Source organism: Parasteatoda tepidariorum, chromosome 9, assembly GCF_982258835.1.
Source record: "Parasteatoda tepidariorum strain Cologne lab strain chromosome 9, Ptep-v5.0, whole genome shotgun sequence".
NCBI lineage: Eukaryota > Metazoa > Arthropoda > Arachnida > Araneae > Theridiidae > Parasteatoda > Parasteatoda tepidariorum.
In genome coordinates this window covers 53,708,582-53,952,913 of record NC_141763.1, presented here as the reverse complement: position 1 = coordinate 53,952,913, position 244,332 = coordinate 53,708,582, and the positions used below count along the sequence as shown (strand labels likewise).

Here is a 244,332-nt window from a genome sequence, read left to right as displayed (position 1 = left end):
TTTTGGTATTAAAAAATTTAGTGGCTGAAGGTTTTATGTACCGTTTTAATAAGTTTACATAAATGAGCTTTAAAGTTTATACCTTGACAACAGAAAATAAAGAATTTTAAAAGACTTTTTATTCCTTATCCTCCTTGTCCATAAGGTTCAAATTGGTAAAAACTATTAATCCTTAACACTCCTTTAAGTTGTTTGAGTCCTAGCATTCGCATTTTAATTTGATGTCGAATGACAAATTTTGTTCACTGTTTGTTGCCAATTACACTTAAAACTGTTGAACCACTCAAATATTGTTACTCAGTATTTCCAGTCACAGAAATCTGCAAATTTTAAAGACTTGATACAAAATAAACAAATTTTGAATTATTAAATAAAATTGTCGAGAAATTTAAATTTTTTCCCCTAAAAAATTATTTTTAGAACTTTTTTTCACTAAGCCTTTCAAGTATTCCAAACTCCTATTCTTTATTACTTACAGTGAAATTTTCACTAAGCCTTTCAATTATTCCAAACTCCTATTCTTTACTACTTACAGTGAAAAAGTTCTACCATCTTATAACTGTCTAACATAATTTAACCTCTATTTCACTTTATTTTATCAGGGAAATAAAAAAAAAAATGTGAAGTTTCTTTTTTGTGAGATAAGGATCTTACGTATGTGCAAATTTTTCTACAAATCCTTCAAGCTTTAAATCTTTTCAATATAAGGTTCTCATTCTGCATTTTAAAGGAGTTACACTCTGAATTGAATACATTGAACAAAATGCAGATTCATATAGGTGAAAATATGGGCATAATCGTGTGTAGCTCCTGCTCGTAATATGTTTTATTGTTCAATTCAGAGCATTTCTGTGCTGTTGACCTAATTTTTTTTCTCCCAATGTTTAAAAAAAAAGGAGGGGTTTCAGTGATGGAAAGAAACTTTTACTTATTTTATGACTCCAATCATTTTTCTGCAGAACTTTCTTCTCTGCGTGAAAAGATAATTGCGTTTTAAATTTTTTATCTATTTTTATACTGATTTTTTAGTCGTTCTGGCAATTCTGTTTTTTCCCAATCCAATCTCAATCAATGGCTATTTCAAATAAATATATATGTTTCAGGTAACTTCTATTTATTTTATTCAGGTGACTATATTATTGGTTTCCATAGTTCACATTGAGATTTTCTACAACAGGAATGTTAGGATCAGGAATAAAATAAATAGTCATTAAAGTAGGAAAAAGCTGCTCTTGATGTGTCTTGCTTAAAGTATAGGAATTCTAACTGCAATTTTTCTTTAAGCTATTTAAAAGGGAAAATTTAAAAATCTTGATTTATGAAAAACATGATGCCATTAAGACTAGGAAATTTTTAGGATAAGTTTTGCTTCCAGAAAATGATTAACTCTGAAAATAATCTTTTAAATAGAATACTGAATATTTATGGCTCTTAGTTTCTAGGCCTTAAATTTAATAAAGGAAAACTAATTTAAGCTATTATTTGATATAGAAAGACTACGAGGCATTCTATAGTACACCATGCACATACAGAAGATAGAATTCTTGGTCCAATTTTCTATGCCACTCCCAAGTTTCAAACGTTAATGCAAAGATCTAAATATGAAGAAAAAAACTTCATCCATGAAAGTATTCAGCTATGTGGATCTGTCTATTTATTTATCCATTTCCCTTATTATCTCCCTTGAGAAGAATGAAATCTCTGTGTGATATTATAATGTGTGCGGAGTAGGTGGCACTTTGTATCTCGAAGGTTTTCGTTTATGTTGGTGAGCTTTTAAATAGGTGTAATTCTAAAATTATTCTGTCATGCAAGAGGAAAAATTCAATTTTAAAACCTGAAAGTTTGTTACCTATTAAAAATATGACGTTAGTAGGACACAGCATGCATGTTAAATTTTAAATTCTTATTGGTACATTGTGGAAATGTAGGAATAGAGTCACTTTAGGCACTGATCTCCAGAATAAAAACAGGTGTTTCTACCACTAAGGGAGCCTGAAAGGGAGGTCGCTGAAACATCGCAAAGATTTTCACTACTAGGCAAATTTTGCATATTTACAAAATTTTATTTTCCCTCTTTTTAACTTTTTTTAAAAAGCAATGATAAGCCATGATGACTCAGGGGATAGCTTTCGCCTTCAAATGAGTTAAACCGGGTCCGAATCACCGACCACAGTGCTGACGTAAAATATCCTCAGTGGTCGATGGATCAGTGGCGTACGCAAGGGAGGGGTTTAAACACCTCCCTTGAGCTCAGACAAAACGGCAAAAAGAAGTTTTTTATAGTAGAAATTATGCGAGCTATTATTTTTTAAGACTATATACTTTTTTTAATCTCACGGTATTTCTCAGAATACTGAAAAAACATTTACTATAATAGGGTTGTACTTTTGAAACCAAATTCACGTGATACTGTTACGGACTGGTTCCTTTCTGTCCTGCCAGTATAGTTTTCGAGACTGGCTGTCATTCGCGAGATCTTGACACGATGATTCTGGAATCCTAGACGTTCTGTCGTCTTTGAGACAATTCGAGATTTTGGAGATGTGGTGAAAAATTATATAAAAGGGGAACGGGGTACAGTGAAGTTAGCCGCTTGTCTTTCGGAGCTTGTCGCTAAATCTGTTTTGTTTTGTCTTAACAAAAAGTTCATTCAATCGCCGAACCCGTCGTCGCCACTATTTCGACTAGTGAAGAAATCAGTAACAATACCATTGGAGATACTGTTCTCGTTGAAGTTATTCATTCCAGCTCGAAACTTTGAGATCGTAGCATAGCGGATATTTCTGTGCCAATATATATATATATATATATATATATATATATATATATATATATATATATATATATATATATATATATATATATATATATATATATATATATATATATATATATATATATATATATATATATATATATATATATATTTGCTGTTCTTGGATCTTTAGGATGTCAAAACGCAAGAATTTAACAATTTTTAATTATTTTGAGAAAAAATCACGACCTGAAATTAGTGAGGTGACAGCATCTAGTACCAATGTAAGTTTTTCAGTTGTTCAGAAATGTGATACTTCCGTTGAAGAAAACGTTTCTAGCATAACAAAATCTGATGAATGTGAAAGTGGCCCACAAAGTGTTACTTTTCACCAGGGCTCGAAAGAATTCAGGAATTTTACCCGTCCCCGCATGGGTGAAAGCCCTTATATAGCAAGACGGAAAAGAGAAAAACCTGGTACGTAAAACATTTCATTCCAGCATTTTTTTCGAAAAAAATGAAATATCTGTAACTATCAAGATTTCTTTTATAATTCTGGCATATATATAAAACTGCTTCTTTTCCAAGATAAAGTAGATATTGTTGAAAAATTTAAAAAAAGGATAAGTAAACTCCTTCTCAAAACTAGCTATAACTGAAATGGTTTTACTACCAGCCTTTCCTCTTTTCCGTCTCGCTTTCACCCCTGCGTCCCCGAGGACGGCTTGTCCAACAATGTACCCGTCCTCCTTTGAAACTAACCCGTAGCTTCTAAATATATGAAAATATAATTTTCTCTTATTTATTACAAACATTTACATAAATTGCACAATGAATTAGTAGTTACTAGGATTACAAATACTAGGATTACATTATACAGTAATAAAAGAAATAATACTAATTGTAACTTAGTATTTGTTTTATAAAATAATTTATTTCTTTTATGAAATAATTTAAATGACATAGGTCAAGTGATCTGGAATGTCAATTTATCCGAGGGTATTGCGCTTTTTAAATGAATCAAATATGAAGTTTGCCAGTTCAACAATCAAGTCAATGATTTACAGAGATTTCTGCACAGAAATCTGAAATCTAATTGCGTTTAACGCTTCTTGTTTAAGACCCGTACGAATTGTGATTTTTTGTAAGTTCGTTGCTGAAAAGCCCCTTTCAACCGCTGCAGTACTCCTAGACAGAGAAAACATCAATTTCACCGTGCGCAGTATGTTGCTGTATGCTGTATCTCTAGATCAGAGGGTCATTTCAGAAGTGAGGCGCTAGACTCGTGTAAGATAACAAAAATTGAAAATGTATCACGAACATTAACGGGAAAATGGAACTTCCGCGCGGACGTCGGATTCAAGAAATTCATTGTCCGCTGGGAATTTTTGACCGCCGAGGACGGGCGGTTTTTCGAGCCCTGCTTTTCACCCATATGACACTGGACTTTTTTCAGAAGATATTACATTATGTTCTTAAACTTAAAATATCAAATCAAAATTTAACTAAACAATGTTGTCTAAATAAAAAGTCAAAATTGTCTAGCTATCTAAATTAGGGAAATAATAGTGCTTTATTACAGATTCGAATTTCTTTTAGTAGTTTCAGAAAAATATGAACACCCCCCTTGGAAAAATTCTGCGTACGCCACTGCGATGGATCATGGGTTAGAGTCCCCCTGCAGCCAGCCTAACCGTGTGAGGTTTTCCTTGTCTTCCTCTCCTTGTAACGCAAATGCGGATTAGTTCCATCGAAAAGTTCTTCACAGAGGCAAATTTCTCCCAATACTTGATCCGGGAATTCCCTTGTCTTCTAGATTGGGGTAAAATTGCAAGGTTACAGGTCCCGCAGTGGGCTGATCGTTAAGACACGGTTGCCAGCAGATCACCGAAGTCAAGCATTACTGGCTGCGATCAGTGTGCGGGTGGGTGACCACTTGGATCAGTCTTCGAAGGGACCGAGGGTGTGCGGTATTGGTCCTCGTTAGACTGTTCTACCGTAAAGTGCTCGACTTCGCGTGCAGGTCGTCGAGCTACTGAAGCGGGGGTGCCATCCCCTCCACAGAGGATCAAAATTGTGATGGCGTGTCTTCGGATCATCCTCAGGGATGTTTCCCAGACAGTCGCCAATAGCTCATTGTGCAGCTCTAGTGCTACGTAAATGAACTACAGCAACAATAACAAGGTTACGGAGTCGTAAACCAAAATTAGATCGGCTGTTCAACGACGGTTATAAAATAAAATAAAAAGCAATGATAAAAATTCTCTAAAAAGGAAGCCATTCCACAGTTCTGATTCTTCTCAACAAATCTTATCCCTCCCTTGACGTTAAAACGCCTATTTTTCAGCATGAGTTAATTGAGAGCATCAATTAACTCATCTTCAAGACCCCCTTGCACATTTGTTTTATGAAAAAGAAGAATTCCAAAAGTGCGTATCAATGACTAGGTAAATACAGTTTGGTTAGTATTAACGGCGGATGTTGCTTGAAGTTGAAGAAGTTGACCTTGCAGAAGTATTTTATCTCTTTTCTTTATATTAAAAAAATACTATCGCCGTCACCATCACTTCAGAAATTTTTCGCCGAGCATGCTTCTCACTGTGCGTCGCCAATAGCCCATTGTGCAGCTCTAGTGCGACGTAAATTAACAACAACAGCTTCTCACTGTGATAATTATTAAACTATTAGATAAAGCAATTTGTAACATTTTGCACATTTCTAGCTTAATGAACATCTAAATCGAAAACTTCTTTTTTCCACTGCTGTTTACATTGATTTGCAGGACGGATGAAGCCTGTTGTGGTATGCAGATGATAATAGCCTTTCAGCGCATTCACGCAAAGCAGGCTGTGGTAGCGATACGTACAATGTGTATAAAAGAAGAGGTTTGACTGTAAGTTTCTCATACAGAAATTGAATTTGAGCGTGGTTCATGGGTAAAAAAGTTTTTATTATACCTCGTGTAAGAAGTAGAAATGCCTACCAGCACGTGTTTGATCAAGATTGAATTGTGGCCTGCCGAGATAGCGGTTTAACATACCGAAGTATTGCTTCTCGCGTTGGTCCATAACAGTTAGCAGAATATGGAATCGATGGGTTCTTGACGGACATATGAAACGCCGTGCTGGATCTCAGCGGCCCCCGTCACAAAGAGTCGAGAAGACAGACATGTTATCCACATGGCCTTAAGGGATCGTACAGCTACGTCACAAACCCTGAGTAAACAAATGGGGTCATCTGCAAGACAACAAGTGTCTGCACGAACAGTTCTACAGCAATGGATTGCAACAGCCATTGGGTTGCAACAGCATGGATTGTCAGCACGGCGATCGTGGCTTTGGTCACTTTTGACGCTGCATCACAGGCAGGAGCTCTTCCAATGGTGTGATCAATCACGAACCTGAACGCAGGAATGGCATGACGTCGTCTTTTGAGACAAATCCAGGTTCTATATACAGTATCTATTACATACAATGTATACAGTATGTAATAGATACTATGTATACAGTATCTGTATACAATCTATTTCCTTATAAGGAAATAGATTTTCTATAATCAACAGGAAATAATTATTATTGTAAAGATTTATTGAACTTTTAACATTTTCATTCGTTTATTATTCGAAAATTAAATTATGAGATATTTAATAAAGAAAACGTGGCGAAGATTGAATCTAAATTTATTAAAATCTTCAAAACACATATATTTGCCATTTGTAAAATTGCAGAATATGTAAGGATTCTAATATAACTTAGAAAAAGAGGAGAGGAAACGAAAGTGGAAAGAGTCTCAACATGGAACCGGTCTATACAGTAAGAACGCAGCAGTAAATGTTCTTAACGATTACGTTTATGTTGCCACAGTGAAAGAAGTTTTCAAATGAACTGAAGTTAATGTTGTTCAGAAAAAATAAAGTTTTCAAGAATCTGTCGTGTTGTTAAAATTTGGTCACCCCTTAGCCGAAGCTATCTATTTTATGCAGTACTAATTAAATTAAACAATGGTAAATTTTACAAATATTTTTGAATCTCTGTTGCTTTATATTCATTTTCTAGAGTCTTATAGTTTTAAACCAGTACTGTTATCTGACAAAACAGATGCACTATGATTGTCAAATATATCTCTTAATTATGATTAACGCCATGCCGTCTTGTTTCGCGATCTTGATTTGTATTATTTCTGAATCTTGTAATTTGCTAATATTTCATGAAGCGGGTTTTAATTTTATTCATGCGTAATGATATATTATACCTGATGTTTAATAGTATTGAAGTTTTTACAAATGCATTGAATCATTGCAAATGAAAATTTCTGAAGTAAAACATTTAATTATTCCAATTTAGAAAGTACTGTTTTTATTTTAGGGGTTCGTTAAAGTTGTTAAAAATAAGTCGTACTTCAAGCGTTTCCAGGTGAAATTTAGGAGGAGGAGAGGTAAGTAACTGTTATGTCACAGTAAACATTGAATTTATGTATTGTACTAACATTCTTAGCACTAAAAATTCATTTCCTTTTTTCACACAGCATTTTTTTTTATATTAGTGTCCTTGTTAAAACGTCATTGTTTATCTTTTAACAGTTTAGTTCCTCTTGTATCTAATGCTGGTATAAGTTTCAAATCGTAAAAGTCTAATATCACTATGAACTGTTCGAACATTACACTGTTCCTAACATTGCTAGTTAAACGTTCGGACCATGTGTATTTTCATAGTCTTTATAAAGCAAGGCAAGAAGGGGAATTTTTTAATATTAATTAATTTGCTTAGTAGAAGCTTAAGGCAGAAGTGATTGTGCTTCGGAAAATCCAGATTTTTCACTAACCTCGATCCTAAAGTTTCTGGAAATCACCGATCACATTTACGTCTAAAAATTCTTGTATATATTAATTAGAATTATTAGAACTTATATTTATACCTTGCATCTCTTTCATTGGCAAATATTTTTTCCTTAGAATAATTAATGTGAGAAAGTAAACTTAAACATAATTATTCTTTTATATTATGCCGCATATAATTTATTTAGAAATTATATCTTTGAAATATCATATCAATGATTTAGGGGGAGATTTTCACATCCTGATCTGTGGCAGAATAATCACCAAGTCCTGGCAGTTGTCCAGGAGAAACTATAAACATCACAAAAAGGAACAATCACAAAATGTATAAGCAACCCTCGAGCAAACATATGTTTGTTTGTTTTTTATAATTTGCAAGTTTAAAAACTATATGGCACCTTTGCGATTGTCCTTGGTGCAACAGATCAGGATATGGAAATATCCCCCCAAAGTAAGAAAAGAGTGAATCGTGGATAATCCACTGCTCGCAGATAACAGAATAATTACTGTAGTACAAAAAAGCTCACATTTACTTTTTCTCTTTTTTCTTTTTTTTTTAAAATTTTTTTTTAGATTGAATCCTAAAATCTATTTTATTATTTAATGGATCATGTCTTATTTATCTAAATATAAAAATGTATTACATCTAGATAAATTATATGTACTTAATTTTTAGAAATTTATTTCATTTAAAAAGAAATGAATGGACTGCTTAAAAACTAAAAAATATTTCAGATTAAATTCTGATGGTTGTTATTGATATATATAATTTCTTTTTTGAAAAGTATATTATTCAGTTTTCCAGTGATTTTAAATTATTTTATATTTTGCTTAAATATATTTCATTAAAGAATGCATCTTTGAATATTTTTTCTCAATTTTCATGTTAAAATATTAACAAAAAAAAAGCTCTTAAGTTAATGAATCATTTTACAAGAAAATATATTTATAGATTGACTTTTCGCTTTCCTGTCTTTTCGCTTTTCCTTCAAAGCGTTTATTTTGATAATGAATGAATTAGGATAATTTAAAAATTGAGGGTCAAATTTAGTTTTATATTGTTATGCATATTTATATTATAATATTACCTACACATTACTTTAAAAAAAATGTTGTATGAATGATGAAAATATAGTTAAAAAAGAATCATACATAACTTATGGTCCAGTTGAAGTTATCTACTTTAGATTTTTCAAAGTATTACTTGTCCGTATGCCTTTCAGAACAAAAATTAGCCATATGCAAAAAACTTTCTAATTTTGTGTTCTAACTTTGTTAAATTCTCAATAAAATATATTTAAATTTCCCCCTAAAAAACTTCGTTGAATTATTTCTCCTAAGAATACTTTGCTCAATATTTGACCAACATACGGCAAAAAGCTGAATCTGTGTTACATCCCTAATTTTTATGCCAAGAGTTTTTTTGGAGTATTGGCATTTTTAACTTTATGCTGAGCAATAATATATAAATCAGAAATTCTTGGCTATTTTGTGTTTCGTATAGATATTTTCTACTATAAAATTTTTTCTTCAAATAGTTTGGTTCCATGCTGCAGAATTTTTGGGATTTCTGCTACAAACCTTTCTAGCACTGATATCCTTCTGCAAGATACTTTTAATAATAACAAATATATTTGTTACTAATTTATTGTAATAAAAGCAATGTGTTTAAAAACAAAAAACCAATTTTGATAAAATAAATTGTATTAGTAGCATTTTGCAGAAGGATGTTACGGCTAGAGAGTTTCTTGCAGATAGCTTAAAAAAATTCTGCTACAGGGTTTGTAATAAACATATTAAGAATATCAAATTTTAAAAACTGTGCTGAAATTGATATCAATATCTGTCGAAAATACAGTGTATTACTTCGGATTTACAAAACCGAAATTTTTTAGTTTCCAGAAGAAAAATCTTTCTGCAAAACTCAACTTTCTGCTACAATGTCGCTGCAATTCTACCACTGGGGTCTGATTTTTGTAATTTTTCATAGATCAGGACCATGTTTACACAAATTCACTGAGTTATTTAAAAAAAAACTGACCTTTCAAAAAAGTCTAGAATAACTCCTGTTTGATGTTTCAAGTGGGTGTTGTATCGTAACTTGAAAGCTGCTCTCATAATTGCTAGTTTTTTTACTAGAAAAGTGAATTAATTTTATTGTATTTCTTTTTTTATCTAGAGGGCAAAACAGATTATTATGCTAGAGTCAAACTCGTCGTTCAAGACAAAAACAAGTACAACACTCCTAAATATCGCATGATAGTACGATTTACCAACAAAGATATCATAACTCAGGTAAATTATTTCCTCATTACAAGGTAAATTATTTCCTCATTACATCAAGTCTGATTATTTTAGACTAAAAAATGAAATTTTATTTTGCAGATAGCGTATGCCAGAATTGAAGGTGATGTAATTGTGTGTGCTGCGTATGCACATGAATTGCCTCAATATGGCATCAAGGTCGGGTTGACCAATTATGCTGCTGCCTACTGTGTTGGGTTATTGTTGGCTAGAAGAGTAAGTGGACTTATTATTTCAACATAATTTATACATTACTCAACTGGCAGGAGTGACTAAATTCCCAATTGGAAATTCCTGGATTTTCACATCTTTTAGAATTTTAAAATAATAGATGGACGGGTAGTTTTTCAGTTAATTTGTGGGATTCTGTAACTTTCAAGCCAGGTGCATTGATTTGCAGAGTTCAGATTTTTGGTAATCTAAAGTTCGATTTTTAATTATTTTTTTTTAATCCTGTCCAGTTAACGCAATATTTATTCCTTCCATTACCATTATCCCTTTTTTCCGACTGAGTTCTCTCCTTGTTGCTCTAATTTTTTTTTTTATGGAGTTAAGTAAGAGAAAATTTTTCTAAGTACCAAAAACAGATGTGTTAAATTGTTAATATAAATAACAATTCTGCTGTTATTTACATTTTATATACAATTCCAAAAGGTATTATTTCTCTGATATTTTTAATATGTATTTTTATTTTGTAATTTAATGTTAAAAATATGCTCTCCTTATATTCCATGAAATAAGTCTCCAAGGAGTACTAGGGACTACTTAGATTTCTAAATTAGTCCTTAGAAACTCCTTAGATTATTATGTTGAATAGATGAACTTACTAAGTACATTGATAAATTTGCTGTCCAAACAGGGAAACTAAATGATATGACTTAGCTGTCAAAATCTAATCAAAATCTAATAGTTAAAGAAGAAATTTAAAAGAAAACATTGAATTGCACGAGTTAAAAGAAAAAATAATGGCAAATTTTAATGTAATTTTACATGTTACAAACGAACTTAATTATTGATTTACTGTGATTTTTTTTTGTATAAAATACCTCAGATTTTCGTATCTATTCAAATTTAAAAATATAAGATTGGTAGGTTTTTATGTTAATCTTTAACATCTGTACTTTATCAAGATTTCTTAAAATATTTGAAACTAGAAAATGTATTTATGTTTAAAAAGTTATAACTTTATTTGTTTTTCTTGATGAAGTTTGACAAAGTCAAAATTTATTTCAAAAGGGTTAGAAAAAATATGCAAACTATACATTTTTGCGAGTTCCTTATAATAATTGCTTTTTCATTTAAAAAAAAGCTGTCTAGTTATCTTTTACACAAATTTTTTTAATTGAATACTCTTTCGATTTCTTCTACAGATCTTTGTATTAACCCTGAAAATATGTGATAAGGCTCAATGTATGATGTCTTCTATTGTAGTTAAGGGCATTTAAAAATTTAGTCTTTAACAAGATGTCGTATTAAATCAAAAAAGTATATTTGTTCTTCATTTATGTTTTATTTTAGTATAGGGTGCCTAACATTTTTGAGTGAAAAGCCACTCTATAACTGGGCCCTAATAAAAAGTGGCGTGACTAAATTCTTTGTTAGTAAATATGGTAATTTCTAAATTTTGGCATGTAATTTTCACTTTGGTAATTGAATTTTCTACATATAAATACTTGAGAATATTACAAGTCTTAACAAAAGCTAAGACACAACAAGAATTGTAAAAAAAAAGAATTGAAGCACTTTTAATGCAAGAATTTAAAAGCATTTTATAGAATAAGAACCATTTTTTAAAATAGAAAATTGTGATGTTAACTTTGAATATGTATATATAATATTTAAAAAATGTGAAGGCAAACAAAATTTTTTTTAAATGAAAGCTTAGTTTATTAAAGATCTAACTAAATAATAAATAGTTAATATATAATATCCATGCAAAACTAATCTCTTGATATCTGATAGTCTTACGGCACAAATTGCTCACAAGTGCAGTTTATTTTTTTGTTTTGTTTTTGGGTTATACAATTGGTCATTCTTATAGGATTGCTGAGTTTTCAACTGTGTTTTACTTTTTTTAGTTGTTGCACAAATTCAATATGGGAAGTATCTATGAAGGATTAGTAGAAGCCAATGGTGAAGACTATAATGTTGAAGACATTGATGGCCAGCCTGGAGCTTTCAGGTGTTACTTAGATGTTGGTTTGGCAAGAACCACAACTGGGGCTAAAATATTTGGTGTTATGAAAGGAGCTGTCGATGGAGGGTTAGACATTCCTCATAGGTAATTATATTAAAAGTTTCTATTATCTTAAATTTTACGTGTATAGTGTGCAAAAAGTAGACTGACCACCCTCAATAACTTTTAATCTAATGATTGGAAAACTTTTATTGGTGGTTTGCGGGGGTGTCCTCAAATATGCTAATTAATGCTGATGATATTTAAGTTATAAAATCAGATGAAAAAACATACATTCTCTGAATAAATGTATCTTTTTCCAAAGATTTGAATTTTTGTTTGAAATATGGCTGTAATAGTTGTTCAGGAAAGCAGTACAAAGTTCAGACCCTTTATTGTTAATTATACATTTTGCGTATTTCACCATATCTCAAAAGCCTTGTAAACGAATTTAAAACTTTTTACATAATATTATAAAATCTGTTAATCCAAAGATAATTAGATGCAAAAGAATAACTTTCTAAATCAATAACTAATTTCTTTCTTTTTAAACATTAAATAAATATTTATTGTTTAGTTAATTGTTAATATTACCTGAATGTTTCCTGAGAAATTTTATTTTGAAAAAGTTGTATTGAAATAAGTCACAGGAAAATCAAAAATGCAAAAGATCTTATCCTGTATTAAAATCGCTCAAAATATAAAATCAAATCGAGAAAACACTCTTTTAATATTCATTTATCTAACAGTATTTACATGAATTATAGATTGATAATATAATGTGATTTGTATTGGTGCAATGTAAAAATGCCACGATACATATTTTAAAGATTTTTAAATCAGACTTTAATTTAAATTCACATTAAGGCTGCATATCATGATTTGTGTTCACATATTTTTAAAATCAAATATGCGAATTTAGATCTACTGCACTATCTTGTTCACTCAAATTTAAAACTCCCTTTGTGATATATATTCATGAGATAATATAATCAAGCATAGTAATTCATGCTCAGTTGGTTAGAAAATTCACTTACCCACGCTTCATATTTGTGCGATTAAAAATTTAAATAGCCAGATTAATATGTATGCCATTTAAAAAGTGTAACATGATTTAAAAGCCATGGGTCATAGTCACACAATGTGAGATCAAAAAATGTTTTCTTAGTGCTATTTATTTTTGAGTTAAGAATACTATTTTATGAATGAAAAGTGAAAATATAAGTTTTGTATCATTTTTTAAAAATAAAATTTTTTATTCTCTTTTAGCAACAAGAGGTTCCCTGGCTATGATGCAGAAAGCAAGGAATTCAGCCCTGAAGTTCATAGAAAACATATCTTTGGACAACATGTTGCTGAATATATGAGAATGTTAATGGATGAAGATGAAGAGGCTTACAAAAAACAATTCTCACATTATATCAAGCTTGGAATCACACCTGATGATGTACGTATTGGTTTAATTTGTTTATCATTTCTTTTTCTCCCTTTGAAACTGTAGTGGTCAAAATTATATATAGAAAGATGGTAAATACAGGAAGTATAACAGTTCAGCATGGATGCATGATGTGCCTAAACATACGGCTGGTTGTTCAGGAAAGCTCTTTCATTTAATTAAATATGAGATATAGCTATGACTTTAAAATCTTAAAATTTTTTATCTACAGGACTATCCACTAATGATACCAGGTTCTTATACAAGATTTTGAAATCTCACCCTATTTCGCCAGTGCTAACATTTAATAAAATTGCAAATGCTTTTGCATACTGACAATATTTTAAGTTAACAAAGTTTTTGAAATTTTAATCAAGCTAATTCAAATTGCATACAAATATATATTCCAATATCAACTTTTTAAACAATTTGCATTTATTTGTAAATACTTCTATTTAAATAAAAATTGTGCCCAATAATTCTGATTAAAGGATATGTATATCCAGGGATGAGATTTTTCCGCTTTTTAGCGGATTTCCGCTTTTTTCACTTTTATCTCTTAAATTTCAGCTTTTTTTTATCAAAAATTCAGATTTTCTAAAAAAAAAATTTTTTTTTATAAGTATTCCGCTTTTTCAGAAAATTTACAGATTTTCAAAGAGAAACAGAAAATTCAAACTACATAGCTACCAATCCTTTCTCATTTTTACTTATTTTAGCTATTTTCACCCCTTTTACTCGCAGCAGATAAGATTTTCCGAATTTTTTACCCGCCCTCCAGATAGATCCGATTTTTGTAGTTCAAACGACGCTGCTTCTGACAAGCCTTTTAGAGGTCTCAAGCCTGGAATCTGCTAATATCTCGATTCTTATTCACACGATTTTAATATCAGACATAGCTTTTCATATTTGCGTGTTGCGATTCTTATTCACACGATTTGAATATTGTACGTTGCGATTCTAATTTACGAGATTTAAAAATCCAATATTGTGATTCGTATTTACGTTTTTTTAAAAACCTATGTAGCGATTCGTATTCACGCAAGTTTAAAATTCAATTTGTTGATTTGCTCATGCGGTTTATAATATTAAACATTGATTTTCGTATTTATACATGATTTTAAAATAAGGCATTGGGATTCGCATTCACGCATTCTAAAAGTTATGCATCATAGTTCTTATTTATGCAATCTAAAAATTACGCACCATGGTTCGTATTTACTCTATCTAAAAATTATGAATCGTGATTTGTATTTACGCGTTTTAAAAATTCTACATCCCAGTTTGTATTTTCTCATTTTCAAAATCGTACATCTAGTTTCATATTCATGTGATTTCAAAATCCATAATTGTTATTTATATTCACGCAATTTTAAGATCAACTATCGTGATTCTTGTAAGAAGTAAATTTTTTTTAATTGGTTACTATAAAGGTGACTGTTTTTCTAATGACGTTTATTAGTATATGTAAGTGTTACAACATCAGAGAAACTGGAAGGGAATATATTCAAAACTTACAAAGAAGAAAAAATAGGATTTGTCACAAGATGTTTGAAGATGGACTAAATATAGCAAACATAAAAGATATACCAAACAAAAGCATTAACTTAAAAAGGGATTGAATTTAAAAAAAATTTTTGGGGAAAAAGAGTTAATTAACTCATCATCAAAATTTTATTTATAATTGCTGTTATTTGTGCTATAAAATGCAAAATTCTTATCAAATAAGAAACAATTATCTAAACAGTTGCTGATTGTCATGTAATTTTTCAAACTAAAATAGCAATTTTTGTATGTTAAGGAGTTACTATATATTTCTACTTCACTGTTATTGATATGTTACAGAGGGCTGTAGTTAGATTAGACTATAATATGAACATAATGATTCGGTCCATTGTTAAAGTTTTTTTTCCCAATATAATTTAAAAAGTAATATTACTGATATATTTGCTATAAATCACATAACAGTATTTATTAAACAGGGTTCCCGCAGCCTTGAAAAAGCCTTGAAAAGTACTTGAATTTCATTTTGATTTTCAAGGGCCCCTAGAAGTACTTGAAAATGATATTAAATCCTTGAAAATTTCCAAAGGACCTTGAAAAGTATCGAAAACTCAGGAAAACAGCCCTATTTCCAGTATTTCTATGTTTAACTTTTTGACGTGCGTAAGTGTGATAGAATGACTTCCCCGTCTTTCAGATGATGACACGTACTGTTTTATTTTGGGATTTTATGTACGCTTGGCTGATTTTAGGAATTTTAAATATTGGGAACTGCGCCAGATTCTGACAAAATCTCGATTCTTATTCAGGCGATTTTAATATCGATCTTCGTATTAGACTTATTTAAATATTATGTGTTGCAGGGATGAAAGACTTCCACGAAAAAGCGGAAATCCGCTTTTTTTTCCCCAATTTTGAAAATTTCCGACCATGTTCCAAAAACTAAAATTTTTGGGAAGTCCTATTGGAGAAACCCAAGCCGCCCGAACGATAGTCGGATTACCGCGACTTCTGCTATAAAGTGGAAAGGAGTCTAAGAGTTTCGTTACGAGCGCCGATATTTGATTTTTTTTTTCTTTAGCTGATTTTTGGAATTTTAAATATTAGGAACTGCACCAGAATTTGCTAAAATCGCGATTTTTAATCAAACGATTTTAATATCAATCATCGATTTTTGTATTTAACTGATTTAAAACTTACGTGTTGCAATTTTTTTACACGATTTAAAAATCGTACTAGCAATTCCTATTCACTCAATTTCAAAATCCAATATCGCGATTTGTTTTTAAGCGTTTTTAAAACCCAATATCGCGATTTGTATTCTCGTGAGTTCAAAATCCAAATTTACTCACTGCGATTCGTATTCACGTGATCTAAAAATTATGCATCGTGATTCTTATTTACGCGATTTTAAAATTCAATATCGCAATTTGTATTTTCGTGTCTTTAAAATCCACCAGCGTGATTCGTAATCACGGAATTTTATAAATCCAAAATCGTGATTCATATTCACGCGATTTTAAAATCCAATATCGTGATTCATATTCACGCGATTTTAAAATCCAAAATCGCGATTCATATTCACGCGATTTTAAAATCCAATATCGTGATTCATATTCACGCGATTTTAAAATCCAATATCGTGATTCATATTCACGCGATTTTAAAACCCAATATCGCGATTCTTGAAAGAAGTAGAAGTAAGCTTTCTCTTGAATTAGTTACTGTAAAGATGTGATATATTTTTCATTAGTAAGTAATTTAATAGTCGCGCCTTCCTATAATTGCTTAATTTTTTTTAATATATTAGTGGTCAAAATTTTAAAATTATATTTAAGAAAAATTTAAAATTAACTGTCTAAATGCTTCTGCCACTTTAAATATTGAATAAAAATCTCCCAGCATAGTTAAAAGTTGCTTTTATAAATCTCAGTATCATATAGAACATTCCCCCCCCCCTCCTCCTAGTGACCTGCATTGTAAAAGTTCAGCTTTTTTTTATTTTTGTCCACTTTAATGCCTGGTGTTGCAATTTGTTTTCGCGTGATTCAAAAATCGTACTCGCAATTCTCATTAAAGCAATTTAAAAATCTAATATCGCGATTTGTACTTAAGCGTTTTTTTAGCGCAATTAGTTTTTCCGCGAGTTTAAAATCCAATGTCGCTATTCGTATTCACGCATTTTGCGATATCAAACATCGATTTTCGTATTTATACTCGATTTGAAAACTACTCGTTGTAATTCATATTCATGTGACCATGTCAAGTGCGTATGATCGATGCTACTGAAAAAAAGTTAATTCAAGTATGAGTGGTTAATTTAAAAAGTCAGTGACCAAAATTGTTACTAAGAATCTATCAGAAGGTATTGAGGTGAAAGTTGGCATCTGTTTCAATTTTGGTTGACCCGTAATAAATTTAAGATGATAATCAAGCCGCAACATCCAATAATTGATTCATTTTCTTAAATTGAAAAGTGGTCGAAATTTCAAAATTATAATTAAGAACAATTTAAATTTCACTGTCTAAATGCTTCTGCCACTTTAAATATTAAATAAAAGTCTCCCGGCAGAGTTGTTTTTAAATATCTAATTGATATCACAGTATTATATAGAACATTCCCCCCTTTTGCCCGAATCTTTGCTTATTCAGACTTTGTATACCTAGCCAGTGTTTTCACTACAGCGCGAGAATGCGAGAATCTCGCATATTTTTTTCTTTTCTCGCATTAAAAAATTATTACTGCTAGAAATTCGCGCATTCTTTAAATCAATTTCAAAATTCGCGAATTTCTCGCATTTTGGAAGAAGCTTCGATTTACGCTATTTAGAATAAAATCCGTTTCACTTTTCTTCCTGGATCTTTCATTATTTTCAACATTTGCTCCTTTATCTAGTTTCCCTATTTACCAGTTTTGTTCAGAACCTTTTCGAACAACAGAACACAACCGAACCACGGAACCCCTTTCAGAACACATTTCTCTGCAACCACGTGTTTACCGTAGGTAAGGTTTCTTCATGTAAGACGTTCAAATTTTTTATGCACTAATGTAAGATGGACAAATACCTAGTAAAGGCAAAATCTTCTGTGATGATGCAGCAAGAATATTCAATGCTTTAAAAAATAGAAGACGTTAAAAATGCATTATAATAAAAGAAATGATTTTTTTTTTCAAGTCTATTTGTGTTTTTTTAGTTTTTAGAAATCTCACTTAACTTTCTGAAATCTCACCCTGTTTTTGAGAAAGGGTGAGAAATTCTCACCCAGTTTTTTTCTATGTTGAAAACACTGCTAGCTTAAAATAAGGCTTAATGCAAAATTCAAACCTGACGTTTTTATGCATCATGAATTTTATTCTCGACTTGATGCCAATCACCCTTGTTTTTTTTTGTTTTTTATATATATATATATACTTAGATCACTTTCCAAAATCAAGAGAGAGCAATGGAAGTCTTATTTTTCAGTACTGCTATTATCGACTAACATTTATCGTCAAAACATTTTAGTTTAAAATGTTAAATTTTAGTCTATCTTTAACTAAAATTTAAGTCCTTGAGAATTTTATAATAAGTCTTAAAAAGTCCTTGAAAAGTACTTGAATTTTATTTTTATAGTAGAGCATGAACCCTGTTAAAGGAAATGAAATATTAATGTATATTCTCAGTAGTTTTAATTTGCTAAACCAGGTAGTTTTTCAAGTAGTAATTGTCTCTTATGTGAACTGAGGAAAAATATAATTTCCAGCTTTATTTTTTCAATTGGTAATTTTTTTTCTCACTAAGTGTTAAGTATCAATGTAATTGTTTTTATAATAATAGATTAGTACACAATTGTATGTCAACACATTATTTATTACCTTAAGGTATCCGACTACCTTAAAAACGAGGATTTTCACAAAAAATCACTTTTTTATTTTATTGCTATATAATAATGCCCAATTTTTCTAGTTTTCAAAACTGTTTTGTTTTTGAATGCGCGTCAAGCAGAACTTTAGTTATAGCTATTTTAGTAACAGATGACAGCTGTCTAACTTACCGGAAATTACAAAAATGAAACCGATAGTAGGTAATAATTTCGGTTCCATTTCTATTTGTGTTTATTTTTCTTAGATATTTAATTTTTAAAAGCTCTTAAACTCTCGGCTAATAATCTGAATTATATTTTAATTAGATTTTACATTTCGTGGTTACTGTTTGTGGGTAACATGAAAAGTTACCATATTTTCTGATAGTTTGTTTACATTTGAAGCGTACTTTCTATATCTTGATTTTGATTTGTTTTGAAGAAATTTATTGATTTCTTTCAAACAAATTTGTTATTTATTTTGATACATTTATTGAGATGGATAAAGGACGTACTTCTCGATCTAAGAAACGTAAATATTACGGTAATCAACATGCCAACAAAAGCGATGATTTGAGTAAAGTTGATTATACCATTTCTTCAAAATTGTGTAAAGCAGATGAATCTATTACTTCAAGCTCTTCAAAATTATCGATTTCCATGGATGTCAATAAAGAACTGATCCTTTTGGATAAAAACAATCTGTGTGGCAATCGAATAATTGATATTGAGATCATGATGATGATATTAGCTTCATTATGTTGTCTGGTTTGCTATGATAACAAATTGCATTGAAGAAAATTCTAGATTTGGGCTATTATAGATATTATAAAAAATATTTTTTACTTCTAATTATTAATAAAAACTATATTTAGACACATATATTAAAGTGTGAAAATACAGTAAGATGGTTGTTTAATAAAAAAATTGTTCCTGTGTTAAATGCTTTATAAGTAGTAGACTTTTGATGTTATTCACTAAATACTTTAAAATATCGCTAAATAATACGTTAAAATATCGCTACGTTAAATAGCGCTAAATACGTTAAATAAAACTAAGAAAATGTGTGAAGGAATGTGCCCCCTATAAAATATAATAAATTCCTACTGACAAACATTCATAGTTTTTAGAAAAAATGTAATTATAAACTTTAATTGTGTTTTTCTCAAAATGAAAATTTTGCTGTTTTTTGTGTACGGAAAAAAAGATAACTTAACTAATTATTATAAATTTGTCTTCAAACTTTCAGATATTGTTTCTTGTATTGGTAGTTATATAACAGACCTCCAGAATTCAGATAACTGTATTATTTTTTGTTTTATGAGATATTTTGCAGTAGATAATGTGAAGAAAATGTGAGAAAAATGGAAAAATATGCTTAACACTCCATAAATTTTTTTAATTTCATGATATCATTTAAGTTGAGGTTCATAACACTTCAGAGGGTTATACGAAACGGCTCAAAAAGTTTGATAGCTGTATGTACAATAGTTTTTTGTGTAGAGTGTTTTCCGTTAATGAGTTATTTTCATTAAAACTATCTAAAAAATACTCTTTAAACAAAAAATTTCCTGTATATTTAAATTTTCTCTATTAAATATGTTTATTTAAATTAATATACAATATAAATTGCAATAATGTTGTGGAAAATATTTATTTTTCAAAAATTTTGTCCCGAAGGTAGTCGGATACCTTAAACTATCTGGAATTTATTATTAAAGGGTTGCGCTTGCGCAAAATTTACTATCGTGGAAATTCAGCTTTTTGCGTTTTGGCTAATCTCATCCCTGTATATAGCATACCTGCTAAGTCTCCTGTTTTTTAACGGATACTCCTGTATTTTTTGGCTATTTCCTGTTTTCCCGTATATTCCCAAATTTCTCCGTATTTGTTCAAGAGATTTTTAAAAAAAATTATTTTGGCAATAAGTATCCGCTAAAAGCAAATATACTATTCTTCAACAGATGGTGATGTTGCCAGTAATGCAGTATGTTGAGTGTTTATAGTTTAAGTAAATATAAATAATGGTGTACAATAATCTTCTTTATATTAAGACTTATATACATATTTTTTACTTTGCTAAATGTAAGTGCTTATATTGTTTCCATTGCTAAATGTAGTGCTTATATTGTGCATGATGTATCAAAACTTTACCCGTAGCCCGAAAAAATGTCGTTAGTGAAATCTGTTATTTTATTTCTCCAAAGTTGGCAGGTAAGATGTAGCATAAATTTAAAATGTCATAGAAACTTATTAAGTCAATTTTTTTTTTTTTTTTTTTTTACCTAAAACAAGTTATTAGAGTATTACAAAGGGAAAGAAGTCAAGTTGTAAATGGGTAGTCTGATTTTTTTTTTAAAACATAGCTGTTTTATGTTTCATACTTTATTAGCTATCAAAGATATTTTCTAAATTTATTTTTACTCTCTTAATTAGATGGAAGACATGTACAAGAAAGCCCATACTGCCATTCGAGCTGCTCCTGAGCGAAAGGCCAAGCCTGAAAAGACTATTGTTAAGAAGAGGTATTTTCTTTCTTTATTTATTTTTACATGAGCTTTTATCCCCATCCATCTTGTTTTGTTAAAAGAAAAAATCATTCAAGAATAATGATTGGGAAATTTCATTGTTACTTTAAATGCATTTTTGAAGATTTATTGGTTGAGTTAATATAAAATTGTGCATAATAATTGGAGGTATTAAACTTTCCTTTAAATGCGCATGTAAATGCATTTTTGAAGATATATTGGTTGAGTTAATGTGATAGTACCTCTGAAAAAACATCGACCGAGTGTTAATATCTTATGTGCTGATCTTATTTTATAGTAATTTATGAATTAAAATTTTGCCTAGAGATAAAAATATGAAAAAAAAGCATGTCTAGCTTATATTTCTTGGACGATTTAGGTCCTACTGTAATTTAGTTTTCATGTGCAAATTTAAAGTTATATTACTCAAAATAAGCCCTTAATAGATATGCCGTAAGCAAAACATTGTGTAAGTAGGGTATTTAAGGTGTCTATTAATTTCTCCATTAGCTCCGATGAGTGGTGGCCTTACTGTTATTACTATGGAATAGATTAGTATGATTCTTGTCTCCTGATGTATTGGCATAATGTTGGATTTTTTGTTGTTGACAAAAATTCAATACTAAAATACAATCTGAGCTATAATGTAGGTTTGCAGAGTGTTTTCTAAGAAACATTTATTTTTTTTAGATGGAGCCGTGCTAAGATGAACTTAAAAGAAAGACGCAATCGTATTAAACAGAAAAAAGCTGCTGTTATTCAAAAACTGGAAGCTGAAAAAGCAGAATAGTTTTTTTGTACCACCTAGAAATAAAGAAATGAATTGTATGGTAGTCTCTTGTCTCAGTTCTATGCTTTTTATCTTGCATGCAGATGTGTTCAATGTAAAATGTTAATTCTTGCTTAGGCATAAAAGCAAATCAGCCAAACATTTTTTTTTAATTATAAATACAGTGTTTTCATCATGGAAAAAAAATGGGTGAGAATTTCTCACCCTTTCTCAAAAACAGAGTGAGATTTCAAAAAGTTAAGTGAGATTTCTAAAAACTAAAAAAACACAAAAACTCTTGAAAAAAAAAATCATTTCTTTAATTTTAATACATTTTTAACGTCTTCTATTTTTTTAAAGCATTGAATATTTTTGGTGCATCATCATAGAAGATTTTGCCTTTACAAGGCATTTGTCCATCTTACATTACATTACATTAGCACATAAAAAATTTGAACGTCTTACATGAAGAAACCTTACCTACGGTAAACACGTGGTTGCAGAGAAATGTGTTTTGAAAAGGGTTCCGTGGTTGTGTTCTGTTGTTTGAAAAGGTTCTGAACAATACTGGTAATTAGGGAAGCTAGATAACGGGGCAGATGTTAAAAATAATGAAAGATCCAGGAAGAAAAGTGAAACGGATTTTATTCTAAAGGGCGTAATTCGAAGCTTTTTCCAAAATGCGAGAAATTCGCGAATTTTGAAATTGATTTATAGAATGCGCGAATTTCTCGCGGTAATCATTTTTTAATGCGAGAAAAGAAAAAAATATGCGAGATTCTCGCGTTCTCGCGCTGTAGTGATAACACTGAATATAGATAAGGATGCAGAAAATGTCTCGGAAAAATCAGACAGCTCTAGACATATTTAGAATCGGTTGAGTGATGCACTATTTTTCTATCCACATGTATGTATTGATTCGATCTTAACTGCCTGATAAACAAAATATATAAGATTTTTTTTTAAAAATCTGTGGTGTTACTCTTCAGGAATTGTTTGGGTAATATAAAGTTCAGGAAAAAGTGCAATTAGGCAAGACTTAGAGTAAGTCATTAAGTTTTAAATACTGAAAACAAATTGGACAATAACTTGACCAATATTACACGATGTGGAGTTTCTCTTCCAATAATGTGCATAGAGAATTGAAAGGATTTCAATTTCTGGAGAAATTAAAAACTCACTTTTACCAATTTAAAATTAGTTATGGATATGGAACAGGGATTAACATCCTTTAGAATGCAGGAAAAATTCTTCATGGTTAGTCTGAATTATTTGCACTAATGACTCCTGAAAACTAAACTTCGTTTTTTGCATAGTTTCTTTTATCCACTTGTGTGAATTAAAATTTATTGGCGTTCTCTGAAGTAGGTATTATTCCACTGCTTTTAACCTACCTGAGATTCAACCACCACTACCGAAACTGCTATTGAAGATGGTCTATTAAATATTCAGAACGGTCAATGAAAAAAAAATTTATTGTTAAAAGTAGAAATAGGTAAATATTCGAAATTTTAACAAGCAGTGGATAATTGTAGAGCTGGTAAAATCGGTTAGTTTTAGTACAAGTAATATACTCCCCATTCTACTGGAAGAACTAAGCTAGTACTCAAAACAAATTGCCCTTAACTACAATTTATCCAGAATAGTGATAAAATTATAATCTTATTGGTTTCTTTTAACACCAACTAACATAACATATATTAGTTATAGACTAAAAATAATAACCATGTTAGAGAATATAAGAAAACCCTCGGTGCTAGTTCAAGATTTCCTGTGTCAAAAAACAGGTCAGAGTTGAGTGCAGCAGGGAAATTTCTGTACAAATAATATTGCATCTAATATTTCATATTTGTGTAGTATTGATGTGTTAACAACCTCTTGTTATATTACACTTTTTAGTTAGGATCAAAAGACTCGTTCTATTGAGATCTTATTTACACACAGAATGACTTTCAATTAAATAGATGCGGAATTGACTTAATAACTACATTAAAAGAACCTGATCCTAAAATCATTATGGGGCTTACGAGTATGCTGCAGTTGAAGTAAATACCATTTCCAGTCATGTTGTACAAGACCTTCAAACAAGCGGGAATATAAATAATGCTTTTTAAATTAAATTGACATATTAACGAACATTTAAAAAAAATAGGATACTATTAATTTGTAAGTGCAAAATATAAGTTCATTTGCGCCGGCCAAGTAAGCGTGCCTGACGGCAAAACCAATGGCTGTCAGTTCGAGCCCCACTCAGGGCATGAATGTTTCCCTGTGTGTTGTTTGATGTTAATGTGGCCCACCCTTTGAACAGTTTTTGTGGATAGCCGCTGTGACTGTTTCACAGGTACCCACTGGATAACAATAAATGAGCAACACTTCTGGCATCTTCTAAGACGAAGCTCTGAAGTTCAGTGTCTACCATTATTAAATTTTTTTATTTGAAAATTAAAAAAAAAAATGAAGTTACAGAAATAAATTTATTTATTTCAGATTTTTTTTTTGATTGCCCTGCATTATACAATTCATGTCTACACGATATTAAGTGAAAGAACATAGTGTTGAAACGATTTTTTTTTGTTCCGCTAAGTAAGCATGTAGCATACACAATCGTAGAACAGTACATAACTTCAAACATAGATTAAGGTAAAAATCTTTATTATGGTCTTATTAACGTTTTAACTCTTGTTCCAATTTTAAAAACAGCATCAAGTTTGTTGCACATTAAATATGTAATTACTTATTGTTATGCAGAATAACTAGGTAAAAATATTTTTCATTACCAGTGTTTTCCTTCCCATTTTTAATAATGACAGTTGAGCACAATTTGAAAAATGATTGAAGCAAGTTTTCATGAGAATGGTTCAGGTTATAAAAATTAAGAAACAATTTAGTTAGAAGTCCAACAACAAAGTATGATCTCTAGTTTAAATCTTGGGCACAATAAATCTTTTAACACTATAATGCAAACCTTGAAAGACGAGGCCTAGCATTAAATAGAATTTAGTTTTCTCATATCATTATACTTTACGAAATAGTGAAAAAAATGTAAACGTATAGAGCGCTTAAGATCGCAATGTTAATGCGGTTTATGGAGAGTTGTAGTATATTAAACTGTACTGTATTAAACTTTTAAAAGTGTATTAGCACAAAAAATCTTCAAGAGAATTTGCAAATTATGCATTAATGAGCATCAGAAATATCAATTTGTAAATATTTAAGTATATGATTATTACTGATTAAGTATATGACTATTATATTTATTTAAAAAAAACACAGCAACCTTAAATACAGTTAATTTTGGGTAAATATTGCAGAAGCATTCGATATACCAAAAAAAAAAAAAAAAAAAAAGTGGTTGAAAAATTTTGAAAAACGCCACATATTGCTTCAATGACAACAAAAAATATTTCAGACAGTCATTCATATAGTTTTATATTTTTGATGACTATCAAATTAAAAGTTTTTGTTTGTAAAAAAAAAGTTTAACATTTAATGAACAAAACCTTATTAATATGAAAATATTTTATTTCAAGTTCACACATTTTCCTAAGATGAAATTTTAAAGCTGGTTGCATGAAGTCAATGCATGCAAAAGAATTTAGTATTTAAACTCATCTCAACCAATTTTTATGAATTTTGAAGGAAATAATAAAAAAATTCTCTTTTAGAAAAACTGGATTTAATTAAACATTTTGGTAAGAAACAAAATAGATTATTTTACACTATCAAAAACATTTCACTTTTATCTAAAATAAAAGAGAAAAAAAGTATCTTGGAAGATATGTAAAAAGATTTATATTATTCATTATGTAAAAAGTATGTAAAAACATTATGTAAAAAGATTTATATTCTTTTTATTAATGAAATTGTTCAAAGACGTTTTATTTAAACACGAAAATTAAAAACTTGATTAATATTGAATTTAACTTTTTATTAATTAAATAATTTTTTACTACATTTCTTATTTTCTCTATTTAATAAGAAAAAATGTGATATATATAATATAGTACAAAAAATGAATTAAAATGTTACAGCATTTAAATAATGGGAACAAAATAGCATTTCTCTCTTATTTGTATGATTTTTTAAACATCTTTATCAATTTTCTTGGGGTGTGTTCAATCCTTCTTGAGAAATTATCTAAAAAGAAAATTATAAAATTATCTTCCACAACTACATATAACTTTCACTATTACAGAATATTAGGCATAAAGGAAAAATTGAATATCAAGAAAAATTTATTACAATATTTATATAATGCTGACAAGTATGCAATAGAACTGTAGAAAAGGGAGTTAGCGACTATAATAAGTTATTGAAGGCTATTGGGAAAAAAACATTTAACTTAAAAAGGATGAAATTAAAAAATAACATTTTTGCTTTCAAGTAAGTAATTAAAATTGGGTTAATTAATAAAAACAAAAGCATTTAGCATTAAACAAAATAAAATTTATAATTAAAGAATCTGGAGTGATGAAATATAAAAACTTTTATTGTACTTCTTTTATACCAAAAGTTTTAAATTTGAAAGTATTAATGGACACCAACCTGGCTGCAATGTAAGTTTCACCCCTGTAAACGAATTCTTTTAAATTAGATTAATCCTGAGACTACGTTTAAAAATTGTTCACCAGTGAATACCATCATTTTAATACAAACTATTAGTGTTAAGTATCTTTCACAATATAAAGTAAAAGAAAATATTATTTTAATTGTAACTGATAAAATTAAAGAAATGAAGTTAAAACACAATTATACTCAAAATTTACCTCACATTGAAAAAGAAAATGAGAAATCTTTTACTCTACCTATTAAGTACATGGAAAAGATTATTTTTATATTTGAAATTTACTTGTAACAAAGTGTAAGTGCAACTTGCAATAAACTGAAGCTTCATCAGTGCTTTCTCACAGCACTTGGAAAAAACAAGCAATTGAACTCAAAGCTATGGAAAATCATTCTACACTTGTCTGAAAAAAAAAAAACTATTCATAAAAACTTGTCTGAAATACTGACAGCAAAATATACCTCCTCATTCCCCTTCGCAAATGATTATCTAGGAAAGAATAATGTAACTGTGCAATAAATAAATAATTAAAATAAAAACTAAAAAAATACAACACAAAAGTTTCCTTACCTCTTGTTTCTTTGCTTAAGCAAGCAACTACTTTATTTGTTAGTTCGATATATTTGTTAAGTTTTTCACATGATGAAGATATTTTATCCACCTGCAAAAAATTAACCAACATGATATTAAAGTCATCACTATTATAATACAAATCTGAGAGAAAATTATTAAAAGATTCTCAGCTTCAGCCAAAATCTAACACTTCATTTTTTTTTTTTTTTTTAAATTTCTGATCATTATTACTTTACAGAACTTTTATTATACGAAACAGGCACGGCACGTAAATATAGGAACATTTAGCACAATTACAGGGTGGTCCCTCAAATCAAGTTTCAAATTTCCCTAATTTTTTCAGTAAACATTTTAAAATTACCAAGCCAGCGTGTTTTTTTTTCCTTCATAAAGTGTACATTATATACATTTCAATATAGAACCATTTTATACTGTGTTTTTATCCAAACAGTGCTTTTGATAAAAAAGTCATTGATATAACTTTCTTTAAACCAATATTTAAAGTCAAATGTTTAAATAATGTTGCTATGAATTAGTACTTTTATTTTAAGAGATATTCAGTATTCGTAAAGGAAAAATTGTTAAATTTCTTGTTGCATATTCTACAGAAAAAAAACTAGATAAAATTCTTTAAACTTACTCTTTCTTTCTCTAATTAGAAATTAGAATATTTTAAGAATTCCAATCTAATCACATGAAAATGAACATAAATTTCTTAGAAAAACTATCTTATAAAACATAAGTTTAGTCATCAAATTTCTATATTAAATATTTAGTACATTTAACCTATCGAAAAACAATATGTTTAATAAAAACTGGTTATGATAAGTTCAAATTGAATGGATTAAATTGTTGGTGTTGGATGTTAATCGCACAAGAGCAAAAAATGATTACTTATTTACAAAGTGAATAAGTAATCATTTTTTGCTTTTTCAAGTGAACTCTGTGAATTTCTAATTTAAATGTAAACTTGACGAAGCTGAATTTGAATAAAAAAGCTATGCAGTTCTTAACTTGTAAAATATGATATATAATTAATTTGAAATTTTTTACTTCAGTGTCAGATGTAAATTTTTCAAGTTAGATATAAATAGAAGTTAAAGATAACCATTATAATGACGAAAATTACGTTAATCTTAATACTATAACAGGGTTCCCACTCTATGATGAGATTGAAATTCAAGGACTTTCCAGGACTTTTCAAGGACCTCAACAAAATTTTCAAGGACCTTAATCTTAGACCAATTTTAAAAATTATTCTCTTCTATTTTACTAGAAGCAACAATGCTTGTTGTGGCAATAATTAATTTCAAATATAATATCTAAATGCTTTGCCTATATAGAGAGAAGAGAGTATATGTATTATGGACTAAAATTTATATTTTTTTAAAAACAACCCTACTGGTTTTACATATTAATTCACAAAATCATTTTCAGCACAATCTATAACTAATGGTAATGGGGTGTTAATGGTGAAATCCTTTAATCCTGTGTATTATTGAAAACTACAAGGTACATATTGTTACGAAATTCGAGAGTATCCCAGTTTCGATAAGAAAAAAGAAGATCTAAGCATATGCGACAGAAGATGAAGTGGAGTCTCGCCCCGAACGCATTGATTGTCTGCTGTGCTCCACCTGAGAGAGCTCGGGAACAAAACAGAAATAATGAGAAAGATCCGCGGGTGTTTTATAAAAAGGGCCGCCGGCAGTATTGGACAAATTCAAAGACCTAACAAGTTTTTCAAGGACCTAAGACGTTTTTCAAGCACTTTCAAGGACCTAAATTTAGCAAAAAAAAATTCAAGGACTCTCAAGGACCGTGGGAACTCTGTATAAACATTATTTTTCAATTAAATAGCTTCTTTAAATTTAAATTGTCTTTTAGATTTACTGTTGGAATGGATGGATCAATGTGTTTAATAACATTTTCCATCTTGTAAAAGTTAGTTGAAAAATCACTTATTTTAACTGTGCAATGTATATTAACAACAATGTAAATAAAACTCACATTTAAAAAATATTCTCTTTAATTTAATAATTTTTAAAATCCTGGAATAAATAACTGTTGTTGAACTTATTTAAAAAAAAAAAAAATATGGGATAAAATGTTGAAAAGTTTTATTTATTTTATATCAGGGATGAGAGTAGTCAGAAAGTAAAAAAGAGGAAATCCAAGAAGAAAAAAAAAATTATATATAAGCAAAAAATTTGACAAAAAAGGTGCGATTTTTAAACTTGTCAACCATGTGATAATAAATCCCGATATGAGGCTTTTAAATCACGTGAATTTGAAACTCTACATCGAATTTAAAAAATGCGCAAAATAGTACAAATCATGATGCGTATTTTTTAGATCACGATGCATAATTTTTAAATCGCGCGATATTACAACCGCAAAAACGAATCACGACATTGGATTTTAATTTCGCGTAGCTACATAGGGTTTTAAAAGCTCGTAAATACAAATCGCGATATTGGTTTTTTTAATCTCGTAAATAAGAATCGCAATGTACAATATTTAAATAGCCTGAATAAGAATCGCAACGTTAATCGCAACTTTTAAATCAGGTAAATACGAAAATCGATGTTTGATAATAAAATCGCAATTTTAAAAATACATAAATACAAAACACGATATTGGATTTTTAAATCTCGTAAATAAGAATCATAATGTACGATATTTAAATAGCGCAAATAAGAATCGCAATGCGCAACTTTTAAATCAGGTAAATACGAAAATCGATGATTGATATTAAAATCGCGTGAATAAAAATCGAGTTATTTGCAGAGTCTGGACTTGAAATTTCTAAAAGGCTTGTTTGTATTGCTTTTGTTTAGACATAATAAATAAAAATTTGCAAGATTAATTGAATGAGCAAATAAATATTTTCACCGCAAATCCACCTATATATTTTTTTCTATTTTTTTGTTTGTCTTCACGCCAGAATACAAGAAGCAGCGACGTCTGAATTACGAAAATACGAGCTATCCCGCCGACGGATAAAAAATACGGAAAATCTTATTTTCTGTGCGTGAAATCGGAGAAAACAGCAAATGTAAGTAAAAATGCGGAAGGGTTAGCAGCCAGGACGTAGTTTGAATTTTCAGTTTATCTTTGAAAATCGTAAATAAATATAATTATTTGACTTCAATGACTGAATTTTTAAAAAAAAGCGAGATATTTATTAAAAAAACGAAACTTTTAGAGAATCGGAGTTTTTGATAAAAAGGTTGAAATTCGAGAGACAAAAAGAATCTCATCCCTGTATAAAGATCAACCAGTTTTATCCCAAGGAAATGATTTTTAGAGAAACTTCAGAGGGTGGAATAAAGACTTCAGTAATTTCGCTCCGTGGAAAATTAAATTCCTCATAAAATACTTTAACTTGTGCAAAAAAAAAAAAAAAAATTTCAGCGGAAATCAGCGGGAAAAATGGAAAAATCTGAAAAAAAAGCGGAAATCCGCGGAAGAATCTCATCCCTGTTATATACAATAGAAAAAATCTTGAAAAAAAGGTCATTGTACATAAAAAAATAAAAATAATAATTTTTTTTTTTTTTTACTGTATTATTAGCATGTAAAAATTTTTTCTGGGTAAAAAATATTGCACAGGAAAAATGAAAATTTAATTTGCGATCGCAACACTTGAATATGCCATCCAGTGAGGACAATATTTTCTGACTTTTATTTACTAAGTTTTCATTTAGTTCTATCAGAATCATTGGTAGAATAATTCAATTTCTTAAAGAAAACTTGAAAAGATGACCCAGAACATTGGTAAATCATTCGGAAACTGAAGGCTTCCAACATTTTAAAAAAAATTTCTTACTTTTTTCCCCCTGCCTATTATCAACAAACTTGCAACGGATAACTTCCGATTTTGTGATCGCATACTTTTAATAATGTGTGTATTAAGGTAAAATACATTTGTTTTGTCTTCAATTCATTATAAATTAAAAGGAAGTTATTTCATTCCACATTGCTTACTTCATTTCAATGAATAAATGTGATTTCAGAACGTGTAAAACTATAATAGTTATAGAATATTCTTTTTCTTTATGGAATAGTATATATTTCTGTATCTGTATAATACAGAGAACAACAATAAAGAATCATCCAAATATACTTGAAATAGTATTATTAGTATTGACTATTTATAAAATTTTATCGTTTTCTAGGCAAGTATAAGCTCATTGCTTTTAAGTTATTAAAACTGATATAGAGATCTTACAATTATAAAATTTCATTGTGTGGCATGTCATCTTAAATTAATGAGGAGATAATCTATGTATATATTATTTGAGAATAAAATTTTCAAACAAAGAACATTTAAATTTGGAATTCTCTGGATTTCTAAAAGTATTATGATTTATGTAATGATAAAAAATTTACTTGTAAATAATTTTTGTCTAATTTGATGATAATTCTCTACAGAATGAGTTTCTTCAAGACTTAAAAAAAAAAAAAAGAAAAAAAAAGACATTCATTTCAATACAAGGAATTTTCAGATTCCTTCTTTTTATCGTAAGCATTCTTTATTTTACATTTACATTTTTCAGTTTATAAATAATCCTATTTTATTGAAAAAACCTTTTTGCAAAATTAAATGGTGTAACATAATGAGTTTCTGTATACTTTTTGCATATTTTAATGTTTGAAGTAATATGATTCAGAAATGTATGGAATATAAAGATAACCTGTTTTAATACAGTTCACTTTAATTATTATTTTTTCCATTTTCTGTCATTAGTGTAAATTAAAAAAAAGAAGAAAAAAAACTTTATTTAAATAGAGATTCACTTAGCATGGCTAAAAATTTAAAATGATGAAGCCCTTCATTTTGTAGCTGCAACATTTATAACTTAAAAGTCATCATTTCTAAATCTTCAATTTTTTACCTTTTATATGATACCTTGTTTACTTATTATTAGGCTAAAAATTTTGGCCATCTCGTTGCCCAACTTGAAACCTGTACTTGTACAGTTTAGAAGAAGGAAAAAAGTTTTGTTTTCCTTTTTTCCAATAAACAAATATAAATATTTTTTTATATATATATTTCAAGTTTATACATGATTTAACATGCTTTTCAAAGATTTACTTGATATTTTCCAGCTTTTTATGGTAAAAAGAGAAACAGTTGCGAAAATATCTCTGGAATGTATGCAACATTCACAAATTTTCGACATTTTGATTAATACACACGAATTTTGAATCAAAAAATCAAATATTTACCAAAAATAAAATTTAATGTCAACATCTAGTTGGTTCATAAAAGAGCCTTCTTTTTTTCAAAAAAATAAAATATGTGCTATAAAAAGTTTAAAAAAATGAAATCCAGAAAATTAGCATCAATTCAACAATTGCAACGATTTTGCTGTAAGCAATTTAAGAAAATGAGGGATCAGTTGGCTTTGCTGAGAAAAAATAATTCATTGGATGGAAGCACAAAAGCTTTCAGAAAAAGAGTGAAAGGTAAAATCCATTATTAAATTATAACCAAGTATTTTTTAGATAATTTTATCAAGTTAAAATTACTGAAACATTTTAAAAAAATACTTCAAAGTATCAGAACAAACTTGGACAGTAAATGAATTCAGTTCACGGACTAAAAGATAAGAAAACAAACAAACCTACTTTTATAAACAGAAGTAAATAACTTTACCCCTTCTTTCAACCTAATTTTGGCCTTTTCTAAAATGCATAGTCCCATAGTCCAAAGATTTCTCCATTTATTTACTAACATAAGAGAGTTTTATATGGCATTCTAGTTTAGCAGGGTAATAAGTCAGAGAATTTTCATGCAAGCAAAGTATTGATAAGTTGATGATATTTTAACTGTTTGATGATAAATTTATGTCTAAATAAAGTGAATATAACAGATGGTAAAATATATTAAGAAAAAATTCCAGCTTTTCTTTAAAATTCCTTGATTTTTCCAGGTTTTTATCCTATTTCCCTGACTTTTACAGGCTTTTTTCCAGTATAAAATATTCCCTGATAATTCCAGGTGGGTGGCCACCCTAAATTAAAAGTGAAAGCAGTATTTTTATGATTTTTACTTATATAATCATTTAAAATAATATTTATTATTAGGCATTTATATGGTATACAACAGTGTTCCCCAACCCCAGGTCTGCGGACCGGTCCGCCCATTTCATTGAGACTGAATTTAAATTCCTAGGTTTATATCCCAAATTAAAAATATCTCTGTTCCATTAAAATTTTATTTATTTATTTAAAAAAGGGGGCCCCCGAAGGGAGTGACATAATTTTTTTAATGTTTGTAATGTATCATTGTATCTGATTACCCCCAGATGGAACCGTCTCATTGCAAAGAAACAAGCTTAGGGTTCTCATTGATTTAACGTTCTAGTAAGTTAAAATGTTAAATCCCTTTATACTTATTTTTTGGTGTTACTGTATTTTATTTTGAAGGCATTTTTAAATACAATTAAATTAATAAACCAAAATAATATAAAATGTAAACAATCAGCATTCCCCCCCCCCCAGTGGGCCACGGTAAAATTATTAAGCGTTGACAGGTCCGCAGTGATAAAAAGGTTGGGGAACACTGGTATACAACATACCAAATCAAAATTTGTAAACTTTTCCACTTTTTATTTTTGTGGAGATTATTATTCCAAATATGAATTAAACTTATGTGAATAAGACATTTTTTACCTGGAAATTATGGCTTTCAACTATTAAAGAAAGATCATCAGTATGTTTTCTGAAATCCACTTTTTCCAATTCTTGGCAATCTAAAGTTTTCTTAAATGAATAAGTTGGAGTTTGATTTCTAAAAGAAAAAAAATTAATGAGTTATATACAAGATAATATTTGAGTTTCGAAGTAAAATATTTGAAATAATATTACTTATATACAAAATTGATTTTTGTCACCATAAAATAATTATCAGAAGTCCCTCAAACTAGCAATCAATATAAAAGAATGGTTTAGGACTTGTGAAAAAATAGATAATTTCATCATCATTGTGCAATTACACTTTAACTTGTATTGCAAGTTTTTTCATTCAAAATCAATTTCTTAACTTTAAAAAAAAATCCGATTGAGGCATGTTGGTATTATGTATAACTAGTAAATTTTTTCTGTTATTGGCTATTGGGACTAGTGACTAAATTTTCTTACCTTCTACTGCTGAGTGTACCTATAGTAATAATAAATTTAAAAAATTACACTAAAGCAACAATGTGCATGACACATAATACATCATCATTACACTTATTAACTTAACCTTTTCCTCATCCACAAAATGCCTCACACATAAGAGTGCTGCATTCAGCTAGCAACTGTGTGATGCCCCGCATACGAGTGCTTTATTTAGGCAGCGTTAGCGTTAGATAACCATTCCAATTTGCTTCAAACTGCCACTGGCTATTATTCCATAGAACTATATTGTATTAATATGTTTTATAAGTAGAAACAAGTTTCTTCTGAGCATTATATTAAGAGTGAAGTATTTAGGTACAAAAGTAAAATAAAGGAAATCTTCATTGAAGCTTTACCAGAAATTGTAAAACAGTTATAAATTTTTCAAGGTTTTCAACATTTATTAGAAAATTTTATTCGGCACTTTGTTCAGTTTCTTAATATAGCATACAAACTTAATAGCTTAAATTTTTTTTAATTGCTGTCAATGAATTTTTATTGGTTGTAAAATTACAGGGTAGGATCCAGTTTTCAGCATTAATTTCCATATTTTTTTGATTGTCACTAGCATAAAATTAATAAAAGTCATATAGGTGCCTTTCTATAAAGTATTTTTGTATCCTAAATTTAAAGTGTTTATCTAAAATATTAATTTTATTAATTTACTCTAAATTAAAAGTTTAAAACAATTGCTTTTTAGTTTAATGCAATTCTATGATATTACCTTATTATGCTATGCTTAAGATAAACTTACTTAAATCAGTGTCTAGCTTTCTTATCCATTTTACATCTATAATTTTATGGTGCTAATAATATTAATATACTAGTATAAATTACAGTTAAGACAATTCATTAAAAAATTAAGAACTTGACGATTAGCTTCATGCATGAATTATGTTTAAAAAATATTAAATTACTGTAGTTTGTCATAACCAGGGATGAGAGTAGTCAGAAAGTAAAAAAGAGGAAATCCAAGAATGAATATATTATACATATATATCCCGATATGAAGCTCTTAAATCATGTGAATATGAAACTATATCGAATTTAAAAAATGTGAAAATACAAATCATGATGCAAAATTTTTAAATCACATAAATATGAATCACGATGTATAATTTTTAAATCCCGCAAATATGAATCCCAATGACTAATTTTTAAAGCACGTATAAATCTGAAAATCAATGATTGATAGAACAACAAAAAAAACGAATCACGACATTGGATTTCAAGCTCGCGCAAATACAAATCGCGAGATTGGATTGTTAAATCTCGTAAATAAGAATCGCAATGTACAATATTTAAATCGCCTGAATAAGAGTCGCAATGTTCAACTTTTAAATCAGGTATATACGAAAATCAATGTTTGATAATAAAATAACAATTTTAAAAATGCATAAATACAAAACGCGATAATGGATTTTTAAATCTTGTAAATAAGAAGCATAATATACGATATTTAAATAGCGTAAATAATAATCGCAATGCGCAACTTTTAAACCAGGTAAATACGGATATCGATGATTGATATTAAAATTGCGTAAATAAGAATCGAGATATTTGCAGAGTATGGACTTGGGATTTCTAAAAGGCTTGTTTGTATTATTTTTGTTTAGACATTATAAATAAAAATTAAATACAAGACATACAAAATACGAGATTAATTGAATGAGCAAATAAATATTTTCACCGAAAATTCACCTCTATTTTTTCTCCTTCGTTTTCACTCCAAAAAACAGGAATTACCGACGTCTGAATTACGAAAATACGAGCTATCCGGCGGACGGATAAAAATAAGGAAAAACTTTATTTTCTGTGTGTAAAAGCGGAGAAAATAGCTAAAATAAGTACAAATGCAGAAGGGTTAGCAGCTAGGACCTAATCTGAATTTTCTGTTTATCTTTGAAAATCGTAAATAAATATAATTATTTTATTTCAACGACTTAATTTTTAAAAAAAAGCGGGATATTTATTTTTAAAAAAAAAACAAACAAACAGAAACTGTTAGAGAATCAGAGTTTTTGATAAAAAGGCTGAAATTCGAAAGAAAAAAGCAAAAAAATCTTATCCCAGTATAAAGGTCAACCAGTTTTATCCCAAGGAAATGATTTTTAGAGAAACTGCAGAGGGTGGAATGAAGACTTCAATATTTGCGCTTCGCAGGAAATTAAATTCCTCATAAAATATTTCAACTTGTGCAAAAAAAATTATGCGGAAATTAGCGTAAAAAATGATAAATTTGAAAGAAAAAAAAGCGGAAATCCGCGAAAGAATCACATCCATGCATAACAATAACTTTTAATTTTAAACACTATTTAAAAAATTTATTACTAAGCAAAATTATATATTCTCTATGCTATTAAAATAGAATAATAAGAGAAATGTTGGGACATGGGAAGTGGGGACACAAGTGTAAGTCATATATTTAAAGTGAATAATTTCAATTTTCGTAGTAAAAACTGTTTCATGCCAAGAAGCAACCATCATGATTAGAGAGCAGCACCAAGCAGAGGGCCTAGTGTTTTTTAAAATATTTTTACATTACAGAAAACTTCAAAAGAGAAATCTAAACTGCTATTAAAAATTTTTTGAAATATCCTAAATTGCATTGTTATTTATAATACTTACAAAATCACCAAATAAAATGTTACGCAAGACTTAAAAATAAAAACATCAGCTTAGCAACATGCAAAGTGCGTAATTTGGGGAGAGGTGCATCATTCAGTTGTGTCACTTTAGCAAAGTGGACTGCTGTAATAAAAGGGTTAAAGTTTGCTATTAACCAACGCACTTCATGCTTTCCAAAGTGGTTGATAAATTCTAAATTATCAGATTCTGTGTTTTACAAAGAATTTATTAGGAACATGTATGCAATCTCATGGGTAACAGAAACAGCAAGAGATAAAGAATCGTTTCCAAGGTTTGCATTATTACATGTTGCTAGAAAAATCTAACTATTGCTCCGTGATTTCAAATGGATGTGTGATTCATGGAAAGACATGATGAGTACTGCACACTGCGACTTCTAGTGAACAATTCATGCTTTTCATACAAATTCAAGTATATTTATGTTCTTTATTAGAAAGGGGAAATTTTCTCCAGAAACAAAATCTATTAAATTTTTTATCTTATAAAAATTGAAGAGATTAATATTTACGAACTTATTTTTTGTAGACTTAAACACAATTTAAAAAATAAATATTTGTACAAGTTCTTTTTAAAAGCATTTACAACACAGTGTTTAATTTATAAATGTATTACATATCATTCTGCTTCATTGCAATTTCATTTGTATATTTTTTGCATCCATTTTTGATTTTCCACTGTTCTGAGCAGTTACTTTATTATTTTTTCTAAAATAAATAAATAAAATAAGATAAATAACAAATAAATAAATAAAATAAAGCATATTTTAGTGTTAGGTCAACTCTTTTTTAATGCTTTTGCATCCATAATGAATAGTAAACTCAGAAACTTAGAGTGAGCTTTCGCATAAATGGTTTAAAAAAATATTCTATGCAACATCTAAGAGTAAATTGAGAGTTTTCAACACCCCAATTTTAAACTAATAGTATTTTTATGGGTTTCCCTTACGGTTTTCTACACAATTCTAATATCTGCACAGCAAAGTAACATAAATCTAAATGTCTAAACCAGGGACGGCAAACTACATTCCTTTTAACATTAAAAGATTTTCTATTTTATGATAAGTGTAGACCTAGATGAAGAACCAGAAACAGACTAAATTTTGTAGTCATACACAGCCACGAATATGTGGACACTTATAAAATATATTTATGTTATTTAATTTGATAACACAAACTGCATTAAACTTATTGAACAGTATTCGTTTTGCATCACTAGCATAGCTATGTAAAATGACATAGAGTAAAATAAATATTAAAAAAAGTAGAACAGAAAATATAAGATAAGTTTAACATACTTTACATCATTTAAAGCTTTTCTTTCATTAGTTAAGAGCTCATCCCATTCCATACTTTCTTTATCCATCCTATTTAAAAATAAACATAAATACTTCTCTTAGCTCAGTGCACAAATTTTATTGAAACATAACTGCCAGAATTTATTACAAATTTACCAACACTAACAGGGTCAGACTGATCATAAACTTAAAATTGAGATCATCTTGCAGGCCTTTTTGAAAGTGGGGCTCTGGGCCCCCATGTAAATTTAAAACAAAAAGAGCACTGAAAAACTTTATATTTTATTGTAATTTTTTCCATTTTAGCATTTTTAATAAACTATTTTTAGAATGAACAATACTGAATCTATGATAGAACGTCGCAATTAAAACAATTGCAAAAAACCGCTCAGGTTAATGCAAGTATAGAATCTGCACTATAAAAGCGGGGAGTCACCCACAAAATGTTTGGGGCCAAAAGGCCCCTAAAGTTCAGTCCCCTCCTAAAAAATTGAAGAAAAATTACATAGATAATAACATAATGGACTAAAAAGAGTATGCCTTTAATTTGTTACAATAAATCAGAATTTTTGGAACAGCACATATACTATATGAATAAAAAAAAAAAGTGTTTAAAAATTTAATTTAAAATATTTAACTTTTTAAAGGTTTGAAATTTCCTTGATTTAGTAAATCAAGTTATGAATAACAAAACCAATAACATTCCATTAAGATTTCTAAAAATTAGAAAATTTCGTCTTTCTAAAGGATTCTTTCAAGTGTCGCCACACTCTAAGTCCGACCCGGAATATTATTATAGCACCTGCTAGAATGAAATGGTAGCAACTTCAGAGTAGTGCTCTGTATTACGAAGATTCTGAAATTTTTTATTTAACCAATAGTCTAACAAAAAACTTTTCAGTTTAAAATACATAAGTTTGATACTGCTGTGTAATAGAAAAATCAGCCAAAGTGATAAAAATTCGAAACTGTTATTTTCATATACTTGGCATTTCCATATAAACTATTATTTGCAAAAGTAAAGAATAAATTTTGCTTTATCAGTTTTTTGAAATTCTATTTTAGTGTTCATAGCATTGGCAACAGAAAAAAAAAGTTTTCAAACTACTTTCCTCGAAATCTATGATGATCCACATATGTTGTTTGTTGTTAATTGGATGGAAAAATAGGCATTAACATCAATAAAAAATCCATTTATAATATCTTTTGAAGGTAAACACAACTAATTACTCTGATTAAATTTAAAAACACAATTTCTAGGATCAGAGAATCAATTCTGGCTTTGTGCATGTGAAATGCTTTAGATTCGATCAAAAGGTTTCCTACCAAAAATGGCAGTGTATACGAGGGTTGCTATTTATATTTCTGGCCTTGGCAACAGTAAGTGTTGCTAGGCGACCGCAGACGATTTTAATCGAAAGTTTGATATTTTTAAACATAAATTCAGCAGACGATTTACCATTATAGCTTCATTTGTGTTGTTGACAGTAAATTGAAAAGTTCCTCTCTTTCAAAAAATGGAATTGAATCGTGAACATTTCCGTGCCATTATTTTTCATAACTTTCGACGTGGATTGTCAAGACAAGAGTGCTTCGATGAACTTAATTCTTTATTCAGCGATAAAGCGCCATCCTACAGCACTGTAAAAAATTGGTATAACGAATTTAATCGTGGTCGATGTTCGATCCAGGACGAATCCCATGCAGGTCGTCCAAAATCTGTTGTTGTGCCAGAAAAGATCGATGCTGTGCGTGAACTGATAAAGCAAGATCGTCATGTGACATACCGTGAGATAGAGGCGTCTTTGGACATTAGTATGACTAGCATCAATAAAATATTGCATGAACATTTGAGTGTAAAAAAAATTTGTTCACGTTGGATCCCGCATAATCTGACAAACGCTCAAAAAAAGGCTCGTGTCGATTGGTGCAAGGAAATGTTGGAAAAATACGTTCAAGGTACATCAAAGGCTGTGTATAACATCTACACAGGTGACGAATCATGGATCTATGCATATGAGCCGGAAAGAAAACAGCAATCGACTGTATGGGTGTTCCAAGACGAGGCAAAACCAACAAAAGTTGTTCGAGGAAGAAGCACATAGAAACAAATGATTGCCTGTTTCTTCGGCAATAACGGTCATGTGGCAACAGTGGCGTTAGAGCAATACAGGACCGTCAATTGTGAATGGTACACGACCATTTGTTTGCCAGAAGTCATCGGAGAAATTCGAAAAAAGCAGAAGAACAGACGAATCGTTCTTCATCATGACAATGCTAGCTCTCACACATCGACTGAAACAAAGGCATTTCTGACGGAGCGAAAGATCGAACTGATGGGTCATCCGCCATACAGCCCTGATTTGGCACCCAATGACTTCTTCTTATTTCCACACATCAAAAATAAATTACGTGGGCAACGATTTTCGACCCCCGAAGAAGCGGTTGATGCATTCAAAACGCATGTTTTGGAGTTTCCTCAATCGGACTGGAAAAAGTGCTTTGAAAATTGGTTCAAACGCATGCAAAAGTGTATTGATCATCATGGAGAATATTTTGAAAAACAATAAAACCAATTTCGATCCTACATATTTGTTTTTTCATTATTAGGCCAGAAATATAAGTAGCAACCCTCGTATAGCTAGTAAATTTAATATTTAAATATTTCATTAGTAAGAAGTATTTGCTTGTCAGTCTGTAGGAGAATGCCATACTTCAGCTTTATTGAATGCCATTATTTAGCATTAATATAACAATAAATTCCCCCCCCCCATTCAATCAATACAAATTTAAATAAAAAGGAGCATGAAAAAGCTTCATGTATATATAGTAAAGGAGTGTTTCAGTACTATTAATTTAATGAAGCATAAAAATATGCATAGAAATTAAGCAGCATTAAATAAAATAATATACATTGACAATATTTTATTTATTTATTAATATTGCAGGATGAAAATATTCGAATCATAAATAGAAACATACCATACATTGTTAAGAATGTAATTTGTGGGGGGAAAAAACAAAGAAAGTTGAGAGGTGAATTTGTTGCTTGCATTTATATACTTGTCTGAACAACCAGCTGCTCAGGCAAGTCAGACAAATGCAAATGGATGGATGTGAAGCAATAAATTTCTGGAGGACCAGTTTTACAGCATTTTTAAAATTTAATTATTTTCTAATTAAGAAGTTTTCCAAATATAGATAGTGGATCTAGAGAGTTTAGATGATGATTAAGTTTTAAACCAAGTAAAACTAAGAAATTGATTTTAATACTTTTTATAGCTTACAATGATTACATTAAGTAGAACAAACATTATGTAGAACATTAAGTAGAAACAAATAAATTTAAAAAAAAAAAAAAAAAACGATAAAGATAATGCTACAGTTGTCATATCCAACCATTTCATCCTAATTGAACTAATATATAGCCTGACTTATGATACCAAACATCAATTCATCCATACAAAGAATATTTACGTACATATTAAATATGCAAATAAAAATGCTCCAGGACAATCATTAAACTGTAATTAAAGGTCGAATGCCAACTTTGGTTTAAGGCACAAGCCAGTTCCATCAGTGAATAAATGTATATGGGAATTTCTCAACCAAGTACAACTTTACCATCAATAAATTCCACTTGTAGATGGGTAAAAGCAATTTCTGTTCTGGAAAATAAACAGGTAGCTCTAACAATTCTGGTTTGGGACAATGATTAAAGGGTAAGACAGAAGTTAATAGTTTCCAAAGAGGTGAAAAATAGCATTTTTTTTCTTAAAGATTACATACATTTTTTAAAAAAAGTCCAAAATTTTAATTCTTACCTGGCAGCTTCTTTATTATACATTGCAAGATTATTTATCAATGGTTCTTCCTTCAAACTCCTAAAAAAATTTCTTCTATTTTAATTTGTATAATTAGTTTTAGAAATAATAAATTGCAACTTTAAAAAAAAAAACATAAAAAAGATAAATAAGCCTCCTTCTGCATCAATTAGGGGTGAGATTAGTTAAAATTTGTAATTACAAATTAGTTGCCTTCCTCCTTTTGCATGGTTAATGCTACTAGGTTTCATTATGTTTTCTCAATGAAAAAAAAAACATCTTTTTACCCCAGAAGCAGAAAGTGCCTAAAACTGCGACGTACGTCGCAGAACAAACGAGGTCCTGCAGAACAATTTGTATCTTGAAATCTTGAATAAGCGACAGCATATTCCTGCGATAATAATTTATTAATAATTCATCGTCATTAACAAAATTTTTCACCTCAAAAGTGATTGAAAAAGTAACAAATCAAGAATGTTTGCCTTGGTTTAAAAATAATGTACAGTATCTGTGTATGATCCTGTATTTTAATAAATGAAAATATGTATTTTTCGGCGGAAGAGCCGCGGCGCTATCGAAAAAAAAGTTGTTTTTTTTTCCTACATGCGGCGCTTCCGACGAAATATTTTTTAGTAGCAAAAAAATTTGTCAAGGAAAGTTATTTAAGATGGAATAATTTTCTGAGAGAAAGACTATTTAAAAAAATTAATAACGAAGTCGACGAAATATTCGCCCATATCGCGATCTGCTGCAGAACATCGCCAATTCTTAGCAAACTTTTTGGCAGCAGCCTGTAAGAAAATAAATAAACGAAATAATAATTTTAAAAAAACATCGCATAAGGAGAAAATTTAAAAGGTATGCATCTTGTATCCACCCCCAGCTTAAGGAAAAATCGCAAGCTAGAAATCTATTTAGCGCCTTGGCAATTGTAATTTGAGCGAACAGAAAAGGAAGTATAGGACCCTAAATCCAACACTCACGGGACTGACAAAATGCCGAACTTCGGATCTCTTTCGGAAATTCCAATATGGCCCCCAAATTTTACTATAATTCAATTCCACTGTTAATTTCAGAAAAACCAATAAATTTAGTCAAGTTTCGATCGTAGATTATGATGGGGTGAATTTAAAACTGGCCCATCTTAAGAGAAATTTTACTAATCAAAATAATAATCTATATAATATAATCAAGAAGAAATAATCAGAATCCTATGAAGAAGAAATAATCGTTTCTTCTTTGGAGCGAGATCATAGTTCTCGTTTTTTCTTTTAGATAACATTTTGTTTTAACAAAAGACGCTTACCTCGCAAGAAGAAAAAAAAAAGCTAACAGGGAACTACAAAAAAAAAAAATTTTTTTTTAACAATTAATGCTAAGAAACTAACAATGAATAACAACTAAAAACAAGCTAAAAACTAATAACGATAAAAAAAAACAAGCAAGCAACAATTAACAAGAAAAAATAAAAAGCGGCAAAATAAAAAAAAAATTTATGAATCGAATAAAAAACCGCAAAAAGGATAGAATTCATTTTGTTGTCCACGTGGTAGTTTCAATGTCAACTGGGTGTGGCCAATTTATGGTCAAACAGAAGAGGGAAATTTGGGGGTAAAGCACAAGCACAGCTGTCAAGATTGATTGATCAGTTTTTTCCAACTTCCATTTCTTTATTTTGTTCATTGGAAATGCAAGTGTTTTTACTTCTCACTTTATTTTAAACTGCTTAAGAAACAGATGTTTCTTTTGACACAGATTTATAATTTTTTTTTCAAGCTTTTTTATTTTTAAAAGATAAAATAAAGTAAGTTACTTCAACAGAATAAAATTCCAAATAAAAAGAATATAGCTGATTTTTTTTTGTCTTATCAATATAAATTTCTTAAAAAAAAAAATTAAAAAAAAAGGATTAGATCAGATTAAGTGCCAAATTTTGGAATGCTGGATTAGGGGTCCCATACCCTGTTCTTTTCCCCAACCCCTTTTAAATATTGAGTCACATTGGGTTATTTCCATTGAAGGAGAGGGCATTCTACCCACTAAAATTCCACCCTCAAAGATTGTGAAAGTGAAACTTATTTCCCGGTCGCTAATTTCTTCAGAATTTTTTTGGGGCCTGTTTAGTTATTTCTTATTCTTGTTATTATTAGTTATTTCGTTATTATTAGCTGTTTCGTTATTATGTATTAGTTTTTCCTCAAATTGTTAACGGTAATAAATTTTAAAATCTTTTTATTTTAAAATCTTTCTTTTAATAAATTTTTATTTTATTTTTCTTATTGCATTGTTTTACGGATTCCTGTAATCAGTTCAGCCTTAATTCAGCTACTGAACATATAAATATTTTTTTGCTGTTCTTCTGTTTTTTGGCGCGGTGCCAACTAGTAAGAACAACTTTATTTTATATAGTTTTGTTGTTTTCTTTTCTTTTTTTTTGCTGAAAGAGAAAACTTTTTTTGTTGCTTTTTTTTTTGCTGAAAAAGAAATTTTTTATTATAATTTAGAAATTAAAACTTTATTTTGTGAAATGCATAAAAAAATGTAATTTTTTATTATACAGATATTCTAAATGGTAATTTAAAGGTCTCTTCTGAAAGGATGCTGATATACGCGGTTCAGCGCCATTGCGGCGCTTACTATAACTTTTTTTTAAAAAAATTCATTTTTATCGAGGTGCGGCGCTTCTGACGAAGCGCCGCTTTCACCGAAAAATACGGTATTTTAATGTAAAGCTAACTTTTTTTCGCTGTGAAATCCTTGCAGAACGTTTGTATATATTAATAAGTCCTGTTGCAGAACATTTGAAAATATTCTGCTTCTGGGCTTTTTACTACACTAATACAATTTTAAACATATAATTTGGATCAAACAGACATATTGTATTTAATTTAAATACATTGTGTTGTGTTTAGCAGTTAAAATTACAAAATTTTAAAACAACCAAAACACATAATTGTCATTATAAGTTTAAACTACATATCATTGTTGCCTTAAAATATATATATTTCTTGATTTTCTCAACATATTTATAGTTAATTCCCACAACTCTAATACATTATTTACTTTATTATTATTTTACTTTTGCAAATTGTAATTTCTTAAAATAATAACCTCTTGTTATAAATAGTAATTTTTTCATATAAAAAATACTGAATGATCTACAAAAATATTTCATTTTACTTGATCATTGCACCAGTATCAATCTCTATACATCATAAAATAGTAACATAATTACTAAGTTAAACTTATAAAAAAAGTGTGGTATGTGCAAAGATAATTGATTTGAAATATAGTAGTTTAAACTTAATTTTAAAAGAGGATAAAGATTGAGAAAGGGGGGAAAAATGTCATTTCAAGAACAGTTTTTTTTTTATTTTGGTAGATAAAAAAAAAAAAAAAAAGGTTTTATTGGGGTTGACATGGGTGAACCTTGTTCGAAAAATATAAATTAATACATAATTAGTTTATTGGTTGTTCACAATCAGCTAGATAAAAAAGTTGTTTTATATTATAATTTAAAGAACATCAAAAATATATTCATATACATATATATAAATGTAGATTTACTTACTCTTCCCCGAAAACAGCAGTTTTATACAGATCTTTTTCCTTGAGCTCAGAGTCTATGTTTGTCAGACATTTCGATACTACAATAAATTAAAATAAATTTTTATTTTACAATGTTAAAATATTTACAGGAAAGATAATTTTTATTTGAAAACAATGCCTAATACATTTATGAGTGAAATTTACTTGGCTGTAGATATAGAGAGTGCTGATAGTGATAAAAATCATTGATTTCAAGAGGGTGTTATGATTTTTCTTTAACATGCATGTTTCAATATCTATTGAATTAATTAGTTTATTTTTACTGAAAACAAAAATTTTATTTATATAATGTTAATCAAAAATATTAGAGCAAAGTATAAAATCAGGGTTGCTACTTAAATAGATGAACAAAATTCCCAGACTTCTCCAGGTTTTCTAGACATATTTTTAAAAGATTCCAGTCTAATATTGCAGTATATACTGACAGTGCTAGGGTCAAAATATACAAATAACCACCATAATTAGGATTTATAATATATGCATTATGTTGTATATTTTATTTCTATTAAATAACATAACACCACAATACAGTGAAAAAATGGTAAAAAAGACAAAAGAAATATATCATATAACAGAGGAAAAAATATTTTAAAAAATAATAACATTTTGTCTCACTTAGCCAAAAAAAAAAAAAAAAAAAAATTGGTTTAATTCTGCAATATGAAAGTCAATAGCAGACACTCCTAATGAAAAATCTGATTAATTTTTGTTTAAATTCATATCTTTGTTTAATTTAATTTTATACTTAGCACCTGCACCTCAGCATGGCAGAAATTGTCAGTGTAATTTAGCTTAAAGTTTTCATATTGGATAGCGTGACCAGTTTCATTTGTAAGTATACAGCTGTTAGATGCTGAAAATAATGGAGTTTTGGTAAAAGGGAAACTTAAAAATTATGAGAGTAATTAAAAACCAAACAGTAAAATGATTCAATCGGTAAATAAACATATGAAACAAACTAAAATTGCAGTGAAGTATTGAAATAAGCTGGTATACTAAACTACTTACTATTTTCATTCACTTCTTCAGAAGTAACAGGAATACCAAATTCTCTTCCAACAATCAAACAAGTGGTCTAAAAATATTTAAAAAAAAATCATGAGAAATAGGATGTAAAAATTTATTCTTTTACATTTTTACATTTATTATTTCAAATCTTACGTCTTTTTATTACTGTACAGTTTATATAGTGTATATTAAGTTTATATACATTTTGATGTTGGTTAAAAAAAGGTTTAATTGATACTAGAGCCTAATAAAAAATATTCTAAAAGAGGCACTGCAATAAAAATAATGTAGGAAAGATCAAAATGACAATATTATTTTCTTAAAATTATATAAAAAGAAATATTTTTTTAAAAATTTAAAAACTTTTTTTTTAAATTTTAAACATTATATAAACAATACAATTACCTATATAAACAATTGAGACAGAATTTCTGTTTCTATCATACTTCAGCAGATATATAGTTAGGAATTTCTTAAAGGAGTAAAAAACCTCTGCCGCGGAAAAAATAAATTCATTCTTAATGAGTGAAATACGAAAACAGAAAGAAAAAAAAAATTACACTATAGATTACAGAGAGTAATTTCTTTAAAAAAAAAAAATTCTGGAGAGAAAAAACAGGAAATGGCGAGAGAAAAGGTGCATTTCTAACATTTAGCAATATTCAATGCAAACGGGGAAGAGCCTCTTAACTGTTTCGGCATCAGTGTCGTATATTTGCCTCATAAGTAAAATTATCTGCAAAGCAAGGAAAGAGGCGTAACTGGTTCTACAACATAACAAGCCCTGCTTTGTTTATGAAAGAAAAAAACCTATTTGCATACTTAAGAACCAGTTTTTGTTTTGTTTAGAGCATGGGTCGCCAAACTTTTTTGATCATCGACCCCTGCATAATTTTTCGAAATCACCATCAACACCCATAAAAGTAATTTTCTATTAATTAAAATAAACCTCTGTTAGATACTGTGTTTGTACATTTATTTTATAATTTTAAACATTTATTAAAGTAATAGTACATTGTGTAACAATAGTTTTAGGAAAAATATATTAATGTTGAAATTTAAATACCTTAATATTTATTAAACAATAAGTAATCATAAATAAGTAGAAATAATAAGTTAATTAACTACAGACATATTGCTTTTTAATCAATGAGATGGGTGTGCCTGGTGTCTTTTTGCAAGGTTTGCTATATTGGGTTCAAAATTGATCAATTTTAATCTTAAATCCCCTCGAAACTCCACATTTAATTTATTTCTGTACTTAGTTAAGATTGAATTTATGTGACTGAAACCGGCTTCATCCATATAGGAACTTGGAAATGCAAGCATAAATGGCTGAGCTATTTCGTAAAATTTTACATATTTTTGCATTATATTTATATTTGTCCAAAATTTGCTTATTGTTAAATTTTTAAAAAGCGTCTTTGCTTCAAGATCCGATAATAAGTCAGCAAGCTCATCTTGCAGGTTGTTGTCCACAATGCTTGTTTCACCCGAATAAATATACGTTTATTAATTTATGTTCTATAAAGAAACTGATATTAAGTCAATTATTAAAAAAAATTCGCAAATTTCCCATACTCAAGTAGGTATGTGTTATTTGCGTATTAAGAACTGTTTTTTCTTCGACCCCCAATCGACTCTTCCTATTCGGATCGCCCCCCGCTTTTGTTAAATAGACCACTTTTGCGACCTCTGGTTTAGAGCAAAGATTAGTTCTTTATGAGGAAAATAATTATGTTTGGGCTTTAAGCTCAGCAAATAATTAACTTCACTAAGTCACAAAATAAAAATTTGCCTGGTGGGATGTTCGGCGAAAAAGAAAGTTATATAAAAATCTTTAAATAAAATATATTATTTTCAATCACTTTCTGTGCATTTTCTATGATTTTAAAGTCACTAAATGATATTTCCATTCCGTTCTTAAATTTTAGGTCCCTACTTAGATGTATCAGTAAATATTTCAAATTTCTTTTCTAAGCAATCTATTTCATTATACCCTGTTTTGGGATAAGAACCCTCTTTTTATAGTTTGATACGACAAAAAAAAGAAAAAGAATATGATATAGGTAACACAAACTTTTATTTATTTATTATTGATTTCAGGGTCAGCATATGCTTTTTGTTAAACAAACACAAAAGATAACAATACGATTGACTAGATTTCAAACTTTTTTAAAATTTCCAATGCATAAATACTTTCAACAAAAGCAATAAAAATATTTCTCTACCTCAATCATTGTTTGTATGCATTCAAAAATTTTTTTTTATAAACTTGTTAAATACACCATACACAAAAATACCCAATACTGAATAAATATTATTTATGTAATCAAGCTGAGATAAAACTAGTTTTTTAAGAATCAACTTTTAATAAATAAAAATAAGAATAGTATTAGATTTAATAATCATACCTTAAGAGCATTTTCAATCAAAAGTTTTAACCTCTCTTCAGGAGGCAAACAATTATCAATAGTTTTGCATAGTTCTGAAAAGAAAAAAAACCCATATAATTAAAAAACTAAGGTATTTGAAAAAAATTAAGAATACAAAATACAATACAATAAGAATACAAAATACAATTTCAATTGATTTCCAATTGTTTAGAGCTTCTAATAACATTTTTGTGAAAACAACCTTTCTGAAGAAAAAGCTACTTGAACAGTAGTTTGACAAATGAAGTCCAATTATGATAATTTTAATAAGAATAGAAGAGTTCAGAATTGTTTTATCAGCCAACTTAGTAATATATTTGCACAAAATTAAATTCTTTCAAACATTAAAATTCATTTAAAACTCAAGATTGCCAAACTGATACTTAAATAAATTTTACATGCAATTTATCCTCCTACTGTTTTTCATAACCTTGTTTGCTAATATATAACAATTTATGCACGCTTCTGCATTCATTCACGAGACTTTTTTTTCTTTCTTCTTGTTTTCAAGTTTAGCAACACAGAATTCGAATTAAAATTAATTTTTAATGTTCATAAATATATATTTAGGATAAATACTAAAATAAATAAGCAATAAAAAATAGCTTTTACTTTTCTGCTGTGTAATTTAGAATTATTTCAGCAAAAACAAAATTTTAATTATCAAATCGCAATTTAAAGAAGAATTTCTTGCCCTTGAGGTGGCTGGAAGACAAATGGACTTAGTCATAAATATAGAGGGAAAAAAAATATGTGTTATTCTCAAGTAACAGAGTCCCCATCCCCCCCCCTCGAGTTGGTTGTTTTTCCGTAATTATTATAATAACTTATAGCTTTGTCATTCAATTCGACAAATTATATGTTATTATATATGTATTATTACACCAGGGTTGCTACACCACAGGGAAAACCTGGAAAATACAGGGAATTTAAAAATAACCTTTAATAACAGGAAAAATGCAGGGAATTTGGATTTTTTTCATTACAAACTGGGAAAATACAGAGAATTTTTTTTCTTATTTTTGTCTTTTAAAAAATTGCGACCACCCTAAGCGCAATCTATGGGATATTTAACCGTGATATTTCAGCTATAAACTATTTCATTAACTACAGCATTATTTAAGTTATGTTCAGCTGTTTTTCCAGCAATTAAAACAAATAAATATAGTCAGCCCAGCATAGCTCACACAAGAGCACAGTAGTTGTTGTTACTTCTTAATATATTGTGTATAACACGTAAAGGGAATTTTTTTTTCTTCAAGATTGAAGTGGCAACCCTGAACATGCTACATAATCAAAATTGGAGAATCACGCAGATTTTAAAACTAATTTATAAAATAAGCAAATTTGAAGGAGGAATTATTATTTTTAATGATAAAATTGAAAACTTTGTATAATTTGAGTGTCTTAAGAGCAATGCAAATATTTGTGAACTAGATCCGTCTTTGTAATAGGTTCCCTTTTCAGGTCTAGAATGAACACTGCTGAATGATAGTTTTAGGAAAAGGTATACCAGTAGAAATAATGCCTCCTAAGCTTCTACTTCGGCGCCGACCATATTTATATCTCGAATTCCTTTTTGATTTAAAACTCAAATCCATGTCTTCGTCTTTCAGATTTCAGTTTCAGATTTAACCGCTAATTCATGCACTCATTGCCACCAACTTTTAAAATTTATTAATTTTAAATAAAGTTAGCTTGTAGCTTTAATCGATATCTGAAATGTTTTTTTCAAAAAATATCTATTTAGATAAAATAATGGCAACGATTATGCTGTTGTTGCTGTTTTGATTGTGTGCCGTAATTTTTTAAGAAGTATCGAACATGTAGTGTTTGTTATATCTGTGAGCTATTTAAATTTAAGTTTTGAAGATTTTTTATTTTTTTCATCGTATCTTCTTTATTGAGGTATGCAAACTTATCCCTTATAACCTTATTCATCTATTAAGATGCTGAACAGTCTATTTTAGTGTGGTAGCCCTAATCATTAAGTTTTATATATTAGTAAAAATATATATACAAAAATCGAGAATTATGTTAACTATACGTAACTAAGCGCAGTTAACAGTTTTAGCTTTTTAATAAGGGAGTGAAATTGAACTATCTTATTTATGCTAATTAGTTAAAATATTTGATTAAGTATTGTAACAAGTCAACTTCCGCAGTAGTAGTCAGTGCTTATCATTTAAACTATTTTCGGGTGAGAAACTGCTTTTAGTCTAAAATCCTAATTATGAAACTTAATATTCCCTGTTAATTTTTTGATCGAAAGAACAAACTCTATGTGATTTACTATTTTAACAGTCTTTAAAGATTATTTTTCATAGTTTTTGAAATAGTACTATACAGTTGCTATATTGTTTAAATCATTTATAATGTTTGGTTTGTTTAACACAATTAGTCATGCTATTTAAGTGAACATGTGATGCCTTACCTGTTAAAGCTCTGAACTCTCATAATGAAGGACTGTTTGATCCTCAATGCAGCTTTAGATTGCTCAACCAGCTTGGTTTAATAAAGACAGCCTAATTGCAATGCTCACCACATTGCCTTAATCATGCCATAGGTTATCAAAATGGGAAGCTTTAATCTCCATGGTCCCCTTGGCCTAACAGGCTGTTTTTTCGCATCAATTTAATGAATAATAATTTTGAGTATCATAAATAGTTCTAGTAATTTGAACATTTTAGCTGTATTTAATATTGATTTTTTTGTGGTACAGTTGCTGTCACTTTTTAAAACTGCCTTATACCAAGCTTATACTGTATTTGTCTGAAAACTTTTGACCTACTTGATTGTCATAGTTCTAGTAATTATCAGCATGATTTAAAGAAAAAAAAAGAAATCAAGTACAATATTTAAAAAAAGATTTTTTTCTTCTTATTTCATTTTGCATGTCTATGGAAAGAACTCCCTTACCATTCTTCTGAATAAGTGCTGATGAGTGTGGCTAGGAGGTTTCACTATTTTGAGTAGAAGTGTATGGTTAATATATAAGACAGATTTTGGCTCGGTTGGCGAGAGAAAGAGAATTAGGGAAGAGAGAAGCTCTTCTTATATATATTTTGGGTTTATGACTACCAATGTTCAACTCCGCAACCTTGTCATTTTGAACCAATCCAGAAGACAAGGAAACTTCTGGATCAGTACCTTCAAAGGTATGGATTTGTTATGGGAACATGGTGGACTTTGCGTCTCAACAGATTTAACATGCATCGATCACCATTTACTGCACAGGGAGTCTTCGGCCGACAGGGATCGAACTCTTGGACATGGGCCCAGTACCCTACCAACCAGACTGTCTCGACCCTTAAGCTCTTCTATTTAAAATATTCTATTTCTTGCATCCATAGTAACAGGCAGCTTAGACTTTGGTGAGAGAAGCTCTTTCTATATGACAAACTACAGACATCATTTCTCGTCTAAAGCAATAAAATATTGCTAAGTTTTCTTGGCTGTGTTTTCAGCTATTATTCAAATGTTTTTTAGTTTGTCCTGTCTTGTTTTTCTTTTTAGAAAAAAAAAGGGTACTAGTTTTTTAGTAGAAGCAAAAACCTGCATGCCAGACTAACTCTACCTTGCTGTTATTGGAATATTTAGAATTCGTATTATCTTGTGGTCTAGGTGTATATTCGTCTCCCTGCTGTACCCTTTGTAGGGAACATTGTCCTTGACCACCATATTTCCTTTTTGTGGAGCTCTTCCTGGGACTACTTAGTTTCAGCAGTACTGGGAGGCAAGAGGCCATTTGACACGATGACTTTTTATATTTTATACATTTTTAATTGTTTGTTCTTTGTTTTACTTGATGCATTTTGTTAACTTCTCTGCCATTATAAATAAAGAAAAAAAATTTAGCAACTACATTTCTGGACTTCAACTTTCTGAAACTATGCTAATGTCAAGTCATTGAAATGCTTTTAAAAACAATTTGAAATTAAATACAGATTTTTGAAACATGACAGCATCTTTTGTTAATGGAATGCAATATGATAAGGAAGTGAAATATGTATTCATTCTTTTCATATTTTGGTGCAAAATAAATTATGTTCTTATGCCTTAAATATGAATGAAAGTTCAAATACCAAAATACAATTTGGAAGCTGTCTCTTTATCAATCACTAATAAAATCTGACCATAAAATAATTTTCTATGGTGCCTAGACTAGCCATTGATTATCCACAATTTAATGGAAAGTTGTTGAGTTGTTCCATTGATAGCTAAGTTGGTGCAAAGCAATTGATTGTAGATGATAATTGTTGGTATTCATAGGTCTGACTCAATGATACATTTTTTGAGCCGTGGAAGCCCAAGGGATAAAGCACTCATCTCTTAATGAGCTGGGTTTGAATCCTAGCAATGGTTGGTGAATATGAAATTCTGCCCCAGACTTGCACCAATCACAGTGCTCACCTAAAAATATTCTGAGTGGTAGACAAATTATCATGTCCCCTTGCAGTCAGACTAACTGTGGAAGGTTTTCCATGTAATGTAAATGTAGGCTAGGCACATCAAAAAGTCTCTCTTTAGCAAATTTTCCCCCATGTTTGATCCCTCAATACTCTGGTGTTGAATGTTGGTAATCATAAACTTGAAATAGGGTCGTCTGTTCAAAGGCAGTTAAATAAAATAAAATTGGATGTAAAGGATTGATATGATTGGTTTCTGTGTATCTGTTATAATTTTGAATGTTACACATTTCCTTCCAGTTTTTTTTTTTATTTTTTTCTCTCCCATTTTCAATTTTAATAACATTTTTACTTTTAAATTATTGATCTTACATGTAATGTATAACTTTTTTATCAAAATATGTAAATGTATTTAAAAGTTTATTTACATTGTTATTATTATTACCTAATTTTATAAAATTTTAAGGGTTTTAAGAGTAAAAATGTTTTAATTACAGGTAAAAGGAAAAGTGGCTAAAATTTCTCCATTTCTTCCTCTAAAAATGTAGAGCTAAAACTCTATACACATATAAAGTACTTTTTACTAATGTCTCAAAGTACTTTTTTCTTATAAAAATCAGAAGGATGCTTATTTAACTGCTATCATTCTATTTATATACTTGCTTTAAACATTTTTAAAAAATCTTTAAAACAAATGTATATATGGTTCATCGATAATAATATGACCATTTTTATGGCTTCTTTAACAGATAAGTAGTTGTGAAATTAATGTAATTGAGATAAATTATTAAACTAAAGGGGAGTATTTCTCAAAAATTGAAATTTTTTCTCTTCCAGCTATGAATCGTAGTCAGTCTTCTCATTGTGAACTTGCACTGAAATATGGACTTCAGCACAATGTTTCTGATGCAAGTTTGCCTCCTAAATTGGAAGACATTAAAAAGCAGCTCAAAGAAGAAATACGTAAAGAATTAAAGATAAAAGAGGGTGCCGAAAACTTAAAGAAAGCGACAACAGATAAAAAAGCTCTATCAAATGTTAATACTATTGTTAAAGAGGCTAACAACAAACTGCATGAATTGCAACAAGAATTGCAAGAGATTCAAGCCTACATGTTGATTTTCCAAGGCCAAAGTCCAGATATAAATTTTTCTGGTAATTTATAAGATATTTTTTTATTTATTTCTTTATTAAATATGTAAGATATTCGCAATATTTTCAACACTTACAAGCTTAGTACAGATTTTTAATATCTCAAAATAATTCTTAATTAATTCTGTTTTAAAGTCATCTAAAATATTTAAAAAATCAAAATTGCTTTGTTTCTATTTTATTCTTGTAGACTTAATTTCTTGAAATGTTCTTATTATTAGTTTCCTAGAGAAAAATCATCTGCTATTAAACAAAATAAAAGGAGAATTATTTTATAGCAAAATAAACTTGTTTTTTCTTTAGTTATTATACTAACAATAATAATTTAGTCATTATACTAACAAATATAATATAGTTGACAATATTTTACCTGGCATATTTTTTCTATGCGAATAAATCGCAGGCAGTCTTTAGTGAAATAATCAAGGCCTTAAATAATGTAGCATACCGCCTCTCCAATCTAGCTTTTTTTATATGGATCGATTGTTCATTTACACGGGCTAGTACTTTATTTTCCAATCGCTGGTTTACAGATTAATATTTAGAATTAATATTTAAAAAAAATTATAATCCAGACTTTAACTCTAAGGTTTTAGGCCTGAACCTCAGGTTTCTTTGTCCAATCCAAGAACTTCAGGCCAACAAAGTATTTTCTTAAGCTTTATTTATTTATTTTAATAACAAGGACTTGTAGGGGCCAGACACACTTTACATGCAGCCTCAAAATTCTTTCTTCCAGATTAGCAAATGTTTTTTAAAAAATTTAGGGGAAAAAAATAAAATGTCTTATAAACCTACCAAAAAGTATAACACTATTTGTAATGTAGTGTGTACTCATGATTTCTCGTTTAAGAGTATACTTATATTTTAATGCATGCTAAAATAACTGAGAATAAAATAGCTATTTCAGAACATATTTGTTCTTTTGTTGTGATAGATACAAGATAATGTAAAGCTAGTAACAGGAAAAGTAATGCCTGCTGTTGTTAATCAAGTTAATGCTGGTGGTATAAACCATTCCTTTCACTGATGTCACCTGTGAGAGAATATTCAGCCACATAAAAAAAAAACCAAACTTAATTCCATTCTTCTGAAAAATTTGAAAAATTTGTTGACAGGGAAATCAAATAAAAAAGTTCCAGAAACTTTTTATATCGAGTTTTTAAAAAGTGCTATATATTAGTCATTTGGTCTGTGTCACTAATTTTTAGAGGTAACGGAATTTCTTATATCAACTTAATTTCAAGAATGGGAATTTATTTATCTATTTTTATTGTTTTGCTTTTTGCATTATATGTTGTGGTCGCCAAAAGTCTCAGGTTTTTTGATTTTCCGAAGATGGTTGCTCTGATATTTAAATAGTTTTAGGTTTGAAATATTTTATATTGTATTAAGTATGCAAATAATAGGAAACAAAGTGGTCAAAAAAATTTTAAATTTCCAGAAATTATTATTTTTACCGGTCCAAGATAAAACACTGAAATATTTTATAGATCCTTTGAGTAATTAAGGTTAAGAAACCAGAGTTCTGCTTAGGAATAAAAACAGACAGGGTGCTTCTATAAATAAAAAGGGCATTTTGAGTTTTGAAAAGGGGCGAACTTTCCCCTTGTTGAAATGTATCAAAATGTTTGTTATTTTGTAAAAACTGAATTTGATTGTCAATTTAAATTATCCTCTTATACTATTCTACGTGTATATTTCACAAAGTTCTCACTCATTATGAAAATAACTGAAAAATTTGAATACTTTGAAAAATAATTAAAGGGAATCAAAAAGAAGCAATCGCTGTGTATATAAATTTTCTTCAAAAAAAAGTAAACTGAAAAAAAGAATTGTTTAACAACTTTAAGACTTTTTTTAATACAGTAGGGAACCGATTATCCTGAACAATCGGGACCATCGCTATTCCGGATAACTGATTTTTCCGGTTTTCTGAATCGCTACAAAAAGCAGTTTTTTTTTATTGTTAAACCCAACTTAAAAAAAAATTATTTGGAAATAATCTTAAAAAGAAGGAAAAATAATGCAGTTATACACTAATGATTATTTCCAAAATGATGATAAGGTAAACATCTTTCAAAAAAGAACGAAAAATCCTAAAATCTTACGAGGAAAAAAAATTTGTTATTATTTTTTTTTAAATGGCAGGAAAATTTATCGAATTTCATTCTGGTTTTCCGGTTTTCTGATTTCCGGTTAACGGGTTCTGTACTGTATTTTTAACTGAAAATAATGAAAAAATAAACAAAATCGTTTTTAAATTAAGGGTATTTATTTAAAAAAATAATTCATAAATTTAAAATCATTAAAAAATTCATCTATATACTTTCTCCCAAATAAAAGATGTGAATATCTCTGAAGCGAAATATATCATGCAAATTTTAACTGTAACTAGACAATGTACGAAAAATGTTACTAATATTAAGGCGTGAAATTAAAAATTAAAGTTAAATAAATAGCAATAACTAAATTAATCAGGAGGGGGCTTTTCATTAAAACAGGTGGTTAAGAGGACAACATTTTCCTGAAAAAATAAAATAAAAAGTAGTGTTTTTAGGGAATGGCAGCTTATTTTGACAAAAAGGGCAAGGAGGGTGCATTTATAGGGATTAAAGGGCAGGCAGGACAGTCCGCCCTTTAAAAACACTTATAGAGAGCACTGAAGAAATATTGTTAAGATGGGGGAGGAGGATTTTCGCTTTGACAAGTGATTATTTAACAAACCCTTGATTTGTCAATGTTAAATATTATTTAATTGAAACTGTTTCTATTAAAATCTCTACATTGTTTTGCTAATTAAATTTTATTTATCTTAATTGTGAGTTTATTATTTTGAAGTTATTTTCATTAAAATGTATATTTTTTAAATATGTACATATATGTGTATAAAAAGCTTGAAACAATTACGGTTTTTGAATGTGTTTGAGAAACTTTTTTTCCATTGTTTTAACATACATTATTATTCTTTAGAGAGTTGTGTCATATCACCTAATAAATATGAACAACAGCTGGAAATTCCATTGTCTGCATCAGGGCAAAGGCTTAAATCTCTTGAAAAGCAGCTTAATATTGAACAAAAGGTTTGTTTAATGTATAATTCATTTGTTAATCATATTTTTATTTTATTTTTTACTTTAAAAATCTTTCAGGCTTTAAGTTCTTAGCAAGAATCTTATTTATTCAACTAAGTTTTTGCTAAACAGTATCATGGTTTTCTCAAAACTCAGGACTTGTAACTAAATTGATCCACAGCACCATGTATGACGGTATAATACTCTAACTTGTGAAATAGTAAAAACTGGATTGTTAACCGATCAAAATTGCTTTTAACTAGGTCGTAGGATAAAAGTAGTTTTAACTGACAAAAAGGGTCAGAACAGCTAAAACAATTTTAATGTTTATATAAAGTGTCGTTTTTATCTTAGAATAATTATTCTTTATTTTGTAAAATTCTCGTAAAGGTATACGTCCAAAGGATAACCTTTACGTTTCAAAGACTTACACATTGAATCACAAGTTAAAACTTACACGTTGAGTCACAAGTGAAAACTTGCTCAAACTTAAGTATAGAGAAGAGGAGTTGGAAGAGAAAAGTGTTATTCCCAAGTTCCAAATAATAGCTCTGATTTCATTTAAAAAAATCCATTCAAATTATCTGGTTCATTTAAATTATCTGAGACATCTTTTGCTATTCTTTATTTTGTTTGATAATTTTAAATTATTATTTTTATTTTTTGAAATTTTATTAACGAAAAACATAGTTATCCTTAATTTCATTACGCAATGTTTTAGTTGGTATAAAATTTTGCAGACTCCTAATTACAGTATATGAAAGTATAATTTATTTAACGTGTTACAAGCTAAATATAACAAACCCTTTACTGACTTTGAAGACTTAATATAACTGTCCGCAAAATACTATATTTCTGTCCTCATGATTAAATTTTAGATAAGATAAGATTGAAATTATTAATAGTTTTAAATGGTCTTCTAAAAAATTTATTTGAAAAACTTTGCCCATGATCATGTACATCTAAACAGGGTTGCCACAGGCGACTATTTGCAACTATTTTCTACTTGAGGTAACTATGGCAACTATTTTTGGCTGAAAAGGCTAAAAAAAAAAAGCAACTATTTTCAGGAAAAAGAGACTATTGGGAGACTTATCTGTGCTTCTAGCGATGTTTTTTTATACCATAAATTGGGTTGACAACCTGCGGCCCGCGATTACTTCTGAACATAATGATTTTTTTTTCTTAAAAAATAAGGAAAAAATTTAATTGTAAATTTGAGTCATCACTTTTTAAAGAGCTCAATTTGCACAGATTCCATTGTGAATCTATTTTGTTTCTCAATAGCCTTTTCAACAGTTATTGCTACGAAATTCTGCATGATTTTAAAGTACCCTATCTGTAATATGATATTATGAAGCGTGAATTTTGAATTTTAGTAATAATTTTTCAGTTTATATATATTTGCTAAATCAATTATTGATAAAAGGGAAATTTTTTTAGAAAGAGTATGTTTTTCTTAACAAAAAATTATTTTTCTGAATTAATTGTAGTATTTAAAAGTACAGTCGACCTTGTTTATAACGAGCACAAAGGGACCGTAACATGTACTCGTTAAATCCGAGTGCTCGTAATAAACGGGTCCTTAAGGCAGACGTGCAACCAGAAGAGGGGGGGGGGCTTGGGAGGTCAAATGATTGAGTTGACTTAAAATTTAATTAATATTTACTTACTATAATTACATTAATTAAATATTTATCTTAATTTAGTGACAGCTAACCCCTCCCCCCAAACCAGCAAAAAATTTCTAGTTGTGCTACAGTCTTAAAGGAAAGGAAATATAAACGGAAAGAAAAATAAAGGAAAAGATTCTTACCAAAACATTTATTTTTTTCATTAATCTACGTATTTAAAATAGTTTGTCAGCTTACTTTTAACTCGCGCATTTCATATCAAATTGAAAAAAAGATAAGACAGAAAGACTAGAAAGATGAGAAAAAAGATTGCCAGACAGAAAAATATTGCTCGCTAATGCCGGGTCTTGCTCGTTAAAAGCGACTTCTGTTCCATAGACTTAACATTGATCCAACCAAATATTCTCGTTTCCCTCGTTATAAACGAGTTCGACTGTATTTAATTTTCTGCTAATATACAAATTTTTTTATATAAAAATTTAGTGCTGGAACACTGACGTTTATTTTAAAATTATCATATTGACCATTAACTTGACTAATGGATCATGGTATATTACAATGAAGTCATTTAATAAAATTTTAGTAATATTATTGAAATATTTTTGTTCTTATTTAGGCAACTATTTTCATAATTTTAGGCGACTATTTTCATGCTTTAGGCTACTAGAAGCAACTTTTTTGTTCATTTTTTTCTGTGGCAACCCTGTCTAAATTACAACTCTTGTTGCTGTAAGTTTTTAATTAAAATGGTATTTTGCAAAAAAAACCCCTATTTTATTTGACATTTTTTTAAATAAATCATGTAATATTGTTGTAATTGTTTTATTTTATCATAGTATATCAAAATGTTGATGATAATAAAAAATTTTAGCAACGAAATTACTCCTCCTAATCACAGAAATTCGAATTTTTCAGTCTGAAATAATATTTATTTGTTTGATTATTTAATTATTTTTACATAACGTTGAGATTTCTTCAGTATATTTGTTTTGAAAAAAGTGTCATATCTTGTTATAAAATATTTAAGTGGGAAATGTTTACATTTTCCTTGATTTATTTAAAAATAAATGATCAAATTCTTTTTTTTGCAGGTGAAGATAGGGGCAGAAAATATGATTGCTATGTACAGTTCTGGATCATCGAAGGATAAAAAACTTTTAGCTGAAGCACAACAAATGTTAGCAGACTCCAAAGCAAAGATTGAATACATTCGCATGATGATTAATAAAGTAAAGCATGATAGTCACGTAGATGGCAATGCCTTTGGTAATGAAGGTGCAGGTGAAAAAATTATTATAATTTTATTTTTTACTATAACAATTAAAATCAATTGTATTTTACAGCAATTTTAAAATCTGTTTTATAGATTGCAATTAAGAAATAATATTAAGTGCTTCTATTAATTTTAAGTATATAATATTTATTTATTTTTGTAAAAAGTTATTACCATTAATGATTATTATGTATTTTATTGTGTGTATTAATGATTATTATTTGAGGATAAAAAATTAAGATTTATGAAAGTCTGTAAGTAATAATATCATGTTTTTCCTGAAGATAAGTTTTTAAAAGGAATAATAATTCAAAAATATCAAGTATTTATTTTTGAATAAAATAATTTTTATAAAAATTAAATAATTTACCTCAATAATTCATGAAGTCATACAAAAATAACTTAATTTTCTGAAAACCTTTTGAAATATGGCAAATCACTTTACAGATGTGAAACTACATAATGTGTGGAATATTAATGTAAGAAAAGGTCCACACATTATACATTTGTGTCTGAAACTAAATTTTTTTTAAATATTTTTATTTCATTTCATGTATTATCATTTGTATTATTTGCAAAAGTTCTAAAAAATTTATCTAAATTCTGGTCAATTTTTTTTAGTGCTAACCACAGTCATCTATATTTTAAACTTAAGGTATATTTTAATCACTGTGAATAATTTTCTTTAGCTAAACTTCCTGAGATAATGTCTCCTCTTGAATTGCGAATTGAAGAGTTGCGTCATAGACTGAAAGTAGAATGTGCTGTTCTTGAAGGTGCTAAAAATGTCATAAGGTTACTACAAAGCTCAAAACTTACTGACAGAAAAGCTTTACACGAGGTTTGGCATTAAAAATATATTATTATTTATGATACTAATAATTGAGCTATTTATTATCTAAATGTGGATTATTCAAAATCCTCCTCTCTTGTTTGTTATATATTTTTAATCAAATGTTATGAGTTTGATTTTTTATTATTCATGGCCAGTTATATTTAGTTAGATATTTTTAAGGTATAAATAATATATACAGTTGATTTTATCCTCTTTAAGTTATCAGAACATAACCATTTTTTTATTAACTGAACTTGAAAAAAGTTTTTTATTCTTATTTGAGATTATTTTTACCAGCATGAAGTTCTCAAAATTTCAACATAAATCGCAAAGCAATTAAAACATCGAGAAAAGACTTTATCTGTTTGGAGAAGAACTCTTTACCTCTACATCCGAACAGGGCAATTTTATCTAAAGCAAACATTTGTTTATTGCTATTAAGTTTTATTTCATTGTGTTATATTTAAACATATTTTTTTATATTTCACCGATTCAAAGAATTTTGTTTTGTAATTTTATTATGCAAAATAAATTATTTTACCATTTTTTAAATTATTGTAGAGCATTTGTAATTACAAAAGTCTTATTGCATAACATTGGATAGAATTCCACTTCTGAGATTTTTACTTTTTATATATGCCGATTTTATACCAATTTTAAGTATTGCTAGTATTTGAAGATTATGGGCATTTTCTGAATTTTTTAATGTAAGTTTATTTTATTTCAAACTGTGGCAAAATTGTTTAAAAAATGCAATAAATGTGTATTTCACTTCCAGTAACTTACTTCAGAAGTGAAAAGATAATTTGTGTTCGAAATTATCTGTTGTTATGGTGTCTAACAATAAAGTTTTCACCAATATCTGCTCATTAAAATTTTTAGGCTCAAAATACTTTGTTGGAATCGAGTCAGAAGCTTGATCTTATTCGCCGATCAATGGAAATTAGAAAATTGGAACTACCTCCTGATTCTCCTAAATTAGATGTTCTGAAATGCGAATTGGAATGTAGTCAAGCAACAAGTCCTGTCCTTTATCCGTCCACAATTCATCCACGTGGTACAAAAGATGCATCTATTCAGCCTTACAGTACATCTCTTTCTAAGCCTGCTACTGTCACTGGTAAACTGGAAGTCAGGTAATATATATCTCTATAAAAGCAAAAATCTGCCTGTTTGTATGTTCGCTTATAATGTGGGAATGGGATTACCGATTTAGATCATGTTTTTTAAGCAGATTGTAAATTTTCACTGGTTGGTTTGTAATCAATTGCCAGTAGTTAAAATGCAGTGTTGCAGATTAAAGTCTCCTTAATATCTTTTGAATGACTTCGATTGGCACTGCATTTTTTGTCAATATGTTTTTGATCATTTTGCAATTATTCTCTTTTATCTACCTTGTTGATCTAATGGAATATTAAAAACTTGTTTTTTTCATTGTTTTAATATTGTGTTGTCATTGAGACAGCATTGATACAAAATGTAGACATAGGATGCAGACGTAATCCTGCAAAAAATAAAATCATTTATCATTTATAAGAAAATCCTATTGTTTGGCTATCTGCACTCAAACTGGTGTCATTAGTTTTTCTAATGTATCAAATATACAATACAATATTAAGCATTATCCAAGATGAGGTAATAATATAACAAAACATCTTTTATAAATGAAAATTAAATTTAAAAAAACTTATTTTAAAGTTCTTAAACTAATAGAAAATAACAGTGAACTTTTATACATATCAAGAAATTTTTATCTAAATTATTTGTATTAATCAGCATCACATTCACTTTTAATATTTGGCCAAATAATTTTTGCTACTTAACATTTGTGCAGTTGGCAATTTGAAAAGAGATGGATTTTACTGGATGATGGATTAGCTGAAGACATATGTATTATATTTAGCACAAATGAAACTTCATTTTGTTGCTCTGTTTTGTTTTTGTCATAAATGTTCTCAATAAAACAGTGAAATCAATAATGCAATGAAAAATTATTGTTATTATACAGGGTCGTAGCATTTTTAAAAAGTGCTTAAAGGTGCTTATTTTTGAATTACATTTCTTAAAAGCCCTTAAAGGTGCTTGTTTTATTCTGGGTTTGTAAAAAGTGCTTAATTTTAAAAAGAGATTTCTTTGCCGTGTCGATTGTTGTTCTAAATAACAAAAAATGCTTGATTTTCACAATTTTCTCTGCAATATTTATCGGAAACTAAATAATTTATCATTATTATGTGAAGTTTGTGAAAATGTTCTTGAAGTTTATTGATTTTATGTTCATAAATTAGGAATTTTAAACGGTAGAAAAAAGTATTTTTTATTACAGGTCCTTATTATGATTTTTTTTTCTTTTGGAAAGTGATTAAAAATATTTTTTAGTGCTTAAAGAGTACTCAAGAGGTGCTTATGTTTTGTTGAAAATTTTGGCATGCACCCTGTTATAAACCTCTTACTTACATCTATCAAACAGGTATGCTTTAATAGCGGAAGTTAACATGCTAATTTTCGGAATAATATTAAAATGTTCTTTAATAATGTATTAATTTTTTATATATTTATTGGCCAATATCTTCCAACTTATTGAGAGAAAAACAACATTAGCGAAAGAAAGTTTTGTAACTGTTTTAGAAACGAACTTAAATGTCCTTAAAATCATAGAAATAATAGCATTCTAATTCCAAAATGGTGCTTATTCAAAGTGTTAATAAAAGATTTAAATATATTTCTTTCTTTTATTTGAAATGTATAGAAAATTTTCTTGATCCAAAGCATTTTCCAAGCAAATGATAAGATATAATAGACTATAAGATATAAATTTATTTCCTTCCTAAAACCCAATAGATTGTAGAACTGTAGGCTAATGTTTACAACCACATTCTATATATATATATGTTTTTAATTTCAAATATTTTTATTAGATTAATGGGGTGTCAAGATTTACTTGACGATGTTCCTGGTCGATTACCGAGAAGAGATCAAGGCCCTCATATGTCAAGCCCTGCAGATTTGCGTAGTTTTGTGCGTGCTACTGGTAAAGGTTTGACTGGGCGTGGCTCTTCAAAATCGTACAGTATTAAAGAAGAAACTTCAAGTAATGTTCTTTTTTTATTCCTTACTTTACGGATATTTTTTTAAATTATCAGGGCTGATTGTGCTCCGGAAAAAATCCGGATTTCCAGAATCTTTGCTAACAGTGATCCAGAAATTTCCGGCGATCGAAGGTCCAGATGTTTCAAAAAATCATTGATCACAAAAGTTTCCGGAAATTTAATTTTCAATGGTGGAACTTAAAAACACAGTTTATTTTATTTGTTTGTAAGGGAGAGCCAGAGAGATACTTTATAAGCTTATATTCGTGATTAATATAAATTTTTTATCAATAAACAGTTGTTATAATCATAAACTCAAGAAAGAAAGACATATTTGTAAATTTTAATTACTTCTCCAGCTCATCATAGGTATGTGTAAATGGTATAGGTATGCGTAAAATTTTAAATATATTTTAAGAAATACTGAGAAAAAGGAAAAAAAACCTTGTTTAAATTTTTTTCTACTTTTTCAATTAAAACTGTTTTTTTTTTTTTTTTTTTTTTTTTTGAACTCAAGAAATTTTCTGGAATTTTGACTTGGGCTCACAATCACCCCTGAATTATAAGATAGAATACATCACTTATCTCATACAAAAATATAAACAAACATTGTTTTAACGTCAAAAAAATTTTACGCAACAATATCTGTTATTTTTTCATTATCTGTTCTACAATATTTGTTATTTTTTAAAAAATTCATTTCTCTATTTTAATTGCAGATGAAATAATGGCAGTTTTAAAGTTAGATAACACTACAGTTGCTCAAACCACTTGGAAACCATGTAGCCAACAAGCTTGGGATCAAAGATTTAGCATAGATCTTGATAGGGTGAGTTTAATTTGTTCTATTGATTATAAAAAAAAAAAAAATTCAAAATTTCATTTAGCCTGGTTGGTAGGGCACACTGGACTCAAGTTTGTGAGAAGGGGAGTTCAAATCCAGTTGCCCGTGTGGTTAATGGTGACTGGTGCATGTTAAATCTGTCGAATCAAAGTCCTCCATCTTCTCATGACAAATTATACCTCTGGGGGTACTGGATTTGAGATTGATCATTTTCTGGTTCAGATCTAAATTATGGTAATATGGTAATTCCGTCCATAAACGGGCATGGCAGAAGTCAAAATCTTGTCCATAGAATGTACTACTGGAGAACAAGAACAATTGCACCCCCAGTGCCTTAATGGCCAACGGCAACCTGTGAGCATCGGTTGGAGATCTCTAGCATTGTATACAAAGATATTCAAGTTATATCATACAAAGTAATAGTTTCTTTAACAATTCTTATTTTGATTTTTCATGTAACTTTTTTTTCTGCTCTCTGTTATTAAATCACATTTCAGATTTACATTAAGCTTAATTATTCTGATAAATCTAAATTTTCCTTCTTTTCCTTTTGTAACTTTATATTAATGCCTTACATATAAAGTTAATAAATAAATTTTATTTTAGTCTAGAGAATTAGAAATTCAAGTATATTGGCGAGATTGGAGATCAATGTGTGCAGTTAAATTTCTTCGTCTTGAGGAGTTCATTGATGACAACAGACATGGCATAGCTCTCCATTTAGAACCTCAAGGTCTTTTATTTGCTGAAGTAAAAATGAGATGTCTTTCTTTTTAATTTACAATTTCTCATAGAATTTCCATAGTACTTATCTTTTTATTTTGATTGACAGGTGAAATTTTTGAATCCTATGATATCAAGAAAACCTAGGCTTCAGCGTCAAAGAAAATTATTTAGGCACAAAGGTAAAGATTTTAAGCTGGTTGTTTTCCTATTTTTTCATTTGTGTTTACTTTTCTTTGTGCTTCTATAGTTTAAAATTTATTTTATTTAGGCAAAAACTTCTTACGTCCTGGACAAATGAATATAAATGTAGCAACATGGGGTCGTTTAATGAAAAGAGCAATGCCACAAAATTGTTCAGAACAGCCAGCAACAATAAGTCCTCCTTGCCTAATGGCAAACAGTAAGTAATGTTTGAATAACACAAGTACAGTAAGAAATTGATTATCTTTTATCTGATTACCTCTATTAACAAAATAGGCTACTATGCATTTTTTTAACCATCGTAATTTATTTTTTTTCTCAATTTAAATACTATGCTTCCTCAATCTAGCTGTATACGTGGTCCACCCCCCCCTCCCCCCCCAAAAAAAATACTTGCTTTGTACTATGTGCATTTTTTTTTAATTAGTTAAAACTAAGTTTTTATCTGTAATTAAAACCATGAAACCGACTACAACTGTAATGATTAAACAAGAATGGATTCAAATGAATGTGTCTGTTTAAAAATTGCTTTTATTCTGAAGGTGTTTCTCTAAATTAGAATATATAAATTTTTCTCCCAAGTAATGAAAATTAATATGATGATTTAAATAATCATTTTCATGTTCTTAACAATTTTAACTGTTTCTTTTTTTATTTTTATTACTCAAAATACAAAATAAAGTATGAATGTTTGATTTTTATTTAAGTGATTGTATTGAAATTGGTTTTGCTTATTAAGATATTTGCAATTTCAATTTTTACTTATGTCTGTTTAGAATTTAATTTCTTTTATATTATATTTATTTATAACTTTTTTAAAATTATATTTCTATCAAGATTTTTTCTGAAGAAAAAGTCTTGATAGTCATTTACAATAAATATTCTGCTTATATGATATCCTACAATTTCAACATGCAAAAAAAATAGATTAATGTTATTAAATAATCTATTACACTGTAATGGCATAACAGTCCACAGTTTCTTGACATATAAGTGCTGTGCACCTTACTAGTAATTGGTCATGTATAAGTAAGCAGTACACAGTGTGTATCAGCTTAATGATGCACACATTTTTGTTCTTTTAGTTTATTTATTTTTGTGAATTTTAAGATTTTGAATTTTGTACTATTAAAATATAAAAAGAGAAATTAAGCATAAACAATTCTTATTATATATCTATTTATATGTATTAAAAATGCATTTTCTAAATTGAAATTCAAAGTAGTTAAGTTCTTTGGGGGATATTTTGCTCAAAAATTGTGTTAATGAACATGTAATAATGACTTAAATGTAAAATTTATGTATAGATTATTAATTATGATTAATATTTCATTAAAAAATTATAATTTGTATAAACAATTTAACTTCAAACTTTATGCAAGTTTTTAATGTTAGTAACTTATTTTTAATTTTTATGTTGAATATATATGTTTTATCTATGCTTATATTTTTCTTCCCTGAAATTTATTTATGTCATTTAGCCTCTAATAAGTCTCGGCCTTTAGAAAACATTGTCATGAAGTTAGATTTCGAAAATACACTCAAAGAGGATGATCAAATTGACAACCAAACAGATCGTAGGCATTCAACTGATCAAGGATCTGCTCTTTTGGAATTAGACATAAAGGTAAGCTTATTTGAAGAATTCATTATTAAAATGTTGTGAAGAATTGATATAATTGTATGAGTTAAGATAAATAATATATAGGGTGATAAGGATGCATTACTATGCTTCTATTTTTAAATTTTTCATTTAAAACTGCAAATGAATATATTAACTCCATGTATAGAAATTAATTACTGTCTTTATTTTTTCATAAATTGCTCTTTTTTTTATAGAAACATTTTAGTGTTTGTAATTAAATGATTAAAATTTATTTTTTATGTTAAAGAGAAACTGTTTTGAAATATTTTGGCAAAACTGCTTATTAGATTAACCATTCCAAATGGACATTGGCATTTCTAATTCATTGACAGTTTTATTGGGATATATTGAATTAACTAGTTGAATGAATTTTAAGATGTATAATTTATTTGGGATTTAACGGTAGAAGTAAACTTACATAGTAACTTTGAAATTTCAAGAGCAAGTGAACTAATCAGTTTCAAAAAATAAACTTCATGTCATGATATAAAACCAAATAATGTACAAAACTCTGCTAAATATAGCAAGGAACCTGAAACATTAACTAACTTTATCATCAATATTGAAATACTATGACAAAGTTTTCAATATTTTATTCTCTATGTCTGCAATGGTGATGAGAATTGTTAATAGCAATAAAACTTGCATGTTTTTAACTATTTGCTTCTTATACAACTATATTTTGTACCACTTTTCAATTCTTGTACTCATTTGAAGAATGGATTTAACTTGAATAAAGCAAAACAATATAAGAGCATCAATAAAGCCACATAAACATACTATATTTTCAGTCCTATAACAAAGAACCTTCTTTAAAGCAGTATTCATTATTCTTCCTTCTCTATCCCTTAAAATATTAACCAAAAATATATTGCAATGTTAGATTACATGGCATTTTTGTGACCTTTTCATATTAAGCTTTGTTTATAAAATAAAATTTATGATTTTTCTTGCTATATATGATTTTTTAGTTATAAATGTGTTGTGTAATGTTTAACTAATGCAAATTGAAACTTCAATTAAAGAAAAATGCTTTTTCAGATTTATTCTGCACTCAATTATTCAGAAATATAATTTTTAAGCATATGTAAAACAAGTAACTTTAAAATATATATATATTACTAATAATTGATTTTTATACAAAATTTTTAAACTCGTATTTCCTTATGTTTCAGTCTGCTCTTGGAGAATTCGATTTTCTGAGATATGATAATGATCTTCTTGAATCAGATCGATTCCCTCACATCAAAGAGTGCATTTCTGAAACTGATTTGATTATTAATAACCGAATTCGTCATTCACCTACTCCTGAGCCTTTAGTGGAAATGCCTGAAGATGAACAAGCACTTGTAAATGCTAAACTTCCTCCACCTTCACTGGAAGTTGAATGGTATTACTTTTGTTCATCAAATCTCTTTTCCGTATATCTTATCTGAGGTTCATAAATTGAGAGTATTATCAATATTATATTATATTTTTTATATTATACAGTGAAACCTCGGTTAAACGAACGCTCTTGGCTGCAATAAAATTGACTGCTTACGAGAGTTGACCATTTACAGGAAGGGTACTCTAATAACCAAGTTTTAGCGCCGTTAATTGTTTTTAGAATAATTACAATGATATAGAAAAGATTAAGTAATATACAATGATATTTATGTAACTTTAAAAAATACTCTTTTTCACTACAAAAAAATATGAAAACATTTTATATGTATACGTAATTCTAGATATAACTACAGAGAAATGAGTATGTTTTTCCTATTTACTCAGATATTCAAGTTAGTCATATGATACCGATTTTAGGCCTATGTCACTTCCTCAGACGGTTCGATTATTAGTATTACACCTCCCTATCACTTGATAGGAAACGTCGTGATACCTCCTTGAAAGTAAACCTTGCATTACGCACAGAAGAAAAAGAAAGCATTGCATACTGGTTAGACACGAAGCTCTATGGAGTTGTCATTTCGCAATTGATCATATGTCTAAATAAATTTTTTGTTTATATGAACATTTCAAAGACTAGATTTCTGTTGTCTTTAAACAGACTTAACTGTGTTTTACTCACCAAATTTAAAATAAGTAGACAGGAATTTTCAGTGGAGAACAGAAATTAAGACCATTTAAGGCATATTAGCGTGTGGGATTTCTTAACCTGTATTGTCCAGATGAAAAGATGCCCCTGTCTAAAATATTTAATATGAGCAGTATCATTTTCTCTCCTTTCTTTGCAAAAATAAAGAAAGGAGAATGATTGATTTTTTAGTAAAAAAAAATAGCATATTATTTTTAGTTGTGGATAGGGTAAAAACAGTTACATGTTTTAAAAATAGTGATAAGTTGCATATTTTTTTTTCCTTACAATTTGAAGCAAAAACTTTCTTTTTTAAATTTAGAAGGAAAATTGGTGTCCTGTTTGTAGAGATAGAATATAACGTTTCAGAGAATAAATGACTGTCTGCGTCCGGTTACGGTAGTGTCCGTTTTGTGGAGAAGATATATAATGGTTCATACGTAGAAGATTCACGAAGAATTAAAAATTTGTCCGTATATATATATAGGGAACTAATCAGTTCCACATTACTGAGGACTATTATCTAGAAAAATATATAAGTTATGTCCAAGGTCAGATTCTTCTTTTCACTAATCAGCAACATGTAAAAGTTTCACTGTTGAGAGTCTAGCCTAACCCCCTTTTGCATTTAATAAAATTATTTCCATGTATTAGTTTTTTCTACAACACCAACTACATTACAAAATTACAAAGTTAGTGCTGGCAAAGCCTAGCAGGTATACATATTTCTATTTTATCCCATTTTCTTTCCTTTTATAAAATTTTAAATCATCTAAATAAAAATCTTAAATTTATGAGGTAACAGTGCGATTATAATGACTAAATTATTAATTTCTTTTTGTATGAAATTTGAACACGTGAGCTTATTGCCCTATCTCTAAGCAGTCATTGTAAAAAGAACTAAGTTTCATCCCTGGTGGTGGCTTGAAACGCACATTACTTTAGATAAATACTAGCTTGTTTAGAAAGTGGTCTTTCAGCCAGGAATTATATAAGTTAGTAATAAGTATCAATTAGATTTTTTTTTGTGAAAGAAATTTGGTTTTTATCATATTTTGCATTATGATAGCATTGATAATATTATTTTATTATGTCCTGAAAATTTTTTCCATTCAATTGTGCTAGAAATGTTTTTTTCCCCTGTAGTGTGAAAACTGGACTTTCTCTTGAAAACTTCCAATTCATTAGTTTGCTGGGTAGAGGACATTTTGGAAAGGTTTGTTTTTCTTACTCCATTCTTACTCATTACCGTTAATTCAGTTAGTAAGAATTTTACATCAAGTTTATTTTTAATTTTCAGGTCATTTTGAGTAAGTTTAAAAACACAGGGGAGTATTTTGCAATTAAAGCTTTAAAGAAAGGTGATATAATTGCACGAGATGAAATTGAAAGTTTAATGGCAGAAAGAAGAATATTTAAAATTGCTAACTCCATACGTCATCCCTTTTTAGTTAACCTATTTGCCTGCTTCCAAACACAGGTAAATACAGTTATCTGTTTTCTTTTTATACTAACTGTTTTATGTTTATGTTATTATTTAATTTTTTACTTTTTAGTTACATCTATCAATAGCAACTAGTTTAAATTGATTTAAATATTAAAAGTTTAAAACTTACTAGGTCATATTACATTGGTGAAATTTATTTGTAGGAAACTTATTGTTGGCCTTGCTATCAATTCACCAAAATTTTGAATAGCATTTAACAATAATACCAGTTGAGTTGTGTTTATTTTGAAGGTTGACAAACATATAAGTAAGACAGATGATCAGCTGACAAAGGGTTATTTTCGTATTTAAAGTGGTTTTATGTTTCAATCTTTGCTTTTTTTTAAAATTAATTTAATTATTATGGATTATGCCTGTCATTTTTAAGTTGCAAGTTTAAATGAAAATAAAATATACGTATTTTGTTTTCATTTTAACGAGTATAGCAGAACTGTAGAACCTTGATTATGTAGATTTAAAAAATAAACAAAATAAAAGACTACTTTCTTCTGACAATCGAAATATTCAGATTATAGAGATAACATCGTTTCTCAGTTTATTTTTATTAATAATTTTTGAAGAATGGTTGGGTTTTTTTTCCTTCTAAATTCTAGTACTTTATAGCATTTATTCTGGTATGATAGTATAGTGAATGCATGTAAGTGAAATAGGTATAAAAATATTTCATTTTAAAATTATTCACTTGCACTGTGTTCTCAGGTATTATTCTTTCTTATTTATTTTTTGTTTTTTGCATTAGATAGCAATACTTTTGATCTAATAATTATATTTTCATATACTAAGACCCAATTCTAATGGTTCAAAAACCTAACCTTAATTATAAACATGCAAGTTTGCTTGTGCATATTTTCTATGACCTTTTTACCTTAACAGGTATAGATTCTTGACAATATAAATATGGGGGTCGCTATAATCTTGATAGTTTATGGTCTCAATAATTAAGGCATAAAAGAAACTAAAAGTTTTGAAGATTTCCTCAACAACTACATGTAACCTCATTTGTAATCTCAAAGAAGTCTCATTTTAAAACTTTCATTGGCTGAGAGCTATTTTGGATTTTATCATTTAAAATTAGGTTGATTAAACCTTGCTTAACTTATTGAAAAAATTTTCTACCATGAATAACTAATATAAAAAATAATGATTATAAAAAAAAAATTTTTTTGCATGGAATTATCTTTGGATAAACTAGTTTTACAATAATAAATAATCACTAAAAATAATTTTTTTACATTGAACTATCTTTACATAAACGATTTTTATAATTGTATGCAAAAAAAATTCGATTCGCTTGAAAAGATTTCGAGCTATAGCGAAATAGGCAAGAGATAAAAATTAACATAAAAGTTTCCAAACTTTCAACTACTTTCCAAGCTGTACTATTGGGACTACATTTTCCAGATTTTGGCTACCCCTATAGGTATGTTTACTTGGAAAGTACATTTTGTATCTGATTTCATAATTTAAAATATCACCTGCACTAATTAAGTAAAATATTTGAGATCAGGCCCACAAACCATTAGGATTGAGTCCTGGTGAGTGAAAATCGATCATTGAATCAAAAGTTATTTAGTGTTTTTTTTTTTGCACACTGTACGAAATATTATATTAAGGTTTAATACTGTACTTTATTTTTAGACTCATGTTTGCTTTGTAATGGAGTATGCTTGTGGTGGAGATCTAATGATGCATATTCATACTGATATATTTCCTGAACCAAGAGCTGTATTTTATGCTTCATGTGTTGTCCTGGGCTTGCAATATTTACATGAAAATAAAATAATTTATAGGTAATTTATTTCCTACATTTTATAAAACTCATTCCTGTTTAATATTTTATTGAAAATTTTAATTAAAAGTCTGAATAAAGTTTCTTGAGAACAGTTAAACATTTCATAAATAACAAAAATTTGAAAATCAGAAATTGCTCTCAGTATTCTGTTTCAGTAATTATAAATTGGTTGTTTAGAAATGAAATATTCAATGACTTTAAAAGAAAAAAAAGTAGTAATCGTCTGCTATAGGCCTTTCATATTTCATATACAATTGTAGGAGATGTGATTGAAATTTTACTTTTGCAACAAGAGCAGTGCTGGATTTGAGCTACAGCCATTTTAAATCTGAAAATATCTAGGATATTTTTAGATTAGATTACATTCATGGAGAAATACAGCATACTCCTGGTAATCTGTAGGTGGATCATCCATTCTTCACTTTTTCTTTCCTTTTTTTTTTTTTTTGTGGTATGTAATAATGCAATAATCAATAGTAATAGTAGATATGTAATAAGAGATAGGCTTAGGGGTTGGGCAGCTCTGAGGAGCAGGGCACATCGATCAGAGGTCTATTGTATCCAAACCATAAATCGTGATTAGCAAGAAAGCCCTATAGCTGAAATGAAGTTCAGCAAGCACCTTACAGGAACATCTTGCAGTTCCCAGGTATTGATGCAGTGCTGCCCTAAATGCTCAAATCTTTGAGCAGAATAGACATCACAATCACAGAGTATGTGTCGTGATGTCTCTTCTTCAAGATGACAACCCCAACAAAGAGAATTGGATTCTTTTCCCATTATGTGTAGGTGTCTCCTGAGGATCCAGTGACCAGTTAGAGGACCTATGATCTTCCTTAAACTGTTTCTATTACGCTTTAAGAGCTCCTTTTGACGTACACTAGGACAGTCGCGATTCAGCTCCTTAGCTTGTCTCTGACCGTCAGCAGCGCGCCATTGCTCATGGGCAATCTTGCCGTAGAACTTGAAAATGGATGCCCTAAATGAGGTGGGAGAAATTCCCAGCACAGGTTCAGGGCCCCAGAAAATTGCATTAGAGCCAGCCCATGCTGCTTCATCAGCTAGCTCATTTCCACCAATACCCATATGTCCAGGTACCCAATGCAGGGATACTTTCAATTTTTAAGCAAAAACTGAAGAAAACTATTTCTATATTAATTAAGGTAAGTGCTACTTACCCCGTTCTCCAGGACTGCCACATTTTGGAGGGTAATAAATATCAATTTGCTCAGTCATAAAAGACTAACATGTTTTAGAGACAATCACTTTAATAACGAAATATAACAAACAAAAAAGGATTAACAATTAAACATCTAATTATCGTACGGAGCTAAACATACTTGTTCACAGATTGAGATCAAAACATCAACTGGTGGCGCTGTGGGCGCACCAAAACAACATGCGCAGAAGTGGGAATTCTCGACAATCTCCCACCTTTGGATTCGAAGAAATATTTTCGAATCCAAACAGAATTCTTAGTCTATATGGTCCATCTGAAAAAACTAAACAAATAAAATTATTAGCAAAATGGTTACACTTCCAGCGGAAAAAGTCTTTGTATAGGTCTTAATAGTTTCCCAGATTGGGTCTTAAGTTCCATTAAACGGATTCTCCCATCCTTTCCTGGATAAGTCCTTTCAACTTTGGCCAATGGCCAGAGTATTCTTTTATGGTTGGAATCTCCGATTAGCACAAGATCTCCTTCTTTGATAGACGACTCCCTTTTAATTTTAGAATTATCTTTAAGCAAACCTAGATATTCAATTCTGAATCGGTTTCGCAGGTCTTGTCGCAATTTTAACCGATAAGAATATCTTTTGTTCAATTTTTTTGAATCAATTAGGTCAAGTTCAGGAACACCAATTTCTTTAATTTCCTGTAGAAACATGGATGGCGTGAGCGCTGACAGATCTTCGGGATCTTCTGAAAGATACGTTATAGGACGGGAATTAATTAAACTTTCCGCGTCGCATAATACTGTAGCTAACTCTTCTTCATTCAAACAAGCTCGTCCTAGAACCTTTCTCAGGATGCCTTTCAAAACTCCTATTAATCTTTCGAAGAAGCCTCCCCACCAAGGGGCAGAGGGAGGATTAAATTTCCATGAAATTCGTTTCCTTGAAGCAAAGTCTTCAATTTCGTTCCAATTAATGTTCTTCAAAAGATTTGCCGTTCCCACAAGATTTGTCCCATTGTCAGAGTATACAGTGGACGGGTGTCCTCTGCGAGCAATAAATCGGCGAAGGGCCAAGATGAAACAATCTGTTGACAGGGACGATACTACTTCGAGGTGCACCGCTCGGTAGATGGCACAAGTGAAGAGTACCACCCAGCATTTTCTATCTCCTTTTAAAAGCAGAGGTCCGCACAGGTCGACACCTATAATTTCAAAAATAGCTGCGTCTCTGACTCGATCTTCTGGGAGTGGAATGCTTACGGCTTCCAATGGCTTAACCGAGAATCTTTTGCACTTGACGCAATTTCTTACGACGCTTCGAATTGTCTTTCTGGTTTTAATGATCCAAAACGACTCTCTGAGGTGAGACATCAAAGTTTGAACACCGGCATGTTTCAGTTCAATATGTTTGTCCATTATTAATTTTTCCACCAAATCATGCTTGCCAGGCAATAATATAGGGAATCTAAAAGTTTCTAAGTCTTTTCTCGATGTTATTCTTGTCTCAACTCGTAAGAGACCATCGCTGTCTTTCACAGTTCGAAAATTTATCTTTCCATTAAAAGATTCTCTTTGAATTTCTTTCAAAACGAACTTCTCAGATGCTTCGATCTCTTCTACCTCCAATTTTCCCTTCTTTCTGTCACTATGATTTCTTAGAGTATTTTTATAAAATCGGATGACGTAAGCCATGATTCTCACAATTTTATTGAAGGAAGACACATTTTGGAAGATTTCAAAGGTATTAGTTGTTAAATTTGTGGCTGATGATATAGTTCGTTTTCTTTCTGAAAGAACTACTTCAATATCCGGAGAAAGTTCACTAGCTGGCCAATTCTCGAATGGCAGTTTTAACCATTGGGGGCCCTCCCACCAATGGGATTTCAATAAATCTTTAGAATTACATCCCCGCGAGGGCAAATCTGCTGGATTATACTTTCCTTGAATATGTCGCCAAGCCTCCGGATCCGTAAGTTTTCGAATTTCATTGACTCTGTTAGCAACAAAAGTGGCCCAGTTATCTTGCTTTTTAATCCAGTATAAAGCGTTCATTGAGTCAGTGTAGAAAAAGGTTTGCACATTCTTCATATTCAAATCATCTCTTACAGTGTAAGCGAGCCTGGCTCCAATGGTACACGCGAGAATTTCTAATCTAGGAATTGTTATCGATTTTAGGGGTGCTACCTTGGATTTAGCCTGTAAGAGTTGACAGTTAACTATTCCCCTTTTAACATTTCTAATAAAAATTGAAGCCGCGTAAGCCGATTTGCTCGCGTCTACGAAGACATGCAGAGTAGAATTTTCATCTAGATCAGGTGTTTTTCTAGGGATTTCTATTTCTTTCAGATATTTTAATTCATTAGCCCACTTTAGAAATTTATTCCTCAGATTATCCGGAAGTCCTGTATCCCAATTAATTTTCTCCTTCCAACATTCCTGCAAGATTAATTTAGGAACTAGTGTGACAGGACTTGTAAAGCCAATAGGGTCAAAAATTCGGCTTAACATAGATAATACATTTCGTTTACTCGGAATGGGTTGATTTTCCTCATTTATCTCACAAGATAAAGTATCCCTGTATAAATTCCATTTAAGGCCCAATACTGAAACGATTTCTTTATAGTTATCTCCAGACAAGTTCAAAATTGAGGTTTCCTCATCACTATCTGGCCGATTATGTTTCCAATCCCTTAGGTCAAATTGTGCTGAAGCCATTAATTCTTTAGACACCGTAATGAAAGAATTTAACTCGTCAATAGTGTTCACACTTGCAACACAATTGTCCACATACATGGAATCTTTAAGTTTTAAAGCTATGTCTCTCTTGGTTTCATCTACATTCTCTAAATGATAATTTATAGTCGCGGCGAGTAAAAATGGACTTGCATTTACGCCGAAAACTACACGACAATGTGAATAAACAATTAGTTTCCCTGGATCACCTCCCTCCCACCATAAGAACCGCAGATATTTCTTATCTGAGGGAGCAACGTTTATTTGTTGGAAAGCTCGACGAATGTCCGATATTACCCCAAATTTCCCCTGACGAAATCTGTTAATGAGTTTGGGGATCAGTTCTAAATTATTCGGCCCTTTCTCAATGCAATCGTTCAGCGACACAGAATTTCTTTCCTTAGCAGACGCATCAAAAACCGGTCGGATTTTAGTTGTGGAGTTCTCTTTAAATACTGGTCTATGCGGTAAATAATGACCTTTATCTTTTGTCAGTTCCTCTGAATCAACGGGTTCAATAATTTTTTCGGCTACCCAATCTCTGAAGACGTTTTCATATTCATGTAAACAGTTTCGTTTTTGTAACGCCTTTACGCAAGACTTTAACCGTTTTTCGGCAAGGTTTCGATTGTCCGGTAATTCAGGATGAACCTCTAACCAGGGGAGAGACACTTCATATCTACCTTCTTCATCCCTTCTTAACGACCGAACAAAATGATCTTTCGCGGCTTCCTCAATTTCTGATCTCGTTTGAGAAATATTCGGTTCCGTAATTCCCAGAGAATCAAGTGACCATAAGTCACAAATATTTAAGTCAGTAACATGAAGTGATAAAAGCACTTCATTCGTTATAGGACTTTCTCCAGTTCTTCCCATTAAGGTCCAACCGAAATGCGTATTCATCGCGACAAGGCCATTCGTTATATTTTTAATTTCTCCAGTAAATAAATCTCCAGCATAATCCGCACCTATTAATCCGTGAATTTCATTAGCATTCCTATCAAATAAACATAAAGTTTCATTCACGGTTACGTCACTAGGATAAATTCCGTGCCCTTTTAATTCCTTCATAATTTCCCTATTGTCCAATTTTGGAATCGGGGTACAAATTGTCTTTTGTTCCAGTACATTTAATGTATAAGTAAAACTATTGTCCACATTACAAAAATTAATCGTGTAATTTTTATGTGATTCTTTTTTCTTTAACCCCCCGAACAATTCATGCACAACTGTTTCCTGCCCAAGACTCTTTAATTTTAACTTACGCGCTGCAAATTCCGATATATAACTACAAGAAGATCCAGTATCAATAATCACCCTAATCAAATGTTTTTGTTTACCTCCCGAAACACTTACAATGAGAGTTTGCAACATTATTTTTTCTCTACTAGAAGAGTTACTTAAAGCACAGGCAGTATCAGGTTTCATTTGGGAAAGATCAGAATTATTCCCCTTCCCCCCTGTTTCTATCGAATTTATTTTTCTTTTCCCCATACACATTATACTGACGTGTCTGCCGGAACATATCTCACATTTAACGATAGCCTTACAAGAAGAGGAAAGGTGTCTTTTTTTTTATTTTATCATTTAAGCATCGGAAACAAGAGCCAGACCGCTTACAAATGTCTATTTTTTCTTCCAAACTCAAATTATTATTCGTGCAATAAGCCGAGTAATGTTTATGAGATTTACAAAATAGACAAGTCTCTTTCTCATTCTTCCGATCTTCAAAACACTCATTAATTAATGCAGAAGCCGATGGCTGGCGCCTACACTCCTTCTCAGTAATGTGAGGATTCATTCTAACATGTGTTTTGATTTCCGAAACAGAAGTACTCAAATTTAAGAAAGTCATTTCTCTGGCTTTTAATTGAGATGATAAAAAATCGATTAGCTCATCAATTTCAGAAACAAGAGGATTTTTTGTTCTTTTGTTGAATTCTAGTAGTAGATCACGGGGCAACAATTTGGTTAAAATGGGAACTAGAATGTTCGAATAGCTATCTTTTTTAACAGATAAACTTTCTAAACTTCTAATGTTCTTTTGTATGTGATTAAAAATGTTCCTGAAGTTTTTTACGTCATTAGAGTTTTTTAATGGGCATGTATGGAGTAGGTTTTCAATGTGTACATTAATCAAAATATTTGTATCGCCAAATTGTTGCTTTAATAAATCAATAGCGTGATCATAATGTTCCGCGGTTAATTCTAAACCATCAATCACATTAAACGCAGGACCTCCTAAAAATGATCTCAAATAAATGAATTTATCAAGTTTACTGAGGTTCTTATTCTCATTAATTGACGAATTGAAACAATTCCAAAAATTTAACCATTCAGAAATTTCTCCGTAGTACTTAGGAATAGTTAATTTAGGTAACTTTATGCGTTCCCTTTCAATGGTTTGAATGTCACTCTGATTGGGACTATTTAGAGAAATATTAGCTTCTTGAAAGGAATTATTTAAATCAAGTTCTTTGTTTAAATTCTTAATAAATCTTAATGTTCTAAATTTTGTTTTAGTTATTTTTTCTTTGTACTCTTCTATACAGTTAAATTCCTCTTCCATATCCTCGATTTTGATTAAGCCCTCAATCTGAGAATCAATAGTTTTTAATTCCTCGCTTTTTTCACCAAAAAGTTCGAGTGATTCTTCGAGATCATCCACACTTATGTCCGGTTTTAGAATGTCAGTTTCGATTTTAGTAATCATCTTTGTCACCGAAGCTCTTACAAAGCCGCGTTTCCGTTTCAATTTATTCAATTCTTCTTCAGACATTCTGTAAGTGTGAGTCAATTTATAGTTATTCTTAATTGCTAATCTTAATTTCTTTTAATTGGTGTTTAATGTCTTATTTCAAACATGCAACATTTCGTTATCAGGTAAAAGTCAATGAATGTCAATAATAGTTTATTACCGTTTAATGGCAGTCCCTGTTCGGGCGCCAAATTTCAATTTTTAAGCAAAAACTGAAGAAAACTATTTCTATATTAATTAAGGTAAGTGCTACTTACCCCGTTCTCCAGGACTGCCACATTTTGGAGGGTAATAAATATCAATTTGCTCAGTCATAAAAGACTAACATGTTTTAGAGACAATCACTTTAATAACGAAATATAACAAACAAAAAAGGATTAACAATTAAACATCTAATTATCGTACGGAGCTAAACATACTTGTTCACAGATTAAGATCAAAACATCAACTGGTGGCGCTGTGGGCGCACCAAAACAACATGCGCAGAAGTGGGAATTCTCGACAGATACCTTGTTATGAGCGGACAGGTCTCAGAGGACCAAGAAGCATTCCCACACTAACAAAGAGGTGAATTTACACATTGACAGTGATAGGAGAGCAACCTGACTGTCAGAACAGGTGCGGATAGTCGTATTTTGATGTACCTTGTCTAAGCATATCTTGCAGCACAAGATAATGGCATAGACCTCAGCCTGAAAAACCGTGGCATAGTTTCCCAAGGGGAAGTGAAGTTTGGTACCGTCATTGGAGCAATAAATTCCTGCTCCTGATTTGGCACCAATCTTTGAACCATCAGTGTACCATATTAGGCATTTGCCTTTAAGCCACCGTGGAGAATTAAACCATTCATCTCTAGTAGGAAAATGGATCTTGAAAGGCTTGTGAAAAGCGTATCTTAGTGACACATAGTCACTAGGCATAATAAAAGAGGGTATATCCATCACTTATAATTTATATTAAAAAATCTTATAATGCACGTCTTTTTTAGACATTTTACGCTTATCTGTACTTTATTTAAAATAAATTTTCTCTTATTTGTTTTAATTGTGATTGAATTAAATTTAAATACTTTAATTTGCAGAGATCTGAAATTAGATAACCTTTTGCTGGATTCAGAAGGTTATGTTAAAATAGCTGATTTTGGTCTGTGCAAGGAAGGAATGGGTTATGGAGATCGAACTGGTACATTTTGTGGAACGCCTGAATTCTTAGCTCCTGAAGTGTTAACTGAAACTTCTTATACCAGAGCTGTAGATTGGTGGGGTCTAGGTGTTTTAATCTATGAAATGTTGGTTGGAGAGGTATGTTTTCATTTATTTGTTTCTTTAACTTAAACTTAAATTAGTATACCAAGGTCATACAGAAATGATCGACACAATGGGGCTTGAGTTCCACAGTTCACAGAATAATGGAGAATAGCACGTACCTCTTTTGACGCCATCATTAAGCTTCTTAGTTATAGAAATTTCTGAACTGCAAACTTCATTGTTTACATATATAAAGCTAGTGTGGTTTATGGAAAATTGCAGTTAATAGAATTGTGTTAAATAGATCTTGCTAAACCCCTTTGTTCCAAATTCAAATACTGCAATTGATAAATGAATAAATGTTGCAAATTGATTTTTTAATCTAATTGATTTTTTTTTTGAAAAAATAATCAATATTCAAGCTGGAAAATGCTACAATAAATTGTTATAAATTATGTTTTAAAATATGATGTATGCTTTACCGATTTGCTAAAAAATTGTAGTTTTTATTTTCAGTCTATTTACTGTCATTATTATTTTTTATGTTTATTATTTTTATGTTTATTATTTTTATTTATCATTTTCAGCAAAATAAGTATGAGTGCTACCAATATAACAGAAAGTTATTAAATCTTATATTATTTATCTTAAATAATAATTTTAAAGTTATAATGCATTTTATTTTCCTTTCAGTCCCCTTTCCCAGGTGATGATGAGGAAGAAGTGTTTGACAGCATAGTTAATGATGAAGTTCGTTATCCCACTTTTCTTTCCCTTGAATCAATTGCAATAATGCGCAGGGTAAGAATATATTTATCAGAAATTTTCCTGTATTAAAAAAATAACCCTCCAGTTAGAAGATTCAAACTATATTAAACTAGGTGCAATGTGACTCATAACATTTGGAATGATTAATTCAAACGTTGAGATTAAATTCTCCTAATGTTTCTTGAAAATCTTGACAGAATATCTAAAGTAATGGAAACTATCAACTTAATATTTGATTTTAGTTGTACACACCTGGAAATATAAATGGAGACACCTTTAAATTTGGTGTTTAATAAACTTGTAGGTAATGCATTATATAATTGCTAATTTTGTTAATTAGATAAAGAATAAAAAATAAGACAACCCTAAAAATTGCTAGTTTTAAATGATGAATTAAAAATATTACCTGATTTTGTTTTAAATGCATTGAAATTCAGTTAAAGACATTTGTTATTTTTTAAAAAAATATTGCTGTATAATAATTAAATAGCAATATTATAGAATGTAATTATGAATGAATGGATGCAACAATGCATTCATTTAAATAAAATTTTCGAATTTCCGTGCCGAAAAGAAGTCAAATATAGAGCTAAAGATACCCCAGAAAATACCAAACACTGATTGTATTAAAAAGGAATTAAGGTATTATTGGTGTTCCAGGCTTTATAATACCTATAATGACTTAATTCCTTTTGAATTCTCTCAATGCTACTAATAATATAATAATAATTTTTAAAGCTCAGCAGATGGCGCTCTGTGCTGTAATCTGAAAAGAATTAATTGTGATCACTTTCCTCTACGGCACTGTATCATGAACATCTTCCTTGTTTTTATTATTAAATATATTATGTTAAAAGCCTTTGCAATGATTTAAAACACCCTCGATCATCATATTTACCACTGGCTCCCTCACCACAAACAGTCCTGTTGCAGTCGTTACATATATATTTTGTCATTCTGCATTTTTAAATGGACAGAAAAAAACAAATCCTGTGTTCATCGCACATCTAAGGGCTTTTCAATATTCAAAATATCTTAAATGTTTATTTTGATAAAACTAAACACTTCATTGTTAGACTCTGATTACTGCAAATATTAAAAAGTAGCAAGTCTACTGTTGTGCTTATCATCTTTGAATAACTCATTTTACTATTTACAAATGTACTTAGAGGCAGTGCTAGTGCAAAGTGAGCATCCCAATTCTCAAAACTAGCAGGGGTGGGTAGTCTATTAAACTAATGATATGTTATCTAGGGTTAAAAATGTAAATATTGATTATAACTTTTTTCTAAATAAAGTGAAAATATCTTTATAAATATAATTAATAATAATATGTTAACAGGAACCAGCTGAAAAATAAAAACCTATTTTTTATTTATTTTAAGTTATGCTCACATCAGTAATGTAGTAATCAGTAATGTTATTAAATTTGACAATGGTAACATCTTAAACATTATTTTTTGATTGTACTCTTAAATCAATTACTGTAAAATTTTGATGATTTATAATTTTATTACTAATAATTTGAATGCATTTCTAATTTTTTTTTACCATGCAAATTTTTAAGCATTTCTTCCTTACATGTAGTTGTTGAGGAAAAATCCTGAGCGACGTCTTGGTGCTAGTGAACGGGATGCTGAAGATGTGAAAAAGCAGGCTTTTTTCCGGGTACATTATACGTAATTAATCATTAAATTTTCATTAAATATTAAAATTTCTTTTACTGATTTAGTGTGACTTTTTCAGAATATTCATTGGGACGACCTTTTAATGAGAAAAGTGAAACCTCCTTTTGTTCCTATAGTGGTATGTAATTTTTATTTTATTATTGTAAACTTAAATTTTTTTTTGGTAAACAAAAAATATGTTGATGGTGCGAATCAGTAATGCATAACCATTTTTATAGCCACCCTCAAGACATCAAAATAATAATAATCAGACCAGCGTCATCATGAGAGTTAATGTTAACATAGGTCCTGTTTCAATTTCATCATTTTTCCAAAAGAAAAAAAACATTAAATCAATTTTTAAAAGCATTTTTTTTTTTATTGAATCTTCACTCATTCACAAATCTTAAACACAACTTTTATCAAAAAAAAAAAATTTTAATAATAATAATAAAAGGTTTGAGTTTTAAAAGGATTTTAGTAAATTTTTTACAAAAAATTAGATCTAAATGTAAATAAAAATCAACAATTTAAAAAAAAAAAAAGTTAAACGAAAACTGTGATAAGGTACACCAAGTGAAGAGGAAAAAAATATGGACAGTAAATTTCCTTTTTTTATCGCTTATTTTGAATATATAACTAACAACTTGAAAAGTAAAAAAAAACTGCTCCTTTGCACAATAGTAAGTGCAAAATAGAATAAGAAAAAGTTTTTGATAATCAATACAGAATTTTTAAGAAAAACTAGTTAAAAATTTGATTTACAGAAAATGTAACAGACTCGCCTTAGCATAAGTAGCACAACTATTTCAAATCTTTGTGTTGAAATATTGTATTAAAAAGCAAAAATATTGCTTTGAAAATATAAAAGTATCTTCAAAACTGATGCTTTGACGTTATGTGATAAAAGAAAAATTGATTTTTTTTGCAAAATCTTTCATGAATCTTCTTCTTCTTCAATCTTTCATTACAGTTTTTCTCAATATCTTATATCATCTGATATTCTCTTTTCCTGCATAGAATATAATAAATTTTATTTTTCATAATACTATAATATAATATATATACATTTAAGAATTCAATTGAACTGAAATTTTTCTTAAGAAAATCTAGATTAAAATTTTTTTTTCTTCCTTTTAACTTTTTGTTATAAAATATTATTGAAAAAGTTTTAAGATTTGTTTTATGTTAGATTTTTAAAAGTTTACTAAACAATATTTTCCTACTATAACTGATTTTGTTCTTATTGAATAAAGTGATTTACTTAAACTATAATATTTTCTAACGTAGCTCATTTCACTTATTTAATAACTTACCTTTTATTTAGTTGCAAATCATGAGTCATTTTTAGTTGAGTGAAATTTTTATTTCTCTCTGTTGCAGAAAGGAGCAGAGGATGTTAGCAATTTTGATGAAGAATTTACATCTGAACGTCCTGTCTTGACTCCACCGAAAGATCCTCGTCCTCTTACTAAAGATGATCAAGCTCTCTTTAATGAGTTTGCTTACATGGCTGATTGGTGTTGATCATATTTTTGTACAGCCGTATCATGTATATAATCGCATTGCCTTTAATGCAAATCACCTCCGTCCTCTCATGTTGAGGTTCATACAAAAAAGTTCCCCAGTGCCTTGGGGAAATTTCTATACTTGCAGCTAATAAAGCTGCTTACGTATTTGGTCTCACTAAATAGTCAAAGGCAGCAGATTTTGTATCAAATGATTAACTCAGTGTTCTATATTTGTTGCCTCATGTGGAATTGAGTAAAAGAATGTGATACAACACCTTCTCAATCTAAAATTACAACAGAGACTGTGCCAAAAGCCGTAGGAGCTATGCCTTCTAGCTTTGCTATTTGTGTAAGTCTGTATGTGTCTGATCATGTATTGCATTTTGTCTGAACCTTACTTTTCTTAGGGAGATGAACCATAAGTGTCTTCATATTGCAGTTCTCTATTTTCAGTATCTGTATTGTGATCAAAAACTGCTCAATTATGAAGCTGCACATTAGGAAAAAAAATCTCGAAAGTGAATTGTTATTGTTAAGCTTTGTAAATTTTTAGATTGAATTATGTTGTGAAAAGCCGATTTGTGTGAATCTCCGTCCTCTAATACTGAAAAGTCATTTATTGTGAGTTTAAATTTCAAATTGGAGTTACTGTGTAGTAAACTTTAAAGGCTGTTTTCATTCAATTTAACAGTTTTTAATTTTTCATTTTTAATAGGTAGTAGCAAAATATTTTAACTGTATTTAAGTTTGGAAACAGTTTTAAAATTCTATTTTAGTCTGGAAAATTGTAATGTGATTGAATGCGTTATTGATTACTTGTTATATTGAAAAAAGAAACTGAACCTTGTGATTGTTAATGAATTCTACATTTTAAAATTGCTTATTTACTATTGACTGTTTTAGAACATTCGCTAGTTTGCATTTTTTTGTTTTTTTACGAAAATTATCTTTATTAACTGATCACAGTAAAGGAAAAAAAGCTGTTTAAATGCGTACAATAAGATAAAATTTTTAACGCTGACTAAACTTCTCATTGAAAAATAATTCAAATTTAGTAGGTTTTCGTAAAATTATTAAGGTATGTATTTTTTTACCATTACTTTTAAGACTCTTGTAACAAGTACTTATTTGATTTTACATATTGAAAACATGTACTTAAATATAGGTGGTTGCTTAACTAATATAGAATTTCACAATTTATAATTTTTTATGCACGTTGTCTCTCTGTAGGAAGTTTTAATGTAGTTTTGTAATAAAATCAGCTATTTATTGTTTCTGTAGTTTGTGCAGTTAAGAAACTAACATCAAATTATACATTTTTTTTTAATATTTATTTTTGTATGCATTTTCGGTTTTCGCTTTCCATCATTTCATCTTCTGTCCATTAATAAAATGAACTTAGTTACTAAAGTTTTTATTTGAGACTCAGATTAATAAAATTTTAATCTGAAATCTTAACTATATTTCATCAGTCCCCACTATTCTGATAATGTTAATCATATCACTATAATTTGAAGTGAAAGTGCATAATTTTGTATCTCATATTTATTCTAGATAAAGGAAATGAAATTACTAACCTTGTTTTGAAAATATGTGCATAAACCTACTTTTTAATTAAAAAAAATATGCATACCAATTTGTTTTTTTTAACACTTAGCTTTTTTGTCAAAGTTGCCTATGGTTTAGTGAATATTTTCTTCCTTTCCAAAATTAGATTTTATGTGTTTAAATATCCTTCAGAGTAATTTATATTTTTTATAGTTCTCTCTTTTTGACGTCCATTACCCTCCTCCCATGTAAAAAAAAATGTTAAACTTGTATATTGCTTCAAATATTATTGCTCTACCAAGTATTTTTTTATTTTTAAGTTTATAACGAGAAACGTTTTTTATTTATTTTGGTTGTTTACAGTTGTGGGACTTAATTTTTTTTTCTTAATGAATTCAAATATTAGCTTTTTTTGTCATTATAAATGTGTCATGCTTTGTAGGAAAACAGTTTACAGTGGTGGCAATATTTTTTGAAAGAAATTGCAGAAATCAAAAAAAAAATTTGACTTTATCATAAAAATCTACTGATTGCAGTAAATGTAATATCTATATACCTGGGCTCCCATGGATCTAGAAGAACAGGAAATACCTGGAATTGTCAGGGAATTTTATTTTACCTCTTAAAAGTGGAAAATAGTAAAAAAAAAGTGTTTTATTTTAATTTTAAAAAAAACTGGAAAACTCCTTAATTATACTAGGAAAATAACTGTCTCACAATTAAGTCAGTTGTTGAGATTAGCATTAAATAATTCTAACATCTTCTAAAAATTTCACATTTTAGTGAAACTTCCATGATTCTATCCTCATTAAATTATATTTCTTTGCCCACAAAATCTAATATTTGACGTAACAAAATCAACAAAAATCAAAATTGACAAAAAAACAAAAACAAAAGATAACAAAGTTGTTTGATGAAAAATTGCATGGTATAGATAAAGTATAGTTAGGATTTTCATTGAAATTTTCCTGATATACCTGGATATGTCAAGGAATTTTTTTCCTAAAATTAAGAGGGAACTTCTGTTTTATATATATATATATATATATATATATATATATATATATATATATATTATATAGAATCATGCCTACTTATATTCATGTTTACTTTTTTAAAAATTAATAAGAATTCAATATTACAAGAATTTAGATTAATTCTGTCAGCATCTAGCTTAAACATAATGTTATATATTTGCAATATTCAAAAGTAATATGTATTAAATATTGTTAACAAAAACTTGTTAAAAAATATATTGAAGGAACTCAAGCAACTTAATTGTTTCTCCTAATAGTAATTTATAGAATATATTGCAATAATCAAAGTTTTAAAAGTCACAGTTATAGTGAACAAATATTTTTATGAAAGGTAATATAACTGTACATGCTGTAAATATAATGGTTCTTGCATTTTGTAAGTGAATTAAGACAGTTGGAGACTTACATTTCTTGAAAAACTGCCATTTAAATGATTTTTTGCAAAATTAATGTCTTTTTTTTTTTAGTGCCTAAAGAACAAAATTACAATATACTTTTTTTTTTTTTTTTTTTTTTTTTTTTCATGATGAAAAACTAACTTCCAATTCCTTCACCTGATCTATATCATCATGTAGTTGCTACTCATGACAAAAGTTTGATTATTTAGCAACAAAAAAAAAACTTGTCAATTGTTCGTTAAATTATATTTAATATACTATGCAGTTTTATTACTATTAAATGTGAAGAGGAATAACATGTAAATACACTTTTTATCGTTCAAATGTTTTATGAAATGTTCTGGGTCTATACACTTTCTTAAATCTACATGAATAAAATGGATAATAAATACGAGTGGAGATTCCTAAAAGTTATAACGATAATTTTTTATGGTGCAGAAATGCTTCAATTGTAAATAATCTATTTTAATTATACACTGTTTATCTGTACATTTATAAATGAATTTAATAAAGACATATTTATATATTTTTAATAACCTAAACACATATTTATCATTATATTGGAATTCTAAAAATCGATACCCAATTGTTGCTTATGAAATTATTTTATATAAAATTTTATTCATATGAATTTTTTAAGCATTTAAAATTTATTTATACAAAACATTAGTTTTGAAAGGTGTTACAAAAACAAAATTTTCATTTTATGTTGTATAGTTTTCTATCTTTGCAGCTAATTGTTTCATTTTTATTTCTTTGTTTTGCATGGTTACATAATATTTTTTTTTATTTCTCCTAATTGTGTGTTATTTGTAAAGTGTTTTATAGCATTACTATATTGATCTTTTGTGGTGCATATCAAACTTGTATAAAATACAATATAGATTTACAAAAAATATTCAAAATACTGCTGTGCTACAATGGAGAACTTTAACATAATTATTTAGCTTCAAACTGATATTGTGTACAGACTTAATTACTTTTGGATCTTGAATATTGTAGTGTTATATTGATCCTAGTATTATTTAATAAACTGACTTGAATTTTAAAAAGTAATTTTTGTTTAATTATTGGTAAATGTTTTTATTGAATTATTACAAGCACTTTTTGCATGCCTTTTTTGCATTTTTAATGTGTGCATGTTGCTCTAGACTTTTCTAATCAAGCAATTTAAGAAAAGAAATTTTTACACTCGATAACAAATTATTTGTTGGAATTGTAGCAAGGGTGATTGTATCTCGGAATTCTGCGTTTCACGTGATTTCAGTATCAAACATCAATTTTTGTATTTACCTGCTTAAAAAGTTACGCATTACGATTCGTAGTCACTCAATTTAAAAATCGTACATCGCGATTCATATTCAAGCAATTTAAAAATCCAATATGGCGATTTGTATTCACATGAGTTTAAAATCCAATGTCGTGATTTAAAAACTACTCATTGCGATTCGTATTCTCGCGATATAAAAATCATGCATCATGATTCGTATTTACGCGATTTTTAAAATTCAATATCAGAAGTTGTATTTTCGTGTTTTTAAGTCCGATATCTCGATTCATATTCACGTGATTTTAAAATCCAATATCGCGATTCTTGTAAGAAGTAATTTTTTTCTTTAATTGGTTATTATAAAAATCTGATATTCTTCATTAGTAGGTAATTTAACTATAAATGATCTAAAAATTATGTTAAATATATATATTGTTATCTTAATATCGATTTTTTTAACATAAAATTTTCAGGGTTTTTCACTTTGTGTCACAATCACCTCTGTATATATTTTTTTTTTCTTAAGAAGTTTTATAATTTTAATGTACAAAAATATCCTAAGAAAACACTGGAAAAATATTTTGTATTAAATATTGCTGTTAAAAGCGTATTAACCTATTTGTTTTTAGAAATATCTTCTAGTTAAATTAAATTACATTTGTTTGGATCTCTCTGTGCATGCATGAAATTACTCATCACACCATGAGCATACCTTATAACAGCTTTTGAAACAAGTGGATGGTAACAGCTTGTGGAAGTGGATGATTATTCAGAAATAAGCATGTTTATTTAAGATATTTTACTATTTAAATTATCAATAAAGATTTCCCTTACTACTGTTTACTCAGTTTATTATATTTTTGTATTGATTGATTGTCATCAATCCATCATCATCACCATCTTCAACCATTATCAATTCACTGCTGGATGAATGTCTTCTAAGCTATTCTATTATACCATAAGTTGTCCAATTATTTACCTGCAAGTATAATTAGTAATCATCAGTTCTTAGAGGAGAGTATCTGTGTTTCCTGATAATTAATTGAATAACTTATGTATGCAGTGATTCTTCTACACCTTGAAAACTACATGTTCTTCAGACCCCAAGCAATCAAATTTCCAATATACTCAAAGTTGGTCCCTATTTAACATTCTCCCATTTATGTTCTTCAGTGACAGCAGTCTGCACTGAAATCAACATAATTCCATACCTGCCAATAACTCTTCTGGATTTTCCTGAAAATTTTATTTTTGTGATGGATTTAATCTCGATTCATGTCTTAATAAATTTGATTTCAAATGATTTTGACTTCCAATGCATTAAAATTGAAGATCTAATATGCATCATTGCTTGTTTTGATCAGTAAGCTGTATATAAATTAAAAGTCTGCTTAGAGAATGTAAATTTAAATGTCATTTTTCTGCCACTAGGTCTAGTCTTTTCACGTAAAAGTTGGCAGCTATGTAATTTTTTTAAATTTCTCCTCGCATATTCTGTTACTTGCATTAGTGTTTATCTCTTTTGCTTATATATATTTTTTTATAATAGCATAAATTTTTACTTCCTTTTTAAAGTTAAATTTTGTCTACCTAAATTTATTTATTTTATATTCTTATTCAAATATTTTTTTTTTCTCCAGCTTAAAAAACTTCATCTCAAAGGATGAATCATAATTTTTTTGTCCACTTCCATTGTTGGACTCGACCATTGTTGGCATATTTAACATGCTAAACTGTCATGCAATTGAAAAAACAACATAAGTGCTTCACGATTGATTCCGAGAAAAGTGGCTTGATAACCATTTTTCTTCTATTGCTAACGCTAAAATAGAATTTCAAAAAACTGTTAAAAACAAAATTTATTTTTGAAAAAATATTTTTTTCAATATATGTACTTTACCATACAAAAATGCCAAATATATAAAAATCTCAATTTTAAATTTGTCGCTTACATTGATTATTCAATTGCACGGCAGTATAGTGCTTAAACGGAATCGTTGCTTATGATATAGTAGCCAGAGCAGCTGCTGGTCTTAAATATAAAAAATTATTTTCTCTGAAATTTTAGTTTTTTTTATGAAAAATTCCATTTAAAAAAGTATATACACTGCGGAATGCATTTGTGGCTTACATTTGTATTGATATTATAGAGAGCAAGATAATCCCAGGGTTCCCACGGTCCTTGAAAGTCCTTGAATTTTTTTTTGCTAAATTTAGGTCCTTGAAAGTGCTTGAAAAACGTCTTATTTCCTTGAAAAACTTGATAGGTCCTTGAATTTGTCCAATACTGCCAGCGGCCCTTTTTATAAAACACCCGCGGATCTTTCTCGTTCTTTCTGTTTTGTTCCCGAGCTCTCTCACGTGGTTTTTAACGCCACCGTTTCTAACCGGGCCTAGCGTCTTGGTGTCTGCCAAGCGCGCGGACCACAGCAGACAATCAATGCGTTCGGGGCGAGACTTCACTTCATCTTCAGTCGCATATGTTTAGATCTTCTTTTTTCTTATCGAAACTGGAATACTCTCGAATTTTGTAACAATATGTACCTTGTAGTTTTCAATAAATTTGCCGTTTTACCATCCGCACTTGTCCTTACATTTGCGTCATTTCAAAACTTTATTGTAAAGCGTATTCGCAAAGGCACGGCTTCGTATTTGTATTATGTAGTTTAGACTAGTTATGACTGGGAAGTGCTATTTTAATCCCCAATGGATGGATAATCAAGCTTATAAAGAATGGATTTTATCGATGCCCGAAAAGAAGTTCAGAGCCAAGTGCCGATTATGCATGAAGGAGATCGATATCGCAAAAATGGAAGAATCTGCTCTGAAATCACACATGAAAGAAAGGTAAAACAAAAAAGCAGTCTCATGCCCTGAGTTCTCTTTTTCCAAAGACATCAACATCTAATTCATCTGGTGTAAATACTCCTTCAACATCGTTTGCCCCATGTGAAACAGAAACTTTAGTGCCCGAGGTAACATTGTCTTCTTATCTAGTCAAAAGGAATGTGCTTGATGCTGAAATTCTCTGGATTCTGAAGTGCATCACTAGTAATTATTCATGTAACTCCTGTGAAGGGATTAGTAAATTGTTCTCCAAAATGTTTGCTGATAGCTGTATAGCGAGACAATTTTTTTGTAGTGCCACAAGGTGAGCCTATTTGGGCTCCTTTGGATCGGCACTATACTTCAAAGGGATTCTTATAAATGAGCTGAAGAATGTTGATTGCTACACTGTTTTCTTTGATGAGACGTTAAATCAGTCTCTACAATTTAAGCAGATGGACATTATGGTAAGGAATTGATAATAAAGTTTGCACTAAGTATCTTACCTCCCAATTTATGGATTATGGAACTGCAGAAAATATTTTGTCCTCTTTCAGGCCTCGCAGCGCTCCTATATTTCCTATTAATCTAGAAAAATTGCTATATTTCCTATATTTCCTATTTTTTCCTATATTTTCTGTATTATTTTCCTTAATTTTCCCTTATAATCCTTTCTCAACGTCCGCGCTCCCGATTTGCGCTAGTCTGATGTCAATCATCAAACCACACCTAAAAATTCTTTAACCAATCATCCGTTTGCAATGTCTTAACCCAGCTGCACCAAGTACAAGTAAAAGGGAATCGTCAGCAAGTGAAAGAAATATATGTGAGGTTTGTGGAATAAGATATAGAATAGAAAGGGTGTGAAAAGAAGGAACCCAGAACGGAGCAATATATTTTAGTGTAGTCATGCGGATTCAATAAAGTGATTTTCGTTTTCCTTTTAAAAGTTTTTTTTATTATTTTAATGTAATTAAGTGATTTTTTCTCTTTCTCGAGTTTAATTTCGAAACATATCACGCGACGAACAATCATTACATGAATTACGAATCCGAAATCGTTAGCATTTAAGAGATTTGGTTTTCAAGAACATGATTTACGAATGTCACACTTAATGATTTTGGACTATGAATCGCGATTCCTATGTAGGTAACTTACTTAAAAATCATGATTTGCGAAATAATTTGCTAGCTATACTCGTATTATATATAATTCGGTCTTCAAATCGCTATTCATTTTTATGCAATTTAAAAATTCAATTACTTGATTAATATCCAAACAGGTAGAAAAAAAAATGCAATTCATTTTAAAGCATTTATGTTAGTTATTCTGTAGTCTAATTTTAAAGTCCACACAGGTGCAATAAAATGTTTGGGAGTTAAAATTAAATAATTTGCAGCCTACGTAGGTGAAAATAAATAAATTTGAAAATTAATATTATTTCATTTTCATAAATCTTTTTTTATTTTTTTATTTAAAATCAATGTGAAACTGAAGCTTGCATTAAAAATTCTGTTCTGAAATGTAGATAATTTTTTTTCTTAAAAATATTGTTTAACATAATTTTAAAAAAAATAGGGTGTCTGACTTAAAAATATCTGATATGCTTATACAAGTACAGTACAGGACCACTTATTTGGTATCTAGAACATCGGGATAAATTTTGCTTAATTTTCCCGCCGTTTTGAATTATATCGATGTGCGGAAATTCTGATTTTTGAAGTTCAGTGAAAGAAAAAACTTGTGTGTGTGTGGGGGGGGGGGGTGTTTTTGAAAGAGAAAATTTCAATATATTTCTTCTGTAACCTTGAAGTTCTTCAGGGATGGAAAGAAACGGTGCTTTTCTGATAAGCTGCCGTCAATCAAACATAAAGGAGCGGCTTTCTGATTTCGCTTATTCTCTGATTTACGAGGAGGAGGGGTATTGCACATGTATATTAGTGAACATAAGTTTTTTATTTTCTTAATTTGGCAGTTTTACTATCATAATTTATGTATTTTCTTTTATTTTTAAAAACTCTCGCAGTTGATACGATTCTTTTCTATTTTCTTTTATTTTTAAATATGATTTAGTTTTTTTTTTTTTTAATGTGTGAATTTTTTTTTTTTCTTAATTTGTAAATGTTTTTATTGATTTAAATCTTGTTTTCTTCCGATTTGTTTAACTAAGGAGAACTTTCCTTATTTATTTTTCATTTTTTAAACTATGTTAGTATTTTTCATTGTAATTTGGGTTCGCTGAAACATCGATCTATAATGTTTTTTAGCATATCCCGAAAACAGGCAAATTCAGACATCTGGGATAGCGATGGTCCCGAACATGCCGGGTTCTCTACTGTATTTCATTCTTAATAATTTTAAGTAACCCTTTGTTCTGTTGAGTTTTTCTGAGTTAAAAGAAAAATTTGAAGTTTATTTTTTCTTTTCTTAATTTTGGAGTTTTGCCTTCATAATTTATCTTTTTCTTTCTATTTATGCAGCTTTATTTGTGTTTAACTTTTTAATAGGCAATCTTAACATATTGCAGTTCGGAGGCATGATAATAACATTTTAAATATTCCTATAACTTTCTCATTATTGAACTCTGTAACTAAAGCACATTCAGCATATAAAGAAGATAAAGAAAAAGAAGCTTCCCAAGCTAAGATAGACGCAGAAAAACGATCTGATTTAGAACGTGATTTAGAAAATCATGTGAAATCCTTAAAAGATGAATTAAACCTTTCCCAGAATTTACTGCAGGAGAGTAATGCTGCCTACAAAAAGCATTAAAAACTAAAGACTTTAATGAAATGAGAATTGCTTCTGCAATCATAGAATCCGCAACTAATCAGGTTAAAATATTGACTGAAAAGCTTGCTGAAACTAATAAAAAAATAATAATTCTACGTATATGTATTGATTCTAACTGAGTTGTTCACTCTTAGTATATTCTAGTGTATTATATTCGTATTTGTATAACTTTGTTCTAAATTTTAATTCCAGTTGCACTTATTATTTTCGATTGTATATATTGTTTCGATTATGTTCATGTGTTGCAAAGATGGGGAGTTAAATTTTCATATAATATTAATTAGTGTTACCAACATAATTACTAATAAACTTTTTTTCTTAACTCTAATGCTGTGTATTAATAAACTTAATTGTTTTTATTCAGATTTTCTATTTGAAACCTTTTGCTGGTCCTCAAAAAATTTTAAAAATATAATTACTTTATTAATTATTCTTTTATAAATGCATAACATTATATTCTGATATAAGTCTACGGTTTATTCAAATATATTAAGAAATATATTCCAACCTACTCCTGGACAAGAAAGCTAAAATTTGTCTACAATCAGTGTTCTTTTTTTCTCCAGTTAGATTATCAAATAAAACATTTAGTTTTAAAGCCAAGATAGGGTTTTGTAGAAATGTTTTTTCATAACATTAGTTTTGAATAACACATAAATAAAAGTTGTACATGTTCTATGCAAATTTTGAATCTATATTTTTTAAACAAAATATTAGGGATTCTTATATTATTTTCAAAACATTCCTATAAAATTCCTATAATTTCTTAAATGAATTCCTATATTTCCTATTATATTTTTGCTCTGAGTCACTTCTAGGCCTGCTCTTTTTACAAATGCATGGATGATGGTTAAAAGCTCTCTAAAATACTTCAATTGTCCATGGATGGACCCTATGTCAATTGGAAATTCTATTAGAAGCTTCAGTGTGAATTAAAAGAGAAATATTCCCACCAGGTCATATTCATTGGCAGTTGTGGATTACACATAATGAATAATGCTTTTAAACATGGTGAAAATGGGATATGTTCCTTCTAATTTTTATTTTCAGAGAGAATTGTTGCTGCATAACATTTGGAGAAGGTTGTGTAAATTATGGATGAATAATTTCAGAAACGATGTTTAATAGAGGAGAGGAGGGGGTTATGGAATAGTCATGGAATATGGAATACCTAAGATTTAGCTCTGTCTTTCATGCAGCCTTCACATGGAAATACACAGGATTAAAGGATTTCACCATTAACATCTCATTACCATTAGTTATAGATTGTGCTGAAAATGATTTTTTGAATTAATATGTAAAACCAGTAGGGTTGTTTTTAAAAAAATATAAATTTTAGTCCATAATACATATACTCTCTTCTCTCTATATAGGCAAAGCATTTAGGTATTATATTTGAAATTAATTATTTCCACAACAGGCATTGTTGCTTCTAGTAAAATAGAAGAGAATAATTTTTAAAATTGGTCTTAGATTAAGGTCCTTGAAAATTTTGTTGAGGTCCTTGAAAAGTCCTGGAAAGTCCTTGAATTTCAATCTCATCATAGAGTGGGAACCCTGAATCCACTAATAAATCAAGATGCTCTTATGCATGAGTCAGCCGAAGTTATGCACCTATATGAACTAGCTGTTATGTGAAATGAAATGAACATAATAACTCATTGATATAATCTGATTTCACTTCACTGCTAATTTTGTCAAAGTTGATGCTCCGTCTTTTTTATAAATATTTTTCTGCAAGTTTTCTGAAAGGCACACCAAAATTATAGTATTTTGCAATTCACTCATTAATCAAGGTGCTAATCATATGGAAGGCAGCCAAATTTAGGCACAAATACCAGCTATTGTGTGAAAAGAAATTAACATTTATTTATGTTATCAGATTTTAGTTCACTGTCTTGTCTATTTTTGAAATGGTTTTCTTATACCTTTTCTGAATTTTTTCATTAAAATTTTCTGGAATGCAACATAAAATTTTAGTGTTGCTCAAAATAGATGCAACTAAATATGAAAAGATAGGACTATTTATAGATTATTGTGTTGTAGTTCTGTTGCTCAATTGGTTGTGAGATGCATGACTAATGACCCCACATTGTTACTTTTTATTCCGATAGGTGCCCATGTGGGACATAGTTAGGGGTTTGAATGCTGTTGCATTCTTCAAAATTTCCTGATAGAAAATATGTTGTCCTTCTTTGATCTTATTTTTAGCTTTTTGTCCACATATTCCTGATTTTTGTGTGTGTTCAGAATACCCCATATTTTCTATGAATTCTACTACAGATTTTCAAATAATTGATTTGAAGAATTGGAATAGATGAAATTTCAATCTAAAATCTTTTTATGTTAGTGATAAATTTATTTTGCTTATAAATTTGCAAAATAAATTCTGTGCTTCAAAATTAAGGATAGTCCACTAATTACCTACATCACTTCAAGTGCTTTAACAAATACTGTAGGTGTAGTTTCACAGCTATTGATTCCTCTTTTTTTTAAATCTGATTTTGAAAGTCATTGATTCCAATCAACAATGCCTTCATGCATTTATACATTGAAAATGGGAAATTACAAGATTTTCCATGTTTTTATTTCTTATCTACAAGCCTCTATGGGTGAAATCTATAAATTTTCTCATGCTCATTTACACTGTTTTTGTCATAGCATTTGCGCACTTAAACTTTTGCAGCTAAAAAACAAATTTTAGGGATAACTCCTAAGGTTAACTTATAGTTGCCAAAATGCATTTTTAATGCTCTTCCAACTCCAAGGCTATTACTTAGTTCTTTCAACCGCTAAAATATGCAAGGCCCAAAAACTCAGCAAAATAAACTAATATTAGTTAAATAGCATCTTCGTCTGAGAAATTGTAAAAACCCGTGAAGGATGTTTTTTTTCTTCCTTTATTTTTTTTTAGACACTTTGTTTGAGTATAGAACACTGTTGTTTACAAGACAATATCTTCTGAAAACAATTATTTCAAAGATCCTTTAATTATTTATTTTTTTCAATTTTTTTTTCTTTCATAAATTTTTAGATAGTTTCTCGCTTTGTTCTGCACTTGATATTGCTAATTTTGAATGTGTGATGACTTTGAAAAACGCAATGTAACTTTGATGACATTTATATAAAATAAAGATGGGAAAGTATTACATTTTCGTACATTATTTAATTGAACGCGTTGTAATGTATCAAAAAAAAAGGGGGGGGGAGACTAAGTAAAGGAAAAGAAGATAAAATTTATTTCTCTTGACAACTGAAACATTAAATTAACACGGAATGTTTGTTTTAACCAAATTGACTGAAAATCGTATACAACAATATAATAAGATTGACGATTTGGGGAAAAAATTAACAATTTCCCAAACATTTTAATTAAAAATTAAAAACGAATGACTTTTTTTTTTAAATCTACACAATAAATATCAAAATCATACTCTTTGAATTCGAAGTATTTGAATCAGACGTTTCCTTAAATTTTATTTGTTTCTACTATTATTTGGTTGTTGCCATAATTCTTGTATTTTTCATTGTGAATTGCATTTTCGAGCAAAACATTATCGTCCGGCATTAAGGATAAAATTATTATTTTAAAAAAAAGGAAATACATAATTCTGTTGCAAAAATTTGAGCGTCAAAATTAAAGAGCGATAACTATAGAGCGATCAAAAATGTATGCCCCTTAATGTTAATTTCATTTTTTGCGTAATCAGCTATGTCTCGGGTAGCTGTTAAGTGAATCGAAAATTTTTTTCACACTAATTAATTCTACTAATTACTAATTTTTTCACACTAATAGTAAAATTCATTTATCCAACCATAAAAATTTCATGCAAAAAAATGTTTTTGCTAACTGTATAATATTATTTATCATTTTATTTAACATTGGTAAAAAATAAATTAAGGCACATAAATATGCATATGGATGGTGTTTTCAATATAAATGTAAACAATCTCAAGCTCAATACTTGCTCTAGTTCCTGTTAGAAAGTTTGCAACTACTTACTACAGCTTATTCTGCACAAGGCGATATTTTCAAAGGGATAATTTTGTTTTCAGTAATAGAAGTAAACTAGATGATTTCTGAGCTCAAATCTGTCGTATTTCATAAGATATTGATGTTATTAAGTAATTCTGGTGAGTTTGAAGTAAAAATTTGTTTTAGTTATTTATAGATATATTGTTAAAAAAGGTGGCATGGTTGCTAGATTTTGAATAACTCTCTTTTTTGGCAGTCCTGATTTGGCGTATTTCCATTAATTATTGCTGTTTGTTCTTGTTGCAAGCTGTGCACCATCTTACGTTAATGTTAGCACTGTAAACACAAGTAATAAATAATCAAATACCACGATTGCAAGAATCTCAAAACACAATGATCATGCTGTGAGCTATATGGCTTTAAAATACACTAGACACGGTAACCCGGTAGTATAGGCGCATGCTTTGCACTATGGCAACACTTCGCATGCTTTCCCCATTAGCGTGTGGAGAGTCATAGAGGAGGGAAGTACATTAGTTTCTCTCTTGATTTTCATTTAAATTAAAATCTTTTAAGTTGGAGAACTATATGGAACTGAAAACTGCATTAAACATAGTTCTAAAGAAAGGCATCACGGAAATTAAAAAAAAATTTTTTTTTATTAAATAAAACGGAAAAATATTCAGAAAGGGGGAGGAAAATCTCGTCGGAAAACTGAAAAGAGGAGGAGAGGAAAGGGAGAAGGGCCAAAGACATGAAACCGGCCTCTCCCCAGATGGCATATTCGAGCGTAGCTCTTGTTCTCGTAGTTCATTTACGTCGCACTAGTGCTGCACAATGGGCTATTGGCGACGGACTGGGAAACATCCCTAAGGTTGATCCAAGGACATGTCATCACAATTTTGATCCTCTGCACAGGGAATGGCACCCCTGCTTAGGTAGCCTGATTACCTGCACGTGAAGTCAAGCACTTTAAGGTAGTACAGTTTAACGAGGACCAATACCGCACACCCTCGGCCCCTACGCAGACTGATCCAAGTGGTCACCCACCCGCACACTGACTGCAGCCAGTGATGCTTGACTTCAAAATTTTATAATTTTGTGCAAAATTTGAAAAAAAAAAAAAAACAGTTAATGCCGTCGGTACGCCACTGGATCTATCACATCTTTGAACATGGGGTGCTAATCTACTATACGTACCAACAATATCCATGGGGAGTTCTTACGGTAGGCAAACTATACTTATACTGTCAGATTTTGATGTGATAGAGAATACATCTCCGTCTCCTCTTAGGTTTTTCAATTTAAAACTGCGCATTCAAAAAAGTAAAGGGAGTACTGAAAAGCTACGTATTCATCGCCTTATCGTGCAACTGGCACATCATTTTTTTCAATGAGAACCGCACTTGCATTTCAATATCTTGACAACGATGCACAGCAACCTAGGAGTTTTGCTTCACTGTCCAAAATTTTGGGAAGGATCTACTTAAATAATTTTAAAAATATTATTTTCAGTGATTGAAATGTCAAGACAGATAAAGCCGACGCCAACCAAAATAACCTGGTGGAATCTTTGCCGCTCGGCTCTTTTGGCTTTTCCTCAAGTTTCTATACATCTTTACTTTTCTTTTCTGTGTTTATTGTCGTCTGAGCAGTGAATACGAAACTAGCCGTTTGTGTTCATTTGCTCTTAGATAAATTAATCTTGTTCATTGTCAGGCACAAAAGAAAAACGAAGTATTAAGTGTTTTACAATGTTTACATAATAAGTCACTTAAAATATTACCATGAATTTAGTAGTGTGGATAATATGCTTAACGATATGCATTGTACATGGAGATCGCCAGGAGGATTTAGAGGGTAAGTAACTTCAATATTGATTAGAAACATTTGTAACAATATTTTGACAATTATAAATTTAAAAAAAAGTATCCTATTAATTCTGACATGTTAGTGGGCAATGTCAAAAGCAATATTAAGTATTTATTTGCAAATTAAACTCTGATTTTATTGTTTTACCTTCTAAAATTAAATTATAACCGAGTTGTTAATATATACATCCGTATGGAAAAGTTAAAATCAAATTTTAGAACATATGATCTAGAATGTTTATTTAAAAATTGTTATACTTGCAATTAATGATGTTTTTTTACAGCAAATGTTTAAGCTGACGCTGATTTTATATATATAGGAGTTAAAATATACTCTTACTGTTATTTACCTTGATTTTGTATTTATACAGAATCATTTCTTTGTATTAAGTTTTTCTTGCAATATTAAATATTAATTTATAATTAAAAAAATTATTATTGATGAAAAATTACATTATAGAGAATCTAATTTCTGTGTTATATGGAATATTTTGGTAATGAAAATCATGCTGTATGTGGAATAACGTTTTGTGTCAACTGTTTAGTTATTTAGGCTTACATTACTATTAATAATGCAATAATCGCTTTACATTTTCATTTTAAATTTTATTTGTGTAAAGTTTATTATTTTGCCATTTTTATTTGTCAAAATTTTAATTATTATATTTTGACAGTTATACCATTTTGTAAATAAACAAAACATTTTAGGGGTTGGGCGTGACACTATTGAAAATGATAAGTCCAATTTGTCTTTATTTTGTAGTTTGAACACATGAATTTATAATTTTGTTGTGAAAGCTCAAAGTTGATTGCGCAATTTAAAAAATCTCTTGATTATTCCCATTCTCAAATTTTTCTATTAAATACAAGTAATTTATTACTATTTTCAAATGTATATGTGTTTCAATTTTTTTTGAAACCGTAAAGCTAGAAGCTTTGCTGAAGCTAGTTCTCTACAAGAATGTAATCTAAATTGATTTTTCTTATTATTAGAATATAAATTTTGCGTCACTTAATTCAGTGCTTTTCCCCTTCTGTAATTAATTTAAATTATTTTTCATTTGTATTCTTACATAATTCTTAGGGTGCGAGTAAGAAGCTTTGATATCAATGAAATTTAATCCAATATAAAATTTGTAAGCTACAAGTCGCTTATGGCTGCCCCCCTTTTTCATGGTCGATGTTACAAGATGGGGGGATGACTGCTCGGATGGTGTGAAGACTGCCCATAGGGTCAGCAGAGAGAGATTAGAATTGATAGATTTATGACGCAATAGAATGAAGAAAGCCTTATCTTTCACATTGTTTTTGTGGGATATATAGTTTCATTACATGGGTAAGGATGAACGAAAAAGTTGTACGCAGGCAGCCTAATATTGCAGTTCTTTGTTTACAATCAATTTCTTATTTATTTCATTAATATTAAAATCAGGACAAAAATACATTATAAATTATAACTTCTGTATGGTCTATAAACTCTGCATTGCTTTATTGAGTGCTTTTTTTCTCTTTGAAATTTAGTTAAATTATATTGCTTTTTCTTATTGCATTTGTATAGTAATGTAACTTTTGTATTGTAGTGACATGCTTAGTATGCATTTCTTACTCTCTTTTATGAACCCTAAATTAGTTAATCAAAATATTTTTGGGTTAAAAGTTTTCTAAATTGTTTTAGGCTTTTAATTAATGAATGAATTTTGCTAAGAAAAAACAGGGCAGGCAAAACAGGGTTGCAAAAAAGTAAATAAAAACTTATATACATTTCCGAATATGTTTATAAATAATATATTTGGAAGCATTTTAAGAATATATCCTTTAATTCTCTCTCTTTAATATTTTCATTTTAAATGTCCTTTGTGCGTGGCCAAAAGCATGAATTAGTTAACTCATATAATATAAGTAAACTAATAAATGTAATAAAATAAGTAAACTCATGTAAGAATGAAATGTAACTGTAGTGCATTGGTTTACTTACGACGACTTACGCTGAGATTAAGACAAAACTATTCACCCCATACTCCTATTCTAAGTGACGTTTCTTCGTAACCATAGTACTCGCCACGACTCGAGACCGGTGTCTGGAGGAGTTCTCCTGAAAGCTGTACTATAACTAAACTGTTTTTAGGTTGTTTTTTTTATTTTTTAAAAGTTACTGGGAATGTTGTCATGAAAATGAAATAAAAACATATTAAAAAGTTTCAATAAGAACATTAGTTCATCGATCAAGACTGAAAACGTAATAAAATTTACTGTATTCAAAAAAATTTCTAAGTATCGAAAAGAAATAATTTTATAAATATATAAATATTCCCCTTACTTTTAAAGGATAAAATTTTGGTCTACTGATCAAAATCCCCTCTTGTATAAAAGTAAGAAAAAAGGAAGGTGAATGTGAAACTGATAATGATATTATAAGAAGATTATTAAAAATGTAAGAAAAGTGTAACTGTAAATTGTAATAATAACGAAAGAAAATGAGAAAAAAATACAATTGAAAATAAATATTATCTTCAATATTCTTCAAAATAAATATAATCCTCATTGCAATAAGTGCAATTAATGAGTTATATATTCATTCATTTAATGACTAACATTATATCAGAAACAAATTCTAATTCCCAAAAAATAATAATTAATTTTACTGTCTTATAGAGATAATACACAATAATGTTGATAAAAACAACTTGGTGATAAAAATCAAAGAGGAGGGGTGAGAGTAAAATTAAAGTAGAGCTAGAGATTTCTTATCAGTGGAGTTGAACACTCTTAAACAATTACTTCAGATTTTTAATTTCACCATCATATCACTATTTTTGACTTATCATAATCGGAGTTGGGGATAAAGCGCTCGCAATGAGGTATGCTTTCCAGTAGTTATTGTGGTTTCCCGTGGTTAATGTGGGTAACTTATATAAGAAAAATCCTCCACGAATGCAAATTTCTCCAAATACTTGATCAAGGACTTCCCTTGTCTTCTGGATTCGGGTTACAGAGGCTACGTTAAGGAGTTGAACATTAATAGTCGTAATTCCAAAAAATTGGATCGCCTCTTTAATGACGGTTATAAAATAAAAATATCACAATTAAGAATTTTTTTTTAAACAAACTATACAGTATTATGATATTTAAGAAAAATACACAAAATTAATAATTAAAAGACTAACAAATTGATAAAATTTAAAAGTCGAATGAAATAAATAAAAAGGGAGGAGTATATTACAGAAGACTGGAGGCGCACCCGTCCAAAAAGTGTGGTAGTACGCCCCATTTTCCCCTACTCGCATTTATGCATCCAGCAGAATTTTCCATTTATTAGAATTTTTTTGTTCCAGTATCTTTGGGTAAACGAATTTTATAATTGTGTGCAAAAATGTTTTTATTTGCTTAAAAATCTCTCTGGATATGGTGAAGCAGGCAGAAAGTAAAATTAACATTAAGAGGTCCAAACATTCGATAACTATCCAAGCCTAAGTATTTTTTTTTCAATAAAACATTTACTCATTTTTAAATTCTGAGTTATAATAGCATGAAATAAATAAATCTGTAGAGCCAATGAAAGGGTGGTACAAAGGGGGATCTGCTCTAAGTCCTACGTTTTTTAAAGGTTTCGATCTAAAGATTGGTTTTTTAATTTAAAAAAATTCAGATTTTTTACAATCTCTTAGAATTTGAACGCTTTACCTTAGTCTTGTAAGATCAATTTTAACATATGCGTGTAAGAATTGGACCATGGCTAGTGCAGCTGAGGATGCACACCATTATAAAATTTAAACATCTTGAGAAAGACATTTGGTGGTAAGAGAAAGAAAAGAAAAAAATGGCCGTATGACAGGACAATTTGGAGCGTTACCTTTCCTATAAGGAGCCAAATGCCATTCATTTCATTAAACTACTAATGTGGTACACTTCTAATGTGGCTGAAATTATTATGAAATTCAAAACTACAACTGAAATTAAAGAAAATTAATTACTTGAATCTAGAAGGTTACTAGTCAGTTAAATTTTCCATTAGCAAGACTTTTTAACCGTTTTTCTGATCATCCCGAGTTAACACGGCTATGTATGTATTGCAAATATTTATTATTCCGATGAAACTCGGGCGTAGCAGAATTTGTCAGTACGTTTTGTCTTATCACGTTTTTACTAGGTCATTTACTAGCAAATAAAAAAATCTGCTGTGATTGGAAGTTTGCCAAGTTTTGTTTGGGAGTTTTGATATTGTATTGTGGGACTGCACACGTGGCAATTACATATTTCAAATGCATTTTCAGAAAAGCATTGGTTTTGAGAAAATTTCTATACGCTAACGTACAATACAAAAAAGTTTATTATAGTATTCTTTGAAACTTCGTATACAGATTTTGTATAATGTTTGCTAAGTTTATAACTAAGAGCTAAGATCTAAGTCTGCAATAATTGCTTTTAAGATATTTTAAGTAAGAATGTTTAGAATTTTTAGTTTTTTAAAAATTAATATTGAACAATATATTTAGTTCTATTTCATTGTTTACTTGAAACTTTTTAAAGATTTTTATTCAAAACACGGGTAACCATATTATTGATTGAGAAAATAATTATTTTGATATTTATTCATTATTCTTTGTTGTGAAGCTGCTATCGTGACATAAAAAAGTTATTAGTTTTCATGCTCAAATAATTTTAAGACCCCTACTTACTAAAAATAAATTAAAATTTTTATTTAAGATATTTTCACAAAAAAAAAAAAAAAAAAAAAAAATTGTGTGGAGTAGTTGGATACCTTAAAATATTTTTTCTTGAATTGTTTTGCTAGCGTCTTTTTAGAGTTTTTATACAAGTTTATAAAGTGATTTTTTTTCTTATAAAATTTTTATATTAAAATTAATTTCTGTGTATTAAGTTTTTTCTTTTAAAATAAAATTTCTATTAAAGTCCTTTCCTTTTAAGTGATATTAATTTTAGTATCCCTTCAGATTTATGTGGAGTTATTGTATTTTATCCATGTTGTTCTGCGTATTAATGCATTTTGTGTATAATATGCATTAAGTTTGACGCATTAACACATGTAATTTTATATAAAACCTTGTTCTTTTAGGTATTTTCTAAAACCTTTAAAATATCTCTCAAATATTCAAATACCTTATAGTTTGAACGAAAACATAATTAAAATAAAGCCTTTTTTAGGAAACCGTGTTGATCATTTCACGTGAACAGAGCAAGCTGTGACGCAGCACTGACGTTATTTAGTCTTTGAAAAGAAAAATAGCCTATTTATTTAGCTGTTTGTTTCTATATTTGAAATAAATGCTTTGAAAAAAAAAACCTTTTAAATTCATATATTTTCTAAAATTCTTCATTTGTTTCCTTTATATGCTTTAGTGATTACGTTTTTCTTTATTTAAACATAATATTACTTTAAAATTGCATAAAATTGAAGTAAAATAAAACTCGTAACCAATTAGGTTATTATTACTAATTTGGTTTTATTTTATGAATAAACTTAATTTGGAGGTGGGTTATATCATTATTTCTTAAATTTAACTTTAATAGAGGACTGCATTTGTATTTAATTTGTTTTGGCAATTGAAAGTAATCAATAATTTTTAAAAAAGTTATTTTGGGCAATAAATTAACGCATATGAGTGGCCAGTGGCATAAGAACATAAATTACTTGAGTACACTTGTTTAAAGTACAGCAGTTTGCTTCAAAATAACTTTCATAAATATATACTTTAATTTGTAACAGGGTAGCAAAAAAAAAAAAAAAAAAAAAAAAAAACCCGACCTTTTCTGAAAAAGACCAAGCCAGCCGTTTTTTATTTAGAAGATTGGCTTTCATTTTAAAAAAGCCAGTCTTCATTTTATTATTCAAAATAAACATAAATGTATTTCATTTTATTTTATTAACTATTCAGAAAAATAATGTAAGTAAAATATTTTATATTATCTATCAAATGTATATTATTGGCGGAAATTGCAGTACCTTACAAGTTCAATATATAATGTGATGAAAACAATCACAGCAATGAATTATTTAATGGCAGTATTTAAAATATATTTTCATGTCTTTTACGATGCAAAAGTTTGACATATGAAGATCAAAGGGAGAAGAGCGTTTTTGTGCATTTTTCATAAAAATGACGATTAGATCACCATTTGTTGCATCTAAAGGATTATTAGGTTTTGACAAATCAATTACGTAGAAAATCAGTTCTTGCTGAGAGTTATTATACTTTGAAGATCCGTCATGCTGGGAAAAAACGGTTTCTGTTCACATGTAGACAGCGCGAACAAAGAAAAGCGTAGTGAAAAAGACGATGAGAGTTCTACTGAGATGATTAGACAGGAATTACAGGGAAACAATGGTTCTTACCCAACCCGATTTTCAAATTTTATTTTTTCTCAACAACAAAAGTTATAAATATTGTTTTGAATTTTTTTTTTGGATGGAAATAAATGCTTGTGATATTCTTGTATATTTTTATTTTTACAATTTCAATTGTATGCTAGGTTCTGAACAATCTCATTCATTTTACTCAGCTTTCATGGACATAAACCGTTTTCCCCTTGATCCTAATTTTTATAATAAAACTTGGTATACAAAAGTGGTGCGAATAATTTAAATTTTTATTTACATGTATTATTACTGCAAATACTACAAAAAAAAAATTAACTAAACACATAATCCAGTTTTGACTAGTTGAATACTCCGTTTAGAATAGGATAAAACATATCAAAAACAGGAAAAAAAATGGATTGCAAATTTCAATAATGTTTAGATAAGAAAAATGTTTTGGACGTAAAATAAATAAATAAATAAAACTTCATGATGTGTTTTTTGTCAATAATTTAAAAAAGAATTAATATTTTTTATTATTTTTGGAAATCTGACAATCAGTGGAAGGAATTTTTATATCCTTTTTATAATATTATAGATTTTGAAAGATATTAGTTATAATAAAAGCGGCTTTTTTAATTTTAGCTGGTTTTTTGTAAATGTATTTTTTTTTAAAGGCGACTGGAGTTTTTGGCTCTGCTACAATGCTGATTTGTAAGCATAGCATACAATGTTCTATTCATTAGGTGATTGTCGTTGAAATTAATTGGATGCCATTAGTGTATGCTTTTAGGCCGGCTGTTTTAAAAAGAATAAGCGTGAGTGAGACAGAAACTTAAACATTGACTTTGACATTGATAAACCATTTGTGTATCAAACATGCTTGAACAGAGTATTTCATTAAAATAATAATAATAATCATAAAAGTGAAGAATGCGGTTGTATATGTACATTGACAATACCTTCTTGTATGCCGAATACTGATTTAAAAATGTAGTCAAACCCGGCTGTGATGAATCTGGGATATAATGTACTTATAAACACTCGCTTGTAGTGTGCTTTTTAGAGGTCCCTTCTGAACTTCAATTTAACGAATGTTACTTTGCACGCTTATAGTGAATAACTGAAAAATTGGTAGTTCATTTATAGGGAACTCTAATTTCATTCCCGCAGCTTTTTTTTTCAATCTCTCTATCTTTAAACTTGCAGGAGTTGCGATTGTAAATGACGGTATTTATTTACATTATGGCAAATCTTGCTCTCGCATGCTTTTCTGTTTTTAAACTGTGACGAACATGTTGGAGACGAGTGCTCTCCCCTATGTCGAGGAAGACAAAAAATTTCAGCAACTTATATCTCAAAAATAAAATCGGCATTCAAGTTTCTGTTTTTTTTTTCTTCCTTGGAAAAAATTAAGCTTAGAAAGTACTGGGCTTCTAACTAATTGTTGATACGAGAACTAGTAAATTGACTTAAGGTCGAATTGCAGTTATTCAAAAAGTACTAATATCTTCCAAAGGTGATGCAATTTAATTGATTAATTTTTCTTTTAAATATTTGATTGTTGTAATATATTTAACGTGTTAATATTTTATAAAAAATTTAGCCGCTTTTGGCGACCAGATAGGAATTATTTGTGCGTTAAAGCTTTGGAAATATTTGTGCAATAAAGCTTTGTATTTATATTTGTTTCATTAAAAAAAAAAAAAAAACACAAAGGCTATTAATTTTTTTTTGTTGTCTGTCAGGAACATGTTGCTCTTCGCTATTTCTTTTAATGTTGCTCTTTCAGATTACCATTTGGTTATGTCCACGCAGAATGAAATCTGTAGTCTCTAACTCTTATCAGAATTTAAAAAAAAAAAATTGTTTGAAGATTGTATTATTTTAAAGCAATTTGAGGTATATTTTCATGGAATCCGTTTAGTTATTCAAAAATGGCAAATGTTGCAGCTTCCAGTGTAAAACAACGTTCAATAAATGTTTCCTTTTAATTAAAAAGAACAGAGCCATTTATTTAGTACTTGAAAAGGACACTATTATTCTCGTAAATCTGACATTTTATTATTTTTTACCCATACACCTTTTAATTGCTGAATTTAATTTTTAATTGATTCAATTTTTGTAATAATATTTATCTTCAAATCCAATTGAATTCTCTGAAATATTTAGTATTTTTTTCAACTATCGGGTTCAGAAGTGTAATTTTGAAGTTATAATTTGGATGAATAAAAATGGTGTCTCTGTTACTTTTTTCACATAAAGTGAATAAAAAAAGACAAATAAATAAAATAAAAATTTAACCCGCCACTTTTTATTGTGTATTTACTTGCAAATTACACCACAAAATGCTATCAATCATGATCTTAACACTTACAAGACAGACCTTGAATGCGTTAATTTGTTGAAATAAATAGTTCATTATTTTAGCAATCAATAAAATTCCAATCGCAGCTGCAACATTCAAAATAATGTAATAAAGATAAACACTTAAACTATCCCATAAAATCTTTACTTTCGCCCTCAAACCCAGTTCTTAGTTAAAAATTCCTTTATAACATTTAATGAGGGACGGATTTTCCCTTTTTTATTTCCATTCTTTGTTTGCATATTTAAACAATGCAGTTTATCATAAGAGAATCTTACGGAGACATTAGAGATGGGGAATGTCTTTTTCCCGATGGAGCATGAGTGGACTTAGCGGTTGCCTAGGCAACCTGCTCTAAGAATCCCTTCGTGAGCACGCTCCCCCACCTTCAACATTTTCTTTGTTGTAACAGGTCGTGTCTGTTTTAGAACATCATTTTGCATACCTGTTCTATCTGGGCGCAAAGACACCCAGGACATGGTCATCGGTCCCACGCATTGTCTATGGATTATATTGCTATTTCTAGAAACAAGAGGTGCTGTGCAATGGAGAGAAATGCCGTATCCAGGTAAACATATGGTCTTTCCAATACAACTTGTTCGATTCATTCTTAACGTTTGGTGATGAGTGGGAATGCCGGTGTTTGTTTCATGAATGAAAGTACTTGGTGCAATGGAATGCGATTCAGGGGTTGTTTTAATTGTCGTTTGATCTGGTTTTGCGTTTAGCCTGTGTAAAAGTAATTATTTTACATGAACATATGCTCATCAATATTTTTTTTAAGTGTGTATTGTCTGGATTGTTTGATTAAAAAATGATAGGATTTTGATTTCAAATATTTTTATAAATAAAATCAAAGTTTGTCTCATCTGCGCGTGTAATTTTTGAATTTTTCTTTCATTCCTCTATAATCTTTTTGTCAAACCTAAAAATTAAAGGGAAAGTATAGTTACTACATGGAAATGTATGATAAAATGTATTGAAATAAAAATGTATGATTTATTTATGCTATATTTTTTTTAACATCTTGAATTTACAACTTTATTACGAGGTATGCAGCTGTTCACATTATATATATATATATATATATATATATATATATATATATATATATATATATGTCAGAATGTGTCCATAGGGTATTGTTAGACTCTTACCCTTTCTGGAATGAGAAAAAAATATTTTTTTCGTGGTCGTGTGTAGATATTTTTTCATAAAACAATAACTGGTACGTACAGGATAATAGCTTTATAACAAAACTAAATAATTGGTGTAATGTTAACGTCACGCATAAATATGATAGCTTAAATCTGTTATTTTTTCTGTTAATTATTTTATGACTATAATAAAGAAACAAAAATTATGTGTTTTTTTTATTTGCAACCATCATAAGATTCCCGTCTTACCTTGCTTTAAAAAGAAGTATAATATAAAATTAAGTAAACTTACATTAGGAGTGGTTTTAAAATAAAAAAAATATAAACGTACTTTTAAAGTGAAAATGAGCTTAGGAATATCTGATGTAATAAAAAAATGATTCTATCTCTTATTCGTGACATTTATATTTCTAATACTGAAAAGAAAATGAATGCAATTTTATCCTACTCTGTGAGTTCAAGTTCTAAGCATATTTTTATATTTGTTCAGTTGTTAACGGACTCAACTGTGTACTGCATTTCATCATCCTCGGTATGTTATTAACAACCTTAAGCAACTTTCAGGGAGTGGACTAAATAATTTAAACACTTCTATACTAATACATTTTTACATTTTTTCATATTTCTCAAGAAATACTTAAAGAATCATTTTATAACTTTAGAAAAGTTTATATCATGCTAATTCTCATACATATTGGTGAAGTTTAAAGGTTTGAGGGTCCGACAATAAATTACAAACGGAAAATAGTGTTTTAGTATTACTGAGGAAGTTTTAGCTTTAAAATTTAAAAAACTTCGTCGAAAACTATGCAATATATAAGTAATTAAAGTTGCACTTTTATACTGCTCAAAAAAATGTAACATTTGTTTTTTATAATTTTGTAGTGAATCTAATTTGGCAATTAATGAAAAAAGTCCAATTTGAATATTTTAAATTTTTGAAATTAGTTAAGTAGTTAGAAATTATTTAAGTAGTTTTTTGTACTTTTAAAAAGAAAGCTAAAAATAATAATGGGGCTTTCTACATATATTACATTGTAAAGCAAAATTCAATAATAAATTATAGTACTTTGCAATAAATGTTCTTACACCAAAATGAGATTCTATAAGGTACGAAAACACGAGAGAGAAAAGTGATACTTTTATGGGGGATGATTCTTAACAATGTCGGTGTCATTTTTAATAAATCTGGTTCAATAGTACCAAGTTCAATTTGTGAAAAAACCCTTTTCATTTTGAGCTTTCTTTTAACAAGTACGAAAACTACATCAAATTGCTTGAAAGTTTTTAAGATATTCAAATCCGACTTTTTTAATTAGTTGCTAAATACGATTCACTACAAAATTAAGAGAAAAAATTAATTTTTTTCCTGCGCATGCACAGTATTAAAGAACTGTATTAATTACTCATATCTTGCGCAGTTTTAAAAAAAAATTTCTCAAATTTTAAAGCAATCATTTGTAATTAATTTTGAATTGCTTCAAATATTTGTTTATTTTTATGCAATATTTTTTTAAATTACAGCAAAAAAAAGAAGAAAAAAAAATAAGAAACACACACAAGAAAATTAATTTTTATAAAAATGTACAGATCTCCATAAATATTCAAACTAGGTTTACCAAATGTTGTGTAAGTATTGCATGCATAATCAAAATAATTGTATCTATTGCTACATTTTTCGGCATAGGGTGTTCAAAAGCACTGTTTTCCGTTTGTAATTTATTGTTGGTCTCTCAAGCCTCTAAAAGCTTCTTACTAGTTTATAAAATAATTCGTTAAGTATTTTTTTGAGGAAAAAAAAATGTGTTAGTATAGAAGTGTTTCCCCATTATTTTGTCCAACCCCTGTAACATTCATTTCCATTATTTATTATTTTTTTTATAAAATGTTAATTCAGTTTAAATTACACGACGGAAATGTTTCTAAATTAAATTAAAATTTTAGTTTAAAATCGCTTCAGTTGTGTAAGTATAACAATTTGAGTTAAACAACTGAATTTAGTGATGATTCTTAATGACATTTTGAGGAATGTAGAAAAATATTAGCTTAAAAAATATAGTCGCAGAAGAAAGGTGTTTACACACATTTTCCCAATAAAAATCGTTTTATTTAATGATCCTTACCTTGAAAGAATTCTTCTTAACCTTACCTTAAAGAATTTTTTTCATAAAAATTGAGTTATCATCTTTTTTCTTTTCCCTTTCCTGATAGTTTACTGTTGGAGCAAGTAAATTAAATTTTTAAATAAACAAATTAAATTAATATAATTTTATAACTATTTTTTACATAAAGCTTAAACTTTAAAAAGTGTTAAAACTGATATAATATTCTGACTATGGCTTATTTATTACTGCTTAATTTAATATTAGCCGCCGTTGGCTACTAGCTTAGTCACCTTTCAAAATTATTTTCACCATCATATGAACTTTAATGAAAACCAAGCCGAATGCATAGCACAACTGTATTTTAATATTCTAATTCTTCTACTTTTCCTGCAATTCTAACACTTTATTTAGATTTAAACAATATATTAAGCAAATTTTTTTACCGTCTAGCGTATGCGGTTTTTTCCGCGAAGTACTTTTATTTCTATTTTAACTGCCCTTTGCGGTCGTATGTCTACTCTCAGCCACCACAGCAAAGACGTTAGCCACTGTTTAATGGCAGACTGCATATATTGCGACACTGTGAAGATGTGAAGAGTGAAGATTGTTCTGTATGTTCGTATGTTCAAACAGAAAAATTAAAGGCGGAAGGAAAAGAACAGAAAAATTAAAGGCCAAACAATTATTTTTTCGACGCATGTTCTCGAAAACCAGGGCTTCATATTGGAGACTGCTTTGAAAGGTACCACGCGATGGAGAACTATAAAATATAATTTTTACATAAAATTGAAACAATATTATTGCGTTACATACACCGAAGAGCCATTACATTATGACCACCCTGCTAATAACATGTAGGACCACCTTTAGCCCTCAAAACTGCTAGCATCCGCCGTTGCTTTGATTCCACGAGGTGCTGATAGGTAGTCTGAGTTATCTGGTACCAAGCGCTGTCCAACTGATCCTGCAGTTCCCTCACATTGCGAAGGGATAGCGTGGCAGCACGAATTTGGTTTTCCAAGTAGGACCAGAAATGCTCTATTGGATTAAGGTCAGGTGAGTTTGGTTGCCAACGTAATTGCTAAGGTAAACAACGTTTAAGAGCACAAAAATATTTATTTATTTCTTACACGTTGCTTACCTTAGTTTGTATTTTAGCACAAAGGTCGCCTACTTGTGTATTTATGTTCAAGTATCTTACAGAGGCCAGGGATTGTTCTATGAGGATTATGGGTCCTAATGTGCCCCATGAAAACATTGTTCCTGGGCGAGAAACCATGAAAACCTGGGCGAGCCCATTGTTGCAGATGGAGGGTGGTCACAATGTAATGGCTCTTCGGTGTATATCTAAAGTTTAAAAAAAGAATAAATAAATTTTATTTTTCCTTCATAATCCTGCCTATTATATATTATTGTTTGTTCAACGAAAATTAATACCGACCTGCACGACGCCCATGTGTAAACTTAATACGACCGCAAAGGGTTAAAGAGTTTTCCGCAATATTGTCAAAGTTCGTTATGTATTGAATTTAAGTAATTTAAAATCTGTCGGGCAGCCATTAAACCACACAAACCACCGTAAGTGTGAGTTCGAGACATTTCAGCATAGTATTCAGCAAAAATATTAAAATTATTTCTATTCCTGCTGTGAGATAAAATAGATACGTGCTGTACTATTTCCTCACTCAACTCTCGGGCCATAACTTAGTATCGTATAATATATGTATGCTCGAAAAAGGCTACGTCACCAATAATTGGTATGACAGTATGTGGTACCGTTTAGGTTTAAAATTTCTGCAGCCATTTTAGAAAGGATCAAAAATAAATCTAAATAATTACAAATCGCTTCAAAAATCAAATCGCCTTAGCAAGTCTTGAAAATGGGCGCCTGTTTTGAAGGGCTTGAAGCATGTCAACTGTTATTTCATATTTGTATATTTTTGAAGTGAATGAAGTTTTCAATCAGGTAATAACTATAGTGGTGCCAATTGATAGAGATACCCGAGTTTATGGTGCTTTAGGAGAGAAAGATAAATACAGTTTATCAAGAGAGAATTGAGTGTGATTTATTAAGTGTAATCTATGTGTGAAAAAAAACTTCTCTGCTTTAAAATTTCATACTATCAGTAAATTTTATTTTAAATCTATATCTTGTTCTTCGCCATGCGGAAAAACATTAAAACGATATTTGGGGTTATTTATAACGCACTTAATTATTTTTCTGTTCTTCCTTCCGTTTTGTAATAAATTTACACTGTTCTTATCACGTTTTCGAAAAATTACTCTTTATTTGTTGGTTGCCATAATTAAGGTTCAAAGATGAAGTATAAAAAGGGATCTGGTTAAAAACTTTCTGAAAATTGAAAATCCGGAGGTACAGATATACTTTTGGTTATAAAATAATTTAAAACCCACCTTTTTCTATTTTTTAGATGTGTTTTTTAATAATGCTTTTATATGTAATATATAATAATTTACAAAACATCTCAAACGTGTAAAAAAAAAAGAGTTAAACTAATTACAATATTAATTTTAACAAAAATATTTTTATTGTCGTAGATATTGTAGACAGGTGTACTTCAGGCTGAATTTTAACGAAGGGTTAGTATTTTTCCTATAACATTAATGCGTTTTTCTTTCGCTCTAGATGTTTACGCATTGTTGAAACAGCTTTCATTTTTTGTTGCTACAATAAAGCAGGGCGGAAGTAAGCCTTTATAGTACTCTCAAAATTTCAAAGAAAAAATGAATAATGTAAAAATACGATGAATAAATAGAAGAGAGAATTTCTTTTATGTTATCCTTATTTATATTTAATTCATCGATGTTAAAAAGATAATATGTAGTCCTTGATCTTAAACAGATTTTATATTTTACTCAGCAGCATTACCCTAAAGTCTCTACTTACCTTATCTTAAATTAGCGAGAAAAAAATCACTCACGTCTGTTATTTTCAGAAACGATTTACATCTTATTCCTCCACTACCCATGCCAATTATAATGCATGAAGGCTGAGTTGCATAAACTCACCATAATTTTTTGTTTATGTGTAATTGCGTTTCTTGATACATTACTATCATCTTTTTCTATTATATGTTGGAAAAATACATTATCAGAAAAATCAGAGTTTTTTTAAAATCCTAATCTGATTTATGTTCATTAAAATTAATGAAAATGAGCCCATTACATAATTTCAATAAAAAACGTTTTTGTTTGAGAATTTATTGAAAATTCTGGACTCTAAACAAAAATCTATACTATTAACTTAGTTGTACTCTAAATTTCGAATTGAATTGCCTCTCTCAAAGTCACATGCCGCGGCTGTGGGCAAGAAAATTCAAGTATTCAAGATTTGTTTTCCAATTTTCAGAATTTAGTCTTGACTGCATCAGTATTTGAAGTTCATAAAATCAAGTTTTTGTCACGTCTATCGGCGTAATAAACATATGTGTTATTGTATTCACATTCCGGTTAGCTAGAGCATTCTAATTTTAACTAGAGCTCTCAGGTGAATGACAATAAAAGTTATAATCGGCCGGGATAGCCTGGTCGGTAGGGCACTGGGCCCATGTCCAAGAGTTCGTTGGTTCGATCCTCGCCGGCCGAAGACTCCCCGTGTAGTAAATGGTGACTGATGCACGTAACATCTGTCGCGTCGCAAAGTCCTCCACTCTCCCATAGAAAATTAATACCTCTGGAGGTACTGATTCAGGAGTTGACTTGTCTTCTGAATTGGTTCAAAATTACAAGGCTACGGAGTTGAGCATTAGTAATCGTAAACCCAAAAATTGGGTCGGCTGTTCAACGAGGGATAAAAAGGAAGAAAAAAAAGTTATAATCGTTTCCTAACCGCTACAAACAAATTTTAACGCCATCTGATGTCCAAAAAAGAATTTATTGTGAATGGAAATTTCGACATTTTCCCGAATAGCTAGAACGATTATATCTCAACCGACCTCCATGAGTAACATTTATCTTCATATAGAAATTAATCTTCGGTCGAAAATTTGACCGCTTTACGATTAGCTGCAATGCTCAAATTTCGATTGGAGTCTGTGACTGTTAACAACCTCACAAGTTATAATTGTTTAAAAAATGTGTCCAAAATTTATCCTCATTTTTATCGTTAATTGATATTTCTTTTTCTTAAATAAAAATCTAATTGAAAACTAAAAAAAAAATTCATAAAATAAAAAGTAAAAAAATCATCTTTTCTTTTAAGTGAACTGAAATAAAAAAAATATTTCTATTTTTGTCGCACCTGAAACAAAATCAGTATGAAGTAATATATTTTCTATCAACTTCAAAAATCCCCCGAAAGTCGTCGATTGATAGCTATCGATTTTCCTAAAATGTTTTGCATTTTAGGTATAATTGAATTAATGTGGCATTTTTGAAAAATAACCAAAAATAGAATTATTTTCTGCTCGTAAGTTCACTTGAAAAATTTATTTTTTTAAAACTATTATTTAATTTTATTTCCAATGATTTTCTTTTGTTTAACAATTTAAAATGTTGACAATTTTAGGTGCTAATACCAAAAACAATTTGTAATTATATGTATATTTTTTTAACATAATATTTTCTAAATCAATCCATAATTATACGGGCAATGGCTTGTAATTTCTATTTACGACACACCCGTGAAACCCTTTGTTTCATGTCTGTGAAAATTATCACGTCTGATAGTAACATTTATTTTGTTTTTAAATAACTTAACTGATTTGTGGATACGATCTGAACTATTGTAACAATGTCATTACTTTAGATCAGTTTTTCTCAAACTTATGACTTTTGTGTACCCTATCTTAATTTTTCGTAACGCTGTGTACCACTAATAAAAAAAAAAATTAGTGAATGTTTTTAAATTTTTTTAAATTTTTCTTCTTTGGTACAAAGTTTCGTTAATAAGTTTATTTGCATCAGTGAGAAGGATGATATTGTTTTTGCTGTGATAACAGCTGATGTGATTAAAAAAAAAAGATGCACAAAAGTTAAAAATCACAACTGGCTGTTGACACCACTAATTATTAACTGTTAACTCTGCAAAAAATAGCCAATAAAAAAATACGTAATCGTAAATTTTCACGGCCAGCTTTGTTTTTGAATAAGAGTTTTTGAAATTTTCGTTTGTTGCAAGAAATTTCGCATAAGAACGCGTACCCCCGCCAAAACTGTTCCCGTACCCCTGGGGGTGCGCGTACCACACTTTGGGAAACACCGCTTTAGATTATCAGATTTCCTTTAAAAATAAGTATAAATTTAATTTAAGAATTGATTTTTTTTATATATATACCAAGTTTAGTCAAAATCAATTAAACTTCAACCTAATCATTTAGAACGCGACGTATATGTTTCCTAATATTTTTTTGAAAAAAAAGAATAATGAAAAATAGAATGATATATATAATTATATATATTTCTTGGGCTGACAGAAGATGTACATATTTGCAATGAATCTTCACTGCGGTCATAAAATAAAAACGTTTTAAGTCGGTTGATTATTGTGTTGTCTATTTGATAAAATCAACAAAATAACTTTTAAACAAAATTACGAGCATGTCTGCTATTGCGTATTTCTATCCATCTGTTTGTGAAATAAAAATGAAAACCGTAATATTTCCTTTTCCAAACAATACCTTGTTTATAAAAAAGGAAATTCCAGGTGTTTGCGTCAAATATGATTGATTCATTATTATGCTTATATTTTTCTTAGAAAAACCTTTAAAAAGTTTAAATGAACAAATTTGTATTTAAGATTAAATTTATCTTAAAAGAATTATAAGATGATAGAAAAGTTAACACTAATATTGAAATACCTATTGAAAATATAAATTTTTTTGCCGTATTTAAATCAGCATTCATTAGATTTTTATTAATGTAACTTTTATTTTGTTTCTTCAGTATTTTTGTCGTAAGAATATTTGTATGGATGCCCATAAGTAAGAAAAATGTGCAATTACATAAAAATTTTAAATTAAAGGCATTTTTAATTTTCCTCCTAAAAAATCATTCCTGGTATTAAAAACTAGTTTAAATAATGAATTAAATTATGAAATAAGTTTATGAATGCTTTTTTTTATGATTGTTTAGCAAAATCATTATATTTTTTACCTGATTTACGTAAAATAATAAAATATTTTTGTCGTATGATTATTATCATGACATTTATTTATAATTTTGTAGGGTTTCCCTAATGTAAGAATATATATAAAAAATTTACGTTATATATATAAAAAATTCAAATTGAAGTCATTTTTAATTTTTCCCCACAATCTTCTATTTTTAAAAATTGGTTTAAATTAGGAATAAATCAAGTAAAAGTTATCGATGCATTTTTGTGATTGTTTAATAAAATCATTATATTTTCATCTTGATTTAAGTAAAATAATATTTTTAATGTCGCACCCTTTTTCTTAAAACATCCTGATGGTCTCACGCTCTTTGATTCTCTTATCTAGTTAAACATTTGACAGTCTAAAAATGTCAAGAGGAATTTTTATTTACAGCACCTGAGTCAAGTAGTTTTATCTTTTTATGACAATTAAACAAGCGTACTCAATTTTAAGCACAGTAACTTTTAAACAAAAACAAAAAATTATGTTACTATGTTTATGGTTTTTTGTTATGACTGTAATACTTATACTGTTTGTTATTTATCTTTTAATTTGGGGCATTTTAAAATAAATTATGACTCCGTTTAAAACGCGGTGTTTAATTTTTCAATAAAATTGTATTTGTATGTCTTTATAACTGAAAAGACAATTTTACTTTTGCATTTTTTTATTAAAGCCAAAATATAACTGTTTTTTAAAAATTGTTAGCTGGAATGTGATTATATGATTAGTTATTACTAGTTTTTAAAATAATATAAATATCATTAAATTGTAGCTGATTATCTTTATAATTAAAAAGAAAATTTAACTTTAGTATTTTTTCAATTCCTATAGACTCTCCCTATATCTTGTTCAAATTTTCAATCATTAATAAAATACTTTTTATTCATCCACTCATGTTCAAATACATTTTTTAAACTTGTAGTGTATGGCACTTAATGTTAATTCAGTTTTTTCGAATATTAATTCATGAATTAAATAGGGATGTGTGAAAAACGAAATGGAATTTTCTGATTGTCATTGTTTTAAATTTTACTGTAAGCGATTCAGTTTTTCACATATTTTAAAGATAAGAGCAGTGATAATTTCTATCTTAAAACTCTATTGGAACAAAAAAAAAAAATAGTTCATTGCTCACATTTAAATATTTAATTATTTTATATTCGTTGTGTCAGATAAATTCAATAAAGAACATTAGGTGGTAGCACGTTTGATCCACGTCACCAAATTTATACTTTTATCCTTGTCTGATACCACACGCCTTTTTTACCACGTTTATATCAACTTGCCTTCGTGTATGTCTGTTCAGGGGGAATTTTGTAATCGATTTTAAACTAACTTCCCGAGTAGCTACAGACTTCAAATTCGGCACATAGTTCAGAATTGGATGACAATGCATGAAAACGAAGAGAAAGAAGACATACAAAGTAAAATAAAATTAAAGAAAAATTAATATTTTCGCGATTGTCTTTTGTTGTTGATTCGATTATTTGAAATTAGTGTCACATGTCAGTTGAAAAGTTTTGTGTACGGTGAGTGAAAAAATTGAGATTTTAGAAGTGAGTACAAAAAAAATAAAATAAATAAATAAATAAAAGGTAATATTTTAAAAAACCACGTTTTTGTAGCGGAGAATAATAATTAAAACACAAAAATTTGAAAACGAAAAACGTGGTGCGCATGAAATACATAACAGTACATATACACATACATATACACATTTTCTTACTCATCCACATATACATCCTCATACACATGCATATACACAAACATATTCCACATACGCATCCACATTCATATACAATTACAAATACAGATATACATACACATATTCTCATGAGCACACATACACACACTAATATAACATTACTGTTATGTATTTCCTGCACCCCACATTTTTCGTTTTTCAAATTTTTGTTTTTGAATTATTATTCTCCACTACAAAAACGTGGTTTTTAAAAATATTAATTTTTTTTCTTCATTCAATTCCTACTATTAGTTCACATTCACCCTGTGTATATTTATGTATCTTGTTCATATTTTCAATCGTTAATAAAATACTTTATATTAATCCTCTCAAGTTCAAATACATTTTTTTAAAACTTGTACTGGATGACACTTGATATTATTACAGTTTTTTCAAACATTAATTCATTAATTAAATTTAATTAATTAATTTTAGTTTCATATGGGAGAAATTTTTTTAATTATTTAATGGAAAGTAACTAAAATGAAATTTGTTTTTGTTGAGCTAAGTAGGAATTGTCTTAATTTTTTTAAAATTTACTTGTAATAATATAGCCAACATGTATCTGTTTTATAAATATTACTAATTAGAATATGATACAACGATTAATTATTGCAAATATAAACCACCGAAAAAAAAGCTAGATTTTCTGTTGAAGACAGATTCTAGTTTAATTAAATTTTTTCAATTTGATACCTTTTTTTCCGTTGTGTTTAATCATTCCTCATTCTTTATTTATTTTTATAATTTCGTTCTACTTTTCCCTTCACTTTTTCTGGTAGTAGAAGTTCGCTTTTTCTATCTCATTCAGGTTGAATCGGCGCTAGAAAAACTTCCTTATGAATAAGAGTGCTGTTTTACAGCGAAATCCGCTCCTTTCTGTAAGATAAGGGAAAAGCATGTTACATAACTGTGTATTGTGTAATGTATTATTTGTAATATAGTTTTGTAGGAAAATTGTTTGATGAAACGTTTGAGTTAACTTCATATCAATTTCGATGGGATTTACCGTATTTCACGGAGTGAACGGATTCTTAGCTACGCTGGCATGTTACAAACGACGGTCACAGCTTGCTCGTCGTTAATATAATCTTAATTTCTCGGATAAAAGTGAATTTTTTCGTTTATACGTAGTGTCTACTTAGTATCTAGTTTTTTTTTTTTTGAATTAATTACATCATACTTCACAATTTTTTTTTTTATAGTCAGAAGGTGTTCGTAAACTTGGTTTTTTGATTCGTTAATTTTAAAGAGAGTTAAGAATGTTCTAAATAAGATATTATGCTTAAAAATAACATTTCTAAGGAAGCATTGCATAGAGCAGCGATTCCCAATTAAAAATTTTATTAATTATTTTGAAAATATTTAATAAATAAATGAAGAACGAAATTTTTTCACTGTGTAGTTTAGGCTTAAAATCGGGTACTGGGCGTAAAATTGGGTTTTATGTGAGACAGTTGAATTTACAGTCTAAAATGGTAATAAATTTTTTCATTTCTTTTCTTAGTTGATAACCACATAGAAAAGTATTGCAACTTTTTTTTATAAACTGAATTGTGTTGAATGAACTATTCTATATTAAATGATTTTATACAAGTATTTAACGTTCCATTTATTCCATTTCCAATAATAAAAACCTGTTTTAAACTAAAAATGAAAATCACGAATGTTTTATTTATTTATTTTGCTATGTTTGTTTGTAGAGGACTACAAAGGGAAAGGTTATTATGAACAGGTTGTTTTTTGATATCAAATCAAGAATACCAGAATTAGCCCCCATCTCATACTCAGGGGGTAACATGGAAATCTTGAAAGCAAGAATCCCCATTTTCTACGGCAGATTTGAGCCTCCAGAAATAGCACCTCATTGATTTTGGTTCCCAGACAGAGCTGCAACCGTAAAATGAGATGCCAATTGTTTAAAATAGAAAAATCTCGAAAATACATGTCAGACTGAAAAATTAAAGTTAACGTGTTTGATATTTTGAAAAAACAAAAATACGTAACTCCTAGATGTTGGGGCGACTGCCAAAAGATAGGGCTGAGTGAAGGGATGGGTTTTGAGTTTGTGGTCAACACCCACCAACTTGATGTCATTAGATAAGTACTTTTTTCCCCCCTTTCCTTTTTGAATTGATGAAAATTTTCCTATGCACACAATCACCATATTTGGCTTCATTTTCCGTCTTAACACTAGATTCCCTAAAGAAGTCATTTTGACTGCTTTTTAATTTCAATTAGAAAAACAACAATGACGCAATTTCTTAGAATTTTGTGACTTTTTGTACGAGTACAACATAAATTTTTTTTATTGTTAATATATACTAATAGCTTGTTACATAACTGTAAGTAATATAAAAAATATTAAAAATTAATTTTAAACAAATTTCTTTACACATTATTCATTTTTTCTCAATCCAGTCATTTTGACTGCTTTTGGGCAATATAGGTGTTTCAGTCTTTCTAGTGTTAAATTGATGAAATAATCTCAAATGCACAGTATAATATTTACTAGTGAAGAAATAAGTAATTGTAAAATAAGAGTTTAAATATTATTTTAAAATAATAAATTGATGTGAAAATTATAATTGATTAATTATAATTGAAAATTATAATTGAATAATATAATTGAGTAATATAATTGAATAACGTAATTGAATAACATAATTGAATAATATAATTGAATAATATAATTGAATAATATAATTGAATAATATAATTGAATAATATAATTGAATAATATAATTGAATAATATAATTGAATAATTGATTTTGATGTGAAAATTTTTCTTTGCCTCATCTGTTTTGTCTAAATATGTTTCTAATTTTTCTGTTACAGCTGTTGTTTTACAGAAGGATCTGCAAGAATATTTCAGGCGTTTATCCCAGCAGCCGCCGGTGCAGACTACACACAATTTTCGCACTGCGTTTTTACCTGAAAACACTCCATCATTAGGGCAGCAGTCAGAGGATCCTGTAGAAGAACTTGTGTATCCCTTCCCTTCGTTAAAGGGTCCATTTCAAAGTAATTCGAACAGAGAATCACACAGTTTTGCAGCTTCATCTGCATCCATAAAGAGACCAAATAATGATGGAGAAGCAAATGCCAAAGCAATGGCATTCTCTTCCCTTAAGGATGTGGATGCTGAAGAGCATATTGGAGAAAACATAGGTGAGACATAGAATAATATTTTTCTTTCACTTTAAATTTTTCATCAATTCTACAAGAGGATTTATATTCACTGCTATGTTAATTCTATGGAGACAGGCTTTTCACTCGTTGCGATTTGTAGCTGTTCTGAATATTTTGTATGTTAAAACTGCGAAGGTATTTTGAAAGACCTTGATAAAGTGTTCTTTCAAACTGCGAAGGCATTTTGAAAGACCTTGATAAAGTGTATTTGTTGTCTTGCAAAACAACAATTAATGTAAGTGAAAGAAATTAAAAGCTTGTCCTCTTCCTTTTTTTGGTGATAAACATTATTCTAGGTTGTTTCTTTCAATCGCATCAACTTCGCAATGGTAGTTAAAAACTAGACTAAAAAAAACTTTTCTGAAAATAATTATAGTTTTTCAAAGAAAGCTGACCAATAGTTTTTTTAGACGAATGAATTAAGTGATAAAATTATATAATTTAAATATATATATATTGCTATTAATATTTAAGTTAAAAAAAAAACTTTTTTGTGAAATTGATATTTACGGTATTATTTACAATTCTGATTTGGATTTCAAACTATGAATGAACATCATAATGCGATTTTTGTATCAGTACAAATTATAATTTCAAATAGAACAATTATTTCAATTATTTCGTATACAATTTACAAACAACGAAATTTAACGTTGACACAGCATTACAAACTTTATCTTAAGACCCGTGGTGGATCAAGAGATAAAACGCTCGCCTCCCAATGAGGTGAGCAGAGTTCGAATCCTAGCGATGGCTGGTCGATACGAATTTCGCACCGGGCTTACACCGATCACAGTGCTGACGTAAAATATCCTCAGTGGTAGATGGATCATGGGTTTGAGTCCCTTTGCCGTCAGGCTAACCGTAGGAGTTTTTCGTGGTTTCCCACGCCATGTTATGCTAATGGGAGTTAATTCCATGAAATAGTCCTCCACGAAGGCAAATATGTCCCAATACTTGATCCAATAGTTCCCTTGTCCCTGTCATCTGAATTAAAATTACAAGGCTACGGAGTTGAACATTGGTAGTCGTAAATTCAAAATTGGGTCAGTTGTTTAACGACAGTTATAGAATGAAAATTTAAAAGAAAAAAGAACTAGTCTCAGGGTGAAAATAGTCCGAATGTGTAACATGTGTCCTTTAAAAATTGACTTTTCTAATTTTACTAAATTTATTTGAATCTTCACCTCTTAATAAGAATCCAACCTATCTTGCAGTATAAGAATTACCGCAGTGAAAAATGGCGATCAATAAGTTATACAATACACTGGCTTTACGACATTTTACAAATACAAGGCGGCTGCAGCATCCCCTGCTCGCTCCCCTCACCCCCCCCCCTTGATTAGGTTTTATTATCTACTGTACTTGGAAAATATTTTTTAACTTAGGAATGCTGAATGTGTGTACACAATAAGGATATATAAAAGAATGTAACAAATAATGTATACAAATAATATTTAAGGATAGCATTGTATTACCTGACAATTAGATTCTTATATTTTAAAGAATTTTGATATATATGTTAAGATTTCTATCTGGCAACATTTTACAGAATTCGATTATTTATTTTAGTTTATTCATTTTTTTTGTTGTTGTTGTTGTTACTTTTGACATTAAGTCAAGTACGAGCTAATAAAATGAACATCTCTGGAATGAGAAATTTTTCTACAACTTTAAATAAATAGCCATTATTTAAAGAAAAAAAGTGAAAAGAGATCGCGATTAAAAAAAAAAAAAACATCTAAAATTCCAATAACATTCATACTAATTAGAATTTTGAAACAAATTTTTTTTTATCGCTTTAAGTAATGAAAATGGTATTTTATGGTAGTTTTTACTACGAGTTTAACAGTTAATAATTTTCGAACTAATTATTGAATACTAATTTTTTTTATTCTATCGTTCTCCCTCTACATTTTTCCACGCATTTTCGTAATTTCATGTGTTTAAATGTTATAGGATTTGCGCAGCAAAACAAAATGTTACGTTAAGCTGAACACTCAAAACAGCGCCGGCTTACGATTTAAACCCATTGGGTTTGACCCATTTGTGGGCAACTGAGCTGACCTTCGAACTTAATCTACCTATTTTTGAAAAATTCATTGTAATTAAATAGGAGTTATTCAATTTTTTAAATTTCCTTTTTTATTTTTTTAAAAAAAGAAAATTTTTAAAATATTTTCATTTATTTCTAGAGTGGGTTCAAGAGGAAGCATTATTTTAAAAGTTTTAAAGGTGATTTTTCAAAATTAGAAATAAAAAAAGACAGTATTTGTTCATGCTCTAAAGTTGCATTATCCTTTGATATTCATTTTTTAAAGCATAAATGAGATCTAATGTAGTTCTAGTTTAATACATTTGGCGCCGAAGAAATCTGTCTGTTAAGCAACGCCTAAAGAAAAGTTAAACATTCCCCAATTTAACCACCTGCTGTCTTAATTCTTTTAAAGATCGTTTATTTTAACCCTGTATACTCTATTGGATGTTGCCTAAGTTGTTGATGTCGTTGACATATTTACGCTTGCATGGAACGTTATTATTTCAGACAGAGTTATTTTATTAAAAATATGTGTCAAACTTAGCGAATAAATATAATATATGAAGCTTTCAAATCCTGCGTGTCAGATAATATATTGTTTTTCCAATTCAAAGAAAAAGAAACGGTCTCAATGAATTATTTTTTTTCTTAAAAAGAAAATGATATTTTATTAAAATTATAACAGAATAGTTAAATATCAAGTTTTTTAAATGTTGGGACCAATTAGTTGTAGTTATCGTTGATTTTGCAAATTATTATTAATTTTCTTATTTGCTTTAAGTGTTCAAGTTTCTATTTTTTCCATTAATATCTAAAAATTTACAAATATTACTCCAGTGGCGTAGTTAAAATTTACAGCTCCCGGGGACAAACTCAGTTTTGGGGCCCTCTTACAATATGATCTCAGACTTCGAGACCATTTTAAGCTTCTAATTACGTAAAAACTGTAACCGAAAAACCGTAAGTTCACCATACTTGGCATAGGATTGTTAAATATTACATTGAATTAATTTTTGGAAGTTTCAAATGCTTTTGTTAAAATAACTAGCTCGATGACTTCACAAATTTTCGTTCGATTTCTTTTAAAAATTCAACAGTGTATGATATTAACAAGTTTCGATTACATTTAGATGTTTTTGATCGCTTTTATTGTTTTTGACTAATTAATTGAATAGCATTTCTAAGAACATTTTTCATTCAATATGACATTAATTTGTTAAAAAAAAAGAAAAGAACGGAAAAAAAAACCGTCTGCAAGGCAAATCACAGCAATAATAGATATCCTATTCAAGTTAAATCGGATAAAAATTTAAAGAAGCAATAGGTCCAGCTTTGAACTGGGGTACCTATATAAAAGAAATAAACATTTAATACTGGAATTTATTTTTCTGCAATTTGGTGACCCTCTAAAGCAGCGCCCGGTGATAAATGTTTCTTCTTTCGCTTCGAGCTACGTCACTATATTACTGTGATGGCTCAGAGCCTTTGCCTTCTAATGAGGTGAACCGGGTTCGAATCCCAGCGATGGCTGGTAGATCAGAATTCCGCATTCGGCTTTGACCTACCACAGTGTTGACGTAAAATATCCTCAGTGGTAGACGGATAATGGGTTAGAGTCCCTTTGCCGACAGGCTAACCGTGGGAGGTTCTCGTGGTCTTCCTCTCCACTTAACGCAAATGCGGTTCCATCAAAAATGGATTGGATTCAAAATTACAAAGCTACGGAGTTGAACATTAGTAGTCATCAACCCAAAAATTGGGTCGGCTGTTCAACGACGGTTATAAAATAATATTTTATTAATAAAGTAATCAAATTTATTATTGTCTTCATGATTAAATTTTTGTTGAGTTATACAGTGTAGTAACTATGGAAGGACCTATTCATTATTATATATTAGTCTATCTTTAAAATCATTGCATTAATCAATTCAGTGAAGTTACTGTTATCATTCTAAATTTAAAATTATATTCCTTTAATTTTATAAACATTTTAATTTTAAAATGGCAACAGATCGAATTAAAGAATGCTGCAATATTGAAACCTTGATCTAAATAAATATTTGATAATACAATATATTAATACTTTATAAAAATTATTCTCATAGTGTAAAATAAACGTTGCTGGTTTTCCCTAGTTTACCCTAAGTATCATTGATTTCTCCTTAGATTCTCCCGACAAAAGCTCTACTACATTTAGTGATATGTACAGAACATCTTCTGCACAAGATGAAGCCGTTGGCACTTCACCTAAAAAAGGTGACCCATACACACTAAAACAACAACAAGTTGAAACAGTTATTAGGAAAGAGGATGAATCTTTCAGTGATGTTTACTTTGTTGGTAAGTTATTTTGAGATATAAAGAACAAATAAATATTTTCAGACATTTTGTTCCAAACGGTTATTTGTTAAATCAATGAGTTAAAAATTTTCTAAATGCGTTTTTTGTTGGAATTTAACAGGTACAAGGCATATCAAGCTTTAAAATCATCTTAAAAAATATATAGAGAGAGATAATTTTTGCCCAGCTCGCTTGTATTGTTCTCGAGAACTATTGGATAAAAAAAAATACAAAATTTAGTGCATTTTTTTGAAAATATTTAAGATTTTGATGTGAAAAGTTATTGAAAAGTACTTGAGTTATTTTTTGTTAAAGTGGAGATATTCCCCCCCCCCCGCATTATCTAGTTTAGTAAAAACTATTAACAGTAGAATTATGATATTTTTGCCTTCACGTATTTTAATCGCTGAATGTAAGTACTACACGACAATCCTTTTTTTTTTCTTCAAAAATTTCAGATTAGTTTTGAACTTATTAAATTTTCTTATTTTTTTTTTTTTTAATGATTTCTTTTTGCTTTTTCGATGTTAAGAAAAAAGTTCTTCGATGTAAAGTAGAAACTAATTGCAGTAGAAATTAGATTTTATTTTTTTTTTAATTTTTTTTGCAGTCATGTTCTCATAAACCTAAAGATATAGAAATTTTTTTTTTAAAGTTTTAAGTTAGTTTTGGACTGAATGAAATGTTAATTTTTTCTTAATAATAATATGCATGCATACATTATACGTGCTTTTTTTTATTGCAGCAATCGTAGCAGGATGCTGCGCTGTTGGTATATTTGGTGTTATATCAGCTGGCATCTGTTTTTACAGGCAAGCTATAATTTTCCTTTTTAATGAAATTTTATTATGCTTAATTAACTTTTAACCCTATAGCACAAACAGGACACCCCTGCGCCTTACATAAATTTTTTTCTGGCGCTCAAACTGCAAGTAAAAATATATTTGGGTATTTTTTAATGATAAAAAACAATCTAATAGTGACTATAAATCTGTTAGATTGTCAGAATGAAATTTCGATTTGAAATTTTTTTTTATTCATATTCAAAAATGTATCGATAATTAATTTTATAAGTTAAAGAAATTTCAATTATGAATAATTGTTTCTCTTAGATCTAAATAGCTGCAAATAAGTGCAAACTAAAAAAGTTATTGTTTGGAAATGAGCCATAGTTGGAAGATTTTCCATTAGCTCAGAAAAGGACAATGGTATTTCATGCTGTGTTTCATAACCATAAGTTATTAGAATGCTAATTAATATTTTTCACTTATTTTGACCTAAATTACTACAAAATAATGAAAAAAGTATGAAAAATATGTTTAAGGAAAATTTTGCGCCAAAGATTTAAAAATGAATTGGGTTTACTATTGAGATTTCACACTCTAATGAAGACAAATGTTGCGATATTACCTACTGATTTTTAAGGGTAAAATGTTATAAATTTAAAAAAAAGATAAAAAAATTTATGAAATTTTTTAAAAGTTTTTGTTTTGCTTAATTAAATTAAATTAGATCATGTTGATACAATTAGGAGCACTGTATTGAAACTACGTACACCGAAGAGCCATTACATTATGACCACCCTGCTAATAACATGTAAGACCACCTTTAGCCCTCAAAACTGCTAGCACCCGCAGTGACACTGATTACACAAAGTGCTGATAGGTAGTCGGAGGTATCTGGTACCAAGCGCTCACCAACTGGTCCTGCAATTCCCTCAGATTGCGAGGGGGTAGCGTGGCAGCGTGAATTTGGTTTTCCAAGTAGGACCACAAATGCTCTATTGGATTAAGGTCAGGTGAATTTGGGGGCCAAGACATGACTTGAAAGTCACTGGAATATTCCTCGAACCAATCCATGACGATTCGACCTTTATGACATGGTGCATTATCCTGTTGGTAAACACCATCTCCCGCAGGAAAAACTGTTGCCATGAGTGGGTGAACTATGTTCAAGTAGCTTACAGACGCCAGGGATTGTTCTATGAGGATTATGGGTCCTAATGTGCCCCATGAAAACATTGTTCCTGGGCGAGAAACCATGAAAACCTGGGCTAGCCCATTGTTATAGATGGGGGGTGGTCATAATGTAATGGCTCTTCCGTGTATGTATGCGTGAGTTGAATTTAGAATGAATTAACAAAGTAATATACAAATATGTTTGTTACATGCATATTGGATATCTAGCAGTGATCTCCTTAAATACATTTATTCAGGCCAATCAGGCCAAAAAATTCGAAAATCAGTTCGTTATCCTTTAATGCTCGGAAGTTCTAACCTAAAACACCTTATTTTGAAATTTTGTAATTTTAATTATTACTTTTTTAAAAAAATCTGATCCATTGATAAAACAAATACAACTAATAATAATATTCAGTATCACTGTAAATTGTATGATACTAGAAATATGCTTGATGATATATCAATGAGAGTGAAAACATCAATCTATTTGATATCGTTGAACCACTCGAATTTGTCTAGTACTAAAGAAATTAAATAAAAAACGGTTCCACTTCCAAGCAAAGTTTCTGAGAATTAGCTTGTTGTTGATTTTCAAGTTTTATTTTAAATAATAGCAATATAATTAATAATAATGATTATAGAATTTATAATACTAATGGAAGTTATATAATAATAATATAACTAAAAGTAATATAACTAATAATAATATAACTAATAATAATATAATTATAATAATAATATAACTACCATCATATGGGGCTACTTAGTGCAGGATTTCGCAGTGACATGCAAAAAAACTATGTTAATTCAAACTTTAGTAAAGTTTATCGATATTATATTCATAACTGAACTCAGACGAGTGAATTTGATCAATATTGGCATTATTTGTATGTAATATTTACAAATAATAAGTCAAAACATACTATACATACATACATAACGCTGCACAAAGTAGCCCCCAAGTGGGGCTACTTTGTGCAGCGATAGGAATTCAGTTTAATAATCATGTTTTTGGTAAAATCTTACTATATATAAAATTCTAATGATGGTGTCGCAGTTTTCCATTGTTGTCGTTGCATTTTTATTGGCCAGAAAATCACGTGGTAGGATCCAGTTTTTCCTCATTCATTTCCATATTGTTTTGGTTGTCATCAGCACAAAATTAATAAGAGTTTTACATGTTTTTTTTCTATGAATGTTTTTGTATCCCTAATTTAAACTCATTTTCCTGCTCTGATATTATTACGCTTTTAATTCAAGAGTCTAAAAAAACTAAGAGAATCGTTGTTTTTTCATTATTATTATAGTGTAATTTTTCGCTACGTTTTAAGATAAAGTTATTTAGAATGGAGGTCTAATCTTATTAACCGTTTTAAAATTATTATTGTCGTGCAAATAACATTAATATAATGTTATAAACTAGAGTTAAAGAGATCTGTTAAATGATTTAGAGCTTAACGATCATCTTCATGCGCATTGAGATGCAAGCAAAAATAGTATTTAATATACTCCCTTAGTTTTAAACTCCTGAATTAAAAGCGTAATAATAGCAATACTGGAAAATAACTTTAAATAAGGGATACAAAAATGTTTATAGAAAAATAGTACCTTTATGACTTTTATTAATTTTATGCTGATGACAACCAGAACAATATGGAAATGAGTGAGGAAAAACGGGATTCAACCAAGTGATTTTCCGGCCAATAAAATGCACCGACAACATTGGGAGACTGCGACATAATCGTTAGATTTTTATATAGAGAAAGATATTATAATGTAATTCTGGAGCTATATTTTATGATAAAGTTATTTAATAGCTGTTATTAACATACTGTTATTAATATACTGTTATAAATTACAGCTGAAGAGATTTGTTAAATGATTTAGAACTTAACGATCATGCACAATGAGATGCAAGCAAAATTTGTATTTAATATATCCGCCCGTTTTGGTAAACGAAAACTTTAAATTACGGTTGTGAACTCAACAAATTTGTTTGAGCAATATAATTTTATAACAATATAAGTGTTATTTTAAAAAATAATTTGCTCAGAAAAATTACTTCTGTTCACCAATAGATCTAATACAAATAGGTATTATAATACAAATAGATAATAATATTTGGATGTGGGAAGTGGAGGTACAAGCGTATGCAAACAGAATCTATAGATATATTTCTCTTACACGGCGACAAAAAAAAAAGCCTCATTACAACTCCCCGAATGGCAACGCTAGAAAATCGATCCATGATTGCCGCTAAATATGTCACATGCCAAATCTAGCTGAGATGGCTCAACATATAGTGCTTTTAAAAACGGAAACTGAAATAACCAAAGAGAGCATAAGCTAGGCAGAAGTGAGTAGTCTTTGTCGATAGATCTTTATTTTAGTATTTTGTCAAAAGCGCTTTTTTTCACGAATTCATATATTACGAATTTATTAATTATAGCCAAAATTTTAACCTTTTTAAAGAGATATCAATTTTAGAAATTTTATCTTCAGATTTTGTACTATAGCACATTTCTAATAGGTTTAACGAATTACATGTCTTTTATTTGAATTCAAATTTATTTTAATGACTTTATTTACTAAAAAGATGTAATTTGTTTTTAAAAAAAGTTGTTATATGGATTAGAATGATTGTTTTGAATTTTTAGAATTTTGTGCATTTGCAATGTACCTAAGTTAGTAGCGAGCTTGGTTTGCGAAGCAAACCATATAGATTGCGTAGCAATTTTCGGGGGTTGGCGAGCGTTAGCGAGCAGGAGGCGCAGCCCTCTAGTATTGATATAAAATTGTTAAAAAAGTTAATTGTTGACATTTTTAATGACAAAAACATCAAGATATGTAAAGATATTAGTTTGAAAATAATTTTCATCATTAAAAAACCATTTTTTATAAAGAATTTTTTCTTAAACAGAATGTTTATTTCAAAACATTTGAGTTTAAACAAGAGGAAACCATATAAATTTTTGAACATTGAAATAGATGAAATTTCAAAAATAATAATTATTATATATTCATTAACATTTATAATATTGATAAATTTGAACATAACATGCTTGAATGAACATGACAGAACTTGCTATTCAGTTTCTGTCAAAATCACCTGATGTCCTATAAATATATTTTTATGTGTTAAATCGTTTGATTAATTCATTAGATAAATCTTTCTAGAAGAAAAATATTAGTTTACCAGCACGTTTCACGTGTTTCTTGTGAATTTTATTAGAGATAGTATTTCTGTGGATTTTGTACTTCCGAGAAGCTTCTGCAATCGACATACCACCAGCAACTGCTTGCAAACATTGTTGCAGCTTTTCTAAAGTGTAATCACGGTAGTTTCCCGTTCCAGGCATTTTTTTTATAGCGTCTAACAATTTTTCTGTCGAAAAAAAAAAACGAATGAAACTTTGCACAAAGTAGTCCCACAGTGCATTTTTTTTTCATTTTCCGTTAATTTGTTATTAATTTTCAATTTTTTTTTAACGCTAACATGATATAACTGTTTATTAATATATAAATAAAAAGTTTTGCTCTTACGACAATTGTTTCATCAACGTCTTTGCATTTCACAGCTTAAGTTTCCAGGCACACTTTTCGACGTCCCACGTTCTCGGAAAGTTGTTGACATTGGATAAACAAAACACACTCTGAGATTGTTTTAAAATTCGAAAAAATGTTTTTAGTAATAGAGGAGACTTCTTTCTTGAAATTCCACACATTTTTAACGCGAAAAAAACATAATACTGAATAGCAGCACTTGAAAAGTGCCAAATTCGAATTTGCACAAAGTAGCCCAACATGACGGTAATAATAATATAACTAATAATAATAATCGTATCAATAATGATGATAATAATAACAGAATTAATCATTATTATAAAAAATTAATGCTAATTCATAATTTTTAACAAAAATTTTCACATTAAAAGTTTTTAGATATATTTTGAAATAAAATTGTCTATATTTTACATCAAGAAGGTTTACCTAAAATAAAATATAAGTCGATTTTAAATCGAGAAATTAGGTATCTCAAAGTTTACTTTACTCAAGGTGGTAACTTTGTGACACAAAAACATTGCTTTAAAAAAAGATTTCCATATCTTTTAGCAGAAAATTTTAATTGACACATTAAAAAAGAGTTGTGTAAATAATAGATTGTAAAATATTCAGAGCTCTGCGTTGCGATTTAAACGAGATATCAGAAAGAAAAAGTCCTAAAGTAACCCCACGTATTTCATCTTAAAAAATTATTAATGAAATGAATTCAAATGTGCAGAATTTTTATGGAGATATTTTCCATCTTCCTAGCGTTAAGTTACTAATCATTATAGTTAATCATTATATTGTGACTTTTATCACAATTCAATACATTTTTCATTTAATAGTAATAACTAGCTAAATATAATTTAAATAAAGCATTATAATATGTCTGTTATCGCAGCAGATTAATTTATAATAATAATAATAGCTAATACTGAATTTTTTTTTCCCGTAAAAGAACTAAATGAGAGTTTTTTTTACCGTCTCCCTGATGGCCTGGGTGATAAATTGAAGACTTACATTTTTGTCATCTAAAGCACTCTCAATAAAGCCAAGAACTTTATTCCTACAGCTCAACAATTAAATGCGGGGTCGGGTATTTTAAATTGCTGCCGCCTATAGATGGATTGGTTTGACGTTTTCCCCTTTCTGTATTATTTTTTTTTACTTATTCCCCTATCGATGCATTCCTGCGATATTGGATGTCCTCGTCATTTTTGCAGTAGCTCTGCCATGGACAAGGCTTCACCGGATCTTATTGCGCAAGCAAAGGATTACTTGCATACACTGTAGGTAGCAACCCCTTTTTGGTGACTTTTGTAATAATTTTGAATTTTAGTTTATTCAGATTTTCAATTCTTTTCTTTCGACTATTTCTTTTCAGTAGGTTTAGTATGTTTAGAAATCAATTCTCGAAGTTTTGTTTGTTGCTGTTTTATTTTAATTCACAAGTTTAGAGAATTTTCGATTCAAAATCTCAGTTGTAACTATCCCTTTCACCTATGCGTTTACTAAACGCGCAGTTTTTATTTATAAGGATTATTTTAATGAGATATAATAACCCTTTGACGCAGACGGAATAACTCTGCCCATTATATTTATATATATTCAGGACAAAGCAAATTGGCTACATTTTCAATAATATATATATATATATATATATATATATATATATATATATATATATATATATATATATATATATATATATATATATATATATATATATATATATATATATATATATATATACTAAAAATATCTGTTAGATTATCGGAATTATATTTGTACTGCATAAAATATAAAATACAAAAAAAGTAGTTAAAATTTTTTCATTTATATCCAAAGATTTATCAATAATTGATTTTGCAAATTAAAGAAATTTCAATGATGAGTTTCTCTTAGATTGAAATTACTACAAATAAGTGCAAATATGAAAATTTTTGTTTGAAACTGGGCTATGTTTGCAAGACTTTACCTTTAACGCAAAAATAGACACCGGTGTTTCATAACCATAAATTATTAAATCGTTAAATATAATATTCTTCACTTATTTCGACCTTCGATAAAAAGAAGTTAGAAAACACTCTGTACCAGTGTGGTTAGATAAAACAAAAGTCAAAACATATGTTTTGTCCAACTAGCCCCAACAGGATGCTTTTATGTATAAAAAAAGTATAAAAAATTTGTTTAATAAAAATTCTACGTCAATAAGTTAAAGCGTACCTAGAATAACAAACTCATTTTTAATTTATCACAGAAAACTAGACAGCCCTAACTTTTACCAATCACTCATTATCTTGTACAGATTATATCTGAAGTTCTAATTACGAGCAAAAACATTTTTTTTTGATTTTAAAAAGAAGTTTAATAGTTACTAAAAAAATCAGTTTGATTATCGGAATTATATTTGTACTAAAATATATTATCCAAAAAAAAGTAGTTTAAATTTTTTTTTCTTTCGTATTCAAACATTTATCAATAATTGATTTTGTAAATTAAAGAAATTTCGATGATGAGTAACTGTTTTTCTTAGATCGAAATTACTGTAAATAAGTGCAAATTTGAACATTTATTATTTGTTAATAAGTCGAGTTTAAAAAAATTTTACCTTTAACGCAAAAAAAAGACACCAGTGTTTTCATAACCATATATTATTAAAATGCTAAATATTATAATTTTCTCTTATTTGGACCTTAATTAATTTAAAATAATAAAAAAAAATATACAAAATATTTTCGATAAATAATCTACGTCAAAGGGTTAAGCAGCATTTTTTAAAGTCTAAATAAAGATATCTCTTTTGCTTTGAATGAATCTTGAACTCATAAATCTTGAAGAATTGTTTCTTGCTATTTTATTTTAAAAACAGCATCATATTTTGTTGTTTTTTCAAGAATTTGTTTTTCTACTTTAGCCAAATTGAAATCAGAATTAAGCTTGACAAAACTCACAAAACGTGTAATTTTTATTTGAAACGTTTTTTTAGGTGGTTTTAGTTAGAAATATATTTTTAAAACATAACTAATGATGGCTTATTTATTTGCATTATATTTTTATGGAAGAACGATTGTTTATTTATCGTTGTTTGAAATAAGCATCTTTATGAGCTTAAATGTAAGGAGTTTAAAAATCTATCTTAATGTATATCCGTAAAAATTGAAATTAAAATGTTCGCAAGCTCTGTTTCTGTATAACCGACTTAAAAATAACGCAGGTTTTGCTCATCGGTTAAACTAGTTTTTTTGTTCTTCTTCAAAAAGATGTATTTTTTATTTGACCATAGTTTATCTCAAAAATTTTCATTCAGTGAAATGGAATTTTTTCTTTCTAAGAAAATAAATAAATAAAAAATAAAAGAGGATTAGTTATAATATACTTCACCGAGTGTTGCGTTACAACTTTTTTTTATTTTGAATCTTTCATTAGCAGGCAAAACAGCTTTTTCGAAGGGAAAAAAAAAAAGACTCAGCTAAATAGCTTTTTCTGAAAGTACAGTTCAGTTGCAGATAAAACAGTTACACAAAAAAATAAGTGTAAAAACAGTTTCATAAGGAGGGAGGGATGAGGATGTGTAGCTTTATTGCTTTTCTTTCATAAACGTAAAGTAAAGAAAAACAGTTTTAAAAAAATAAAGGCATTAGCAGGTGAGCAAGATAAACATATCACTAGGCATTAATAAGGGAAGCTTTATTGTTCCAAAAAAAAAATATTTTGTGCTACATAGACCAAAAAAAAAAAAAAAAACCTCAGGCAATGCAAACAATAAAGATATTAAAAAATGTATTTTTTTTTCTCCTTTAAGCTATTGCTATTCCTGCACGTATTGTTTATTGGCAGAGAAAACAGTTTTACAGAAAAAGGAGTGCACTCAGTGGGAGAAAACCTAAGTTTCACCAAGCGTTGTGTTACACTTGCGTTGCAGGAAAAATAGTTCCATAGGATAAAAAAAATGCAGCTTATTGCTTTTCTTGCATGTACAGTTAAGAAAAAAAGGACATTGCTGATGAGTAACGTATCATCAAGCTTTAAAAAAAGGAAGCTTTATTACTTTTCCTGCGTACATTGTTCATGTGCAGAAAAGACAATTTTACAGAAAAAGAGGTACAGTGCGCTGAAGAATTAAACGAATCATTCTGAATAACTTTTGATCAGATCTTCACGTTCTAGGACTCAAGCTTAATGGTTCGAGGGGGTGACCTCAAATATGCTAATTAGTTAGTGCAGCCGATATTTTAAGTTACGAAATCAGGGACAAAAACGTACTTTGTCTGAGTAAACAGACCTTTTTTTTCGACGTATTCAGATTTGTGACCCCCAAACTATAGTGGATAGCCGCAATGACGGAAATATGGTCCTGATAATTTAATCAGGAGATCGGTCCAAAATTTGGATAATTGACTTTAAAATATCACAGGTTTCGCTTAGCGGTTAAATTAGTTTTTAATCCTCTTAATGGTAATCTTACTTATCGCGTATTTCGCTTTATCTCGAGAAATTTTCAAGCAAATTGAAAAATTTTCGCAGGCAGTTATAAAATTAGTTTAACCAAATATAACTGTATACAGAAAATAAATTTTAGTGAGTATTTATTATTATTTTATTTAATAACAGTCGAAAAAATTTTGATTTGTAAAGTCTATAATTTTTTAGTCCGATTGAACAAAATCAGTCTGACTGAAAAATCGAATTTTAAAAATACGACTTTACAAAATTTTATCTCTAAGAAACTATTCGACCGATTTGGCCATTTAAAATTGCATTCTTTAAAATCATGTTAAAAACTGTTTACCTTCCACTTAAAAGTAACGACTATTATAAAATAAAATAATAAAAAATAATAAATATTTACTGAAAGTAATATTTTGCAAGAAATTATCTTTGTATAGAAGAATTTTTTAAATGAGTGAAAAAGTTTTACAATTCGCTTAAAAAGTTCTCAAGATGTGGTGAAGTACGCAAAATGTAAAATTAACATTAAGGGGTCCAAACTTTGAACCGCTCTCCTGACCTAACTATTGGAACCATATTTCCCAGATTTCGGCGACCTCCTATATTTTGGGGGTTAGAAATTTGAATCAGTATGTTATTCAAATGTTTATTCAGAGAAAGTACATTTTTGTGTGCGATATTGTAACTTAAAATGTAGTCTGCACTACCTAATTAGCACATTTAAGGTCTTAGACAAATGATAGAATTTTCTCATATTAAGTTAAAATATAGATCAATATATCCATCTAATTTATGTTAAGTAATTATTGCTAAATTTTAATTAGTTTAAGTAGATACGAAGAGGAATTTTGAAAAGATGCATTCTTTCTTCCAATTGAGCACTCTAAAAATATGTAGGATCGACTATCACTATATTTTGCTTACCCTAAGTGCATGGATTTAAAGATTTTCGCTCATGGATTTAAACTTGTTTACTAAAAAACAATTTCAAGCGATAATAATATTAATGCTGCTATTAATAAATAAATAGACATTTATGGATTTTACTATTCAATTTCCAATAAATATATAAATTTTTTTACACATTTTTTCTTATTCTTATTTTCTAAATTTTGATTTTAAAATAAATCAATTGAATAATTCCTAAATGTTTCATGTATTTGTTCCTAAATGTTTCACATATTATGAATATAGTTATATTTTATTTTAAAATGTATTGGAAAAACCAAAATATTTAGAAAAACTAAAACATGATATTATATCTTTGTTATAATTTGATTGTACGACAAATAGTGCACACTGTGTAGAATATGTTTTAGATCTCTATAATTATTGAATAGAAATAAAATTAGACTCTTCATTACTTATTAATAAAATTAGACTTAGTATGTTTCAATAGTCTCTTTGTTAGTGGAATCTGCCAACAGAGTCTGTGTCAGTTATATATTTTTGAGAATATTTTAATGAAATCTACGATCGCCCCATGAAAGTTATTTTATAAAAACTAATTAAACAAAAATTCATTTTATAAGTCCATTAGATTTATTTTTATCTGTAAACCGTAATCAGTATAATCTATCCTGAAAATTTTTTTTCAAAGCAGAATTTTTTTTTTTTGTTAGCAGACTATTTTATGCTCAGAATACCATTTTATTTATATATTTGTTGACAACAGTCTTTTATGTTTAAATAGAGTAATACTTGCTTAAAGAAAAAGAAACATTATAAAATTGGTAATAAAAAAAATGGAGCATTACAACATGCACATTGCCAAATTGTAACATTGATTTTTTAATAAAAATGTCTTCTAGGTTACAGAAAAGTCAAAAAGCGGCTGCTGATGTAGATTATCCTGCTTATGGAGTGACTGGACCTTGCAAAGATGTTACATCTCCCAATGGAGACAGGAAGTTAGCACAGAGTGCTCAGATGTATCATTTTCAACTGCAAAAACAACAAATGATTGCTGTGGAAAAGTAAACACTTTTCTCTATTTTTTTTCTTGACACTTGTGTAAAATTGATTTGATGAATCATCACATGTATTTGTTTTCAAACATTACACAGCTTATGATTAAATTACATCAAAAATAATTAGACACTTAAAATGTCTTCATCAGAACATATATATGTATATATATATATATGTTCTTTCTTTCTTTCATCATTAGAGCATTCAACGATGAACCGTTCAAGCGGAATGAGCTAAAAACGAAATGGAATTTTCTGACTGGTTAAACGTTAGCCATTGTTTTAATTTTAATTAGAGATAATTAAATTTTTCTTATTATTTTAAATGTTTTATGTTTATACATGTTTTTTTCCTGTAGTAGCAAAAATAGTGTATTAATATTTTAATGAATTAGAATTAAAAGATCTATTTCCACTACTTAAAAATATTTTAAACAGTCAATTAAAGGTCAATAGCGAAATAGTCATGCTTCAACGTCCTTATCAAGGTCTTAGGACAATTCTATTTGTTTTTAAAATTTCGGCTTCAGTTTGCAGCAACTGATAAATGTATTTCACTCAAAACTCAAATGTTGAAGGGCTATAAATAAGTTAATAAGTACCAAATATACTAATGTAAGTATGAAATATTATATAGATATATTTGATAATTATTAAAACTGCACCAAAACTAAGCAATTTTTTATATAAAGTAAGTAAATAAGTGTTTTACATTCCCTTGAATATGTACCAGAGAAAATTACTTGAGAGTGGAAAATTTTGAATACCACAAGAAGGCCGCGAGCAATATCATCATGCCATATGCTGCTAAATACAGTTAATCTATATTCTAATGAGATGAATTAAAAAGAATCATATATATTCATTCAAAAAATTCATCTCATCAAAATTATATTTAATTATATTATCATAAAGGTAATAATAACGAATTTAATACGTTGAAGGGAAGGGTAACAAATAATAATGAGATAAAAAAAAAAGAAATTATTTTAGTTTTATCAGTTGAAGAGTTTAGTGGAAAAACCAGGTAAATGACATTTTTAGTGAGGTTATAATCAGGATATGAAAAAAACTAGTCTCCGAACTTCATTACCCATTTATCTAGAAGCGGGACTAATAATTCTTTGCCTTATTTTATGTGCCCCTGCGTAATTTGAAAATAAATTTTTTTTTAGTTTTATCAATTGAAGAGTTTAGTGGAAAAACCAGGTAAATGACATTTTTAGTGAGGTTATAATCAGGATAAGAAAAAAACTAGTCTCCAAACTTTATTACCCATTTATCAAGAAGCGGGACTAATAATTCTTTGCCTTATTTTATGTACCCCTGCGTAATTTGAAAATAAATTTTTTTTTAGTTTTATCAATTGAAGAGTTTAGTGGAAAAACCAGGTAAATGACATTTTTAGTGAGGTTATAATCAGGATAAGAAAAAAACTAGTCTCCAAACTTTATAACCCATTTATCAGAAAGCGGGACTAATAATTCTTTGCCTTATTTTATTTACCACTGCGTAATTTGAAAATAAAAATCGTGCAAGTTTACTAAAAACTAATTTGGATAAGTTATGTTAAGATTAAAGTGAAAGCGAAAACAATGTTGTTACATTAAACAAACCAATATTGAGGCAATTATTTTTTTATTTTCACTGATTTATATACATCTATAAAAACATTACTTACATGGTTCTTCCACTAAGCACTTCAATTGTGTTGCAATATGCTTTTCAGTTTTTGCATGATTTCGTAGTGTTGTTCAATACTGATTAACTGATTTTTTTGTTAAATTCATCCAAACGAAGAACATGTATTCAGCTAGTAGTGTAATAAAATGAATATATGAAATTGCTTGAATCATTTCCAAAGATATGTCTTCAATTTTACATTTTGAAACATTGTTGACCCTCTTATCGAGTACGTCTAAATTACCACTTTTGGACTATCTAAATTAGTACACATAAGCTGAAATTGAAGCAACGTAGTTTTCACAAGCCTTATACAACTAATGAACTTCAACTGTTTTTTTTCTGTCAAAGGAAGCATTAAAAGTACTTGTTTCCTTTAAACAGCGTTTCAAGGGCAATCAAGTTCCACAAAATAAGATGAATTAAGACCTATATTCTAATTCATTTTAAATAAGAAGATAGATAGGTTATTATCCAATTAAATTTATAGCTAGTAATTCCTCCTCATGTATATTAAAACTTATTTGTACGACCCATACACTATGTAATTTTTTTTCTTGGTGACTGAAAAATTTCCTTAGTTAAACATTTTTGTGACAAATTCATCTTTACAGTTTATAATTTTTTTTGTAAAATATGTTTCTAAAATTTTTAAATAAAAACATAATATTTCGTACCATTAATACTTTCTTAAAAATAATTTTTATTTATCCATTTTGCAACTGTGTTATCCTGTTCAAACTAAATTCTATATCAACAAAAATAAAATATTTTTTTTTTCAGAGCTGGTTCCACCAAAAATACATCTGCTTCAGATGTTGATTCTGAAGAAGAAAATGAAGAAGGAGATTATACAGTATATGAATGCCCAGGCTTAGCACCAGTAAATATTTTATTTTTCAAACATTTATCTAATCTGTGTCAAATAAATTAATTTTTCAGATTTATACGAAAGATAATTAACTGAAAATTGAGTTGATGTGAATATAATTTCATTATCATTTTAAGTATTTACTTACTATATTTCAAACTGATATTCGCGTATAGTCTCATTTAATCTTAGAAATAATGTCTCCCTACTAAAAAAAATTATTGTACCAGTTTTAATTTTAACAATTTAGCGCAAAATTTTTATTAAACATTGGAAAATATAATATTTAGCATTTTAATAATTTATGATTATGAAATACAGCATGAAACACCTATGTCTTTTTCTGCGTTAATGGTCTTCCAAACACAGCACACTTCCAAAATATAATTTTTCAAATTTGCATTTATTTAGATTTAAGCAAAACCGTTATTCATCATTGAAATTTCTTTAATTTACAAAATTAATTGTTGATAAAATTTTGAGTATGAATGAAAAAAAATTTCCAACACCTTTTTTTCTTCTTCCTGTTTTTGGATTTTGTATTTTAGTAGAAATATAATTTCGATAATTTAACTGATTTTAGTAACAATTAGTCTGTTTTTATACAAATAAAAAATACCAAAATATATTTTCACTTGTAATTAGAGTGTCAGAAAAAAATATATAAAAGTCAAGGGTTAATGCGTCAAAGGGTTAATGAATATCATAAAATTATGAGAATATTTTTAAATAAAGCAATTTACTCAGACATTATTTTTAATTTCATTATCTATAGACTCTGAAGTTTATTTTTTTATTGAGATAGCTATTATTCATGACGTGATTTGCTTTATTTTTTTTACAAAAAATGTAGTTATTCAAGGTAAATGTATATTTTATTTGAAATATTGCAACCATAAAAAATATCAGTTCGGTAGTCGAGATTTTTTTTATTTTAAGACACTCTGTGTCTTGACTGTTTCGGGTGTGATTGCAGACTTAAACTAGAGAAGGATTTGCTTTTCAAGAGATGTTACTTCATTTTCACTGTTTTAAAATATTTTAGATGTAATCCATTGAATTGAAATTCAATAAACGTTATATTTTATGGGAAAAATTCAATTCAATTTTAGTGCTTTATATTTTTAATTGTATTAGTGTTGATAATAAATATATTTTTTTCCTTTCTTTTTCCATAAACACGCTTAAACTGTGCAGGAAATTTGTATGGTTAATACGTTAACTAACTATTGAGAATGGAGAAGAAATGTGATTAATCTAATATTTTTTCTGGATTTTTTAATTAAATGAACATATTTTTTTAAAATTTATTTAAAATATTTTCCTGTAGACTTTCCCGTTATTGCTTTTTTAATATTATATTTATTAAAACTAAAAAAAGAAAGGGTTTTTTGTCTAAAAATTGTTGTTTTATTTTTGCTGTTTAAAATTACATTTCAACCAAACCTTTATACGCTGAACTTAAAAGTAGACACTAAAAATTTCATGAAATCAAAATTTGCGGTACTGAAAGTCAAATACAGAATATTTTTTACAATGCGGTAAAAATAATTACTGTATTGACATTTTCAAATGTATGCAACATATATTTACTTTAAAAAGAAGTTACTTAAAGTAATAGCAAAATCTTTCCTTTATTTAATTTTACATGTTGCTAGATATTTTTCAATTCTGTTACCTATTTTAATTTTTCCGACTCTCCTCAATCAACAAATACTGTAACATTATTGTCTACAGTAAATTACTTCCTCATAAGTATCGGTTTATTTTGGATTAATTTATTAAATTAGCTTGTTCTTTCCAATATTTTCAGTAAATTGTTTGATCTATGCATTCTTACATGTCTACTTCTATATGAAAGGATGATTCAAGCAGTTGTATTTCAAACATGGCAAATTTTTCTTTATTAGACTGCAAGAAATGATTCATATATTTATTAAAAAAAATTTCTTAAAAAGTGGAGTTCGAATAAAAAATTTTTTTTTAAAAATATTTAGAAGTCTATAACAAATATTTTTGGTTATCAAAAATATTTTGTGAAATCTAGTGTAATTCAGATTTAAAAACTAGAAACCACTGTAGCTACTGCCGTTTTAAAATAGTAAAAATAGAACTATATTTGGTTTTGCTTTAAAGCTTTTACTTAGTAATAACTGAATAAGTTTAAATTTGATATATATTTAAGACAAAATTAAACAGATCTTTCCTAAAGGAAGATAACTCAGATAGATAAAGGAAGATAGATTAAAGCTCAAACTTTTTAAAATCCCCTTAACAGAAATACTTTAATTATAAATTATACTATTTTTTACTGATTTATATTGTTTGCTGTTATTCGGTTTTCCCAATGTCTTTGTAAACTAAAAATTAATAATAAAGTTTCTTTAAGAATATTAAAAAAACTTACTCTATTGAAAAAAATGATTTGTTATGAAAATTTTAAATTAGAAAGTTAAAAAGACTGAGTTTTTGAACATCTGTTTAGAAATTTTACTTCTAGTTTTTCCAGGATATTGGTAAACATTAGACCTGAAAATTTAAATTTTTATTTAGTAGCCAGTGTGCGGTAGACTCTAATAACTCAATAGCCACTTTTTCCTCAAGCCCAGTAAGTCGGTGACCAATATCGATAGGTCCTTTTTATTTAAGTGCCACTTTTTTTTTGCTTGGATTAAATTAAATTTTTTACAAGAAATTTATATTACAGCTATAAAAAATTAATGTAGTAAAAATAATATAAATATGTGACAATATTTAGTTAAACATTACAGACTTGAAAGAACTTTATTTAAAATATTTGGGGTGGCAAAATAAATTTAATGCATACATAAGAACTTTGAAATATCTGAATTTTTAAAGAACTCTCCTTTTACTTGAATTTTTTCTTCGGAAATTAATGGATTCTAAAAGATCAAAATTTTGAATGGAGACATTGAATATTTTAAAGAAAACTATGTTTTCCAAAGTCTTTCTGAATGGATGTACTTTTATTATTAAAAGTTATTTTATTAAATTTTATTTTTTTTAAAAAAAAGAACAAAAAAACGATGGAAAAAAGTGACTGCTTATTTAAGTCGCCAATTTTTTGTTGATGACTCGCCATGTAGTGAGTGGTTATTTTCAAGTCTAGTTAACATGGCTATATTACAAACGTTTTATAATATTTTAATGTAATAAAATAAATATTTTTTCTTCTTAGACTGGAGAAATGGAAGTTAAAAATCCCTTGTTTCATGATGATTCCACCCCTGTATCTCCTCCCATGCTCCCTGATAAAACAGATGGCCCTCACCAGCATAACTGAATTCTCTGTTTTGCCAGTGAAGTCCTTGCTCATCTGCTACACCTGTTACTGTAATAAAAACCTTTGTTCTTGCTTTCTATAGTTAAACCCCATACCTTATCCATTCTTTAACGGGATTCAACTATACACGGACTTTAAAACAAAAATTGGATTTATTATTATAACTGAAGCATACAAATCATAACTAAAAAGGGATTATCACTTTTTTATTTGAATACAGTTTGTTGATAATTGTTTGTAACAAATTCTTTCGTCTTAGACCTGAATTATCCTAAACCTGTTGAGTAAAAAATTGAAATCTCAGTGTTTTCAACTTGTTTACATTTTTTTTTTCATGTTGTTTTATGTTATTTTAAAGTTTGTTAGTATTTTAAAAATGTATTATTTTAGCCGTTACTATTATTTACTAATTAGTTTTAAATATGGATTCTGTTTGGTGATTATTCATGTTAATACTCATAATTTAAGTTTGTAATGAACTATTTCTTATCAATAATTTTTTTCAAGCTTTCCCTTTAACCATAAGTTGAAGAATATTTTTTAAAAATAGTTAACAAATAATAATAGTTCACTTTATTACGTAAAATTTTGTTCCAACTACAAAATAAAATATAGAATTCAAAATGTAACAGATGTTAGAGAGTCTAATGGAAGCTTCCTTATTGACTTTATTTTGTGTACAACAAAATTTTAAAGTAGATTTTATTTCAATTAAATTTGTTTATTTGCTTGAATTCATTTCTCTCTATATATGTAAGAAAAATTGTCATAAAAATTACTAAATGTAAATTTTTGATTAGTTAAAGTGTTATAAGCTGTTAGAAATTTTTTTTTCCCTTTTAAAGTAAGCATTCTAATGTAACTTCACTCAAAGTAATTTTTTTTTAAATGTTGTTGATTAAATAATAATGTGTAGGTTCAGTCTTGTTAAAGATAACCCTAACCTCTTTCTGTATCCTTCTATAAAATAATAGTTTATGAACTTAAAAGTAGGAAAAAGAGTTAATAGTTATTTTTGTTTTGAATATATATTATTGAATAGATATAGTCTTTCTGATTTTATAAATCTTTTATGTCTAGTCACACCATGAAATATGTTTGTTACAGTTACAGTTAAATATTTTAAAGCTATGCAATTAAGTGCATTGTAATGCTAGTCAATGAAAGAGCACATTCGTGGAAAGAAGTTACATTTCTTGTAATTTAAAAATATTTATGATTCTTATGTTTTAAAAATGTACAGTTTAAAAAATATATACATATATTTATCTTCTAGTCAGTGTAAATGATTATTACAATAAAAACAACAAATTATAGCTAGAAATTGTAGAAATTTTTAAAATCAAACTAAAATTATTTCTAGATTTTATTGTTATAACATATTTATTTATAAAAAAGATTTTCTCGATAATTCGGTTTTTATTGTTAGAATTTGATGACATAATTCTGCAGAAATACTGTATTTATTTATTCAACATGTCTATATTTTTAGACATTATTTTCAAGCATTTATCATTATTAATCCATGCAGTAGACTTCCATTCATGTTTCATTGCTTGTTAAGCTAACTTTTCTTTTAGTATTCAAAAACTATTTTATGAAAAAAATAATATAATTAAAAAATATACTCTTCATTCGATTAATTAATTAGAAAATTTAGTTTAGTTTTAAAAGATAACAGCATTTTAGAAATATTTATTCTTTTGTTTCTTGAAAGTTTTTTTTTTATTTCTCTGAAATATATCTAGATGTTTGGGAGACTACTGTAGAGTATAATTATTTGAAACTAAAGAATATTATTAAGGGTGATTTAAAACCAAATTTGTGTGTTGCAATTATAGAAGGGTTAATTTTTCAATGTATGCATTTAAAAAATGTATATATATTTTTTGCAAGTATTTTTGTAAAAATAAAGTACTAATTATGTTAACACATTGTTGACCAGTGACGAGTTAACTCGTCATTGCACTTGTATTATCTATTTTAATTCACAAAACCCAGGGCGTTATAGAATATTGATAATTTTATTTCATTCAGTAAAATTCAAATAAAATTTATTAAAGTTCAAATGAAATTTATTCAAGTTCAAATAAAATTTATTGGAGTGCATTTAGAATATTTTATTTTACTTTCATATTCAATTACAAATTAATAGCTGGTGACATGACATAGTTTCTGTGTAAAATTGTCGGTCAACAAAGTGTTAAGATTTTAGAAAGTTTTCACAGTCGAGTTTTTATTTTTTTTAAAACTTAAAATTTTTAGTTAAAATTCTATTTATTATTATTATTAGATAATTTAAGTTATATTAAAATCGAAATATGGTTTATCTTTAAAATAAGTGAATATTGTAAATTAGCAGTAGATCTGTATTAAAAGCTATGTCTAATAAATAAACACAAAGTATGATATGGAAAGCAGCAAACTAATTGTATTTTTGTTGAATTGAATTAATATTATTTTTAAAATTATGTTTGAAATAAACTTTAGTATTGTACGTCCATTTAAGATTGTTGGTAATTGTTAAAGTATATTTTTTACTTTTTAAAAGTGCAGCAAGGTTATGATTAAGTCGATTTACCCAAATTACTTCCGATTGTACAGATTGTATATTTAACTGTGTGTAAGTGGGAAAAGAAAATTGTTAATGTTATTCTGTAAAGAGTTTTTTAAATATATATCTATCCATATCAAATCAAAACACTTAACTTAGGAATATGATTGGGCTTTTTGCATTGCAAGTTCAGTTTAAATAATTTTAAGAACTATGCATAATTTTTTTATTACTTTCTTAGCAGTATTTGGAATGTAATATTTTTGTGCGAAACAAATCAGAGTAGAAAGCATCTTTAATTTAAGTTATTGAAAAAAATTACAACATTTCCTATCATATATCGTAAACAGAAGTATTATCTAGTCATGCTCAACCTCTATCTATTTAAAATTGTTTTTATCTTATATAATTAAAATAGTTACTAATGATAACTTTAATGAATTAGCCAAAATATATTGAAATTTTTTTTTGCTGAAATTTAAAATATCAAATCTTGAGAAAATAAGATTGGGGCAATATTAAGATCGTTTTAAACCTAATAATGTATCTGTTTAAACGTATCTTTAAATGAAATTAAAAATATTAAAGAATCATTTTGAAGACAAATAAGTAGCGGAAAATGCCTTATTAAAAAAATTGCAATCAATATTTTGAACAAATTTAGAGTGTTCACTATATTAATTGCAATTGAAAGACCATCTAAGATTCACAAAACATGACTCTGGTTGAGAGTGCACTGTATAACATTATTATTTTAAAGTCTAGCGTATTAGGTGTTAAAATTCCTTGTTTTTAAATTAAAATTACAGATTAAATTTTTTAGCTATGAGTAAGATGAGAAAAGGGAGAGAAAAACTGTTTTGGAATAGCGATTCTAAGCACAACATACTTGAGCACTTTTGCTGTTTATAGATATGCATTTACATAGTTAGCTTAATTCCTCGAGTGTTCCAATGTTCTGTTTAATATTGAAACTGATTAATAAAAACATTCCATTTATTTTTTCATAATTTGTCCCATGCGTTTTTCTCCAATTCATTGAATGATAAGCTCTTGAAATGTGAAATTGCATTTATTTATTAATGATACTGATAAAGAAATTGTGTTTAATAACAGTTGCACTTGTATTTAAAACTTTTGTTTAAAGAACTATTTGAAATATCAAGAATAATTTCACACATTACCATAATTAAACTGTGAGAAAATATTTGTTAGGCATTTCATTAGTATTAAAATTGAATAATGTTTCATACAAAATTGTTCTAACCTGCAGCTAACTTTATTATCAATATTTCTGATCATATATTTTATTATCAATATTTCTGAACCTTTTTTATAAATCTTAATACTAGTATTAACATTCTAGTTATGTGTTGCAAAAATTATAATTTTCAAAGCTATTTTTGAAATAAAAACATAAAAATATTTTTTAAGAGAGATTCAAACGTATATGTTTTCAAAAACAAACATAAGTTGGGTTTTGAAACTGGTTGATGATTTAATTATCTATTTTATTAGTTTTACTGTTTAATAATCAGCCACAGTTTTGCAGTTAAAAACAGTATGTTCCCAAAAGAAAAGATGCGCCACTTTCTTCCCCTTTTTCAAGCCTGTATGATTTCATTATAAGTAATTTTTTCGAGAAGAAATTGCACATGCTGTAAATGCCGTTGCACCTAATCATCACTTACAGGTGCCCCTAAGACCCATATTACTTTTCATACCTCTCGTGCTAACCTGTGATTAATAATTCTTTAATTATAGAGTAACAAGTAAATATTTTGAGTAATCTTTATTTAATTTTATGCAACTCAGTTACCAAATTCCTATTTTTAAGGTTTTTGACATTAATAATTTTTTTTTAAAGCTACTATAGTTACTTTGGTGAAGTTTTACAAAGGTTAAAATACGTTTAAAACTTAAAATTTAGGGACTAAGTTCTAAATAAAGCATTTTTATAAACCAAATGAAATAAAAAGTGTTCCAAAATGTTTATTAGTTGCTAAACAGGGAATTAGTATTTCCATAGGTTAACACGGGAGGTGGGAAAGTAGAATCTGAATCCAGACCACCACAAAATTACATAGAAGTCTTCTGTTATTAAACTCAATTTTTTACAAAGCGTTACTTTTATTTTGTGTTTTGTCCCCTGTTTAAAATTATTTTCTCCCTTTATATGGTTTATTAATTAAGAGATACCACTGTGTGAGAATGGTTGATGAGATAACTGATACATAGAATAATTCACATTATGTACTTGTATTCCCACAAGAGGAGTCAGCTGGTATATGGGTCCAATGAATGGAGTTATATTGAGTATTGTTATAATTTACTATGGTACATGCACTTTCACATTTTTTTGCTTACTCATGACTAGTTTGTAATCGTGTTAAGTTAATGTCATAGGTCTGCAAAAAGTATGAAATATTAATGCTGTATTTTCTTTTCTGTGGTTTTGAAATGCTTTAGTGATGTGTAGAAATTATAGTTTTTTATTTGTAAAAATTATTCAGTGAGTCCTCATTGTGCAGAATCCAGTAATTTAAGTCAGCATGGTTGTGCTTCCTGTTGTACATATATACAAGTACAATATCAATAAATTGTTTTAACCCTTGCTTTGTGTGATACTTATTTCAAGGTTGATTTTATTGTTAATTTATAAGTGAACATTGAACAACCATATTTTTTCTTCTTCTAACAGCAGGTACTAAACTTATTTTTTGCCTTGGAGGACGTTGGAATTGTTACTCGTTTAACATTATCCGGTGGACACCTGTGAACCTAAATCATAGAGGCAAGCAACATTACCTATGCCACAGAATGAGATAATTTAACATAATGCGTAGGATAATTAGAATACATTGTTTTTTTTTGAATGGCAGTTTTAAAAAAAAATATTCTGAAGTTAACATTGTCGATGGCATTGTAAAATTTGTATAAAAAATTATTACTAGAACTATAAAAAACAAGCCTATAAACGTCAATAGTGATGTTATAAAAATTTCCACATCTCCATAAATATTTAAACTGGGTTTAAGAAATTTTAGCCAATTATTGCAAATAACAACCTAAGTAATTGATACAAGTATATTGCTATATTTTATGGCATTGGGTGTTCAAAAATACTTATTTACGCTCATAATTTTTTACCAGTCTCTCAAATAATTAAAAATCTCATGACCTAAACACCTCTAAAGTTACAAAATAATTCTAAGTATTTCTTGAAAAAAAAAATGTCAAAAACTGAAAATGTCATAAAATGATCTCCACACAGAAACAAAACAAAGAACTAGTAAAGAAATATTAACATTAAAAACTAGGTTATAGGTAACTTCAAAATTACCAAAGCTATTAACATAACTTTATAGTCAACAGCATTCAACAAGTCTTTTGTATTTTAAATTTTTAATATCACTATAATAATTTGTGGTTCTCAAACACAATCATGTAGCTAAATAATAATGACAGAATGATTGACCTAATGACTGAAATGAATTTAAAATATTTTAAAATCTTTATTTCAAATAATTATTTTTATGTACAAAAGTTTAGTAAGTTGTACTTTTTCTTGATGCTTTAAGAATATACAATAGTTCATTTTACATTATGGCATCACAGGAACATTAATACCAATAAAAACAGATCTAAAAAAATCTTTTTCTCTCTCATGAAAGAGCGTCATCTGTTCTTTGACTGTTAGAACATCCATCAACAGCAGTTTGATTTAAGGGTTTGTGACCACCCGGCAAGTTTTTATGACTATTACTTGAAGAATTTTGTTTCCTTCCCAAAGAATCTGCAAACATTAAAAAAGATTAATGACCGCTTTAAATAACAATCAAAAGAAATGTCAAAATATATTTTTCATGCAAAGTAATTAAAACAACTATTGAGATAGGCGTCATTTAGTGAGAAAATAAAAATGTTGATTTAGTGGAATACGTCACCATTTTCTGCAGGTCAGTGAAAATTACCTATAATGATAACGTTAAATTTTCAAAGATTTTATGTTACCCTTTTTAAGAAAATACCACTTTATATGTTTTTCATTAGAGATCAAACTCATTTTTCTCCACACAACACAAACTTTTTCCAAGCTGTTTTTTCTGTTTTCATTTTTTAAAAAAGAGGGAAACTGATTTGAATCTGTTCTGAAATTTTTCGATTCTATCTTCTTGTCTTTCTCTTAGTGGAAGAGAATTTCCCCCTTGAGTCAAAATCAGGATTTTTGTGAAATGGGACAGGCATAGAAAGGGTGCTTAATTTGTAAAATTTGCCAGTGTAATCTTTCCCAACAAACTTCAAATTTTGAATCTTGGAATAAAAGTTTTCATTTAAAAACATTACTCTAAGAGGGTGCGAAGCGTTTTTTAAAGGTGCTTATTTTCGATTTTCAAAAGCCCTTAAAGATGCTTTTTTATTAGGTGTTTTTAAAAAGTGCTTATTTTTCCCTTTTCGAAAATGAGATTTTTCTTTACCCTGTCCATTTTCGCCACGTTTTATGCTAAAGCCTGCTTTTCACATTGTTCTATTCAACGTTTTTACAGTTCATTTAACCGCAATCTATTTCGGCCTACCGTTGCTCCATAGAGTATGAAAGCACCAATCATTTTATATGTTTGAGGAAATACTTGCGAGTTCGCATGAGCGTCTACTAAGCTGGGTTCGGTGAGCTTATTGCACTATCAAATGCAACTCAGCAGCATTTTGCAAGATATTCTCAATTGTAGGCTTCCTTTTCCACCCTCTAATGTCGAACCAAAAAATCTCTTGATCATTTTATAATGGCTAATATAATCAAGAAAAGAATTCTTTGTCAGAAACTAGTTATTTTGTCATGATCATGCAAAGTCTAACAAAATTATTTTGCATTTTGTTAATGTATATAGTGCTTAAAAATATCTTTTGAGTGCTTAAAAAGTACTTAAAAGGTGCTTATTTTTTGTTGAAAGATTTGGCTACGCACCATGTCTAAACAACTACTTGGGTAATCATTTCTTTTTCTTGATTTCAGTAACCTGCAAACTTCTTCTTAACAAAATTTTTTTTAAAAAAGCTCTGAATTTGATTTCTGCCCTGATGACGTCTAAAATGAATTACAAATGGGTTTAATAAAGCAGGTTTCGTAATCTAACGGTAACATTGGTCTTTTGGAATTAAATTGAGTGGTTGAAGAAGTCGATGATGTGTATATTGACTGCAACATACATCCTATTACTTTAATGCCTGCTCCCGATGACAGTGGTGAAAGGTAGATGAATGAAAAAATTTTTCAGTGGTGAAACATGAACAGGGACAGTGATGAAAGGTAGATGATGAATGATAAGGTAGACGAATGAAAAATATCAAAAGATATACCCAAAACTAATCATGAAAGTTTCAAAGCATAAAAACTCTGAAACAATGTTTGCGAATGTAAACCAAATAGCAAAGCAATCAATAGCAAGCACTGAGAGGGACATTGTTGAAATTGTATCTAAAAATCTACATACAGTCAACAAACGATCTAGTTCTTAGGTATCCAGAATACTGACTGGTTTTAAAACCTTTCAAAGTCACTAAAATGATATAAGATGAGATAATGAGTTGCTTTACCTTTTACTGGGCTGATTTTTTTTCTTTAAATATTAACCAACTTACTTAATTCTTTTTCAGCATAATTCAAAATTATATGATTTACTGCTTTGTGATTTTGTTAATTTTACAAATTGAAAAAATGCTAGCTATTTTAAAGAAAGCAAATGGGTTTCTTAACAAATATGTATATTAAAATGTTAATGAAAAAATCTAAAAATACAATAACAAGCAGTCCTTGAATCATTTTTGATAAAAACTGTAATGTTTAACTTATTTTTTAAATCACCTTCAGTACTTTTAATCACCTTTTTCAAGTTTCTTCCACCTTTGTCCTTTTTTTTAATAATTTGTTTACTATTATTTTCAGCACTCTGTATCTCTCTTTCATTCTGTGTTTGTAAACTGCTAGTTCCCAATATACTGCTCTTTCTTTACACTACAACTACCCCATCATATGTGGTGCATGTATGGAGCAGACATTTTACAAGGGAAATAGGCGAAGGGTAAATTATTTGAATGCTTACCATTAAGTAAATTTGAAAGATAAATCTGGTTGCCAAAGAAAATCAATGATATTAACCAAAAATTTTCAAACCTATTTTTCCTTGCAACTCGTCCATATCAGCATAAAGTTTTAAAATATGAGCATCTTTTTCTGCTGATATTTTTTGCAAGTCCAATAATCTCTCTTCTCGAACCTGAAATAAAATTTAAGAAAACAATTAATCAATTGACATTGAATTTAAACATTGACATAAATTGAATTTAAACATTGAAAACAATTGACATTGAATTTAAACATAAATTATAGAAATTAAAGTTACAAGTATCAGTCATCAAGACTTAAGTAAGAGTTAAGTCAAATTGAATGTATATTCATTCCGAGCCCCAAACATTTCCGAGTCACTTTCATTAATAATTAATTAAATAATAACTCTTGTACTAATTATGATTTCAAAAATAAAACTGTTACAAAATTCAAAATATATAAAATACATTTTTATTAAGAGTAATAACAGATTTTTGCAATGTTTTCTTTTTTAATAAAATAATAAATTGCATTCATTTTTACCTAAATTTAGGCAAGAGTAGAAATTAAGAAAATAAAATCACTGGTTTAAAGAATCAGCAACTAAAAGGTTTCATTATGTTGTACACATTTTCACTAGTCCCATTTACTTGTATCTAATAAATTTAAAATAAATATAGTCAACTAACACAATATTTAATTTTTGTAAACTAATAAAAATAACAATTAACCCTTTATATATATCAAAATTTTATCATTTTTTTAAGAAATCGATTAAATGTAACATATTATACTTACCATAAACAAAACATTTCAGTTCCCCCCACTGGTGTTAAAAGCTTTCGGCTGTGGTTGGACTTAACAAGCTGGACAAATCATTGGTGAGACATCAAACAAAAAGTAATACTTCAGTCCAACCTGGAGGGCTGGGCTTTGTTTTACCAACTCCAGTGTATAAAAAACTAACTGTTACGGAATCAAAAAAGAAATTTACTGGACTGTTGGTCGGGATAGTCTGGTTGGCACGGCTCTGCACCCATGTCAAAGAGGTCGTGAGTTCAATTATCGGCAGCTGAAGACTCCCCATGTAGTAAATGGTGACTAGTGCACAAGTCCCAGAGTCCTCCAAGTTTCTATAACAAATCATACCCCTGGTTCAGGTCAAAATTACAATTTGTGGATGTATGAAAGGGACTGAGGTATAAATGGGCTGTTACGTATGTGTATGGCAGAAGTTGAATTCTTGGCCATAGATGGCACCACTGGAAAACAAAAAGTGCACTCCCTTTGCCTAATGGCATACTACGACAACAACAACTGGACTGTCAGTATGAAGGCAACCTGGGTATAATGTAAGGATTTGGAGCATGGACTTTATGATTTCTTCATAGAGGTTAAGAGTTACTTGTTCTAATAGAAATTATGGATAACTATAAACTTGAGCAGCTGAAAATTTAGGAAATGAATACACAGTAGTAGAAATTGCAAAATAATTTTCAGTTGTAATCCTATAAAACATGTGTTTAGAATAGGTTTCAAATTTCATAAGAGAATCGATGCTGTAAGAAAATATTTTTTGCAAAGCTCTTGAGAAAAAGACTTCGGAGTAGACCCCAACTAAGATGGATTGACTGTGTTGAAAATGATCTAAACAATTTTAGGGTTGGTTGCCAAATGTAGAGATGCCTGCAGAAAACTTTTGGAGTTGCCCAGGGCTGTCAATCCACTGAAGAATATTATAAATAGAGTACAGAACCCGTTATCCAGAAATCAGAAAACCAAAAAACCGGAACGAAATTCGATGAATTTTCCCGCCATTTTTAAAGAAAAAAATTTTTTTTTCCTCATAAGATTTTAGGATTTTTCTTTCTTTTTTGAAAGATTTTTACCTTACCATCATTTTGGAAATAATCATTAGTGTATTACTTCATCGTTTTTCCTTCTTTTCAAGATTATTTCCAAAAAAAATTTTTTAGTTGGGTTTAACAATAAAAAAAAAAAGGCTTTTTGTAGCGATTCAGAAAACCGGAAAAATCAGTTATCCGGAATAGCGATGGTCCCGATCGATCCGGATAATCGCTTCCCTACTGTATTAAAAGTAAAAAGTTATAAAACAAAATAAGAAAAAAAAAATTAAAAAAAAATGTTCTCATATCTACAGTGAATCTCATAATTATAGTAAAGACTTATTTTGTAGCAGAAACACAGATAAAAAGAACAAACTGAGGAACGAAAAACAAATATAGAATACAATTTTTTTAAAGTTTAATTACCAGTTGCCAATTGCTGGACATTGGACCATCATTAATTTTGAGTCTTGCTTAGGTAAAAGGAATATTTTTAAATCATTTAAACTAAATTTACGATAACCTTGATTATATCTTCAACGATATAAATAGCCAACATTTTTTGTCATTAAGCTAACCAATATACAAAACTGAATATTAAAATACTAACTGTTATTTCAGCTTGATGAAAACTTTTCATTTCTTCACATGAACTAGTCCTTTCTCTTTGCTTCAATTTCTAAGAAAAAAAGATTATGATTTATTGTAAGTTTTGCAATTTTTTCAAAAACATTCACATGTTTCTATTCAAAAACTAAAGTACTTAGCCTTCCTTAATAAGCAAAAATCATTAAAAATCCTAAAAAAATTTTTATCATGATTCAATGAACAAAACTAAAGTTTTGAATGTTTACTGTTACGTTCTGGTAATTAAAAACATTTAGAGATTTTAATAAACTAAAATATTTTGTATTTCCTTACTAATTTAGCCAATTCTATTCAAAATTATAATTTCAAAATAAACTCAAAAGAGTCTCTACATTTTATTTGTCACTTTACAATATAAATAAAGTACTTTACCAAATTAGATAATATATTTTCTAACTCAGTAATTTTTCCTTTGGAGGAATCCAAGAGAACAGATTTAGTGTCAAGCTTCTGTTTTAAACCTAAAAAATGAAAAATAGTCAAAAATACGCATTTCAGCAATATTGATTGATTATACTGTGAAATTAATAGTTATCTTAAGTTCTTGGGGATTTTTGTTCTAACTTTCAATATATGGTCTTTCAAAATAACAGAAGCATACATAAGCATCACATTAACTTAAATGACATTATTGTCAAATGATGAGCAGCTTAGTGATTTCATAAAAATAATAATTCAAAATAAATTGTATTGGAGTAAAGAATATTAACTTAATCAAATATACTCTGCATGAATCATAAAAAATCCTCTTTAAAATATGATTTTAAAATACGCTTGCAGAATTTGAGTAAATTGTCATTTGTGAATCTTTTCAAGGAGGAAAAAACAAAAACATATCCTACACAATCTTCGAAATTTAGATAACTGCTTTTAGAAACCAATGCTTATGTTCAAGGTTAGAAATTTTTTTTCTACCCATTTTGATGTAAATCAGGATAATGTTGGTCAATTTAAGAAGAAAAAACAAGTGAAATTTGATTTATTAGATGGTCAAGCTTAATTTCTTAGAAAAATAACTTAAAATTAACTTTTAAGTTCTTTAAAAATGAATTATTAAAATTTACAATATACTAAAGGTTGCAATTTAAATCTGGAAAAAAAATCTATGTTTCCCTGAAACCTTTTAATTGATTCAATAGAAATGAAATTCCCTTAAGAGATAGATAGGAGATATTAGATATTAAACTATAATTAGCTTCCTATAATATTTGAGTTGGGTAAAAAGCAGTTAAGCGTTCAGGTAAAAGATAGTATATTAGTTTTAGCATTCTAAAAAATTTACATTGATTGAACTATTTAATTATTTCTAAACTGCTGACCTAGTAATACTTTAAAAGTATTATTGTAAAATTGCAGTTATGCTGGGGGAATTTACAAGAAAGTCGGAATTAAAATATAATTTTATCAAAGGCATGCCATTCAAGAGTTCCATAACTCTTTAAATGCTTTCTTACATAATGATTGCTTAAATATGAATGAAGAAGTACAAATTTATAAAGATTTTCCACATATATAATTAATGCTAGATATGCATTGTGGTGTAACTACCACTACGAATATTAACAATCAGCTCACTAGTATATAAGACATGCTAACTAAAATAAATTTTGGGGTATCTTTTAATGTATGAAGGTGGACATTGTCTATAACTGTTACTTTCTCCACAGCACAATATACGTGAACGTGCAAACACCATTGACAGAAAACTTGTACGATCGCAAAACATTTTTTTTTGTAACTTATTAAAACAAAAAGGATTAAAATTTCCTATGTTACTTCACAGTTTTTAATACTGCTTAAAATTTTAAGTATTACTCATTAAAAAAAAATTCTATCTTTATTGTAAAGTTCATCTTGCAGAGAGTAATATGAAATTTATTACTCTGCATTACTCCGCCGCACTTTACCCGTAACAAAATTACTTCATAAATTACTTTCAGGATGGCTGGTATTTTAATAATCAATAAAGAGTTTGTTTTATTAAAATTAAGACAGTGCTAAAAAAATCTGTGATTTTCAAAAAAAATTTCCGCTGAAATAGGAGGTGACAAAGGGTTGAAAGTAGTTTCAATAGTTAATATTGTGATATTTAAGAGTAAATTATAATTGCTTGTAGTAAGTTTTTTTTTTAATTGAGATTTTTTGTTCATAGAATTTTTTCATTTATCTAAAACATGCATTGTAGCTTGAGAAATCACATCTAATACCCCATGCTATTTTGAATGGCATATTTTCAAAGATAATTAATATTATTCTATTATCTAAGGAAAAGCTTTTGAAATGAGTATGAGCTTGAAGCAAGCTCTATTAATAGAATTGATTTAATATTTAATTCTTTAACATCATATAACATACCTGCTATTTCAGCACGTATAGAGTTGTCCATAAGTGCAGATGTAATATCAGGTTGTTGAGGCTGTTTAGCTTGATCTAGTTTACTTTTGTAATGGGCATTTAATTCTTGAAGAAGAATAAGTTGTTTCGTAAGAAATATTGCTTCCTTCTTTACTTTTTGAGAAAGAAGAACTTCTCTTCTAGCATATCTCAGTTGACATTTTATATTTGCCACCTCACACTGGACATTCTTATAACACTAAAAAGTGGAATATAAGTATATAATTACTAAAATTTAAATACAGAAAGAATAGTTAAATCACAAAGAATAAAATAAAATTTGATTAAGAAATTAAAAGCCTTTTATATATTAAATAACTTTTAATATCTTAAATAAGTATTAATGTATTAAAGCTTTAATATGTTTTTAAAATTTGTCTATTTTAAAATAATTTAGATACCTTAAGGCGACGTTGTACAATGAGAGAAAATTCTGTTTCACTTCCATGAGTAATTAAAAATTTAAAGCATAGAAAAAGTGAGTTTCAAAATATTAAAATGAAAAGTTATGAGAGGATAATTTAGGAATACACAATGGGGAAGTTTTCTTCCACTAATATGTTTGCATTTTGATATTTTAATACTTTTTCTTTCAGCAGTTGAAACTTCAAGACTTTCCCTAGGTTTGACTGAACTCACTTTTTCTATATAGTTATGGAGGTGAAACAGAATTTGGAATGAAAAGTTTCTTTCACAGTATAGCCTCCTTTTAAGTGTCTGTAGCAAAATGACACATTTTAGTAAAATTTTAATAGCTTTTTTAAAAAAAGTCCTATAGATATTAAAATTAAACAGCTTTTTAATACTATAAAAATCTTATTTTTTAAAAAAAAATTAATAAATTTTTTGTTCATAAAAATTAAATAAAATTTTTTTTTCTCTACAATTTTAGGGTTCTTAGAACTTTGCTTTACCAACATACATAGATTACTTTATTTTCTCTCACTATAATCTAGAAAAATTAAATGACAGGTTATAATGTAATGTTATAGCAAATCACATTTTATTGAAAAGTAACTAATAATTGGAAAACAAATTTGGAATTGGGTTAGGTACAGTAACGTTTAAATTAAAACTTTCTTATTTTTTTCATTGAAATTTCTTTTAATAAATAAAACATCAAGAAATTTTTTATTTAGCAATTAATTTTGCAAGACATTTTATATTCAATGCAAAATTAAATTCTAATTCTAAAACTTGCCGTACTCTCGTACAAGATAAATTTCAAATACAAATTTTTTTATCGTCACAAAGAGAGAAAAAATTATTTTTACCAGTACATATAATCAATTTTCTTTTTCAGTAGCACAAAATATTTGTTTTTAAGATACATATTATAATTCAGACTGGCAAAATTGAATTTTAAACTTCTATATTTTTGAATTTCCCTAATATTAAACATTAAAATGCTTACTTCTCTGATTTCATCATTTTCTTCTTTTTGAGACACTAATAATGTTTGCAGTTGTTTGTTGGAAAACTGCAACTGATTTTTCTCTTGACCTAATTTTCTGAGGAAATGCATAATATATTAAGCAGAAATTATAACTATATAATCATCGCAATTTTAAAAACGCAAAATTATAATTAAAATTAAAAAAGAGAATTAGAAATATATTTAAATTTATCTGACTATTTATTCAACGTAGTAATTTAATAAATTTTAGAAATACACAATGCAGTAAAATTAAGTGCAAATTAATAATTCACAATCATTTCTACAAGAAATTAAAGTCAAACAGTAACTATTACACTTTGACATTTACAATAGTTGCAACGGTGTGGAAAGTAAATGAGAACCATTCTGAAAAACAGCATGTCCGAGAAAATACAAATTTCTCAGTGGAATTTTTGTTAATTTTCATAAAAGCTTCTCGATTAAAAACCTATTTCTGTTATTTATCTCTGATACTCTAACTGTAATAAGATATCAATGAATACTTTGTTTTCTTAATACATTATCAGGTTTTTTTAAAAAATAAGTAAAATATAACTACTTACTTTATTTTAGAATCCATATCTTTTTCGTTTTTCTTCTTCTGACTCATATGCTGAATATAAATTTTCTTTTGACTTAAAAGTTCTCTTTTCAAACTGTCATTTTCATTTGTCAAAATAAGAATTTCAGATTTCTGTAAAATACATAACAGTAAAAAAATGCCTCATATGTGATATGATTTTTTTTTACAAGGCGAGTTCAAAAAGTTAGAGGAATAGACTATTAAAATAAAGGAAACAAGAGATACAAATAAAATATGCTTTTGGATAATTCAAAATTATTATTAGCTACAATATACTTTTTACATCTATTCTATAGCAGCTGAAAGCATCTTTTTTTATTTTGAGCCGTAACTGTCTTTTGAAGCACCACTGTCATTTTGACATATTACTTACCAACTCTAAAGTCTTTAAAACAGATAAAAACACATTTTTTACCAACCGCTTCCACTTCATACACATTCAGTAATATTTCATGCCTCTCAGTTTTCCTTAATTTGAAGCAAAACTTAAAGTTCATAAATTCCTTCAGTTTGTAGTTGCATCTCATATTGACCATAAACTGATTGTAGTGTACACTTCTGCTTAACTGTCATGATTTGGATGCTTTTAGGTACAAGCAATGGTGTAGCTATTGTTCACAGCTTATGGAGAAACACTGTTTTTGCACTCCTTTACAATATCATCTGAGACTTAGTGAGTTTTTCAGGGTCAATTTAAGATTTATATTAATTTAAAATTTAAATCAATCACACTTGGTATTAGATTGTTAAAATTTTCACTGAATAATATTTTCTAACTTTAATGGATACAATGCAATATTTTTCAAAAATGCTATTTTTTAATATGTACAATATGGTCAAACATTTTCTTTAGATTTGGTTTAAAATTTAAGTCTGTTACACTCAGATGTTTCTGATCACATTTATTGTTTCTGATATATTAAATGATAATCGTTTACTCTAAAAGGCATTTTTCATTGAATATGTAACTAACTTGTAAAAATTAATTTAAAAATAGCTACAAAATAAGCGTCCTATTTAATTTTGGGTTAAATGAATAAAATTGGGGGAAATTTTGGAGCTTGTAGCTAGTAAATGAAACTGGGAATACTTAAGAGACAAACATTTTGTTCTGGAATTTACTTTTCAATATTTTTCATGAATTTAGCACCCCTCTATGGCTGTAGATGTCCCCTCTTGCCCTCCCATTTGCTATGCCCTAGAGCACTTAGTTGCAATATCACCATCCTAACCAATATAGGTATAACCACCAAAAAAGGGTAAATTATCTGTGCACTTGAAATTTAAAATAATATGCAAAAATCAGTAGTGATAATCAGTTGTATGTATTAAAAATATAGCTGTAATGTATAAAAAATATATAGATTTAAATAAAAAAAAAAAAACATTGAGAAAATTTGCAACAATAATAGCTGATAAAAAGATGGATACATAGATAAATTAATTTTATAATTAGTACCAATTACAATATTTTATAATTAATACCAATTTATAAATAATTCTATTGATGAAATTTAAGCACAATATATTTTATAAGTTTTAATATAAAAATATCAATTTCATCTAACAGACAATATCAGAAGAAATATTATTAAAATACAGTTTAATACTCAAAAGTACAGTTAATAAGATTATAGCAACTCACCAAAGCTTCAATGAATTCTTCATGCATTCGCACACGCTTTATTCTTACCCAAATTCGTCTATTACGCTCACTGTGAATATCTTTTCGATGTCTTTCAAATAATAACATATTGTGCAACAGTAAAATTTGGCTTTTCAATACCTCTATTTCTTCTGGAGGTGGTTTTCCTGACGAAAGAGTAATTTTCAAACATACTTGTGATTTATGAAATTTTAAATAAAGTTGGTAATAATAGATTGGCAATAATTAAGTTTATAAATAGAAATGGGGAACCATTTATGTAAAAAAAATTTCAATTTTTTGAATTGAATTTAATGTAGGGTTTAGAGGCACAAACCCTTAAAATTATTGAAATGAAGCTCTTGAAATCACAAACAATTGAATTATTAGTAACTTTACCAGAGCTATATTTTATATATCTTTGCCCTTAATGAAATAGAATAAATTTTTGCACATTAAACACTGGTGTGCATGGCAAAACGCAGTTTTATGTCCAAAAAAAAATTTCATGGTAATAGCTATATGCATATAACTATGCATATATATTATATATGCTATATGCATATATATTATATAAACACAAATTATAAAATAATATAAAATATAAATTTTTTTAATGGGAAAACGCAAAGGTTTACTTCGGGACGCATTCCTTTATAATGGTAAATGCAATATTTCAAAATAAAGAATAAATATCCTAAGATAAAAATTACTCTTTATAATGCATCTCTATATATATTGCATGTACGCATACATACAAATACATATATACATATAGAGAAGAAGGATAAATATAGGTCTTAGGCAGAGGAAAAAGACAAAATATTTAATTATTATTAGAGAGAGAACAATTATCCATGTGACACAAATCGAAGTGTGCCAATATAAAAATTAGGGAAAATCTTACAAAATAAATTTGTAAAGTTTTTCGTTTTCGGGAAATTTGAGTAATAACAATAGGTCTATTAGATAGGTCAAGGGAAAAAGTCGTTCTCACAGTTCAATTAAAGGGAAAAATCAAAAATGTTACGCAATGCAAAACTTGAAGCCAAAAATAGAGTAAAAGATAGGATGCGAATATTAAAGTGTGAGAAAGAGAGTTTAGCTTTGAATATTAAATAAGGAAATAGAGTTAAACAAAGAAAAAACATAAAAAGATTAGTTTCAGCTTTTTATGTTATATATATATATTTATATATATAGTAGTTTTAATTCATCATCATCTATCATCCTCGAAACCACCTACTTCCGTGTTGAAAGGTACCAGTCTGCCATGATAAGAAAAGTCCCGAATACTTAATAGATTTATTCTTTTCCTTAGAAATCTAACTGTAGTAGTCAGTCTTTGTCCTGCAACGCTGCGTGTAGGCAGCTCTCTGCTATTGATGTTGCTGTTATACTTATTTTCCTTCTTTATCATATTTGTTAAGTTTAATTTTTAAATTATTGTTTTTTTTTCCTCCCTTGCTCCACAAATCACTACATATATCACTACAAATACATACATACATGTATACATAAATATATATATATACATATAAGTTTTCAAATGATAAAATATTAATTAAACAGCCTTAAAATGATTTGCTGACTAAATAAATAATTATGGTTAAGGAACTACTAAACAAATGATTTTAGTACAGAACGAAAACAATTTTAAGACTAGTTTTGGAACAAGAAAAAGACTTAATTTGCAGTTCCCAACAATGTGTAAATTTTCATAATCAAAAATTTTTACTAATAAGTAAATTCTCAGGACAGATTTTATCTTAAAGTTTGTGTTTTCTTGCGAAACAGGTTTTGAGTCGTTTTCTATTATGATTATAAACTTACAGTGGAACAGTATTATAAAATCGAAAGACGCAACACTTTTTTCAAAATTTTTTGTCTAATCTTTCCAGATTTTAGAACACTTCAAATAGCTTCATTTTTTTTCAAGTTCCATTATTGAGCGGTATATAACAACAGAAAATGAGAATACAATAAAATCATACTCTAGATCATCTACTAATATGCATATAATATTAAAAAGTAGTTAATATAATATAATATAATATAATATGTATTTCTGAATCTTGACTTCTATTTTAATCTTTTTGTTTAATGCGCACATGTCCATGCCTATGCACCTAAGCCATATTTTCCAAAGCCATGGTAGGGGTAGGATTGCTCTATGATTTTGGTCAAGTGATAAGGACAGTACCTGAATTGGTATCCCTCTCTCAAAACTAACAGGAAAACTTTAAGCTATGACTCATTGCATGGCATTGCGCTGCTCATACATACTAATAGGAGCTGGTAGGAAGGAATTCACAATACTGAGCTCTCCACCAGCTGAATGAGCAATGCCATTTCCAAACGTGCTACCTGAGTGCTTGTATAATATACACAGGATAGGAAACAACACAAAAAATTAAATGAAGAGAAAAAAAATAGTCATTCATAGAAAATAAGTTTTGATAATTACCACCAAAATGTGTCCAATCTGTGTCTTTCCTAGAAGTCAAGGGCAAATAATTCAAGTATGTTGCATTGCCTTGTTGAATGTAAATGTCCAGAAGTTCTGGTGGCGAAAAATATTTTGGCATTTTACTTTGAGATATATTTTGCTGTCCAATGGAAACCGGCTGTTCCAAAAACAGCGAAGGATTTACAACAGCTGGCAAAAGCTGTTGATATGCTGGAAGTATCTTATTATTGGATAAGGAAGTCTCACTAGGCAAAGATACAAAGGCACTCGTTGTGGTAGTAGTTATATCACTGCAACATGTCACAATGGTAATGTCTGTCTTTTCAGATTTCTCCCCATTGCAAATACTTAGTTCAGCTGAGCTGCTTTCAGGCTTAAAATCAGCAGGGCAAGATATAGATCTAAAGACTTTAGGTTTTTTAACAACTGGAGCAATGTCAGGAGCTGGACCGCAATGGCTAAAGAATCGATAGCGAGCAAAAGACGGAATACACGAGGGTAAATCACTCTCTTGCATACTGTTGTACATCTCATCTGTATCATCTTCTGTGCTTTTGGTGAGGCTATCAGATCTTCCGGAAAGTGACATGACAGTATTAGTTAAATTGGCTGGCTCATCAGTTAAGTTTTGAGTAGTGGAGCAAAAGGGGGTATCTTCCCTCAATTCTTCTGAATTCAAGCTATGTTCTAAAGCTTGAGTGGTTATTTCTGAAACCTCTCTATCAACATCTGTAAGGAAAAAATTGCATTTTTATACTTTGAAGAAATTAACACAAAGAGCATAAATATGTAAATAAAATTTCAAAACTAAAATTATTAACAGCTTTAAGTTAAATTAAGGGCTCACATTTGAAAGCCAGAGGTCAGGTACAATCGGTCCTCCATAGGAAATTGTAAAACTCCTGCTTTTTAGCCAATTTTTAAAAAAAAAAAAAAAAAAAAAAAAAAAAAAACTACTTAGCATAAAAAGTTTTGTAACTGTTTTTAAACGAATTTCAATAAACTTTGATAAAAAAGTATCTGAATTTTAACATTATAATTCCAAAATGTTTAAAAATAAAGGTACAGTAGGGAAACGATTATTCTGAACGATCGGGACCATCGCTATTCCGGATAACTGATTTTTCCGGTTTTCTGAATCGCTACAAAAAGCCGTTTTTTATATTGTTAAACCCAACAAAAAAAAAAAAACATTTTGGAAAAAATCTTAAAAAGAAGAAAAAACGATGAAGTAATACACTAATGATTATTTCCAAAATCTTTCAAAAAAGAAAGAAAAATCCTAAAATCTTACGAGGAAAAAAAAATTTTTTTTTTTAAAATGGCTGGAAAATTCATCGAATTTCGTTCCGGTTTTTTGGTTTTCCAGTTTTCTGATTTCCGGATAACGGGTTCTGTACTGTATCAGAATTTTTTCAATATTTACATGTTTTTTCAATATTTACATGTTTTTTTAAGGAAAGTTTGTTTTCCACATATTTTGGTTAAGGAGTATTTCCTTTCATCACAATAGGTTCCATATAAATTAAAACTACTTTGCTACTCATTCTACCACGGTAAACATTGCAGAATAGATTGGCTTACATAATAGATATTTAAGTTTTAAAAACCTATTTGTTTTACAAAATTTAAAAACAATTATACATGGAATAATATAATTCCATAAAATAAATTGATAAATAGATCATAATATTATTGTTTGACTTACCATCTTCTTTAGCTTCAGCAGATATTGAGCATTTTTCTGGAATTATAACCATTATATCTGAATCTGTACTGTTTTGACAAAATATTTCTGACTTCTGCATTTTCACAGTATTCAAATTATTATCTTTGTGCACATTATTAAAATCTAAAAATGATTCAAGTATTAGTCAAAAGTGATAGAAAATTGCTATTTCTATATTGTTTATATAATTTTTACAATAACAGTGACATGTAGAACCTTTATTATTGTTGTAGAAAACCAGATTATCATATAAAAATAATGAATTCAAGCATTAGGGAGTTTTTCAAAAAGGCTCAGATAATTGATATCTTTTTTCACACAGACCTTTTAATAATAAATGATTGAAAAATATATTTAGTAACAAATTGAGATATATAAGAAAACTAACTGTGGCACATTCAAATAAAAATGGGTGTTGTACAAGGGATATTAAAAAATTGAAGTTAAAACAGAAAGAAAAAAATAGAATATGATATATTCATTCTACTTCCTCCCTATTTGTAAGTTTAAACTTAAGATTTCAAATATTTTTTATCAGCTGATTTTATGAATAGACAAATTAAATTACCCATTCATAAAATGAGTTAGTTTTGGAAATTTTAAAATTCCTAGATAGAAACTTATTTTAATAGACATTAGGCCCTATATTACTTAAAAAATCATAACATACATTGTCAATACACTTACAAAAATATTGATTTCCTTTACGTAACATTTAAGTATTTAGGTAAGAATATTCAAAATTCGTAAAATAAATTTTAAAAAATTAATTATCAAAAAAGAAACTGATAGACTATTAATGCACAAAACAAAAAATTTTTTTTTTTAAACAATGAGCATTCTAATTAAGGATCAAATGTTAAAGCTATGATAAACACTCATTAAAATACTTAAATTTTGTTTTATTAAATACGTTATTGATAATTCAACACATCTTAAGATTTTTTTAAGCTGCAACAGTACAGTAAAGAACCGATTATCCGGAACGATCGGGACCATAGCTATTTCGGATAACTGATTTTTCCGGTTTTCTGAATCGCTACAAAAAGCCATTTTCTTTATTGTTAAACCCAACTAAACAAATATAAGAAAAAAAGAAGAAAAAACGATGAAGTAATACACTAATGATTATTTCCAAAATGATGGTAAGGGAAACATCTTTCAAAAAAGAAAGAAAAATCCTAAAATCTTATGAGGAAAAATTTTTTTTTTTAAATTGCAGGAAAATTTATTGAATTTCATTTCGGTTTTTTGGTTTTCCGTTTTTCTGATTTCCGGATAACGGGTCCTGTACTGTAATAGTTTGGTGCCCACAATAGTGAATTATATAGTTTAGATCAATTATAATTACCATGTAAATCTGATTTTTCAGGTATATCAATATCACTCCTCAGAAGCTGAAAAATAGAGCAAAACCTTTATTCAAATTCAGAAATAGTCTGAATTACACACACATATATATAGTTATAGTACTATCTATATATATACATAAAAGAATAATATTTGCCCAGAAAAAGAACTGAATTTGTTTCTCTTTAGTAGCAATAATAATAAAATTATTTTAAAAAAATTAATATTTAAATTACTTAAAAGTATTTATAATACCGCAATGGCTCCATGAATGAAGTGAAAAATCAGGCAATGTAGTAACTGTATAATGCAGCTTTAGTTACTTTTTTTTCCGAATGGCAATGCCAATAAGTGACAAAATATTTAGATAAATGTTTCCAACTTAAGATGTGTTAAAAGTTCTAATTATTTTTTTTTCATTCCAGCAACCAAGTAATCAAAATACTACTGATAATAATAAACACTAATCACTTGCAATATTCATTTTAAAATTTATATGAATACATAATGTTAGAATTTAAAAAAAAAAACCAACTAAATAAATAAAATTTATTGCCTTAAACCGATTTGAAATTTGATGAAAACTAATAAATGTAGGATTTACGGAAAAGGAAAATGTGTCAGCATAAGTGTCGAATTGTTGAATTTATATTTATTTATAAATAAAAATTATTGCCTTAAGCCGATTTGAAATGTGAAATTTACTGAAAACTAAATGTAGGATCTATAGAAAAAGAAAATGTGTCAGTATCAGTGTCAAATTGCTGAATTTATATTTATTTATTCACAAATAAACACAAAGTGCAAGGAACTTAAAAAATATAAGAAACAAATAAGTTATCCTTCTTACCTCAGGTTTTGCCTCAACAGCAAAGTCTAAAGGAATACTTTCTTCTGTAGAAGACTGCATAACATTTTTAAAAGCCCACTCGCCTGCATTGTAAAAATATATGTTTGAAACTTTTTTTCTCCCAAGTAATTCCAACTCAGATATCAGATTTTAAATCAACACATAACAAATAAAGCTTATCAGATTAATAATAGCTTTATACAGTAAAGTGTATCAAGCAAGCAAAAATTATTCTCTATTTGCAACATTTTATCTGTTTGACTATTTCATATCTTTAATTTTTAAATTGTGATGATTAATTTGATTATGAAAAAAATACTGAAATTTGTTTTGTTTACTGCAAGTTATCTCTGTCAAAATAAAAAATGAAAATTAGAGGCAAAAATATAACATGACTTTGACAAAGCATTGCAAATGTGTTTCATTTAACAGACTGAATACTCATTCTTTATATGGAGTGACAAAATGTAAATGATTGTTAAATCAGTGCTTAATCATTATCAGTGATTATTAATCAGTGCTATAAAATCATGCATAAAACTGAAAGACATGAACTGAAAAATTAATAGTTAAAATAATTCCAATTTTTATTTATTTATTTATTATTATTGTTGCCCTTACCCCAGGAGCTTAATGATATTAAATTAACCAAAAACTGCTTTTAGATGTTCATCCCATCAATTGTATTCAGCATTATTTGGCATGGTGCTGTTGCTACAGGTCAACTTATGATAGTCATTTACCACAATCACTCAATTTTCCTGTACTTATTCCTTTTCAGAAGCCGTAACAGACATATTACCACAGTATCTAAAGTAGGCACCTTTTTACCTATATTACTAAATTTGATATCCATTAAAACATTATCAAAATAAAGCACCATTGGCATCATTGCACATTCTCTCCATTAATTTTGATAACAAAACACACTTTTTATTTCAATCAACATATGTTTTAAATTATTTAGTTTTACAAAAACAGGTTTTAAAAGAGTAACTATATACAAAATAACATGTGGTTCAAGATAACTTAAGGAGTACTAATTTAGTGACAGGGCTCTCCCATGCTATCAATTTTAATCATTGAGTTTATACACTCATGGAAAAAAAAATTAGCACACCCAGAAATAATTGCGCCCACCCATCGACGCCTCCGTTTGGAGTTTTGCCATGCACGAGGACACTGGACTGATGCAGAAAAGAACCAGGTCGTCTTTAGCGACGTATCCAAATTCAATCTCAGCAGTGATGACAATCGTGTTCATGTGTGGAGACCCCGTGGTGAACACCTCAATCCTGCCTTTGCTGTACAGCGACACACCGCTCCCACAGCTGGTGTGATTGCATGGGGTGCCATTGCCTACAATACATGGTCACCCCTAGTATTGTTCCGTGGCACCATGACAGCCCAGCGGTATGTCCATGAAATCCAGCAACCATATGTGTTGCCATTCATGCAACGGCTCCCAGGAGCAATTTTTCAACAAGACAATGCTCGGCCTCATACGGCAAGGGTGTCACAAGACTGTCTCTGTACAGTTACTACCCTTCCTTGGCCTGCTCGATCCCCAGATTTGTCTCCAATCGAGCATATCTGGGATCATTTGGGACGGCAAGTTGGGCATCCCACGAGTTTGAACGAACTAGAGGCAAGGTTACAGCAAATACGGAACAAAATGCCTCAAGACATCATACAGAACTTGTATGCCTCAGTACCCGATCGTATCGCATCGTGCATTTGCGCTAGAGGGGGTTCAACGGGGTATTAACTCCTCCGTTCTTTCGCCTTTTTCTCTAAAATAAATTATCCTTTTTCTTTGATTTTTCTAATCACTTACTTAGATCAAAGTAGTCATTACGTATGAAAAATTTCTTTTCGTTTTGACGACTCCTTCTTGGTGCGCTAATATTTTTGTTCATGAGTGTATATGAATAAAACATATATAATGAATAACATAATGATAATTTTCATAATCAATATAAGAAGCTTTAATAATAAAGAACATGGAAAAAACTTATTTTTTAATTTAATAGAGCTGCAAATTAGAAAACACTGCAGATACAAACTTTTAAATATTTGAAAAACAGAACTGTTTACAGTTTTCAACAATATACTAAACTAATGAGAAAAATAAATTTTTTTAACAGCTATATGTATATTAAAAAAAGTAAATAACCATATAGAACTAATTTTACCTTTGGCAACAGGAGGAAGTGACAAGTTGCTAGAGGAATAAGAAAATGAAGATTCTTCACATATTTGAGATGGTGACCAAATCTGCTCTTGATCTGGTTGGATATTTTCATTTAAAGCAGGAGTGGCTTCAACAATCACAGAAGAATTGCTCAAGGAAGAATAGTTTATACTACTAAAACCATCTAAAAAAATCATATAAATTATCACTAATAATATATATTAGGAGGGGGAGAAAGAGAATAATTTTTCAGTAATTAAAATTTCTTTTATCCACTCTTTATATTGATAAAACTTTCAACTACAGCTACATTTAAATTAGTTGGCATTTTGAAAAACCTTAGTTATCAAAAATATGCTCTACTATAGTTATGCTCAGTGTGTGGAAAAGATAAAACAACCGGAAGATAAAAAGAAGTTCAAGATGAAGGACAGTGTTGTCAAATTATTTATTAAAAATAAATATGCAATTTAATAGTGATTAAATTAATTATGGGAATTAAAGAAATTTTCATCTGGGGTGACTTTGTGTAGGACGAATTCTAATTAGAATCATGTAAATATTGTTAAAAGTAGTTTTATTTGCTCAACATAATGTAATTCTTCTTTTCTTTAATATAAATTTCATATAAAATCAAACAACCTTTTGATGTTTGGTGTAAGTGAAGATTAATTCACTCAGTATTTTAGAAATTTGAAAAAAAAAATACAAATCAGATATTAAAAATCCAATGAATATTGCCCATTCAACAAGAATGCTATAAACTATAGATTTACACCAAAATCTTTAAACCTCTGATTTAAATTAATGCTAGAACTACTCACATTCTACAAGGTATTCTGACCATGACATACTGCTCTTGTTTCTCAATAATATATAATTTTTACAATAGATAACAGAATGAAAAAAAATTTAATGTTTAAAAAATTGACTTTAAATTTCTAAACCAACTATGAAGGTTAATATAGCAATTAAACAAGAAGCTGAAAACAAAAAATCTACATAAAAAATTCATAATTGATTTCTAAACATGCATAGATACTTTGTTTAAATTCCATATTCATACATAATAATTTAGTGGGAAAGCATGCAGATTTCTATAATTAATTTTGTAAGACCAGAAAGTATTATAGCAATATTATAAATGTTTAAATATTAACTTTCCTATGAAAGTTGTTAAATTTAAACTAATAAGTTAGCTTCAAATGATAATGCAAATGCCCTATAAAATGGTATCATATACTATATAAGTACAATTCAACGACATAAAAAGTAATAAATAGATAGTGGCACGTTAAATATTTTCATGAACTTATAAAGATGTTTTTGACAATTTACATAAATAACAAAATTTAAACAAATATATTTAAGTAAAATATATCAACAAACCATTGGTTGAGAGGTTTTCAGTTTGGGATGAAACAGACAAAGAAGCATTTCTGAAATTTTCATAGCATCCTTCAATTGAATCCAGAGAAATAGAAGCACATTCAACTACAATGTCATGGTATGCCATTCTTTTCCATCTAAACACATTTTAATTAATGATTAACATTTAAATAATGCATTAAAAAATTACATGCAACTAAAAATAAACTTGACAGAAGCCTATTTTCAATTTTTATACCAACATAAGTATTTGGGGACAGATATAACTATAATAAATTTTTGTAAAAATAAATTATATTCTTAAAATTATGAGTTTCATGTTGATATAGTTAGAACCATTAACTATTCCAAAAATATATGAAATGTGCAAATAAAGAGCTTAATAGACAACAACTGATTGTGTACTACAAACAAGTACAATCATCAGCACTGAGATGCAAAAGAAAAGTTTGTGTTTAAAGTAATGTCAGAAAAAAATTTTTTGGTTGCTTTTTTAAAATACAATAAATCATCATAGTTTAAGCAAAATTTACAACTGAATTGATATTTGATTAAAGCACAGGGAACAGTAAATAAATTTTTTACACTGAAAAGTTTTTTATTATTTAGCAAAAAGATTAAAAACTTTAAATAAAAAATATCTTCTATTAACTAATTATTGAATATTTAATATCTGGAGATGAGCATCAAACTGATTAATGTCTTGATTATTACAAATACTACCCAACAGTCAAGTTTTCAAAACAATATAGTATTACAGCAATTCACATTTCTTTAAATATAAAATAATTAAAACTGCAACAGTTTCAAAAGCAGTTGCAGTTTCTGACAGATTTTACATTAATTTACAACTAAAATTACCAGAAAAATGTATCTGATTCAGAGTTGCATTCTCTTCGAGGAAATCAACTAAAAGTTTTTCCGCTTCCAAAGAAGAAACTTAAAATTTTTATGTATCACCAATTCTTTTGTCAAAATTATAATTTTGGACACTCTGTAATTAATTTTGCTACACTACTTTGTTAGGGGATAATGTTGAATAAAAAAAAGTGACACTTAATTTAGCTAATTGTATCTAGGTTTTCTTACTCTATCCACATTATTCTAGTACCACTTTTTTAAGGTTGAGATCTAACCAAATGTGTTGAGAGTGTCATTAAGTTGCACATTCACAAAGAGTAAAATTTACTGCAATCCTACTTTTTCTATTAATCATTCTGTAAGTGCTATTTACTGTTAGTTGCGTTGCAACTATTAAAAGGTAATTTAAAATTTATCTCATAAAAATTTTTTTATTTCATATTTTATGGAACAAAGGTTTTTCATTGAACAAAGGTATCTTATCTTATTGAACAAAGATATCTTATCTTATTGAACAAATGTATCTTATTGAACAAAGGTATTCTATTGAGCAAAGATATTAATATATTTTAGATAATCTTACTTATATTGGTCGAGATATAAATGTGGCTTCTTTTAAGTCAAATATGAGAACCATATAAACATTGGAAATAACAATCTATTATAAGTAAACACATATTGTCATGAAAATAAATCAGTGGGTGAATATCTTTCCACTTAATTAAAAAATATGAAATGAATTGACAAGAAGAAAGCCTAAAAGGTATATTTTTAAAATTATATATTTCAATATATTAGTAGAATTATTCACCTGCTAACACTAAGTTCAGTTTCTTTTGATGCAGTTACAAGCAAAGGATGCAGTCTTACTCGTTCAAGCATAGGCTATAGAAAAATAAAACAAATAATTCATGAAATATCCTAAAAATTAAAAAATATATAACAGGTAATCAATCAGAAAATCATTAACAAATCTGTTAAAAAGGCGTATTCACTTTAGTTTCAAACAGATTTGAACTTACACTAAAGAAAAAGTTATAAAATTTGCTTTTTAAACATAATAAAATATTATTCCAGTTTTCAAAAAAATAATAATAAATTAATACAATCTATACAAGTACAGAATAAGTCCTTAGTAAAAGAAGTTAACATTTGTACTTATTATATTCATTGAAAATATATATTCAGTCAGAATTGGATCTGAACTAAATTAGGAAGCTTACGGCGAACTAAAATTAGAGAAATGTAGTAAATTTCGCAGAAAATTGAAAAAAGGTGACAGGATTCTTATATAGAATGTAACTATTATATAAAATAAATGCCTGATCATCCAATATGAGGTTTACCAGAGGCCTGGCTTTAAAACAAAATTCTGTATGTACAAAATGCTACAAAAAAAAAGAGTTTTAATTACTATACTATTAGTTACTTATTGAATCTTTTTTATGCTACTTTGTCTATGTGAAATTTTGATGAACATTTTTCTGTAAGTTTGAGTTTTTGTTCTGAAATTTCTTGTTCACTTTAGATTCCTAAAAAATCGAGGCACTCAAAATAAAAGCCAACCAAGCTCAAATTTTGAGGTAAATGCATGATAGTATATTCATGCCATCTTTGCGTCATGTGTTGAAATATCAAATAAATTTCAAAGTACCCTAACTCCCATAATTCACATTCAAAATTTGCCTGAAGTGAAAACGAAATTAGTTTTTGTCTTTTGGCTCACTTTTATATCAAAATAAGAGTAGAGATTTATTAATAAAATAAGAGTTTTATTTTAAATACCTAAATTCTGTGTTGCGATACTCTGAATCAATATGTAGAATATTTTTCTTTTACATATTTTAATGCTAATCTTTTAATAGACAAAATATTACTAAAAACACTAGTTAAAATGAATAAGTGATTTAACAAATTAAAATACAAGGGTGATATTCCAAAACAATTTAGAAAATTATCTGTAGAATTATAACAACAATGATTGCTTATTAATCACAGCAACCAATTTAAATTAGTATTAAAAAAAAAAAAAGACTTATACAGAAGGAACAAGATAATTCAAAAACTATTACAAAGAATTCAAAATAAATAAATTACCTTAATAACTTGGATAAAAACTTCAAAATTATCCTTAGTGCAGTCTTTTCCTCCATAGAATGAGCGAAGATAAGCAAGGAAGTTACATGGGTACATTCCATATAAGCGATGAAAAAGAGAATAAACCCCCGTTTGAAGATGCATATTCAATATTTCTGATAAGGTGCCTAGAAAAATTTATTACAAATGTTATAGACTTTAAGACGAAGCAATAAATAAAGATAAAAACCATCCCTAAAGCACAGAATAATAAAGTTTTATGTAACAAGCCAATTTATAAAAAGTACTACTTAGAAAGTAAAAAGTGTATGTTTAATTTTCATTATTTCACAATGTTTAAAAGCAGAAATTTAATCGCCACAAAAAATTTTATTTTTAAATAATTTATAAAAATTTATTATACAACTACATTTAATAATCATGAACATTGATTAACTCTGCATTAGAGAAGAAATTCCTCTGAATAAGATTTCAAAAATGGTACAGTATGAACTAAACAGTAATGTTGTTTTCATTTGATCAACAATCATAGTGAAAGAGGAAAACACGGATTTAGTTAATACTGTTGTTAAATTTTATTCAAATTCACACAGATTTGATTTTATAACTACGTCTTCTGCTTTACAATGGGCGATATACAATGTGTATCTTGATCTAACGGCTTTCCTTCATAACTCTAAATGGTGATAATGTTATCACTGTATTTAACGTTATTCTGAGAGTCTACTTTTCATTTGGGCAACCCTTGAATATCTTAGCAAAATATTTTTAATCAAAAACTTTTTTAAAAAAATTAAAAAACTAACTGTTTTATTTTTTGAACACAAGTTTCAGAATCTTGTAAAAGTTCCTGTCTCCAATTTGAATCACGCCTCCTTATCTACGTAGATACTCGAAAGAGAATGATGCTAAAAATAAAGAATAGGCTTACTTGGTTTCTTAATATTCCATGCTGCTAGTCTTGAAAACACATCAAAAGTATCGGGTAGCATTGGTCCAAATTGGTGGGGTATCAACGGTAGGATACAAATGACGATAAAAAGACCACTTAGCAAGTTTGGAGAATTAGAGTCAGTCTAGATTAAAATTAAGAAAAACATTTAAAAAATAATTATACATAACAATAAGTAATTAATCCATTAAAGCAATAGTTAAACAAAAAATTAAAAACACTACATTCAAAAATTTTGTACTACATTACAATAGGTGAGAAATAAAATCTATACTTTTAACATGTTCAACAAGGTCTGCATTAAACGCTGACTGGAGATTTTGTGCAACCAAGTAGGCTGTTTGAAAACAATTCTTCCAAGAAGTTGTAAAGCACTATATCTTGTGGCTTCATTCTTTATCATATCATTGATTTTTTCAAAGATGTGCTATAAATGGAGAGAAAAAAAATGCAACAGAAATTCACTTGAAAAAGTAGATAATACAAATAATACACAAGAAACATACCAGAATTATGGAGGAAAAGTTTTTACCCAAATATATACCTGACCCGAGGAAAAGCAATAACTCTTCCAAAAATTTATATATACAGTGAAACCTCCTGTTATGGACACTCCTGTAAAACTGACGCCTCTCAATATGGACACATTTTTAATTTCCTGTGAATTTTCGATAAATAAACCATTATGTATATTCTCCGCAAAGTGGACACTCGCGTAACCGGACAGTAATTTTTGCCTTGAAACTTTTTTTTTATCTCTTCATACCGGACACTTGTTTTTCTAAATTAAAAAAAAAAAACTATTTCTGCTTTAAATTGTAAGAAAAAAATATAAAACTTTTCACCATTTTTAAAAGGTGTAAATTTTTTGCCTTCTCCATAACTAAATATATTTTTAAGAAATTTCATTAATAAAGAATTAATTTCTCTCCTGTCACCTTGCCTTATCTTTGTTAAGAAAGGAGAGAAAATGATACTGTTCTTGTGAAATAATTCGGGCAGCGGCATCAGAAATTGTGGGGTCTCTTATCCTGCGTCGTAAAACGCAGTATAAGAGACCCCACAATTTCAAACGATGTCTTAAATGCTTCTTCCGCACTGAAAGTTTGTCATTTTCTTATCAATTTGAAGACTGTATTTAACAAAGCTGTGGTAAAAAGAGAGAACAGAAATATAATCTTTGAGTTCTTTATATAAATGAAACATTTATTCAGACACTTGATAGATATCAATTGTCTATAATCAACTCCATAGGTCCTCATGCTTTACATGTATGCATTGTTTTCTTTTCTGAGCATCGTGGGAGGTTTACTTTCAAGAAGGTATTCATCACATATCCTATAAAGTGATGGGTAGGTGTTAGGGGATGTAAACCTAATAATTGAAACCAACTCAGGACTAAAAGCTCCTATTTGGTATCATATGACTAACTTGAATATCTGTGCTAATAGGAAAATTATATTCATTTTTCTGTAGCTACATCTAGAATTATGTATCATTATCAAAGTTTTTCATATGCTTTTTCCGTATAGAATTTCTTTTTTAAAGTTAAAATAAATATGCTTGCAAATAGTTATTGTAGATTATTCAATTATTTCTACATCTTCGAAAATATTCAAAAAACAATTTATGGTGTTAAACTTCGTCATTAGGGTACCCATCCCGTAAACGGACAACTCTCATAAACGGACAATTTTTCGGTCCCAAGAATGGCCGCTTAATCGAGGTTTTACTGTATGTATAGATATATACATAAATTCTTTCAACAAGAAACTACTATTTTAACTTTAACCTACAGATACTATATCATATACAGTTTGCTTCAATTTAAAATTACAAGATAAAGAATAAATTGCATAATTAAAAATTCACAAATGATTCTTAAATTTCCTACTTGACTGCATGTTATTTCATTCTTTAATTATAGTAATGCCTCTCAAAAAATTTAATATATTCAATAAAATGTCACATTACAAGAAATAATCGTCTTCAAATTCATAATCATAACTTAAGATATTTCAGGTTCTATAACAAATGTAAAAAGTTTTATTGGGCTTACTCATAGTTCAAATGAAAAGAAAATTATAAATGCATAAGAAAATAAATACCTTATCATGAGGTTCTCTCACATGTAGAAGAACATCGAATGCACTTTCAGATTGAGTAGCAACATAAAATTCAATCAAACTGTTCAGAAGTTTAGAATCCTTATCTAAAAATTACAATATCCAATGAGTTATTATAACTTGAAATGTTTAAATAATATTGAAATCTCAAATAATAAACCATTTTTTAAAAAAAAGTTAAACACTATCTTAAATATTTTTTTAAAAATTTAATTCGTATCTTTCCAATGCTTAATAATTTTTAAAATTTTCAGAAAATTTTTATTAAATGGTTATATTTTCAAATGTAATAATTAATTTTATTGCTGATCATATTGTTATTGCTTACAAATCAATGTTATGCTACAAAAATAAATATCTAATTAATTAAGTAGAAAATATAAATATATAAGATTATTAGAAAGAATTAGTTGAAAATAAGAATTTACTTTATTTCTTATGACTTATTGTGAATATTTTATTATTTATTGTTTACATTAAATTTATTTATTATGATCCTACGATAAATAAATAAATAATGATAAATAAAATTGAGAAAAAGAATTCTGCTGAAAGTTTTATTTTTATAAACCTTTCAAAATATCAATAGAATAATAGCTTGACAATTCATGTACCAACTTTTAAGTTTGCTTTCAGAAAAAAATTTCCAAAGTAATAACAGAAATTTAGATTAAATCAGGTAAGTCTCCATTTGAAAATTATTAGCTCCCCCATCTTTAGAATGCAGGAATAAGATTGTTTTAATATCAAAAATGCTTTAAATAACATTTAAAAAAAATTATTTTATAGTGTATAAACTATATTTCTAAGATAAAAATTATTTTAAATTATCAAAAACTCATTTACAGATTAACAGAGCTTTGGGTAACAGAAAAATATGCAAATGTTAAATCCAATATTTAAGTAAAGATTTTAAAATTAACTTCAGTCATTAACACAATTAAATAAAAATTTCACGGCATACTGATATGATCATATCTGCATAAAAGAATTTCTGGGAATATCTCCTTAAGGTGAAATGACTCAGATATTTTGACATTCATGTTGAAACCAACTGCAAAAACTAAATTAGTTTAATGTCCTATGATAAAAACTAGAAGGTCAGGGGTAAGCTTAACCTCATTCTTTTTTATGTATTGGAAAATCATGTTAAAAAAATTTAAATAACATGCATCAATAAGACTGACTCACCAAACATAAGAAATATAGAAATAGGAAAACAGCATGATCTGACAATGAGTCACCCTTTCAATTTGTGGACGACTTTTCGAAGGTAATCACTAAGGTAAACCACGATGCACGTGAAGTGGTAGTCAATAGACACAGATTTTACTGAACTACAATTTGATTCAAGCAATCACATACTTAAGTTGTTGTTTCTAATGCCACTTGCCATATGGGCAAGCCTGCTTGGTGAAACCGAGCAAATTTAAGGCAGAATGTGCATTTCTTGTTTTGTAGTGGCGTCATTTATGGCCAAGAATTCGACTTCTGCCACACCATACGTCGGACCCATTCATACAGCCACAGATCGTAATTTTGACCTGAATCAGAGAACAATCGATCTCCAATCCAGTACCCCCTCAGGTATTGATTTGTTATGGGAACATGGAGGACTTTTGCGACTCGACAGATTTAATGTGCATCAGTCACTTTACTACATGGAGAGTCTTCGGTCGGCGGGGTTCGAACCCATGAACTCTCGGACATGGGCCCAACGCCCTACAGACCACGCTATCCTGGCCTACACATACTTAAGTAATATCAGGATAAGGGCTGTTTATTTCTTAAGTATAAATAAATATATTTGATATATAATCTATGCTTAAAAATTATTATAATTAACTAAATATGAATTATTACAGTATTTATTAAAAGGGAAGATTGCTTCTCATGAAACATAAAATCAAAATTTTTTAAGAGAAGAAATAAGATAAAGGCTTACTAAATAAAAGAATATAAAGAAAACTAAATAGTCATACTGCTACCAAATAATATAAATAGTCTTACTGCTGTAGAGAGTATTCCGAATCACTTCCTTCAATGAATTAACAGTATCTGAATCATTAGATTCCAGGAGAATTAATAGCTCTGAAAAACTTTCAGGATTATTATATCCTGCTTTTTCATTCTTCTCTTTCCACTGAGGCATCTGTAAATAAACAAGAATTTTTTTAATTAAAAAAAGGAAAATAAATTACATTTTAAAGATAGAGAAATTTTAAACGTTTGAAAATATTCTATTCTAGCAATTTATTTGAATAGAATGAATATTTTGTATAAAAGACCAATACAATGATATTAAATTTTAAAAGGATGCTTAAAAATTCTCATGGCAATAAAAATGTGTTAATCCTCTAATACCGTAGAGCCAAATTTGAAGAATGTCCCTTTCTTATAACGTAGAAGACGCATAACATAGGTTTACTATGTGGAGAAGTTATGTAAAGATAAATACAGCAAAATGTCCCATATTTGGAATTAATGGAATTTTGAAAATGGATTTTTAGGAACAATAGGTTTTTAAGATAAACAAGTCGAAATATGCATAATTCAATAAAAAATAACAAATAATTAACATTAATATCATACAACATTTTCTTAGAGATTGATTGATCATCAATTAACTAAAGAATGTTTAATATGATAAAATATAGGGTGACCTGGGGTAATTCCTGATCAAAAAATGCAAACATCTATTTTGTGAAAAAACTATTCAAGATAGAATTTTAATATTTACTGGAAATTTGAGGCTATATGAGATGAGTTCTATGCTACCTTCTTTTGTTTGAAAGTCTAAATAGAATTTAAAAGATTTTAAATTTTTAGTGATCAGGAATTACCCCTTCTCTTGATCATTTTTGTGGTAATTCCTGATCATTTCTGGGGTAATTACAGATCACCAGTTTTTATAGTAAATGGGCTGTTTAAAAATAATTATACAATGGTAATTAACAAATAAGACATTAAGATCAAACAAATGAACCAAAAAGATATTTTTAAGCAGCTATTAAAATGTTTATTTAAAAGTAGGAATTAACACTTCAGCTGTGGCAGCAGCTCTCACACTGAAATTTTCATTTTCAATCATTAAAAGAAATTTGCTATTTTTGCTTTCTAGAAGCTTAGTATCCTTTTCTGGCTTATAATTTCTCACCATATTTATATTAGGTTAATTTATCAACTTAAAAATTATTCTAACAATGAACACACATAAAATTAAGATAGAAGAAAGGTAAGACAAGCTAGAAATGGTGTATATCAGAACACATTTGTCTTATATACAGTTAAAAACAAATTTTGTGATTATAGTTAAAATGGATTTTATAGTTGTTCCACTTAATAAATATGAACTGTTATTTAAGAAAGGACAATTAACTATTTATTAGCTATTCTTTATACTATTTATAAGAAGAAATGAAAATGATCAGGAATTACCCCAGTGATCAATAATTACCCCATCTGTAGGGGGCAAAATTTGATATAATTTCCTATAATCAATTATAATGTTTACAGTAGATGTGAGACAATGAAACAAAAGCTTACACTATTTTTATATCAAAGAAAAAGAAAGTAACTCAAAATATTTATTATTAAGAGAAGGGGGAGATCTCTGCAGAAATGTGCACATTTTGAAACCCATCTTTGAAATGGAAAATGCAGAAAGCATTTTAAAAGATACTTATTTTGTTAGATTAAATAAAAAATTATTATTAAGTAAATGTAGTTATACTTTAGTAAAGTTTACAAGCATTCCTGTCCATATCTCAAATTTTAAAAAAAATAATTTTTTTAAAAATAAAACTTAGGTGATCATTATTTACCCTAGAAACAGAGTGATCGTGAATTACCCCGGGTCACCCTATGCACATAAAAACAAATAAAATGTGCAAGCAATAGTTTGAAATTTCCTTTAGATGAATAAAGAAACATTTTCCTCCCTTTTTTTTTTTTTTAATTTGATGCAAAGAAATAGCAAAGATGATAATCAGTAAATGTATGATAAAACAAGTAAAATAATCTGATTTAATAAAAACATATAAAACAAGTAACAGATTTGAGTAGAATTTTTTTATGGAAATATTTAAGTGTAACTTAATTACATATTAAAGATTACCTGCTCATATTCTTTTCTAACACTTTTAATATTGAGCTTCATTAATATTCACAGTTTATTTTTCTTATGAAAGTTGATTTTTCTTTAATTCAAACATAAAGAAAAAAAAGATTTCATTTTTTTGAAGAAAAAAAAATTATAAGTAAATCATGATTGATAAAAAGTGTCCAGAAAATAGATGCTTTTGGTAAATGGATAAATGTACAGATCTGGGATCTAGTACTGTATTACTTGTGTAATGCAAAACTCCACGAGAATAATACATCAATAGAAACTAACAGCCTAATAAAAAAAATTAAATTCAACTAAATCAAGTTTGATCATCTCTTTTCATGCTCTATGGTATATAAGGCTCTCAGTTTTATTCTTTACTTTTCCCTGTTAGCCGCAGTCCCCCATGGCAGAATTTTTTCGGGATTTCTGCGACAAACCTCTCTTGCACTAATATTTTTTTGCACGATACTTTAAATAATAACAAATGTACATGTTATTAACTTAAAGTTGCAAAAGTGTTGTATTTACAAAAAAAGCCTATTCAGATAAAATAAAATTGTATATAATTATTTTCATTGAATATGTAACATTCTTTATTTCAATATTATGGGGATATTCCCGCATTTTGGAAGGGAGGTGGAACACACTAATTATTCCATTTTTCATAAATCATCACATAAAAAAAGAGGGGGAAAAAAGAATCGTGAAATCCGTATCAGTAACTAATGAAAAAAAGCTTGGAGGAAAAATTAAGCCGATTGGACTCTTGAAAAATGGGTTACTAAATGTGTGTGTAATGCGAGTTTAGGTTGCTGTCGAAAAAAATATCGATAGAATCATTGCATTAAAAACTAAATATTCAAATTTCTTATATTGTCAGAAATTAATCGATATATTTAAAAATCATGTGAAAATCAATATCAATAACTGACAAAAACACAATCGAAATACTTCATTGATTTACGATGTTATTGGCATAATTTGAGCGTGTTAAAAAGTGTTTAATTAAAAGCATGATTGAAATTTTAAGTGTAGACATAATATTAACTGAAAAATAACCGGAATTTTACAAAACCCGGTGAATTTGGTAACACTAGAAACAAACAGCCAATTAAACAATGCATTCGTCAGATTATAAGTAAATAATCAAATAAGTGATTTAAGTTCTATGTATAATAAAAAAAATTTTATAGGAAAATGTCAAAATTCAAAGCAATAGCTATAAAAAAAAAATTAAAACACCGTATGGATTAACGAGGATATCTGTGAAAATCTAGCTTGTTAGAAAGTTATTTATTGAATCCGCAATTCGAACTTCAGGTTCCGTAATAATATCAGACTTTTTTATAAAAATCATGTAAATATTAATAACTGAGCAATAAAAGGCATATGGATTTCCAAAAAAAAAACAAGTAAAAATTTGTTACAATAATTGCTCAAAAAGATAATCAAAACACTACATATATTTACGATGGAATCAACACAAGTCGTGAAGACTCAAATGCATGATTTGATATTTTCATGTGCGTAATATATTGAAAATATAGAATCGATTTTATTACAAACAAACCAAGAAAAAAAAGAGGGGCATTATTTTACTACAAATTTTAATTTGTAAAAAAATCCGCAATCACAGTCAAATTTTATTAAAATGTAAAATAAGGTGCTCTTTAAAAAAATGAAAGAAACATTTTTTAAGCTTTTGTGATTTCATTTTTTTAAAAAATATATTACTGATATTAAATTTTAGCTTAAGCCAGTCACTGTCATAATGAAGTAAACAATGTAACAACACTGTAATAATGTTTTTCATAATGAAGTAAACAATTCCCAATGAAGTAATTATGATTTTTCCTATTCTCATATGAGAATAGGAAAAATCATGAGCATCTCTTTCCCCTTTGATAAGCGAGAAACGCATCTTTCGAATATAAATATGGATAAAAAAAAAATTTGCAGAAAAGATACCAAATTTCTTTAGTCCCCAAAGAAAAAATCTTCTCTAAAAACTTCAACGTTCTGCAACAATATCACAGCGATTCAGCCACGTGGTAACTCTTGCTTCCTACCAACTGGTCCACCCAACCTTATTCCTTTTTCTCCATCATTCTGCGCCACATCAGTTTCGGGCATCCTCTCAGGCGATTTCCATCTGGTGTCCAGTTGTAGGTGATATTACTAACTCTACCGTTATCACAGTCTCACTGGGAAATCACACTTTCACTGAGACATAGATGGGATCCTCTAATTTTAATTTCTTTATCTATGGGTTTTATATTTGTTTTCGGTAATAGCATTTCATTGATAACGGTCCTATACCAAAAATATTCCTAATAATTTTCAAACATTTTGAAAAACATATTTGCTGCATTTTTAATTTAAAATTTGATAACTATGATTTAAATCCTTAATTTTATTTAAGTAGATGAATAGTTTCAAATTAAAAACTTAAAGTCTTTAGATAATAATTAAGAAAATCATATTCTTATAACCTATAAGCCAAAGAAAATCAGAAAAATTAGTGACCAAGTACACGAGTTTTTTAATTCAATTGGCTTAAATTCCAATAAGTCTTTAGAATCAAATGATTATTAAAAATCCAAGGATTAATTAGAAGTAATAGGTGCTGTTATATGTTACTATTAATTTTGAACTTTTTTTGAGTGTAAAATAGACAGAAATTAGATTTATATTAATGTTTTTGTCAACAAATTATTCCACATCCAAAATTTGTAAGCTAAATTTCAAAGTAAAATGTACTGTAATTTTGAAATGCGTTGACACAGTGATTAGGGCACTGTGCTGACATTGTGAAAGACCCTGGTTCAACAGCTTGATTGAGATAGATGGGTACATGTTTGTCTGGGCCTATAACTTTGCAATAACAATTTCTGTTTATTATTCCACTAAATCCGGATTTCAAAAACACAGATTATTCTAATTCATTATCAGTAATAAGTAATAAATGATCGATAAATTATTAGCTAGATACATGAAAAAGGCAATAAAATTATCAAAATTACATAAAATTTTAAATTCTAGATACCAATCAATAGATTGATATACTCCCCCCCCCCTTAAAGAAAAATCACACTTCACAAAATAATAAAAATGAGTATGCTCATAGATTAGTTTTGCCTTCATCAGAAAAAAAAGCAAATAAATACAATAACTTTCTCATTGCTCTAGATACATATAAGAATTTTTATATTCTCATTTTATATTCTTATTAGAATCTTTTCGTAAAGCAAAAAGTTATTAAAAACTCATTAACTGTAAAATGCAAATCTAACACTTTTGATTAGACAACAAAAACGATAATTATTCAAAATATAAAACGTCTTTTTTTTATCAATCTAAGTTTTTAACACAATCGTCTTTGATAATAAAATATTAATTAACACAGTCAGCTACAAAAAATTACCAAAATAATTTCGAAACATAACATTAATTTTAAAAAAATACATCATTAATAAACACAGCTAATTATTTCAGAAGTAGTAAAAGTTCAAATTTCTGAAACATAAATAATAACAAACATTGTTTATTTATCTAACTTTTCACAACTTAGCCATTGAATATCAACGTTGTTTAAACAAATAGCATTTAAATTAACTGTTTCTTTAGTGAATTACATAATTATTTTACCGTGACAATTCAGAACAACTCCATAAAAATTAAAAGGAATGAAAGAAACTGCAGCAACACTTATAGTAGAGAGGCAGAAAAGAAAAGTAATATTTTCTTTTCTACTCATTTAGTTGATTTGTGCATATTGCCATCTCAACGAAACTACATTAGTTATAAATAAAATTAATTTATTATAAATTCCTTAAATGCTAGAAAGCTGCAATAACTATTAAATTTAAATATTTATACAGTCTCAAGATAAATATACTTTCCCTTACTTGATTTATCAATGATTTCAATAAAATCTTTCTTAGCAGTTGTGTCATTTAGTTGAAACTTTTATTTTTTAACTGCTTCTCTAAAGGGAGGTTGTGAGTTGTAAAAATAGGCAGATGAATGCGTACGTAATGAGATGTAAACAAATATAAGCGAATATTCTAAAAAACTTGAAAGATATAAGAAAACTTATTCCATTAAGACACAAACTCTACTCTAAGTTATTGGTTTTTCGTTATTTTTTTCATGCCTATCTAAAAACTGTAGTCTGTGTTTTGGGTGTGTTTTATCTCTCTAAACTTCCTTCTGAAGTTAAAAATGAGTAACATCTATATTCAAGAACCTCCGAGTAGTGGAAAGGTAATATTATTAATTAAAAAAAGAAATATAAAATATTATGCCTTTTTTTTAATACAATTGAATTTTCTACAATTTGTTGAGAAGAGTTTTAACCTTGGCTATGTCCAAATTGGCGTTTTCTTTTATGCATATATGTGTCATTGAATAAAATTTTCATGACACAGTTTCTTAACGTCCCTGAAGATCTTTATTTATTTCATTATTCTTTTGTGTATGATTTGTAAAATCATTAATAAAAAAAAATTGTAAATCTTTATTAATGTGTAAGTTCTGGTCTAGAGTAGTTTGTAGAAACCAATTACTCAATATGCTTAATTATTTATTATTGATTCAAGACTTTGTTGTCTAAAGTCTAGGAATTTAGTATCTAATACAGTATCTAATTTCTAGGTTCTTTTCTATTTAAATCATTTGTCATAATCAATCGCCCCAGCTTATAACCAGTGGGAAAGTAATATTTAACAGGTAAACTTAAAAAGAAAAAAAATGATAATTTTAAGCAGCTTGACAGGATTAAGTCAAGAGATAATAATATTAAAAATAAGAGTTAATATAACTTCAGGAGAAATTTAATTTATTTATTTATAGTTCTGTGAAAAAATTCAATTATACAGCAAGTACTGGGAGTATTTTGAATTATTTCCTCAAATAGCTAGGCATATTATTCTTGTTTCGATATTTACCTTCAGGAGTAACATTTTAGAAGTTTAGTAAATGACAATCCTATGTAAATCACTGTGATTTTGCTTGACTTAAAAAAATATGGATCCTTTGGGACCTAGAACTTCCAAATTTCTAAGCCATTCTTTGCCAAAAGTGGGTCCCTAATAAAAATGATATAAATTTCTATGCAAAGGTGTGCATGACTCTGATTTAAAAAAATAAATAAATGAAAATAAATACTTTATGATTTAAAAAAAACTTTAATTACTAACTTCCAAATTTCTAAGCCATTCTTTGCCAAAAGTGGGTCCCTAATAAAAATGATATAAATTTCTATGCAAAGGTTTGCATGACTCTGATTTAAAAAAATAAATAAATAAAAATAAATAATCTATGATTTAAAAAAAAGAAATAAAAAACTGTAATTAGTAATTGAATCAATACTATGTATTTTTTTTCTTCAAATTTGGTTTCATTTTGCTTATGAGACACAGGTTAATCTGTGAATGACATCTTTCTAATTCTTCCTTGTCGTTACTTTTTTTTCACAATGAAAAATTACTCATTTAAGGACGCTTCATAAATTTCTTATCTTTGTGTCCCATCTGTGTTTTTAATATATTTGACACGTTATAACAAGTTAGCGCAAACACTGAATTATTATTATGCAAATTCTATTTGTTATGTAAAATAATTAAGGTTAATGTCAGTGTGGCAAGAATTGCAGAGAAATATTCTACAAATGTCGCATAAATTATATTCCCGAGCAGTAAATTTGTCACCTTGAAATATGTTTGGAATTTAGAAAATATTAATGAAGAATAGTTTTTTGCACCAAATTCCATGCATTAAAAAAATTTGTTGTACTAATTTTATTGTTCTGCAAATAGTTTGTAATTCAAATTAAATAACCGAAAGTATCTGGTACAAAAAATTTTAAATTTAATTGTTGAAACTGTAAAGCTTGATTTTTTTCTTCTCAAGCTTGTCTACCATATTAAAGTTTTAGATCACTAAATAAATACCAATGTGGTCCTATTAGGCCACTAAATTTTCATTACTGGTGTGAACCCTAAATATGATTGTTATTAAAATCAATTATATGCTTATGAATAAGTTTTATTATTAGTGAAGCATTTTTTCCAAGATATATTCCAAACTATATTTTTAAATGAATGAACTGTTATTATTTTACTAAAATTTCATTATAAACATTTTGATACGAATTTTTTTTCTTACCCTTTAGGTTTTGTTAAAAACCACTGTTGGGGATATTGATATTGAATTATGGTCAAAAGAAACTCCTAAAACCTGTCGTAATTTCGTCCAGCTGTGTTTAGAAAAATACTATGATGGCACTATTTTTCACCGTCTAATCAAAGGATTTATTGTTCAAGGTGGTGATCCCAATGGAGATGGCACAGGAGGAGAATCTATTTATGGTGAACCATTCAAAGTCAGTGTGTTTTGTACTTAATTGAAATATGTCATTATTTGCTATAAATTATTCCGATGCTTAAAGCAGGTCAAACATTTTTGCCTGGTAGTAGAATTTACTAGTCAATCTGCTCTCCAACACAATCTTCATAATTTCAATTCTAATATGTTTGTGGTGCTAACACAGTCATGATCCCAGACAAATATTGTAATAATTACGCCTAACATGTATGTAGCAAAATTTTCATTTGTCAAGGTTAATAAAAAGTGTAAACAAAAAATGTGTTGTTAAAAATTTAAATTACTTTAAAATTCAAATTTTATGCAAAAATGATTTTAAAAAATGGGATAAATCCTGACTAAGCCTGCAACCAAATAACAGAATTTGTAAGAAATTATTTTTTTATTTTTTAGCAGATAGTTTTTTTTACTTCTAGATTATAAACAGTTTTTTTTGGACAGTTCAGAAAATCTTCGTGCATGGGAAGAGATCACAAATAATATCTTTTTGCAATTCATTTTTTATGTCAAATGAGTCAATTTGTCGCTTACCTATAATCAATGAGGATAGAAAAATGTTTTTTCATTTTCTCTTTAATATTTTTCTTACTATCTTTCAGCAATTTCTTAACACCTTCACCCACCTTCCATAAAAAGTAATTTATTTAATCATTTTCACAAAATTTGAACTCCTGCTGTGTAACAGAACTTTTACTAACAAGCTTTTTAGTAAAGCCATCATTAAATAATTATCAGTGATCGCCTAGTTAATTAAACTTAAAGTTTCAATTTTTTCAAACTTTTTATATGAGGAACTTGATGGCATTGATAATTATTAGAATGCTCAAAGTTTTTTTTTCTCTCCCTATAATTAGAATGTTTGACCTTAAGCATTATGTAAGAATAATATTTTAGTAATTTTTGTTGGAATGGAAATTTAGCTTAAATACAATTTTTGGGGTTTTTGATAACGTTTTTATCCATTGTCAAAAATTGACGCAAGTCAAAATCTTACCAACCTTGTTTATTGTAATTGTAATTATTACTCATTCTTGCAGTTTTTCTTTACTTTAAATACTTCAGATATAATTAATTTGTGGCAAAAATGTAACATTTAAACTTCATGAGGACAAAATTATAAAATTTCAATTTCTAAAGAGAATGTATTATTTAAATTTTATTGAAATTTTTTTTTGTACTTATTAAAATTTATTTGTTTCGTAATTTTTTAAATGCTTTTTAATGTAATAAACATATGCGTACAGACCTTACAGGAGTAATTTACACAGAAAGATCCATTCCCCCTTCCCTTGTCACGTGATTCAAGGACGGTTTTCTCTCAAGTTAACCCTATCCCCAGTTTCTTACTATGGAGATGGATTACTGAGCTGTTTAACTATAAAATTAAATTAAAAGTGTTCGCTTATTGCTGTGCATTCGAATGTGAAGAAAAAATCATAAAAGCAGAACCTTTTACAATTCACAAATAAAATTTTTATTCTTTTATGTTCGTTTTTAGACATTTATTTGTTTTTAGACATTTATTTGTGATATGTTAGCACGAAAGGTTATAAAATGAATTTAAATGATTTTTAACTTGTAGAATAGCTACTATTTTTTTTATATGTTTATTTAAATTGATAAATTATAATGTAGTTAACATATACAGGTATTTTCACTGCAATTAAATTTCATATTGACATAAAAGTTTGAATATTTTTACTGCTTTTTCAATGAAGCACGTGCATTGGATTTGGCACATTATTTTCACGCCAATATTTTGTAAACAAATCCCTTTTTATTTTCGCTCTGTAATTTATATTGATACTTTAAAAATAATTTTTTTAATAAGTTTTCTTAAAAATGGGTTGTTAAAGGTGTGGCTATTTATAATTATTGTATATATTTTATTTTAATTTTCTAACATAAAAAGGAAATATTTCTCTTATTGATTATCAATAAATTTTTATATATTAAATGTTAATTAAGTCAAAAACTATCAATATGTTAAAGAACAGCTACATGGTATATTCTTGTATGGTATTTTGTGATAATAATTTAAATAAAGAGGCAAATAACAAAACTAAACTTTGTTATTTTAGATTAAATACTTTTATCATTTTGTGGTAACTCACTAAAATTTTAATCGTATGCATTGATTAAGATAAATTATTATTACATAGCAGGCAAACTGGGACCCCAAATTGTAGAACGTGTATCAATATTAATACACTCTATGACAAAAAAATCGACGCACTAAGACGCGCAAATTCGACGCTCGATCAGGCTGGAATAATGCCGACTGGGGACGTATAGTCTTTAGCGACGAATCCCGCTTCCAACTGTGTCCTGACGATTATCGAAGACGTGTTTGGAGACGCACATGGCAGAGAGGAGATCCTGCCTTCACTATTGCAAGCCACACCGAGGCATTATGGTTCTGGGTGCCATTTCCTTTGACAGCCGGACCCCTTTGGTCGTCATTAGGGTGTACACTTACTGCACAGCGGTACGTCGACGACATCCTAAGGCCTGTTTTGCTACCGTTCCTTTTGCATCGCCCTGGGCTGGTTTTTCAGCAGGACAATGCCAGACCACATATGGCACGTGTTGCTATGAACTATCTGCAAGCTTGGCAAACTCTTCCTTGGCCTGCCAGATCACGAGATCTCTCTCCCATCGAGCATGTCTGAGATATGATGGGAAGGCGATTGCATCTGGCACGGAATGTTGATAACCTCGTTCGACAATTGGATCAAATTTGGCAGGAAATACCGCAAGAGACCATCCGGGAGCTTTATCGGTCTATGCCACGCTGTGTGGCAGCTTGTATCCAGGCTAGAAGCGGGTCAACACCTTATAGAACTTGTTACTGTAACTCTGCAATAAATTATTCAATTGTTTTGAAATTTTAATCATTTACTATTCTGTACATTGTCTTCCTATCCACCAATTTTCGTTTCAATCGGACAACTCCTTCTTGGTGCGTCGATTTTTTTGTTATAGAGTATATTTGTTTTAAAAATAAAACAAAATATTTTGTTTTTATTAGAAAAATAATCAGAGAATACTATCAGAATAATAATCAATAAATATCAGAAAATAAAAATAAAACCATGAAGAAGTTTGGCAAAGATGAATTGTATACCCATGTAGGGATGGATATAGATATATATTATGCATACATATATATTTAAATAAAAATATATACATAAATAATAATAATAGTACATTAAAAAATATTATATATATATATATATATATTTAAATAAAAAAATATTCTACTTTAATTACCCTGTCATTTAGTTTTTTTTATTGTTATATGTAATCTCAACGAAACTTTATGCATTGATTAAAATGAATTATAATATTTATAATATGAATTATAATATTTATATGACAGGCCCTAATTGTAGTGTGTTAGGAAAAAATGTTTTAAAAATTTACACGTTTTAAAAATTTTACTTAATACTTTTGGAGAAAAAAAATTCACAAATCAAACAAAAGATATATGTAGTATTAACAATTCTTACAGTAAAGCATTCCCACAATAGCCAGTTGAGGGCCAGGAAATCATGGAGGTTAAGCTGCTACAAATTCGTGACCAACTGCCATAATATTGACAAAATATTCCTATACAATGCCAGATATTTTTTTGCCAAAAAGATAACCCCCTTATCAATTCATCTTTGAACTAGTTTTCAGATCCCAAACAATAGACTGGCTATCTCTACCCTAATATATCCTCTATGGTACAGACCAGAAAAAAATTTGTGTGAACTAGTGAAATATTTCAGTTACTGGTCCTTTAGACCTGCGACTAAATATTCTTAATTTCAAACCATATCATGACCTAAACTGATGCGATCAACTCTTTAATTCTCTTTCAGGATGAATTTCATTCTCGCTTACGATTTGTCCGTAGAGGATTGGTTGCCATGGCTAATTCTGATAAGGATGACAACACCAGTCAGTTCTTCTTTACCCTTGGTGCAACACCTGAATTACAAAATAAGAACACTATATTTGCAAAAGTATAAAAATTTATTATTATTATTTTTATTTTAATTTTAATATCTACTTCATGAGTTTTTAATAACAGAGGGATATTTTTAATATTTTATAAAATTTAAGTGCTTAATTATATCTGTAATATTCTTGTTAAATGCTTTATTTGAAATTTTGATATTCTATTAATGTTTAAAGCTGTATGGTAAAAAATAAATGTTTGTGCATCAGTCTTAATATTCTTCTTTCTTTCAATATTTTAAAGACATATCTTCAATAATTATTATTATTATTTTGTTACTAAATAATTTGTGACTTCTCCAGACCATCACTCATATGATTAAGTTTTATTCTTTGTTTTTATATTCTAGCATATCTTTGTTTAGAATTGAGTGTGTAAAACAGAATTCGAAATTTGTGCATTGTAGTACATATTAATATATTAATATTAATATATGGAGATTTCAGGAGTATCATATTAATATATGGAGATTTTAAAACCATTTAGAAACTGAAAAAAAAATTGAAGTAAATCAACTAGGTTTTAAATTTCTCAAATATTTTCCTTCTTAACCACAGACAAGAGTGGGATCTGTTTAGTCTGTATTTTAATATCTACTTCATGAGTTTTTAATAACAGAGGGATATTTTTAATATTTTATAAAATTTAAGTGCTTAATTATATCTGTAATATTCTTGTTAAATGCTTTATTTGAAATTTTGATATTCTATTAATGTTTAAAGCTGTATGGTAAAAAATAAATGTTTGTGCATTAGTCTTAATATTCTTCTTTCTTTCAATATTTTAAAGACATATCTTCAATAATTATTATTATTATTTTGTTACTAAATAATTTGCGACTTCTCCAGACCATCACTCATATGATTAAGTTTTATTCTTTGTTTTTATATTCTAGCATATTTAGAATTGAGTGTGTAAAACAGAATTCAAAATTTGTGCATTCGAGTACATATTAATATATTAATATTAATATATGGAGATTTCAGGAGTATCATATTAATATATGGAGATTTTAAAACCATTTAGAAACTGAAAAAAAAATTGAAGTAAATCAACTAGGTTTTAAATTTCTCAAATATTTTCCTTCTTAACCACAGACAAGAGTGGAATCTGTTCAGTCTGTATTTCGGTATGGATTTGATTAAGTATGACATAAAGACCAAATATGAGCATAAAGTATTTCTTATATACGTCAATGCTTTAAAATGTATGGTTCAATATTCTATATTAAAATTTTTAAACAATCCTTTATTGATTAACTGCTAGCTTTATGAAAATAGTGTATCTAAAGAATTATTACATGTTTCACATACTTGCATTGAAATCAAAATTAAGTAGAATATTCTTCATCAATGTTGTAATCATTTTATATGCTGCAATGTATAAGAAAAATTAATTTTGCTGCAAAAATTTTTCATAAAAATGTAAGGAAAACTCTAAAATATTTGAAAAGTTATCTTAATAATAAATAAATAAGTTTAAATTACCTAATATTTTTCTGGTGAAATAACAGCACTGATTAAATTATTTTATTTAGAGCTGCATTAATTTTTCTAAAAATCTTTCGCTGAGTAAAATATACCTTACCTAGTGCTGTCATTTGCTAAAAATGTTATCAAATAATATACAATTTAAATTTTATTCTCTTTTTCTTAATTTTAAAACAATTTACTGCTATTAAAGAGAATTTTTTAGTGTTTTATTGACTCTGTTAACAGCATGAATGGGCAATAGTCTTTATTGGTTCAATAAAATATCTTTTATGTAACTTAAGTCCATTTTTCAGGTTACTGGACATACATTATATAACATGTTGAAACTTGAAGAAAGCCTTGTTGATCAAGATGACAGGCCTTTGTACCCTCATAAAATAATTTCAACGGAAGTAAGTCGGACTCAATAAACTGATTTAATAACTGAATTATAACACTAATTTCATCTTGATATTATCTATTAATCTTTCATTTTATTTTTGCACAAATTTTCAACTCTTTTAAAAATTATATCATTGTCTAAAATTTAAAATTCTTTATAATTAATAACTTACTATAACAACTATATAAAAACAAAAAAGATAATTAAAAAAAAGAGAGAACAACGAAGAAAATTAAAAAAAATAATCAGTTTTAATTCATAAAATAAGTTAAAAATAAAGAGAAAATATGAAATATAATGATAATGATTGATGAAAAGAGAAGAAAAAAAGTTTGTGAAATAAAATATTTTTAAAAAATTTTATTTAAAAAAATTAAAAACCCGAAAAAAATAATGAAAAGATTTAATCTTGTCATCAGCGCACACGATTATATCCGCAAAAAAGAGTGCTTTCTAATATTGCATTAATATAGTCAAAGCAATATATATCATTACAATAGTGTGAGAAGCACCCGAAAAATTGAACATATTAAGTAAAAAAATATTAGAATGTAGAAAAAAATGCAATATAATTGCAGAATAAAATACCAAATGTAATCTATAAAGCGAGTAGCGAAATCAAATGAATTTACTCTTTCAGTATCTTTCAAAAATTATTTAAAATATTTTCATAACAAGTTTGCCAGATTACAAAATATGAAAATAGCACTCTTTTTTGCGGATGTAATCATGTGGGCTGATACGAGATTATATCTTTTCAATATCCTTTTTCTGGCTTTTTAATATTTGTTTTTAATAAATGTTTTTTAAATATTTTAAAAATATTTCATTTTATATAATTTTTCTTCTTTTTCATTATTCTTTATTATATTTTTTCCATGTTTTTATTCATAAATATATATGTAACATGAAAAGCTTCAACTGATCTTTATATGTTATTCCTTTATCCAAATTTTCTTCCTTATGTAATATTCAAAACTAAACGCTTTCTCACGCTTAATTATTCACTCCCTCTTTTCTTATTCTATATTTAGATCTCAAGTATACATAAGCTAACATTTTATAGTTTTCACTTTACTAACTGTGGGAAACATATTTTTCTCTTGACCTATTTAATATACTGATTGTAATTACTCATGTTTCCCTTTTTCCTTAAGACAAAACATTATTACGAGACTATTTTGCAAGATTTTCTCTTATTTTTATTAGAGAACACTTTGATTTGTGTGTCATTTGATGTTCATTCTCTGATTATGATTGTTAAATAAAGTTAATTAGCTCTTTTTAAATCAAGTGCCTGTTCACCCAGCTCTCCCGACTGACATCATTATATACATAAATATATATAATTTTTTTTAATTAAATCTAATTAATTATATTTTGTAATTGTTGTTATTTTAGTAAGTACTAATCAAGCATGAAGCATTAGAATAAGGAATTAAGTACTAATTTTTTGTTCTAATGCTTCATGCTTGAATATATATTTGCATAATAACTTATGGTTTTAAGTATGAATTATTTTACCTGTACAAAAGAGTTTTACCGAGACACAGAAAAACTAAAGTATAAATTCAAGAACTAGAAAATGTTCGGTTTCTTTTCTGAATATTACTAGAAAATAAATAAAATCAAAGAATGGTTTTTCAAAATTATTTTAATTTTCCTTCATTTATTAAAGAGAAAAGTAAATGAGTTTTTTTTTTTTTTTTTTTTTTTTTTTTTATTTATTTATTTATCTAAAAAGCTTGCATTCTGTGAAAATTAGTTCTATGTAATAATAAGATTATGGGTCTATTTTAAATAAGACTTTTTTTGCCCAGAAAAATGTATCAATTGATGTCTACCATAGTAAAATTTTGCTTTATTTTTATTCGTAAAAATTGTGTTGTTTTTTATGCACTAGGTTTTGTCAAATCCATTTCCTGATATTATTCCTAGAGTCATTGTTAAAGAAAAAGAAGAGAGAAAACTGGAAAAACCAAAGGAAAAAATTAAAAAGTATGTATGACATGTAAAATACTTTGTTATTTAATTTTTATAAATGATTATTTTATTACTCTACTAGAAGGTCTTTCAACTAATATTTTTATTTATCTGCTTTGTAATAATTAAATTTTTTGTTGCATCTGTTTCTTTGTAATAACTAAATTTTTTGTAAATTGTGATGCGTGTATCTTTTTTTTTCTTCCTAAAGTTTAATAGTTCTCACATTTTCTCATAGTCAAGTTTCTGTAGAATGAAATTTTTCTGTTACGAAGGAAATTATAACCTATGAAAGATGAAGGATAAGTTTAAGCACATTACTAAGTCTAAGACTTATTAATGATTTTGCTTAGAAAAATACAGCTGATGAAAGTTACAGAGTGACTAAAATAACTTTTTTTTAAATTAAAATCAGATATTCTTTTTTTAAAAAAAAAGTTCCTTAAAAAGTTAATTATGGTTAGTTAAATTTTTAAATGTAATTAAAATTGAAATAATAATAAAATATTATTATAATTAATTAAATATAATAAAAATAAATTATGACAATATGTTTGAAACTTTAATACTGTATAAAAAAATGTTTTATATTAATATATAAGTGAAAATGTGTTATTTGAATTTTCTGAAAACTGATAGAAATATATCAGTAACATTTAAAAGCAAGCTAAACTAAACTAATCAAGAATTTAATTTCACACATCTTATTTTTTCCAATTTTAAAATGACTGATTGGATTTCGCTAAACAATCAGACACTTTAATTGCATTTTGTCACACATTTTTATTCTAAATAAAGTAACAAATAATTAAAAAACTGCATATTGAAGATATGCTACTTTTTTTTTTTACTACCATTTATTTTATACGAAAAACGAATGTGTATGTTGTTAAAAACCAGTGAAATTTCTTTTACACATTGGCAACAAGAAAATTGAAATATCAAGCGAGTAAACAATCATAAGCATGAATTCTTAAACATGCAGAATTAAAAATTTTTGGATGAAAATTCTTTTCTCATCTGGACAATTAGAAGCTGAAGCGAACTGAGGTATAATTTGTGCAGAAATGGAGGATAAATAGCAAATAATTCTTAAAAATTAAGAGACTGAGTCATATATTTTTTTATTGTACTTAGTGATTTTTGTTACTCAGAAGATGGGTGCGTTTTCACCATCCCCTCATCAACAAAAATTACCCACTTATGCTTTTTTTTTATTCTCTCCGGAAACAAGACCAAAATATTAAGCATTCAATGAGTAAACTGGAATTGGGAAGCTATCTGAAGGAAACTGCAAAAGTATTTTTTTGGTTGGCGAGCGCAGTGAGCAGAAATAAAAGCCCTCCGGCATTAGAAAATTTTTTTTTGTAAGATTTGGCAGTATGATTATAATTAGTATTATAATCAGTAATCAGTATAATTAGTATTATAATCAGTAATAATTATAATCAGTATTCTGTGACAATCCTCTCTAGCACTAATATCTCTCTGCAAGATACTTTTAATAATAACTAATATGCATATTATTAATTAAATTTAAAGTAACAGAAACGTTGTATATACATAAACAGGGTGCATAGCGTTTTTAAAAGTGCTTAAAGGTGCTTATTTTCGATTTTCGTTTTTTGAAAGCCCTTAAAGGTGCTTTTTTCATAGGTGTTTTTAAAAAGTGCTTTATTTTCCCTTTTCCAAAATGAGATATTTTTTCTTTGCCATATTTATTTTCGCCACAAATTAAGCAAAATGACATTGTTCTGTCCAACGTTTTCAAAATCAATTCAACCCCAATCTATTTCAGCGTGCTGTCGGTCCGTAGCGTATGAAAACGCCATTTGTTTTGCATGTTTGATAAAATACTTGGGGATCCGCAAGCGCGTATGCTAAGCTGGATTCAGTGGGACGGATTTTTGCCCTCTCATGTGCAACTCTGCTACATTTTGCAAGAGATTCTCAATTTCAGGATTCAATTAGTTTTGGAATGATAATTTAAAAATACTTCATATTTAAAAAAGGTGATAATTATCCTTACTCCAAAATTTTGGGTTTTTGACAATTATCAAGAACTATGTCAAATTTTTTTTTGACATAACGGATAAAGCAGCCAATTGTCAAAAATGTGTCAACTTTGCCTAATTATATTTTTAAGTACTTAAAAATATTTTTGAGTGCTTGAAAAGTGCCTAAAAGGTGCTTATTTTTCGTAGAAAAATTTAGCTATGCACCCTGAAAAAAAAGCTGTTTGGAAACAATAAAATTTCATGTATTTTTTTAAAAATGTGTACTATTTTTATATTCTAATGTCATGGGCGAAATTCTCACATTTTGTAAGAGGAAAACACACTAAGTATTTCTTTTTTCGCATTTCGTAAATATCATCGCATAAAATAATAATTAAAAATCACAAAATCCGTGAAATAAAAGAAAACCAAGTTTTTTTTATTTTTCCCAAATAAAAACAAGAAAAAATCATGAGCATTTCTTCTCTGATGCGGGAAAAAGGCATCTTTTGAATTTAATTGTGGAGGTAAAAAAACCTTTAATACATTTCTGCAGAAAAGAAATTTTTTGCTTCAATACTCTTTTTTTCTTCTTTTTTCTTCCATTCTTCTCAAATAAGAATCGAAAAATTACAAACATTTTTTTCCCCTCCGATGAGCGAAAAAGGCATCTTTTAACTATAATAAATAAAGAAGAATTTTTACTTTCTGAATGGGAAATTCTTTCTGCAAGAACTCTATAACATTCTGCGACAATGTCGCCGTGTCTCTGCGATTTTGCGACGGGGAGCAATATAAGGTAGAATAAAATACGTAAAAATCAAAATATGTCATAAAGAAAGTTACAAATTTAAGCAAAATAGGTCTAAAATAAATTAAACTGAAAGGAGAAAAACTTAGAACCTCTTTTCAGCTATGATTATTCTCTTAATAAATTCTTAAAGCCTTTAGCGATATTTAACTGAGTATTTGAAAATAAATCTGTATCTCCTAATTATATAACAGTGTTTTTTTGTGTTTAATTTTTATAAATATAGTCTAATATCCACTAAAAAGTGTATAAGTGTGATACCATTGATTTTTTATAAGACCTTTTTTTATTAGTTTTATTTTAGTATTATCTTTTTAAATAACTATTATAATTAACCTTTAGCTAATTAGCAAATAGCTAAAGGTTGGTTTAATTATGAATTGAAACTAAAGAGATATTATTAAATAAAATTTTATTAAAATACTCTAAATTATCCAGAATGGTACCCAGAATTTTTTTTTTATACTCTTTGTCTTAAGGAAATTATTACTTCAAAAATAGGTTATAGCAACTAAATTAAAAAAATGTATATGAAATTAATATTTCAGATCAAACTAATAGCAAATTTGTCTCTGAATTTATACAAATTAGACCATATGATATTGGTTCAAGCTCTTAGGTTGTGGTAAATATTTTTAAGCTATTAATAATACCAACAAAAAATGATTGTGTAAATTTTTTTTGTGCTCATTCAATATCATTTCAGACCCAATAACTGAAATGTTTAGTTTATTCTTGTTTCATTTGACAAAATGTAAGATATTTAACTTTTACAAATAACATACATATAATGTATTTATATAATTCATATTGTGTTTTAGATTGCAAGTCAAGAAAAACTGTAGATTTAAATTCTTTAAAAAATGAGAAACAATTCAGACTAAATAAGTTAACTTGAAATATAATTGCTTATTGTCTGTTTCTTTAGCAGATTGAAATGTCATAATATTGAATAGTTTTGATTTTATTATAATAATCTTCTGACTTTATTTCGAAAGTTTATAAATTTCAATGAAGTTTATGTGACTCTTAAATTTCCAGTTTTAGTTTAAAAAAAATAAATAAATAAGTAAAAAATAAATAACAGTTTAGTTTGTACAAAATTTGCCAAACAATTCATGCATTTTCAAAATTTCTAACAAAGTCAAAAAGTCTAATTTATATTTATTTGAAAAAATGATTTACTAGTCTTGTTCATTGTTATTTTAAATTATAACTGGCATTCTATTTAAATGATGTTTTTAAACCATGAATAAATGTTTTTAAGAAGTCTTAATTATTGTGAATAAAATAATCTCGAATAGAAATAGTTGAAGTTTTTTTATTAAGTTCAGTCAAATGTCTTAAAGATAAATGTCTATATCTAAATTTTTTAATAACTCGAAGTATATTTTTAAGTGCATTATAGTACTATGATTAACTTCGAATACTTTATGTATTACTCAAAATTTGGTAAATTGATTTTTTCTATAATTCTAAGAAATTTTCTTATCTTCAACAAAATCAAATTTTATCTATTAGTTAAATCTTTTTCCCTTTAATGAAAGAAAAAAAAATTGCAGCTTAAATAGATTTTGGTGATTTCATTAAATTGCCTAACCAAAACTCCTGGGGAAAAAAAGAAACTAACAATTTTCCAAAAAAAGCTTTTATAAATGATTTTTAGTATTGCGTGCAGTTCTAGTCTGAAAAGTCCGAATCCCTTTCAAAGCTAAAGCAAAAAGGTGTTTGGAGTTGTTTGTCTGTAGAAATAAATATTTAAAGTAGTCTTTTATACATTTTTAGGAATTTTTCGGACAAGATAAGTGTTGTAAAACGCATGAAAGTAAAACGTTCGATTTCTTTCAAAAGATTTTAACTATAATTTTCTTTTTTTTTTTTTTACTTCTTCGAAATATTGAATAAAAAAAATTGTAACTACTGCTTATTTTTTTAATTTTCTAAAGTTTACAAAACATTTTGGAAACGATATTTCTTTTAATAAAAATATCTGCTGTTATTAGCTTTTAATAGTAATTTACCTAACTTTGTAAAAAAAATAATAATAAGTAAAAGAAAGTAATTGTAAGAATTTCGATGTGTTTGTGAATTTTCGATGTGTTTTCATTACACTTTGAGTTATTAAAGTTTCACGGCAATAGTAATTTCATTTCAACAGAATTTCTCTGTAATGTTAATTTTATTTTAGTTTTTTTTTTTTCTTTTTAAATTTTTTTTTTAAGATTTAGATTAAGATTTTATTATTTTAGAAATTATAAACTCTTGTCTTTTGGTGAGGAGGCAGAAGAAGATGAAGCTGAAATTGAAACTGTTAATCAGGTAAAAAATCTCTAACTTTTCTGTAAATGATTTTTTTGCAACATTTTTCAAATAGGTAAAAAAATGCACCTTTATATCATTAAAAGGTGTTTTTTTATTATTTTTATTTATTTATTTATTTTATTTATTTATTTATTTTATTCATTTTTTGAAAATATAGTTATGCACTTTGCTTGCTTATTTAAATTGCATTATTACTTTGCATTTGCTTTTTTAATTTTTTAAAAATTATATTTATCAAAAATTTATTTATTCTGTACATTATTGTTGTATAATGTTTATTAAAGTAATAAAATGCTGAAATTGTTTTATTGAACATTAAAAGAGAATATTTGATTAAGACCTTAACTTCTCATGTTACCTCCATTTTTCAAACTCAAATTCTTGTTTTAATCAAATACTAATAAAAATCAAGCAGCATTACATTAAAATATAAATTTCAAGCTTTAAAAAGATATGCAATATACTAATGTAAGCAAAGTTTGAAATTTTAACATTTCGGTTTATTTTCGTGGAATTGCCCATTTTTTTAATTTAAAAATAGCTAGAGTGAATGGTCTTTTCTACCTTCATTTTAATTCAGTTATGGCTATATGTAAATTGGGTAATGAGAAAGTCTTTTGTTAATTCTTTGTAATAATATTGGTTTTTCATTTATGCTTTTCTTAGCATCTAAACTAAAAACATGAATTATAAGTTAATTAATATTTTTTTCATAATTTAATTAAAAAAAATTGGAGCAGTGTTGTAGTAATTCATAAATATGTTCATCTTGAAAAAAATATTATTTGATTTCATTTTTTCAAAGATGGATTTATTTTAATTGAATAATAATATTTGGTATTGAATGTAAAAAATGCAATTAATATATTGAAAGTTTAATAATAAATTTTTAAGTAAAAGATGAAGAAATAATCTGATTTCTATCCAAATATTTTTCTTTAAGCATTAAAATTACAATTTATATGTTTTATATTGTTTGTTTCATCTTCCACTTTCATATCATAGGTTTACAAAGGACAAAGTAAAAGTAGTCATGATCTGATCGATGATCCAGAACTAAGCTCAGTACCTGCTGTAAATATAAATGAAGGCTTCACATCAAAAAACGATTCCAGTTCAGCTACTTTAGAAAATATTCGTAAAAAGCTAGACAAAACTAGTGCTAATGCTGAAAAACCAGTTGAAAATGATAAAAATGTCCACAAATCTGAAAAAGATGAGGCTCTTGATAAAAGGTACTACTTATAATACATTGTCTTTTCTTTTATATAGTTTATTGCTACAACGTTTATAACTTATCAATTATCCCAAAAAAGAATTTTAAATAACTAGATGATAATTTTACAAATTATTTATTTTGTTAAAATGCAAATACATTTAAAAATGCAGTTTTCCAAGTAATCTTCTTAAATGTATATATTTGGATATATAGATTAAACTTACTAAATTTTTGAATTGTTACTTGGTAATAGATTAGTGAGGTTAGTGAGATTTTCATAGAAATAAAAAAACGGGCAGGGTTCTTATATATAGGAAGAAAGAAGTCAACTTCAGTTTTGGAATGAAATAAATAAATAAAAATTATAAATTAATAAAAGCATTTGTTAAATTTAATTTTGCTGTTATTTTTTATTGTCTTTAAAATAATTAATGAAAGATTAAAAAATACCAATTGAGCAGTAAAAGCATTCATAAATCAAAAAAAGTCTGTAATCTTATGAAGACTATTCAAGCTAACAACTATATCTAATATTAAATTATCGTGAAGTTAAGTACATAAAATTCTATTTAAAAAATGTAATATTTTGAACTGCTATAAGCTATTTTAATTAATCATCAAATTGATGTTATGTTAAGGAAAATGCTTAAAAGCCATTAAGTTATGCATCATTTTTTTAGTTCAAGCACTTTATGCTTGTAATTCTTTGTGGTTTTACATTATTTATCTTCAAAAAGAAAAGCTTATCATTAAATAGAGTTTATCAACTTGAAAAGGAACTATCTCTCATTTTGAAATGAAAATGGTGTAAAAAACACAATATGGTAATAAAAAGGAGGAGGAGGGTGGAAAAAGTACACAGTAAAATAGCCACAGCCCATGGTAAGCCACTGTAAAAAAAATGTACAAAGCGGACTTCGGTGCAGGTATAGTAAACATTTCAAATACTGTCACATTCATTTTTCATAATCGTCATGTTTCTTTTTTTCCATGTCCTAGATCAGATATGATATAATGAATGAGAGAACTTAGTGCTAACTCACTTTATGATAGTAGCATTCTGTTAATAATTTCGCATACAACCGAAGAAAGTTTGTATATTTACAAAAATACCCTGATTTTCCAACTACAGTAGAGCGCCGATTATCCGAACCCTTATTATCCAAACGTCCAATTATCCGAACTATGTCCGAATTCGCTTTTTTTCCTCTTCTCTTTTTTAAGTTTAGAATTTTTTTTTCTCTTATCAACAATTTTTCTAAATTTAAAGGAATAGATAATATCCACTACATCTGAAGACCATATTTAATTTACAACCTTTTTCAGCAGTTTTCTTATAGTAGCCATACATACATGTATTGTTATACAGTTAAACCTACATATCCCCTTTAGCCCTCTTCAACTGAAAATTATCATCAAAGAATGCGAGCTTCATTTTGACAATCTACAATTGTTGGAAAGCGGAATGTGTTTATGAATAGATAAGTGCCGAAATTCTACAATTGGGGGATGGGTAGTTGTCACTCATGGTTAATGATTAGTGATTACAGTGCTTGAAATCTTAAATCTTGGAATAAAATTCTTATCAGAAAAACAAACGAAACTGCGGTTTGTGAATCGGTAGATCTTTCGGGTGAAAATATGCCATGTTATACAGAAGAAATAGAGGAAATAGAAGACTGGTGTCGAGACACTGAAAACGACTCAGGATTTCAAATTTTAAATGATCATGAAATTGTTTCTGAAATTTTGAATGAAAATCTGAACTCCTCAGATTAACAGGAAGAAGTACATGATCAAGTTCAAGATCGTGGAACTTCTCATAAGAAGCATGCAATTCATTAGATATTGCAATGAATTGCCTAGAACGTCAAAATGATGTTGATCTAATTCAGTTGATTTATTTAAAAAGAATAAGGGATATGGCAGCACAAAAAAGAGCATGTTCTTTGAAACAAAAGTCTTTGCTGGATATCTTTTGCAATGGAAAATAAAGAAAAATGTGGTAAAATCAGTAATTGACGAAAAAAATTATGAAAAAGCCGAAATATGATAAAAAAGATTCAAATTGAAAAATAATATATTTAAAAATTGAAGGAAAAAAAAGTCAAACTCGCCAGAGCTATTTTAGATAGCACTGCCAGTCCTAAGCCTAGAAAAAGTGTGAATGGAAGTTGGTGCATAAATAATAATAATTTAAACTAGGTTTTAAACAACTTTCCAATTATCCGAACCACGTTCGGTCCCGAGCAATTCGGATAATCGGCGCTCTACTGTATTTAAATATTCAAACATAATAATCGTCCCAAAGAAGTCAAATAAAATGTTGATAGTTTAAATATAAATATGAATGAGTTATTAATATTACCATATTTTTGTATTTACATATTTATCGAGCCAGTATTCCATACTAATTTTCCCCCCTATTTGCTCAATGTTCCAGGAAGGAAATTCGTAGACAAATAAAGGAATTGAAGAAAGAATTAAGTCAAAAGAAGGAAAAAGAACCGGATGTTGCTTCAGTTGAAGTTGTAGAAGGTAATATTTTGATACATACTTTTCTTGTATGAAACATTTATTATATACTTGCCATCTTTGAGTACCATAATGATCACCTTTTAAAAATATCTTGTACAACATATAAACTTGAATGGTAACCTAACTGAATGCACAACACAACTATATTTAAATATTCTAATTCTTCAACCCCTCATCTAATCAGAACACCATAATTAGTTTTAGACAATATCTTAACTTACTTTTATCTTTGCCGTTAACCCTTTCAACCCGGCTTTTGAAGCATCAAAATTTAAGTATGAAAAGCAGTTTATGTTAATGCTGACTTATAAAATTAGTGCACTATGAGTTTAAAGATTTCCTTTCTTCCCGTTTTTCCAGAAATCTCCTGGGACAATATATCCCGATTTTCTTGAATATTGTAAAAATACCTTGCATGGGAATAAGCAATGAAAATAATATAAATGCATCAAATTATTTATTACCAGAAGTTGTCTTATCAGAAGTTATAGAAACCATAAATTGTTGTTATAAAATAATCAAAACAAAAACTAAAATTTTGTCTTATAATATTTTTATCACTAATGGGATATATTGCCCCTCTGGTAAGTACGATTAGGTTATATTGTCCCAATGTTAAGCACAATTGAGACAATATACCCCACAAAATAGAATTTGTCAAAATTTCTTTAATCTGATACTAAATAGGTTCAGTTATTACTTAATAAGAACAAACGACTATTTTTCACAAAATATGACAAAAATATAGTTATACTTACCTCAAAATTCAGAAAGTGCATAAAATAAAACGAGATTGACTGGCATGCTTACAAACAGAAGTGTGTCGTTTTGAATATGAAAGTGTTTCCAAGTTCCTTTAGTAATATTTTTATTCCCTAATACCTAAAGAACGGTGAAAGCATTAAAAAAGAACATGCGGAATTGGGATCCGTTTATCCATTAAGGAATAAAGAGTCATCTTTTAGAACGTATATATCCCATTAGGATCAAAAGGGTTAAATCATAAAAACCAACATGAGTATAAGTATGGGACATTTTAACATAGTAAACAATCAAATTATTAAAATTATATCCATCCCTGTCATAAGATAGGATAGAAAACGCATAGCTGTGCTCCATTATGTGCTGTATTTTCCTAACCTACCTCTAAAGCCATAACTTGATTTTCGCATAATATATATATATATATGCTATTGCTCGAAAAAGGCAAGCTTCGTCATCAATAATTGGTATGATAGTATGTGTTACTATAGCACCGTTTATGTTCAAAATTTCTACAGCCATTTAAAAAAGGATAAAAAATAAATCTGAACAATTATTTTGTCACTAAGTTTTCATTTCTATAAAAATACAAAATTGTTCTAAATGTAGAGCATAACCAACTCTTTAGCATTACTTAAATTATTAATTGAGGCAACTAAAAATTGAATCTAAATTAATACTTAATGTATAACTAATTTTTAGCACTACTTAAATTATAACTTTAGACAACCTAACAAAGTGAATAATAACAATGTTGCCAATAGATAGAAAATACCCGAGTTTATGGTGCCACATAAGAGAAATATATAGAGAGATTTTACTCAATTCTCTCAAGTAATATCTTACTGCTTCAGTTTCTTTAGATTATTTATTTAATATGGTAGATTATTAAGCTCCTAGTAGTTTGTAATTGTACAGTGTACAATGGAAAGTTAGAGACAAGATAAACTTCTCATCTTCTGCAAATGGTGTACTATTTTGTTAATTAATAAACTTTTCATTAAAAAATACATTTCTCACAAATTTTACTTGCACAGAGCTGCTATAATAATTAGAATTAAGCTTAAAATACATACTATACATTTAAGAAATACTTTTACTTCTCAATTTAAGTTATTAAATTTGCCATATACACCTTTAGTTTTTAGTGGACTTTTTTCATGCCATATGCATAATGTGCTCATATAATTTCATGTGCATGATGATTAAAAATCATAGGGCTTTGATAACAATAGTTTTTGTGCAACAATTTAATTGTTTTTTAAACTGTAATGTTATTAACAGTTTATTTGGAATTTTTTAGAAGTACCTGAAAAGGAAGAAAATAGTGTATTATCTCTATACCACAAACAGTTAGAGAAATATCAAGACAAAAGTAAATCTATATCTCGAAAAGGAACATCTGAGCGAGAACAACAAGTAAATAGTTTTATTACTATTAGCATTTTTTATAATTCTTTAACAGCAACTTTCATTTATTTAATTAAAATATAGTGAAAAATAAAATAAAATTTGTAAATTTTGATTAAAAGTAAAGCTTTTTTTAAACAAACTCATACAAAACAGAATTATTCAAATTCATTAAATATTAAATACATTAACAATCCTCTGGTATATTTAAACTTTAGCTTTCAAAAGTTCTACCTAATTAATTTAAAAATACTATTTTAATTCCCATTGTTATATGTTAAAAATGTTTATTTTAAACTATTAATTAGTTACTTTTTTTATTTTAACAGACACTGAAATTTCTGGAAAAATTCAGGACCACTTTACAAAGTGCAAAAACGACTGTCACAAAAAAAGATGAGATAAAGTCTTCTGATGAAGAAGATGATGAAACATGGTGACTATTACTATTTTTGTTCATTAAATAATACTTTTGCACTGCAGGTTCCAGGTAAAAATAATTGAATTTATGGTGTTATACTGATTAAGTTTAAAAAAAACTTTTTAATATAGTTTTATTTTTAATAATTCTTGAACTTTGGCACTTCATTAGTTTCCTAACATGGAATCTAAAGATAAATAGAATTTCATAAACCATTTTTGCAAAGAAAAAAAAAGTGCTAAGGAATGGAATTAAAATTTAAATAATCCTCAATGCTGATGAAATGAATCGGTTCAGAGTCATCACTGTGCATGTGTTAAAATAAAGTTCTAATATATATATATATATATATATATATATATATATATATATATATGTCACGCTAATCTTTGAGGAACAAGAATATATAAATATACATACAGTAGAACCTTGAATGATTGTTTCTCAAAGGACCATTCATTATGTACTATAGATATGGAAAAAACTTATAAATGTATAAAAAATAATAAAAAAAGTATTGGATTTAAAAAAAAAAATTTAATACATAGTCTAAAAATTTTTTAATGAAAAAATTATATACTTAATGCATAATATATTAAAATAAAACATTTGAATTTCTTTTGAAATATATTCAGTAAATTCATAAACTTCAGTACTATAGAATCTCAATCGATCGTTTCTCATGGTGGGAGGATAGATATGAATGATAGATACATTGTGAACGATAGATACAGAACTAGAATGAATGTGTGTCCACATAAAATATCAAACAATGTCTTGTAAAGTGAATTTGGAAATTAATAAATTAACAGTAGGTATAGTAATTTTTCTTTAAAAAAATTAGGAATTGCTTTGAAAATATGAAAAATGCGAAATAAAGTTGAATAGAAACAATTTATTTAAAATATTTGTAAATTTTGGTTTAGATACAAGCTTTTCTTCTTAGTGCAAATAATAAGTTTTTGACATATGTTACAGATTACGGTTCATTTACTGTACCTTTCTATGACTACAGAAAGTTTTTTTCCGAAACTTTGAGACCTGGTTGTGGCTAACTCCATTTTATTTTATAATGTATAACCGTCGTTGAACCGCTGACAAAATTTTGGGTTTATGACTTACAATGTTCAACTCCTTAGCCTTGTAATTTTGAACCCAATCCAGAAGATAAGGAAACTCCTGGATTGGATCAAGTATTGGGAGAAATTTGCCTTTGTGAAGGACTTTTTGATGGAATTAACATTTGCATTACTTGAAGAGGAAAACCTCCCATGGTTAGCCTGACAGCAAAGGTACTCTAATCCATGATCCGTCTACCACTGAGGATATCTTTACATCAGCACTGTATACGCTGCAAGCAGGGTGCGGAATTTATATCGACCAGCCATCGATGGGATTCGAGCCTAGGCCACCTTGTTGAAAGGCAAGCGTTCTATCCCCTGAGCCACTGCGGCTCTGGTTAACTCCATTGTCTCCAGCGATATCACATTGGACTTCCTAAGCTTTTGAGACCCTTTCTTGAACCAACAATACCACAGGTTTCAACATTTTCGTCTCCTGGTGCATGAACATCAAATGGGATGATTGAGGCATTTTCCCCTGTTTACTGTAAAAAATTCTCATTTTCTTCTTTATTAATAACATCAAGAGTAATTTTTTTCGTCTTAAAACTAATTAGCCGCAATATTTTTGAAAATGTCAGCAGAATTTCTGACTGTACGTACAGGAAAACCATAGAAGGGGGAATGATAGATCTAAGTTTGATTATATATCTATATGCTATTATTAGTTTAGGATTGGTATTAGGATGAAAATTTTTAATGGTAACGTAGCTACAAAATATTGTCAGATGCACAGCTGAAGTTTTTTTTTTTTTTTTAAAAAAAAGACAGAATATCAGACAAAAACTTATTTTAAATATTATATGATACAACCTATTCAAATGTTGGAAAGATGTATTGATAAACTTTAAAATTGAATCAGTCATGTTTAATTTAAGAATAAAAATAAAATTTTAAGAAAAATTGCATTTGGAAAGGGAAAAAATAATTATTTCTTCTTCAGGTAAAAAGTTTTTTTTTCAGGTTTAAATGTTATAAAAAATTTTAAAAAATTCAAACAACATTATAAAGTAGTTTTATTCTCTAAAATCCATTTTACTTTGTAACTTTTAGGATATGACAATTTAATGTTTTAATAATTTTCATCATAATTGAAGCTGTCATATCTAATCACACGTGTTGTTAATGTAGACGATACTAATCTCATTAATATCAGATAGAAAATTAAAGCCTATTAATTTTATTTGCAGGTTAGCTCACTGTTTAAGAGCAGAAGATCAAAAATTAGTATTAGCAAAGGATGCTAATTTGCCTACCGCTGATCGATATGATTTAACTGATCCAAGAAATCCTTTAAATCAAAGAAGAAGGAATGAAAAAAAGATGAAAAAGTAACATTTTCATTCACATTGAACTGTACTGTTAAAACCAATTGTTTTTAACTTTTTGCTCTTAACTGTAAATATTAAAATAAAACATCCTTTTTAAAAAATTTTAATTTAGCATTTATGAAATAGAAAATTTTGCAAACTGTAAAGAATAAATGTCTGACAACTCTGGATAAGCAAATTTTTACAGGGAACTGCAAACCTGTGTCTGCTTTATGTTAAAACAATGCATTTATTTGTACTTATCTTTTAAAAACATTTTTTTTAAAAATTCTTAGGGAAAATAAAAGCTGCAGATTATTATCTGGTTAAAAAAAATTATGGAACATATCATTTTGTCTAAATATTTTAGGAAATAATCTCGTATTGTCTAAAAATTTTGGGTCATAGTCTCATACTTTTGAACATAATCTCACATTGCCAAAATTTAGTGACTCAGAATCTGACTACTACATAACAATATTAAAACAAAAATCATAATAGGAAAAATTAAAAGGTATAATTTAAAGGTTAATAAAAATTAAAATTAATCAGTATCTTTTTTTAAGTGGAAATTGTGATATACTTATATTTTCAAGCTTTCTTTTAATTTTACTATTGTGAAGTTTTACTTTGATTTTATTTGTATTTAAAATTATAACACTTGTAATTACATTAATTTAATATTTCTTAATTTTGTTATTGTTTGAGGCAGATGTAAAAAGAAAAACAGAAATAGTTCCTTCATATTTGACAAATCAAATATTTTCTATCTTATTTTTAATGTCTATTTTTGAATATAAATTATAAGTCAATGCATCTACTATTTAAATTTAGGAATGCAGATGTTATCCTCATACTTAATTCATTTTTAAAAATAAAATAAATATTTGCTCAAAGGCTCATCAAAAATTTTATAGTTTTTACTTTTGAATAATGTTTGAATCAAACATTACCAAACCTTTGATGGAGTTATAAGAAATGAACTAAAAATAAAAAATTGTTTTATAAAGAGAAAATTACTATTTTTTCCCATCAAATTATATAAAAAGGTCAATTTCATTAGTATTTATGAAAACAACTTGATTAAAATTACAGGTAGCTGTAATGAACCCCCCAACATTAACTAAGTTTCAAGCAAACGCTTTAAAATCGCGAGATTTTTCAATTCAATCATAATAATTTAATGCTTCTGCTGCAAATCTCGGCCCGCTAGAGAAGAATTTCATTCGACTATTTTTTATGGTGGTACATTAATTATCAATACATATCATCAACATTTTAAATGTGTTACCTTTTTTTATTATGAGTCGGAGTCATATTTAATAATAAGATTATGAACGCTTTAAAGAAAAAATATTTATTTTTTTAAATTTAAGTGATCATATGCTTTTAATCACTTTTTACTATCAATACCAGTCAGTGCCTGCTGGAAAACATGAAATATTAACTCCAACACACTTTCCTAAATTGACTATGGATCTATTTTATAGCTTTACAAAATTAAACTATTAATTGATAAAAAATAAACTTTAGTAATGGATGAAAACGACTAAATTCTATTTTTATCCAGATTTATTTAATAGATAAAAACATGATATGTAATTTTTATCCTTTAGATATTATTAAGAATGCTCAAGAATAACTTTTTGAAATATTACATAAAAAGATCATTACGCCTGGATTTTTCTGGAAAGATGTGAATTTAAGCTTCAAAACAAATTTAAATTCTTCATATTTCTTTTTGTTTTATACATACACAAGAAAAGCTCGACACAAAGAAAACAAAAGCACCACACTTCACGATGATATGGACTGTATTTATTAAAAAAATGATAAGTAAAAATGTATATGTATTTTAACAGCGCCGTCTATTGTTAAGTAACAAGGCAAGGTGCGAACACTTTTCAAAACAATATATTGGAATTTTTCTTGAGAGATAAAAGATTAAAATTAAATCAAATTTATAAAATCACAATTTTCTGATTGTGTTCATAAAATAATAGATACATGTGCTGAGATAAATATTATAATATATATATATATATGTTAAGCACATATACTAGTGCTAATTAAATTTAGTTAGGAAGGGGTTTTTTTTTTATCGATGAATGGCTTAGTTTTCTATAAATACTAGGATATTTGGTTTTACCAACATGTAATAGGTTTATTCAATATATCATTACAACTTTTGTACAAACATATTAAAAAAGAATACTTAATAAGAAATCTGCTAATCATTTACATAAGTTCATTTATTCATCTAAAAAATTAACAAATTACATAAAACACTTTCAAAAATTATAATACATTATATACATCCCATTGCTATAAGTAGAATTTATGAATCAAATTTTGGAAGTTTGAACATCCCGGCTGAATAAACTAACTGTCTTTCCTTTACTTTCTTTTCCAAGAATTGTTTCATATCTTGAATGGAGCATTCATTTGTGCTGGAGCCTTGAACAGTAAACATTCGGAGCATACTGTGAATACGCTCAAGAGGTAAAGACTCCATGTTGGTGAGCATACCAACAATAAAAGACCAGAAAGTCTGAAAATAATTAAAAAAGTTAATAATAATTTAGAATAAATTTGATAGAAATCTAATTTAATTCTAAACATTGCTTTATTTATTGATAAAAAAACATGAGTTGATAGCTTTTAGTCTAAGATTGAATAAGAATTGGTATTTTATGTAGTAAGAAGATATAGAACACATAAGGATTTAATTTAACTATTCTGTAACTTAAGAATATTTAGGGGGAGGAAAAGTGTGAAAAAAAACGTGTGGCAACTTATACTATTTTTGACAACCTTATAATGATATTTTTGTAGGAAATAAAACTTGTTTTAATCTAGAGAAAATACTATAAGACTATCAAAATATTTTGAAGCTAGGAGGGCAATAATGGATTAACTTATTTAGAAATAAATGAGAGATAAATCTATGTAACAATAATAAATAGTAATTTTTTTTTTATATCCCACTAGGGCAGTTAAGGAATTTTTCCAAAATGTTCTATAATTTCTGACAGATATGAGATTTCAAAAGGAAAAAAAAAGCATATGGAATAAAAAATTGTGTTTGAAAAACAATTAAGATAATTATTTTGATGCTGCAAGTTATTTTGATAATATTTTTGTTCAAAAGTTGATTTAGGGTGTTAAAAGTATCAAATTTAGTATACTATATTAATAATAATTTATAGCAATATTTTTAAAATTTTAACAACAGAATAAATATTTTATGGCACTAACAAATCATTAGGTCGGAAAATAAAGAGCTTCATTTAAACACTTTTTTTCAAATTATTTTGGATTAACTGTCTATTAGTAATATAAAGTTTTAAAAAAAATTAGATTGAACTATAACATGAAATTAAAACTCAAACAATGCAAAAATAAACCTGAAAGCAAAAATAAACCTGGAAACACCAATTTAAATGGTAAACTTTATAACATTACAAATATTAATTTAATGATTGATCCCCTTATATCTTCTTCTTTGTCAGCGCAACTTGCAGGCATTAGCTGCCTCAACAGTTGACAAATGCCAGTGCCTCCTATCCATGGCAACTCCCTTCCAATTTCTAATCTTTAGGGTTTTCAGGTCATTTTTGATGTTGTCGAGCCATCTAGTAGGGGCTACCTCTGGGACATGACCCCTCAGGGTTCTCATGGTGCTATTTTCAGGGTTTCTCCATAAATGAACCAGCAATCTCAACCTATTACTGTGGATTATTTGTTTAATTTGGGGCTACTTATAGAGTCGGAAGAGCTCAAAGTTATATCTGGTTTGCCAGCATCCCCTTTCAGCAACAGGGTGGGATCTAACAAATCCTTGCCTGCTGATCTTAGCATTGAAGTCCCCGAATATGCCACATAAAAAAGTTCATATCGCAAGTACCCAACATGAATCTATATTTATCTATGGATTTAAAGTTTTTTTTATATTAGTTTTTATACATTTTGAAAAGAGTTTGAAAGAAAATTTTGATAGTGTAGTGTGGATTTTGCATTGCATAAATGTACTTGATCCATACAGCAAGTTCTGCAACTAATGAATTGTACTCACTTTGCCTGCTATTTCGTGGAAATGCTTTTAGTTTATTGACTAATTGGGACAAAATTGGTTCATAAATTGTCTTTTGTGGCATTTTATTTCGTAGTTAGATTTCAATATTGTTCTTTACACTTCACTTAAAATTTTAAAAAAAATTTAATTAAATTTTACTTGTAGGTGACAAAAATTTTATCTTCTACATGGTTATTTAGTTATTGAGTTAAATTAATTTTATATAATGCAATACATTAACCAAACTTAATATCATCTTCAATTTCATCAATATAAAATTTAATGCTATTATGTTTTTTTAATTCAAATTTAAACTTTCCTACTTTACCATATATCTTTAAGTGAGCTTTATTTCATACATTCAACAGAAAAGGGAGAAAGTTCCAGTTGTCCAGTCAAAAGGGGCATCTGTTTGACAACTAAGGACAATTATTTTCTCATCAAATTACATTTTTAATGGACATTAAATATTTATCTGTACCAAAATTGTTGGTGAAAAGTAATTTTTAAACAAATTTTATAATGGTCATTAAAATTTAAATATTCTGACTATATAATATAATATCAACTTATATTAACATCAAAATAAATATAAAATAAAGATTATTTTTAAAGATATGTATACATTTCTAATGTCTTTTAAATAAAATCATAACAAATTTACCTGCAATTCTTCTTCTTTCATATCTTGAGAAGAAGCAGTTACAGATTCTTCTTCATCTTCAATCATGACAATGGAATCACATTTGTTGCTTTTCTGGTCTTCTGTAAGAACGAAAACATCAGGTTCTGCTTCTTGAAGAACTCCATGACTTTGCCAAAGAGTAATTTTACGTCGTAAAACTGATGCTTGCATTTGCATTTCAGAACTCAATTCATTAATGGTCCATTTAGCTATAAAATATAAAAAATAGCAACTTTCAATTACTCAAGTTATAAGTATATCTTAAATGATTCATTAGTGATTCAAAATAGTAAATTTTGTTAGATGTAAAATATTTATTTTATAACCCAAGTAATGATTAATTAGTACTCACTAAATAATACTTTAATTTTAAAATATTTACTTTTATAAATATTCATTTACTAAAAGCTAGTACTTAAATAAATCCTCTAGTTTAATTATAAAAGAATTTAACTAATTCTAACTTAAATTTTTTACTTGTGTAGTCTTTCTTTATTTTTAAATGAATAAAAGCTTGCCATTCACAAGGTTGAGCTAATAAAAAATGTTTAAGAATTATGAATTATTTAACCTTACATTGTCAACATATTTTATAATTATAAGAATTAAAATAAATTGCCTATGAAATTTTTGTACCTCAGGACTGATTGTGCTCCGGAAAAAATCCGGATTTCCGGAATTTTTGCAAACAGTGATCCGGAAGTTTCCGGAGATCGAAGGTCCAGACGTTACAAAAAATCATTGATCACAGAAGTTTCCGAAAATCAAATTTTCAAAGGTGGAACTTAAAAACACAGTTTATTTTATTTATTTGTAAGGGCGAGCCGGAAAGATACTTTATAAGCTTACATTCATGATTAATATTAATTTTTTATCAGCAAATAGTTGTTATAATCATAAACTCAAGAAAGAAAGACATATTTGTAAATTTTAATTACTTCTCCAGATCATCATAGGTATGTGTAAATGGTATAAGTATGAGTAAAATTTTAAATGTATTTTAAGTAAACTAAGAAATATTGAGGAAAAGGAAACAAAACCCTGTTTAAATTTTTTTCTGATTTTTCAATTTAAACTGTTTTTTTTTTTTTTTTTAAACTCCAGAAATTTTCCGGAATTTTGACTTGGGCTCACAATCACCCCTGGTACCTAAAAAACCTTTATTTTCGACGGATCAAACAATATTTAAGAACAACTTAAAACAAGAAACATACTTAAAAACAAGAAACAACTACTGAAATTATAAAAAAAAAAATTCTGATGACATAAATGAAGTTCTTATTTAAATAGTTAACAAAAATAAATAAATATTTAACTAAAATAAATAACTTTAAATAGTTTAATAGTACAATTTCATTAATTAAAAAAAAAGTTAACCTCACTTTCGTGTTCATACAACTAATTTCTATCTTATGTTACGGCTCGTACACAAGCACCTTATTTCTATTACCAAGCAGAGGGCACCTCGAATCAGACAAGATAGAAGAATAATTCAATCATATTAGATTTTAAGTTACTGAAATTAAAAATTAACAAAAGTGTATTGTGCAGCTTTCAGGAGAACTGCTCTAGACACTAGTCTTGTTTTGTGGCAGGTACTATGGTTACGATTGTCAGTCACTTTCAAAAGTGGTGTGGGATGAATAGTTTTGTCATGATCTTGGTGCCGGTCAGCATGAGAATCTTTCTTGGAGACCTTCATCCCCCCCCCCATTAGAAATGTGCTTTCTCATGTTACCATAGCAGCAGACAGCCCCAGACTTTTAGTCTGGAGGAGTTCTCCTCAAAGCCGAACAGTAGTTGTTTCAAATGACAAAGTAAAATCTTACGTTTATCACTAAAATGACACAAAATTGTAGCATGTACTGGACTAACACTGACATTGAGAATTCTTCCCTTCAGTTCAATTTCTAAATCAACTAAGCCCAAATGTGGCTTCCACATGAGTGTTCTGTTTCCCTTTAATGCTTCAAATGCTGTTGTATACTTTTTTAAATTTTGCCAAATATAATCTGGCAATTTCAGCTTTTCTTCTTTAAATGACGGCCAAAACTGTGCAGAAAGTATCATTGTATTTATTGGAAAATCCTGTAAAATACATTGAAATTAACAAATTTGATATAAAATTGAAAATATATCATCAAACGTGTTATTATATTTACCAATTAAAGATGTAAATAAATAATGAGTTAGAATTATCAGAAATTTTTTTTAAATAAAAGATAGTAACAGCTTTCTTTGAATTCATATTTATTTAATGCTTCATAAATAGTATTACAATAAAAACAACTGTCACTTTTTACAAAATAAAATTAATAAAGGTTTTAAAAAAAATGCAAATTGTAGCAATTTCTAAAAACAAATAATACCGTAACATAATATGATTGGTCCTAATCAGTATTTTGAAAATAAATTACAATGGGAGAAAAAAAATAAGGTATTTGTTTACAAACCTAAAGCATGAAATTCTGCACTTAAGAATGGGAGCAAACATTCAACTCTTTGCAGGCACAATTTGTATGTGAGTGTGCTTTTCAATAAAATTATAAAAAATAATTAATTTTAAAACAAATTTTTTGAATTTTTGAAAAATAAATAATAATTCTTAAATCAGAAATTTTTACTGATTATGAAATAGAAAATGCTCTAGTCCAAGCAATAAAATTGTTAAGTAAAGCAAGAGGTGGGAAAAAAAAAAGGTACTTCAAGCAATTTCCTTTTCTTTTGGTACTTCAAGCAATTTCCCTTCGTTTTTGAATTTTAGTTAAGACTTTAAAATATAGGTAACTAGATTCTTTTCATTTACTATTAAAATATGTATTATTGTTCTTACAAATTTTATTTTTATAAATTAGTCTTGTTACAATTGGCTAATAATAACACCAGGGGCAAAATATGTAATGACAACTAGCCCCCACATGCATTCATTTTACTTCATGTGGCACATTTAATAAGAAACATTTTTAGTTTTTTTTTTATCGTTACTAGGATTGTCACTCCAAACTTTCACAAGCTTGGAAAATAAAACATCATTTTGGGAAAAAAATTGGTTTGTCCCTACTTATCTAACAGCCTTCAGTGGCCTTATGAGTATTATTTTTAATTTTCAGTGATGTTTTTTTTTTCCTATTTCAATCTATTTTTTGCTAAATTTGCTCCTGCTTTAGTTGTAAGTTTTTGCATTTTACTTTTTTTCTGGCACATCCAAACAAACTGAAAAGGAGGTGAAAGCTCTATGGTTCAGGGATGTGTCTGAGTGTAAAGTAAAGTAAAAAAAAAAGCCTTCAGTGGCCAAATGACCCATCCTCATTGACTCACTATTCTGCAGTTTTTTTTTTTTTTTTAGTGCTCTGAATACTCCATTCTCTCTCATCGTTTTGCCACTCTGTGACTCCTCATTAATCGAATCAAACACAACCTATAATATTCCATTTTAAATAACTGTAAAAAAAAATCCTAACAACAACATCAAATACAGTGTAGGGTTACTTAAACTTTATCCTGCTGCTTTCAGCAGCATTAATATGAGTGATTAGTTTACCTCATGGAGTCACAACTTTGCAGAACTCCATTCATCAAACTCAAGTCATAAGAGTTAATAATAACAATAAAAAAATCAAGATAAAAAATTTGACACACAATAAGGGCTGATTTTTTTAACTTCATTTTAATTTTTAAAAAAATGCAAGATGTCTCTAATAATACCACATTAGTTAGAAAGATGCCTTTGCAAAACATATTTTATTCAGTACATTAAATAGAATAAGTATTTTAATAATTAAAAAAAAATAATAATTATAAATACTCAATGAGGGAGTTTTGTGACAGAGAATCAATGGAGCTCACTGCCAGTTACTTCAATTATTTTAAGATCTGAAAAATTGTTGACTTTTTGAACTATACAGTTCATAGTTTCCACGTGACATCATAATTATTTATTAGGTAATAATTACTTTTTTAATATTTAAAAGAATTCTACAAGAAAAAATGCATGGATAAAAAAAATTGACAATTAATAGTATTTGGCAAATCATTTTTAGAAACTTGAGATCCATTCTTATTCTCACTGTGCATCAAGCTAGACAGGTTTGTGCAAATTACACTATTCAGATTTTTAATTTCCAAATGCACATTTCACAAATTTTTTTATTTAAAAAAAAAAAAGCAACAAAAAATACAGTTTGCACAGTGCTATATAATCTTTCATCTTTACTGGCATGTCAGTTTTTCTCTAAGAGTTTCCTCCTATTGTCCCTCTGTTTGGTGAATGTCCTCCAATTTTTGATTCACAAAGTGTTGATGCCCTTCTCAACACTGTCGATCCACCTAAGATGTGGTCTTCGTCTTGTTCCCATAGGTTTTGATTAAAATATTTTCTTGCAGTTTCGGTCTTTCTGCATTCTGATTAAATGACCAGCCTAATTTAGTCTATAAATTTTTATGTACTTAACAACATCAGGCTCCCTTGAGATTTTATTCAGCTCTGAGATAGTTCTTCTTCTCCATGAGCCGTTTACCTGAGTTCCACCACAGATACTACATAGTACCCTTTTTCAAAAATTGCAATCGCCTCCTCGTCTTTCGATGTCAATGCCCAAGTCTCAAAAGCATAAGTCAAAACAGGTCTTATAAGAGTTTTATATAAGTAATTTAGTTCTTCATTTTAGAAAGTTGGATCTCATATATTTTTTCAGACTGTGCAAACATCTATTAACATTTGTGATTCGTTTATGTATTTCTGTAATAAGACGTTATATAATATTTTTCATTTTAAATAAAAGCTTTTTAGTAAAATATTTTATTTTGCTTTAAATTGTCTGTTTGTAAAAGCAACTGAACAAATTACCTCTTTTTGACTCTTATTATAATGATTTCTAAAAATCAGAGCGAGTTCCACTGATTTCATTTTATGAAACTCGCTCACTAAATCAACTAAAATAATTATTTTAAAAATCATTTTCTAAAGCAATATAGTTAAATACTCTTGTAAAAAATAATTTTAGCGCATGTTCCCTCAACAACTAAAAAAAAAATTAATAAATAAAAAATATGCACTAACACCTGGCTCATAATCCTTTACTTCCCCAGAGTTCAAGTGAGAATTCAGTCGCTTGGAATCTGCTATATCCTTCAACATTACTTCACAGAAATGCAGCTGTGATTCACCAAACCTCAATTTCAGAAGTTCTAAATAGCGAATCTCTTTTTCAGTGTCATACGAAAATGTAGTAAGAATTCTATCAGCCAACAAGCTTCTATATTCATTCACAAATAGCTCTTTGCTTCCATAAATATTCACTAGTATTCCAATGATATCGGATGATCTTTGGCTTTCAGTTGATTTTGCTATTTCATAGAAAATAAAAATGAACATAAAAATACACTATTTTCACTGACTAAATATTGATAAGTTAATATGTGACTGTTAAATATTAATAAATTTAATATATGCACAGTTAAAAATGTTCACACATTTTAAAGAAGGAATATATTTGAAAGCAAATAAACAAAATTTCAAGTCAAGAATATCAAAATTCTAGCACATAAAGATTCTATTTAAAGTTCAATAAAATTAATACTTGAGAAAATAAATATCATTAAATTGTTTCCCATATTAACTGTTTCATCAATGACTTTTATTTATACATTCATATATTTTGCTAATGAAAAAATATACTTAATAAAATGCTAAAAAAATTTTTATTGTGAATAATTTAACTATTTATATCTTAGTTTAGAATGTGAATAATAATATCATCCTATTTTAATAAATTATTAATAAAATCTAAACATAAGAACAAACATTTTCAGAATATAATCTTATTCGACACACATTCCATGTCAATAAGAAAAACACTTATGCTTAATTGTTATAAAAAAATGGAAACACTAAAATATTGGGTAATGTTTTGATAGAAAAGGGAAGGCTTCTTAAAGCAACATAACACTAAGGTTTGGCAGTAAACTTAAAATGAAACATTCAGATGATTAGAATCAACTGAGAAGATAAGATACAATTGTATCGAGCTGTTGCGGAATTACAAAAATGTACAGAAAGCATTTGCTACAATACTATTTTCAAATATTGTTGCAACAATCAATGAACAAACAAAATTTTTGAATACATACCTGGATCAGCATCAACTGGATCTGGACACCATTTCTGCCAATCATCCATTTCTTCATCCATGGGAAAATTATCTTCTAATTTCAATGGTACACCTTTGAGTAATTCACAAGCCAATTCACCACAACTGTCCTCTCGAAGACTAGAAATTATGCATCGAACAGTATCTTCTCTTGATCTAAGTAATAAGTTATTAGTAAATTTTAATCTTTTATGATTTATCTTCTATAACTATAATTTAGGGTAGCACAACCTGCTGGAATCATAGAGATTTCGGCAAGTCTAGAAAGTAGATACTTCCTAGTAACAGGTCTTTAAGATAAACAAACTTCAAAACATGCATTATTCAATGAAAAGAAAAATAGACAATAATTTGTAGTAATGACTTATCACATTAGTCAAACTGGCCTGTTCCTATCCTCATTCAATGATAATGTTTTGCTCTTAAAACCTAATATTTGGTATTACAAATAAAAATCCCAGTTTTCTAATGCAAAATTGCATGGTATAGATAAAATATGGTCTGGATTTTCAATGAAATTTACCCTATATACCTGGAAAAGTCAATGAATTTTTTTTGTTTCTAAAATTGGGTGGAAACCCTGTTATAAGGAGAAAAAAAAATTTTTAAAAGAAAAGAGATTAGTTTATTTCTATTGCTAAATTGTGTCCAGAAAAGAGACATTCTGGTAAATTCACATCCGGATAAGGAATGTACTTTATTTAAAAAAACATCAAACAAAATGGGTATAATTGGAATAAGTTTATAGAGCAGAAAACTATTTTACATAAATAATTTTATAATTTAAAAGTTTCATGTCACTTTCATCCACATTTAGTCTCTTATAGTTATTTATTAGCCTATTTTGAACATCAAATAATACACATACATTACCCAATCTCATTATTTCTTTGCAAAAAATATTTAATAACAATAGAATCAGACTTTACGAAATCAAACCATAAGAATGAATTTATGAAATAATATTTTTTAATAAATAAGTTGATTTAAATCAATGATTTTTTAAATAAAAAAAAATAAAGTTATTAAAATGTTCAAAACTTTTTTTAAATATTTATTTAAAAGATATACAACCTGCAGCCTTTGAATTGTAAATGTACAATAAAAAACATTTAAATATATTTAACAAACACTGAAATTATTAGATTAAAATTGCAAAATGTAGTTGCCAAAAAATTTAAATTGTTCAACACTCTTGACAATTTTTTTAATTGTTCTTTAGCTTTAACATATTTAAAACAAATGTATTTCAAAAGTTAATTTGAAAATTAAAGAATTTATACACATTAAAAAAATTACCAAATTAATATGTCCACACAGAAAGTTAAAAATCTTTTAAGATTTTTCTTTACACAGAAGACAAACTGCAAAAAACTTTAATTACGTTCTTAAATTTGAAAATACTATATATCTAGTAAATATTATATATAATTAGTTGTACTTTGTCTCTTAATTTATAAGACAAATTATTACAATAAGGAATAATTAAGTTATAATAAGTTAATATAAAAATTGATTCTTATTATATCACTCAAAGGCTAAAACTTTCTTTTCTGAGATCCCTTTCTAAAAAGAGTTTTTCTTAATTTAACCTTTCAACGTCAAGTTGAGAGCAGGGTTAAACTAGGTAGCAGTTATGCAAAAAAAAAAAACTTTTCAGAATGCCATTTATTATAGAAACGCTACTAAGCATGGGCATTTTAGTAGAAATTTACCTAAGTTGTTTAAGAATACGTGAGTTAAATGCTTAATACATAAGAGCTATTATAAAAAAAATGAATATTTAAAAAAAAAAAAAAAAACATTACAATTTGAAAGAATAATGAAAAATCACCTCAAATACTTGCAAACTGGCTCACTAACAACTTGTAGAACAACTCCAGTTTGATCCAAAACTCTCAAAGCTTTTATTGCAGAAATGTAAGCAGTAAGAATGTCAGATGTATTTACCCCTTGGAAAAAATTAAAGCAATATTGTCATTTCTTAAAAATTTAAAAAATACAAAGCTATACAAAAAAAAGTTATACAATATATATTACACAACTGATTAGTTCATTTAATTCTAGCATCTGTTATAAATATGTACAACAAACACTAGAGATGCATTTGGGCTAACCTATTAGGGCCCTGCCTAAAGATTTTACACCCCAATCCAAGATTTAGTATGACATATGAAGTTCAATTCCTGAAGATATAGTACTTCATAATTTTTTACAATTTTAATTTTTTTTTAACATTTATATTGTTCTTAATAACCATATCAAACTAATTTTAGTATATTTGTACAGTTTAAAAGAGGTAAAAAGTGAATAAACACTTTATCATGAAGACTACTTACAACTGATGAGCATGATTCTGTCATGTTCCTAGTAAATGCATTTTTCCCCCACCTATGTTTGACAAGATAATCCAATTCAAATCAAAATTCGCATTAAAAAAACTCACAATTTGTATTTTAAAAAAAATTCAAAATCTATAGTAAATAAATCAACCGAATTTGTAATATAAAAAAGTTACAGATAGATAATGGTTCCACAATGTGGGTGGAAAAGGTGCATTGCCTGACCTTATAGTTCAAGAACAGGCAGCAATATTGATCAATAAAAACAAACGCACATAATGAATTAAAAAAAAAAAAGAAATTGAATATATAAAATATAGTCACAAGAGATAACAATAAATGAAGATACCCATGAATAAGATTGTTGGTGTAGAGGGAGAAAAAAGAGCTAAAAAAAAAAAAAAAAAAAAAACTTAAAAGAAAATTTTTTTTGTTCTTAATTGAATTGAAATGTTTTCAAAGTTAAGAAGAGGCTCCACTTTTTTCTTCAAAATGGAGAGACATGAAAGCAATAATGGTGTCATTGTACAATGGAGAAATGATTAAATACATTGTGAATGTCATCATAAACTATAAACCTGAAAATTCAAAGAATAAAACGTTTTTAATAAATTAATTTAGATGTTAGATTATTATGACTAAATTCCTTATTTTATCATTCAAAAATATTACTTTATATATTTAATTTTTAACTTTCCTACCTTCACTGTTTAAAATAAAATACTCATCTCTACATTGTAGACAGTCTACATTCTTTAAAAATTATTAAGAAACCAATAAAACCATCTACCATCTATTTATGGTTTAATATCATAATTAAAATAAAATTAAATTCAAGATCACAAACAAAAGTAATTATAGAAAAAATATTTATAAAAAATAATATAATTGAGAATAAAAACATAAACAGCTAATAACATCAATTACCAAAAATGAAGAATTTCAATATAATAATGTCTTTACAAATGTTAAAAATTCTAATCAACAATATTTAAAATAAGTTTAACAAAACTGAATAGTATTAATTGCTTTGTCTAATAAGTAAATACAAAGTAAACTAAAAAAAAAATTCATTTACCAGGATGAAGTAAACGATTTTCTAAAGATGACTTTAAAGTACTTATGAGTCTTGGTCGTAGATTAGTTATTTCCAGACATTCTTTCAAGTCTTCTAAGGCAGCATGAGATTCAGGAAATTCAATTATTATATCAAATAGTTGATCAACTCGAACATCAGCAAATGCTTCATACAAGATGTGAAACAGGCGATTCTAGAAAAAAAATTATAATTCACAAATATTTTTCTTAGCAGAAGATACAGTTTTTATCAGGACTTATAGATATTCTGTCTAAATATAATATTCGCAACAAATATGTTTTCTGCCAAAAAAGCAAAGTAAATCTATTTTAATTTTAAAATTGAAAAAAAAATCATATAAAAAAAAGGGGAGAAGTTTTGTTTTTGGTTCTTTCCCTTTCATTGCTTTTAGGTGCAAAAAAAAAGTAGTACAGGGTGTTTATGAAGTCCTGGACCCATTTTGATGTTTAATAAGTCATAAAATAATAAAGATAGATTAAAATTAATAACATAAATGGTTAGATAGACTCAAAAAATTTTAAGACCCTTGTCAATGAACTTCCACGTGTGCCCTCTTCGTCGCATGGAGAATATCAGGTCGATAGTCAATCCCAGAAACTTGAAAGGATGCTTCGTTGTGGAACATAATGACATTACAACCGCAATAACCTCTGTGGATGCCGACATGCTTGCCTTTACCCGGTGTGAAATTAACTATCGACTTGATGTTCTCCTTGCGAAGAAGGGGGCACACGTGGAAGTTCATTGACAAGGGTCATGAAACTTTTTGAGTCTATCTAACCATTTATGTTATTAATTTTAATCTATCTTTATTATTTTATGAGTTATTAAACATCAAAATGGGTCCGGGACTTTATAAACGCCCTGTATAAAAAAAATTTGCAACACATAATACTTAATTTTAAGTATTACTAATATCCAGTTTAGCGATGTACAAACATACTTGCCAGCAAATGAGTAAAAAATGGATTATTATTACTAATTGAAAAGTGGATATTATTTATTATAGCTTATAAAAACACCAACGGTTTAGCAATATATTTATTTCAAAATTTTTATAAATTAAACTAAAACACTTACTTTGTGTTCACGAACTAATTCTTCAATATTAGGAGCACTATCCCAATGAAATGAAGATAACCAACTTATAACAGTTGTTTCAAGCCACTAAAAATAAACTTAAAATTAATAGCTGATATAAAATGAATTACTTTCCATAGGAATTGTTAAGATACTGAATATATATCAAAAAATGCTCTTTAATATTTTATTATGATTCTCACAGATCCATTAATATTCCATATAAAACTTATTTAAAAAATTTAATATTAATAAACAAAATTTTCCTATCATGTGAATTTTTATAGAAACCAAAACAATCAATGCAATCATTATAACCATGCACTTACAAGGTTTAAAGCAATTAAAAAAATAATAAGTAATCAGCATTAAAACTATAGAAAATTCATCTAGGTTTTGAAATTTTGATTTAAGGTGAGCATTTTGGTACCAGAAAAATTATTGAAAGGTTTTCATTGCATATAAACAGAGTCTTTTTAATTAGAATAAACATGGATATTAATTATTTGATTAGAAAAAATTTAATTACAATATGAGAGCTTGTAAACTTTAGATTTAGTCTGAGGCCAAGAACAAAAATTCTAATTTAAATCAGAAAAAAAATAAAGGATTAAGTAATAAAAGAAATATTGCTGCACATAAACAGACACAAATTAGATAAATCAGAAGTATTTAAGTTGATAAATTTTTGTGACCATCTTCAATTACTATGAATAATACCTTTACTTTAATTTATATTCTTTCAAAAATTTTGGCAAAGAGGTACTATTTCATGTAACATAACTTCTGAATTTTCACTGAATCATACATATCTCGAATACTTTCAGATCATGAAATAAAAAATTAATTTTTATAAAGTTTACAGGTTTAATTCATAACCCCTTTAATTCAAAATAAATAATAGGTGACTAAACTTCACAAATAACTGAAAATATACTAGGAAAAAGTTAAAAACGTAATATAGGATGCAATATAACAGAATACAATGCAATTTCTTTATGTTTTAGCTATACATTATAGTAATGTACAAAATACAGAAGCAAAGGTAACAAAAATTATCGTTTAACTGTTAAATAAACACAGGTCTAGAAACAGGTTTTAGGTTCAAATATTATAGATATGAAATATAAATAAATTTGAGTGTTTTATATGCACAATATCAAAAAAAAAAAAAAAAAAAATTATACATAAAAGAAAAAAGAATTCTAATTACTTGTAAAATAAAGCTTAAAATACTTACAATTTTCACAGCACTAAGAAGAGGAATTTCAAAATTTCCTTTACAAAAATCACGAATATATAGCTCAACAACATCTTGAGCAACATTTATAGGAACATCTCCCACGACCAGTTGAAAAAAATTTAATTCATGCCTATAATTTAATAATATACATTAAGAAGCAAAAGAGATCAAATTATTAATTATCTTTAGCAATAAGAAGTTTTGTTATTAACATTTATCTACTGCGATATGACACTTTAATTTATTAAATAGCATTATTTACAAAATTATTATCAAATTACAAGTAAAACAAACTTTTTTTTCCTTCTCCTTTTTCTTCCAGCGAAACTAATATTTCTCTTTTGGGGCTATTCATGATAATTTGTCATTTGAATTAATATACTAACTTTAAAGGAGAATATTATATTATTCACATTCTTACAACAGTCCATTATATTATGGAGACATATAGTATTATGGAAGTGGAGGTTAAGACTCTACAAATCAATGACTAACAAGATATTATTCTTAATATAATTTAAAATTGTTTAGGAACATACATTTAATCAGATTAATCTGAGCCTAGCTTCAATATCATAAATGTTTTGAGAAATCAAAATTTATCTTTAAATACATATTATTTGGAAACAAAAATATTATTCTATTATTCATAGTCAGAGCCGGATTATACCTTTTGTAGGCCCTAGGCATAGCCGTTTTTGGACCCTCCCCTCTTTCCCCCACTCCTCGACATTTTGCGTAGTTTGGAATTCGACAGCATAATACAAGATTTAGTTGAATCCAAAAAAGTAATATATTAGATCATAAGATTCTGCAAAATAATTTATTGCCGAAAAATATTATATTTTTATTTGTATCTTCATAATTTTGTGCAAAATACACTTGTTGTTTTTAAAGCTAAATTATTTTTGTCAACAAATTTTTTTCTCCCAAGTTTTTCGTAGGCCCCTGAATTTCGTAGGCCCTAGGCACGTGCCTAGTGTGCCTATAGGTTAATCCGGCCCTGTTCGCAGTATATTCAAAACTAATCATTATAAATAATATTAAAATGCTCACATAGCATAAAATGTTTTGTTAAAATTGAAACTTAAAAGAGAACATATATACTGATTATTTTATAAAATATTTTGTCATGAATAGATTTTGAGATACCATAATAACTAATATCATTATCTTTTATCTAATTTGTTCCAAAAACTTAACAAGCAATTGAGTGTTTCCAGTTTTATGTTGCAAGAAAGAAAGAAAAATAACAATATAGTTAATAAAAACATCTTAATAGTTCCATATTTAATTAGTTAAAATCTATAAATGTAATTTTAAAAAATCTGATGTACATTACACTCAATCAGTGATATACAAGCTACAAGCTGTAAAATTTGCAATTGAATTACATGAAAATAACGGATATTATCACATTTGTGAGTTTTGGAAAAATAAATTGAAAGTTTATGACAAGTTTATTTGATTTATATGTATACTAATACAAAGAAGTGCTATATTTTTCTTATTTAAAAGAGTTAGACATTAAACTTTTAGGATAATATTACAGCATCAGCTTAGTGTTAAAAGATATTTTTGAAAATTTTAAGGTGATGTTTACTTTTAATTTAAGTACTAGAATTTACTTTTAATTTAAGTACTAGTATTTACTTTTAATTTAAGTACTAGTATTTACTTTTAATTTAAGTACTTTACTGAATAAAATATTTTTTTACAGAATGATTTTTTTTTCTTTTTATAGCATAAAATAATTAAATAACTAGGTAACAAGACAGTTGCAACTTAATTCTCAATACTGATGAAATACATTTTCTTTAAACAAGCTTAAAATGATTCATATTGGAAAATGTTTTACTATTTCTGAAACAATGTAGATGACAAAAAATCACTAATATAAGAATAAAAAATATAACTCACAATCGATGATTTGTGATATAAAACTCTGCCAAAAATTTCTCACAATTGCATTCGCCACCTTCAGAAATGCAAGCAGTACACTGTAACGACTGTGTTTCTTCTAAAAAATAAGAAAAAAAATTACATTTCAACATATTTAATTAAACATATCTAAATAAATATTTTTTTAATAAATTTAACTTCAGCAGTAGAGAAAATTACCTGATTTCCTCAACACATGAATTTAAAATATTTTAACATTGGAATAAAGTAATTCTTCCTAACAAAATTAATTATAGTAAGAATTATTTTTGTTCAAAATTAAGTGATTGTAAAATAGATTTGTAATTGAGTAAAACATAGCATGAATATTCAATAGAATAATGCACTTAGAAATAATTAATTTTCATAAAAGCAGTAAAAATAATTAAATATAGAACTAAATTTCTCTCTGTTATTATCAAAAATTAATTTTATGCTTAAAATGCTTAATTTATTTAAAATATAATAAAACTTCTTTTAACCCCTTCAGGACTGGCAGAAGAGAAAATTGACATTTCCTAAGGACCACATGCTTTGAGTTTATACGTACAAATACAAGAGTGCCATATAGAAATCACACCCATGTGATTTTGAACAGTTTAAGTCAAAAAGTCTTATTTCTTGTATGATACGCCATAAAGAAATAATCATGTGACATATATGTGATCATTGTCTTGAAGGGGGTAATATATTCACAACTAAGATGATTTGTAAACACTATTAATGTATAATAAATCTTGCAGAACAAAGATATGATTTATTTGATTTTTAAATCAATCAGTGCTCAAAAAACAGTTAATGAGAAGATTTCCATATCTATACTTGTATAAAAAAACCAGCAGTAACTTGCTAGAAACTTCAAAAAAATAAATAAATAAAGACAAATGCGAAGAATATAATTCATAGGCATCCCGAGACAAGCCACTATATATATTATACATGTTTATAGTTGAAATATACATGTATCGATATGGAAAAACTTCCAGGTTCACATTTGCTATCAAAGAATTAAATATTAATAATTCACTACTTCAAACAAAATACAAGCATGCTTAATTGAAATACCTTTTATATGCTTAAATTTTGATTGATATGCCTTGAATGATTGGTTATAGTAATCCACAAGAACAGCTCTGAAATCAACTGGCCAATGAGCAAATGCAAGAGATCTAGCTATGATTAAAAGATCTGATTTAACAGTACCTCTGACATATTTTATTTTGTCCATAATGTCAGGATTAGTTTGTGAAAGTTGCTCTAAACCTTGTTGGAGTGCTTCAATTTCTTCCAAGCAGAAATAATATGATTCAATCTGTTCATTAAGATAAGCTAAAGCATCAGGGAATTTCCAGAACTTCCCACGAGGACAATTTTCAAATGTCTTCCAAAATTCTGGAACTACGTTACTTTGCATATCTTCTTTAAAAGTAGCAAGAAACCAATCTCTCACCATTGCTGTCATTCCACATTGATGAAGAGTAGCAAGAGCCTCAATGTATTGTGCTTGATTAGGTCTTGCTAACTATAACAAACAAAATAAATGTTTATATTTAGGATATAAAACCAGGGGTCTACAATTTCCGAGAGCCAGATCAACTAAAAAATCATAACTGGCATCTAATATTTGTGTAAAATTAAACCTGTTTTTTAATTCAAACCTGCATATTGTCTACATAAACTCCATTCCACATTAGTTTACTATGTTTTAAAAACTAAATGGCACATTTGAATATTATGCATGCATGTATTGCGGTGATTATATAATTGTACGTTAATTAAAAGTATATACCACACTTCTGACCACTTTATTATTTTTTGAATAGTATTCAATTAAAAAATAATTGTTTTATGTAATTTAATAAAAAAAGAATGTTCAGTTGCTTTTTATTTTATTAAAAACGGACTCCTTAAACTTGTCCAGCTCCTAGAAATTTTGTAGAACCCTGTATAAAGCATTTGGATATTTAAAAACATGATAATGTTTAGGAGCAAAAGTATTATAGTCTAATTCACCTCATCATCAAAGGTTGTCCTTTTTTTAAGCATTCTAGTCACAATATTCCACACGTGAGCGAAATTAGGGGTCTCCATTTGGTATAAACTTTTTTGAAAATGCTTGGCTAAAGAAATTTTTTTATAAAAATCAAAAGCTTTGTGAGGAAGTAATAAACAAACCATCAAACAACATTGTTTACGATTTTAAAAAATGCAACTGAGCCAAGCAACCAGTTTAAACTATTTCAATTTCTCTAAGCAGTTCCACTTATTCTAATTTAATAGTCAATCAAAGAAACTGAAAAACTGAGTTGATTCCGTTCAAAGATAATTGAAAGAACCTTGGCAAGGCAGAGTGAGTAGTATGCGCACCTTGGCCTAAAGGTAAAAAGTGATAATGCGCTGCATGTTTACAACGTTGCTGATCAATCGTAATATCACCGGCTTACCTCAGTTTCAACATTATCATCAGTTTATGTTCTTAAAAATCATCTTATTCACACATTTCAACCTCTGTCAGTTCATCCAGTCGTATAGTACGGTTTCAATCTACTTATGTAAAACATCCGATATCAACATCTCATCCCCTTTAAAGAAATGATGAAACGAAAAATTATATTTTTTCCTACTGTTTATCGTAAATATCGCTTATTTCCTAGAATATACCATGAAAAAAATGTCCAGACAACTAAACTAGTGTCTGAAAAAAACCACATTATTAATGCTGCTGAAAAAATCGTTCAAGAAAAATGGGAAATTAAGATGAAATTATGGATGAGAAAATACGAAGATCTTTTTGGTATTACTCAACTATCTGAGCTTCACACGAAAGTTTTGAATGTGAGTTCCTTTTAATTTTCTTTCAGATTTGATGAGCTGCAGTATGTTATTAAATTTCTTTGTTCTATTCGTTGATATAAAAACATTTATACTTGCAGAGACCTAGAAACCGGGGAGAGCTTTAACCTTTTAACAGTTTATAAATGAAGAGTTATTTCCCCTTCCAAGACTGTAGTTTTTATCGAAATATGTTTTGTGTGAATAAGTTTACGATTACAAAAAAGTCTAATACACGTTATGTGGGTACTAAAATAAACGTCTTTATTTCAAGGGAGCTTTCATTGTTTCCTTTTTGAAAACAATAAAATTTTTGGATTGTTCTTTTGAAAAATCACATAGACTTGTATCTAAATTTTATGTGTTAAAATTCTGTTACTTTGTTTGCAATATAATTTTCTCTTAATGCTGTCATTTTTAAATTATTTATAAATTTTCTCTTGAAAATTTGTTTCTAATTAGTTTATTTTTTACACCTTTAATGTATTGATTATCTAATTATATTTACTCATATGCTTATTTTTCTGTTTATATATAAATTCCATAGTTGCCTATTTTAAGAAAAAGATTTCTTCTCAAACTAACAATTAAATCTGGTCATTTTCATAGTAATTATTTAATTTTTTGTGCACTTAGAATATTACCAATAAAATCTTTTATAAACATTATGTTTCACTTATTTATATATCATGGTATACATATATATTATTCTATTACCCCCCTCCTCACTTCATTTACATGGGGAATTCGTTTCAAAGATGGATTGTTTATTGAGCATTTTTAAAATATTATTTACTTTCATATTATTGCAACTAATAAAGATTCCTCCATCATACTTTTCTTAATAATTGTTTTGCATCTTGAATAAAGTCTTAATTCTTTGTTATTGAACATTTTTAAAATGCCGGCCAGGTGGCCGAGCGGTTAGCGCTCCTGACTGCGGAGCCATTGGATGTGGGTTCGAATCCCGCTCTGGGCATGGACGTTTCTCTCTCTCTCTCTCTTTGTGCTGTCCTCTGTTGTGTGTGTATGCGTGAATGTGGCCCACCCTATAAGCGGGTTTGTGGCATGGGCAACGTTGCTCTCCTCCGTGACTTTGGTTCGCAGGTGCCCATTGGGTAACGCTAAATGAGCAACAATACCGGCATCTTCATAGGCAAAAATTCAAATTCAGTGCCTGCCATTAGGGAAAAAAAAAAAAACATTTTTAAAATATTATTCACTTTCATATTATTGCAAGTAATAAAGATTCCTCCTTCATACTTTTCTCAATAATTGTTTTGCATCTTGAATAAAGTTTTAATTCTTACATTAATTAATGTTTAACAATTTTGAAATAATGGAGATGAAAATTCATTTGTCCAACAAAATTTTTATTATTTTACATTTTAAAATTCTTTTTCAAGGCATTTACCTAACTCAAACCTGAAAAGGCCACTAAAAGAGGATATTGATTGCAAATTTATGTTTATGCCAGTTACTAATTGAAAATCCTGAAACATTAATTTTAATCGATTTATACCAAACAGGCATTAAGTGTTCAAAATTATCTAATATTTTTTTACTTGTGAAATACAACTGAGATATTACTCTATCAGTCCTGCATTTGTTAACTGAAGCTAGGCACCAAATACTCAGTTCATGTACTCACAAATAATTGTATGGTGAATTTTTAAGTCACTCTGGCTAACAAGTTTAACCCTTCAAGTTTATCTGACCATTTTAAAATCTAGGTCTTTTCAATATATTATATTATTACAATCATTGAATTTTGAATCACGTCTTTGATTACAGGTTTTGACTTGTTTTATCTGCAGCTATTATTGTAAACTTATGCACAACTCCTGTGATTAAAATATGATACGCAAAATATTCAAAATGCTAGAATTTTGCGCAATTAAACTTTCTTTATTTGAATGCACAAATTTATTATATTGAAATTTTTTTACTATTTTTTAATCGAACTTTGTTTGAAAAGTAGATTTTTTTTAAATTGAAGTAAATTTTAAAAAAAATTCTTGAATATTATGATGGATCTCTTACACTTTTATGTGAAATACAATAACCCTATTTTTTTATTATTATTTATTTATTTTTGAGATAATAATGCTGGTTTTATTTTTTAAATGTCTTGCCTTTTTTTAGGTCGTAGTCACATTTATTTTAGAAACCTTACTTTGCTTTTTGTCAAGGCTGAGAAATTCTCTACTCTATTTTTTTGTTATCAAAATCCTATAAAAAGGAAATTGAATGCCTTTTAACCCTTGTACATTGTATTTAACCGAATAAAGCTGTTTATGGTCAAAACCTGGATAATTGGTCAAGATTGTGCTCTCTTATACAGTAATTTATGCACATATACTATCTTTACACTTTCAATTTATTTCTCTATTTCAATTTCAAGTAAATTCTAATTTTTTTTACAATTACTTACTTGGGAAAATATTAAAAATGCTCATCCTCATTTTTTGAACATATTTTTTTTTGCTTAGCCGATTGTGGTTTTGTCCACATGCTTTTTAATAAATTTGTTTTCCATAGCTTTTTTTTTCCTTTTTTGCAGGTTCAAGAAAAAATCCAAAATGTTCAGGAGAGAAGACGAATAGTTCAAGAAGAAATATTTGCTGTCCAAAAGAAACTGCAAGAATCACAAGATATTTTGCATAAAACATCACTAGGAGATGATATGTATATATCTTTGGTTACCCAAGTAAGAAACCTAATCTTACATTATACCTGTACTTTGGTTATGGAATTGGCATTATTTGGCTCATTGTGAAAAGTTTTATGTGTTATAAACAAGCAATTTTTAAAAAAAATTTGTTTTATCTATTTTTTTATTTATTTTAATTTTATTTATTTATTTTTATGGTGGTTATACATTTGTGCTAATTGGTAGGTGTTTATAAATTGTTTCATTCAGTTGCATAGCATCCAAAGATAGAATTGAATGCTAAATCTTTTGATGGAATCAATTATATAATAAAAAAAATATTCCTATGCATATTTCTAGGTTGCTATCAAAACAGTTGCAAACAACTTATTATATTAAGATGTAATTGAAGATCTTCCAAAGATAGAATTCCTCTTCAAAGAATAAAGAAATTTGTGAACTTCTTTTTTTTTTTTTTTATCTTTTGCAAACTAGAATAAATGCACAAATTTCTCTTACAGTAACTTTTGAGTAAACAAAATCTTAAACATGAGTTAACAAACAAAGTGCCGTCTTAGATTGAATAAACAATTGGCCACTTTTTGCTATTGCTCCTTTTTTCTTTTTCTTACTTCCTTTTTTTTATTTTTTAAATCAATTGTTTAGTGTTAGAAGTACATCGATGTCGAAAGACTCTGGAAAAAATAATTTTCATTGAAATGTCCGATGTCTCCTTTCAAAGTTTTAATCCTTCAGAAACCATCAATTTGTGATTAAAAGATTCGAGAAGAAGTGTTCTTTAACAATTCATGTATTTCAAAGTATTAATTTAATCATGAAATGTATTACGCTTCCCCAAATATTTTTAACTGAAGTTCTATAAAGTCAATACCTTTAACTAAATTTTGTCATATATTTATATTATTTTTATTGTTGAATTATAACTGTAGATTATTTCTAATTTGAATTAATATATCATATTAGAAATAATCTATGGTTATAATTCAACAGTCAATACCGACTCATTAGGTTTGAGGAAAAAGTAGCTATGAAGCTATTAGAGTCTTCTGGTCACTGGATTCTACTGCTGGGGTGACTAATATTTTGTAAGTGAGCTTATATTCATTGAAAAATAATCTATTGCAGGTACGAGATCTTTTAAAAGAGCAGAGGCGACTTCAAGAAGTCTTTAGCTTGCATGATAGAACGGAACGAGAACATCAAATGACTTTAGCTCTTGCTATAAATAGCAGTCAAGATCATGAAAGGACTTACAGAGAAAAAAATAAATATTTATCTTTGATAACTGGTGTTGTTGGTGCTATTCTAGGTCTTTTGGGATCAACAATTAATAATTGGCGTCACAGAAAAGATATTAAAGTGTTTGCTGGTGATATAGCAGATAAAGTAGCAGGTTTACAAGAACAAATAGATAGTCGTCTTACGAATTTACCAGCTACTAAAGTTAATAACAATGAATTATTAAAAACTGACGCATTTTTCAATGAACTGAAAATGCAACAAGGAGCTTTATCTGAAAATATAAAATACTTAGAATCCCTCTTAAGTAACAAAGTTTTAATAAACTATGAAAAACACGATGAAATATTTTTAGATTTCCAACTGAAGCAATTGATTTATAATTTAGAAGAGAACTTTGATGCAAAATTGAAGCTTCATACATCAATCAATGTAGGTTTATTGACAAGTTTGTTGCTACTTTGTAGTTATCTATTTTATGTAGGTAATGTTCGCTAATTAGAAAGTATATTTTGTTTACTATCAACACATTCTTGTATAAATGTTTGTATTTATTTTCTTGATTAGAAATAAAGATTTACTTCTGTTAATTTTTTCAAAGTTTAGTTCTTTTTATATAACTTTGGTTCTAAGTCCCTGCCCATAGTGAAATTCTGGAAAATATTTTAGAGTTAAAGCTAAGGATAGATGTTTCTCCAAAGAATAAATAAAAACGCAATCAAAATTTAACGAATCACTACTGCGAAGAGCAGGATTAAAAACTACTTGATTGCTAAATGCTGCAGAAATAAATTAAAAAGACACTTTAAGAAATATTTTTGAGTGTTATTAGGCAATCCAACTGGTTTTGATTTTTACTATGCTGTCGACGGACCCATACACACTCAGCTCTTGTTGGAGCAACTGTACGAGATGCGAGTGCGTTTTTTGGTGTGTACAGATGCCGTGACCAAATCAAAATGGGGCGAGGCTGCCTCCCTTTCATCCGGCCAAGGAACTCAAACCAGTTGTGTTGAAACCAGATCCCACCACATCCTTGGGCAGGTGTGTGTTCTGCTCAAAAGAGCATTGCCATAGATGTATTGCAGTGACGGGTGGGATTTCAAACTTTTTACATATGACTATGGAGCCAATCCCTCATCGATCACGAGTGTTTCATCTTTTGTAAATGACCTGTCTGAAAATATTTTTGTACCTACTCTTGTGAAAAAAAACATTTCTATGAATCCATGTTGTTATCTTTTCACAAAATGAATACATGATCCAATTTTCAAAATTAAAATTTTCTACGGATGGTCTCAACCACTCGCTCTGGATGACTCACGTTTTGCCCTAGTTTGTTTCGAGGGTCCATTCGAAAGGGTTGTGTTGTCACACCCAGACAGAATGTTCTACAGTTACTCGAAAAAATAGCTGAGCACCATGACCTTTGCAAAACGACCCTGGGGTGGCATCTCTGGAGGCAATGCAAATGATTCAATCTATTTTTTTTATTATGTCGATGAATCTCGAGCTCTTAAGAAATCATCGACAGCATTGACTTGAGCTCCAGACAACTTTCAGAGGACACCTACGAAACAGGAGTTGACTCCGTCACACTCTAAAATACATCAGTTTTATGATAGCTTCTTCAATTAACCTATCGTCTGAACACACTCCATGTTTCGTAAGTCCATTGCTTTCTAGGGCTGAATTTCCGCAATTACGATGGACAAATTTGGCAAAACAAAAGCCTGTACAAAAATGCAGGCTACTCATTGGCTGAATTCGGCATGATGGACATAGAATTGTCAGAAAATCAATAAAATGGACAGAACAATTTTTCATCTCACCATCGCAGGGGGGGGGGGGACTTTACAGCTATTTTAGGTTCTAATCAATTTTCTTGTTATCTATAATGAGGTGAAAATTCAAATACCTCCATAAGTTCGGTTCTTCATTACTGAAGTAGAGTGGAGCCCCCAAAGAAGTTTTTGCCCCAGGCCCCTATTAAGCTAAGGCAGGTCCTCGGGCTACTAATCGTCCTCAAGGATGTGACCCATACTGACGTCAATAGTTCATTGTGCTGCTCTGGTTTGACGTAAATGAAGTATTACTACTTTGATCTTACAAAGTGTTGAAGGAAGGCTATATGACATTGCGTATTTAAAGTGCATGTAGTGTGCCTACCACTACAAAGTTACAATTACAATTCACTAGTATATAAAAAATGCTAACTCGATTTTATAATGGGATACCCTTTCATAGATGTCGGTTGACACTGTCCATAGCTACCATCCCAACATTGGTGACCTTCTGACGTATCGTGAACATGCGTACCTTGACGGAAACTCCCACTTCGATATGACCACGCCTGTCTTGACAGTAACACCCACTTCAATCTGAACACGCCTACTTCGATGAATGATCCACATTGATCAGTTGACTTGCTACTTGTGACTGCGACATTATCCACCTCCTCGTGCAGTTGCTACTCAGTCTCGATGACAACAACGTATTCACTCGACAGATAAAGGCGACCATGAACTTAATACAGCTCTCGCGATCAGCACTCAAAAGAGCGATGATCTTAATACAGCTCTACCAGCTTCTCACAAAACTGCAATGAATCTACAAGTGGTATCCAATCATCGAGTTCTATTACATCTATAATTCTTTTGAGGGAGCACTGTAGTTTGTCTACCACTAAAAAATTACAATTACAATTCACTAGTATATAAGACATGTTAAGTCAATTCTATCACCATTCAGATCCCAGACTCGGTCAGAGAAGGATGTCTTCCATCGAACCGGTTTCTACGAACGACGTCGGGTCTACTGGCGTGGGACAGTCCGAGTGTCGCGGGGGCCAGACCCCCGGACGGTCGGGCATCCCGCCTTTAGATTCCATCCATCTCGGGCTTACCTATCCACCCCAGTCCTTTTCAGGATTCTCTGAATGGGAGATAGGAAGCACGGCGGCGCTGTCGCCGCCACGAGATGCGGGGCTACCTGGAACCCTTGAGGCACCGGCAGGGACGGCTACGCCAGAACTGCACGGACCTCCTGGGAGCCTTGTAGTACCCAACACGGTTAGGCATTGCGACCTCAGCATAGATAAAAAAGCAGCAGAAAACGGGAAACTAGACTGTACTAGGATAAGGGATTACAGTGACGCAATTAAGTTCAATGTAATAGGCCAGATTCAAGAAGACTCAATTAAAGCTGCATTCCTACAATTGCATAGTTGTATAGATGTTCTAATTAAACAGATAACTGTGCAAGGTGATAGAATAAATAATATGAGCCAAAAAATTAAAGGTTTTGATGAGAGATATTTGGAGGAAGTAACGGCAGAAAAAGCTTTTATTAGCCCCCAAAACCATAAAAGTCTAAAACATTATAAACCACCTTTCGCTAAAGTTAAAAATTCCCCCCTGAGAGAGCAAAATTTACCATTAAGTAATAAATTTAGCCCACTCGAAGTAGAAAATATAGATATAACAGAAAATGAGGAAATGATAACAGATAATACCAAAACAGTTAACAATAAGAGAAAAGCTTCCCCTGTTAAAGGTGAAAACAACGAAATCAAAAGACAAGCCGTTAGGGAAGAAAATAAAAATCCAATTGTAGATAATGTTGAAAATGAGAACTTAGATAGCGAAATGGTCGAAAACGACCAAGAGATCACCTTAGATGAAGTAGGTTTTCAGGAAGTAAAAAGAAAAACCAGAAACCCCCCTATTATTGTAAGGGATAATAACTTTTGTTACGAAAAATTCGAAGAGGCTATGGCGGAAAACAAGGTCTATGATTATGAATGTAAAACTAGTCAAGAGAATATGGTTATCAAACCGAAATCAGACGGAACACATAGACAAATAAGGAAATATATGGAAGATAATCAAATAGAACACTTCTCATATAGACTACCCAACGAAAGACACATGAGAGTTGTTTTCAAAAGAGTTCCATTCGACTACCAAGAGAAAAACTTACAGGCATTCCTAATAGATAATGAATTCCCAGTGGTCGAGGTGAAACAAATGACAAGTAAGCGTAACGGAATAATCAAAAAACTACCATTATTTCTAGTCTCCTTACGCAGAGAAGGGAAATTTAAAGAAATATTCCATGTTTCCCACATAGGACAACTGAGAGTCAATGTCGAGGCTTACAGGACCCGGCCTGGCCCGGCGCAATGCCACCGGTGCCAGGGTTTTTATCATTCTGCCGCAATGTGCAAGCTCCACCCAAGATGCGTGAAGTGTGGAAATGACCATCTAACTTCAAACTGCACCAAATCGAAAGACGAAAAGCCACGCTGCTGTAATTGTGGTAAAGATCACCCAGCTAACTATCGGGGATGTGATAAATTCCCACTAGGACCAAAACAGCAAAGAATAAAGAAAATTAATAATAAACCCCAAGAGAAAGTATTCGAAAATAAAAGCTACGCCGATGCGGTGAAGAAACAAAATAGCTTAGACGTACAAAAAACTGTTGAAGATGCAAGAGACATATTTAACAAACTCAATGACATGGTAAGCGTTTTAAATGGCCTAAACGCAATCCCACTGCTCAAAAGAGCAGTCGAAAAAATCGAACAAGAGGAACTGAACAAAAATAATGATGAGTAAAACCTTAAGTATTATGTTATGGAACGCCGACGGGATCAAAAACAAATTCATTGAATTCAGTAATTTTATTTATGAATACAATATTGACATTGCACTAGTTACCGAGACGCATACCAATGGCTCGAATAATCTAACACTAGCAAATTATCACACCTACAAGACCGATAGACTTACTACCAGAGGAGGAGGTACGGCTATTTTTGTAAAGAGAAGTTATAACACAGTTCTCTATAGTAATAATACTGGGCCAAATCACGAAGAAACGTCCATACTTCTGTACCAAAATAATAATATAGCATACAAATTTACTGCATTATACAACAAACCCGGAAATGTTATTACCAAAGAAACCATAGATACCCTCTTTCCATCCAACATTGATTGCATTATCGGAGGTGACCTTAATGCAAAGTACACATCCTGGGGATGCCGTACGAATAACCAAAATGGTAAAGAATTATACAAAATTGTGGCTGCGAAGAGTTTAACAGTCATTGCACCCACAGACCACACGTACTTTCCGTACGCTCCCAATAAAAGATCGGATTTATTAGATTTCTTTATAACTAATACAAACACCCCAATGAACTGTCATACTGTCACAGAGTTGGCAAGTGATCATGTTCCGGTCCTAGCCACTCTCGGCGATTTCATACAAGACACCCCTGCATTGACTAAGAAAACAAACTGGGACCTGTTCCACAATATTCTTGTGCTCGACGAACATCATTGTAACATACAAAACATAAATGATATAGAGACCACCATCAATTCATTAACGAATAAGATACAAAATGCACATCTAAATGCCACAAAAGTATCCGTGGATAAAAAGAACTATATGGCTCTACCACAAAATATCAGAGAAGAAATTGCCTATAAAAACTATATAAGAAAAAGGTGGCAAAGAAATGGTGACCCCAAGGATAAGAAAGAACTTAATAAACTCACTAAAAGTCTAAAAAGAAAATGTAGTGAATACAGAAATAATCAATGGAACGACAAAGTAGCAGAGCTCTGCACTGAAAACCAAACCGTCTGGAAAATGGCGAAATCACTTAAATCTTCAAAAACCAAATCTATTAACAAACCAATTCTTGAAAATAATATAAATATCTATAGTGATAGTGAGAAGCTGAAAATATTTGCAAACACAATCGAGAATCAATTTAAACTCAACCTTCATCCTACTGATAAAGACGAGGAAGAAAATATAAATAATATCTATGATCACTATCTTATGCATAAGAATATCGGTCCTATTGACCCAATAGACCAGGCCGACATAATCCAAGCCATTAACAAGTTAAATAACAAAAAAGCTCCAGGAGAGGATAACGTAAATAACAAAATGATGAAGTATCTTCCCATAAACCAAATAAATGTTTTATGCAGCATATATAATGCATGCCTATATAATATCTTTCCGAAAACCTAGAAGAACGCCACTGTAATACTTATTGCCAAGCCAGGAAAAGACAGTAGACTAGCCTCGAACTACAGACCCATTAGTCTTCTTCCTACATTTGGAAAATTTTTTGAAAAGGCTGATACTACAAAGACTCACTCCACATATTAACTTCTTGCCAGATGAACAGTTCGGCTTCAGAAAAGAACTGTCGACAACCAAACAACTTATTAGATTAATTGACTTTATTAGCGACGGTTTCTATAAACATGAAACGACAGCCCTCCTTATGCTGGACGTGGCCAGGGCATTTGACCGCGTCTGGCATAAGGCATTAATCACTAAACTAATAAGACAACACATACCCACTGCCTCTACGAATATTATTGATTCATATTTAAAAGACAGAACATTCCAAATCAAACTAAACAATAAATTGTCTGAGAAAAAACCGATAGACGCAGGGGTCCCCCAAGGGAGCATCCTTGGACCCATATTATACCTTATCTACACAAGTGACTTCCCTGTTTTAAGTAATAGAAACTGCATGGTGGCCTTTTACGCCGACGACACGGCAATAGCTGTCCGTTCACGCTGCCCAAACCACGCTGCCCTGAAATTAAATGATCAAATGCCAAATATTGAGAGTTGGTGCTCGAAAAACAAAATAGCCATAAACACCGATAAATCTAAACTTCTAATAATCAGAAGGAAAAAGAGAAATAGAAAGATTACCAATAAAGTATGCCTATTCTCAAATAATATCCCAGTTGTAAACAAAGCGGACTACCTAGGGCTTACCCTAACCTATAGACTAAACTGGAATGAACATATCACGAAAATTACTAACAAAACTGAAGCTGCTTATGCCTGTCTTAGACCGATACTCAACTCAAATTCTCATCTACCGTTAAACATAAAAAGACACCTATACATCAGCTGTATTAGACCCATATTCACCTACGCATGCCCTGCATGGAACTGTTTACCTGATAGTCAACTTAAGAGACTAGAAACGTTACAAAATAAGATTCTGCGAAGGATCACCGGTGCTCCCTGGCACATTCCAAACAAGTTAATTCGCAAAGACCTAAACATCGATACAGTTTATGAGTATATAAACCAACTAAGCGCCAGCTTTTTTCATAGT

At 28.5% G+C, this 244,332-nt stretch overlaps 8 protein-coding genes across 10 annotated transcripts; 5 read left to right on the top strand and 3 right to left on the bottom strand.

The window, feature by feature from the left end:
- The first annotated feature begins 6,674 nt into the window (after nucleotides 1-6,674).
- RpL5 (ribosomal protein L5) lies at nucleotides 6,675-22,209 on the top strand. The gene is made up of 8 exons (XM_016058496.4): nucleotides 6,675-6,761; nucleotides 7,123-7,192; nucleotides 9,772-9,887; nucleotides 9,978-10,112; nucleotides 11,975-12,177; nucleotides 13,342-13,519; nucleotides 21,290-21,378; nucleotides 22,072-22,209. Exons 1-8 carry the CDS (start codon nucleotides 6,759-6,761, stop codon nucleotides 22,169-22,171), a joined length of 894 nt encoding a protein of 297 aa, XP_015913982.1. The 5' UTR covers nucleotides 6,675-6,758; the 3' UTR covers nucleotides 22,172-22,209.
- A 3,851-nt stretch (nucleotides 22,210-26,060) lies between these two features.
- Nucleotides 26,061-50,954, bottom strand: LOC107444383 (uncharacterized). The gene is made up of 9 exons (XM_043040333.3): nucleotides 50,796-50,954; nucleotides 49,262-49,335; nucleotides 46,848-46,914; nucleotides 45,802-45,877; nucleotides 42,231-42,290; nucleotides 38,407-38,475; nucleotides 33,975-34,092; nucleotides 27,288-27,378; nucleotides 26,061-26,290 (listed from the first exon to the last, which is right to left on the bottom strand). The coding sequence occupies exons 1-9, from the start codon at nucleotides 50,881-50,883 to the stop codon at nucleotides 26,220-26,222; spliced, it is 714 nt and encodes a 237-aa protein (XP_042896267.2). The 5' UTR covers nucleotides 50,884-50,954; the 3' UTR covers nucleotides 26,061-26,219.
- A 95-nt stretch (nucleotides 50,955-51,049) lies between these two features.
- Nucleotides 51,050-87,803, top strand: Pkn (serine/threonine-protein kinase N). Of its 3 annotated transcripts, none has more exons than XM_043040327.3 (21): nucleotides 51,050-51,190; nucleotides 54,529-54,846; nucleotides 57,817-57,926; nucleotides 60,643-60,826; nucleotides 61,514-61,665; nucleotides 62,542-62,795; nucleotides 64,575-64,747; nucleotides 65,465-65,574; nucleotides 66,196-66,339; nucleotides 66,422-66,494; nucleotides 66,584-66,715; nucleotides 67,998-68,143; nucleotides 69,337-69,551; nucleotides 71,385-71,454; nucleotides 71,539-71,718; nucleotides 73,384-73,535; nucleotides 81,287-81,506; nucleotides 82,146-82,253; nucleotides 83,808-83,888; nucleotides 83,967-84,026; nucleotides 85,271-87,803. In XM_043040327.3, the coding sequence occupies exons 2-21, from the start codon at nucleotides 54,531-54,533 to the stop codon at nucleotides 85,412-85,414; spliced, it is 3,024 nt and encodes a 1,007-aa protein (XP_042896261.1). In that variant the 5' UTR covers nucleotides 51,050-51,190; nucleotides 54,529-54,530; the 3' UTR covers nucleotides 85,415-87,803. The 3 variants fall into 3 exon arrangements, with proteins under 3 accessions (XP_042896261.1, XP_042896242.1, XP_042896253.1); XM_043040308.3 differs by having other exon boundaries at nucleotides 60,643-60,832; XM_043040319.3 differs by lacking the exon at nucleotides 51,050-51,190 and adding an exon at nucleotides 51,354-51,482 and having other exon boundaries at nucleotides 60,643-60,832.
- A 13,067-nt stretch (nucleotides 87,804-100,870) lies between these two features.
- LOC107448048 (uncharacterized) lies at nucleotides 100,871-147,874 on the top strand. The gene is made up of 7 exons (XM_043040304.3): nucleotides 100,871-101,106; nucleotides 123,766-124,098; nucleotides 128,324-128,497; nucleotides 129,243-129,309; nucleotides 140,268-140,432; nucleotides 142,893-142,992; nucleotides 146,180-147,874. Exons 1-7 carry the CDS (start codon nucleotides 101,034-101,036, stop codon nucleotides 146,282-146,284), a joined length of 1,017 nt encoding a protein of 338 aa, XP_042896238.1. The 5' UTR covers nucleotides 100,871-101,033; the 3' UTR covers nucleotides 146,285-147,874.
- Nucleotides 147,875-152,333: 4,459 nt separating this feature from the next.
- Nucleotides 152,334-187,408, bottom strand: Tsc1 (tuberous sclerosis 1 protein hamartin). Its single transcript, XM_043040296.3, has 21 exons — nucleotides 187,277-187,408; nucleotides 181,528-181,669; nucleotides 179,500-179,603; nucleotides 177,666-177,818; nucleotides 177,371-177,515; nucleotides 176,440-176,606; nucleotides 175,154-175,227; nucleotides 173,482-173,618; nucleotides 172,094-172,276; nucleotides 169,899-169,981; nucleotides 169,050-169,095; nucleotides 167,678-167,821; nucleotides 165,967-166,698; nucleotides 163,500-163,666; nucleotides 161,835-161,965; nucleotides 161,248-161,344; nucleotides 159,795-160,032; nucleotides 157,812-157,900; nucleotides 157,402-157,470; nucleotides 155,011-155,113; nucleotides 152,334-152,634 (listed from the first exon to the last, which is right to left on the bottom strand). The coding sequence occupies exons 2-21, from the start codon at nucleotides 181,667-181,669 to the stop codon at nucleotides 152,504-152,506; spliced, it is 3,135 nt and encodes a 1,044-aa protein (XP_042896230.1). The 5' UTR covers nucleotides 187,277-187,408; the 3' UTR covers nucleotides 152,334-152,503.
- Nucleotides 187,409-187,638: 230 nt separating this feature from the next.
- Nucleotides 187,639-211,915, top strand: LOC107448062 (spliceosome-associated protein CWC27 homolog). Its single transcript, XM_087151831.1, has 11 exons — nucleotides 187,639-187,894; nucleotides 189,804-190,013; nucleotides 193,885-194,028; nucleotides 195,811-195,909; nucleotides 197,803-197,897; nucleotides 202,940-203,009; nucleotides 204,018-204,247; nucleotides 206,675-206,769; nucleotides 208,835-208,950; nucleotides 209,271-209,377; nucleotides 211,674-211,915. Exons 1-11 carry the CDS (start codon nucleotides 187,853-187,855, stop codon nucleotides 211,816-211,818), a joined length of 1,353 nt encoding a protein of 450 aa, XP_087007957.1. The 5' UTR covers nucleotides 187,639-187,852; the 3' UTR covers nucleotides 211,819-211,915.
- A 2,112-nt stretch (nucleotides 211,916-214,027) lies between these two features.
- On the bottom strand, nucleotides 214,028-232,761 carry mr (anaphase promoting complex subunit morula). Its single transcript, XM_016063138.5, has 12 exons — nucleotides 232,421-232,761; nucleotides 231,473-231,929; nucleotides 230,387-230,486; nucleotides 228,464-228,596; nucleotides 227,224-227,310; nucleotides 226,123-226,315; nucleotides 224,537-224,654; nucleotides 222,683-222,858; nucleotides 221,613-221,899; nucleotides 218,383-218,641; nucleotides 216,533-216,762; nucleotides 214,028-214,344 (listed from the first exon to the last, which is right to left on the bottom strand). The coding sequence occupies exons 1-12, from the start codon at nucleotides 232,583-232,585 to the stop codon at nucleotides 214,132-214,134; spliced, it is 2,418 nt and encodes an 805-aa protein (XP_015918624.1). The 5' UTR covers nucleotides 232,586-232,761; the 3' UTR covers nucleotides 214,028-214,131.
- Nucleotides 232,760-237,742, top strand: LOC107448050 (mitochondrial potassium channel). Its single transcript, XM_016063139.4, has 3 exons — nucleotides 232,760-233,242; nucleotides 235,803-235,949; nucleotides 237,039-237,742. The coding sequence occupies exons 1-3, from the start codon at nucleotides 233,000-233,002 to the stop codon at nucleotides 237,648-237,650; spliced, it is 1,002 nt and encodes a 333-aa protein (XP_015918625.2). The 5' UTR covers nucleotides 232,760-232,999; the 3' UTR covers nucleotides 237,651-237,742.
- Nucleotides 237,743-244,332: the final 6,590 nt, after the last annotated feature.

Bases quoted from the DNA above. Each gene is read 5' to 3' on its own strand.
- RpL5 (XM_016058496.4), top strand. The intron at 9,888-9,977 runs GTAAATTATTTC...TTTATTTTGCAG, and splicing joins ACAAAGATATCATAACTCAG to ATAGCGTATGCCAGAATTGA. The intron at 12,178-13,341 runs GTAATTATATTA...ATTCTCTTTTAG, and splicing joins GGGTTAGACATTCCTCATAG to CAACAAGAGGTTCCCTGGCT.
- LOC107444383 (XM_043040333.3), bottom strand. From the start codon at position 50,883: ATGGATTTGAGTTTTAAATCAAAAAGGAATTCGAGATATAAATATGGT. The intron at 46,915-49,261 runs GTATGATTATTA...AAATATTTTTAG, and splicing joins TGATTGAAAATGCTCTTAAG to ACCACTTGTTTGATTGTTGG. The intron at 27,379-33,974 runs GTAAAAAATGTC...AATTTTTTGCAG, and splicing joins TTGAAAGCCATAATTTCCAG to GTGGATAAAATATCTTCATC.
- Pkn (XM_043040308.3), top strand. From the start codon at position 54,531: ATGAATCGTAGTCAGTCTTCTCATTGTGAACTTGCACTGAAATATGGA. The intron at 69,552-71,384 runs GTATTACTTTTG...TTTCCCCTGTAG, and splicing joins CCTTCACTGGAAGTTGAATG to TGTGAAAACTGGACTTTCTC. The intron at 73,536-81,286 runs GTAATTTATTTC...TTTAATTTGCAG, and splicing joins GAAAATAAAATAATTTATAG to AGATCTGAAATTAGATAACC.
- LOC107448048 (XM_043040304.3), top strand. From the start codon at position 101,034: ATGAATTTAGTAGTGTGGATAATATGCTTAACGATATGCATTGTACAT. The intron at 124,099-128,323 runs GTGAGACATAGA...ATTTCTCCTTAG, and splicing joins GCATATTGGAGAAAACATAG to ATTCTCCCGACAAAAGCTCT. The intron at 142,993-146,179 runs GTAAATATTTTA...TTTTCTTCTTAG, and splicing joins AATGCCCAGGCTTAGCACCA to ACTGGAGAAATGGAAGTTAA.
- Tsc1 (XM_043040296.3), bottom strand. From the start codon at position 181,669: ATGCCTCAGTGGAAAGAGAAGAATGAAAAAGCAGGATATAATAATCCT. The intron at 166,699-167,677 runs GTAAGTCAAACA...TTTTCCTTACAG, and splicing joins TGCTGAAGCTAAAGAAGATG to ATGTTGATAGAGAGGTTTCA. The intron at 160,033-161,247 runs GTAAGCATTTTA...TCCACTTTTTAG, and splicing joins AAAATGATGAAATCAGAGAA to TGTTATAAGAATGTCCAGTG.
- LOC107448062 (XM_087151831.1), top strand. From the start codon at position 187,853: ATGAGTAACATCTATATTCAAGAACCTCCGAGTAGTGGAAAG. The intron at 194,029-195,810 runs GTATAAAAATTT...TCCATTTTTCAG, and splicing joins AGAACACTATATTTGCAAAA to GTTACTGGACATACATTATA. The intron at 204,248-206,674 runs GTACTACTTATA...TCAATGTTCCAG, and splicing joins GATGAGGCTCTTGATAAAAG to GAAGGAAATTCGTAGACAAA.
- mr (XM_016063138.5), bottom strand. From the start codon at position 232,585: ATGGTTTGTTTATTACTTCCTCACAAAGCTTTTGATTTTTATAAAAAA. The intron at 216,763-218,382 runs GTAAGATTTTAC...TATATTTTATAG, and splicing joins GTGTCATTTTAGTGATAAAC to CTAAATGGACCATTAATGAA. The intron at 214,345-216,532 runs GTAAATTTGTTA...AATTATTTTCAG, and splicing joins TGAAAGAAGAAGAATTGCAG to ACTTTCTGGTCTTTTATTGT.
- LOC107448050 (XM_016063139.4), top strand. From the start codon at position 233,000: ATGATGAAACGAAAAATTATATTTTTTCCTACTGTTTATCGTAAATAT. The intron at 233,243-235,802 runs GTGAGTTCCTTT...CCTTTTTTGCAG, and splicing joins TTCACACGAAAGTTTTGAAT to GTTCAAGAAAAAATCCAAAA. The intron at 235,950-237,038 runs GTAAGAAACCTA...AATCTATTGCAG, and splicing joins ATATATCTTTGGTTACCCAA to GTACGAGATCTTTTAAAAGA.